Source organism: Xyrauchen texanus, chromosome 12 (assembly GCF_025860055.1).
Source record: "Xyrauchen texanus isolate HMW12.3.18 chromosome 12, RBS_HiC_50CHRs, whole genome shotgun sequence".
Taxonomy (NCBI): Eukaryota; Metazoa; Chordata; class Actinopteri; order Cypriniformes; family Catostomidae; genus Xyrauchen; species Xyrauchen texanus.
The window spans coordinates 34,835,942-35,124,299 of NC_068287.1; the positions used below are offsets into that span (position 1 = coordinate 34,835,942).

The 288,358-nt window shown below is 38.1% G+C and overlaps 15 protein-coding genes and 2 long non-coding RNA genes across 30 annotated transcripts in view; 11 read left to right on the forward strand and 6 right to left on the reverse strand.

The window, feature by feature from the left end:
• The first annotated feature begins 9,370 nt into the window (after positions 1–9,370).
• LOC127653112 (zinc finger protein 572-like) lies at positions 9,371–31,526 on the forward strand. 2 transcript variants are annotated; one of them, XM_052139641.1, is made up of 4 exons: positions 9,371–9,650; positions 14,605–15,116; positions 15,323–15,652; positions 30,916–31,526. In XM_052139641.1, exons 1-4 carry the CDS (start codon positions 9,461–9,463, stop codon positions 31,087–31,089), a joined length of 1,206 nt encoding a protein of 401 aa, XP_051995601.1. In that variant the 5' UTR covers positions 9,371–9,460; the 3' UTR covers positions 31,090–31,526. The 2 variants fall into 2 exon arrangements, with proteins under 2 accessions (XP_051995601.1, XP_051995600.1); XM_052139640.1 differs by lacking the exon at positions 30,916–31,526 and adding an exon at positions 23,844–24,281.
• Positions 31,527–37,331: 5,805 nt separating this feature from the next.
• Positions 37,332–43,259, forward strand: LOC127653296 (uncharacterized). Of its 2 annotated transcripts, none has more exons than XM_052139939.1 (3): positions 37,332–37,635; positions 41,785–42,501; positions 42,906–43,259. In XM_052139939.1, the coding sequence occupies exons 1-3, from the start codon at positions 37,446–37,448 to the stop codon at positions 42,929–42,931; spliced, it is 933 nt and encodes a 310-aa protein (XP_051995899.1). In that variant the 5' UTR covers positions 37,332–37,445; the 3' UTR covers positions 42,932–43,259. The 2 variants fall into 2 exon arrangements, with proteins under 2 accessions (XP_051995899.1, XP_051995901.1); XM_052139941.1 differs by having other exon boundaries at positions 41,785–42,252.
• A 5,341-nt stretch (positions 43,260–48,600) lies between these two features.
• On the reverse strand, positions 48,601–90,937 carry LOC127653181 (double C2-like domain-containing protein alpha). Of its 3 annotated transcripts, none has more exons than XM_052139759.1 (11): positions 90,801–90,937; positions 83,706–84,028; positions 79,474–79,553; positions 79,206–79,280; positions 76,854–76,963; positions 75,572–75,698; positions 69,420–69,479; positions 60,522–60,706; positions 57,539–57,620; positions 56,366–56,462; positions 48,601–49,655 (listed from the first exon to the last, which is right to left on the reverse strand). In XM_052139759.1, exons 2-11 carry the CDS (start codon positions 84,022–84,024, stop codon positions 49,519–49,521), a joined length of 1,272 nt encoding a protein of 423 aa, XP_051995719.1. In that variant the 5' UTR covers positions 84,025–84,028; positions 90,801–90,937; the 3' UTR covers positions 48,601–49,518. The 3 variants fall into 3 exon arrangements, with proteins under 3 accessions (XP_051995719.1, XP_051995721.1, XP_051995718.1); XM_052139761.1 differs by lacking the exon at positions 90,801–90,937 and adding an exon at positions 87,279–87,342; XM_052139758.1 differs by lacking the exon at positions 90,801–90,937 and having other exon boundaries at positions 83,706–84,084.
• Positions 90,938–107,624: 16,687 nt separating this feature from the next.
• Positions 107,625–112,257, reverse strand: LOC127653461 (uncharacterized). The gene is made up of 3 exons (XR_007971804.1): positions 112,194–112,257; positions 111,015–111,063; positions 107,625–107,823 (listed from the first exon to the last, which is right to left on the reverse strand). It is a non-coding gene; the product is annotated as an uncharacterized LOC127653461 (long non-coding RNA).
• Positions 112,258–112,757: 500 nt separating this feature from the next.
• LOC127653180 (SAGA-associated factor 29) lies at positions 112,758–120,166 on the forward strand. Its single transcript, XM_052139757.1, has 10 exons — positions 112,758–112,912; positions 113,206–113,285; positions 113,389–113,464; positions 113,693–113,765; positions 115,478–115,542; positions 115,623–115,752; positions 115,842–115,988; positions 116,074–116,109; positions 116,224–116,386; positions 119,796–120,166. Exons 2-10 carry the CDS (start codon positions 113,211–113,213, stop codon positions 119,910–119,912), a joined length of 882 nt encoding a protein of 293 aa, XP_051995717.1. The 5' UTR covers positions 112,758–112,912; positions 113,206–113,210; the 3' UTR covers positions 119,913–120,166.
• Positions 120,167–120,709: 543 nt separating this feature from the next.
• On the forward strand, positions 120,710–127,664 carry nfatc2ip (nuclear factor of activated T cells 2 interacting protein). The gene is made up of 9 exons (XM_052139877.1): positions 120,710–120,745; positions 121,315–121,434; positions 123,711–123,765; positions 123,933–124,044; positions 124,416–124,499; positions 124,720–124,963; positions 125,323–125,467; positions 125,681–125,793; positions 126,920–127,664. The coding sequence occupies exons 1-9, from the start codon at positions 120,734–120,736 to the stop codon at positions 127,079–127,081; spliced, it is 1,047 nt and encodes a 348-aa protein (XP_051995837.1). The 5' UTR covers positions 120,710–120,733; the 3' UTR covers positions 127,082–127,664.
• Positions 127,665–127,910: 246 nt separating this feature from the next.
• spns1 (SPNS lysolipid transporter 1, lysophospholipid) lies at positions 127,911–146,179 on the forward strand. 2 transcript variants are annotated; one of them, XM_052139828.1, is made up of 15 exons: positions 127,911–128,120; positions 129,603–129,815; positions 132,194–132,259; positions 132,906–133,042; positions 133,294–133,445; positions 134,215–134,281; positions 134,423–134,565; positions 135,888–136,040; positions 136,540–136,729; positions 136,944–137,009; positions 137,988–138,086; positions 138,196–138,364; positions 138,824–141,283; positions 144,800–146,048; positions 146,121–146,179. In XM_052139828.1, the coding sequence occupies exons 2-13, from the start codon at positions 129,608–129,610 to the stop codon at positions 138,892–138,894; spliced, it is 1,521 nt and encodes a 506-aa protein (XP_051995788.1). In that variant the 5' UTR covers positions 127,911–128,120; positions 129,603–129,607; the 3' UTR covers positions 138,895–141,283; positions 144,800–146,048; positions 146,121–146,179. The 2 variants fall into 2 exon arrangements, with proteins under 2 accessions (XP_051995788.1, XP_051995789.1); XM_052139829.1 differs by having other exon boundaries at positions 129,606–129,815.
• A 219-nt stretch (positions 146,180–146,398) lies between these two features.
• LOC127653223 (uncharacterized) lies at positions 146,399–149,654 on the forward strand. Its single transcript, XR_007971783.1, has 3 exons — positions 146,399–146,609; positions 146,854–146,900; positions 149,600–149,654. It is a non-coding gene; the product is annotated as an uncharacterized LOC127653223 (long non-coding RNA).
• A 5,918-nt stretch (positions 149,655–155,572) lies between these two features.
• LOC127652643 (ataxin-2-like protein) lies at positions 155,573–175,963 on the reverse strand. 2 transcript variants are annotated; one of them, XM_052138903.1, is made up of 24 exons: positions 175,663–175,963; positions 175,319–175,392; positions 174,169–174,208; positions 173,909–173,965; positions 173,733–173,804; positions 171,639–171,813; positions 171,414–171,535; positions 171,094–171,185; positions 168,813–169,046; positions 167,229–167,584; positions 167,056–167,145; positions 166,842–166,961; positions 166,683–166,751; positions 166,533–166,588; positions 165,255–165,613; positions 164,808–164,877; positions 164,573–164,719; positions 164,396–164,456; positions 164,122–164,276; positions 159,882–160,011; positions 159,589–159,698; positions 159,264–159,434; positions 158,890–159,061; positions 155,573–156,025 (listed from the first exon to the last, which is right to left on the reverse strand). In XM_052138903.1, the coding sequence occupies exons 1-24, from the start codon at positions 175,681–175,683 to the stop codon at positions 155,970–155,972; spliced, it is 3,009 nt and encodes a 1,002-aa protein (XP_051994863.1). In that variant the 5' UTR covers positions 175,684–175,963; the 3' UTR covers positions 155,573–155,969. The 2 variants fall into 2 exon arrangements, with proteins under 2 accessions (XP_051994863.1, XP_051994864.1); XM_052138904.1 differs by lacking the exons at positions 175,319–175,392; positions 175,663–175,963 and adding an exon at positions 174,771–174,893.
• A 137-nt stretch (positions 175,964–176,100) lies between these two features.
• LOC127652644 (SH2B adapter protein 1-like) lies at positions 176,101–196,749 on the reverse strand. Of its 2 annotated transcripts, XM_052138906.1 has the most exons (10): positions 196,417–196,749; positions 192,978–195,058; positions 192,044–192,145; positions 191,430–191,521; positions 191,194–191,279; positions 188,781–188,921; positions 186,887–187,098; positions 183,860–184,034; positions 181,077–181,167; positions 179,140–179,307 (listed from the first exon to the last, which is right to left on the reverse strand). In XM_052138906.1, the coding sequence occupies exons 2-10, from the start codon at positions 194,658–194,660 to the stop codon at positions 179,286–179,288; spliced, it is 2,604 nt and encodes an 867-aa protein (XP_051994866.1). In that variant the 5' UTR covers positions 194,661–195,058; positions 196,417–196,749; the 3' UTR covers positions 179,140–179,285. The 2 variants fall into 2 exon arrangements, with proteins under 2 accessions (XP_051994865.1, XP_051994866.1); XM_052138905.1 differs by lacking the exon at positions 181,077–181,167 and having other exon boundaries at positions 176,101–179,307.
• A 15,006-nt stretch (positions 196,750–211,755) lies between these two features.
• Positions 211,756–214,816, forward strand: LOC127652624 (heat shock 70 kDa protein). 2 transcript variants are annotated; one of them, XM_052138870.1, is made up of 2 exons: positions 211,756–211,883; positions 212,475–214,816. In XM_052138870.1, the coding sequence occupies exon 2, from the start codon at positions 212,503–212,505 to the stop codon at positions 214,432–214,434; it is 1,932 nt and encodes a 643-aa protein (XP_051994830.1). In that variant the 5' UTR covers positions 211,756–211,883; positions 212,475–212,502; the 3' UTR covers positions 214,435–214,816. The 2 variants fall into 2 exon arrangements, with proteins under 2 accessions (XP_051994830.1, XP_051994831.1); XM_052138871.1 differs by having other exon boundaries at positions 211,775–211,883; positions 212,479–214,816.
• Positions 214,817–217,434: 2,618 nt separating this feature from the next.
• Positions 217,435–228,502, forward strand: LOC127652856 (phosphatidylinositol transfer protein beta isoform-like). The gene is made up of 11 exons (XM_052139268.1): positions 217,435–217,534; positions 217,950–217,980; positions 218,216–218,361; positions 218,546–218,637; positions 219,555–219,562; positions 219,719–219,793; positions 220,687–220,770; positions 220,993–221,070; positions 221,194–221,301; positions 224,207–224,329; positions 227,627–228,502. The coding sequence occupies exons 1-11, from the start codon at positions 217,515–217,517 to the stop codon at positions 227,672–227,674; spliced, it is 813 nt and encodes a 270-aa protein (XP_051995228.1). The 5' UTR covers positions 217,435–217,514; the 3' UTR covers positions 227,675–228,502.
• Positions 228,503–233,057: 4,555 nt separating this feature from the next.
• LOC127653311 (calcium-binding protein 5-like) lies at positions 233,058–238,513 on the reverse strand. Its single transcript, XM_052139957.1, has 5 exons — positions 238,113–238,513; positions 237,590–237,733; positions 237,231–237,340; positions 235,799–235,946; positions 233,058–233,250 (listed from the first exon to the last, which is right to left on the reverse strand). Exons 1-5 carry the CDS (start codon positions 238,177–238,179, stop codon positions 233,222–233,224), a joined length of 498 nt encoding a protein of 165 aa, XP_051995917.1. The 5' UTR covers positions 238,180–238,513; the 3' UTR covers positions 233,058–233,221.
• Positions 238,514–242,220: 3,707 nt separating this feature from the next.
• On the reverse strand, positions 242,221–252,049 carry LOC127653317 (aspartate beta-hydroxylase domain-containing protein 2-like). 3 transcript variants are annotated; one of them, XM_052139968.1, is made up of 7 exons: positions 251,820–252,045; positions 251,430–251,512; positions 249,806–250,248; positions 246,810–247,016; positions 246,148–246,355; positions 245,197–245,310; positions 242,221–243,769 (listed from the first exon to the last, which is right to left on the reverse strand). In XM_052139968.1, the coding sequence occupies exons 3-7, from the start codon at positions 250,229–250,231 to the stop codon at positions 243,660–243,662; spliced, it is 1,065 nt and encodes a 354-aa protein (XP_051995928.1). In that variant the 5' UTR covers positions 250,232–250,248; positions 251,430–251,512; positions 251,820–252,045; the 3' UTR covers positions 242,221–243,659. The 3 variants fall into 3 exon arrangements, with proteins under 3 accessions (XP_051995928.1, XP_051995926.1, XP_051995927.1); XM_052139966.1 differs by lacking the exon at positions 251,430–251,512 and having other exon boundaries at positions 251,820–252,049; XM_052139967.1 differs by lacking the exon at positions 251,820–252,045 and having other exon boundaries at positions 251,430–251,552.
• A 6-nt stretch (positions 252,050–252,055) lies between these two features.
• Positions 252,056–271,322, forward strand: LOC127653316 (seizure protein 6 homolog). Of its 3 annotated transcripts, none has more exons than XM_052139962.1 (20): positions 252,056–252,466; positions 253,712–253,790; positions 253,924–254,052; positions 255,063–255,281; positions 255,571–255,707; positions 255,901–256,093; positions 256,470–256,655; positions 256,871–257,054; positions 259,297–259,460; positions 260,557–260,751; positions 265,872–266,010; positions 266,111–266,307; positions 266,836–267,030; positions 267,809–268,003; positions 268,379–268,570; positions 268,662–268,700; positions 268,805–268,922; positions 269,341–269,370; positions 269,472–269,583; positions 269,947–271,322. In XM_052139962.1, the coding sequence occupies exons 2-20, from the start codon at positions 253,733–253,735 to the stop codon at positions 269,974–269,976; spliced, it is 2,712 nt and encodes a 903-aa protein (XP_051995922.1). In that variant the 5' UTR covers positions 252,056–252,466; positions 253,712–253,732; the 3' UTR covers positions 269,977–271,322. The 3 variants fall into 3 exon arrangements, with proteins under 3 accessions (XP_051995922.1, XP_051995925.1, XP_051995924.1); XM_052139964.1 differs by having other exon boundaries at positions 252,069–252,150; XM_052139965.1 differs by lacking the exon at positions 269,341–269,370.
• Positions 271,323–279,009: 7,687 nt separating this feature from the next.
• kctd13 (potassium channel tetramerization domain containing 13) lies at positions 279,010–286,012 on the forward strand. The gene is made up of 7 exons (XM_052139595.1): positions 279,010–279,189; positions 279,928–280,204; positions 280,879–281,048; positions 281,300–281,386; positions 281,850–281,902; positions 282,300–282,495; positions 284,623–286,012. The coding sequence occupies exons 2-7, from the start codon at positions 279,964–279,966 to the stop codon at positions 284,872–284,874; spliced, it is 999 nt and encodes a 332-aa protein (XP_051995555.1). The 5' UTR covers positions 279,010–279,189; positions 279,928–279,963; the 3' UTR covers positions 284,875–286,012.
• Positions 286,013–286,573: 561 nt separating this feature from the next.
• The window catches only part of LOC127653269 (HIRA-interacting protein 3-like), a 13,328-nt gene continuing 11,543 nt past the window's right edge, over positions 286,574–288,358 (forward strand). For both annotated transcript variants that reach the window (XR_007971788.1, XM_052139902.1), the window contains exons 1-2: positions 286,574–286,723; positions 287,585–287,705. Coding sequence is in view for 1 of the 2 variants with exons in the window: in XM_052139902.1 (XP_051995862.1) it covers positions 286,656–286,723; positions 287,585–287,705 (189 nt within the window). In the remaining variant the exon portion in view is untranslated. The remainder of the gene's footprint in view (positions 286,724–287,584; positions 287,706–288,358) is intronic.

Here is a 288,358-nt window from a genome sequence, read left to right on the forward strand (position 1 = left end):
AGGTGCTTCAACAAAGTATTGAGCAAAGGCTGTTTTTTTTTTTTAATAAATTTGCAAATATTTCAAACAAACTTCTTTCACGTTTTTTTCACGTAGAATTTTGAACTAAAATAATGAATTTAATCCATTTTGAATAAGGCTGTAACATAACAAAATGTGGAAATGACATATGCATGAAATACCTTTCTGTGTTTACTGGGGTTACGAGCGATACACCCATCCCCACCGAATGACATGTGCATGAAATGCCAAATGAAAATGTATTGTCCAGAGCTTGGTATTCCTTTTGTGAATAATCAAGCATGAAGTACTTCGGCTACCAATGCAGATTCCACTGTTTCAAGATATTTAGAGCTTCAGCTATTGCTGTGGTTGTCTCATTTTCACATATGAACTCGGCAATGGGTTTGTAGCCAAAATTAGTCCGAACAACGAGAAACAGGGGCAGTGCATATTTGGTGGTTCTGTAAGTGGCATCAAGTAGGACCATATCTCCATAATGTGTAATTAACTGCTGCTGTTGTATGTTTTGATAAATAAACAAGAAAGTTTCTTGTGATGAGGTCATCTCTGGTTTGTGTTTATCCTCAAAATCAGAGTTGCAGTTGATCAAAGCCAAAGTAAGGCGTGATGCACATGGTTTTGAAAAACATGGCTTGATGGGTAGTATGATGTGTCCTGTGGATATTGTAGAACACTTCCCATGCCTGAAAGCTCTTTCTGGACAAAGGTTTTCAGAACCTTCTTCAGGAAAGGGACAGAGTGAAACATATTCATGTATTTTGTCACGCACCATGTGTTGGAACTTATTTGAGATAATTTTTTGTGAAATGTTGTCTTTTTTGTGTGCTTCTGCCGAAGTTATTTCCACATGATTCCAGAACCCCCTTTATAGCTGCTTGTTTTTTCCATTTCTAGAACTTTTGTCTCTCACTGCAAAGTAATCATATCTGTCAAGAACAACATACCATAATGAGTATCTGTCTGAAAAATATCCAGTTAAGTAGTCCCCATCTAATATGCTGCAACACCCTTAAATGAGAAAGAAATAAAGAGTGCACTTCTTCACAATTACATTTATAATGGTACTAGTTATACATTTTACAACAGTGGTTCTCAACTAGTGGGTTATATGCCTGTAATTCCTTTGGAATGAACCACCACTTCCTCACACGATTCTACACTAGCACTGTAAAGAGCATCCTGACTGGCTGCATCACCACCTGGTACGGCAATAGCACCGCGCTCAACCGCAAAGCCCTGCAAAGGGTGGTGCGAACTGCCAGACACATCATCGGAGGTGAGCTTCCCTCCCTCCATAACATATATACCAGGCAGTGTGTGAAAAAAGCTCGGAGGATCATCAGAGACTCCAGCCACCCGAGTCATGGGCTGCTCTTACTGCTACCATCAGGCAGGTGGTATCGCAGCATCAGGACCCGCACCAGCCGACTACATGACAGCTTCTTCCCCCAAGCAATCAGACTTTTGAACACTTGATCTCTCACAATCAATAAAATACAAATAAAATTAAACTAACTACATAATTGAACAGATTTAGAAAAGAGAAATAAGGCTTATAAACTTTTAAAAGGAAAGAGAATATGTTTCCAATAATTTTTATTTTATTTTAAAAATTTTATTTTATTCTGCCCATGGTTTGAGAAAATGACATGGTGTCAGCAGCTTTAGGCCTTGCTGTCATGTGTATTACAGTTGTGTTGAGCAACAGCCCAGCCCCAAGCTGAATCAACCATATGTGGAGCAGAGTCCACAGCGCTGAAAGAGGAACCTTTGCCAAGCACCATCAGACAGTCGACTACTCCAAGGCCTCAGGAGAAGCACAGCAGGAAGATGCTTGATTAGCACCATTGGAAAACCCTGGAAAAGTTGCATTTTCAAGTATTCAGTGGACCAGAACCATGCATTAGAAGCCTCTGACGGACAGGTAAGAGATGGAAGCAAGGATGAAGGATTTTCAGGAGGAAACAACCCGTGTTCAAGATCAAACAACAGTTATGGGATGTGTTGAGCAGGACAGAGACATGTCTAAATGATAAATTCCCACTCAAACACGCCGATACTCTTTGGCCCATTTGTGTTTGGTGATTTTGTATTTATTTTCCCTGAGACAGAAGTGCTCAGATATTTTGAAAGGCTTCCTGTTTCACTGGACTATTTTTCGCCAGCCTAACTAACAATTGAAACCATTCAACAATCTGACATAGCTTGTTGAATTCATATTCAATTAATTGTAGAATGAGTAGAGCACAGTATTTTCAAAAAGGTAGAGAGAACAAAGGATTGAAAAAAGAGTAGAGTGGCATCATCGAGAGAAATGGAGAGGCTCATGAACAGACTAAAGGAAGGATATTGCCCACTCAAACAGGTTTCAACCCTTTCATTTGACAGTTTAATTGAAAATAATGTTAAGACATGTAATTTATTAGGTTATGTTTTCATTTATGTAATTTACGAAATTGAAAATTAGTTACCCTTATTAATACAGTAAATGTGAAATACATGCTTGAGAAAAACATCTGCTGAGTTATATTCAAGCAGAATGGATAAGGGGCATGGAAATATGAATTTTATAATGTATAAGCATTTTACATTTGATTTAATGTTTGTTACAAAAAAAAGCATTCACAGTCACACAAATGTACTGTATTTAGACATATCCCTAAATGATGGTAATATGGTTAGGAGAAAAAAGCATATCACATAAAAAGACCTGAAGTGGACTGACAATATTTTATTAAGGTTAAGCATCCCTTTCCACAGAATTTTTGTTTTGTTGGGAATTTAACCTTACCATTTAAGATTTTTAAGGTAAATTTTTATGGAAAATGCCACATATTTAACAGATTTTTAGTCCAAAGTTCATCAAAACAATGGGGGACAATTTACTTTGAAAGTGCTCTCTCATATTTTCCATTTCACATCAGTATGTCAAACAGGTCAAATTTAATGGGATAAACTTCAAAAGGAGTAGTGTGTAGGTGTGCACTTTTTTATTAATAATTGTCATTGCAATTATTTTGATGCACTCCCTCGTTGGTTGAGAAATAGATTTTAAAGAGATAACATACTTATTAGTGGTTGACCAATATATCACCGCGGCCGATGTTTGGTATTTTAAAATTTTCTGCATCGGCCGATACATTTTCCCGTTTGGCTGATTAGTTTAGCAAGCTGCAACAGCACCGAGAATCCCTCGTTTGAATGTAAAGGAGCCGTCTGAGGCTTGTATACGACCAATCATAGTTCGTTTTGTTGCTTGCCATTGTCTTACAACAAAATAGACCGGCGTGCAACACAGTCTTGTTTAAACCGTACTGATGGCTCAGGAGATGCACACAAGCTTGTGATGTTAAAGGGGTAGTTCACCCAAAAATTAAAATACTCTCATCATTTACTCACCCTCATGCTCAGATGTGTATGACTTTCTTTCTTCAGCTGAACACAAATTAAGATTTTTAGAAGAATATTTCAGCTCTGTAGGTCCATACACGGCAAGTGAATTGTGACCAGGCCTTTTAAAGCAATATGATAGGTATGGGTGAGAAACAGATCAATATTCAAGTACTTTTTTACAATAAATTCTCCTCCCATCCCAGTAGGTGGGAATGTGCATGAAGAATGTGAATCGGGTCGTGACCCCGTATTGATTCCATCCAGAACGCAAGACATCATGAAGACGGTGGCACCCATTCATCATCTCTAGTGAGCAGCGCAACAAAACAACAGTGCTGTGTACACCAGATCTGACCTTTCTGCGCTGTATTCTTGAATATTTTTCTCTAGTACCGAACACGCATCATTTATGCACTGTCCTGCTCTACACTCATTGCATCTTTTCCCTGCATGTGAGTAGACATGAGGAGCTGCATAAATTAATGTGGTTCTAGAGCACATTTAGACCATTAGAAAAAAATGCCCTGCTAAATTTAGCTTTATTAATCAGCATTTTACGAGCCTTCAATAATAAACAGATAGATTTCTGTTCTAATTTTGTGAACTTGTCATCATCTCTGGCATGGATGACATGGAAAGACAATAAAATTACTAGTTTTTAGCCTATTTCCCACTTTAAAGAAAATATAATAAAAAACGGTCCATTCATACTTTTACATTTTCTTCTTTTCTCTCAGGGGATACCCTCAGATACTTGGGTTTCTGAATGTAACAAAATATAAAAATAATTTGAATGTAAAAATGATATGCTGTCATTATGCTTCAAAACAAGCAGAAGATCTTTTCATATCGAACTGCACTCTATTGATAAACTCTATAAAATATTGTAACATTTTGGTAGAAGATCCCTCAGACAGCTTTGGCTATTCTGGGCGCCAATGCAGTTTTGTATAGACTATTTTGACTGTTTAAGATTTTTTTCTTCTTCTGCCAACTTGGAAATTCAAAAGAATGTGTAATGTGCAAATGTGAATGTATATATTGATAAATATCAATATTGAACGATATAAAAAGAAGATTGGCTGGTTTGAGTATTTCTGTAACTGTTGATCTGCTGGGATTTTCATGGACAACAGTCTCTAGAATGTACTCTGGATGGTGCCAAAAACAAAAAAAATCCAGTGAGCAGCAGTTCTTCAGATGGAAAGGCCTTGTTGATGAGAGAGGTCAACAGAGAATGGTCAGACTGGTTTGAACTGACAAAGTCTACGGAAACTCAGATAACCACCCTGTACAATTGTGGTGAGAAGAATATCATCTCAGAATGCTATTCTGACATGTGGGTTGGCGCTGTTTTGGCAGCACGAGGGGACCTACACAATATTAGGTGGTTTTAATGCTGTGGCTGAATGGTGTACATCATGGGTGTCAAACTCAGTTCCTGGAGGGCCACAGTCCTGCAGAGTTTAGCTTCAACCCTAATTAAACACACCTGAAGCAGCTAATCAAGGTCTTCAGGAGTGCTTGAAGATCACAAGGAGGCATTTTGGAGCAGGGCTGGAACTAAACTCTGCAGGGCTGTGGCCCTCCAGGAACTGAGTTTGACACCCCTGGTGTACATGCTTGATAGACAAAGTTGAGCTACAATCTCATTGTACAATCGTACTGGAAATACTCCCGGTGTCTTTTATATCAGTCTCTATGTCGTTAAGCTGTTACGTTCATTTGGAGCGTGCACAAGTGCTATGACATTTTTTTCTCTTCCTTATTTAGACTTTGGCGGATTGACAATGTATTTAACTAGAGCGTTTACTAATATTTTTAAGCAAAACCTCTATTCCTCGATTAAAAACAAAAAAAAACAAAATCACACCAAAACATTCATTTGAATTAATCGAACAAAATTAATCCCTGCTTAAATATTGATCTGTTTCTCCCCCACACCTATCATATCCCTTCAGATTACATGGATTAAACAACTGGAGTCATATGGTAATTTTTATGCTGCCTTTGTGATTTTTGGAGCTGCAGAGTTCTGGCCACCATTCACTTGGATTGTATGGACCTACAGAGCTGAGATAATCTTCTACAAATCTTTGTTTGTGTTCAGCAGAATAAATCAAATCATACACATCTTTTATGTTTTAACAATTTACCCCTCCAGGGAAACGCATGATGCAAAATAATCTCAAATTTACAAATATAATTAAATCACAAAACACATAATTTTAACATAAATAAATATGCACAGCTCATCCTAGTGAGAAGACAAGGTCAGAGCTTGTCAATTCTGGGTGTTATTGGTGACAGGCAGATGTTACGATGACCAATAACACCCAAGTCATCCTCCACATTAGGGTGGTTAGGAAAGTCAACAGTATTCTTTTTATGAATATTTATAATTTTATTTTATTTCCTTCTTACCTGTTGAGTGACATCAACTTTTGATCTTAGCACCAGCAGAATAAAAACTCCCTAATTCATCTATCCTAATGCAAAATACGTTTAAAAGTACATCTAAACGGCTTGTTAGTTATTTTTTGGATTAAAAGCAAGGTTACACTCTGACACATGGATGAGCTCTCTCTATCTCTCAGACGCATGCAGACTGAGAGGAGAGAGTGACTCTGCATGGGCATATCACTTCTAAAGCGGAGTTCCCTTACGAGTCAGTACAATTGACATTGCATCACTAAGCTGACATAGTTGAAACCTCTCTACAATAACGCCAATTCTATGGTGATTGAGCCCCACCATTTTAGACGGGAAGCTGTCCGCTATAAAAGCGGGTGCTCAAAATTCCTCAGAATTTTCTTCTTTCACGACAGCAATTCATCTCTTGTCTAGAAGCCCTCTACTACTTCGCCGTCGAAGACTCAACGAGAAGACTCCGCTCCCCTGCAGTGTTCTGGCAAACATTTACTCCTCTCTGATGCTTCGCTGGTGAAAGGGATGCTTCAGCTTCCTGATTCCCCACAGTGCTTTGGCAGGAGTTTTTCATACTTATAAGCTACTGTATTGTGTTATTGTGTATATGTACTGTGTGTGTATGTTTGTAAACACTGGCCACAAGTTTGGAATAATGTACAGATTTTGCTCTTATGGAAAGAAATTGGTACTTTTATTCACTAAAGTGGCATTCAACTGATCACAATGTATAGTCTTATACATTAATAATGTGAAAAATTATTACAATTGTTACGTCCCGAGGGATGTATATTATATTATTGTGATAGTGATATGTTTAATGTGGTTTATTGTATGTTTGTGTCTCCCTGTGTATTTCCTTGTCCCTTTCGCTCTCCATTTAAGCAGGATAATGAGGCCCACCTGTTGCTCATCACCCATGATGCTTTGCCCAGGAATGGAGACTATAAGAGGCCCACAACTCTCCTCACCAGGAAGAGAGACACACAGAGAATATTTTCTCCTGCTCTAGCCAGTCTATCTCTTGGTCCCAGCGTTGCAATTGGTGTGTGCTAATGTGAGTAAGACAACAGTCTTGTCAGTTGTCTTTAAGTGGAATTGATTAACAGAATTGTCATTTGCAGTTGTTTACTGTTTATATTCCTTTGGGTAATGCCTTACAGTTGAAAGTGCAACTTCAAGTTTATTACCCCAGTTTTATCTAAATTTGAATCCATTTAAGTTGTTTGTGTTGTGGGACTATTTAGTAGGGAGGTGGACGCCATTTACTTTGAAGCATTCTGTTTTCTCTTGGTTATTTATAGAGAGGGAGTTAGGGAAGTGATTTGTTTTTTTTTTCCATAACACACTTTTCTTTCCTTCAAGAAAGATATTACAAAATAAATTTTAATTTTGGACATTTAGTTTGCAATTCAACCACTAGAGGTATAGATACAACAGATAATTGGAGAGGAGTGATATGGAGATTAACCCTGTTGAGCTTTTGTGGGATCAACTAGAGTCTAGACTGTAAGGTGAGTGAGAAGTGCGTGGCAAGACACCCACGTATATGGTAAGTGCTACAGGAAGCATGGGGAGACAGCCAAGGATCTGCAAAGCTGTCATTGCTGCACGTGGAGGTTTTTTTGATGAGAAATCTTTGTAGTTTAAGAAGTTCTGAATTTTTTTTTTCCCAAATTGTAATAGTAATTGTTCACATTATTAATGTCCTGACTATACATTGTGATCAGTTGATTGCCACTTTGGTGAATAAAAGTAGCAATTATTTTCACAAGAGCAAAATCTGTACATTATTCCAAACTTTTAGCTGCCAGTATTGGACATGCAGTTCACACACCAAGCTATAAATAAATGGCACTTTCTCCACAGTCCCTTACCACTTTGACAAGAGGAACTCTTCCCGGGGTAACTCAGATTGCAACAGCTTTTGCAGGCCAATGCTCATAATATTGAGTGAAAATAATAACACGTTTGTGGAATATTATTAGCTTTCTGAGTTTCACAGTAATACTATTTTGGAAAGTATTTGCTAAGCCATTAAGAGTTATCGCCGTTTATCGCTGAACGTGTCTGAAATATCTAAAAACTGTCTTAACCTCGCTTCATGAACTTCATAATCTAGTAATTAAAATGCTTGATAATTACTAATGAAAGTTTACAGCGATCAGCCACAACATTAAAACCACCTGCCTAAAATTGTGTAGGTCCCCCTCTTGCCACCAAAACGGTGCCAACCGGCATGTCAGACTAGCATTCTGAGATATTGTTCTTCTCACCACAATTGTACAGAGCAGTTATCTGAGTTACTGTAGACTTTGTCAGTTCGAACCAGTCTGGCAGTTCTCTGTTGACCTCTGTCATCAAGGAGTTTCTGTCTGCAGAACTGCCGCTTCATGTTTTTTGTTTTTGGCTCAATACAAAGTAAATTCTAGAGACATGTGGAAATCCCAGGAGATCAGCAGTTACAGAAATTCTCAAACCAGCTTATCTGGCACCATAAAATTATGCAGATCAGGAGCTTCAGTTAATGTTCACATCAACCATCAGAATGGGGATAAATTTGATCTCAGTAATTTGGACATTGGCATGATTGTTGTGCCAGATGGGCTGGTTTGAGTATTTCTGTAACTGCTGATTTCAGATCCTTATGCTTGCCCATATTTCCTGCTTCCAACACACAAAATTCAAGAACCGACTGTTCACTTGCTGCCTAATATACCCCACCACTTGACAGGTGCCATTGTAATGAGGTAATCGATGTAATTCACTTCACCTGTCAGTGGTTTTAACATTGTGGCTGATCAGTGTATATTGTAAACTGAACTCTGACTGAATTTTTCACTTTTCCCCTGAAAAAATTAACTAATAGCACAAGCCCTCCAAAACCGAATTGTTAACGTACATGTATCCTTTAATAAATCATTTTTAAAAAAATCACGTTATAAAAAATGTCTGTGGCCCCCAGTTTGAGAACCACTGATGCAGATTCAGGTTAAAGGAATAGTTCTCACAAAACGTACAATTCTCTCATTTACTAAACCTAATGCCATCCCAGATGTGTATGACTTTCTTTTGCTGAACACAAACGAAAATTGGTATATGAATATCTCAGCTCTGTAGGTGACCATAGATTTGAAGCTCCAAAAAAACAAATAAAGGCTGCATAAAAGTAATCCAGAAGACTCTTAAAAAATCTTCATATACCATGGTAATCATAGTTACACCAAACAACCATTGTAACTACAGTTATCCTTACACATAACTACTAATAAACCATCTCAAATAGTGTAAGAAGCTTTTGGAATATTTATGTAATTTCCGATGGTGGACGGTGGTGGAGGGCAAGACATTTTGGAAGAGACTTTTACCATGATACATTTTGTGAACTGAAACCCTGAAAACGTAACCCAATCAATTACATATGGCGACGAGTAAAACTTTTCAAGCTGATTACAGCTGCACGGTAGTATATCCCGTGCGGTAGGTGGCAGTCAGCTGTTTCCATCTGCATCTTACGCGAAGCAGACCTAGAAACACATTGCTAATGCAGCGGGGCAAGCTTGTTTACTTTCAGTGGTGACTGGTTGCTGCTGAACCATAAAAATAAAACGTAAAAATGACCAAGCTGCAGCTTCTGCACCGCGCGCTGAACGAGCGTCTGATGGCGGCGGTGGAGCAGATCATGGAGATGGTCGGCTGTACGGTGCTGGAGTACGAAGAGGAGACGACCCGGGTGCGGAAAGAAAACGAGGTCCTGAGACGGAGGCTCCGGTTGATGGAGAACGCAGCTCCAGCGGATTGGCCAGGTAGCACGAATACAGGCCGCGATTTACATCATTACGTGCAAAACATTGTGCAATACTGATAGCAAAGTATGATGATGGTTTACGGGAGAATCATGAACCGTTTTGAAATATGTATTTGTTTGCTTCAATGTTTTGTTGTGCTGTTAATGCACGGCCGTGCACTATGTTTTGGGAGAATCTGATGCGTGCACGGTAGCCTCACTGATCTATAATATATATATTAGATCAGTGGGTAGCCTCTGCGAGCACTGCATGCTAGTTATACAGGAAGTGAAAAATATTTTATTAGCAGTGACATAATAAAGTTATAATATAAATTTTCAGAGCAATGACATTGTATTATGTTGCATTACAAACTGAAGCAAACATTGTATGGGATCAAAATCCCGTCAAAATTATTGTGGTCACGGATCCAAAAATAAAGCAGTTATCGTGTTCAAGCACTGTAGGCCTTTTAAGCCCCTTTATTTGTATTTGGCATTTATCAAACATTATGCAACAAAGACAATGCACAAATTGCATACAAAATATCAACTCAATTGGAAAAGTGGTAATATCATACATCCACTTTAAATTTTGTTATTGTTATAGCGCCACCAAGCGGCCGAGCTCCATTTCTTTGTATGTTTGGCCTCAGAATGAGCCCTTACATGAGTGTGCCAAATTTCGTGACAATATCTCATTCCATTTAAGAGTTATAGCTATTTAAGTAGTAGTGGCTAAGTAAACGACTTATATTTTGCATGCCGTCGACACGTAAAATTGAATGTAATTTTTTTTTAAAATAATTATTCATAAATAGACTCCAGAGAATCATGTGACACTTGTCTCAATTATTTAATGGACTGTTTGTTTCTTGAGGTAAAATTGTTCAGAATGAGAAGAGCTAGCATATGATATGAATTACTTGTGCTTTTTTAAAGCACTGTGCAAAAATCGTGATGGCGCCACCCAGTGGCCGATTTAAAAAAAACTAAAAAAAAACTTTGCACAGACCTCTTAAACCAAGAGTTAAATAGGTCCACTGAGTTTCATTCTGATCGACCTTTGTTTACCTTGTCTAATAGCTGCTGAAAGCTGATTGGCTGATGGCGGCCATGTTTTTAAACATATGCAAATGTGATCATAGAAATTGATGGGACCTGAGACAAAGACACTGCATGCAAAGATTGAAGTCAATAGGACCATCAGTTCCGTAGTTACAGCTGATTAATATTTTAATATTATTAATCCTCAAGAATTTTTATATCTTCATGTGTCCTCAGAATGACTCCATTCATAACTTTACCAAATTGGGTGAGATATCTCATTTTGTTCAAGAGTTATAACCATTTAAGCAAAACTCGCCACTCATGCTACGTACGTTTTAGCGTACCGTTGTCACAATTAATCGAAATGTAATTTTTATTTATTTTTTTTATTTTTTATTTTTTTTATAACTTTACCAAAAAAAAAAAAACCGATGGGGCAAACGGCCTAGGACTAGTTCATTTAAAAAAACTTGGCTGAAACTTTGCAAAGTTGTAGACTAGGGGAGTACTACCTACCCTCAATGTTTCAGTTCTCTATGACTTATGGTTTGGTCTGCACAATCAGTTTTAGGGCAGAATAAAAATAAATATAGCTACAAGCAGCAATTGTCGAGGTTCAAGCCTTTTAAGAACTTTCAAAGTATGCTAAAAAGGTATGCTTATGTACTTTGTAAATTGCTGAATTTGCAAACTGGTGTTAAATATGACTCTGATGTCTTGTTCAACGATCCTGAAACAGGATAATGGTTATGTAGTCAATTTTTAAACCGTTATAAAACCGCAAAGCACCCAATCTCCAATATATTTTTTAAATACATTTTTATATATATTTTAAGGAATTATAAGCTTTTGGATACACTTGGCCACAACCCCTAAATAAATAAGTAAAGTTCAACTTTTCTTTGATAATTATTGACCTAGGGAGTCCTAGATGTAAGCAAAATTCGCCACTCATGCTACGTACGTACGTAGTTTACAATAGAAGGTAACTTTGGATAATATAAAATATTTTATACCATTTATACAGCCATTTTGCTAAAATTTGATTGGCTGCTGGCGGACATGTTTCTTTATTTTTCTGAGTCATATTGTAGAATATGTTAACATTTGGCCCCTACAAGCATACCCATTTTCATCTTCATGGATAAAATAGTTGCAGAGTTATGATTTTTTTTTTTTTTAGTTGTTGCTCCCTTATAGGTGATTTGTTTCGCAATTTTGCATGCAGACTCAAAATATGCTGTTGTATATGTGTATCAAGTTTCGTAACATTTGGCTTTTCCATTTGGTAGATATTGGTCAATACGTACAAAATGAATGATGCCTGACCAATTTGTTGTCTTATATCTTCGCAACGCTTCGACAAATCAAGATTCCTTTGATAATTGTTTGTCAGGAAGGTTCATAGTAGACACACCCCAATTTTCGTGTGAATCGGACATACGGCCTAGGAGGAGTTCGAAAAAGGATGTTTTTTCGAATTATGCAAATCAGCACAAACATTTTCATAAAATTGAAAGGAATCCAATGATGTAAGTCACTTGAGTGTGCGACACGGTTTAGGAGTTATGGGCCAAAACGTAAACATGATCACTGTAGCGCCACCTTGAGGCGAGTTTCAGCTCTCTACGACTCATGGCTTGGTCTGCACGATCAGTTTTAGGGCAGAACATTTTAAATTATTTTACAATAGGGTATCAGCCCTTCAGGCTTGAACCCCTAAAAATTCCTTAAAACAATAGGGTTTCAGCACTTTGTGCTTTAATCCCTAATACAAATTCCTACAAAAACAATAGGGTTTCAGCACATCGTGCTTGAAACCCTAATAACTGTGAATCAAAAAATAAGTGCAGTATACATGTATTTTTTTTTATCCACAATACTGCAGCAAAATCAGAACAAGTGACCAAGCATCCCCACGTCAATAAATAAAGTGGGCTTGACATTGGACGTTTTTTTTTTTCACAAATGGTGTCAAATTTAGGGGCCGTCTCTAAAGATACAGGCATCATTGGTGCACATATACCAAAAACATTTCCATAATATAGAGTATACAACTTCAGTAACATTTGAAGCAAGTGGCTTACAGGCATATAACCAACTCCAAAGTGTGCATGTAGTTGTCATCAATCATGCACACCTTTTTAGATTTTTTTATCTAATAATGAAGTCCTATTATATATAAGCATTTCTATATTCATCAGTATTATAATGTGTCATTTTAGGATCGCATGACCAGCTGAATACTCGCTTAATCTCAGTAACCGTCTTGTTATTGGACACTAACTCATGCCCTGCATCTGAAACCGCGCACAGTTTTACATTATGTACTTAATGTGATCTAGGTTGCAGTACTTTGGTAAAACAGTACATTATTTTAGGTATGCATTAGGGCTGCACGATTATAGCAAAAATCATAATTGTTGATTATTGCTCTTGAAAACATATTTTACTAGATTGTCCTGGTCTTAATGCAAGTAGAATGCTCTTTTATGAAGTTACCTCCTTAAAAGACTTATTTAATGAGATTATGCCTGAAAAGGTTTTGGATTTCTTGTCATATGCTAATCTTAAAAAAAATATTGTATAATATGACTTGCTATCTATATTTGTTTTGTTTTTATTGTATTTACATGATATCTGCATTTTTGTAATTGAATTCTTGCCATGAAAATAGCTTTGATTGCTGACATGGCATTAAACAAAACATACTACTACTACTACTATTGCTCTTGATATTTTTATCACGATTATTAATGTCGATTCAAATTAACTACCGTGACGTCACAAAGTTAGCAACCACGTGGTTCTTCAGAGTAGCAGATTTCAATGGTGGTTATGAGCTGCGCTTCAGTTTCTTTTAAGCATCTTTTAAGCATTGTATTGTATTTTATATTGTTATAATGTTTAAGGTAAGGCAAATTAAAATTATTGTAAATTGATATCAATGTTATAGAATAAATTGAATTATTGCTAAATTACTGGTTAGTATATTTTAAGGTAACTGCCCGTTAACCAATAATTGTATTTTAATTTTTTTACCCTAGCATTTTTACAGTCTTTTACCATTAAATTACAAAAAATGTTTACAGTGCAGGTGCACCCAAGATGCATTGTGATCGAGTCACTGAAACCACATTCAGAGATGGTCAGGGACGGATTCTGACCAAGGTGTAAACGCAAATGCATTTTGGTTGTTCGGATACAACTATGTAAGTAAGTATGTGATGATATTGTGCTACAGTCATCCGTCTGAGCATCAAGTGCTGTGTTGTGTGGTCTTTTATTTTTACTCTACCATTGCAATCTGAAGGACACATCTCATCACCCGAACAATATGCCGTGAATTATTCCATTGGAATACACTTGGAATATTTTGTATCTCTCCTCAAATAACCATTTGCTCATGTCTCTCTCCTGTTTTCTAATTACTGTGTGGCTTGTGAAGTTCAGAGAATGAAACCAAGCTTCACTAAAGAGTTTCAGATGAGAAGCATGTTTAGCACTTACAAAGCGCTGTACACGAGATTAATATCATTAAATTTGCTTCAGTGACCCGAAATTTAGCTTCGGTGGCAGCCAGGAAAAACCCTGACTGTGAAAGTGAGTGAGAGCATTTGGATTATCCATCACTGTTTTTAAAACTTGCTTAAAGAACGAGAATTTACAGTTACCACAACCTCTGATGTAATATGTAAGTGTCGTTTTCCATTTTGCGCAGGTTACTTTGATCAGATCTTTATCCAAAAAAAACGTGCACTGGTTCTGCCCTGCTTCAGCATGCGGAGTAAAACAGGTGTTACAGTTGATAGTTGTGATCTTGGTTTAGGGAGTAGGATAATGTCTGGTTTAGGGACTAGTACGAAATAAACACTTGATCTTGTCAAATGGTCACTTATTTCTTTGTTTGTTTAAATTCTTAGGCCCGTCAGAACCTGGTATGCTTTCCACCCCAGACGAGTCCAAAACATCCCTGCAAGAGGAGAGTGCTGTCAGCTTTAGATTTGAACTGGGATCAGAAGGTCTTGTGTTCAAAACAGAGTCCACTGATCACCCAGTGAATGTTAGACCTGAAAGCAGCCTCGCCACATTACCTCAAAGCACTGATCAGGGATCTGCCATTGCTGGGCCGAGTGCTGGTGTCGACTATGGCCTGACAGACGGCATGACCTGGGAATCTTACCAAAGTTACATGGCACCTCTTGACTTTGATCCAGCTTCAAACAGCAGCGTCAGGCGCTGGAGAGAGCAGTCCAGAAGGCAGAGGATGTCCTTTGCCTGTCCAGATTGTGGTAAAGTCTTTGGAAGTAAACGGAGGCTGGTATTTCATATGCGCATCCATTCCGCAGATAGGCCGTATTCATACCGCAGGCGCAAAGCATACTTCTACGGCAACAAAAATAAAAGAAACAGGAAACTGTATGGCCTCTCACAGGTAAGCTTCAGCATTAAAGTGTTACATTTACATGAAATCATTATGGTAGAATGGTATTTTCCACTGTTTATTCTTTGTGTTTTTCATCTTGCTTTTGTGAACACTGGATGCCTGTAAAGGATGATAAATGTAGCAGTGACAGCAAAGCGTCTAAATCAGCAGAGCACCTTAAATTGCTGCATTTAACAGTTGTCTTTCACACACAGCCATCACAAGAAATTGCAGAGGATTTGTCAGATGGGTCTGAGAAGACTGCACTAGAACAAGAGCAAGCCAGCCCAACTACCGAGAGTGACACTAGTAGTGATAAAGATCCACAGAACAGTACTGCCAACCCTTTGCATCTTGTACACAGGGAAAGAAGAAGAAAGATCTTGCCTCGTTGCCCTCATTGCAGTCGAGTGTTTACACGGCCCTGTCGGTTAGAAGCGCACATAAAGAGACACATGATGGAAGCAAGGAGACATCCTGTAAACCTCCCAAACACAACATCATCAAGGAATGATATGGTGGATGAGAAGAGGAAACCACCCAAGGTACTGCATTTCATGTTTTCTAGTCTAGTGTAATAGTGTGAGTAGATGTACATACAGTGGGGCCCTCATCTGAGAATACTAGAGAATGCTTCTATTTGGCTTTTTTTCTAGCCTATATAACAGAATATTTTCAGAATTACAATTGAGTGAATAGTTTAAATAAATTTAAATACCTTTCAGAATTCTTTTGGTATGACTTCACAAGGTGCTGCAAAACCTGATCATCCATGTTATTTTCATGTTATATATGACCTTTGGAAAAAGGAGTTTACATCATCATCACATTTGCTTACATTTTAAAAGTGATCAATAGTGTTTCTAAAAGTACCGGTACTTCGGTATCAAGTCGGTATTAAAATAAAAAAAGATGTCACAATACCAGTGTTTGTGCAGTATGAGCTGCATTAGCTTTAAATAAATGTGTGAAGCAGACCGCTCATACACTGGGAACTCCACTGACATTGAGAATCATACATGTTGAATGAGACAAAAAAAAAATTGAATCTAACATGAAGTACATGTCCACTATATATTTATATAATTAAATCACAGCATAACATCAGTTATTCGTCAGAAGAAAAAAAAGTGCAGCTTCCGTTAAAACGCACATCTAAATAAAAGCATGATTCAAAATAAAAGCATGATTCAAAATAAAAGCTAGATGCCTGAAATTGAAACGGAAATATATTACAATTGTATAGTAAAATTTAATATTCATTGTAATAATATTAAAAATAATAAATAACAATGATGATAATAATTAAAGTGGACCTATTATGCAAAATTCACTTTTACATGGTGTTTGAACATAAATGTGTGTACTAAACCACCCTATAATGATAAAAATCCACCAAGTCCTTTTTTTTTTTTTTAAATCCCCATTAATCATAAGCACTGTCTCAGAACAAGACATTCGTAGGATCAGTACAAAGTGATGTCACTTTGTACAGGCCCTGCCCACGACTGTTGACGGACACTGCTGCACATGTACACCAGTTAATAAGTGAACATTACGCAACATGTTTGTTTGTGTGTTTTTTTTGTTTTGTTATAGTGCATTGCGAACGTTGTAACCGTATGTGTGTGTGTGTGTGTGTGTGTGTGTTGCTCATCCATCTTTGCAAAACTCTGAAAAAACTGCAACAAATAAATGCATTTATCAAATAACCATTCAGAAACTTACTGGTTCATACTCAATGAGCTGTTCGATTGGGCTATTCAAATCTGCTGTCAGTCATATTGCTTATGATGTCTATTTATCCGAAGCAGATATATCCAACATCCACCCTATTCTGAATAAGGGTTGTGTAGCACCAGCTCATTTGTATTTAAAGACACGCACACAAAAACGGCTTGATTTTTATTCCCACCCAAAAATTTAATTCAACATGGTATAATAAATGATCTGTAGGTATTTTGAGCTGAAACTTCAGACACATTCTTGGGACACCAAAGATTTATATTACATCCTGTGAAAAGGGGCATAATAGGTGCCCTTAATCAATATATCACAAACAAGAGTACTATTGTACTGAATAATATATATATATGTTTTAAATGCATAAAGTATTTGTTCTAAGTTTTACATGTTAAAATTTTTTGATTAGACAACATTTGGATGTTTACACTTTAAAACATGAAATTCTAGAACATTTATTTTTAAAAGGAAAAAAAAATTAAAACAAATTAATTTGGGTAATAAATTAAATTAGGGTCCAACTTAACATTTAAAAGCAATTTTATTCTTTTTTTCAAGGAAGGGTCTCTTGTGACAACTGTAGATCCTGTAAATGGCAAACAAAAATGTGTCCGCAGATAATGATGCATCTCAGTCATTGATGACAGCTGACTACCACCCCTGGAGTTAGCGAGTTCGAATCTCAGGGCGTGCTGAGTGATGCCAGCCAGGTCTCCTAAGCGAACCAAATTGGCCTGGTTGCTAGGGATGGTAGAGTCACACGGGTTAACCTCCTCGTGGTCACTAATGTGGTTCGCTCTCTGCAGTGTGTGTTTGAGTTGTGCGTGGATGGCATGAAGCCTCCACACGTGCTATGCCTTTGCGGTAAGGTGCTCAACAAGCCACGTGATAAGATGCACAGATTGATGTTCTCAGATGCGGAGGCAACTGAGATTCGTCCTCTGCCACCCGGATTGAGATTGAGTGACTATGTCACCACGAGGATTGCATTGGGAATTGGGTATTGCACATTGGGGAGAAAAAGGGGACTCATTTTGGTGTCTTTGGAGTTCAGAGTTTTGAAAAGAGGGGGTGTGGTTAATCCAACGGCTCAGTAGCGTGGAAGTAGAATGGCTGAAATCGCTTACAGCACCATTAAGCAATGCATACTTAATTAAAAACTTTCATTTCTTGTAATGTGTTATTTACATTGAAATTTAACATTTAAATAGTTTATTTCCACAATAAATTGGAAATTTAAATGATGATTTTCAATTTTGTCTCAGACTTTTGGACCCCACTGTACATAAACATATTTTTTCTTTCCCACATAGGCCATATTTTCATAAGGCCCTTTCCCACCTACAGTCCTGTACTTTTCCTTTAGTAACTTTCTAGATGAGAACTCTTACAATGAACAAAATATCTGAGGAGACTTTTCCCCTGTTGCATTTGCATTCACATAGTTCCCACCGTAGTGACGTCATCTAGTTTCAACCATTTTTCTTCGGACGTGGCTAAAATGCGCGATTCAGTATAAACGACAATGAAATCAACACCTACGGAGGACACCTGGATCGGAGTTTTACATTTGTTAGGGCTGTTTTGCACGAGCTTTGGCTGCATCTGAAAATGTAGGCAGCTGCCTTATCAGTTAATGGTTTAAATGACAGCATTTTTGGATGAATGGAACTCTAAAGGAAAATGGTCTCAGAACAGTTTAAAAAGCACCTTATTTCATCCTACCTCAACCTCCAAAGGCAGCATTTTCCCATTTTTGGACGCAGTCTGTGTTTTCAGGTTACAGTTTAAACTGGGAGTAAGTGCTGTTTGTGCAGAGCTCATTGCTGCTGCAGCCACGGTGAGAGACGAGACGAGCGGTCCGACCACCACTCGGCACATGCTGAATTTAGTTGATAACGTGTTGAAAGCACTCACAGGCTGCAGCGCCTCCCACAGTCCCTATACACCCCTATAGTACCTACTCCAGAATAGGAGCTAAAACTCCCCTAAAAGCGGCTAAGAGGAACTATAGTTTAAGTGCGAAAGCACCGAAAAGTTCTAGACCTGCGGGAAAGTGTCTAAAATGGGCTTTAGTACTGCCTGTGGGAAAAGGCCTTATGTGCACTTCAACTTTGATCAGTTTATTTCTATTTTTATTGTGAAAGATCACTGAAATTTAAAACTACAGTAAACTTGAAATGTATGATTTTATTTGATACTAGCAAAATAGTTTTGTGAGGCAATCAAAGCCAAAGATTACACTGTTATAAAGTGCGGAGATCAATGTTATTTTCGAAAATTGTGGTTTAAAAAAAAATAATCCCCCGAAGTGTATGATAAAGGACCATTCCATAGTAGTTCAGTAAATACTAAGATAGTAAGTGCGTGTTTTAGGATGAACTGAACATACACCACCAATCCACGAAGAAAACAAGCAAGCGATTACTGAAGCTGATGCAGTTTAAACAGTGAGTCTGTGGGAAAAACCTCAGTTACAAAAACGAGCTGAAATATGGCTCAAAATGCGTGTATTTCCATCAAACTTTGTGTGAGATCTCAGTTGACTCTTCGTCTGAGACCATCAATCCACACATCTTATCACATGGCATGTTGAGCGCACTACTGCGGAAATGTAGTGCGTGTGGATGCCCACGCTATTCTCCGTGGCATCCACGTACAACTCGCCACGCACCCCACCGAGAGCGAGAACCGCACATAGCAACCACGAAAAGGTTACCCCACGTGACTCTACCCTCCCTAGCAACCGGGCCAATTTGTTTGCTTAGGAGACCAGGCTGGAGTCACTCAGCACGCCCTGGATTCGAACTCACTGCTGAGCTACCCAGGCCCCACAATTATGTAGATTGTTGACATACATTATCAGTGCTCATTTTGTAGGTCTATTTTTTTACCCTGCATTGCTACTCAAACATACCTCCAACTAACTGAATGCAATCCATATGTAGTTTCACCTGCCTGTTATTTTATGATGGTGTTAACGCAAGTAAGTAACATGACTAAAGGCCTTTGCACACCAAATGCGAATGTTCGGCTGATTTCTCGCCACGATCAACATTTTGAATTGAAACAATAGATTCCTAATGAGCCATTCTCACCTGGAACGAACATTCACGCCGAATCAAGCAGCGACAAAGCTAATCTTTTTTTTCTGTTAAATCATAATTTTCTGTAAAGCTGCTTTGAAATTATGTTTTGTGAAAAGTGCTATACAAATAAAAAAATTATTTATTGCTTGCACTCTTTGAGCATTTAAATTTTGTCATGTTTAATTGGTAACATACAGGGTTTTGAGCAAATGTAACACAGGTAGATGTAAATGCCGAAGTAGATACCATACCGATGACCAATCTGCAGGTTCTAGAGCGTTTTCAGTGGGTTTCCCCTTATTATGCAGTTTTTCCGTCACTGCCACATTTGTAACATTGGTTTTTCCACATTAATGTGAAAATGACAATGAATAAAATTTTATAATAACATTTCTCTAAGTGCAAACCCCTCTTCATTCTGTGGATATTATTATTTCTGGATTGTGCATTTAAATTTACAATTTTGACCAAGTGTGTGGTTGCACTACTTTTTCCAATTAATAATTTAATGCACACGTAGTCATGGATTATCCCTTACTTGTACCATGTTCTGTTCTAAGACTCTTCTGATTGGCTGGAATGCATGCAGTTCAAACCGTTGAATGCACAGGTAGTTCCAGTCAGTTTTAATCACCATTCTGTATTAATGTGCCTTCTCTGCTGTCCTCTGTAATGACACATTGTGAGCGTTTTATACCTCTGTTCAAACGAACTCCGGACGATAATATAGTGTCAGAGCTGGGATTAACCATCACATTACAAAACTACAAGTCATGCAGTGTCATCTTAACTGTGAAGCAAGGAAACACAGACAAGACAACAGTGTTCATCTGCCCTGTATTACTCACCCAAAGCGATTGTTAGGAAAGTCTTTTGCTGTCTGGCAAGACGATGCAAAACTATTTTTATTGTAATATGATGAATATTCATCTAAAATGGCTGCCCTACTCAACATGTCTGTATATAACTGCTAGAGTGTCCCCTGCAATTACATCACTGACTGAAGCTCTGAATGGAGATTGTTTCATAACACTCAGCCTTTTGCTGTTTTGAAATCGAGCATAGTCTCATCACGATTTTATTCTTAATTCAATCAATCATGCAGCCTTAATATAGATACCATATGGATGTCTCAGAGGTCAAAGTCTACTGGATTAGAGCGTTTGGATGATTTTTTTTTCCTCATCGTGAACAGTAAGTGCAACTTTTACAACAGTCACGTCAGCATTGCTGCTTTTTCCTCAATGTGAAGATGACAATGAAGAGGAATTGAACATTACATGTTCTCAGGAGTGTCAACCCTTCTACATTATGTGGCTATTATTATACCTGGATTGAGTATTTAAATTCACAGTTTTTAAAGCATGTTTGTGTAATAGTAGCCAGCTGGTACATGCTGTGCAGTGTTTAAACCTCACTCCCCTGGCCTCAAGAGGCACAATAGCGACTGATGCTAGAGGCTGCAGCCTTAAGCCTCCTTGTTAGCGCCCGCCTTCCATGTCGGAGACGCTGGTTCGAATCCCACTTGGGAGTGAGTTGAGCAGGACCGGTTACATTAGGTCTCAAAAAACTATATTATCGCACTACTGTACCGTGTCTGATTTAGAATGGACAGAACTCTACAGTGCTGTGGAAAAGTGTTTGGCCCCCATCCTGATTTCTTTGTATTTTTTTTTTGTATATCTCATACTAAATTGTTTCAAAAATTCAAATAAAATTTAACGTAAAACAAAGGCAATCTGAGTAAACACATTGTGAAGTATTAGCCCTTAGATACTTAATCCTCAAATCTTTGAATCTGCATTCATAATGAGGTTCAGCTAGACTAGACACACCCAGGCCTGATTACTGCCGGTTCTGTTCAATCAAATAAACGCCTATAAATAACTTTTTCAGCAACATGAAGTTGGCTGAAAGCTCTCATCCAGTAGCACACTATGCCAAGGTTGAAAGATATTCCAGAAATTAGGAAACTGGTGATTCAAATACATCAGTCTGGGAAGGGTTACAAAGCTATTTGAAAGGCTCTGGGACTCCAAATAAACACAGTGTGAGCCATTATCTCCAAATAGAGAAAACTTGGCACTGTTGTGAATCTTCTCAGAAGTGGTCGACCTTCCAAAATTCCTCCTAGAGCATAGCGACTATTCATCCAGGAAGTCACAAAAAAGCCAAGGACAACATCCAAGGAACTGCAAGGCTCTCTCGCATCAATAGAGGTCACTGTTCATGCCTCAACTATCAGAAAGACACTGGCCAAAAATGCCATCCATGGAAGAGTGGCGAGACGAAAACCACTTCTAACCCAGAAGAACATTTAAGGCTCATCTGAATTGTCTATAAACACCTTGATGATCCTCAAACCTTTTTTTGAGAGTGTTCTGTGGACCGAGATGAAAGTGGAATTGTTTGGAAGACAGGAGTCCAGTTATATCTGGTGTTAATCAAACACAGAATTCCACAAAAAGTACATCACACCTACGGTCAAGCATAGTAGTGGTGGTGGTGGTGGTGGTGGTGGTGTGGGGATGCTTTACTGCTTCAGGGCCAGGGTGACTTGCAATAATTGAGGGAAACTTGAATTCTGTGCCCTACCAGAAAATCCTAAAGGAGAACGTCCAATCATCAGTCAGTGAGTTGAAGCTCAAGTGAAACTGGATTAATCAGCAAGACAATGATCCAAAACATCAGAGTAATTCCACCTCTGAATGGCACAAAAGAAGCTAAATTAAAGTTTTGGAGTGGCCTAGTCAAAGTCTTAACCTGAATCCTATTGAAATGCTGTGGCAGGACCTTAAACGGGCAGTTCATGCTCAAACCCTCCAATGTGGTGGACCTACAGCAGTTCTGCATAGAAGAGTGGGCCAAAATTCCACCACAGCATTGTGAAAGACTGATCTCCAGTTATCAGAAGCGTTTGGTTGCAGTGGTTGCTGCTAAAGTTGGCTCAACAGCTATTACGTTTAAGGGGCAGTTAGTTTTTCACATGGTTGATATAGGTGTTAACTTTTTTTGCTTTAATAAAAAAAAATTGGAAAACTACTATTTTGTTTACTCCGGTTGTCTGTTTTATTTTATATCTCTTCTGATGATCTAAAACAATTTATTATAAAAAAATACATAAAGGAAATCAAGATGGGGTAAATACTTTGCCGCAATACCTGTAGATCTAACAAGATAAAGTTACCCATTATTTTTATTTTTTTATTCTTCCAGTCAACATTTGTGCTGCATTAATTAATGACAGCTTTAACTAATCAATGCTAGCAACTACCATGGTATAAGCGGGATAATCCACTGCTAGGTGCGCGTTAAACGCGCAGTGCGTTTAAAATCGTTTAACGCACACCTAGCCGTGGATTATCCCTTGTTCCAAATGATAACATGTTTTAAACATTAAAACTTTGTTTACGCTTGATTATTTCCAATCACCCCTCAGACTCTGTATTTATAATAATACTGCCAGTCAACTTGTCCGGCAGGTGAACTGAAATAGTTTCTGAATTGTATCAAAAGTTTTCTTCCTTGTTGTGCAAATCAACAACACTCTCGCCATCTCTGCTTCAACTGGTTGAAAGATGCGTTGTATTTTTTTGTGCTTGCTAGAGAATTGTTTTCTTGTTTGTTTTACAAACTTAGCAAGTGGTTATTTCTTCTAACCCGGTGATGGGTAGAGGGTGGACCAGCTCAAAGGTGCATTGAGCCACCTACTTTTCTGGGGTAAAATTGCTTGTGGTTTTGGTGCAACCTATTGTAAAGACGTGAATGTGCTAACGGTGAATATTTGTTTCACTTTCTATGGGAAAGGGCCATTCGCCTCTCATCGCATCGTGTTTGGTGTGAAAAGGCCTTAAGATGGAACACAGATCTCATGTTTTTTTTGTTTTTTTTCATTGCTTCACAGGTGGTGGCTTTACCACAGCGCTGTTTTAGCAAAGTTTGGGACTACTTCTCAAAAGATGAATTTGGTGAAGTGTTCTGCCATACATGTTTTACCAGAATTAGCCAGGGCTCCAGCAACGCTGCTATGAAGAACACCTCTAATTTGTGGTCTCATCTTCGATCAAAACATAAAAGTAAATATTTAGAGGCAAAAGGTTTCAGCAGCCAAGTCAATGTACTGATGAAGGCTTTGGACACAACTGTGGTCAAACTAGAACCTTCTGAGCCAGAAGAACATGTCGTAGAAGGAGAAAGTGAGATAAGGAATGTCTTAATACCAGAAGAACCACATGATGGAAATGTGTAAATGGAAATTGTTTTTCTTTTCATTTTAGATTTTTACCATTTGGATTAAACCTTTTGTGTGTATATATATATACAATGCAGATCTAATAAATACAGTGGCTTTAATAAAATCTTTTGTTTGAAAATAAGTATTTTTGATTCATCTTTGCGTGGGTTGGGACAATACATACAGGGACAGTTGTTTTTACCAATGTTCATTTTAGATGTGTTAAAGTGTATACTATTCAAATGAGGTTTTGTTTTGTTTTCTTGGTGTGTTTTTGTAAGTGTATCAATACATGCATCATATTGCTATGACATCATGCACAAAAATATACTCCAGAAATTAAATGGAATATCGGTGCCCTGAATTTGCCTCTTTTAAATTCACTGTACAGTTGAAGTCAGAAGTTTCTTAAAACTAATTTTTTTTTATCCACTCCACAGATTTAATATTAGCAAACTATAGTTTTGGCAAGTCGTTTAGGACATGTACTCTGTGCATAATTTGAGAAATTTTCCCAAAAATTGTTTACAGACAGATTGTTTCACTTTTTTAATTGACTATCACAATTCCAGTGGGTCAGAAGTTTACATACACTACTGTGCATTTCCAAGCAGCTTGGAAAATTCCAGAAAATGATGTCAAGCCTTTAGATAATTAGCCAATTAGCTTCTGATAGGAGCTAAACTGAGGTGTACCTGTGGATGTATTAAGGCCTGCCTTCAAACTCCGTGCCTCTTTGCTTGACATCATGGGAAATCAGCCAAGACCTCAGAAAAAAATGTGTGGACCTCCACAAGTTGGTAGGAGTCTGGTTGGGAGTAATTTCCAAATGCCTGAAGGTACGTTCATCTGTACAAACAAGAGTATGGAAGTATAAACCCCATGGGACCACGCAGCCATCATACCGCTCTGGAAGGAGACACATTCTGCCTCCTAGAGATGGATTTAGTTTGGTGTGAAAAGTGCAAATCAATCCCAGAACAACAAGAATGGATCTTGTAAAGATGCTGGAGGAAACGGGTTATTATCTATATCCACAGTAAAATAAGTCCTATATCGACATGACCTGAAAGGCTGCTCAAGGAAGAAGCCACTGCTCCAAAACTGCCATAAAAAAGCCAAACTACAGTTTTCAAGTGCACATGGGGACAAAGATCATACTTTTTGGAGAAATGTCCTCTGGTCTGATAAATAATGAAAATGTTTGGCCATAATGATCATTGTTTTGTTCTCAAGACATCAGACATCTCAAGACATCAGCCAGGAAGTTAAAGTTCTATTGCAAATGGGTTTTTCAAATGGACAATGACCCCAAGCATACCTTAAGTTGTGGCAAAATGGCTTCAGTACAACAAAGTCAAGGTATTGGAGTGGCCATCTCAAAGCCTTGACCTAAATCCGACTGAAAAAGCATGTGCAAGCAAGAAGGTCTACAAACCTGACACCAGTTACACCAGGTCTGTCTGGAGGAATAGGCCAAAATTCCAGCAACTTGTTGTGAGAAGTTTGTGGAAGGCTACCCAAAACATTTGACACAAGTTAAACAATTTAAAGGCAATGCTACCAAATACTAACAAAGTGTATATAAATTCTGACCCACTGGGAATGTGATGAAAGAAATAACAGCTGAAATAAATCATTATCTCTACCTTTATTCTGATATTTCACATTCTTAAAATAAAGTAGTGATTCTAACTGACCAACATTCTTAATGTTCTCTAATTGTGTTAAATGTCAGGAATTGTTACAAAATAGTTTAAATGTGTTTGGCAAAGGTGTATGTAACCTTCTGACTTTAACTGTATGTACGGAGCCCCTTAAAGGACAAGGCAGGAATTCTTTCCTCATAGATTTGTGCCCTCGCAATAAGTTTACCATAGTTTTACTGTAGAAACGAAAGTAATAAAGATCATGTAGAAGTGTAAAACTATGGTAATGAAGATCGTGATTTTGTGGTTATTATAGTTTTACTACAAATACCATTGTATCTGTAGTAAAACCAGTAACCACAATAATTACCATGTTTAATCTATAGTAAAACCTATTTATACTGTATTAAAACCATGATTTTTCACCAAATTACAAAACCAAAACATTAACCTACAACATTCATGGTTACTGCAATATTAGGCTACTATAGAAAAATTATTTCCACCAAAAACTATGGTCACAGTAGTTTACAATATTACTATAGTAAAACCTTAGTTAAACTATGGTATTTGTATAGTAAACCCATAATCACATAATTATTATATTTTACCCTAGTTTTTGTTTTCCTGTTTTATCACTGGTTTCACTATGAATATCATGGTTAAAATATGGTTACTGTAGTAAAACCATGGTGAACTTCGAGAGAGAGAGATAGAAAGTAGAAAAAATGTGCTCTTCTCCTAAAATCACTTCTGGATCTTTTTAGCCAGACTGGTTTTTAACTACGTTCTTCATTCTTGTAATATCCAAGCTACATTGCATACATGTATTCCTTGCTTCTCTCATTGTCAAATTGACTTAAATTTTTAACAGAAGCAAATCATCGAAAATAATGATGCAGTGAAGAAGGCCAGAGGTGCAGGCCGTGAAAAGGCTTTATTAAGCAAAAGGCTTAAGATAAACGTCCCAGTCCAAAATAAGGTACCTGATCTCAGCATGTCTAAGAATGTTTTACTTTATACAGAGATCTAGATGCGTTACATTTCTATTTGTCTATAACAACTTTTATGATTGATAGATACATGGAGTATCATCAAAATGAGTTTAGATATTTGTGTTCCCCATAGCTGTCTAAAGGAAAAACAAAGGAGGCGATGCCTGAACACATTGGAAGTACTAAAGTACAAAGTATGGAAATAGTGAAAGTGGAAAAGAAAATATATCCCTGCCCACATTGCAATAAAGTGTTTACTCGTAAGGGATGGCTGTGGCCGCACATTAAGGTGCTTCACTCTACGATGGCAATGGCAGATGCTGGCTTTTGAACATGACACTGATAACAGCTTGGATTATGTTTCCTGTATGTGATTTAAAGTTCTGCACACCATTCACTTGCATTTTATGGACATTAAGGGCAGAGATATTCTTCTAAAAATGTTTGTGTTCAGCAGAAAAAGTAATACACATCTTGGATGGCATAAACATGAGTAAATGTTTAGAGAATGTACATTTTTGAATAAACTATCACTAAGTTGCGTCTATGGATGCAGCGGCGAATGGTGTTGACTGACAACGGTTTACCGAGCCGATGTCATAACAACTGTCATTTGTTTGTAATGGACTTTAAGGCAGTGATGTCTGAGGGATCATATATCACGCACATTCAGAAGTGGTTTTCCAGCAGGATTACGTCAACTATATACTGCCTTGCAAGGGTTACAAGAGCATGGCTGTGTTAAGCAGAGAGTGCAGGTGCTAGATTGGCCTGCCTGCAGTCCTGAGATGTGTGGCGCATAATGAAGCACAAAATATGGCAACAAAGGCCCTGTACAATTGAGCTGCTTCAGACCTGCATGATGGATGAATGGGAGAAATTTCTGCTTGCTAAACTTAACAAACATGTCACTTAAGTGTTATTAGAAGAAATGGTGATGCTACACAATGGTAAAAACTCAACTGACCCAACTTTTCTGGACAGTGTTGCAATAATCTGATTTGAAATTAGTGTATATTTTCAAAACAAACAATTAAGTTCACAAGGTAAAAACATCAAAGAATGCGTTTAAAATAGGTTTAGGGCTAGGCTTAGTAAAAATGCATAAATGTTGTTTGAGTTTGATTTTAAATAATGCAGAACTATATATTTGGAGCCATGTTTGACTTTTCTACCGTATTAAATTCTCATCAGTGTTGGAGGAAAAACTCTTATGAAGCCACACAGTGGATATTTCCCAAAGAAACTGCAGCAATTTATCCCTGCAGGTATGTTTTGGGGCTTTTCAAAAATAATTCATAGTCATGTTTTTCTCATGAGATCAGGTTGTGTTTTTGTCATGTTAATACAGATACTACTTGTGTTTCTTATGTTTGAACATTTTATTTCTGTATAACTAACAACACTTCACATATGATCGATAAGGTATTTCAGAAAGTCACAACTGAGGCCGTGGGAGTCTCCCTGGTGTCAAAACAAAAAAAACTGATCATTATTCTGCCCAAATTAAATCTAAATGAGGCAGTTCTGAGTGCATATGGCCATAACACGGTCACTGATGAGTGACTGATAAAGATGTTTCCATGTGAAGTATGTGACAAAGAGTATATGTTGGAGTGGAGGATGAAGATGCACATGAAACAAATGTTAATTAAGCAAAGTAAAAGAAAATCTAATTGACATGAAGCTTAAGGAACAAAAACAAGCAAGCAGAGAAGCAAATAAACCGAGGGAGGAGGAGAAAATGCTTCATGGCAAGAGGTCAATGGAGCCAAATAATACGGTATGTTGTCTTTTAGTAAAACCTGTGGAATGATTGGAATGAACATTTAGTTGACATTAAATTATTTTGGAAAGTTGACATTACCTGTGGTGTGACGCTCTATACGCAATCTCACACTATTTTAAACAGCATTTAGCAAATTCTTAGAATTATTATGCATGCAGTTTTTATGACCTCATATTAATCGAGGTACTACGTGGAATATTTGTAATTTGAAAAAGCATTTGTCACACCACAGCACCATTTAAAATTAATTAGTGAAGTTTAAAGGTGCTGCAAGCGATTTCAGCTTCCACGAGAATTAGCCTTTGAATTAGTCATGCCTTCTCTTTCCAAAACCTGCACTCCAGAGATAACAATTGAGCTTTATTTAGACCAACACAATGCATAAACAGATGTTTAAAACAACAGCAGCAAAATAGTGCCCTCAGCAGTCAACTGTTATGAACAACAGGCTTAACAATGTCAGTTAGCCTCAGTAATTTGCTGCAACTACTGTACAATTCTATGAAAACGAGCAAAATTATTGACAGGTGAAAATGATCAATGTCCGTGGTTTTGTTTGCTGTTTACAAAGTCTACAGCTGTCACAGACATATCTCAAGACACTTATTTCATTAATATCTTTAAGGGAGTTGAAAAAATGTTTGCATAGCTTTCCATGGAAAAAATATAGCTTAAAGCACCTTTAATTATTATTTAGTATTAATGGTGAAAAACTTAACCAGTCTTGGTACTTAAATATACACTTTACCTACATATTCACATAAATTTGAACCTAAACTCTGTAATGCGATTATCTTATGCATCTACTACCCAAATGCATGAAAACAATTCTAAAAGATGAAGTTCACTTGCATATGTTTATGACATGTACTTTTAATGTATTTCTTAACACATTACATAGTTTCACACATCAAAGTTTATCAGATAAGCATGGTTTGTCTAACTCAAGAATGTTAAATTTTTTAGCAATCAATGGAAGACACTGAAATGATGGTAAAGGAGAAACGTGGCCATTGTGTCTGTAGATACAGTGGCAAAGTCTATGCTCGTGAGAACTGGTTGAAGATAAACATACGTAGACATCAAAATGAAAAGCTTGTTGCCAGAAATAAACAGTCTGAAACTGATAAGATTCAGAGCAATAAAGAAAACCCCAATAAACAGGTATGTTATTATAATTTAATAGCAAAAAATCATACAAACACTGAACTGTGGTTCATTCTACAAAATGGGTGCCTTTTGTGTCCATTAACGTGTAAATTATGAATAACGACGATGAATAAATAATGTCAACTTTTACTATGCTATTGAATAATTTTTTTCTAAACAAAAATCTGTAAAAAAAAAAAAAAAAAATACATTCAAATGTGTTTATTAAAATGTGTATAGCCTATTTGTATATATTCTCTTTCTAAGCATGTTGTATTAAGCTCATGGCTAGTAATGTTGGACTGTAAAACTGTCAACCCTGTTACCTTTGTGATGGTAGTATTATATTACAACATATATTTCAATGTGGCTTTAGATGGTAAAATGCAAGTGATTGCATTTAACACCTATATTCTGAGAGGATGACTTTAAACCACTATTTGTAAAATGACCCATGCATACATTATATATATATATATATGTGTGTGTGTGTGTGTGTGTGTGTACCTCCTCAGCAGACACCTCAAAGAACTCCAAACAGTTCATTTCAGAGTGGCAAAACCAGAGGTCAAGGGTCATATCCCTGCCCAATTTGTGAAAAAGTTTTCGCCAGGGAAATGCGGTTATTGATGCACATGCATTCATTCTGGTGATAAACCGTACTCCTATCGGCAGCTCAAGGCACAGTTTGATGGTGACATAAGTTCCATAATATCCATAATAAGGAGGTAGAAGACACTATAAAATAATTATTATGACTGCTATTTTTTTCAAATTTATTTGTTCAGTCTACTTTAAAAAATAAATAAATAAAAAAAGACAAATTATTTGGACAGTGAGGATAACATTTTTAGTAGCTAGTTTATCATTACACTGTAGGGGAGGATCAATACAGATATCCTTATTAATAAAACAAGTTTTAGAAATTCAGTTTAGAGTTTGCATTTTGGTCAAATAGAAATAGTCATTGATTAAATTGAATCTTCTCACTGACCTGTTTTTGTCAATCAATCTTATTGTAAAAATATAACATACATGTAGATTCTTGACATTAGAATATTGGTACAGTATTTTGAGGTAACATAGCAATGCTTTGATATATATTGTGGTGTTGGACAGAGTTCTTAATATGTGCACATACCTGTTTCTGTTTTTTACAGTTTCCGCCATCAAGTGAAAACAGGGATGAGTCTGACGAATCTGCTGGTGAAGAAATGTTGAATGAGGACAAATCTGCACATCTTAGCATCAGTGCAGAACAGTTAGCAACCCAAACAAGCACTATTGCAAGCAGCTTGGAATCAACCAGTTCAGGGCCAATAGCTGTTGCTTAAAATTCCCCATCAGGATGTGGAAAGACTAGTTGTGATTGTGAAGAGATTTCTGCTATGCAGTTAACTGTTATGGGACAGACTCCACTTTTAGATAGTGTGTTCAAAGAAACCACTTCTGGTGCAATGCAGATGTACATTGATCCAAAATTACTTTGTGTTGTCCACTCAGACAGTGAAGATGATGTTGATGATTTAGTCCTTCTAAAGGTTTAATAAAAAGAAAACAACCATAGTGGCTAGCATACCAAAATAAAAATGACATGTGAACAGCACTGTCATACCTGAATCAGTGATTAAGACTCCAAATAATGACTCACAAATTGCCGCTCCAGATCCCACAACTATTGACAGTGCCTTACAACAAATTGATCCTAATTATGATGTTGAGTTTGTACCGAATGAAAGAAATGATCAGAGTATCTCTAATGATCTACTCATCAGAGACCAGAGGGCCTCTCCTGGCATCAAACAAAGGACAGCTCATTATAAAAATATCTGGTTTGACATTTGCTGGTCAAGAATCTTTGTTGTAGCACTTGATGAGAGAGAAAATAAGAAACAAGGTATGACAAATTAGCAGATTCAAAAGTAAATCTGTTGTTAATAAATCTGTGAAAATGTGAAGAGTTGTAAATATATGAATAGAGGATATTAAGTAAGGTTCTTAATTTAAATGTAATTATATTGTTTCCTTTTAAATCTTTCCTCAATGAAGAGGCCAGAATATGGTGGAGATGATCCATCAAACAACACCGAAATCTCAGGGGATTGTGACACCTCAAAACACATGAACCCCTTTTTTCTTTATACAAGGCTGATTAGCCTGTAAAAAGTTCTAAGAACTTTGGAGTGCTCACAACTATTTCTAAGGGCAGCGGAGAACAAAATATATTGCTGGTTTGGTGGGGAGGCATGTAGAAAGATATAACTGCACCCAAAGCATGAACACCCAAGGGAAACTGAAGTGGTAAACCTTTAAGCCTTGACAAAAACTCTGAGGAAAGAAAGACATTGAGTAGTTTTGCCATTAAAACTTCAAGCACCATAGAGATTCTAGAATGGACTATGATGAAGATACTGTTCATTGCAATATTTGCCAGGGGAATTATTGAAAGAACCAATTTCAATAACATGCACGGACATGCGAGCAAAACAAGAACAAAGGTTTACCCAGCTCAACCCAGAAAATTGTTGATGAAGAATTTTGAAATCCATCTCTAGATACTATCAGCAGCTCCAGACAACAGCCAATTGCAGCGTCAGCTAATGCTCCCTTATCTAATCCAAATGTTAGCACACTACAGAATAATAGATTTAAGTGATTAACCTATTCCAAACCCTAGGGCATGTGAAGCACAGCAGAACCATTCTCTAGAATCAGACAGTCAAGGACATGCAAATTGTCATCTAGAACACATAAGCCCTACTATTGTTGACCCTTGCTACACTGCTGTACAGAAAACCTTTTACCAAGACGCTGAGAGGCAGAATCATCAAGTCCATCTAGTCTAGATCCTTTCCAATCTGTTGCAATTAATCTTCCCCATTTGGAGTCAGAGTTTATTCCCATAGTAGAAACTGACCATAGTACAACAAACAAAACCCAATGTTGACACACTAGAATAATCACACCTACAAGACTCCTGGACAGGGTCTACATTAGAGACTCTTGATCCTGAATCTACAGTTTCGGCCCCTCCCATTTCAAATATTTGTTGTAACATTCTTCAGCAGTCCTCTGTAGAACAGACCGATCATTCTCAACCTTGTGCTGGATTGGATGCTGTGAACCAACCTCTTTTTCCAGAACAAGATATGTCTTGTTTTTCCAACACTGGCTGCTCTGACACAACAAACCCATTTATCAAAAATGTGATGTTTGCTTTCCTCATGATACTGGGTGCAGTGAAGACCTTGGACTTTCTTCAAAATCAAGTCAAGTCAAGTCAAGTGGTTGTTGTCGTTTCAACCATATACAGTTAGTACAGTACACAGCGAAACGAGACAACGTTCCTCCAGGACCATGGTGCTACATAAAAACAACATAGGACAAACACAGAACCACATGAGACTACACAACTAAATAAAATACCTATATATACCCATATAAAGTGCACGTGCAGACATGTGCAAAAAGAACAAGTACATGTATGGTACAGAACAAGAAATTTCTAACAATGAACAGGACAATAGGCACAGTGAGAGACAGTGCAGCGCCGAACAGTACACAGTAGTGCAAAAAGATGACAGTTTCTAAAACGTAAACATAACATACTATGAGATGGTGTTCTATGCACATAGCAGTTATTGAGGTAGCAGACAGTTATAAAGTGATAGTAATTAAAGTGCAACTCAGGACACGTGTGTGTGTGTGTGTGTGTGTGTGTGTGTGTGTGTGTGTGTGTGTGTGTGTGTGTGTGTGTGTGTGTGTGTGTGTGTGTGTGTGTGTGTGTGTGTGTGTCAAACCAGTCTCTGAGTATTGAGGAGTCTGATGGCTTGGGGAAAGAAGCTGTTACACAGTTTGGCCATGAGGGCCCGAATGCTTCCAGACGGCAGGAAGGTAAAGAGTTTGTGTGAGGGGTGTGTGGGGTCGTCCACGATGCTGGTTGCTTTGCGGATACAGTGTTTTTTGTAAATGTCTTTGATGGAGGGAAGAGAGACCCCGATGATCATCTCAGCTGTCCTCACTATCCTCTGCAGGGCTTTGCGGTCCGAAACGGTGCAAGTCCCAAACCAGGCAGTGATGCAGCTGCTCAGGATGCTCTCAATAGTCCCTCTATAGAATGTAGTGAGGATGGGGAGTGGGAGATGTGCTTTCCTCAGCCTTCGAAGAAAGTAGAGACACTGCTGGGCTTTCTTGGTGATAGAGCTGGTCTGGGAAGGTCAAAGAAGCCTTTAACTTCATGTCTGGCCTTCTCATACTTCTCTGACTGTTCCTCAACTCCCAATCTGAAATCAAACAGCACTCTCAATTTAGCTGTGATGATTTTGAGCAAATCCAAGATTTGAATGTCAGAATCAGCTTTATTGCAAAGTATGCTTACACATACAAGGAATTTGTCATGGTGACAGGAGCTTCCAGTGTACAACTATACAAAAACAATACAAAAACAGCAGCAAGACATAGATAATAATAAAAAAATAATTATACATATACGTACAGACACACCTTCATACATATACATACGTAGTGCAAATCTAATACAAATCCGTTATATAAAGTACAAAAATACAGTATGTTATGTACAGTGCAATGTATGTAATGGCAGAAGAGGATCAGAATCAGAGAAGCAGGGAGCAACCAATAATCCTCTCAGGAGTCCGAACTGTCCTCTGTAGTCTTCTGATGTCTGATTTCGTAGCTGCACCAAACCAGATAGTTATTGAAGTGCAGAGGACACACTGTCTGGATGTACACTTCCATATTGGATTTATCCAGAAGTATCACCTTTAACAGTACAAAATAACATGCCATGGTGTGTTTAATCAACAAACACTTCAGTTGTTGTTTTTGAATTTAAAATAGTTCCTGTATTTGTATCTTTTGTATGTAATAACAAGCTAAATTAGAAGTTGACAGTATGATGCTAGTGTTGTTTGTTGTATTTAGGGGCACAGTGAAGGATGAATCTAGCACAGAGGGAGAGCATAATTTTTGCTAGATCGAAGGATAAAAGAGCTGAAAAGAATTAACATTCTTTTTTTATCAGTTAATAGCCATACACTGAGATTCCTGAAGAGTTGTCAAACACTGTTAGTGAGAGCATTTGGAAAGAAGTTGCATCCACAAATCAAGGTAAAGGTACTGATTGTCATGCAACCCCAAAAAGCATCACAACAGCCAACCATAAGTCCATTTTCATTTCCATTTAGGCATTTGGCAGACGCTTTTATCCAAAGCTACTTACAGTGCACGTATTACAGGGACAATCCCCCTGGAGCAACCTGGAGTTAAGTGCCTTACTCAAGGACACAGTGGTGGTGGCTGTGGGGATCAAACCGACAACCTTCTGCTTACCAGTTATGTGCTTTAGCCCACTATGCCACCACCAATCCCAATGAAGAAAGGCCCTGCAATAAGAAAAAAAACTTTCTCACATCCAAAATGTTGAGTGCTAGGGTAATTTAGGACCAGAATTGAGAACCTCTGTGATAATAGACAAATTTTTTTATGAGAAGACGGGTGATGATAGACAGGTATTCCTACTGTGTGCTGCTGTTGCGCTCTTTTAACTGACAGAAGAATTATTTTGTTTCAGACACAGATGCAAGAGAGTTCCACTAGGAAGATTCATGACATGGCAGACAAGATACATGCCAACGTTTAAAGAAAAAATCCCAACACTGTCACAGATTGATAGAAAGTATTAATTCAATTTTTTAAGTGCTATGTTTTGTTTGTTTTGTAAATATCTTTTACAGTGGATTTTATATCTGTCTCAATTTAATTTACATACTTTTAAGGAATATTTATATTTAGCCTATATTGTAATTTGTAAATTTCACGCCACACCCACTCTGACCTTCACACAAACACCAACACCTCATGTAACCCCCCTCCTCCCCACTCCTGATACTCAACCCGCACTTAAGATCTGTGAAGAAGAGGTGTGCAATGTCTTTCGGAAACAAAAGACTAGGAAAGCTTCAGGCCCAGATGGGGTATCACCCGCGTGTCTTAGATGCTGTGCAAACCAGCTGGCCCCCATCATCACACAGATCTTCAATAGATCACTGGAGCAGTGTGAAGTCCCATGGTGCTTCAAATGCTCAATCATCATTCCTGTCCCAAAGAAACCAAAAATCACAGGATTTAATGACTTGTCAGACCTATCGCCCTGACATCTGTGGGAATGAAATCATTTGAAAGACTGGTGTTGGCCCACCTGAAGGACATCACTGGACCCTTCTAGATCCCCTTCAATATACTTATTGAGCAAACATGTCTGTGGAGGATGCATGGGATTGCATCATATCCTGCAACATCTGGAAAGACCAGGGACATATGCAAGGATCCTTTTTGTGGACTTAGTTCGGCGTTCAACACCATCACCCCAGCTATACTCCAGACTAAACTAATCCAGCTCTCTGTTCCCGCGTCTATCTGTCAATGGACAGCTTTCTGACGGACAGGCAGCAGCTTGTGAGACAGGGAAAATTCACTTACAGCACCTGTACAATCAGCACTGATGCCCTCCAGGGATGTGTGCTCTCCTCACTACTCTTCTCCCACCACTCCAATGACTGCATCACCATGGACCCCTCTGTCAACCTCCTGAGGTTTGCAGATAACACCACTCTGCCTCATCCGAGATGACGATCAGTCTGCATACAGAAGGGAGGTTAAACAGTTGGCTGTCTGGTGCAGTCAAAACAACCTTGAGCTGAAAACGCTCAAAACGGTGGAGATGATAGTGGACTTTAGGAGGAACACCCCAACACTGACCCCCCTCACCATTTTAAACAGCACTGTGGCAGCAGTGGAGTCAATCAGGTACCTGGGCACTACAATCTCACAGAACCTGAAGTTGGAGACCCACATTGACTCCATTGTGAAAAAGGCCCAGTAGAGGTTGTACTTCCTTCGCCAGTTGAGGAAGTTCAACCTGCCACAGGCGCTGCTTATACAGTTCTACTCAGCAGTCATTGAGTCTGTCCTAGTTAGGCTATCCATCTCATAAACAGTTAAAATTGCCCTATTGAGCAATAATTATGTGCAATATACAGTTTAGTCTTTTTATATGTATCCAACACATCCAACCTCTTCTGTTATTACATTCCCTTGCACTGTATATTACACATATGTATTTAGAGTTGCACTAAGTTTGTGTATGTGTGCATATACTGTGTATGAATATATTTATGTGTATGTGTGTGTGTATATACACATGTAGGTATGTGTATGTATATATATATATATATATATATATATATATATATATATATATATATATATATATATATATATATATATACATACATTGCCATATTTTGTATTCTATATATACTTTATTTTTCAAATGTATTTGATTACATTTGTATATATATATATATATATATATATATATATATATATGTGTGTGTGTGTGTGTGTGTGTGTGTGTGTGTGTGTGTGTGTATATATATATATAACAAATTAATATACAGCTTTTAGTAAAAGCTGTAATATCCCTCCTGCCCTGTGAATGGTGCTAGATACCATTTAGTGTCTTCATCACCCGTATTGTTTTGGTGTCTTGATCTGACGTTTGAAAGAGGGAACTTTCCCACACGTTCGTCTTTGTGTTATTATTATCGCCTCTGTTGATTCTGCTTACTTTATCGTTTAAATACAGTGATTTTTAGAAAGTAGCAACATGACTAAACTGGACCGTTTGAACACTTTCATGACTGAGCGCTTGATGGCAGCCGTGAAGGAGATCATTTTCACAGTCGGCAAGACAGTTCAGGAGTACGAGGAGGAAACAGCACGAATCAGAACTGAAAATGAACGGTTGAAAGGCATGTTACGGGACTCGGGATGCTTCCTTGACCAAACAAATCCTGGTATGACGGTTTATAGGTCGTGCTGAGACACAAAACTCTGTTACGTTATATGCGTAATCTCCCAAGAACAGGTGCATCATTTTGCATCCGATCAGAAAATGCAGTTTTTATTATAAGATCTCCTAACTGGCGTGAGGTGTCATTTTGCCTTTGTCTGTATACTGTGATTTGGTTGTGGTCAGGAAATTCATAAATTAATCTGGAATCTAAAATATTGAAGATGAATACCATACGCCCTAAAAACAATAGTGCAAAAAGACTGTAGGTTAAAGACCCCATGAAATTAAACTTGGAAGTTTTGTAGCCTATCTAATAATGCCTGTTAGTATTAAGGCTGTCTGTATTCTAGTTTACTCCTTAAAGTTGACCAAATTAACTTGTAGTAGAGATATACGCATTTAAAAATGACAATCTTATTCATTCTGGAAACCAAAAATATTGATGACTCATCGTGCACTTATTGGTGTTTCAACCAATAAAATGATGTCTTGAATGAGAACCCCCTCCCCCTAATACCACCTGCTTTTCGATATGTCCCACCCCAACTTGCTGTTACAATAGAGTGCAACAGTCTGGTTCCAGAATTAAAAATCCCACAGACTAATTGATTTTCAACAATAACTTCTAAACCTTTCAAAACAGAGAACACAAGGCTGTTCACCGATGGTATATGCTTACTTGCTGTGCTATCTGTCTGTGTTACCTCAACTTTATTGTTTAAAAATCATGTTTGATAGCAGAATTCATGGTAAACAGCTACATTACCTAAGGTACAGCAGAGAAAGATCCACCAATTAGAGAACTGTGGCCAAAGAAACAGCAAAACATGCAATAAATGTAAAATATATTGTTTCTATGCTTATAATCAACAACCTAAAATCAATAATTTAGTTTTTTATTCAATAATATCAGTCATAATTTGCTTTATAGGATTGTAGTCCATGCCTTCAGTAAAGACAGTAAGCACACAGCCTTGTACCTTTGTCTTTATGTCTGACTTTCACATACTTTTTGCCTCAAAACAAAGTTTGTGATGTTGTGATTCACCTTGGAGCTGGTTGGTTTTGTTCATGGCTCACAACTTCATGAAGGATTTTATTAAAAGTCTATGTAAGAAAATGAATGGTGAAAATACATCTGGAACCCAGACTGTTGATAAAGTGGGCGGTCACGATAGAGCGCAGCAGTGGCTACCTACCTTTTTTTGTTTTGTTGCCATCCTGGTTGATGGATTTCCATAGAATTTCACAAAAGAGTTCTAAGCCATGAATTAAACCAACCAGCTCTGAAGGTGAAAAAAAACAGAGGTAAAAGAATGTATACTTCAGGTCTTCATGAGTCAGTTAACTACAATCCCAAGAAGCAATCAATCAATCAATCTTTATTTATAAAGCACATTTAAAAACAACCATGGTTGACCAAAGTGCTGAACAAGGTAAAATGGTTATTACAAGAAAATAAAACCATACAAAGTAGATAAAAAAATTAAAAGAAGATAAAACCAGTCACAATATTTAAAGAATATTGAAAGCTAAAGAGAAAAAATATGTCTTTAGAGAAGACTTAAGTTTAAATTGAGGGAGATAATCTAATATATAGAGGTAGACTACTCCATAGTTTCGGTCCAGTGACTACAAATGCTTGATCACCACGTTTGTTTAGTCTAGATCTAGGCAAATAGAGTAAGCCAAAATCTGAAGATCTCAGAGTTCTAGAAGGAAATATGGCTGAAGCAAGTTTGACACATACTTAGGGGCCAAATTATGTAGTGCTTTGTAAACAAACAGTAAAAGCACTGCGAATGATGCAATCAAATTAAAAACTATGGAAAAAAAATATAAAACTGTTTATTTAAAGTTGTTGATTAGAAGTATAGAATAAATATATTTTAAGTTTACTGCAAAATATTTAGATATTTTCAAATATATATACATATATATACACTCACCTAAAGGATTATTAGGAACACCTGTTCAATTTCTCATTAATGCAATTATCTAATCAACCAATCACATGGCAGTTGCTTCAATGCATTTAGGGGTGTGGTCCTGGTCAAGACAATCTCCTGAACTCCAAACTGAATGTCAGAATGGGAAAGAAAGGTGATTTAAGCAATTTTGAGCGTGGCATGGTTGTTGGTGCCAGACGGGCCGGTCTGAGTATTTCACAATCTGCTCAGTTACTGGGATTTTCATGCACAACCATTTCTAGGGTTTACAAAGAATGGTGTGAAAAGGGAAAAACATCCAGTATGCGGCAGTCCTGTGGGCGAAAATGCATTGTTGATGCTAGAGGTCAGAGGAGAATGGGCCGACTGATTCAAGCTGGTAGAAGAGCAACTTTGACTGAAATAACCATTCGTTACAACCGAGGTATGCAGCAAAGCATTTGTGAAGCCACAACACGCACAACCTTGAGGCGGATGGGCTACAACAGCAGAAGACCCCACCGGGTACCACTCATCTCCACTACAAATAGGAAAAAGAGGCTACAATTTGCAAGAGCTCACCAAAATTGGACAGTTGAAGACTGGAAAAATGTTGCCTGGTCTGATGAGTCTCGATTTCTGTTGAGACATTCAGATGGTAGAGTCACAATTTGGCGTAAACAGAATGAGAACATGGATCCATCATGCCTTGTTACCACTGTGCAGGCTGGTGGTGGTGGTGTAATGGTGTGGGGGATGTTTTCTTGGCACACTTTAGGCCCCTTAGTGCTAATTGGGCATCGTTTAAATGCCACGGCCTACCTGAGCATTGTTTCTGACCATCCTCTGATGGCTACTTCCAGCAGGATAATGCACCATGTCACAAAGCTCGAATCATTTCAAATTGGTTTCTTGAACATGACAATGAGTTCACTGTACTAAAATGGCCCCCACAGTCACCAGATCTCAACCCAATAGAGCATCTTTGGGATGTGGTGGAACGGGAGCTTCGTGCCCTGGATGTGCATCCCACAAATCTCCATCAACTGCAAGATGCTATCCTATCAATATGGGCCAACATTTCTAAAGAATGCTTTCAGCACCTTGTTGAATCAATGCCACGTAGAATTAAGGCAGTTCTGAAGGCGAAAGGGGGTCAAACACAGTATTAGTATGGTGTTCCTAATAATCCTTTAGGTGAGTGTATATACACACTACCGGTCAAAAGTTTTGAAACACTCATTCTTCATTATAATAAATGTTTTTCTTCTTCACATTTTAGAATAATAGTAAAGTCATCAGAACTATGGGAATTATGTTGTGACTAAAAAAAAATCCAAAATAAATCAAAACTGTGTTATATCTTTGCATCTTCAAAGTCGTCACCCTTTGCCTAGAATTTGCAGACAAGAACTCGACATTTTCTCAACCTATTTCTTGAGGTATCACCCTGGGATGCTTTTTAAACAGTATTGAAGGTGTTCCCATCTACGTTGGGCACTTATTGGCTTCTTTTCTTTATTATTTGGTCCAAGTCATTAATTTCAAAAACTTTTTTTAATTAAATTTTAGTTTTATAATGAAATAAATTAATATGGTGGTACATTATATTTTTGTCTACAAAACTAATTTCAAACATTTAAGTATATGCCTTCAGATCAAAAGACATAAGATCATGAGACATTTCAGTCAAGTGTTTCAAAGGTCATGACTGGTAGTGTATATATAAGTAGTTTGAGTGTAGAGAGACCGAATCAATTTTGTCATTTGCAGTGCATCATGGAAGTGGTTGGGCTGCTGTTTTTTTTTTTACCTTGATTCTGATTGGTGGATTTTTCACTTTATGATTATGGATAGTGTAGTTCCTCACCAGGAATTCACAATTAAACTAGATTTTTATCAAATTAAGTAGAAATATTGTGGACTGATGGCTTCAGCAGAAGCAAATACCATTAACAACCTTGGTAGGCTTAGTTATCATTAATAAACAATTCCCCTGTGAAAAAAATGTATGGAACCAGACTGTTGCAATCTATAGGAAAATATCAACACAAGAAAAAGGAACTGTGTTCGTCATCAAGGTTTGCTTAATAAGAAAATATCCATTGGTTGTTGGAGTTGTAGTGTACATGAGAGATTTACAGGTAGCTTCAGTTCTACAATATATTTCTTGCTTTCTATCTGCAAGAAGTAAATGTTATGATTTTGCTCTCTTTTACCAGCCCATGTGCAGTCTTATCAGCCTGTCTCCCCTGGGCAGCCCAGATGGATACCCAGCCAGAACGAGGAACCAGAATCCCTTGAAGAGATCCAGCAGGACCAGAGCCAAAGTGAAACACATCCGCATATAAAACCAGAACTTGAGTACTCTGCCAACGATTACCAAGAATCTGCAGCTTTGCCATCAATAGCTGACAACAACAACGAGGGCTCACAGTGTGCCGATCACACTGATACTAATCCTTTTGATAATGAGGTTATAAACTGTAATTTTCCAACCAAAATCAAAGCTGAATTCATAAACTCTGACTTGAGTTCAATCAATCCTTCAGAAAGCACTGAAGATCCATATCAGAGTTGGTCACCACATAGTCCAGACCTGCCTTTAGTGGACCTCTACAGAGCACAACACTCGAATCAGCCAACATACATTACCAATGAAGCTCTGCCCACAGTATCCCAGCAAAGTGGTTTGTCTCAAGATTCTCATCACTTTTCATATCACAACATATTATGTACCAACAGTTCCTACTGTAACAGTAAATGCTGTGAAATGCAGAAAAGGACAATAGCCAAGTCAAGCCCTGTATGGAGGTATTTCTCTCTTAAAGAGGGAGACTGTAGCAAAGCAGTGTGCCTTATGTGTAAAGCCATCATATCCCGTGGTCGGAAAGAATACACAACATCTGCTCTTTTAAAGCACCTTCGCATAAAACACGGTAAATGTTGATTTTGGCATTTGCCCTCTGGTGTACTGTATGTACAGTATTAAAATCAGCAGGAATTGTCTCCTGCTCAATCTGGTACAACTACATTCATAAAGTTGCCTCAATAGGATGAACATGAGGAAGACTCAGTCTTTGTGTTACTCCTGCATGAAATGCACTCATCATTGACAGTGATAAGAATAATAAGTTGATGACTTAGAGACATTGCAAAAATGACTGGAAACCGTTAAACCACTCTTTCTGTACGGACACTGGCTGTTGTGCGTCACTGGTAATCCTTGATCTTTAGCAAGGTGCATTATGTGATATACATTATATTGAAATACTTAACAAATTTGATATAGTGGTTGATTAACCCTCAGTTTTATGATGGTTTTATACAACAATTGTTTCAGAAACAACCCCAAATGGAATGGGCTGAGATAAGCAGTTGGAGACCTTGCAGCTCCTGTGGACAGGTCACCCTTTGCCTATCAATTACAGTTACAAACATGGCCTAAATTACATCTTCTACTTTGCACACCTTTGTAAGATTTCTTTATACGTGAGCCCACTAGTAAGACTTGATGTATGGTTTTTGTATTCCCTCAAAATCAGACATGTGTCTTACAAGTTAAGACATGATTAATATTAAAGGAATATTCCATGTTCAATACAAGTTAAGCACAATCAACAGCATTTGTGGCAAAATGTTGATTATAAATTGCTTGTATGTGGAAGCATACTTGTATAAAATAAAGCTCTTTCTGATTCTGATTTAGATTGCTGCTCTGTGATGCGTATTTTTTCTGTAACTGCTGGTCTCTGATCAGTTTCTCTCACTCAAACAGCTGACTATAAATTAGCACCTGCGGCCAACTTAAACCACACATCACATGCTGTGTGGATTTATAAGTAAATCACATTTTAAATAAAAGTAGTGCAATCATGGAGTAAAACATATTGAATAAATTATGGTAGCATTATAACGAGTTCATCCCTAATTACACTGCAACCGTTATAATCAACTCAAGCTAACCTACATTGAGATGACTGGAAAAAAAATTATTCACAAGCTATATCACTTGAAAATGTGAGCACATACATCCCCCCCCCCCCCCACACACTTACACTATTTATAACATGATCAATGGTAACATGCAAATACTTCATGTTGCAACTGCAAGTTCACAGTCTTTATCACACACTCAATGTAGTTTTTGTTTTATGTGCTCCACGAGGACATAAAATAAAACGACACTAATATAACTGTTCAAATTAAAGGTGGAGTAAGTTATTCCTGAGAAAGACTTGATATTTGAACTCAACAGCCAAACAAACACACCCCTCCCTTCAGTTGTTTCAAACTGAGAAACAGGCGGTTTACGAAAGTTATGAATCAAAGAACAAATCATCAGTAATAGTGGAGAGCAAAAATGACACAAACACACTGATAAAACCAGCATCAACTTCCCAACCACTGCCCCGTGCATTGACGTAATGCTAGTAAATTAAAGTTTCATCTTTTGAAGTCTGTCGTGCACCTTGGTCTGCACTTATATAGAGACCATCTCTCTAGGATCCACATGCATTATCTCTCATTCAAAAGTACATGATGAATGAGGGTCCCACCTACGTGTGTGTGTAAGGTATGTGATTGGTTCTTAAGTATGCCAATTCACTGATTTGAGCCAATCACAACGTCCTGTTCGAAAAGATACGAGGTATTTCTCAATATGCATTCTTGTGGACTTGTGAAACGTCATCAGTCATAGCCCAAGGACTGTTGCAATTGAAAGTCCGCATTTAGCCAAGTACAGTCTAAATGCCCGGATGTGTTCTTGCTCCACCCGTTTTTATCAAGGATGCATTGAGAGGTGACTTGTGTGCACTTGGGACAGCCAAGTATCCCAGAATGCATTTCGCATCAACCAGCAGCAATGGTGGAGGAGAAAGCACACAGCTGTAAGTTGTAATTTTCGAAATACTACTGTTGTTGTCGTGTCGCGGAATGTAGTTTTAAGATTTTTTTAGCTGAGAATTTAGTTGTTTAAACTTCAAATCTGAGGTCGATTTATCAAAAAAATATCTTGAAAATTTGCTCTGACGTTTTCGGAGATGTGAAGTCCCGGTATCTATCAAGATGACCTGGCAGTCAGCGCTCATGGTACCCCGCCAAGAACAACCTTATCTCGCCAAGTCCTTTTGAAATTTGCCGCTGGCTCTTATGTCTCTGTAGTCATGAATAAACATGAGATATCATTTTTTTTGGGCACATCTAATGGGCAATATTTGCTCTCAGAGTCTAAATTGATTATTTGTTCACCGGGCTAATCGGTTTGGCTGAGGGCAAAGTTAAGGTACATAACTTTATATTCTTATTTAATTTTAATGTTGTACTGGAGCGCTGCCTTTGTACTTTTCACTATTTCCCTATTGTACAAACTTGTTTTAATGGCTATTGTTGTGCATTAAAACTAACATTTAAGCAATATTTTATTTAAGGGACAACTGAGGAAACACAGGCCCTCATTGACTGGAGGGCGAACAACAAAAGTGGATGGGAGTGAGTACTGATTTTGAGTGCTTGTATCATTCATTGCCTGTTTGTCTGGGAAAGGGTTGGACCCAGCTTTGGGCAGTCTCCATCCATAATAATTAATATCTTATTGAAGTGGCAGTGTGTCACTCTTTGTTTATGCTTTTGTTGGATAAGCGCATCATGTAAAGATCCTAGATTGCCTATGTACACATCCAAAGATGCGCCCTTTGCATCACAGATGCTCTGCAGTAGCACTGTGGGGAAATGTAGCATTTCTGTTTATGTAACATTTCTTCGGTGGCTCTGCAGGACAAAGAATCCTGATGTGGCACCCATCGCTGGCAGCACAGCGGAATGCCTCATGGCCAGCAAGCCGCACCCCACCTCCTCTATCTCCTCTGGTTTGGGGAAAAGTATAGCTCAGTGAAGGATGGTCATCATTTCCTCCATGACATTGTGGATGGTCCTGAAAACTGTGACTAGTGGCATGGCAAAGACGTCTGCAGTTACCCTGTAAGAGGCTCCACAGACAAACCAGTATACTGTGACCAGCACCTCAGTTTCATGGCTCCATCCATTGGCTTTTTGCCGGGGCAGCATCTGAACCAGCATGGTGATGCTGATAGCCTGAAGGCTGGTTTCAAGTAAGCTTCAGAAAAGAACATGGCGAGGATAGGCACATGGTCATTCATTTTTGTGCATAAATTTGTAAGGGACTTTGGTTCAGTTAAAAAAATATATATTTTTAGAGAATTCGTAACATTGTTTATTAATTGTTATATAAATGATGTGTGTATTGCTTATGTGTTTTTGATATTAAATATGTATTCAACTCTAAATATATATTCTGATATGAATGGTTGAAGTCTACCAGAATTAAATTTCCCTCTAACACCTGACCTGTTTGGACAGGAACTTCCTTATGATTGAGAAGGTTTCAATTTCTTTCATTGCTTGATAGGCCATTTAAGAAAGTGCATACCTGTCTTACCAGGTTGAGTCAAATAGTTACCATAGCCTACATGATTACTGTATCATAGACAAGAAATGTCCTGTTTGTGTTTAAGTCTGCCCTGGTTACGTGACACAGATTAGGTACAGGTACAAAAACTTGCGTACTTGATATTGTGAAACGCACACGGAGCATACCTGTACACACTCCCGTTTTTCCCGGGAGTGTATTGTATTTCACACCCATCTCCCGCTTTGTTATTTCTCCCGGGAAACTCCCGTAATTTGTATGACCCAAACCTCGTTAAATAAATAATCACATCAAAATATTATTCCAAGGTTGTCCAGTTGCCAGAACTAGTATGAAACGCATCCTAATAACACAACCGACACATCATACAAATTTCAACCCATTTGTGACCTCAACCTGGCAACCTACAACCCTGTTGCGCTGTTGATATCTGCGCAGGTAGACGCGGGAAGTTGAATCAAGCATCACTGGCAGATGGGAGGAGAACATGTATAAAAACAAAATATACATGTAAATTTAACAACAGCTGGACGGAAGGATTTAATTTCATATCTCGAAGCCATATATTGACAATGTCCACGCCTTTTTCCATGTGTGACGCAATGATTTTAGTATCGGACACGGTGGGGAAAATGCCGTTACTCAGCACATTCAATAAAAACGGCACAACTTGTATGTATTTAGCCTGACTCTAAAAATCTTTATATTCAGCTGTAGAAAGGAAGTTGTACACATCTGGGATGGCATGAGGGTGAGTAAATAAATTAAACTACCCCTTTAACTTTTTAAAAGTTGGTGTTTTCAGCATGAACCTGGCTTGAGTAAGTAACAAACTTGCATGTTTTCTAACTGTTTGCAAGTTTATGAACACCATTTATATTGTTTATTGTGCTGTTACTTTTGATAACTTCTTGTTTTGTGTGGACTCTGAAGTTCATGATACTGTTCTTGAAAATTAAAATAAAATAAAAATTCTGAATGTCATGTACATGACTGAGTGTGTTTATAAGGAAAATTAAAAATGTGAAATGTTCCAATTAAATGGTTATTTAAATTGTAATAAATGTACATCAGATTGTAAAATGTGACTGTATTAACTGAAATGTTTGTTAAATTTACTCACTTTAATATATATTATGTCATTACGTTAAGTAGATTTGACTTAAAATAAAAATTAAGTAAATTTTGAAATGTATTTTTTATTTTATCATTTTTTGCAATGTGAAAAAAGTTGAGCGGAGTTCAGTTTTATGCAAATGGAAATCAATGTGAGAAGGTGACTACAAATGAGAGTGTAGACAGTATAATGAAATGATACAGATGCATACTCGGGTAGGAACGCCTACTGGCAACCAAAAGCACAGACACTTGGTAACCTCTAGCGATTTAATTGCTGTCTGTGTGAACGCCCTTTTAGCCTCATTATGAACATTAAGGTAAAGTGTGTAATTTTTGCAGCACCAAATGGAATTGCATTGTTTGAACAGCCCAACTAGGCCCGGCATAACAATATTTGCTCGACCAAATGCGTGAGTTAGGAATGAGATTACGTGTTTGGCCAACCATGGAATACAACAGGGGCGTTTCAACTGTCATTGTTTTTGTCATTTTGTTTGGTGTTGCTAGTGTCTCAGAAATTACACACTTCAACAAGTGTAAAAAGATGCTCTTCTCTTTAAAATCTATTTGACTTAAGGAATAAACTTAATTCGTCAGATAAAGTAGCCGTAATAACAGTTTTTAAAGGGACAGTTAAACCAAGAAATTAAAATTCTCTCCACTTTCACATTCTTATTTTGGTTTTGGTGATTCATATTCTGCGTGCATATCGCCACCTACTGGCCAGGGAGGAGAATTTATTGTAAAAAAAATTAAAAAGACTTAAATATGTAATTAAATATTACATATCGCTTCTGAAGATACAGATTTTACCACTAAAGTTCTATGGATTACTTTTATGATGCCTTTATGTGCTATTTGGAGCTTTAAAATGTTGGTACCTATTCACTTGCATTGTATGGACCTACAGTGCTGAAATATTAGTCTAAAAATCTTTGTTTGTTTAGCAGAAGATAGAAAGTCATACAAATCTGGGATGGCATGAAAATGAGTAAACGATTAGAACATTTTCATTTTCTGGTGAACTATCACTTTAAAGCTTCTTAATTTATAAAACTTGCTCTGCCTTTCAGGTACATTATATGGTAATGGCACTTAACCAGGCCGGATACAGAAAGCCTGATACATTCAACTCTGTGTGGTCCATGTTAAGTGGCTCTCTAATTACCATTTACTCATTTAACGCACAAGCACTCAGATAGAGGCATGTTGAACTAGAGAGGCAGTGCTGCTGTGGTACTGGAAGAGAGAGTGATATTATTGTCAAGTTCTAGAATCTCTAGAAAATGTCTTATTGCTGCAAAGATGCACAAAATCACAGTTGCTAAAACAATGGCACAATCACACTTTGCATGTGAGATTGTTTAGTTTAAGATGATATTTATGTTGCTGGTGGATCATGACAGATTCTGCTTGGTGGAGCAATTACAGATTGTAGGTTTTTAAGCAGGCAAGTGACACACATTTTAAGAGCAATGCATTTCAAATGTATTTCCAAATTGTACAGAACCACTTCATATAAATGTGAACCACAAACCCTCAGTAATACAACACTTGTTTTTGTACAATACACGCATAAGCATGCAGAGACACTCCATAAAGTCCTATACAGAACATAGAAATATTAGATTCCAAAAATATATCAATTAATTAATGTATGTGATATCAAATTGTAGCACATCCATAAAACCCTCTTTTAAACAAAAGTAGCAACTGGAAATTGAAAACTGGCAAATTTGAGACCTTTGAAAACACAATTGCAAAGTAAAAAATGTAAACATTGACTCATGCTACAAAATGGATAATATATTTTCAATAGTACACATAAAACTGCTGCTCATGTAAGTGTATTTAATTCAAATATGACTGACACTACGATGAGTATTGTTCTTTAAGTACATTCCATTGTTGTCATGATGATACCATGTGTCTATATTATTTTGATGAGTTTACAGCAGGCAGTTTACATGCACCCCCATGTTTTTCTCAAGATGCATCTTAGTGCTGTCTGCAAGCATTATGAAAGCACTTAACATTGAATATACATTGTATTCTGTCAGTCAAAAAAGAGAGGTGTGCTACACAAGATTTCATAAGAGTAAAATTCACTTTGACATGTTACAAAATATGTAGAAACGTGCAGCAATGAGCGAGAAAGGGAAGCAGGTGAAAGGGGCAGTGAGTCCCTTTGAGTGACACCAAGTCAATCGATGACTGGTGGCCCATCCTCCATCCTCCCTTGAAACAGCGTAAAGAGTGTAATTTACTTCCAACAACATCTTGGCCTCTAGTTAGACCACTTAGCTTGTTTATTTATCCTCATGTCCACCTCTCAGCATTCACATCGATAACTGACTGATTTCTTCATTCCTGGTTGGCTACTTCCTCAATCATGGCAGGTGGTTTGAGGCAGCTCATTGGTCAGAATGTGCCATCGCTCCACCCTCTGACCTTTGTTCCTTAGGCAATCCATCCAATGCCGAAGAGCATCTCCTTGAACATGACAGTTCAGGCACACACCACCTGCCAATCAAAAATAATTTATGTTGTATGTGTGCATGTCTCCGCGACCCTGTACACAGGATAAGCGGTTGACGATGGATGGATGGATGGATGGTGTGCATGTCTTGATATCAAGAATGGATAGCTATGTATTGATACAGATTTCCATCGAATCCAATATATTTTTCAGTTAAAATTTAAACTTTCTAACATAAGAAGGAAATTCTCAACTAATGCTGTAGAACTTCTAATTTAGTACATTATGAAAATAATAATTTTCAGCAAACGTCTCGCAAAAAATAAAAAGCTGAGTGCAGGAGTGAGTGGAGTTGCACCTGTGATTAGAATCAAATGTTTCTATTTGTGTTATTTTTAATCAACAACTGACTGTAAAAAACAGAAAGTGTATTAAAAGAGACATTATTCAATGGATTACGTGAATCTTGTCTTTGGACACATATTACAAGGAACGAGTCAAACCAAACTTTTACTCTTAAGTCCCAGTAAAAGGATCTCTGTGCTAAACTTCTTAGGTACTACACTACCCAGAGGCTGATCAATTACATTTTTAGTCTCACTGCATGGAATTTGTTTGCATATGCGAGTGATTTACGCACTTTTTACACATAGAGTTACAGATCTGTCTTGGGATTTTAAGAATCATTTTCAGGGTAGTTCAAATGAAGATTGCAATTAATCAGAAAATGTATATTTTTACCCAGCCCTAATGTTTGGAATGGAATAATAGCCTGGTGCTCACTGAATACTGCACATTATATACGGTATAGCCTACGACCTATTATTTTTTTAAAAGGGGTCATGAAATGGGGAATCAAATTTTCCTTGATATTTAGATGTATAAGATGTAGGTTTGCACGGTATGAAAATTGACTGTTATCATACAATGCACATTTGCTTCTTTGGTATTGAGAAAAAAAAATGCGACCGGACGGAGAAACTCACCTGCATATGCGCATCTCCTTTCCTACTCGACTGTCTATCAGACTCGTCAACTTGCGCCACACACACATGCAGCGGAGAACCTGTTTGCACCTTGTGTAATTGTTTTGTACAAGTCCCTCAATAAACCTTTCACACTCCATTTGGAACGCGGAAGTAAATGATTGCAGGGCAAACTTCGACAGTGGTGACAGCAAATATTACTTTCACTTATTCATTTGTTCCAAGAGCAAAAGAAAAAATCCGCTATTACATTTGAATGACTTTCCAGAAGAAGAAAAAAAATAGAGAGCGGTGGATCAGATGGGAGAAAATGCCAAATTTACTGTCACTCTCTCAGCAGCTGTAATTGAAACCCCCTCGCAGCTGTAGTAATATATATATATTTATACTACAGGGCTGTTGAATGCTTGATTCTGATTGGTTGAGAACGTTCTAAGGTGTGCAATTCTTTTCAGGGAAACGCACGGCTAAAGTAGTTCCAGGCAGGTCTTGACCGCATTACAGTTCCATATCACTTCGCGTAGTCAACCGTAATAACGGAAAATAGGATACAATTCATAACAAGAAGTGACAGCGACAAATCCACTTCAACTTCAAGAGGAAAAAAAATGACAGACTATTTTGATTTTCTGGAAGTAAATTTTAATATTTATGGTGAACATAAACATTTTAACAACTGGGCGACCGCAGTATTGGATAGCTCATATGAAAAAACAAATAAACGGAAGAGGACATCAAAGGCAGCCGGCAACAACAAAAGACATAAAACAATCAGCGAAGAACAGCTAGACCGACTCGAGGGCGAAAAACATGAAGAAAACACCAAAAAAACAACAGCTTGGGCTGTCAATGTGTTTATCGTGCAGTTTAATTTTAATAAATAAATTCGTTCGAATTAATGAATGAATTATAACGTATGAATTAATAAATAAATTAAATAATATGACGCACATGATTTTCTGTCTCATTATTGCAACCTCTGTCTCTCTAATAACTACACTAATAACTGCATTAGTCTGCTGTCAGTGGCTCAAACCTCCGTTACTAACTCTAAAATGACGTTTTGGAATTAGCAACGGAGGCATGGGATTAGATGCGTAAGAAATTAGTCCTACATACAAGAGCGTTTTAATGACAAAAACTTGACAAGCGTCTAGAATCACATCATCTGAACAATGTTTCGAGGTGTGGTAACTGTAGTATAAGCGGAATAATTGACTCCGGGCCGTTGAATTATTAGAAAAATAATGCACACCCGAGGTGTAACGGCCACTCCGCTTCGCGTCGTGACCGCATTACCACCCCGGGTGTGCATTATTTTTCTAATAATTCAACGGCCCGTCGTCAATTATTCCTTATATATATTTATTTTATTTTTTTAACGAATTCCGGGGTAATATAAAACAAAGCATAATATTATAAACTTACACTCAATTTAAAAAAAAAATATAATATAAAATAGTTTGCTAGATTTACGCTGCTAAATAAGGTGGAAAGCTTTCCGCTGTCATCACAGTCTGTGAAAAGGTCTATTGTCCTAAGTGTCAAAACTTTGATTATATATATATATATATATATATATATATATATATATATATATATATATATATATATATATTTTTTATTATTATTATTATTATTATTATTATTATTATTATTTTTTAATTATTTTAAAGAATCCTGAAATACACATGGGACTCTTATATTGAAATGTCTGTGCTCCCAGATGTGGGCTCAGTGTGAATCTGATTCAAACTGCTAACCTGAGCTCATTTTTGTTCATGACTCTCTCACGCTGGTTTTGTTGTTGCATGTGGTGCAGCGAGCTCATCACAACTGAACGGGTGAAAAGCGGCGTGAGACACACTGGTGCGTGCTCTAAAGATGTATTCCGACTGTTGTCAAAGGTGACTAGATTTTAAATTATTGTCGCAATCAATAATTTTTGGTCGCATTTGTGGCCATTTCAGTTGCAGTCTGGAGCCCTATAGTTATCACCCTGCTGAAACATCTAATTTTGAAATCTGTTCAAAATTATGACTTCAAGAAACATTGCTCTTTTATATTTACGCATCCTACAATATGTGTCAATGCACCCCTGTCCCCGCCCACTGACACCGTTCAGATTAGGAGAGCAGGCCTTCCATGGCTAACTATTCCTTAAATAACACATACCATAACATAACACCCAGAGGACCCATCTGGACTATTTTGAATTATTTTCTATAATATAAACATGAACTACACAGACTCTTTGACCGCTGCCATATTTCTAGCTGATTTTAAAAGCAATTCTCTTTCATTCAGCTGCTGCCTCTTGCTGTTTTGAGTAGACATCTGCATTATTTTTAACTGGTGTATATAAACATGCACTGGATGGATGTCTTGGACAGATTCAATGTGTTTCCGGCAATGTGCACCTCAGTGCGCATACAGTATGTGTGTGTGCGTCATTTCACCATGCTTTGAACTACGAAGTGTGCATTTCTTTCCTGGCTCATCAGTGTGCATTGCTTGTGAACCAGTCATAATACAATTCAAGCTTTGCAAACGAACTGTTATTGAAGAATGGGGCAGTTAAAAAAAAAAAACTTGGACCTTATCAAAAAGTAAGTAAATCGTTAAATTCATGAATATTTCAAATGTCATGAATGTTTGATCGTTTATGGTGCTAAGTGTTAACAATTGTGCTTGAGATGAACAGTTTGATATATTCGGATGCAATGTGTTGGATGTGCGGTATGTATAAACCCTGAAATTAAAAAAACAGACTTTCAGAAACAAATGGGATTTTGTTGCTCAGCCAAACAGATGTTCAAGTTTGGGGCTATCGCTCCCACTCACCGAAGCCAGGCATGTGCCTAAATAACTTAGAGTGGAATGCAGTTAGAAAGCAATAATGTTCAAATGGAGGCTGCCTATGCATTTGAGGGGGTATCCAAATAAAATCATGCTGGGATCACTGGGATCACCCCTCACATGACCTTCTTCTCTAAACTCCCACCTGTACCACTCTCGTGAGCGAAAAGGCCCTTCTCAATTTAATATTCAGTGGAGTGCAGTTGCATATTATTTCTCCCTGGGATTTTTGACTCACTTGTGAACAGTTTTGATATGATATGATATCACCATTTTGCCAAATGTGGCTCCTAAATAGGCGGGGGCAGACCTGCTTTTAAGCAGATAGTGGTGTGTGAGACTGGAGTTGCGAGATTGAGCCTTCAGTCTGAGCCAAGAAGTAATTATACGGCCAATCTGGGTGTGAATTACTTCTGAGTGAATGGAAACAAAACACTTAGACTTTCTAGCGATCGTTTGCCGCCCACATGACAGAGAGAGAGTGAGACATACGGGAAGGAGGAGAGAGAGAGATGAAGTGTCCGATTAAAATAGGGATATCTCCGAAATTAGAAATGTACGAAATTGTGATTAAAGTCAAAGTGGACCGAGCGTTCAGGAAGATGTCTTGTGGGAATTTGAATTGAGCAAAGAAAATGGATCGATTGGATCAGACATCTTATTAACACTCACATTGACTCTCAAAACGTTTATGAGGTGCGTGTACATGCACATACACACAAAATCAAATGAGGGCAGTTAAAAAAAAACACTTGGACCTGATCAAAAAGTATGAAAACCGTTCCATTGATGAATATTTCAAATGTCATAAATGTTTGATCGTTTATGGTGCTGAGTGTTAACAATTGTGCTTATAATGAATAGTTTAATACATTTGGATGCAATGTGTTAGATGTGCGTTATGTGTAAATCCTAAAATGTTGTTTTATAAAGTTGTGGAGCTTGTACATTCTCTTCCAAATGAGTTTGCTGAACATAATTTTAGCCAGTCATAACAATGATTTACATTGAAGTTTTAAGGCGGCGCTTAGGCCAAAACCAAGCGTTTCAGACAGAGGGCCAAGTACAGGGCAGAAAATTATCATATATTACTAAATTGTGAATGTTGGGGAGCAAAAAATATTTTATAAAATTATCATTGGACCTCAGAGAAGATAATAAAATAAAATAAAATAAAAATAGTCAAAATAAAATAAAAACTTCATGACCCCTTTAAATGAAAACACATTATTCATGAATTCAAAGAATTTTGGTAACACTTTACAATAAGGTTCCATTCGTTAAAATTATTTAATGATTTAGGTATCATGAAAAAACATATTAGAACAAATGTATTGTTTACAGCATTTATTAATCTTCATTAATTTTAGTTAATTAAAATACAATTGTTCATTGTTAGTTCATATTGCAATAATTAATGTTAACAAATACAACATTTTATAAAAAAAACAAATTATTATTATAGGTTGAAATTAACATTAACCAACAATAATAAATGCTGTAAAAGTATTGTTCATGTTAACTAATTTGTTAACTAATGTTAACAAAAGGAACTTTGTTGTAAAGTCTTACCAGAATTTCAAACATTAGTATATATTATCATATGACATATTTGTTAATCGGCAAGAACTACCTAGTTGTCAGCAGACACATCACCCTGTAGCTCAAGTCTGGTTGTCTACTGAAGCTAAGCAGTGCTGAGCCTGGTCAATACCTGGATGGGAGACCTCCTGGGTAAACGAAGGTTGCTGCTGGAAGAGGAATTAGGGAGCCCAACAGAGTAGGATATATACCTCACTATACTGTAAAAAGGTGATGTCCTTTGGATGAGATGTTAAACTGAGATCCTGACTCTCTGTAGTCATTAAAATTCCCAGGACACTTTGTGAAAAGTGTAGGGATGTATCCTTGGTGTACTGCCCCCAAATTCCCCCCATTGGCCCTTATCAATCATGGCTTCCTAATAATCCCCATCCATTAATTGGCTCTGTCACTGTACTCTCTCCTCTCCAACAATAGATGGTGAGTGCACTATGGCTGCCATTGCATCATCCATCTGGATGATGCATACTGGTGGTGGTTGAGGAGAGTCCCCTGTTCACTGTGTAAAGTGCTTTGAGTATAGTGTCAGAGAACTGCTATATAAATGCAACATTCATTCATAGTTATGCTGTAAATTCATACATTTTTGCATTTTTAAATAAATTTTGTTTAAACATGTCTCTTGGCAGTCTGACAATTGTGTCTGATGACCATTTAGCAAATGGTCATCTGGTTGTTCTATGCATACAGAAAATTAGCATTCTGTAAATACAGAAGTAGAAGGAGCAGTATGGTAGTATGCTTTTCTAAACATAGAATATGTCTTATACTCTATACATTATACTTTTCAAGGTAATAGTCGACATTTTGCAAAACATTATTCTTTACATTTATGCATTTGGCAGATGCTTTTATCCAAAGCGACTTACAGTGCATTTATTACAGGGACAATCCCCCCGGAGCAACCCGGAGTTAAGTGCCTTGCTCAAGGACACAATGGTGTTGGCTGTGGGGATCGAACCAGCAACCTTCTGATTAATATTTATGTGCTTTAGCCCACTACGTCATCTTTAAAAGAAAAGCTCACCCAAAATTGATAATTGTGTCATATATATACCCACCCTCATTTTGTTCCAAACCCATATGACTTTCATTCCTCCATGGAGCGCAAAAGGAGGTGAAAGGCAGAATGAGGGAAGTAATCTTCCTAATATTTCCTTTTTTGTTCCATAAAGGAAAGAAAGTAATATGGGTTTGGAATAACATGAGAGTGAATAAATGAAAACATAATTTTCCTGTAAATTCCTGTTTCCTAACCTTTTAAAATAATGTGAGGTCTTTAATAGATCATGATTGTATGCTCTCACCTATGAAATCGTTAGACCGTCCCAGATCATAGTCCCATACTGTCACCTCCAGTGTCTTATGAACCAGTTCAGATAGAGAGATCTCATAGAAAAACTCCTGTTGAGGCACACAGATTAGGTCAAATATGGCATGCTGATTATACGACTGACAGTCAACAGTTTTATTCCAATCAAAAGAATAGATTGAAGGACAATGCCACCAGCTATATTAATCAACTGTGCGGCTCATCCTCAGAATTATTTTTGTTTATTCATTGTCACTTTTCATTTCCTCCATTTCAAACTTTGAAAATGCTCAGATGCAGCACGGATCATCTCAACAGCTCAGAAGCCACCTGGGGGATGACCAAAATCATAAACCCTGTTAAAAGTTCAAAAACAGATTTTCAGAAACAAATGGCATTTTGTTGCTCAGCCAAACAGATGTTCAAGTCCAGGGGTATCATTCCCACTGATTGAAGCCAGGCATGTACCTGAATAACTTATAGTGGAATGCAGTTAGAAGGCAATAAAGTTTGATTACCTGCATTTGAGGGGGTATCCAAATAAAATCATGCTGGGATCACTGGGATCCCACCTCACGTTATCTTCCTCTCCTAACTCCCACCTGTCCCACTCTTGTGAGCGAAAAGGCCCTTCTCAATTTAATATTCAGTGGATAGTTTTGATATGATGTGATATCACCATTTTGCCAAGTGTGGCTCTAAAAAGGCGGGGGCAGACCTGTGGTGTGTGAGACTGGAGTTGTGAGATTGAGCCTTCAGTCTGAGCCAAAATGTAATTATATGGCCAATCTGGGAGTGTATTACTTCTGAGTGAATGGAAACAAAACACTTAGCCTTTCTAGCGATTGTTTGCCAACCACATGACAGAGAGAGAGTGAGACATACGGGAAGGAGGAGAGAGAGAGATGAAGTGTCCGATTAAAATAGGGATATCTCAGAAATAAGAAATGTACGAAATAGTGATTAAAGTCAAAGTGGACCGAGCGTTCAGGAAGATGTCTTGTGGGAATTTGAAATGAGCAAAGAAAATGGATCGATTGGATCAGACATCTCATTAACACTCACATTGACTCTCAAATCATTTATGAGGTGCGTGTACATGCACATACACTCATGTAATGAAATGATTTTGTCATATTTCCTGCCAGTTCATCAAATAGATCCATACCTCATTGAATTCCGGGTTAAGGGTCTTTTTAATCACTGCGGTTTTGTGTTTGGATTTCTTCTTCACATCTGGCTTCAGATATCTAGCAGAGAAAGGTAGACGGAGGAACAAAGTGAGGGATATACAAAGTAGAAAAGGACATTAGAAGAGTAGGAGGAACCGAGATTAAAACAAGCTGAGAAAAAGAGGCATCGCTGCCACTACTGTCATACACACACACACACACAAAGCTATTTGCTTTTCAGCTTTTGCGGTGACATCCCACAGGCTTCCATAAAAATTTGATTTGCTTTATGTACTGCTGTTAACTCTAACCTACCCACCCTTAAAACACACACAACTGCACACATACTCACAAATACACTAAAGGCACAGTTAGAATATGGCTTTGATCCTGAGAAAAAGGTAGAATGTGTATGTGTGTGTATCTGTGAAAGGAATGGAGAGAGAAAGTGACTGGAATGGATGTGATCTGGGTGGGGGTCCTGTCTGTTCGTATGCCATTTTGCCTGGGGAGGAAGAACTGTTTGGGAGTGTTTATTTTAATACATGATGTGAGAAAAATAATGAGAGATTAGAGGGGTGCATAAATGAGAGAGTGAGAAGCAGAGACACATCAGAGGAAAGAGATCATTTTTAGACGAATTACAGAATCAATCCTTTCTGCGTTCTATTTCCTTTAACCTTTTTTTCTTTTTCCTGTTTTTAAATTTCACAGGAGGCTTCATGATCGAAACAAAGAATCTTTCTCAGCATGTCTCTTGACTCCGTGCTTCAAGGACTTAACTTAAAGTGTGTAATGTCTTTGACACTACAATGTATTCTCTTATCTCAGGTTAATATGCAGAGACAACTATAAGGAAGCCAGTTGCAGTGGTGGACGAAGTACACATACCATGTACTTGAGTTAAAGTAAAGATACTCAAGGTAAAATATTACTCAAGTAAAAGTAGAAGTGCTGCCTTTAAACATTCACTTGAGTAAAAGTACAAAAGTATTTGCCTTCAAGTGTACTTAAGTATCCAAGTACTATGATTTTTTATGGCCATAATGTCCTATTATAATTTGTCACAAGACTCTTGCTTAACTCAGTCTACATGAAGACTAATGTCACTCTTGGCACACCAATCTATTAATAATATGACATTAATTAGTCAGATGTGTGTATGTATATATATATATATATATATATATATATATATATATATATATATATATATATATTTGAATTGAATAAATTGTTTGTGTGTTTAATTTTGGAGGGAAGGCTGACTGTTCCCATAAGGTATAATACATTTACAGTATTTACTGTATATATTTTTCTCGAGTGTCTATGGTCATAATTATTAACATCCTAATGTTATGATACATTCACATAAACCCGCACAATGCCATTAAATACACACACACACACACACGCGCACACACACATACATAGAATATATATATATATATATATATTCTATGTTATGGGAGCAGCTTTTTTCCCTCCAAAATTAAACACAAAAACGTATTAATGCAGTGTTTCTGCTACTCCCCAGAAAAAAAAAATGCTATTATATGCAAGTCATTTTAGTGTCAACTTAATAAGCAATGTACATTATAAGTCAATATTTACCGATAATTGCTGCAATAATAGCTGCTGCTCTCTGCCCCGCTTAAAATCATTGGCAACTCAATTTGTTTGGAACTATTGAGAGCTACACGAATCACGTGACCGTGCGGCGGCGAGCTCACTGTTGCAACCGTCTATGTTCGCAACTCTCATATTTAACGGCTCTGGGGTGCGTTTCCCATACAACGACGTAACTTGCTGCTCCACTACCATAGTACGATGCACTGTTGAAGAAATCAGCTTGCTAGTCACGACTGTTTCCCGAAACCGTATTGTCGCAAATTGGTTGTTCAACCACGTTGGTTAATGATGTCACACATGTGGTGGAGTAAAAACTACTTTTAATGAATCTGTTTGTGATCGAATTAATGCTAGATGTTTTGCTATAAATTACGGACATGTCATCTGAGGACTATCTCATATTTTTCTCAGTTATTTGCTTTATTTCCAGATTCAATCATAGGCTCGTTCTTACGCACTAGAGCACGTTCACACATGCGCACTCTTCAAAAACGGTGCTTTAAATCTATTGACAAACTAAAAGACATAAAGGACATTTGTATGTCTTCTAAATAAAAGATACTGATTGTACTGAATGTCATCTTGCTTATTTGGCTCAAGATAATAATTTATTAAGCCCACATGTTATAATAACAAGAAACTCTGCTTCTAACCACAGGTCGAGAGCTGTCGGTCCAACCACACAACTCTGGGATGCTGTTTGCGAATGTTCGTTGGAACGATGGTTACAGGAAACACCGACTCGTTGAACTATGATGATAACGACGGAACTTAAGACCATAGTTGGCTAACGATGCTTTTGGGAAACGCACCCCTGGTTCGCGCTTAGTAGATGCCGCCAAGGCAAGTTCAAAACAAAGCGCACGCGCTGTACTGTGATTGGTGGCTTGTTTGACCAGTTACATTTCATCCACTCATAAATAAAAAGGAACAACTGATTTTGAAAATGTAGTAGAGTAAAAAGTAAGATATTTGACATTGAAATGTAGTGGAGTTAAAGTAAAAGTCTCCCCAAATTTAAATACTTCAGTAAAGTACAGATATGCAAAAAAGCTACTTAAGTACAGTAACGAATTACATTTACTTCGTTACTGTCCACCACTGGCCAGTTGTAGGTTGACTTCCCTGAAAAGTGTACATTTTGTGGCTCTGTGGTGGCATCAAAACATTGCTCTGTCTGTTTGTGCATCCTGCATGACATATCACTATTAGTCATATTTCCATCCAAGTTAATAATTTATGAAAACAATCTGAATATCACAAAAACTATTTGCGAAGAAAGCCGCGTTACCCTTAATATTCCTACAAACAACTCTCACTTTCTCAGAATTGTGGCTGAAATCTCACATTTTGACATAGGGATCTGAGAAACCGTTCACATCCATGGCGGCCAGATGGGCACAGCGCTGCACTCCGACACACAAGCCCCCTCGCCGGACCGCTCCTTCTCCCTCTACAGGCGGGGGCTGAAACTGCAGTGAAAGCAACAGGCGACCTCTTTCTTCCAAACTGGTCAGCTGTTCATTCTCCCACTGCAGAGAGAGAACAAATGAGAGACTGAACTGTAAGGGAGAAGATCTTATCCCTGATGAGGGAGAATAATATACTTAATTAATCATCTAAATTTAAAGTGTCAGAGCAGAAGACTTAGCACAGTGCAAACAGCTGAACCAGCGCTATAAAGTACATCTGCAGTGTAAGCATCGATGACTTATGTGGATTTGGCAAAGAAGAGAGGATATCAAATCTTCAACAAGCAGGCGACGATGTTAATTCGCAAGGAAAGACTCGTAGATTTTGTTCGCCACTGTGACAATTGTTTCCAGTGACTGGTGGGTTCTAAGGCAACAATTTACATCAATAACATATCTTTGACTTTACCTATGTGTTTAAAATCTTTGATGCTTGCCCAGTCTCAAATCTCCAGGCACGTGCCTGTTTATTTTACCTGTCAGGCTTGTCGATTGTGTGGCGCATTGGTTTGAGCTCTGGGCTTCAGTTCAAAGAACTGGGTGAACCCCGGTTTGATACCCACTTCAGCTGTTATAAATGTTGTGACTCTGTTGTGCCGGAACTCTTTGCATAGAGCTTAGGGAATGGCTTTGACTTGGCCCCAATCATTGCTGCTTGCAGCTTTATTTAAATGTTATAATTATACAAATTTTCATGGTCTCATAATAAAAGAATATTCTGGGTTCATTTTAAGTTAAGCTCAATTAACAGCATTTTTGGCATAATGTTGATTATCAAATGTTGTTTCATTAAAAAAGAAAAAAAGAATAAGCAAAAATCGTGGTTACAATAAGGCCCTTAATGGAAGTGAAACAACATGAGGTTTCTTAAAAATTTAATTTCTGTATTTAAATCGTCTAATGTGCATAATCCTCTCAAAGTCTTCTGCAGTTGCTCTCTTAAGACTTGTATAATTCAGACTCATCCACTACCACACACAGACAGTAATTTATCATTCTGTCTTCCTGGTCCATTTGAGCTCAGTTCAGCATCATCCATCTAATATTCACCTTAAAAATTTTGTCTGATTACGACACCATTTCACTCGCTTTTGGCTGGACATTATACTGAGAAACTGCAACCAAATGTGTAATGAAGCATGTACTTTTGGTTTGCAAAAATGATGCCATTGTCATGTAAATTTCATGAGATCAGGCTGTTATTTTCCCAATTCTGTTTGGTGTCGCTAGATGTGCAGAAATTACCAACCTGGTCTCATAGAATCACGTAGGTATTGTAAATTGTAAAAAATTATTTTTACGTGCATTATTGCACTTATTGAATTTAACACTAAATGCGCTACATCAACAATGACTTTATACACTCAGACAGTCATTTATCATTCTCTCTTCCTGGTCCGTTTGAGCTCAGCTCAGCTTCAGTAGCTTTCAATGAGGGAAACTGTGAGATCTAACTACAGATTCTAGGGTTGTGTGAAATATGGAGACCTACTGAGACATAATTGTCTGATTTGGTGAAATGCTTGCACTCGCATACACACATTATTAAGGCTTGAGAGGAGCTTATTTGGATGCGCATTAATAATGCATACTCAGAATGCTCAAGTGTGTCTCTGAATATGTAACACTTGCACCAAGAGAGCAACAATATTTACAAGAAATATTCAGTGATCCATCTGTACACATTAAAAACGTTAGTAACTATTTACAATAAGGTTCAATTTGTTAACATGAACTAACAAAAATCAATACTTTTACAACATGTATTGATCTTGTTAAGTGGTAATTTCAACATATAGTAATACATTTTAAAATAAAGTTTTACATGTAAACATTAGTTAATGCACTATGAACTAACAATGAACCATTTTTATTATTAGCTAGCATTAACAAAGATTAATAAATGCTCTAAAATATATTGTTCATTGTTGGTTAATAATACCTATTGCATAATACCTAATGTTAACAAAAGGAACCTTTTTGTAAAGTGTTACAAAACGTTTGTTTTAACCACACTTAGCTGGGTCAGTAGATAGATGGAATGTAATGAGGAAGACAAAGGGTTAGATGCAGAAACAGAGGAAACAAAAAATACAAACGCTACTATATACTGTGTGTGTGTGTATGTATATATATATATATATATATATATATATATATATATATATATATATGTATTCCCATTTAAAGGGCTAGTTCCTAATAATTTACCCACCCTTATGTCATTCCAAACCCCACTGACTTTCTTTTTTCTGTGGAACACAAAAGGATATTTCAGGCAGAGTGGCAGCCTCATTCACTTCGTTGTAAGGAAAATGAATGGTGACTGAGGCTTACATTCTGCCTATAACATATATATCTTATTTTGTGTTCCACAGAAGAAAGTCATGCAGGTTTGGAACATAAAGGTGACTGAGTGATCTAACATTTTCAATGGCTTAGATATAATAATGTTTGAAATGATTTCCTATATACTGTTTTGAAGAAACTGTTATAAATTGTCATATGAAAACACACCAAGCAAGCAATAAGCCTTAGAAATGGAGGTGTTTGATTTTATACATGTCTCTCTTTCCCTATTGCTTCCCTTCTTTGTGTTTATCAGTCTGTCTCTCTCCCTCTCTTTGTCGCACACTCAGAATATGAGCAAAAGACCGGATCAATAGGTTAATCATCACAGTGTCTCTCTCCCCCTGTTTGTTTTTCTAAAAAGGGTCTTGTTATTTCTAGATCTTTACCTTGATCGTGTGCGCGTTTTTGTGATATACCAGGACAATTTTGTAAGTTATAAACTGGTAATCACAAGGTTATTATGCTATAAATATGCTTTATGAGGACATAGACTAGTGTCCCCATATTTCAAATCACTTAAAAATCATACTAAACAATGTTTTATTGAAAATGTAAAAATGCAGAAAGTTTCCTGTGATGATTAGGGTTAGGGGTTATGTTAGGTTTAGGGGATAGAATCTATAGTTTGCACGGTATAAAAATCATTACGTCTATGGAAAGTCCTCATAAGGATAGGAAAACAAACGTGTGTGTGTGTGTGTGTGTGTGTGTGTGTGTGTGTGTGTGTGTGTGTTTGTGTAAAGGATATGGGTGTGTATGCCCATTAGAGAGAAGGATGCCAAGCCAAACCTGTTTGTTGGCAAGTGTGATGTTTCATTAATGTAATTGTATGGGGACAGATATAGTGTGTTAGGGGAGAGAGAGATGGAGAGCTATGTTAAGTGAAAGTAGCTTCACCAGACGTTCATTAATTTAACAGTGCGGAGACACATACAGATAGTGGGTAGACAGAGGTGCGACCTCTGTGTTATAAACAGACAAGTCATAACACAAACAGTGAGGAGTAGCCCTTCCATGTAATGCTTGAGAGACAGACAAAATAGCTGCACATGTAATACACTGTCATATCCCATATGAGGTCCCATTTGAAATACGCAAAAAAAAAAATCACCATTTAAACGTTGAGGTCAGTTGCAATTGTTCCAGTGTCTCACTTTAATGTTTTAGTGCCAATTGTCAGATATGTAGAGTTTGCAGGAGGGCAGACAATTGTGCAATATTAAGGTGAAAATGCATACTTAGCATAAGAAGAATAGATATCATGTTCACTATTTGCATAAATGTGAAATGTTAGCTGTGATAAAGCAATTTTATATAGAAAAATGGTTTCAACATGTCTTGTTTTATGTTTAAATACTTAAATCCTAGTCTAATATGCAGAGACAACTGCAACTGGCACCAAAGACTAAGTAATCCATTTGCAGGTTGATTTCTTCAAGAAGTGTAAACACTGGCCCTGTGACACTTTAAAAACATTGTTCTGCTTGTTTGAGGATCCAGACCAGCTTGACACAGCAACACTGGTTCAACCAAGGACACTCAGAGAGTAAAAGAGTAGCGAAAGTGCCATAGAAGTGCCAACAAATAACGTGGTTACTTCAGTAAATATGCTTTTTACGTAAAATTTGCTTTTGCAACTCTATCGGTTAGGTTTAGGTATTGGATTAAGGCCCAGGTATAATTTTGCGCTTTCCAGATTGGATCGTGCCTGGACGACCGCAATGTACTTCTGAGTATACTTTTCTTTCTACGCGAGCAAACACAAACAGCAAGTGATACTCTTTTAGTACAGTTATTGGCCAGCGTATGTGCAGATGACACGCACAGCTGAGGACCGCAATCTAGGCAGCAAGCAGTCAAAAAGTCGGCTGTGCTAATTTACGTCACACATACTGAGCGCGGAGCGATCCGCAGCGAGCACACCTTTAGGGTAAGGATATCTGTTATGTTCACCTCTCTTTTATCTTTTTGAACACTATTGGTTAGGTTTAGGCTAAAGCTTTAGATTAGGGAAGTGCATTTTACTCATTAAAACATCCATCTAATATTCACCTTAAAAACGTCTGATTACGACACCATTTCACTCGCTTTTGGTGCCCCCCACTGGATATTTCAATGGGAAACTGCTGCCAAACGTGTAATGAAGCGTGTATTTTTGTTGGTAAAACGTTGCCATTGTCACGTAAATTTCACAAAATCAGGCTGTTATTTTCGCAATTCTGTTTGGTGTCTAGATGTGCAAAAATTACTAATAAGCTTACAAGGTTGTTCAAGTGTGATCAAATAGTGTGGTAATGCATTGCATAAAGAATTATGGCACGAGTCCTGCAGAGGACAAGCGTCGACGCGTGAATGGAAAGTGTCATAATTAAATGGTTGCTATAGCAATCATGTTTTTCATTTGTTTTTTATGAGATCAGGCTGGAAAATACACATTTCAATTTAGATATCAAACAGTCAATACAAACACAAACTTCACATAAATAGATTAGATATTTTTGCAAGAAAATTCTGCAGTGTTTTAGTCATTTGAGGGCTTTCACAAATTAGCCACAAAGATGAATCCGTTTAACATGGGTTTAAATGTTTTAGCTTGAATTGCCTGGGCTTTTGGCTTTTGGGTTCTATTAAGGTTTTAAACTAATGACCCTCATCATGCAGACTCACTAATGATAATGAGGGGGAGTAACCAGAAGGTAAACAGGTGCGCAATGAGACCAGTGCCGCACACACACATACACACAGCTGCTAAGCTTTCATATTCAGATTTGCGTGATTAGAAGGCAGATGGCGTGGCACCAGTCATCAGCCTTCACCAGAAACTGTATGTGTGCCAGATATGACACCAAATCAAGAGCTTGAAATTAACATTGTGACTGTTGCACCATAAATCTTGTCTGTGGCTGTGCAATTTTTTTCATCTCTGGGGTATGAACTCTGTAGTGGTTCATCAATATGGGTTTCTTAATGATGCACACTTTCAAAAGAGCACTGTGGTCGACAGCTTATATTATATTATATTATATTATACAATTCAATGACAGCAAATAAGATGTAGCTTTTACAAAATTAAATAAACAAATATTATCACAATGTTTTAAAGTTAAAAACTTTTTAAAGTTAAGAAAATGTGCATTATCCATTGGCAAAGACGTGTATATGTCTTTGAACTGTTATGGGCCATATACTCAGGACTGGTTGTGTTTAACATGTTAAACTGACATCCTTGACCATTGTGACACATCTAGCTATTTTTCAGCATCTCACACCATGAGCGCTGTGTTTTAGCCATGACAAGTTAAAAATAAGTTTAACTTTTAAAAACTTGTCTCGAGACATCTGCATGCTATTTACTTTCCTCAGCACAACATCACTGTTTTTAATAATAATAATAAAAAACACACACACATCCCTTATTCACCTCATGCACCAGAGAAACTAGCGTGCAGTCATCTTGAAAATTTTGTCTTGGAGCTTCCGTTATAGCGTTTCCATATAGATATCGATGGTATTGATGTCAAAATGTAATAAGCTAGCAAAGTGGATTTACAGGTCAGTGATGTCAAAAGCTATCATGAGCATTTTAAAGTGTTCAGGGGATGTCATAACAACTGGAAGCAGATTTTAAAACAAGAGTACTTTATAATACACAAGATCCTACCTTCAAGTTGTGGACACACTGATGTGCCTTTGTGCTCATGAAACTTCAAGAGACAACCCAAAGTCATGAAAAATATCTCTGTATGACACCTCTGACCATCTTTTCATGTCAATCACACATCGTGCATTTTATTTTATATTCCATTTACAACCATTTTAATCACATTTAAGCAACTGAAAAATAGGGTGACAAATTAATATTAAAAAGTAAAATTTAAATTTTCTTTAATGTTATGAACTTGCATGTTATAATACGAGCTGTCAATGTTGGAATTTTCATGTTAACTACACATTTTAACACAAATTATTAACAGTAAATTAAGCAGAATTACACATATAACAATTAAACGCTTGTATTATGAAAAAGTGCAGTGTGTCATAGCTGTCTGAATGTGATCTGCCAGCTCCAATTGACCTCCGCAGGTGTTGGAAATTTTCTGTCACATTTACAGTGACATGGATTTTGTAGACTCACACCATCAGCTCTTGGTTAAAATACTTTCTATACACCCACATGTACTCCATTTTTTATATCTCAGTATCTTCAATACAAACAGGAAGTTAGATGACAAAATTTAGAAGAGCAGAGCACTGAAAATGGGCGGGGCTGAATAAGGTGAATAAACAAGCAAAATACCACTGCTGTTAATCAGCCAATTGGCCTATAATCTCACAATTGCCAAATATCGGCCATTATATCAGTCTATCACTAATTCTTTCTGTTCTTCCTCCACGTTTTACTTGTATTTCCATTTCTTTCCCTCTGGTATTCAGCTCTGCTTTCTTTTTGCAACCCAGCGCCAGAGCCAGAACCATCACTCTCACTCACTGTGATCGCTCAAAGCAGTTCAGCAGTTTTCCCCTGTCAATTCTTGTTCTCTTCCCCCAGAGGTCTGCAAGTGTGTTGACTGTCACTCATCTTGCACCCTCTGTCCATTCATAACCCTGTAACCTCTCCCTCCCTTTCTTCATCTTTTCTATCTACTGTATGCCGTCTGTGCCTTTCTTTTTTCCTCCCTAATCTCTCTACTTCCTTTGAAACTGTTATTATTTGGGTCCCCTGAAATTTCTGGCGCTTTCAGTTGGGTGGCAAATCTGCTTCCTCTGTCCTCTCAAATGTACCTTCTATCACTTCATTTATGAAAGAGTCGAGAAACAGAGTGCAAGAGGGAGGGATAAAGGAGAATATAAAGATAAAGAATATATTAAAGGAATAGTTCACATAACATTTTTAATTCTTCCATCATTTACTTGTGTTTTTTCAAACATTTGAATTTCTTTCTTCCACTGGAAACAAAAGGAGAAGTTTTGCAGAATGTTGCTGCTTGTTTCCTTAAATTGTAAGTAAATGGTGACATGGGGCTGTCGAGCTTAAAAAAAAAAAATCTAAAGCACCATTAAAGTAATTTAAATGTGGTCCATACAACTCATGTCCTATATGTGACATTAAGCTGTTATAGCCACAACATAAACGTAATATTACAACTTATATCTGCACAGACAGTGAAGCAGTTGAACAGACGCACTAGTCAGAATGCATAACCGCTGTTTCCTTAAAATGCGCTATGCATAACGCAATTGCGTTTTTGTCATTTAGCACATTATCGTCAACTAAAATGTGATTTTTTTCCCGAATAAAATGGCATATCGTTTTAGATGACAACAATAACACATTTTAGGTGATGATAATGTTGCAAAATGACAAAAACATGAGTAAAATGGGCTAAAAGTAATGAATCTGACATAATGAAATATTGAATACATTTTCATCAAAAGACAACAATTATGACTAAAATAAAAAACTGTGTAAAAAGTAACACTGACAATGGCTTTGTGTAAGGAAATTTAAGCTGTTACTGACGGATGATCTTCCACTCCACCATAGCTCTCAAATCTCATTTACATTCAGAAGACTTTATATTGCACATTTGTCATATAGACTACTGTAATGGTACTTTTATGGTGCTAGTTTACCATTTTTGGAGCTTGACCGCTCCTGGTCACAATTCACCTCCATTGTATGAAAATGAGCAGCGTAAACATATGTTCTTGTCAAAGGAAGAAATGAAATCATTGAGCTTTGGAACCTGATGATGATAGAATTAAACATTTTGTGTTTACTATCTCTTTAAATTAAAAGAAAAGGCTCTGAATTGTCTCAAAATTCACCATTAATGTTTCAGCAGTGTGAAGTTGTCAACACTGGCCATTGATAACATAGTTTCTGGACAACACTAAATTGAATATAACAAATAGTTTCTTATCTCTCTGGGGCCCACAATGCAGTTTGGCTAATCTTATCCTTTATTTATGGATGTCACATTCGTTCTTGGTGTCAGACAGAACAGGGATTTGCTGCAACATGAAATGCGTACATCCAATACATGCCCTTTCCTTATCCGACCCCGTTCTCCTCTCGTGATCCACCATGTGTCTTCTTTACTTTCCAGTATTTCTCATTGTGGGGCGCCTAACATGTTGAGAACCGTTTTGTATGATAATGAAAATGCTAATAGATTTCTTCCATCCCTCTTATAATGTGCTCAATGTTCTTATTGAAATGCAAATGAGTTTAGATCCCAATGTGTAAACATTTGAGAGTGTGAGAGCATTAATCAGCAGGCAATTATCAGTTTGAAATATTTAAAACCTCATTGCAAACTCACATGCAGAAATGTCAGTGCATTATTATTATTATTATTTTCATTAAGAGAAAGAGAGGGAGATAGAACAGATGGTTTTGAGGTTGTAAGGAGAGTACCTCTCTTAAGTAACAGGAAATCCCTCGCAGGGCTGCCCCCATGGCTGTAGGAGAGGGAAGCTGGCAGAAAGACAGAGACAGAGATAGTTATGATAGTTTAGTGAACACAAATGGAAAGCAAATGTTAAAGCTCTGTAAAGGTTTTGGCTGTACATCATTAATGGCAGAACCATTGGAGATTCTCTTAGTAGATTCACGTATTGCTCCAGATCAGGAGCCAGTGTGGTCGATTATTCAATAACAGATATTGATCCAAACTTTCTTAGTGCTTTTACAGTCAGACATCAAATCCCCATTTCTGATCACTGCCAAACAGCGCTTTACTTGAAACAACCATGTGAAAAGACCAACAATCCTCCCCTTGTATCTGAAAAACTGTTTCCTCTGTAACCCAAATTCAAATGGATCCAATCCAACCTTTACATTTCAAAGAAAACATGAATAATTCTATTATGTTAAAAATTATGGATGATTTTGTCCACTGATTTCACCCCAGATTCCACTGGAATAAATTTAGCAACAAACAACCGTAATCATTTATTTGAAACATTGGCTCATTTATCTAACATTAAAAAGCAAATATACAGTGCATCCGGAAAGTATTCACATCGCTTCACTTTTTCCACATTTTGTTATGTTACAGCCTTATTCCAAAATGGATTACATGCATTATTTTCCTAAAAAATCTACAAACGATACCCCATAATGACAACGTGAAAGAAGTTTGTTTGAAATCTTTGCAAATTTATAAAAAAAATTTTAAAAACAAATCACATGTACATAAGTATTCACAGCCTTTACCATGACACTCAAAATTGAGCTCAGGTGCTTCCTGTTTCCACTAATCATCCTTGAGATGTTTCTACAACTTGAGAGTCCACCTGTGGTAAATTCAGTTGATTGGACATGATTTGGAAAGGCACACACCTGTCTATATAAGGTCCCACAGTTAACAGTGCATGTCAGAGCACAAACCAAGCCATGAAGTCCAAGGAATTCTGTAGACCTCCGAGACAGGATTGTATGGAGGCACAGATCTGGGGAAGGGTACAGAAAAATGTCTGCAGCATTGAAGGTCCCAATGAGCACAGTGGCCTCCATCATCCGTAAATGGAAGAAGTTTGGAACCACCAGGACTCTTCCTAGAGCTGGCCGCCCAGCCAAACTGAGCGAAGGGCAAAGGGCCTTAGTCAGGGAGGTGACCAAGAATCCGATGGTCACTCTGATAGAGCTGAAGCATTTCTTTGTGGAGAGAGGAGAACCTTCCAGAAGAACAACCATCTCTGCAGCACTCCACCAATCAGGCCTGTATGGTAGAGTGTCCAGACGGAAGCCAGTCCTCAGTAAAAGGCACATAACAGACTGCCTGGAGTTTGCCAAAAGGCACCTGAAGGACTCTCAGACCATGAGAAACAAAATTCTCTGGTCTGATGAAACAAAGATTGAACTCTTTGGCCTGAATGGCAAGTGTCATGTCTGGAGGAAACCAGGCACCGCTCATTACCTGGCCAATACCATCCCTACAGTGAAGCATGGTGGTGGTAACATCATGCTGTGGGGATGTTTTTCAGCGGCAGGAACTGGGAGACTAGTCAGTAATACAGCGATGTACAGAGACATCCTTGATGAAAACCTGCTCCAGAGCACTCTGGACCTCAGACTGGGGCAAAGGTTCATCTTCCAACAGGACAACGACCCTAAGCACACAGCCAAGATAACAAAGGAGTGGCTACGGGACAACTCTGTGAATGTCCTTGAGTGGCCCAGCCAGAGACCAGACTTGAACCCGATTGAACATCTCTGGAGTGATCTGAAAATGGCTGCGCACCAACACTCCCCATCCAACCTGATGGAGCTTGAGAGGTCCTGCAAAGAATAATGGGAGAAACTGCCCAAAAATAGGTGTGCCAAGCTTCATACATAAAAAGACTTGAGGCTGTGATTTTTTTAAATTTATTTTTTAATTAAATTTGCAGAAATGTTAAGATTTCAAACAAACTTCTTTCACGTTGTCATTGTGTGGTATTGTTTGTAGAATTTTGAGGAAAATAATGAATTTAATCCATTTTGGAATAAGGCTGTAACATAACACAATGTGGAAAAAGTGAAGCGCTGTGAATACTTTCCGGATGCACTGTATTTATAAAACATTTATAGGTTTTATAATGAATGTAAATGTTTCAGAAAAGAACGAAGAAAGCTTTCTAACAAAAAACATAATGAACAAGACAATAAGGGTTGTAGAATTACAAAAGACTGATATGCAACAAAATAGAAACATATTTCAAATCCAAAATTGACTAAATTAATGAATCAATACACCAAAACACTTTTTGGAATCTCTACAGAAATTTGAAACCCCAAATCAGAAATGTCACTTCAGAGTGGGTCAATTTGGAAATCTTAAAAAAGATTTTTTCAAGACATTTAACCCACAGACCTCAACATTTACATATACATTTACATTTATGCATTTGGCAGACGCTTTTATCCAAAGCGACTTACCCATATTACAGGGACAATCCCCCTGGAGCAACCTGGAGTTAAGTGCCTTGCTCAAGGACACAATGGTGGTGGCTGTGGGGCTCGAACCAGCAACCTTCTGTTTACCAGATTACCAGTTATGTGCTTTAGACCACTACACCACCACCACTTCAGGGTTGAGGATTACCTCAACCAGCCTCAAAGAAAAATAAAGCAAAAACTAGAAGAGTTAAACAAAACAATTAAAAATTATCAAAATCCATTGGAAAACTTTATAACAATGTCAGAAATAACAGAGCATATAAAAATGTTAATTAAAGAAAGCATGTGGACAAGACATCATTAGCAACGAAATGCATAATCAAAGCGTTAGTCAAAATATTTGATCTATTTTATTTTTGGCCTTATAAATATGACCCCAATAATTACCGCTGCATTTGCGTGGGCAGTGCCCTACGAAAGTTATTCTGCAGTATAAATATAGAATAAATAGCTGCATAGTCGCATTCATTTCAAAACACAACATTCTAAATACATCACAAATTGGCTTTTTACCAAAACAGCACACATCCGACCACATTTATTCTCTTCATGCTCTAATTTACAAAAACATCAATGACAAACAAAGAAACATATTTGCATGTTTTATAGATAAAAAAAAAAAAAAGCATTCAATTCAATTTGGCATGATGGTTTATTTTGCAAACCTCTTCAAATTGGCATTGGCAGAAAAAACATTTGATATTATGCAATCCCTGTACGCAAACAGTAAAAGTGCAATTAAAATGAGGAATCACAGAACAGTATTCTTCCAGCAGGGATGTGGATTGAGACAGGGATGCAGTCTGAGTCCAACTCTATTTAACATATATCTATATAAATGATTTTGCTGCAGCTCTGGAGCCGTCCAGTATCCCTGGCCTTGCGCTACATGACACTGAGTTCAACTGTCTGCTGTCTGCAGATGATTTAGTCCTGCTCTCTCCCACCGCAGAGAGTCTTCAGTAGAGCTTGTCCCTGCTGGAGAAGTACTGTCAGGAGCCCTTACAGTCAACCTGGATAAAACCAGAGTCATGGTTTTCCAGAAGAAGAAGGCCAGATCTCAGGGAACAAATACCAGTTCACCTAAAGAGGAGAGGTACTACACCACAGCACCAGCTACAGTTATCTGGGCATTGAGATCAGTGCATCTGGGGGTTCGGTCTGGCTGTAAAAGCATTGAGTGAAAAGGCTCGGAGGGCATTTTATGCAATTAAATCACGATTCGGCCATATGAAATAACCAATTAAAACATGTATTCAATTATACAACTCAATCATTAAAGCAATTCTATTATATAGATGTGAAATTTAGGGACCAGCCTTAAAGTTTCAAAATTGTGATAAAACTGCAGTTGAAACATTACATTTATGCATTTGGCAGACGCTTTTATCCAAAGTGACTTACAGTGCAATTATTACAGGGACAATCCCCCCAGAACAACCTGGAGTTAAGTGCCTTGCTCAAGGACACAATGGTGGTGGCCGTGGGGTTAGAACCAGCAACAATCTGATTAACAGCCCTGTGCTTTTAGCCACTACGCCACCACCACTCCAGTCCACCCATCTCTGGGCATAAATTAGAAACAATTCAGTTCAGTTCAGTGGTGGCTCAGTGGTTGAGGCTAAGGGTTACTGACCAGAAGGTCAGGGTTCAAGCCCCAGCACCACCAAGATGCCACTGTTGGGCCCTTGAGCAAGGCCCTTAACTCCAGGTTGCTCCGGGGGGATTGTCCCTGAAATAATTGCACTGTAAGTTGCTTTGGATAAAAGTGTCTGCCAAATCCATAAATGTAAATGTAGTTAATAAAACTCAAAATGTGACTGACTCCAGGTACAACTCTAAAAACATCTTTAAAGACATTGATAAAAAAAATCGAAAAGATGCTCATGATAAAACATTAAAAACTACAATATTATTTGTCCCTAAATATAACCACACAATTGGCAAACTACCTATAAATTAAACAACTTGAAGAAAGAAAAATGGTCTCAAAATGCAGATTAAGTGATCATGATCTAGAAATAGAGAGAGAAAGCCTGCACACAGACACTGTGACCTAAACCAAATAGAGGATGAGAAACACTTTCTTCTCAACTGTCCCAAGAACCACTCTGAGAGAAATATTTTCCCCCAAATTTGAAACACTGAATCTATCATTCCTTATACTCTGTGATACAGAGAAAATCCCCTATACTTGGAGAGGAGGACAGCACAGCCGCACTAGCTGCTAAATATGTGTCTGCTATTCACACGGTTAGACATGACTAATTCACTGTATACATTTAATATATACATATTGTATATATTCTCCTATTTTACACACACACACATATATACTGTATATATATGACTTTTTGTTCTATTTAATCATTCTTAGTATTTAAATATTAACATTTTCTTCTTTTTTTATTACCACTAATTGTATTTATTATTGTATTATAATCTTATTTTAAACTGTTTGAATAACAATACTATTCTCCAATTGTCATCTGAATTGATAAAAAGGAGAGATAAAGTTAGCATTTGAATGTGAGACTCTCTAAGTATTTTTAATTTAACATAAGTATTTGTTTCTCAAAGGACTGGACTCAAATGAGTCTCTGCCTCAGAAGGCATGCCTGTGGGCCGCTCACAGTCCGTTCACTGACCATCTGATACATATAAAACTGGGAGGAGCTTTCTCAATCTTTCAAGCTCTAATCTGATTTGCTAACTTTCAGGGGCACATTAAAGGAACAATCCGGGTTTAATACAAGTTCAACGCAGTCGACAGCATTTGTTGGCATAATGTTGATTACAACAAAAAAATATTTTGACTCAACCCTCCTTTTCTTTAAAGAAGCAAATAACAAAGTTACAGTGAGGCACTTGTTCCCTGTAATGGGGCCAATTTTTGGAGGGTTTAAAGGCATAAATATGAAGCTTATAACTTACACTTAATTAATTAATTCTCCTGTTAAAACAATTTTTTACAGTCGTTTTAGGGTTTGTTGACATTACATCGTCATTGAACCAATTTTATCACAATGAAATCATGTTAACATGCATATTGTTTATGTCTTGTGGCTTTACTTTTGGTACAGTGAGTATTTTAACATTTACAGATTGGCCCCATTCACTTCCATTGCAAGTGCCTCACCGGAACCCGGATTTTGGCTTTTTTTAAAGTCAAGACAAACAAAATTTTTGTGGTAATCAACATTATGCCACAAATGCTGTTGATTGAGCTTAACTTGTATAGAGCCTGGAATATTTCTTTAATGCATGGCTTACATGGTCTGAATCCCCTTCTCCAAGGGAGGCCCCACCCTTTTAACGTTCACAGGAAGAGCGCATGTAAACGCTTTCAGCAAAACGCAGAGATGATTTGCAACAGTGAAGGCCGTCCGTACAGTGTAGCGTATGTTCATAGAATATGAACTTTGAATTTAGAATTTTGAATATTAATTTTGTTTTCCGTTTCCAAACATCAGCGTTTTCCAAGCACGATTTACTGGAGAGCATTTTCTATAGTCATTCAGGTGTGGATGAAAGGCATAAACATTGCAAAATCTATATGTTTTTAAACTAAAATGTATTAGTGTAAATGTGGCCTCAAACTGACCGTGTGTGTATGTGTGTCTTACAGGCGGTGGATGTTCTAAACACGTGTAGAAATGTTTCGTCTGGTCTGGTTTCACACGTCTTAGGGCCACACGAGACTCCCCAATGAACTCATTATGAGTCAGTTTATCCTCATCGCATACTGATAACCTGAGAAAAACAACAACACAGAGAAAACAAAGAAATGGAGTGTGTTATTCAATTAAATTGGAAGAACAACAAAGATAAACATAAAAGTTTAAAGGTAGTATGGGTGAACGTGATAACCACACCATCCCCAGATCAGCTAGAGCTGAAAACGGCTCAGACAGATATGTATATTTATGAATGGGATTAGGGTGATATTTCTGGCTCTAACAGTTTGGTCTGAAGTAAGCACCTTTTTCTTTTTTCAAAGATTTGCTTGCGTGTTTGTAGAACTGACACCCTCCTCTGCTCCTGTACTCTCCTTAGAAATAAACGAATAAATGACTTTTCTCTAACTCCTGTCACGCTGTCATTTAAAAAATAAACAGCAGTCCCAGTGCCAGGTTTCCAGGGGATATTGTTCATTTATAACGTGAGTACACAGGTAATTTTCTGAGGATAATCGCAGAAAAACTGGAGTGCTACAGCAGTCACTCCTCCTCTTGCTAGTGTAACCGGCCTTGCTCGCCCCGCTCTGAACGGTACTCAAAGCAGCATCTCCGGCGTGGGAGGTGGGCAGGTGCACTAACAAGGAGGCTAAAGGCTACAGCCTCTAGCGTCAGTCACTAGTGTACCTCTTGAGGTCAGGAGAGTGAGGTTTATACGCATTCCACAGCTATCTACCAGTTGGCTCCCATTACACTCACCCCCCAAACCTCACTCCCATCCGGGTCACGGCACCATTGTAACCGGCCCTTGTCGCACCGCTCCGATTGTGACTCGAACCGGCGTGGGAGGCAGGTGCGCTAACGAGGAGGCTAAAGGCTACAGCCTCTAGCATCAATCGCTAATGCACCTCTTGAGGTTAGGAGAGTGAGGTTTATACACAGCACAGCTATCTACCAGCTGGCTCCCATTACACAAGGAATCTTGGAGTGGACTGTTCAGTTCTACAAAAGTTTCAGGCTAAATATATGCTGACTTGCCAAGATGCTGACAATGGTAGGAACTCCCAGAAACTAAATTATTCCTAAAGGTCTATAAGGAGGAAGGTCTGCTTCCTCTGCTGACACACACCTACTGTCAGAGACATATCCAGCATACTGTAGATTTACTGTCCGTATAAAGAGTCTCCCATAAAATTAGATGGACTCACCGAAGTACAAATTGTTTACTAACCTCAGGGTTTTTCTGTGCATATCCTCTTCTGTGATACCAATATAAGTCAGAGTCTCATTCCAAACTGGATTTAGTGAATTGCGTACTGTTTTGGTTTTGAGTTTATTAGCCTGACAGATACAAAGAGAGAAGAAAAAAGATAGAAAGCCAGGTGGTATAAAACAAACATTTTCAACTTATGCAATGTTATTAATGCAACAAATATATAAATAAGACATTGAACAGTAACAAAAATATTGGGAATTGTTTGATATCCTAATACTTTGATGAATGAATTATTAATTCACTAAGAAAAAAAGTGTTTTATCTTTCTTTAATGTATAATACCAAACATTACATAACAAGCTTATTTAGATGCAATCAAGTTGTAACTTGTAAGGTGATACATTTTAATGTTACCATTACAATACAATCTACATTTAGAAGCTTGTTCTGATACGATGAAAATACGAACACAGTAGCTCAAGTGGTACAGTGCAGCACTTGCGATGCAAAGGACTGGGATATGAGTCCTGAAGATCACTTGAGTTGACACGTGAGCCAAAAGTGTCAAAGAATAAACACAAAATGACGTGGTTCTTTCAGCAATTGCATTTTTCATCTGACATTTGCTTTTATGACACTATCACCTATAGGTTTTGGGTAGGGAGGCATTTGATTAACCTTCTTTAATGTTCTCATGAACATTATGTGACAATATGGAATTAATTATGTGCCATTGGGATTTGAACTTGAATTTTAGGACATGAATTTGAACATGTTTACTTGAACTTGAAATTTGCAGTTTTGAACTTATGCCATTGGGACTTGAATCTGAACATGTTTACTTGGACTTGAATTACATCAAACCCGAAATTCAAATGTTCTTGGCACAAATTCAGATTGTTAAATTCAGATTACATTTTTAATATACCGATTCAGGTTTTATTTTCAGATTCGGGGAAATTTGACAAAGACAACTGGTAGATAGCTAAGGAAGAGTAATCAAGCCTGTATGTAATCAAACTCCTTCTTAACCAATCACAATGAAGCTCACAGTTCACATATAGAAAAGTAAGAGTCTGCTGTGAAAAAGTGCCCACGTGGGATTATGGCTGAATGAGAGCCACCACCACCTCCCTATAGCATATATTACTTGTTCTGCCATGATGCAAACTCTAGAAGTAATTAGTGTGATTTGTAAACAGGCTGTTTGATGCATGAAATAAATGTTTATCAGTCATCTGATTTCTGAAATGCTTACCTTTCTTTATCAGATCAACAGTTTTGTAACTACAAGGCAGGAAGGTAATCTTTGCTGCTGTTTTTTTTTTTTAAATGCTCTGCATAACACCCAGGGGATACATTAATCTTTGCTATTTTTTCATGAGCCAACCAGCTACCATTTAAGTTAATACTAGATTGCTCATTAAGTAGTAAGTAAGGTCTAGATATGTGGAAATAGTAGATATGTGCCAACAAACATTCTAGCTACCAAACTCACTTTTACTAGTATAGTACACAGATTTAGTATACTTAATGCCACAAGAGATATGGATGTCATCAAAATTGTGTCTCAAGCCGCGGTCTTCCGAGTACAGAATCCAACACTCTATGAGGTGATCTACTACAGAAGCTAATCACATTGGATTTAAATGTAGGTCTTTAATACAAGCGATAAAATCCTAACATAGCAGTGTGAGTAATAGTGCAAAAAATAAGTCACTGTACTCATGATTTATGTGAAAGTGAATAAAAGGCAGAGTTGTTGAAGCACCTTTAGTGTTAATTTCACCAGGAAACTGCGATGAAATGTAGAATTCGACACGTAAACTTCAGTTGGCCAAAATGTAATTATAGTAATGTTCATTCTATTATACTATGTTGGATTTCCCCTTAGAACTGCTGCAATATGTGTAAAGAAGAATTGCTAAAGTAGTAGATATTCCAGGGAAACTTCACCACTTTTGTACGCCATGTTGCAATTATGAAATTATAAATTATTATGTGAAAACAAACACTTAAGTATACCAGGGTTACTCATTCCTGCTTCTGTAGAGCCACTTTCCTACAGAGTTTAGTTCCAGCTCACACCTAAAGTTGAATTAGTTCCAATGAAACACCCAAATCAGCTAATTATGGTCTTTGGGTTTATTTGAAAATTACAGACAGGTGTGGCTGGAGTATAGTTAGAACTAAGCCACAAGAAGTTGGCTCCCCAGGAGTAGGAATGAGTAACCCTGACTTAAAGGGGACAGACCTATAGAAATATGAGTGTGGTAACCTATGGTGGTTAACCATTCACACCCTGAATAAAAACTGACATCATGCACCAAAGTGTTAATTGTCCCACAGAATCTAAAATTTGCCCACCTTGCATGCTCCTGGGAGAAGGTGAAGTTTAACATAAGGATCTGACAGGCCATTGAAATCCATAGGTTTCAGACCCTATACAAAAAAAAAAAACGAGACATTTTATTAGACAGAACTGCTGAATTAAATATTTATAGATACACTGGAATGGAGCCCTGTTGAAGTAGAACAAACTGCTAAAGGGTAAATCACCAGCCGGTTTTTGGAGTGTGAGTCACGAATAGGTGTGAGTGTGTAGTGAACTGCACAGATGTGAGACGGACGTTACCTTGGCTCTGATAATGGTACAGTGGAGTGAACTTGTCGCTCTCTCATACCTCAGTTCAAACTCTAACGTCCCCAGTGCCGCTACAAAAAAAAAAAAAAAGTATAAGATAGCACAGATGTTAACAACACTGCCATATACCACAAAGCTTCACAGAAAGCAGTTAAAATTACCCATTATGGAATGCAATTAGGCGGCAGATGGATAACAATGTTGCGAATGGGGAAAAACATCATAATACTTCTGTAAGAATTCTTGGATGAAAAATAAACATAGAATGCATAATACAGGTTTAATATTGCACCACTATAAATATTCTAATTCACACCTCATTCATGCCTGAAATTCAAAAATAACAACAGAAATACTGGCAAATATTACCTTATATGGACTAATAACTTATTGATAAAATGTTATAAATATGTAACCACTCTAGATTTTGTACACACATTGGGGAGGACAGAGTTGTCATATGGGGATGTTCTCACAAGGGCTATATCAGCAACTGTAAGGTTTTGAGTCAAAAGTCCACTTACACAAATGCTTGTTTTCTCTAGCAGTGATTGTATGTTGGTTTCAAACACTAAGTTCAAAACTGTATATTAGATTAATTTTGTGAAATTTGTAAAATTCCAATATTATCATATTTTTGTAATTGCTGTTGTGTAAACAAGTGAACACAGTAAAACCACTTTGGATAAGTCTGATTTTAACCAAAAACCTTTTTCTGTGTAAGGGTATTTTTTATGAATGTTTGGTTGGGCCACCATACATTGTGCCGATCACTGTAGGTAGCAAATTGTACCCATGTACAACACTTTAAAGGATTATGCACATTCTATCTTGTAGTCCTTCTACTTTGGAATTGAACAAATGTGTGTGTATGGCCAAGGAGGTGATTGTCAACTGCTCATCCCAGATGTGTATGAATTTCTTTCTTCTGCAGAACACAAATTAAGATTCTTTGAAAAATATGTAGGTCCTCAAAATGCAAGTGAATCGGTCCCAAAACTTTGAAGATCCAAAAGCACATGAAGGCAGCATAAAAGTAATCTGTAAGACTCCAGCTGTTTAATCCTTGCCTTCAGTAGCTAAATGATAGGAGTGGGTGAGAAACAGATGAATATTGAATTCCTTTTTTCTATTAGTCTACACTGTCAGTATCAAATTCTTCTTTTGTTTTTGGTGATTCACAATCTTCGTGCATATTGCATCTACTGGGTAGGGAGGAGAATGTACATGTTGTCACAAAAGGTCAAGGTCCATAAATTAATTGATGAATAAGATGTTTCCCTTGGGTGGACAATGTCCCTTTATAAACGATTTATTGATCATTTTCTCACCCACATTATCATCTTGCTATAAGATATGGATTAAACCAATGGAGTCTTATGAATGAATTTCTTGCTACCTTAGAAGATTTTGGAACATTTTGTGTCCCATTCACTTGCAGTGAAGCACTTGAAGACCTACAGAGCTGAAATATTCTTCTAAAAATCTTCACAGAAGAAAAAGTCATACACATTTGTGATGGCATGAGGGTGAATTTACGATGACAGATTGTTATCCCTTTAAACATTAGATATCTGAGTTACCGTAGTAAGTTGTAAGTTTGAACCAGTCTGGCCATTCTCCATTCTCCACCTCTCTTATCAAAAAGGCATTTCCGTCCACAGAGCTGCCACTCACTGGATGTTTATTGTTTTTGGTACCATTCTGAATAAACTCTAGGGACTGTTGTGCATGAAAATCCCAGGAGATCAGCAGTTACAGATCACTGAGATCAAATTTTTTTTCCCCATCCTGATGGTTGATGTAAACATTAACTGAAGCTCCTGACCCTTATCTGAATGATTTTATGCACTGCACTGCTGCCACACGATTGGCTGATTAGATAACCACATGTATAGGTAGGTGAACACGTGTTCCTAATAAAGTGCTCAGTGAGTGTATATTTAAACTATTTGAATTTAATTCAACATGATCACACGGGAAGTCGGCATGCTGTATCTGAAAGTTTCGGTTCCCTAGGATCGACAACATTATGTCGACTCACTGACATGCCCCATCTCCCATCGGACATATTTGGAACAGCTCAACAACAATTAATTTCCCTTGTGGCATGAATGATAGCGTGTTGTGTCAGTTGCATGGGAGACCACAGTTAAATCCCCATTCAAACAAGGAAGTAATCTCATTTGTATAAAAAATCATGACCGTGATAAGGAGGTTGCATATTTATCCCTAACATAGCAATTTTGTCTCTTCTAATGGTTAAGGTTAGATTTGGGTTTTGGTTGGGGGGTAGATTAAATAAAATAAGCATTTCTCTTCACCGTTTCACACCCTGTTCAGCTGAAAACAATTATTTTTACAACTGGCTTCTGATGACCTCTCCTAGATATAAATGGATGTCACACTTGTTTATATACTCTGAAACACTTACAGCTTTAGCCTTTTGGAGGCAGTGTTTACAAATTCAGTCAACGTATACCGATTTCGGCTAAAGAAAAATTGCCACACACTTGCCGAATTTAATGTGAGATCAGGCTGATTTAATTACATCTGTAGGTACATTATTAACCTTTACCCCTAATCATTAACCTTAACCTAAACCTACCCCATCCCTTACCCTAAACCCTAACCCTAAATTAAACCCTACCCCTACTCCTATATCTACCAGTACCTCAATCTCAGAAATGGCAAATGCAAATCTTGTGAACATTTTGTAGAAAAACATGTAGTTACACAATAAGTACATTGTATTGTGTGCATTTTAATGTTAGTACGTAGAAGTTAAAGGCACCTTATATAAAGTGTGACCAAATCATCTGTTGTGTATTTTATTCTTGATGTCTGATGAAGGCTCTGCTAGAGGTAGAAATGTCATGTTTTTAACCTAATAAAAATGAATGAACAGATAATAAAAAGTATTTATCTACATGGAGCAAGTGCTACACCTCCCATTTCAAAGGCTGGGCCAATGTGGGCATTCAGTGTATTTATATGTTGATTTGTATTATTAAGGCATGGTAAACAAATTATTGTTAATATCGTGCAATGGGCTTCCAATGGCGAAAAATATACCCTTGTGAATTTTGCATGGAGTTCAAGTTTGGTGACAGCCGAATTTGCCTTGTTGACCAATACCAAGTTGCTTGGTTTGGCAGTGAACTCTGTATGGGTGGTGCTTCGTACACAGCTACACTGAATATTTACGATGAACATGGTAACCATTTTAGAGGCAAATTTATTTTTAACTCTACAAGAGAATAAAGTGCAGCATTAAAAGTGTCTGCTTGGCAATTTCAAATTGTGACAAATTGAGTCTGATATAAAAAAGGTGATTGGGGCAAAATCTTTGCCAAATTATTTTTTGTGGCCTGAGTGGCACTAAAAGCAAGTTCAATTTTCACCCAAACAGATGAGGTTTTTAAAGTTAATGTTCTATTGAGTTTTAAACCAACAAAACATACCTTACTACCTTAAACCTAAACCTAACTGTATGTTATAACAGCAAATATAGGATCAAAAACAGATGAGGTCCTTAAAGTTAATGCTCTATCGAGTAAATAAACACAACCTACAATACCTCCTTACCCTAAATCTTAAACATAAACCTAACAGATAGTGTCATAAAAAGCAAATGTGAGATGAAAAACACAATTGCTGAAGCAACCGCATCATTTTGTGGAGCTGCTATGACCCTTTCAGAGCTGCCCTCTTAGGACTCGTACCATGGTGCTTTGAATTGAAAGTTCAACGGTCTATCAGTTGAGTTACTGTGCAATTTAATCGTACCCAAACAAGCTTCTATATGTAGTTTGTAGTGTAATGCAGATGTTAAACTGTATCGCCTTACAAGTCATTAATGCACTATAGTAAAAGTGTTAAAATGTCAAAAGAAAGCATTGTGTGAGGAACAGGGTGAAAAATCTGGAATTAAACATTTAAAGGATTAAAAGTCATTGTTGTACTGTCTCTAGTGCGCATTTCATCAGGAAACTGCAGCAATATGTACAACGAGGCACAGAAAAATCATTTTGCCAAAATATAGTTATAGTTATGTGATTCTATGAGACCAGGATGGTGACAACATGCAGCACCATTTGAAACATGTTGTCAAAAAAGATCAAGGTGCGTAAATTCACTGATGTGTGACTATGATGAATAAGATGTCTCCATTGGATTGAGTGTGTGAAGTTATTCATCAACAGGTAGTAGTCATGACTTACTGCAATCATCGCTGTCTGAACTGCAGATGTCCACTGATGTCTCAATGCTGCTGGTTGCTGACAGAGTCCCACCCCCTCCTCTTGCCCCTGCCTGCAGAGGGGACAAGAGACCTCCACTCGTTACCCCAGAGGCTCCACCTCCTGGACTGAGAGACAATGGAGAGGCAGCAGGGTTAGAAGACACAGGCTCAGCGGTTGGGGAGAGTCGGGGGAAATAGGCAGAGATCTGTCTAATTGGTCGGATGGGGCCAGGACAGACGTCTATGGCCATGTGTTCCTGGATGGAGATGGTGAGCTTTTTTCCCTTACGCACCGTCATAGAGCTAAAACACAGAGAGAGAAAGTTATTTTGCTGCATATTAGCCAGCAGATACTTTTCATGCAGAGAGACTTAAAGTATTTAAGCATTTGATATACAAGCACAATCCCCCCTGGAGCCACCTGTTCTTAAGTGCCATGCTTTATCACAATGGGGATAGATTTGGGGAGCAACCAGCCAAAGTCCATAACCATCAGGCTACCACTACTTAAAGGAAGAGTTCACTGGACTATGAAAATTATTTTATCACTTACTCACCCAAATGTTGATCTAAACCCATATGTCTTCCTTTCATCCGTGGAAGTAAAAAGATGATGTTAGGCAAATTTTTAGGGACTGTCTTCCCCAGTCACCACTTTCAATGCTTCTTCATTTTCCAACCAATGTAGGCTTTCATTCTGCCTAACATCTCTTTTCATGTTCCGTAGAAGAAAGAAAGACATATGGCTTCCTAAACAACAAAAGGGTGAGTAAATGATGACAGACTTTTGAATTTAGATTGAACTATCCCTTTAGAATAGAATTAGACAGCAAAGATAGGACTGAAGTCAAGATGTTAGTAAGTGCAGTTTCATTTGGAGAGATTCCCATGCAATGAACTGCCCCAGCAGAAATTCACTATAAATACTGTAGCTTGAAGTCACTTGCTTTTCCATTAAATGCTTTAAGGCTTAGATCATGTGTTAAAGATTGACAAATACAAGAGGGCTTCTGTATTTTACCCAGAGACCTTTTGATCTGCAATCAGGAAGGAAATATAAGATTAATGGAGTTGCATAAAAGTGTGGACAGTTAGGCCACTTCCAGACTAATACGTTTTCGTTTGAAAATGCTTCTTTTTCTCTATGTTTTGACCTACCGTCCACACTGAGATGACATTTTTGACAGCAAAAACTGAGCTTTTCGCTATCCTTGTGTTGTGGTGTAGACAGGGAAAATGGAGATATCTGAAAACGATGACGTATTTGTTGCCAGGTGACGCAGTCATGTGATTGTAACGCCACTATTCACTTTGATATCGGTTTTAAAGATAAATGTTACTTTGTACAACCATCACATTGCATTCCTTCAAAGGTGACGGGAAGTTTATGGAAATAGATTGCTGTCCAGTGACGGATCATGAAGACAATTGCATTTCAGACTGTACATGGAATGGAGATTTTTGCATGTAAGGGGATTTAAGCATTTTCAAACGTTTCAGTGTGGATGAGAAACTTTTGGAAAATGCTTGTAAATGGCAGTGTGGGCAGAGACCTTTTCAAAAATGAAAACGCATGATAGATGTGGACCTAGCCTTAGAAGCAATGATCTAGAGACCAGGAGCAACACTATTTCTATTTAAACCGATCAACTCTTTATTGAGGTTTATGTGTTATACAGAAATAAACATACGAGTTAGAACTTTGCTGAGTGGAGCAGAAAACAACAGTACTGGTGCAATAGGCTAGAGGCTGTGAACATGAGTGGGTGAGTCAGGAAAGCGGGAAGATAGAGGTTCAAAGTCGGGTGGTAAGAGAGTGGGTGTTTAGATGCTGTGACTTAAAAAGTTTGCACTGAGCTCAAGCTTTAAGCACAGGCCAACTAAGCTCTGTTCTGATTTATTTAGAAGTTGTGAGCAAAAATCTATGCTTTTTGCCAGAAGCAGTGCTTGGAAAGCTGTGCTGATTTCCTCTCCCCCACAGAGCCGTAATCTAAACCACCCTCAGGCTCTGAGATAGTCTGTCATATTCAATGCAAATTGAATCCATAGTTAAGCCTTTGTGTCTTCTTTTTTTAATTAAAGACATTGTTCCAGAGACTTGTACTCTTAACCAAAACCTTGTTTGTTTTTGTTTTTGACAGACCTGCCACATAATTATTTTATCTGTAACACCTCCGCAGACTGGCATATCGCCTGAGATGAATTGACCTGCTTTGTCAAAACTGTTTTAAATAGATGGACCTGTGTGCTACAGCAATGTTTAATTCAACCTTCAACCTGCTCTTCTTGCCTCCAATGTGAGCTGGAAACTGAGCTGAGGAATCTAAATAGATACTAATTAAGGTTTACCATCTCCAGCTAGCACTTTGCTTAAATCACTTTTGGAACCTGGCAAATGGAGCCACTCTACCAGAGTATAGACCACAAAATATTAGTTTTAAGAGTAAGTGAGCTGGAACGGCAAAAGAATGGGAAATATTTTGAAGGCTGAAAGAGAGAGAATGAGTGTGCAATTCGTCTTATTTGCATGGGCACACTTGAGATGCAAATAAAGTTCCCTTGAGGATGTTGCAGGGCATTTGAAAATTAATCCCAGCAAAAATAATTAAGAATAATTTAAATCAGTGAGCACAATTACAAAGACCACAATTTCCTAACAGTTCCTGTGTTTGTAGAGGTTTCAGAAAAGAGAGTTGGAGATAAAAACTCTGAAAATGGCAGATGGAGGGGATCCTTACAAAAAATATGCTTTGTCGGTACTATGGTACAGTGATTGTATTGATGATAATACCATGGTAGGCCTACTTTGATATTTACCATAGTTCTCATTGGTTACTATAACCATATACCATGGCATTCAAATAATACTCTCTCACTTACAAGAAGACTATGGTACGTATCCAAACAAAAATGGCATTACCATGGTACATTTTGTGAGTGGTCAGAGGGGGGGGAGAGAGGACTAGAGACACATTTCCCTACTTAAAGAGTAGAAACTTCATGAACTAGGCCTAAGCTGGTTTGCTGTTTTTAGCTGGTTCAAGTGCTCAAAACCTCTTTAAAACCAGACCTGACCAGGTTGAAAGACCAGCTAATAGTAGTTAAGACCAGCTGCTTTAAAATAGTATAGACCAGTTTAGACCTGCTGGTCTAGCTGTTCTACAAATGGTTTAGATGGTTTTCAAGTTTGACCAGCTAACAAGAGCTCTAAACTAAAGCCAGCCAACCTGACCAGGGCCGTATCAAGACATTGTGGTGCCCCTGGGCACTATACCTCAAAAGGCCCCCTCCCCCCCCAAAAAAAAAGTTTGATCACGCGCGCGCACACACAAACACACACACACTCCAGCATTGCAATCTTGATCAGACTGTTCATTATGCGAAATAGAGCGATATGTATCGCTATTTAGTTTTATTTATTTTTATACCGTGTATTCTCCGTGTAAATTCGTGCACCGAGACGTGACGCCCGTACCGTTTCGGTTCAATACGAATAACTTACATGTACCGTCCCACCCCTAATATTTATCTTCATTAATGTCCTCTTCCTCACCCGAGTCTTCCTCGCTCCTGTCTCCCCCAAGGACAAGGAGAATATCCTCATTCGCCTGGCGGTCATCGCCGACGCCCTGACTAACATTAACAGCTGCTGCATCTCCCCCGCTAGCAGCGCCAGAGGTGTCAGACTTAGTGCTGCTGGTGTCTGCAATTCCCGTGTTCTCCCAAAAAACTAGTGATTTAACAAAAAATTTGTCGATCCCTGGAACATTTTTTATTGTAGCTAAACGTCTAGCATCCTTCTCTTTCTTTAATCTTCTTTTTGCGTAACCACTCAATTGCCATCTGTCCATTTTGGATTTTGATTCATTTTCTGTAGTAGCCGTTAAAAAAATGACACATTTGCGCGTAATTGTTGTGGACCAACTCAACTGTGACAGATTGGGGAGGGTGGGAGTGATAGTGGTCATGTAATCTTCATTTATTTATAATTTATTATTATTATTATTATTATTGTTAAATTAGTGTTCATAAACAAGTTATGTATGGTCTTTCAAGAATTTCAAGTTAATAATATAACAATTTACGAAAAATATTTTTAAAGCTTGTGTCATGTGGTGCCCCCTAGTGGTTGTGAATGGTTGGTGCCCCTGGGCACTGGCCCAAGTGCCCTTATGGATAATCCGGCTCTGACCTGACCATGCTGGGAGACCAGATAAGACAAGTTTAGACCAGCTGGTCTTCTGATGGTCTAGCTGGTCTCCCAGCCTGACCAGCTGAAAAGTGCTCTTAACACCTCTAAGCTGGTTTGCCGGTTTTAGCTGGTTCAAGTGCTCAAAACCTCTTTAAAACCAGACCTGACCAGGTTGAAAGACCAGCTAAGAGTAGTTTAGACCAGCTGCTTTAAAATAGTATAGACCAGTTTAGATCAGCTTGTCTAGCTGTTCTACAAATGGTTTAGATGGTTTTCAAGTTTGACCAGCTAACAAGAGCTCTAAACAAAAGCCAGCCAATCTGACCATGCTGGGAGACCAGATAAGACAAAGAAGTTTAGACCAGTTGGTCTTCTGATGGTCTAGCTGGTCTCCCAGCCTGACCAGCTGAAAAATGCACTTAACACCTCTAAAAACAGCTAACCAGACCCGCCTGACCAGACTGGTAGACCAGCTAAGACCAGTTTAGACCAGGGGACTTAAGCTGTCAAGATGGTCTCCAAGCTCTAAAACCAGCCAAGACCAGCTGAGGTTAGTAGCCATAGTGTCAAGAGAAGAAGAGAGGAAAGCATGCAGGACACAAACTCTTACTCATTGCTGACCTTTTATGTAATTCTACCCCATTTGTCCAAAAGCACACCAGTGCACATAAAGTACATGCCAAGGCAGTTATTTCTCCTTGCCTATATTTGCTTGTCAATCTAGCAAACTTTCCAGTGTTTGACAGGCATCATTCTGTCTTCACGGTGGTGGCAGGTAAGTTGTCATAATGGCATTGGAGCAGCACAGCTAATGAGATCATGACACATGGACGCTAACAAGATTAGCGATTAGCACACTGCCTTTTTTTTTCTTTTTTTCAGTCTTCAAATTAAATCTCCTCCCACCACCTGCTGTACATAATATGTGTCCATGGTGGTTTATTGAACCAGTTTGTTTCATTATTTATTAAAAAATATATATGTATAATTTGCAAGCAATTCACAGACCTTGACTGAAATCTAAGGATTGTATATACCCTCAGTCTGAGAGGAATGGCATTTTGCATTAAAAACTGTTATTTCACGAAATGAGATTTGTTAAAGAAATGATCCTCGCACATAGAGTAGTAATATCATTTTATCAACTGAAATGTAATTGTATCCTACATTTTAGTTGTCACCTGAATGAGCTTGCTTTGAATGGAAACTGTATGGATTCACTTTAAAACTGATTATATTTTTTAGCAGTGAATTAGAAAGTAGCACAATTTGCTTAGACTTTATCTTGTGCTTCTAATTGTGGGCAACCATAGACCTCATTACAAACACAATCCTTTAGGAACATGTCCCTTTTGAGTTATTTCAGCAGTTGTTTACAAACAATATGGCTAATTCAGCGCTAGTGAAGTCAATCCCACATTAGTCCCCAAAACATAGCAATCATGTTGGTAGTGAACCATCCACTGTTGCAATAAACTTGCAATACCTCGCAAGTTCTGCAATGTGTTGTGGCAGCGTGTACAAGTTCTCTTTTGCCTGCTGTGTGGAATCGGAACTGTGCACATTGCGCACTAGCCCGCTAAACTAGTATAGTCACGAAAAGAATGAAAGTCAGTGCTTGAGATTGGATCACAGCAAGACACGAAGAGGCTGTTGAGAAGACGAGTCAGAGTGTTTGTGTTTGTGTTTGTGTGTGTGTGTGTGTGTGTGTGTGTGTGTGTGGGGGGTGAAGATGTGGGAGTGAGAGGAAGTAATGAGGAGAAATATTCCAGCACTGTAAATTACAGACATGTTTGGCAGTGGGTTGTCACAGTACATTATGACACTGCTGGCTCTTGAAGCTTAACTCACATTATAAAAAAACACTTGATGAGATTTGGACTGTTGTCAACATATTCACTAGCTGATGAAATAAACTTAGAGTTAAACTAAGCTGCAAATACTTTAACACATGTATCTGGGTATACCAATCTGTTTCACTCACCATGTCTTCTTTTGTATAATTCAAATGTTCCTTAAAATTCTTATTGAGTTCTGAAATGCTTATGCCTGGAGGGGCTAAATCTGTTTAAGCTTACCCTTTTTTTGTTTCTATCCATCTATCTATCTATCTATCTATCTATCTATCTATCTATCTATCTATCTATCTATCTATCTATCTATCTATCTATCTATCTATCTATCTATCTATCTATCTATCTATCTATCTATCTATCTATCTATCTAACTCTCACTTGTGTCTTACAGTGGTATCTTGTTATCTTTTATTCACACAAGATCAAAGATCCTGATGAGAAGCACATCACCGTTTCACATTCAGTCATTGTGTCACTCAGACACTGATAAATTACCAGAGAGAGAGAGAGAGCAGTCCACATCACACATTTTTGTGCAAGATCTTCAAAAGCAGAAAACACATGCACAGTATCTCATATCATAGTATCACTAAGTGTCAGATTGCTGCACATTTCTTCTTTTAGAATGCAGAATATTCTCTCCATCAAAAGTTACGATTATTCACACACAAAAAAAACTAAAAAAAACAAAAACTGTGGGGGTGGGGGTGGGGGGGGGGGTGCAGGAAGATAGCAAAAATGTTGATGGCATACGTACATGAGTACTTTAATAGTTAACACAGAATGAGTAACAAGCGGTAAACTTAATGTGAATTTTAATTTCCAAACATATTCAAGCAAAAAAGCAACAAAGGGTTAACATTGGAAAGTCTAATTAACAGACAGAGAGAAAGGGAGGGAGGGGTTAAGAAAGAGAGGTACAAACAAATAAAGACAAATAGGAGAACACACCAGGAGATTAAATCACAGCACAGATTATAAAAGGAAGTTTGAGGAAAGGATGAATAAGCAAGATACTTTTTCTTACCTCTGATTGTGTGAGTGTGAAAGACTCCCTCATAAACAAGTGAATTCCAAAGCACAGGGTTCTGCACTAACAGGTGGTGCAAGAGAAAGAGATAGAGAAAGGGAGAGAGGAAGAGAAGGGGAGGAGGGGGAGGCAGAGACACAGAGAGAGAGAGAGAGGAGAGGCAGAGATGGAAAGGAATGAGTATTTAGCATAACATCAAAGAATCTATAGGATTACACATGCTGAAATATGAAGAAAAGGAGGATTAGAAGAGAGGGAGGGAAAAAAATGAGAAATTTGTTAGAATGCGTGAGCAGGAGAAACGGTGGGATAGATAGACTGCGAGAGAGACAGTGTGTGTTTGGAGTGATCTTTTATTATAATGTGCTATAATTTCACTTTTTACATGATCACTAATTCTGTTTCTTTTGGGTACTTTTTCTGGTTGTTATTCCAGCATAAGCTATCCTTCTCTCTCTCTCTCTCTCTCTCTCTCTCTCTCTCTCTACTCTCTCTCTCTCTCTCTCTCTGTCTTTCTACGCAATTGTTTTGCAATATAATTTTTGTCTACATGCATTAATCTTTACTATCTACATTAATTAGTGGGGCTTCTTTATCAGTGACTGTGTGTGTGCGGGTCAGGTTTTGCCTACATTGTTAACAGCAGCCAGCAGTCACGTGATGAAAACCGCATAATAAGTATGCTATGTCTCTTTTTTTTTTTTTAGGTATAATACAAAGATTTGTATGGCCTTTTTTTGGCTTTTTAATGGGATAGGGAAAGTAGAGAGGTAACAAGAAATGAGAGGGAGAAGTGTGGGAATGGGATCAGAAATGGACCTCATGAGACTCGAACTGAGGTCACCCGTGATGCATCAGCACCACATGTCATGAGCACAGCCTGCTAGGCTGTATCTCTGGCAAGTGTCCAATGTCTTAATGAAAATGTAAAAATGTACAGGTTTCAGTCAGGGTTAGGTTTAGGTGTAAGATTAGGGAATACAAATAAATCTTTAGCTTAGTATGACAACAACTGAGTGCAACAGTCTGGCTCTGGAAGTAAAAATCCCATTCATTTTCTTTAAATGATAACTTAAAAAACTATAAAGACAGTCCTACTGTGAGCTCAGAGGTTGTTAATCAATGATACGTTCTCCTGTTGAAGCCATCAGTCTCCGTTATTTCATTTTCATTTGAAAATAGTTGTTTAGGGGGGCCTGGTAGCTCAGCGAGTAAATGCGTTGACTACCACCCCTGTAGTCACAAGTGACTCCAGCCAGGTCTCCTAAGCAACCAAATTGGCCTACTTGCTAGGGAGGGTAGAGTCACAAAGGGTAACCTCCTCATGGTCACTATTATGTGGTTCTCGCTCTCGGTGGGGTGTGTGGTGAGTTTGCGTGGATGCTGCGGAGAATAGCGTGAAGCCTCCACACACACACACTATGTCTCCACAGTAACACACTCAACAAGCCATGTGATAAGATGCACAGATTGACAGTCTCAGACACTGAGATTCAACTGAGATTCATCCTCCGCCACCCAGATTGCGGCAAGTCACTACACCACCACAAGGACTTAGAGTGCATTGGGAATTGGGCATTCCAAATTGGGGAGGAAAGGGGAGATTTGTTTTTTTTATATGAACTACACTACCCATGATTGTAAAGGTAAACAATCTACCAGTCAGAGAATCGTGGCGAACAAAGTGCGCCAAAAGAGCTCTGCAGCAACCACTCACTCTCATGATGCAAGTGTGATGTTTTCTCTACAATCTCAAAGTATTTATTTATTACAGTATATATTTGCATATATCTAAATATGTTGTTATAAAATTTGAATATATTGTTTATTTAGTTATAATCAACAACTTTAAATGAATAGTTGTATATTTTCCATAGTTTTTAATTTGATAACATCATTCATAATGCATCATAGGATTCTAGTTCATTCCCTCATGAAAGATGTTAAGTACACTTAGTCTTTTTGTCAGATTTCACATATTATTTTGCTTCAAATTAGGGCTGGATCTAGGGGGTTGCTGAGGTGGGGTTTGCCCCCCAAATTATCCCTATGCCCACCCAAGTGTTGCAAAGGGTCGAATTGGATCGTCATGCCGCTAACCCTAACTCTAATGCAATGTGCTGGTACTGAAAAGACGCACATCCACCATTGACAGAATACAAGCACACAACCTCACCACACCCTCTGGGTCGACACCCCTCTGTTATATGGTATTGCCCAACTAATGGAACCGTTCTAGATCTGGGCATGCTTCAAATCAAAGTTTGTAATATTTTAATTCACCTCGTAGCTTGTTGGTTTGGTTCATGGCTTAGAACTGTTTTCTAAGCTATTTTATGAAATCCTCATGGGAAAAATACTTCCGGAACCAAGACGACTGTAAAAGTGGACAATCATTGTTGTACTCAATAGAAGTTTATGTAAAATCCCTACCAGAGAAACGAAAACTATAAATGCAATGTATGCAATACATTGGGGCAGCACACAATGCTTAGGGGTTGGCACGAACAGGTGCTATTGGAGGGAGCTAAACGAAGGCCCACCACATCACTCGCGAAAGGTGAAAACTTTTAGGGCCCAATCTCACTATCACCCCCATATTCTTTTCTGTTAGGCCGAAGAAAGTCTTGCAGATTTGGAACAACATTAGGGTGACTAAATTGATTTTAAATTTTTGGGTGAACTATCCCTTTAAATTTCTGTCTTCTTAGCTGCTATCAGCTCAGTATGTCGCAGTGGTGTAAGGGCTTTCTTTCATAGCACTACAGACACATGTGCCAAGGGCAGCATCTGTCTCACTCTCCCTCCATATAATTTGCTCTAATGATGCCTAATGATACATGCGTGAGAACACATACTCCTACACACACACACACACACACACACTTGCACAATACAATATCAGAAAGCATTGAACACACACACAATCACAGTCACACACTAGAATATTATAATACTCAAACACACTAACACACTCATAAACCCACATGACAATATCAGAATACATTTGAATACACACACACTAAAACACTTCCAAACTGAATTTCATACCCACAGTATACATTTGAACGCAGATGCACTCAATAATACACACATAGACAAAACCATTTTTTAAAAGAGAATTAACTGATCTTCTTCTCTCTTTTAGAAGAACTCTTTCTCCCATCTCTCTCTGTACTCTGTGGGGATTACAGAAGGTCTGTGGTTGAGCACGTTGCCTCAATTCTTTGTTTTACCTCCCTTTATCCTTCCTTTCTCTATGCATTCTACATCTGTCTTCCTACATTTCCTCTCTCTCTCTCTCTCTCTCTCTCTCCCAATTCGTTCCGTCTCTGCCCAAAGTATTTATCTCTTTCTCTGGCACGTGTAGATGCATAAATATGTCTGAGTGAGAGAGAGACAGAGAGAAAGAGAATATTTTGTGTTATATTCCATCACTTTTTTGGTATCATTCTTCATGTTTTATCTCATCACATTGACTGCTCCAACTCTTGAGCAGGTCTGAAGCATAATATATTGGTTCCCCTTTTGAGGCCCAGATGTAATGAAAGCGAAGTGACGCGCCAGGCAGATAGCAGCAGCGATAGCACATAGTAAAGAAAGACTCCTCCTGTCACACGTAGCTGCCCTCTGTATCAATTAACCAGTATCAACCAGTAACACATCCTCTGTACGTGAGCCTTTGTCTAATTAGGTACACAGCGTTCCCGTGGCACTCCATCAGAAAAGGCCTGAGGCAGTTTGGGATTATCGAAGATTGGGATTTCTAGGGGACTTTGGCTGGCTGGGTCTGTGGGACTGGTGTTGTTGTGGTTATGATTAATATTTCATAATGTGATGTGGATATTACTTGATCATTATCACAGGATAGCTTCACATGATTTTCTGAATGACCCTGTCAATGTTAACATTAATAACAGAACAAAACACTCAACAATATGATACTGCTTTTTTTTTTTAGAGCTGTTGTAAAGTGGGTGAAATCTGCCTATGTCTCTAGGTTAGAATTGAAAATAGGGATTTTACCTGTATTTCAACTTTATTGTATAATGAGCAACAAAGGCTTTGGAGCAACCAAATCCTCCTGGGAACATGAAATACATTTTTGTCCTTTAAAGAGGATTTATAGATCATTTTTATTGGAGTCATTATTGTGTGGTTAATTAAAAATGCAATTGTAAAGTGTGCCTTAAATAATTAAATAATATTTGTATTTAGACCCCCAGTGAGCAATCTAAAGGTGACTCTGGCAAGAAAAGCAAAACTCCATTAGATGTTGGTTAATGGAGAAAAATAACCAGGCTCACTGTGGGGGCCAGTAACCTCTCTGGCCTAACAGCATGAATATAATGCCTAAATGAGTTATTCATGTGTAGTACAAGTTATGGTTTATAGTTAGTAAACTAAGTGTTAGGGGCCAATGTTTAAACAACAAGATTATGTATAAACTGTATGATTAATGACTAAAGTCTTAATTAACTGCAGAAGTGCACACAGAGCCAGTCCTTTATTATTTGGCTGATAAAGGCTTTAATTTGCAATTCATTTATTGTCTATTTATTCAATTTTAAGAGTGTAGTCCATGTTTTGACCAAGGTGATGCAGGCAGAGGTCAGTGAGGTGCATCGCAGTTGGACTGGAAGCTTGTTCCAGTTCATATCTGTGAAGTCCATCCTAAGTTCAAGGTTCAGGCAGAGGCCAGAGAAGTATCCCAGGTTTTATAGTAGAAGTTGGCATCATTTCATCCACCGTGAAGTCCATTGTAGTAGACTGAAGTGATATCTGGCTTGCACAGGCTGCAGTTAGTAGTCAAATTGTCAAGTAGTCAAAAACATGATGTCAAATTGTTTCTTGTAAATAAACTTATGCAAAAATCTTTAGAGATTTTTCAAAGCAGAGTATTAGTTTTATTTTATTTGTACTAGAAAGACATGGATTTCTTTTATGTTCTCTGTAAGGGACATCGTTGCATATGCTTTCACCTGTAGGGGAGACACTACAGTTTAATAGAGTAAACATTTTAATTATTATATATTTCAATCAAACTTTGCCAAATAATTACTCAATTTAAAGTGCTTTATTGACATGACGAAATAGTTTTGTATTGCCAAAACAGTCAAATAAAAACTTTTTTTTTTGTCAACTTATGCTAAAACAAAATTGTGTAATAATTCAGAAAGTACAGATTGTGTGCAAAGTTTGGTTAATTTATTGAAGTTTACAGTTCTCTTACGAGAGGTTCTCTCGTATTGCGTAAGTTAGCCAAGCCGCATCTGCTCTGCATTCCATGGCCGTTTTACAGATCCTCCAGGCAATGAATCTCTTCATGCCTCGTCACGCTAGCTCCTCTGCAGGCCGCCCACGTGACCAGCCTCCTGCATGAGCCTCTTCACAGCGCCCAGCTCAGCAAAGCCAGACTTCTCAGCGTCGACAGGGCGGCCGCCCTAGAATGCGCTCAGACAGCCGCCGCAGACCACCGCCCCCCTGCGGGCCTCGGCCTAAGATTGCGCTGAAACCTGAGCAACCGAAGTCCTCCTAGCTTTGTTAAGGAAACGACGGCTCAGTCCCGCCGCGGCCGGACCACCGTCAAAGCTTCGCCCCCTGTCAGTCCCCTTCTCTCAGGCTACTGCAGTGGTGGATTCAGCAGCCAACAAGCCGGTGATATTGCCCGCTTGCCTGCACTCAAATGCCGTTTTCACGGCAAACAAAAGAAATTTTGTGAAAAGCAAACAGGCCTTATGTGTAGAAAATATGCCCACAATCCAGTGCTCACCCCTACACACAAGCATTACACTTCCCGTGTCCCTATCAGAGCCCACTCACATAAAGCAGGCACAGCCAGCTCGAGTGTTAGAGCCCACGAATCCGTGCGCGCGCCCCTTCTCTGCCCGCTCTGTCACACGGCCAGCAAACACCTCTCTGTATGCAAGTCCCATGCCCGTGACTATGCTCGCGCATCACTTCACAGATGTGACTCTTTCCCCATTCACCTCAATCGGGAAGTCACTCACAGAACAGCCTGTCCCTGCTGTCTGCGAGCAGTCATGCATAAGCACAGTAAGCGCGCTCACACATTCTGTTCAGCTCGCTGTGTGCGGCAATCAGGGCGACTTGGCCATTCACCCTCTAGTGTTACGCTTCAAAGCGTGGAAAGCTATCCCAGGGATATCCAAATGAGTGTTAAGCACAATAAAACAGGGCTATTTGCTACAGTTCGATCGCCACCCTCCCCGCTTCAGAGCGCGGCTCGAAACTACTGTGAACACGGAAGCAGCCTGCATGCTTCGTTCAGAAATAGCAAACCTTCTGTGCAAAAGGGCCATAGAGAGAGTGCCACCTTCTCTGAGCGAGTCGGGGTTTTACAGCCGTTATTTTCTTGTCCCCAAGAAAGACGGCGGCCTCAGACCAATATTAGATCTCAGGGTTTTGAACAAGGTGCTCGCAAAAAGACAGTTCAAAATGCTTACAATCAGGAAACTCCTCGCGCATGTGCGCCAGGGGGACTGGTTTATTTCTCTCGATCTGAAAGATGCCTACTTTCAGATTCAGATAAATCCCCGTCACAGGCCATTCTTGAGATTCGCCTTCGACGGCCAGGTTTATCAATACACTGTCCTTCCGTTCGGCCTGTCTTTAGCACCCCGTACTTTCACGAAGTGCATGGATGCGGCGCTCGCACCCCTGCGGAGTCAGGGCTTGCGAATTCTGAACTATTTGGACGATTGGCTGATTTTGGCACAGTCACATACGGAACTTCTGTCTCACAGGACAGTTCTCCTCAGTCATCTGAACAGTTTGGGTCTTGCAGTCTATTGGACCAAGAGCTCACTACAGCCCAGTCAGGCAATTTCCTTCCTTGGAATAGAACTAGACTCCATGGCGATGACGGCTCGCTTATCTACACAGCGCGCGCGCCGTGTTCAGCGACTAGCCGCGTCCTTTCAGATTAACAGCCTCACGCCTCTGAAAAAATTTCAGAGAATGCTAGGTTACATGGCCTCAGCCGCAGCAGTACTTCAGCTGGGCTTACTGTGCATGCGCCCGTGCGTCTCGCCGGGCTTGGGCCACGGGCCGCCAGCCGATCAGAGTGACTCAGACCTGTATCTCAGCTCTGCAGCCCTGGGCAGTGGCCGAATGGTATCAGCGGGGAGTGACGATGGGAGCTGTATCTCGCCGAAAAGTCATCTCGACAGACGCGTCCAACACGGGTTGGGGTGCGGTCTGTGAGGGCTCTCCGGTTTTTCGCCTATGGTCAGTTCAGGAAAAGCTCCTTCACATAAATTGTCTGGAAATGATAGCGGTCGAGTACGCGCTCGTGCGCTTCCTCCCGGTCATTCAGGGTCACCACGTCCTGGTCCGTTCGGACAACAGATCTGTGGTATCCTATCTAAACCGTCAGGGCGGTGTCAGATCCAGGAACCTCTTCCATCTGACAAAACGCATACTGAGTTGGTCCCAGTGCCACCTGCGCTCGCTGAGGGCGACGCACGTGCCAGGCCACCTGAACGACGGCCCAGACAGACTGTCCAGAGACAATATTTCCCCAGGGGAATGGTCCCTGCACGCTCAAACAGTCCAGAAGTTATGGAGTATATTCGGCAGAGCAGAGATAGACCTCTTTGCGTCAGAAGAGAACTCTCACTGCCCAGTATTTTTCTCGAAAAGCGAGGACGCGCTGGCCCAGGACTGGCCCAACCGCCCGCTTTACGCCTTCCCTCCCGTCTCGCTATTGCCACAGGTAATGCAGAGGATCAGGGAAACGCGTCACTCGGTGCTCCTCATAGCCCCGAGAATCAGACATGGTTCCCGGAGCTTACGCGGCTGTCAGCCCCGTGGCCCATTCCAGTGAGAGCAGACACGATCTGGCATCCCCACCCAGAGCGCTGGGCGCTGCACGCGTGGGTGATCAACGACTACCCGTCGCTTTGCCAGAAGGAGTAATAAACACTATCATACACGCTAGAGCCCCTTCCACGAGAAGACTCTATGCGTCCAAATGGTCTGTGTTTTCAAAATGGTGCACCGACAGAGACCTGGACCCACGGACATGTGGGGTGTCGTTGCTGCTCGTGTTTTTACAAGAGCTGCTGGATAAGGGCAGATCCCCATCCACGCTCAAAGTGTATGTGGCGGCCATCGCGGCGTTCGCTGAACCCCTGCACGGCCAGTCACTGGGAAAAAATGAGCTGGTCATCCGCTTCCTCAGGGGAGCTAGAAGGATGAACCCCCGCGCCCCCCATCGGTTCCTATCTGGGATCTTTCCGTAGTTCTCGAAGCTATGAAAGCCCCCCCTTTCGAACCGCTTCAATCCGTGGATTTGAAATACCTTTCACTCAAAACCGTTTTTCTGACTGCCCTGTCATCAGTTAAACGTGTGGGAGACCTTCACGCGCTGTCTGTCAGCGCTTCGTGTCTTGAGTTTGGACCAAGTGACTCCAAGGTCATTTTAAAGCCTAGACAAGGCTATGTCCCCAAGGTGATTGGTACTCCTTTCAGAGCACAAATCATTTCCCTATCGGCGCTGCCAGCATCCGATAGCGAACGCAACGCCAATCTCCTTTGCCCAGTCAGAGCACTGAGATTGTATACTGCGCGCTCCGCCTCTTTCAGACGCTCTAAGCAGCTTTTCGTTTCGTTCGGAGGGCGCACCAAGGGTTTCGCCGCCTCGAAACAGACACTGTCTAGATGGATAGTGGACGCTATTGCTGCTGCGTACGCGTCAAAAGACCTACCATGCCCATTAGGCATTAGGGCTCACTCCACTAGAGGCATGGCCTCCTCGTGGGCATGGTCCAGCAGGATTTCCATTCACAACATATGTGTGGCAGCGGGCTGGGCTTCCCTCTCCACCTTTGTCAGATTTTACAATCTGGAAGTGCCCGCCCTGCAGGCGAAACTACTAGTGGTTTAATACGCTACAGCTCCCCTGGTGAGCTGCACTGATGGGACACATTCCACACAGACTGGCACCGCCGCTCTGTCTTTTCCTTCCCACTATGTGCTTATGTATTACACACACACTGGCCCACACTCTTGCCGGCCAAATGTTATTCCCCCACTCACAAGGGCTCCCCCGGGTCCCCCCCACCCCCGGGGCTCATGCAGTGGATGCTTGGCGCGCACGGCGTTGACAATGGGTTCCCGTAGTGTAAGCTAGCTTACGCAATACGAGAGAACCTCTCGTAAGAGAACGAATCGGTTACCTTACGTAACCTCGGTTCTCTCTAGAAGAGGGAACGAGTATTGCGTAGCCGGCCGTGCTCGCGCCACGAGCGATTTTCGCTTCATTCAATGAAAACCAGGGTTCCAGCCTACAAACTTATGCTTATATGCACTCTAACCACGCCCATTTTGGCGGGCTTTGATACAGTGACGGCGCGGGCGCCTGTCATTGGACGCAAGTTCACTCAAGTTCGTCTATAGGCTGCAGCAGTTGCCACAGAGCAACCTATGAGCTCGCTAGCTAGCCCGCTCAAGGTATGCAGTTGCTGCACTGCGTTGACAATGGATACAAAATTAAGGATAATTTTTTGGCTTCAATATCTCAGAAAAGATTAATCTTTCCCGTAGCGTAAGCTAGCTTACGCAATACTCGTTCCCTCTTCTAGAGAGAACCGAGGTTACGTTAGGTAACCGATTCGATTTCCTGCCAAAGTAATGAAAATTTAATTTTTATAAAATGATCTGAGGTGCACCCAAGGCAGCCTGATTGTAGGCCATCAGTTGAAGGTACTGGGGTTTTGACACAAGGTGAACCGTTTGATTTGTCACAGCTTTTAATGCTTCAAACATTAAATGTCCACCCATGTGGTTAAAATCTGTAAGACTAACTTCCCTGACAGATATATTGACCATGTTACCCTCAAACTTATGCTAATGTAGAACTGTGATCCCGTACTCTTGTAAAGCAATGTTTTTATTTAGGGAAACAAATGAACTGGAAATAAATGTGCTGCATAAAGAACTTCTGTGATGATTAATTAGAATTTTCCAATTTAAATGAGTTTGCTGAATGAGCTTTTCAAATGGAACTGATTCCAAAAACTGAGACAAAGGTATCTCTGCACAAAACAAAGCAGGAGATTCTCATAGGCTCAGCATATTAGGTTGTTTTATCTTAACAGTTTTCTTTTAAATGGTATCGTGACTGAATGAAATAAAGAGATGTTTCAAGGTAAATTTTCAATGTTGTTTAAAAAAAATATATATATCAGAAGCAAGCATTGCGATGGCGGAGGGTTCTTTTGAGTGACAGTGACATTGACACTAACAGACATCAAAGCGATGATGTCACATCCCTTAAACTCAACCTGGCTGTCACCATGGTAATGAGTAGTGCCACAATATAACCAATTGTTTTTGAAGTGCATTAGAATGCATGTCCTTCTCCTCATTTTCTCACTTATCTCTTTTAGTCAATAGGAACTAACATTGAGATTTTACTGAACTCTGTGCATCTGAATTATTGTCTTGTCAGACAGAAGAGGAAGAAAGAAAATGAAAAAAGCATCTTCAAATGTTCAGATGTTTAGATCGGGAAAGGGTGGGGGTGTGTGGGTGTTGATGTAGGGAAAAGGGGGGAGGAGAAGCCAGAAGGGTCTAAGAGCAGTGCACATTCATTTGTATGAAATTAAAACTGGATTGTTATTGTCTCAATTAATTAAGGGCCATTAGAGACTAATAGGGCTGAGTCTCATTATTCCAGCCTAACAGTGTTAACCAGCAGACCGCTGTGGGAGCAGAAAGAAAACAAGCTACATGTGGTGATGGAGAAAGAGAAATTATATTAATTGGTTTATAAATAACATTTAAGAAAGAGCACAGAAGTAAGAAATGGGAAGACCAGACCCAGAAGGTTAACAAAAGACAGGAAGCAGAGTATAATGACGAAGTGGCATTAAAGTAAAAGAATAAACGTGTGTGTTTGCCCATATAATCTTTAAGTTATTAAGGTTAAACTTATTTGGCTTGCTGTACATTGAGAAGGAGCTTGATGAAGCAGCTTCAACTCAAGCTCTGAAGTATCACTTAATCTGGAGATGATTAAGTGGGGCAAGATGCCTAGGGTAAAGGCGGAGTTGGGGAGGTGGAGGGGACACTGGAATCAGCTGAGACAGAAGAGAGGTAGATGGACGCTTATATACTCTGGCTGTTAATGGAAAGATTAGATGGACTCGCTCCTCCCGAAATTACATTTAGGAACTTCAAATATTTATTTGTGTATTAGTGTATTTTACATAATGACTTTATATATCTTGGTATTATTTTAAAATTCACTAATTAGTTCCTCTGTCCACATATATGGACATTAATGTTTATGAAAACTATTTGCTCTAGAAATTCTTTTTTTGTTTGTTTTTGCATGTTTATTAGGTCCTACTAGTTACAAATCAAAAAGGCTAATGGAAAATACACACAGCAGTCAAGCTCTGGTCTCAAGAGGATGAGCCCTTCAATAAATTCAGCTAATACTTACCCCATACATTTCTTGGGTTTTGAAATTCCTTCTTTGTAATACCTTTAGTCTATGTGTATAGCTCACATCAAAGTGTGTTGTTGGAAGGGTGTGGCTTAACGGGTCAGTTCAATGTGTCCTATGAATGTCCAAACAACCCCCCCCACACACACACACACACCAGTTGACACTCACACCAACTCCACAACACATTCATTCTTACTGCAAAAGCAGGGGCCTGCCAGATGTTCTGACTGATGAGACATACTCATTAAAATGTACACAGCAAACACACACACACACACAGTTGCACACCTGTCAGAAGAAGCAGAGTTTCTGACTCCATACATACTCTTTGCATCATCCATCCTCGCCTACACACACATACACAAATATGCACCATGAGAAGAGGTGGTCTACGGGCTCTGTGGTCCCATTTGGAATTTCTAAAGGCTAGTTGCTAGGCAACAAGAGGAGCTTCACCAGTAGTGATTCAATTGTTGGGGGGAGGGGGTTCTGGGGCATGGCCCTTAAAATGGAATCTTTAAAAGTGCTATATAAAGTTCTTGATGTACAGCCCCATTACCCCAAAATGAACATTCTGTCATCATTTACTCACCCTTGTGTTGTTCCAAACCCAAATGCAACATAAAAGGAGACGTTAGGCTAAATGTTAGCCTCAGTCACCTTTCACTTAATTAAATCTTGTTTCCCTATGAAAGTGAATTGAAACCGAGGCTAACATTTTGCCTAACATCTCCTTTTGTGTGTCATGGATGACAGAAAGTCATGTATGCTCAAATCAACATGAAGGATAGTGGTGACAGAATTTTCATTTTTGGATAAAATGTCCTTATAAGAATCTGACTCATTTTAATTTATGCATTCAGAGATTAAGACTATATTTTTATATGCATATTTTGGCATGAACATTTTTAAACATGTGTTAGTGTTTTTTCCAGTAAAAATGGGAAATGAAGAAAAGGAGGACTGCGGATCAGCAGTGTGGGAGAAAGACATAAATGGATTATCTTGTGTTACGGTAAGTGCAAAAAAACAATGTAGGAGGTGTGAATAAAACATACAATTTCTGTCTTTCCAGAATGTATATAAATATAGGCTATATATGTGTTTTGAGCTGGATGAAAATGAAGTTGTATAACTTCTCCTTTCCCTAATTAGTATAATTTCCATCCCTCTCAAACTTAACTTGAGCTCAATTCAGACAGTTTTTCTTTATCTAAGTGGTTATTATTTAATTAGTGCTGCTACAAGGACTCTTTTCGCTGTGTGAGACAGGATATTCTAACATTTAAAGTATGTTGCATAAAAATGTTGCTGGTTTTTTTTCATTAACTGTTTATCTAATAGGCTACTTGTAAACTAAAAGCTTTTTGCTGTCTTCCCAGGCACATTACAGTAAAGCGTGTGTGCTGTTAACAGACATAGTGACTTGGTTCTGTAGTAAGCCATTAGACTCCTGATGACAGTACACTTTACTCTTGACCTTCTCATGTTGATCACATTCAGCGCACGTTGGAAAAAGGACAGAGTTTAAAACTGGTCTACCTACAGTTAATCCCTTGGCCTACATACTGATTACATTTTAATCTAATGCTTTGGTTCTGCGTGCATATCTCTACGTGATGAATTAGCCTAATATAGATCATTAAACATTTATGGAGTCCATTTAAAAGAGCATTCATTGCGCACCATAGGCAAGCAATAAATAAATAAATAAATAAAAGAAAATCTCTTACAGATATGCTTCAGAAACGGCCTGGCGTTTTGATGTTACACTGCCATAATTTTGCATTCCATAATTGTTATTTTTGGTTCTTCTCACATAATTTCTGGTTTTTATATGATATTATACTGTATGACAGCTCATAGTTTTTGCATGAGGAATTATATATGTATTGCATTTCACCCTCTTGTTGAAAAGGCTACAAATGAGAAAATCAGATTTGCTTTGAACTGCTCACTATACTGTGCATGTTTTTCCAGAATGTCCTTAAATGAGATATAGGTGCTTCCGGATAATCCTCTGTGCAAAATTCATTTCTACATCTCATATTCAGACCCATGTCTTTTTACTGCTTCACATTTTCCCTCTTTCTGTCTTGAGATGAGATATACTGTAGCTCTGCAACGATTTCATGTTGCTGTGACAGATGTTTTCACCTAGATTTTGTTTTATGTGTCAGACACATGAAAGACTAGCAGCTATATACTAGGTCAACTGGACGGGACTTGTTATCACTTTGGCACATTGTCATTATTTCACTCAATTCCTATAATAAAGTGGTATGTGTGCAGAAATTGAATTCGCACATTTCTCAAATTTCCACCCAAATTTCTAATTACTTACTAATCGCGACTAAGGAGGTTACCCCATGTAACTCTACCCTCCCTAACAACTGGGACAATTTGGTTGCTTAGGAGACCTGGCTGGAGTCACTCGGCACATCTTGGATTTGAGCTCGCAACTTCAGGTGGTGGTAGTCAGTGTCAATACTCGCTAAGCTACCCAGGCCCCCCGTGAAAATATGAGTTTAAATGTATTTCAAGGTGCATGTAAACTTACTACTTACTTTAACTATACATTATGTCATTGTATCACTCATGCAAACAGGCTTTATCATACAGATTAAAATGTACATTAAATCCCACAGCTTTATTTTTGTGTCAAATCTTAAAGGGCAATGTGGATGCAGGGCAAAGAAAAATCTTAGTTTAAAATTATGGAAAGGTTTACTTTATTAAAAAGCATTTTTTAAAATATAGTACCCTTAAAAACACCAAAAATGGTCACAAAGTACACAATCATCGTAAACATATCGGTTCCCCTGAACAGGTGTTCATCCAGCAGGGCCCACCCCACCAAAACCCTCCACTTCACAAGTCAGAGGACACCGAGCCTCCTGCCACTCATTTTGTTTCAACCCTGAGGCTTAGGTTCCAGAGTAATTCCTACTGTAGTCCCATGCCCGTTTCTCACAGAGACACCTGTGGTCGGTTGCCAGTTATAGCCGTCCGATTGAATCTATAAAGTCAGACATGAGATTCAATTAACATTTAAGTGCATTTTGTTAATAGAGAAGACATAGATTTGCCAATTTATGGGCCATTCACAACAAACGTGTTTTACTACTGCTTTTCTATGTAAACGTGCTCTAGACAGATATTTTTAGATGCTGTGTCAGGTTTAAAAGATAAAAAATGTCAGTCGTTTTAATGGTTTAAAAAAAAAAAAACAAGCTTCAGTAAAAAAACGTTAATTGGTTAAAGGGTAGTTACCTTAACATATATAGTAAAAAAAATTATATATTTTAACAAGACAGTATTTGTAATTTTACAGTAAAATATACCATTTTACTAAAACAAAAAATGTATATGAAAAAAAATGTTCAGAATACATGTTCTTTTTATGGTAAGCTACTGTTGTAAAATATTATGGTCGAAAACAAAAATCAGGCATTCCTGAGTCTCTGCGTGACCAATCACGTTTCATTTTATTTTATGTGAATGGTTGTTTCTTCATTTTTCATGTCAGTTATATACATTGGGATGTTCAGTTTCTTCATTTTTCATGTCAGTTATATACATTGGGATGTTCAGTTTCTTCATTTTTCATGTCAGTTATATACATTGGGATGTTCAGTGTTATGTTTTATGTACTTAAGCTAATGTTTATTGCATTTTATTTAGTGTCACATGGGCAGTGTTGGTGTAATCGTAGTGTAATGCATAACATTTACAAATTTTGTAATCAGATTACGGTTACTGACTTTCAATTAATTTCATTACTTTCTAAGTACATTATTTATGTACAATACATTCATTATAGCCCTGTAACGAGTCATTGTGAAGGAGAAATGTGAGGTGCTCAGTGTATGACTTGTGTTTAACAATGAACAAGGATGAAATATAGACATTATTTTGAATTTGTTGAGCAGAAAAGTGCTTTAGAAAGTAACAAATAAAGTAATTAGTAATGTAATTAAATGTTTAATGAAGTAATTAGTAAAGTAATCCGATTACACTTTAACTGTCATAATTAGAAATTCGTAGTGGATTTCTATTGCTATACTGCATGTGTAAGGAACACTGTGCAATGTCTATACTCACTGGTCATTGCTCCTGGAAGGGCCACTTGATGAACTTTGTCATCATGTATAGTTCCAGAAGGTTAGTATATCAAGTTTATAATATTAGATTATTATTTTTTTTATCTCCTTTTCTCCCAATTTGGAATGCCGAATTCCCACTACTTCGTAGGTCCTCATGGTGGTGGAGTTACTCACCTCAATCCGTTGTAGCAGCGGACAAGTCTCAGCTGCCTCCGCTTTGGAGACATTCAATCCGCTCATCTAATCACGTGGCTCGCTGTGCATGACACCGCGGAGACTCACAGCATATGGAGGCTTTCCGCGATTCATGCACAATTACCACATGCCCCATTGAGAGCGAGAACCCCTAATCACTACCACGAGGTGGTTACCCCATGCGACTCTACCCTCCCTAGCAACCAGGCCAATTTGGTTGCTTAGGAGACCTGGCTGGAGTCACTCAGCACGCCCTGGATTTCACCTCGCAACTTCAGGGGTGGAAGTCACCGTCAATACTCGCCGAGATACCCAGGCCCCCATCAGTTTATAATATAAATAGTAGTAAACCATAAAATATACAGGCATAAATAAAGACAAGCCTGAAACATGGTCACCGTATTTATTACTGTAGACTTAAGTTTCTGGCAACCACAGAAGCCAGAATTTTACCGTAAATTTAACGGAATTCTTTATTTTACAATGAACATCAACTTTTAAAAGTGAAGGCACCTGACTGTAGGCTATATGTTAAAAAACAGTTGTACATTTGCTGTGGGCCCCTGGAATCCTTACAGCTGCATCAGCTTATTTGTGTTTTTCTCTTTAGTATAAGAACGCGTTTGGTCTGAATGGACCCAAAACATTAGTTGACGGGTTACGCACCTTTTCAGTGTAACACCTTTAACTTCTTTTCAGCGTTCTGGAGTTTTAAGGTTATTTTGCGCTCGTGTCCCGCGGGGTTTTGTCTGTTCGTGTTGCAGCTCGCCTCCTTCTTCGTCCTGCCTTTACGGCTAGTGCACTCTGCAGTTCACACAACGTAAAACATGCTATAACAAATAAGGCACAACTCTGAAAAAGACTATTGGGAGGGGGAGTATTTTTTCCATTAATGTTTGGATTCTTTCTTTATTAGAAAATTAAGCTCTTCGAAAACTTACCGGTATAACGGTCTGATAAATTGTAATATTCGTATTCATCGTAGTAGCGGTCCTCAAAGGTGGTAGGTTCAATGTTTTTCACTTCAACGTGGTTGCTCATGTTTGATAGTGAACGATTACTCGAATCTCGAACTGCAGCGGGCGAAAACAAACTTAAACGTTTCCCGAAGGCAGACTTGCTCCTAAAATTCTCCTCGGTTCAGCTTTGTTTACATGCATGCCAGTCGCTGCTTTATAAAGCACTCGCTCCGCCTTCGGTTTCTTCACCTCCCCGCCTGTGCTCCGGTTAACATGACCTGAAGGAAAAGTTGCATCAGTAAAGTTCATGTTTGATCAGCAGATCTCACCCAGTGCCAGACAGGATGTACTTTATATCAGATGTCCTTGTTATTGTTATGACTTACACTTATACTTTATACTTAAGAAAATTTTTGGTTTATCTGATGGAGATTAGATTAATTCAGTTAATGTTTGTCTCTCGCGCTCTCTGTATTATTTACACCTGACTTTGTGGCCAGACTTCTCACATCCTTCTGGACTGTGACCCACTTACCTGCTTTGTAATAAACAACACATTTACACATTTGTCTCTGTTTGTATGGCTAATTTAAAAACCCTAGTTTGCTGATTCATTGGTGAAGGTCTACCCCAGACCATTAGGCTTGTGTAAACAGATTACTGTACTGTTCATTTGACTGAATTGTTTTTATGAGGATTATTAAAGGAATATTTTGGTTTCAATGTAAGGTAAGCTTAATTGACAGCATTTGTGGCATAATGTTGATTACCACAAAAAATAATTTTGTCTCGCCCATTAATTTCTTTAGAAAAAGCAATCGAGGATACAGTGAGACACTTACAATGGAAGTGAATGGGGCTTATTATTGAAGGGTATAAAAGGCAGAAATGTCAAGCATATACTTTTATAAAAGCACATATAATAATTCTTCTGTTAAAACTAATGTATTAGTTGAGCAGTAAAGTTGTTTACATCATAATTTTTATTGTCATTTTAGGGTTTTGTTGATATTACATCGTCCTGGCAACAAAGTTGAAAAATTGGCTATATTTTGTTGCAGTACTTTTGAAACAGCAAGTATTTTATCATTTAAGGATTGGCCCCATTCACTTCCATTGTAAGTGCCTCACTGTAATCCAGAGTTTGTATTATTATTATTATTATTATTATAAAAAAAAAAGAGAGACATCAAAATAGTTTTGTGATAATCAATAGTATGCTACAAATTATTTTGATTAAGCTTAACTTCTATTGAACCTGAAATATCCCTTTAAGGCGGCGGTTCTACACTGATGGTTTGTGACCCTAAAATGGGTTGCCCATCTGTGGCATGGACATCAGGGAAAAAACAATGCTGTATCCAAATAATAAAATGCAACTATACCTAATATATACTATACATTAATTTAGAATATAATTGAGCTTATAGGCAGTTCAGTTTTAACTTGTGATTTTAAGTACATTTTTGTTTACTTTTGTATGAGAGACAATTCATTTAATACTGTATGTTGGGTCATCACTTCAAATCTGGGTTTTACATTGGGTTGCAATGACTGTATTAAATGATACAAAGGAGTCAATTATTTCTGTTGCAACAAAGTTGAACAAAAATGCACTTCAGCATTTGTTTTATCAGCACAGAGGATTATTGGATGGAATCTGCAATCTGGTGAAATCAACATTTTCCACTGGAAAAGAAAAGCCCAATCCATAATTCAAGATTCTGTATAATGTACCCCAACCACAAGCTGTTTTGTCCTTTGCCTGCGGGCACTATCGCAAGATGAAAGTGAAGTCTTAACAGTCTGAAGAATATCTTCTGCCTAGTGTAGTTTACAGACTCAATAGCATTAGTAATAGCTGGTTGCCATGCCTTCTCTTTATCTTATAGCATACATTTTATAGTAGTTATTTCTACAAATATAGTTACTTTTTCTATATGATCTACTGTCTGAGTCATGTTCTGCACATCATTTCTTGTCTGTCATGTGGCCTATTGGTGTGAACTGTAAATGTATTGTCTGTGCTGTTTACTATGAGTGTATGAATGGTCATAACAATAGATAATTGCATTGTCCATGTATATATACAATCTGTGCTCTACTTATTTTTGAGTAAAGTGGAAATTGCAGAGGTTTGTATGATGTCTGACTTCAGTGGATATTTTTGAACATTGCAGTTTACAGTAAGACTTCAGTGGTTTTGTGTTAAACACCAGATGTTGCAATACTGTGTAAGAGTGCAGGAGATTCTTTTTTTTCTTTTTCTTCTTCTAGGAGCTCAAAAATTCCACACAGTGTTCTTTGCTTACACAATCTCTGTGCATGTGCTACATGATAAACGAGGAAGGCTTCTCCTTGGCAAGACACGACAGACTACACAGTCTATTTCTTCCTCCCAATCCATAAAAAACAGTGAATCATCACATGAGTAGTACACACTGTACTGACTACAGAAGTGTTTTTCTCCCGTCTTCTCTCTAAGTGCAAACTGTAGTTCTCTAACTATAGCTCTCTCACACAGTCCCAGTTCAGTTAATCCATATTTATTCTTTCTTTCAGAAAGCAAAAGATTTTCTCTCCCTAATCTGCCTTTTTTTGTTTTGAGTCCACGTTCTTCTGTCCCATCCCCCCACCCCCTATTTTTCCCCTTACACTGTTTTTCTTGGCTCTCAAATTAACATCATGTGAGAGTGCCGTTTTCTGTACAGTAAATATTTGCAAAGTTAGCTGAGCCACATGTATGCTTTCAGCTATGGCAATATAACTAATCTCTCTCTTTCTCTTTTATACCCACCTAGACCAGGATTTCTGTGTGCTAGATAAACCACCACTTATCTTTGTTTTTTGTTTATCACCCTGTTCTTGAAGTGTCTCCGTTTAAAATTAACTACACATTATCTCTTTATTCACAGCCTTTGGACAGTAAAGTTCAGGTCAGAAAAATTAGGTCTTATAACTGACTGAATCTACTGCTTCGTTCGGTTCAATATCTGTAACAGTTAATCATGGGTCTAAAAAATGGAAATTCAATGTGGAAATTAAACCCAGGTCTGCAAGCATGATTAGCAAACAAACTTTCCCTAGCCTAACAGACATTATATGTGAACAGAGACAATTATTTTATCAACTATTGTTTTTTGTTTTGTTTTTTAAATAAATAAAAGAAATGTGAGAGTATAGGCCTATTGTTTACATGTATATGCCTGATGCTTTAGTGTTGCAAATAAAAGACTTCCACATGCGGTTTACTAACCAATGTCCCACGTTAACATGGGTAAACCATGTTACCCTGTGAAACCCTGTTAAAATAGCTCTTAAACTGTGTCAGACCCAATGGAACAGACATCGATCATACAAGGTTAATATCGATACCAGCATTTTTTATGATGTATAAAATTACTTTTCTTATCTCTTTACAAATTCACATAGAAACGAATCTGCTGAAAATGCAAGTAAACTTACTCACGTGCACGCGCACATCCCCAGTTAACATGAACCACAGTTGATCCAAACACCTTTAAAATAAGTTTTGAGAGTTTGGTGAAATTACCATGCATTTAATTGTTATTCATCAAAGTATTGTTTGCTGAGCACAGTCTGAAATGGTAAAGGCTTGCACAAAAAGTTGGGGCTTTAGTTAAAAATCTGAATTTAATAAAGTTTTTAACAAAACATAATGAGACCACTGACACACAGTTTGACTTTTTGTAGCTTCATCACATAAAAATAAGAAAACTGTCATAAATGTTATATCTGTAGTCATTAAATTGGTAGGAGCAGTAAGTATAGATGTTTATTGTATAGCAAGTATTGTGTAGGCTAATCATTTTCAAACCACTTCCATTATGTCCGTTAGTGGCGCCTGTAGCTTTACGGCCGTACACCACGACAGCTCTGACTGACCTGACAAATATTTACTAAGAATATTTCACCAACATGAAATGTTGCGAATGAATAATTCGTTTGAGTCGGTTCTTTTCAGTGAATTGCCAAACGGACAAAACGGTCTGAATCGATTCGTGGTTCAGTAGGCTACAATTCGTTCGGAGCGCTCGTTCACTGAATCATTTGTAGCGGATTCTCACACAGTAATACAGCATCGGGATATTTACGAATACAGAGAACAAACAGCGCTAAATACAGTGGAAATGTAAACCAACAATTAACTGAAACAAAAGTCTGTCTTTTTGAGAGGTAACTTTGGAAAACTTCAGCAAGTGCTGTGTCATGTGATCAATCTGAACGCGTCCGCTCGCGCTGTTTTTCAATCGTCTTCCATTTAAACATGAGACTCGTAGTGACGGATTACTTGACAGCTGCTGTCAGACTCTATGTTATTATTATTCCTCACACGGTCGCAAGACGACATGTACATGAATCTGGCGTGGTGAGCTGGAACCTGCTTACGTCAGCTGTCACCGCTTACGTCACGAAGTACCGCAACAGCCAATAGGAAAATTCAACTGCAGTAGCCACCGTTCAACCTGAAGAGGGCAGCACTCAGACGTTTTTACACCATATATTGTAGAATTAAAACACTTTATACACAAATGTCAAAAAAATTACTTGAATCAATGACCAGTACTAATAAAGCCCCATGCTTACAGATCATTACCTAAAAAAAGTTGGTTTAGGGTTTAGTTACCTTTTAACAACAGCTGGACGGAAGAATTTAATTTCATACCTCGAGCCATATTGACAATGCCCACGCCTTTTGCCATGTGTGACGCAATGATTTTAGTATCAGACACGGTGGGGAAAATTATGTTACTCAGCACATTAAATAAAAAAAGGCACCATTTAAATGTATTTAGCCTGACTTTGAGATAAGCATTTGGGCAGGATGGCAAAGTCACCAGAATTGACTGCTTAGGTGTTGTTTTTTTACACACGCAAAAAAACAAAAACAAAAACCTAGATTTAAGGTTTGTAAGGCTGATTTCTGTGCATACCCTCAGATTAAATCCTGCAGACTCCCCTGATGTCCGTATAAGGGTTGAGGAAAAAAATAGTGTCTAAATCAGGAAGAAAAAAGTAAATAATAAAAATGGAACATATGATTTGATGTAGGTACGTAATATTGTGAAGCATCCAGAAAATTTATGAAATGTTAATATTTTTCAACAAGTTGAATTATAACAACTCCGATCTGCCTCACAGCGTTTTTAAAAAACGCTTTTATGTTTGTCCCTTCAATGTGTCCGTACGATGCCTAGCTTGAAAGCTAACAAATCAACACAAAGCGAAAACACAAAAAATCGTTCTGGCAATTAAATCTGCAATAAATAAATTATTTTTAAAATCATATTTTGAATATTAATACACGAGGTGCATCTGAGGGGTATTGCAGAACTGTGGATAAAGGTGAGGCGCACTCTTTTCTTGCTTAGCTGTGTGCGCGAACGGAGTTTCATACGGTGCTATATGAATGTATGTGGATTTGAACTAATTGTAACACGTAAAGCTAAATGCATCATTATTAGAATCACTACACTATTTATTATGGGAATATATTTTTTGTACTATATTAGTGCTGTATTTATTTTTAAATATTATACAATTGAACATCCACTTCTAGCGCTAGGAGCCTTGTTGGCTCAAAGTCAAACCCTTAGATACCAATTTGTCATGTTTTAAATCTTAAGTTTTTCTTACAGGTACAATGGCTTTAGTATCAGCAGACACCAAAATCGCAGAGTTGCTCAATGAGCTGCATCAGCTCATAAAACAAACTCAGGTGAGCTCTACTCTCTTTGGGTTATTATAGGAAACACCCCCTTTCTACACATTTTGCTTCGATTGCTGTGCAGTTTATACCCTCATCTCTCTAAAACACACAGGAGGAACGATCACGGAGTGAACACAACCTTCTGAACATCCAGAAAACACATGAAAGGATGCAGACGGAAAATAAGAGTAAGACATGATTTCCGTTAATGTGTCCTGCAATTAGAACTTTGTCTAATTATAAAGTATAACTGTGTTAAGTTATAATGTATGTTATTAGCTGATGTACTGTTTATTAAAATGATTAATTGTGCCACTAAACTGGATCTCTCGCTCATATTTATATCTCTGAATTTAATTTCCTATCTAAAATTAATTCCCATTCCACATCAAGTTTACTTTCATCAACCTCCCCAGCATCTCCATATTATCGGACAAAACTGAGGGGTCTTTACACTACAGCTAAAGCAGATGCGGAGGCTGAATGTGGGTGAGTAATGTGAATGTTGCAGCATTTGGTCTCTATTGATGCACCATTGCATGCACTTCCACAGTCAATTTCGGGTTCAACGACACTTAATCATTAACTTTACAGTTCAATCAATATCCTTTAGTTTTAAACATTGCCCACAAACATCTAATCAGTTTAATATATGACTGTGTTACATATAGTTAACTGGCATTATATGTATGCTGCATAGCCTGAGGGGAACTGGTTCCCCAGCTGAGCCTGGTTTCTCCCATTAACTAACATCTTATGGAGTTTTGGATACCTTGCCACTGCCTATAGCTTGCTCACTGGGGACTTAAAGACCATTTATAAAGCATGATTTTCATGAACACTTTTAGACATTACAGCTAGAGGTCGACCATTTGTGGATTTTGCAGATATCTAAGGTGGTGGAAAAGGGAGATAACCGATTAATCGGCAGGTCGTTTTTAAAATATTATACATTTTTATCCCAATGCTTTTATCCAAGGCAACTTAAAAAAATGAGGAAGGATACAACATAAGTGATTCATTTTAAGAAGTAGTTTGAAAAGTACTGCACTACAAAGGTTCAGTTGCATTAGTACATTTTTGCCAAGACAGTGATTAGACTGCGGGTAGCTGTGGCTCAGGTGGTCAAGCGGGTTGTCCACTAATCGCAGGATTGGTAGTTCGATTCCCGGCCACACAACTCCACATGCCGAAGTGTCCTTGGGCAAGACACTGAACCCCAAGTTGCTCCAAATGCTAGCGCCTTGCATATCAGCTCTGCCGTTATTGGTGTGTGAATGGGTGAATGAGACGCAGTGTAAAGCACTTTGAGGCCCCTAAGCCCCTAAGGTTAAAGAGGTGCTATATATGTGCAGACCATTTACCATTTGGAACAGTTTTTTTAAATTATTATTATTAAATTGATTAATGGAATCTTTCAACATTTACTTGGTTGGCACAGACATAGAGGCCAGATTTTTAAACCAATATCCCAAGATTGGGAGCGCACATATATATATATATATATATATATATATATATATATATATATATTATTATAATATTTACAAAATTAAGCTTTTTATAGCCTATTTATTATTATTCATAATATATGAAGTTGGAAACACAATGTGTTTGCTGACAAGGGATGTTTTCATATAGTCATATTTATCTTTGCATGCCTTTACTTCAATTTAAAAAAACATAATTATCAGAGGAACACAGCAGAATAAAAAAAACTCTCTGCAACTATTGGCATAGATTTTTGCTGATAACCGATAATTCTAAATAGCAACTACAGACACAGATTAATCAATAAAACCAATATATCGGTCTAACTCTAATTACATTATCATTTTCTGTAAAGCTGCTTTGAAACAGTGTGCATTGTGAAAAGCACTATATAAATAAAAATGAACTGACTTGACCGATCATTGATTGTAAAGGATATATTTTTACTTGAAGAAATACTCTGTTTACACAGAACTGTTCTGTATACATTTCTTGACTTTATTGTTTCAAGTGTTGACAATATTTCTTCGCTTCCTTTAATTGTAACATCTTAAGAATATTGTGGTAATGTAGCCCCATCTTGTGGTAATTTTGCTTCAGGCTCTCACATGTCAAAAGTCCCTTGGGTATTGAACAGACAGACTGTAGTTATTTTTTTGTAGAATGATGAACATAATGAATCATGGAATTTATATTTTTTCCTCCCACAGTATACTAAGACGGGCCCTTGACAAGATTGCTGAAATTAAATCCCTTTTGGAAGAGAGACGAATTGGTAAGTCCTGGGTGTAAGTGTAAAATTGTGTGTTTATTCAAGCCATTTTGAATGCTTCTTGAACCCTTTCCTTTCTGCAGCTGCCAGGATGGCAGGAGTGTACAGTGACACTGACCCACCAAGAAAGACCATGCGCAGAGGTGTTCTCATGACCCTGTTGCAACAGTCAGCTATGACCCTCCCACTCTGGATTGGAAAACCTGGGGAGAGGTACATCCTGTCCAGATTCTCCTACATATCACTTACTATTTTCACAAATTGATACAATTCACCAATTTATATTTGTCTTTCTTCTTTAGTCCACCACCACTATGTGGCGCTATTCCAGCCAGCAGTGATTATGTGGCTAAGCAGGGGGACAAGGTGGCGGCACGTGTGAAGGCAGTGGATGGTGATGAGCAGTGGATTCTCGCGGAAGTGGTCAGCTACAATCACTCCACCAACAAGTAACAGGATATCCTAATCATTGTTAACTGCTTTTAAATCTGATTGCGTAATCTCAGTTTAATTTCATGCTATTCTCAATCATAGGTATGAAGTGGATGACATTGATGAAGAGGGTAAAGAGTAAGTTATGTATATATATATGTTTTTGTGATGTTCACCTACTTCAATATTTATCTAAAAATACTATGACTTGTTTATTGCTCTTCAGTATCTCTCCCTTTCTCTTGTATCCAGGAGACACACATTGAGTCGGAGGAGAATCATCCCTCTCCCACAATGGAAAGCAAACCCAGAGACGGACCCAGAGGCTCTCTTCAGTAAAGACCAGCTGGTGCTGGCCCTCTATCCACAGACCACTTGTTTTTATAGAGCCTTGATCCACACACCACCACACCGGGTGAGAGAAACAAGGCAGAAAAGAAAGGAGAGATTGATTGAAGGGATATAAGAAATACTCATATTCAGGCCCAGCTCCACAGGGTGGGCCTGGTCCCCCATCATGAGTCAGGCCCACCCTGGCGGACCAGACCCCAAATAGGTTTCATTCAGAGCATAAGACAAACCGAAGGAGAACGCTGGAAGCGAAGTGCGTTTCTGTTATAAAAAATAAATAAAAATATACTCCGAAAGTGCTCAGGGTCATAGATAGCTATGGGATTTTGGCGCTATATATCCTCAAATATTTTTTTTCTTACTAATAGGCCTACAGAGATATTATAGAATTCTCAGCTGTTTATATTGAGAACAACAAATGCTTTCACAGTCAGCACATGTAACTATAGCAAACATTATGCTGCTCTTTTGTGGTATAAATTGTGCTTTTTTTTTGTTGTTGGTACATCCTTACAATAAGGAAAATATAAAAAAAGTTGTTAATTTAGACTCACAATTTCTAATTTTTCAGTCCCAGGTTGCCCCATACAGTATCTTTCCTCAGCCACAAGGCCTCCTGTATGACCCATATGCTATCTAAATGTAAAAAAAGAAAATTGTGTTTTAATTGCATGTATCATTTCTTAGCTGTACAAGCCATATCTGCTAATAAAATCATAAGTTAGTTATTATTAAGGGGGGCCTGGGTAGCTCAGCAAGTAAAGACACTGACTACCACCCCCTGGAGTCACAAGTTCGAATCAAGGCCATGATGAGAGGCTACAGTCAGGCTTCCTAAGCAACCATTTAGCCCCGTTGCTAGGGTGGGTAGAGTCTCACTCTCGTTAGGGCGCGTGATGTGTTGTGCTTGGATGCCGCAGAGAATAGTGTGAAGCCTCCACACGTGCTATGTCTCTGCGGTAACCAGCCACGTGATAAAATGTCACTACGCCACCACAAGGACCTTGAGCGTATTGGGAATTGGGCATGCCAAATTGGGGAGAAAATACCCTTTATAAATAACTCTGGTGTATATATAAAGCTACTGAAAGATTAGTCTATGATATATATATATATTATACACTGATCAGCCACAACATTAAAAATCACTGATAGTTGATGTGAATAACATCATTATGATGTAATTATTTTGTTACATTTACATTTATTCATTTGGCAGACACTTTTATCCAAAGCGACTTACAAAAGAGGAAGAACATCAGCGAATCATCTTAGGGAGACAGTGGTACAAAAAGTGCCATATTACAAAGTTTCACTATCATCAGAATAGTATACAAAACAGATTTAAGTGCAACAAGAATGTTGGTTTCTAGTGACCGGTTAAGTGCTTTGGAAAAGATGTGTTTTTAGCCGTTTTTTGAAGATAGAGAGTGAGTTAGCTTCCCGGATTGAGTTGGGAAGGTCATTCCACCACCGTGGTATGATGAAACTGAAAGTCCAGGAAAGTGTTTTGGTGCCTCTTTGTTTTGGTACGACAAGGCGACGTTCCTTAGCCGACCGCAGGCTTCTGGTTGGAACGTAGCTCTGCATAAATGTTTTTAGGTATGCTGGAGCAGACCCAGTGACTGTTTTATATGCCAGCATCAGGGCCTTGAATTTAATACGTGCATGAACTGGCAGCCAGTGGAGAGAGACAAAGAGTGGAGTTACATTGGCACCTGTCAAGGTGTGGGATATATTAGGCAGCAAGTGAACAGTCAGTTCTTTAATTTTATGTGTTGGAAGCAGGAAAAATGGGCAAGCATAAGGATCTGATTGACTTTGACATGGGCCAAATTGTGATGGCTAGACAACTAGGTCAGAGCATCTCTAAAATGGCAGGTCTTGTGGGGTGTTCCTGGTATGTGGTGGTTAGTACCTACCAAAAGTGATCCAAGGAAGGTAATCCGGTGAACTGGCAACAGGGTCATGGGCACTTATGAAGGCTCATTGATGTGCGTGGGGAGCGAAGGCTAGCCCGTCTGGTTCGATCCCACAGAAGAGCTACTGTAGCACAAATTGCTGAATAACTTAATGCTGGCCATGATAGAATGTATGGGGCTGTGAAGCTGCAAACCAGTCAGAGTCCCCATGCTGACCACCACCGAAAGTGCCTAAAATGGGCACATGAGCATAAGAACTGGACCATGGAGCAGTGGAAGAAGTTGGACTGGTCTGATGAATCACATTTTCTTTTAGATCATGTGGACGGCTGGGTACGTGTGGGTACGTGTCATTTACCTGGAGAAAAGATGGTAGCAGGATGCACTATGGGAGGAACGCAGGCCGGTGGAGGCAGTGTGATGCTCTGGCAATGTTCTTCTGGGAAACCTTGGGTCCTGGCATTCATGTGGATGTTACTTTGACACGTATCAACTACCTAAAGATTGTTGCAGACCACGTACACCCCTTTAAGGCAATGGTATTCCCTGATGGGAGTGGCCTCTTTCAGCAGGATAATGCACCCTGCCCAGAGTATGTGAGTGGAGTGGAGCGGCAACAATTTCCCCTATGCGCTCAAAGCATTCTTTATTTGCTCCACTCCAGTTCCACTCCGGGTTGTCCTTTTCCCCACCCTGTGTTTGCTTCATGGCAAAATGAGTGCCTAACTATCTCTCCACTGTAAAGTTATTTCAGTATGCTTTTAAATATCACAACTTTCCATGCAGAAGATGGACTAAATAAAAAATAAATACACAACACTAGAAGAAAAGCTACAATGTGCTTTATTGGAACACTAACATATGCTCAAGACTAAATTAAATTATAGCTTACTTTTGAAACATGTCGGCAGCATTCTCTGGGTTTGTTCAATTAAATAAATTACTAGACGAAAAAATAAAACATGAAATTAATCATAAATTATCAAATGAAAAAAGATAAGACCAGTAAGAAAACAAAACATTAAATGAATAAATAACCATAAAACAAAACATTATTAGGCCTATGTATTATTGCTTATTATTTTATATTATTGCATTTCTTTTAATTAACCTTGCCCTGTAATTCTGTGAAAGAAAAAATTACATTCTCAGAATGTTCTACACTTATTTTTTTTTAATCAAAACTAGATAGGACTTTCAAAACTATATGTCGAATGCAGAGTTCAATTTTAGAAATACTAGCTTTAGAAGTTTTTAATGATTTTAAATCTACTTCTGTTCGAGTTTGCTGAGCTTCTTCATCTGCAAATGTAAAATGCATAAATTAGCCTACAGCACTAACATAAATTTAGATGGCAATCGATTAAAGTCAAACTATGCAATATTAACATATTAATTAGTTCAGTTGGTGTTTTAAGTCTTTAAAATGTAAATTCTATTTAGCAGCACGAGGGGGACCTACACGATATTAGACAGATGGTTTTAATGTTGTGGCTGATCTCTCGTGTGTGTGTGTTTCCCACAATTTGACAAATTTCACTTCTTTCTCAGCCTCAGGATGACTACTCTGTGCTGTTTGAAGATACATCTTATGCTGATGGCTATTCTCCACCCCTTAACGTCGCCCAGCGATATGTTGTGGCCTGCAAAGAGAACAAAAAGAAGTAATGGAAAAGATTCAAAAGGAAGTGATGGAAAAGATTTAAAACCTGACAAAGATTATATAATATGGGAGAACATTTGTGAAGAGTGCCTGGGCTGAGGTTTATGCATGATTATGGCAATTATCATAAGGAGTGAAATCAGCATATTGTGCATCTACTCTGTTTATATGTGCTTTTTTTCTGTTACCATGTAAATAGTGTTGGTATACTGCAACTTTTTTTATTATGTTCTTGTGGGTGTGGTCACCCACTGCAGGTTTATTGTGCTTAAATAAAACCTTTGCATTTGAATGAAAGGTGTGTGAATTAATCAGTTGGCTGTACTTTATAGAGGACTGATAAAACAAAATTTTGAATGTAAAAAATTGGATCTTGTGCAGGGCCGTAATCACAAAAGACATTCAGGGACAGACATCTCCCTTGATACTGAGATTAGTGGTACATTGAAATACCATCCCATGAATCATGAATATTTGGTTACATACTTAATCTTTAAAATTCATAAAGATCTTGATGGTGAGCATGAGACCATTCATTTGACAGTATTATTAAGCATTGGAAGTAATTCCAAGCGGTCACTGAAAATGTAAAGTTATGCAGAACATGGTTAGATATTTAAATGATTTCTCTACGTAGAACGTTCTTGCAGAAACAGTTTACCATGGCAAATCTCTGAATATGCCCTTCATCAATGTAAGACTCAATCGCTCAAATTTGCAATATCATTGGAATAGACCAGACTAGGATCCAGAACATCCCATGTGGTGTGACGTCACACTGAGGACGCGCACGAGAATGAACCACGGGGGCGCGCGGAAACGGATCATGGCTGAAATGGTGAGATGTACATTATTGTCTGCACCCCTACTTTAAGTTTCAAGAGTTGTTTTTACGTTTTATATTCCGTTAATTTTACATGGACACATTGACTGTATTAACGGTTCTAGTCAGAAAACAACTCTGAATATTAGATTTCTATGCAGTTATATTGTACAATAGCAAGTAGGCTAATCAGTTATCATTGATCAACAAGCATCATAATTACAAAAGTCAAACATTTTCAGTGGTTTAGTTGAGGTAGTCAAACAATTAATATCGTCATGTTATATTATCAGTATCGTGAACGTCTAGTTTTAGTTTGTTTAAGTCTCAGTTGATAATGTTTCGTTTTATTAGCTGGTTCAAACCTCCAACACTTTTCTGCATCTCCTCGGCAGTTATCAATAATCTGATTGTCCTGTGTACATTTTATTATCCCGTTTACTTAAAAGTGTTGGTATTTGTTGACATGATACCAACGAGTTAATTGTTCTATGTATGTGATTCGACTGATACCTTTAATGTAGTTTAACGCCATAGCTCTTAGTTTCATTAGTGAAGTATTTCCGCTGTTCTCTTTATTTCAGGTATCGGAAAGTGGCAGTAATGTGAGCGGTCCTGTATCAGACCCTCCGAAACATCCTCCCAAACGCCGACGCATCATTGACCCCTCATCCATCACAACTGTCCCTGTTTACTCCAACAAGGTGGGTTATTACTGCATTCATTTGAACCTGGAAGGCTCCTACTTTAGTCGGGCGTTCGCTATTACGACATCCAACCTGCATCATTTCTACACGACCTATATCCCTCTGAGACCCCCAGCGTGACGACTTCTAATCCATATATATTTTTATATTTGTACAGTTGAAGTCAGAAGTTTACATACACCTTAGCCAAATACATTTAAACTCAGATTTTCACAATTCCTTACATTTAATTGTAGAAAACTTACCCTGTCTTGGGTAAGTTAGGATCACTACTTTATTTTAAGAATGAGAAATGTAGATAGTAGAGAGAATTATATATTTCAGCTTTTATTTCTTTCATCACATTCCCATTGGGTCAGAAGTTTACATACACTTTGTTAGTATTTGGTGTCATTGCCTTTAAATGGTTTAACTTGGGTAAAACATTTTGGGTACCCTTCCACAAGCTTCTCACAATAAGTTTTTGGAATTTTGGCTCTGCTCTATGAATTGCTAGTAGGCGTTCCCACTGGTATCGCTCGAACGTTATTGGTGGATTGCACGTCTGGCCGTATTTTTAGAAAATGTGATCACAGATGATCAATATTGCCGGTAAAACTAATATATCATTCTAATTTGACAAAGAATCAGTTCTATTGTCCCTAAAAGAGTGTTTTGTATAAACTACAGCAGTGCTCAATCCATCATATTAACAAGTTGAACAATCTATCAATTTATGAATCAAACTCACTCAGTCTGCTGACAGTTTCTTTTCTACTCATCATTTTCTTATATCCAGGGCTCGAATTGAGGGGGGATGCAAGGGATGCCAAAAAGCCTCCCCCTTGTAAAACCACCATCCCCCTTACCATCACCTTTAGATCAGTTGTGTCATGTATTACTTAGAACTAATCATGCAAGTAAAATATTTCATATACAATTTTTATGTTTGATAAATAACAGACTTTAAGTAAGGGCGATTAGCTGGTCAGAATTAGATTTTGACATGTGAGATTGCAAGATTTCCCTCAATCAGATCTGACACGTGTACAGTTTGGATATATGCTGCCAGGGTGGTGCTTTAGTCACACAATCTGGCAACTTTGAGCGCATGAGCTCTCTCCCCACTGCGAAAAAAGATGGCGGATTCTTAAAACACGGGCAGGTATTTCGGAGTTTGCGATGGGTTGACTTTCCCATGAAACTTACATGAGTCATATTTTTAAACACTTTTTGTCCACCAAATCAAAATCTTTGGGTGTAACCAACATGTAGGTAGCCATTTTGTTGATTATGTTGACCATAAAAACTATAAAACACAGTAAAATAGTGTTTTGTCAGTATTTCATTGGCTGAGATAAACATTGGTACTGAGATTATTTAGTGAAGACTGGCCACTTCTATTAACGTCCAATGGATGACGAAAGGAAGATGTTTAAAAAACGTCTGATATTTATTTTGACACGTTTACAAAAAGGCACATTTTGTTCATGTGGTGTAACCCTGAGAAAAGTTCTTTATATTTTTGACTAAAAAAATGATAGTTATTAAAAAAAAATGTGTTTGATTACCTTTTGGAAATGAATAAGTTGTTTTTACTCATGTATTCAAGGTGCAAAGAAAGTAATATGAAACTTTTTACTTAATGATTTCACCACATGACCATTTGAAAGTTTTTTTTTTTTTTTTTTTTTAATTGTTTTAAGAAAATGCTTTAAAGATTTTTCAAAAATCTATGAAATTAAATTGGACAAATAGTGTGAAGACAATAGAACAGTTTTCAAATCTGCAAAAAGATTTTGGGTGTTTTGTTGATAATTTTTGAAGTGAGAATAGCACTCAGCAGAAATGACCATCTAAACCTGCACTGCTTTGAGTCAATCATTTATAATAATTCATAGATTTATTCTTACAAGGATTGTTTCATGTTTAATTCAAGTTAACCTCTATTTGACAGTATTTGTGGCAAAGTGTTGATTGCCACAGAAAATTATTTAGACTTATCCTTTTTCTAAAAGAAAAAAAAGCATCCAGTAAGACACATAAAATGAATGTAAACCAGTCCAATACACAAAACATTAAATATACTTGTTTTTCAAAAGTATAGACACAATACTTAAACATAATATGAACCATGTTCAGGATTTGCTGCACTTGGTGGGTATTTTAGTTGTTTACTGCTTAATGGCCTTTGAAAACATACCTGTAATTTAGATGCACTGTCATGATCAATGTCTTGCAAAGTGCATACACTGCTAAATGGTGATTCATATATATTGTCATTTTTGTTTTAGGTGAACCGCTCTTTAAATCTGAAGCCAGTAACCTTCAAACAAACCAGTCTTACAGGTATTAATGCTTATAGATGTCTGGCCATGATGGCGATATATTTGAGTACATCAAATTTCTTCGAACTAAAATCTATATATAATTGCTTCATGTGAATGGAGGTTTTTCATCACTTTGCATGCAAGTTTTATCCAGTGCCATTCTCACCGTTTCATTTTCTGTACCAGATGAGGAAAAGCGTTGTCCACTCTGGTGTCCTTCCCCACCCCGGACAGTGAAACAGCCAATCTGCATTGATCTGAGTGGCTCCGAAGAGGAGTCAGAACACCGTGAACAACAGTGAGTAAACAGACTGACTTTGGTATGGAAGTATTTATGCAGATAATATGCTTAATCCCAAAGATAGATTGTTATTTGTTTTTGTGCAAACTGTTTGAAAAGTGTAATTTGATTTTGTGTTAACCTCTACAAAATCACTCCTTGATTTCATATTGACATCATAATTGGTGTTAGACCAATATATTGCCAATTCATTTTTGATATTGACAGAGCATTGAAATATCAGTTATACCATATAAATTGACCACTAATCAAAATGTGCTAAAAACTATGGATATCTAAAGGAGGTATAGAATGTGCTGTGTTGGTTATGTTGCTTTTGTACTTGCCATCAACCACATTGGCCCACCCTAAGTCTTTCTCACTTTCAGGGAAATTCTTCGTTCACCCTCTCCACCCCCTCCACCATGTAGTCCACCCGTCAAACAGAGCAGACGGGCAAACCAAAAAATTCGGTGAGTATCATCATTATATGACATCTTATGCCCTTCCTCTCTCTTGCACTCTTTTGTGATTGAATGCTTTCCTGGCAATGAATAATATTAGCTTTCATGGAGGAGATAAAAATGAATAACAATGTTAGAAGTAATAAAATGAGCAGATACTAGGCCCAGTGATAAATAGAATTGTTTGACATTCTCTCTTTCTTTTTCTCTCTCTCCATCTCTGTCACAGAGAAATCAATAGGAAATTGGATGCTATTGGCTCTCTCATGTGTCTGTCACCTGAGCGTCAAGAAGAACCTGTTATTGAATACAGAAACTCTCCATCTCCTGTAAATGACTATGATGATGATGATGACATAATCATAATTCCCTCTGGCAGCAAACAGAAAAGACGTCCCCTAAATACTGAGAGCAGAGAAATTTCGTTAAAATTCCGGTGCCGAACAGAGTTGTACAAAATCCCAATACTGTCTGTAAGTGGAAAAGACACACGTCTGTTTACATGTCACACTTTGCAACCTAGACCATGGGTTACCCTACCCACCTTATATGACCTAAATAATTTACATTAATTACCCTCTGAGATTTAAGTCATGTTAATATTTCTATAAATATTTTGTTGTTATTTGCAAATAATTTAAAAGATAGTGTTAGTTTTCTATTTTAATGGTTTTAATTTTAAATATTTAAGTCTTTAAAATTATACATTTGTAATCAATTTATTTCATTTACATTTACATCAAACCCCTGACCTAGACTGTAGAAAGAAATATTATAATTCAAATTGCCTTTTTTAAGCTGACCAATGGCTGTTCCTAACTTTCAATTGCAGACAGCTCCTTTGAGTAAAGCTGTGGAACAGCTGGCCATCAAATTGAATGTCCCACCTAGCCAAATTCTGTTATTAAAGAAAGATGTTGAGCTCCCTTTTTACTCATCAGTCAACGAGCTGGGTCTTGGCATTGCTGACATCATAGGTAATAGAAACCAAACTGTACGATTGAATGTTTTGAGCTAAATGCATATGCATGTATCACAGATCATTTTTTCCTTTGTACTGATCATGGAACCTTCTTGATACAGCAGAGTTGTGTCTTTTGTAAAACAAATGTAAAAACTTTCTTACAGAATGACACTAATAAAATAGTTGGAGTAATCTCTCCTCATTTTGTTTCTGATGCCCTACCCAGATTGTGTAGTAGTAACAGAGAATAAACAAAAAGATGACGACAGAGGGGATATCATCACTGTGCGACTGCAAGGCAAAGAGAAAGGATCTGTGCAGGAGTACTCTTTGCAGAAGGTGTCTTTTTGGATAATTTTTTTTTTTAATTTAGGCAAAATTATAGTTCGTTGGGTAGTTCTCCCCAAAATTATTTTTTTTTATAATTTACTCATACTCATGTTGTTTCAAATCCATATGACTTCATTTCTTCAGTGAAACACAAAAGGAGATTTTCGGCAGAATGTTAAGGATTTGAAGGTCTATTCACAACAAATTCATGACAAATTTGCAAGGCAAACTGTCGATGAAAGGTCTATTCACTTCGAGACCGAAACTAATTTAATGAAAAACAATTTCACCCCTGTACAGTAGGTGGCACTGTTCTACAAACATTCATTTTGGTTAATGGATCTTTAAGCGTTCAGCTGTCAATGCATGAGGTTAATATATTTTACGCAATTAAAGCATTTATTTACCTAATTCGGCATAACTGTTTCATTATATTCCTTCCATGTTTTGATAGTTTGAGGAATACTAATCAGTTTTTTTGTGAGATGAGTAAAGAGCAGTTGCATACGGTGCATACGGAAAGTATTCACAACGCTGCACTTTTTCCACATTTTGTTATGTTACAGCCTTATTCCAAAATTTATTAAATTCATTATTTTCCTCAAAATTCTACAAACAATACCCCATAATGACAACGTGAAAGAAGTTTGTCTGAAATCTTTGCAAATTTATTAAAAATAAAAAATCACACGTACGTAAGTATTCACAGCCTCTCAGCGAGCCAAAAAGCTCTTATTTCATTAGTCAGTCAGTTTTCATCACAGTCCACGGAAGAAGAAAAAAATGGGATTGCTCTCCATAAAAATACCTTTTGGATTAAAGGCGGATGATTTGTCGGACCGGGTGTGAATAGCGCCATTGTTCCTATTCAAAAGCTCTTTCGGAATGAAAATTTGGTCTTGGTGTGAATAGGCCTTTACAGCCTTAGTCACCATTTACTTTCATTGTATAGAATAAAGATGCAATAGAAGTGAATGATGACTGAGACTCTAATTATTCTTCCTAACATAAGTAATATGGGTTTGGGGCAACTTGAGTGAGAAAATGCCAATCTTCTATCCCTAATCTGAACTATCCCTTTAAAGAAATACAGTGTCTTAATGCCATTGTTAATCTTGTTTTTATTTTTTTGAAGAATGCTCCTCTAGGGTCCATCCTGTCCCAATACGTCTCTGGTCTGGCTGCCAGTGTTAGGCGGAAGGTTAAATTCCTCTTTGATGGGTCAAAGGTGACACATAATCAGACTCCAGCTGACCTGGACATGGAGGATGGTGATGTCATTGAAGTGTGGGCCTAAATGTTGATGTTTGGGGTTTTGCACATCTTCAACTGCATTTTTTTTTAATGTAATATATGTGTGAAAGAAGGATACTGTGGTATGTTATTGTTTTTGCAGGAAGTACTTTTTTTGATTGTAGACCTTCTTAACAGCTGATAAACACCACACAAAAAATTACTTTTTTAGGTTTCATGCAATTGACATCTGTTAGAAAAAATAAACAATTTAAGACATTTTTACATTGTGTACATATGCCAGATCTATTTAAGAATTGATTAAATGTTCCTGTTTTTAATATTAAATTGATTAAAAGGTATATAATAAATTGTCAAATTTATAAGATGTTATTTTTTAATGGATATTTACCTAAATGTAGATGCAACAATGCAGCCATGTTTTCTTCACGCCAACCCATGTGAACACGTTATCTCAGATCATTGATCAACTCGAACAATTAATCACTGCCCTATACAATCAGATTGTGTTGACAAAGCACGAATGATTCATCAGTACAAACGGCATAGACTAATGAAAGGTTCAGATTCACTATTGATTTTGTTAGCATCCTTTTTCATTGTTTGTCGAAGTATTTATTTGTGTAATGCGGTTAAAACTTTCGAAATAAATTATTTACAGGAAAACAAGAAACCATTAGAATCCATTCACAGACACAAATTTACAAATAGATTATTATAATAAATAAATGCATATTCCACAACACATATGTGAAAAAAAAACACTTAAAATAAATGTGTAAATTGAAATATATTCTTTCACGTATGGTTTTAAATTATATTATTTCGAAATAGTGTCACGTGTCTGGGGAGCGGAAGTACTGCGTCATACCAATATGGCGTCGTGCTGAGATTGCAGAGAGGCAGCAAAACAGTGAAGTCGGTTAGCTACACGGTACGGTTTGAGGTCCGCCACTGTTCTTTGAAAAATGTTCACACTGGAGGTAAGGTAAAACTAACACTCTGAAGCGTCTCAGGGAGACCCAGACACCGCCAGAGAAAGAAATTTGAGGACGCGCCTGTCAACGCGTTGTATTTTCCAGGTAAACAACAGCACAAAGATATGAAGAGTGTTTAGACTGTAACTTAGAAGTCACCGTACTAACTCTTGGATATATCAGAATGGAGACGGTTCATACTAAAAAATTTTATACGTTTGATGCCCTTGCATATCTTTGTAAACAATGTTAACTGAAAGGTTGTTTCTAAATGTTCTTTTTTTGCCATGGTTGTGTTTTGCTCCCCAAATGTTGTTTTAAAGAAATATCCCAATGGCTTCCCATAATAGCAACATGTTGAAGATTTGAGCCAGATGGACACACTTTTTTTTTTTTTGCTTGCTGAAAGTTTTTTTGTGAACCCTAGTTTCATGTCTGTACACAGACTAGTATTGGTCAACACCAGTCATCAAATGTCAGCAGAAACCGGTTCAGTGTTTGTATGGATTCAGCTGACATGTTTATCTGAGTCAAAGATGCAGATAACTGAGAATGGATAAGGATTCTTCTGTCATGTTGCTCCCTTATAAGTAAAAAAAAAAAGCTTCCTAAAGTTTGGCTTAGGTACTGTGTTCAGACACTAATTTATTTATTCCTTTGTTAACGGGAATAGATATTATCTGCTTTTAAATCAAACCTAAACATCTGTCCACATGTTCATATGTTGTTTTTTTTAAATAATACCACACACATACACTGCTTTCCAAGCATGTCACATAATTCCTCCTGATGTCAGTGTTTTTCTTTCAGTGTCTTCCTCTTCACTGTATTCACATGACTTTGTGACGAGATAATTTTGCATCACGAGCCTGACACCATGGCTACTTCCCTCTCAGTGGTGTGTCTGTTTTATGCATCTATGAGAAAACTCCCCTGATGAATTGGATTATAAATATGCTTATCCATTCTGTCCCATTGGAGTCTGTTTTAGAAAACTGCTTTCAATGCATCAGACAAAAGCACACATTGGCAGCATTCTTGCCATTATTTATAACGGTTTGACTCCCACACAAAAAGATAAATCCTCGTTTTTGATTGTGATCAGTAGTTTTTCCATGCTACACTAGCTGCTTGCTTGTATTTATACAATGAAGAGAGACTGACAGTGGTGAACTTTGCTCTTTTTTTTTTGTTTTGGCCTTAAGCATTGAACACAGTACTGTCCAATAACTGCGTCTGTCTTCCTTTGGTTTTGATTCTTTGTGGCAGAGATGTTTCACATTTAAGGCATTTAGCAGATGTTTTGATTTAGATTGACAAGTACTTCTGTATTGCATATGATGTCGCTGTGATCAACAGTTGGCAAGAATGCAATTTGAAATGCTGTCTGATAGCAAAGAAATGCTTCCTGTACAAGTAAAGCCTAATGCAAATAATCAAACATATGATTATTTAAAAAAATCTAAGTGTTGAGTGTATTATATGCATCTGTATATTTGCAATCTATATCAATAACCCATTACTGAAAACTTTTGCTATCATTGGTTAATAGATTTGTACATTAGCATCATCTTCCTTCTGCTACAGCAGTGATGTCACAAACAGATGCTTCTGCAGACACCACACCCTTCTTCTCGGATGAAAATGAGGGGGAGGGGCCTGTTGACAACGGGGTGGGGCAATCTCATTCTAAGGAGGAGGAGTCTGCTAGTGGAGTGTCAAATAGAAGGGCTATATTGACAGTTATTGTCCTCTGCTACATCAACCTACTAAACTACATGGACAGATTCACTGTGGCAGGTAACTAATGCATTTTCAGTGCATCAGTGCAGGTAGACAGTTCAGGGTTCCTTACACTCTGGATCACTGCTGTGAGTTGCAAGATGTACAGTGATATTTTAAAGGCATAATAGAAAAGACACATCTGTAACGCCCATTTATGTCCTAATAAGAATGCTCTATACATGTTATCAGATTATAGTAGTCTGACTTGCTTCTTTTTGTTGTTCTTGTTTACAGAGTTAAGTCACATGGCAAATTCTTAGAATAACTGAATCAGGGCTGCAACTAACAATTATTTTGCTAATCGATTAATATAATGATTATTAGAACGATTATTGCAATGATTAATCATTAGCTCTTCACAGATTATTCTACTTTAAAAGGTTGTATTAAACGTGCTTACTAACAATAAAATTAAGTTTTATTCAGTAAAGAAATTCACAGCAAAAAAATACTATTGTTATCAAATGTTTTTGTCTTGTTTTCCATTTTAAAATAGTCCAAAAATCCTTAAAACATGATACATTTTTCTTAAGAAGCAACATATACAATTTTTAGGGTGTGTTCACACTTGGCAGGTTTGGTTCGATTAAAACGAACTCTGGTGCGATTGCTCTGTTGGTGCGGTTAATATGAACAAGTGTGAACACTGTCACCCAAACCTTGGAGCGCACCAAACAAGCGGACCAAGACCGCCTGAAAAGTGGGTCTTGGTTCTCTTCCAAATTAACTCTGATGCAGTTTGATTGATATATGAATGCAACTTAGACCAAAGACGTCTAAACTGACCTAATTTGCCTAATACTGACCTCAAGCATTCCTTCTCATCATAGGAGCTATGTTGCCCATTATAGTTCGGTACAGGTGCCGGAACCGCCGTCAGCCGTCCTTGCAGCATATCTTTGTTTGTGTGTGCAACGGAGGAATTCCTGGCGCTGTTTTGATTCCTTTACACATTTATTAGCTCTCCATTTGTTCTCAGCTGGTAAAAATACCACCATATATAAATATAACGAGCGCATTTCGCCCAGCAGCCAGCATTGTTTTGGATGATCGGCAAGTTCCGTCAGAAAATATACATCATAAAAGCTGTCCAAGCAGGTTGTGACTTATTCCTGATGCCTTTGGTTTTGTATCATTAGGTTCGGTGTTAAAAATGCCAGTGTAAACGCTAAGTGAACCAGGACTAAATGTATAATTTTCTTTTTTGGTCAGGACCAAGATAACCGAACTACAAGTGTGAACACACCCTTAGTCTTGCTGTAAGAGAATGTATCTTAAATATAAGTGTATTTTGTATACAAGTGTATTTTTTCACTTGGTTATATTTCAGTAAAGACAAAATATGCTAATATTCAAGATCTTTTCTCTAAAAGCAAGTCTAAATATCTTATATGTTGCTTCTCATGTGAATGCATATATTTTTTTAAGTATTATTTATATTTATATTGGAAAACAAGCCAAATCAAAAATGTATTTTGTTGCAGTGTATAATGGGGTGAAGACTTCCTCTCTCACCATTCTGTTCACTTCAATCCATCTTTAACTCACAAAAAACAAACTGTCTCTTATTAATAAAGATGCGTATTGTCTTCAACATAAGACATGCACAGTGACACATTTATTATTATTCAATAAGTCGAGAGCCATCACGTTATAATGTAGCTGCATTAAGCATGCGCGCTTGAGGGATGAGCATCCCTGTGACCGAGTGTGCCTCATGGGTGCAGTTTCAATCTCTCCCCCTCAGATCAAGACATTCACGCAACTCAGAAGAGGCACTGACTGCACAGAGAAACGCCATTTTCTGTGTTTATAGTTATTTACATGATCTGCTTCTGTATTATTTGAACTTTAATAAAGCTGTAACGCATTAAATATAAATGGATTTAAGATGTAATGCCGGGGTTTTTCCTTTAAAAAGCTCCGTCTCTGCTTATTCCACAACATGCTTCTGTATTTAGTTCATTTGTATTTTTGCATTGTAATTCCCTCATACTTACGATCTACATCACCTGAAGCTGTTTGATAAGGTTAGAGTGCATCTGGGCTGTGAGCGGTGTAGTTCTTCCTCTCCTCAGTCAGGCACGAGCTGCAGTGCTGCTCGCACGTGTCATCATTAGTTTAATGTGACCATGTTACTTTAAATTAGATCAAAGACTATTCGACAATTAAAAATTTTGTCGACAACATCGACTAATTGTTTCAGCCCTAAACTGAATTGTAACTAAATAACAGGTTATACATTATGTGGATTCAGCTTTTGATGTTTGATGAAGGTTTGTAAACAAACTTCTTGTATAACAATAGAGTCCTTCATTGGAAAGGGAGAACCCATCCTTTTTCCTTATGCGTGCTTGACTTCATTGTAATAATAAACATATCCTCTCTCACAGGTGTACTCCCAGACATTGAGCATTTCTTCAACATTAGTGATGGCAAATCAGGACTTCTTCAGACAGGTGAGTGGATGATTTATGCAATATGTGTTTCATACCCATGTGATATACAGTCACTGAGCACTTTATTAGGAACACCTGTATACCTACTTATTCATGTGGTATCTAATCAGACAGTCGTGTGGCAGCAAGGCAACGTATAAAATCACACAGATAAGGGTCAGGAGCTTCAGTTAATGTTTACATCAACCTTAGCATGATTGTTGGTCATACCAGATGGGCTGGTTTGAATGTTTCTGTAACTGCTGATCTCCTGGGATTTTCACGCACAACAGTACCTAGAGTTTACTCAGAATGGTGCCAAAAACATCCTGTGAGCAGCAATTCTGCGGCCGGAAACGCCTTGTTGATGAGAGGTCAACAGAGAATGGCCAGACTGGTTAGAACTGACAGAAAGGCACGGGAACTCAGATAACCACCCTGTAAAAATTGTAGTGAGCAGACTAGCATCTCAGAATGCACTTTGAGATGGATGGGCTACAACAGCAGAAGACCATGTTGGGCAATTTATTAGGACCATAGTGTTTCTAATAAAGTGCTCAGTGAGTGTATATTTAGACATTTGAAGTTTTACACCATTACTTTCACATGCTCTTTCAATCAAGAGAATTGAGAATTCACTCTCTCTTACTCTTTTCTTTCCATTCAGTCTTCATCTGCAGTTACATGTTTCTAGCTCCAATATTTGGTTACCTGGGTGACAGGTATAACAGGAAGGTTATCATGTGCGTGGGTATTTTCTTTTGGTGTATAGTGACACTGGCCAGCTCCTTCATTGGCAAAGATGTAAGTCCAACACCACCCTCTTCATTCAAATTTCTGTTTCAATGTTAAAATACTTCTCAAAATACTACTATGCTAGCTTAAAAAATAGCCTGCTTCAAGTTAGCCCTTTGTACCATTTTCACTTTAAGACATAGAGTTTATTTTTATAAGCAACCGCTTTCAATCTCTGACTTGGTATTGTGTCCTCTTCGGAGTGTGTGTATAAAGTGTGATTTAGTAAACTAATAGAATCAATTCTGTCATCTTCTCAGTATTTTTGGGCATTGTTGGTGACGCGGGGGCTGGTGGGTGTTGGGGAGGCCAGTTACTCCACAATTGCTCCCACCATAATTGCTGATCTGTTCATCAAGGAGAAGAGGACCAACATGCTGTCTGTGTTTTACTTCGCCATCCCAGTGGGCAGGTGGGACCACACACACACACACACACAAAACTCTTTGTTAATTACATTAAGCCTTAATAATTAGCTGCAACTATAATATTCTAAGAACACGCAAAATTATTGATGGGCAGAAAGCATCTGAGACTGTGGCCTGCGGATACATTTTTGTTTGCTGTTTTCAGTTTCTAGTGCTGTCACAGAGACTGGTGAGGGATCTCAGTACTCTTATTTTGTTAATTTTATTAAAGGTGTAGGACATGTTTTTGTATACCTTTCCATGAAGAAACCTCTTATATCACCTTTAAGCTATAATTAAAGTGACGTCACATGGGACATTTCTATAGAAGTTTGATTTACACTAATGGGTGTTAAAAATCAGCACAGAGGATTGTACTTTTTTTTTATTTTATTTGATTATTTTTGTTAATAAACTAAGTAAAATATTAGTGAATAAATATAAGGAGCAGGGGTGCATTTTATTTCGTAATTTGACTCACCTGGCCTCTAGCAGGTAAAAGATCTTCTCATAGACCGCTTATCCTATTTATATTTGACAGATAGTAACCATAGTGAGATAGAAGCATTCATATTTTTTGGTAATATCAGTTTGGTAAATGACTTATTCCTGAAAATGTATTGAAAAAAAATTGGTTAATGGACCATTAGTTTTATAATATTGGCAATTCAGGTTAATCACACTATGTGTATATATATATGTATATATATTTGACATTCTCACATACTTTAACACAATGTATTCTCATTGAAATCTGCTGGTTTCCGTCTTTAGTGGTCTGGGTTATATAGTGGGCTCAAAGGTGGATGATGTGGCTGGGGACTGGCACTGGGCTCTGCGGGTACGTCTGTACCACTTGATCTCTCTCTGATTATATTTCATAACATATGCTTGCTTTCACCACAAACTCTACTTAAATATGATAACAGTTCTCTGTATTGCTCTCTCACTCTGCCTTTTGATTTATGCTTCACTTTCTCAGGTGACCCCTGGTCTGGGGCTTCTGGCAGTGGTCCTCTTGGTGTTTGTGGTTCAGGAGCCAGAGCGTGGTGCAATCGAAGCTCACCCAGAGCACACGGTGCACAGAACCAGCTGGCTGGAGGACATGAAAGCGCTCTGCAAGAAGTGAGTCACTGCAAGCTCATGTTTCCTTTTAAAGCATTGTTTATAAGTCACACACTTTACCAACATGCAGGGAATTTTAAAATATAAGTTAAATATGCAGTGCCTTGGAAAACAGCACCCTCAATGCAGATTTCACAATTTTTGTCTGATTCCAAATTGAGAATATATTGAAGTAAAACCTTTTTCCACAGTACCACCTTTTGCAGCTATTACAGCCACTAGTCTTTTTGGTTAGGTCTCTATCAACTATGCACAACGCAATGGAGCAATATTAGCCCATTCCTCCATGCAAAATTGCTCAAGCTGTACTAAGTTAGTTGAGGATCGGCGATGGACAGCAATTTCTTGGTCTTTCCACAGATGTTAAATAGGGTTGATCAATTGTGTTAATTTTAAGCCACTCCAGTGTTTCTTTGGCTTTGTGCTTTGGTTCATTGTCCTGCTGAAAACACAAACTTCCTCTGAATTTTACATTTTCTTGCAGAGGAGTATGGTTTTCATCCGAAATCTCCAAAGTGTATTTTGCAGCATTCATTATTCTAACAATCTTCACAAGATTCCCAGTCCTTGCTGCTGAAAAGCACCCCCATGACATGATGCTACCACCAGCGTGTTTCACTGTGGGAATGGTGTTAGGTGGCTGATGTGCAGTGTTGGCTGTGCGCCACACATACCGTTTAGTGTTTAAGCCAAAAAGTTCCACTTTAGTCTCATCAGACCACAAGACCTTCTGCCACATCTTTTATGTGCAAGCATATGCTTTTTTTCCTCCGCAAAGGCTTCTTCCTTGCCACTCTTCCATACAGCCACTTTTTGTGCAATCATTTTGAGATGGTTGAGCCATGGACTTTTGTAGCTCAGTCAGAGTGATTTTTGGCTTTGCTGTTGCCTCCCTGACAAGTGCCATTCTTGTTGGCAGACTAAGTTTAGAGGGGTGACCTGCCCTAGGCAGAGTGGCTGTAGTTCCATATTTCATCCACTTCTGTATGAAGGACTACACTGAGCTCCTTTGAAATGGCCTTGTATCCTTCCCCAGATTTGTCATAAGTCATGCTTGAATATATTCTGAATCTGACGAATAAAATTAAAAACAATTGAAAACTGCACTGGGGCTGTGTACATATATATATGAGTGAAAAAACATTTGAGCAGATTTATGTGGGTTCTGCTAATGTACCATAATACTGTGTAGAATGTAAGTAGGACATTGGTTTTTTTATGAGAAATTTGTCTTGTGGTAAATTGCAGTGACTGAATGTTGTTTCCTTTTTCTGCCTGAACTAAATGTTCTTTCTCTATCTCCCGCTGCATTCCTTTTTCAGTCCAAGTTTTGTTCTTTCCACTTTTGGCTTCACGGCTGTGGCCTTTGTGACAGGATCTCTGGCCCTGTGGGCCCCTGCATTCTTATTCAGAGCGGGGGTCTTCAACGGAGAAAAACAGCCCTGCTTAAAGAACCCATGTGACACCTCTGACAGGTAACACACACAAGCACCCTCTTTAAAGATACACACCTGTACACCAAGACATTACGCACAGACTTTTGAAATCTTTGCTTTAAATGATTGTTTTGATGCTGCAGTACTGTACTGATTTTACTGTATCATGTTACCATACAGAGTATTGGTTTCTTATCTCAGAACTTATTTTATTCTAGCTTTGATCATTATATTGTAATTGTTTTTCTGTAAAGTACATCTAAGGGGCCATTCAGAAAGAAGGTTTCTGGCAGGGTTGCGACTATAACAAAATGCAGGGGTCTTGAAATGCGTTTCTTTAAACTTGACATGCCGTCTTAAAACGTGGCGCTCATGTGTGAGACTGAAAAATGTGAGATGTGACGCAACAGTCAAAGACATCCGTCTAGTGCCTGTTTACATAGAAAAACTGTTAAAAAAAACGATTTGTCACAAAAACATGTGAACCGAACCCCTAAAATGCAGTAAGATTGTTCCTCTAATCTCTTCTATCTTGCAGTCTGATTTTTGGTATCATCACAGTTGTAAGTGGTATTCTGGGTGTAGCGGGTGGAGTACAGGCCAGCAAGTTGCTGAGGATAAAAACCCCACGAGCTGATCCTCTGGTTTGTGCTGCAGGACTCCTCCTTGCTGCTCCATTTCTCTATCTGTCCATCATGTTCGCTCAGGCTAGTACTGCGGCCACTTATGTAAGTTACTCCCTATATTTAACCTATTCTGTATCCTGACTGTATGTCTCTTTTGAAGTCTAATCTGAAAGTCTTAATAAGCTGTTTTTTCCTGGAAGTGCTTGCACTTGTATACTGACCAAAGTCTTGTTGCAATGATTGAATGTTGGGCAGTTTTATTCTGACCAAAAATTTTGTTTTTTTTCTCTGATGATTGTGTTTGTGTTCTTCTCAGGTCTTTATCTTCTTGGGTGAAACATTCTTGTCTATGAATTGGGCGATTGTAGCAGACATCCTCCTAGTGAGTGTCGATCTTATTGATTCCACTTCCACATACAGACAAAGCACACTTATTTTCACTTAGCAAATGAATTATATAATCTGCTGATTAAATTAATCTCAGTTAATTGCATGTATCAATATTTAGTGAGAGCGGCCCCCAGTAAATATTATAATTTAGATAATTAAAATACATTACAATTCAACCACACAAAATGTGGCTTAAAATTCAAAACATGTTGCCTGTACAGCTGGAGCTGACTGCCCCCTACTGCCACATCAAGCTTGAATTGCACAAAATTAAAGGGATGGTTCACTCAAAAATGAAAGTTGTCATCATTTACTCATCCTCATGCCATCCCAGATGTGATTTACTTTCTTCTGCTTAACACAAACAAAGATTTTTAGAAGAATATCTAAGTTCTGTAGGCCCATACAATGCAAGTGAATGATGGCCAGAACTTTTGAATGTTCAAAAATCACATAAATGCAGTATAAAAATGTAATCCATACGACTCGAGTGGTTAAATCCATATCTTCAGTAGTGATATGATAGGTTTGGGTGAGAAGCAGATCTTTTTTGCTATAAATTCACATTCCTGCACAGGAGGCGGCAATATGCACAAAGAATGTGAATAGCCAAAAACAAAAGAAGTGAAAATGAAAAATGTAGCTGCTTCTCACTCACACCCATCATATCACTTCTAAAGATATGGATTTAACCACTGAATTGTATGGTTATATGGATTACTTTTATGCTGCATTTATGTGCTTTTTGGACCTCAGCAGATGAAAGAAAGTCATCCACATCTTGGATGGCATGAGGGTGACTAAATGATGAAAGAATTTTCATTGTTGGTTGAACTATCCCTTCAAATCGACAACCCAAAATTGTATATAACTTTTGTCTATTTAATTTGGATGTTTCTATGTGATGTAAATTGCTAGAAAATATGACCCCCCCTTTCTTGATTCCCTAATTTTCCCTGTCTTCCCTCAGTATGTTGTGATCCCCACACGGCGCTCCACAGCAGAGGCCTTTCAGATTGTGCTCTCGCACCTGATGGGTGATGCTTTTAGCCCCTACCTCATTGGAGTGGTATGACTCTCTCTCACACATACACAGAATTTTTATTTTTTATTATTGATTTAATTAAAGATACTTAAGGTTGCTTGTCCTCTTTTTCTTCCCCCTCCCCCGTGTTCAGGTGTCCGACTCGCTAAAGAAGTCTGACTCGTATATGTGGGAATTTCGCTCTCTTCAAATGTCACTCCTGCTGTGCTCCTTCGTTGCCGTGGGGGGTGGAGCTTTCTTCCTGGCTACAGCCCTCTTCATTGAGCAAGATAGAAATCTGGCTGAAAACTACGTGCCCTGTGGTGAGTGATCTCATTGTGACATCACAATATTCTCTTAGATTGGCTTTTCCTGTTTCAGTCTGAATTTGGTCAGTTGAGGAAATGTGAAATTCGCTATTAGATTTCAACTGAAATTTTCAGTCAATTAAATTGACATACTTTTTCATCATAAATGGTCTTGCTGTTTTAAAGGAATGTTAAAATACAACTTGATGTCTGTAGACAGCACTTTATGGCATGCTGACAATAATTTTAGAAAATATTTTCAACTCCTCACTTAATTTGTTATGAAAAAATAACAGTGGAAGCCTAGTAGGATGGAGGGTGTAAAAGCAGAAATATGAGGCTATTTTGAAAGCACTTAAAGTTGTCTAAATCTTATATAAAGCTTAGGCTGCATTCAGAATTATTGTAATTATGGCCTCATGGAAATATAATATACTGATGTGCCTTCTCTCTTTTTTTTTTTTTGTTCTCCAGATGATGCACCAATTGTTGTTCCAAAGAGGGGCAGGTCCACTAAAGTAACATTATCAAGCGTTTTAATTTGAGACGCCAAAAGGATTTGGCTGGTTCTCGGTACAGGGAACAACTGTCTGATTTGCTTAGACAGACGGCACTTGAGTCGCCGACAGCCAGTCCTGGAGCAGTTTCAGACAAATAACTGATTGGACTCTCTTCATAATAAGAAGTTTTATAGTAAATTATTATATATTATTATTATTATTATTATTATTATTATTATTAATTTGTTTTATTCTTTTTTTTTTTTTTCCTTTTTCATCTTAACACAATATTGATTTTGGGAACATGTCAAACTAACAAAAATTCAATTAATGTCTTTCCTGGAAGTTCTGTGGCTATCAATTACACAATATCAATTTGCTGTCTGTAGGGAGTCAAAGGTCAGTGATACAGGTCAAACTCAGTTGCTGTTAGTCAGATGTCTTTATAGAAACTGATAAAGATGGTTTTTAATCAAGTTGAAACCCAATGCACTGTCAGAGTGTTGTTGCATTTTGTTTTGTTTTTTTTAGCCCCAAAACCAGACTGCAACTACAAACAGATTCAGACTAAACTTGAGGAATACACTGATCAGCACTGTCTATAATCTTCCTTAACTGCAACTTTAGTTTTTCATTCTCTTTAATATAATTTCTTCCATAATACAGTTGAGCTTCTTTAAACTCTTTTAGGAAGGACACAATAAAACAAACACTAATGCTGCCATGATTCAAATATAAGCTTAATTTGATAATGATAATTGTTTTATTAATTTTATATATATATATATATATATATATATATATATATATATTTCTTGCAATGGCATGTCTCCTGTCATCCTGTCAAGAAGGGGAACTGTCTGAAAAAGTTTTTTTTTTTTCTTTTATTAATGCAGGCAGTTTCTTTTATTAATGCATTCCCTATGCTGTTAGTAAAATTTGCAAAACATTGCTTGTTAATCTTGTTTTGTAACTTTTTTAAATATTAAATGACAGCTTTTATCTTATTTGTGTCTGCTCATTTTTCACTGTCAAAACAAGCTTTTATTATCTATGTCTCCTAGCATGACTTTCATATACAGCTTATACTAATAATAGCACATTTTTTTTACTTAAACTGCTTCATATCTTTCTCTCTGTCTCTCGCGTGTTTTGTTTCTCTCTCTCCAGTGGCAGGAACGATGATCATAAGGTTTTCAGTTGCAGTGGTTTCCTGTTTGTAGGTGGGATCTAGAGATGCAAGCTTGCTTGGTAAAATTGCTGAGAATTTAAGTCTCATGAATGAACTATGAAAACTGAAGTGCCTGAATCGAATTGAGTATTCGCCGTACTGTGGAACATTTGGTGATTTGTTATGATCATGTGAGAAAATACTTGTACATACACCATTCCTGTAATTTGTGCTTATGTGTCTTTGTGTAGGTTACAAGAACACCACAAAATGCTACAAGAGTGGGTGACAAGTTTGAGAAGTTATGACTCACTCATCATGAAGCTCAGCACTTGCTTTTTAAAACATGCAATATTTAAAATGTTAATTAAAAATATTTAACCTCATTCCTTTCTCCAGAAACTGCTATTATGTGATATTTCATCTAGTATTGGTAATTTATTGAGGTAAATCATAATGAAAGTATATCAATTATGCCTCTTTTGGTCATTATTGTTTTTAAAAATAGCCAATTATTGTTTGAAATAGAACCCTGGACATAATTGGGTGCAATTAAATTATAATCTTGTTCTAATGTGGTCACATTCTCAGACTAATGTAGGTCAAAAAAAGGACTGTGTGCTTTTTGACCTCTTTGTGGGTGGTCGCTGCTACCTTTGGATGTCAAACCAAATAAAAAAAAACAAGAAACTGAATAAAATCTGCATAGTGACAGAAAAGAGCAAGAAACCAATCCTCTAGATGAAAGCAAACAAGGGGGGATGTGAAATGTAGAAAGCATCCACTTAGAGAGAGATTGGGGGAGAAAGAAAAGATGCTGAGTGGTGCATGCAACTGAATAGCATTTTCAATGAGCCAATGAGGAGAGAGAGCAAGTGCAGCAAAAAAAAGAGACTTAAAAGTAAAGTTATTTGCGCCAAAGGCCTAGTAGATTAGTACCCACCTAAATTGCTCATATCAAATAACAAGACTTAAGAAATTAAGTTCAGATTAAGTGCAGATATGAGCATATGTTGCTGATATTTGGGTTAGGATACCGAGCAAACGGGAGAAAGAGAGCAAAGGGACTGCACCTGAGGAATAAGATAAGGGCTTGCTGTGTGGGTGGCAGAATAAAAAATGGTGGCACCTTTAGTGTGAGCTGCGAGTTAAGTGTGAATTTTGCAATCTGCATTAAGCGTGTCAACTGGTCTCCAGTTTGGTTGCAGATTTCTGCTGAGCAGAACGTGTGGTGTCTTGACTGAATTTGCTACTAGTAATCAGGTAAGACTTGTCCCATATTTTTAAATAAATCTATTTTCACCCATTAAAAGAGGAATAACTGATCATACTATGTTGAATACTATGTATATAGAGTTATCCGTTTCACAATAAAGACAATGTGAGAGTAAAAGTTTGAGCTTAAGAGAGCTGTTCTCTGATATTTCCTTGATCTTTAGTGACAAACTGCCCTTTTCATTTTTATTAATTTTCAAGCGGTCTTGTGCATCTTAACCCTCTCACACATCATCAAGCAACCAGTGCCGATGAGTCCACAATCTTCTTTCCACACCTTTTTTGAGTCATGTCAGTTATTTGGATAGCGCTTTTCACAATACATTTAGTTTCAAAGCAAAGTTACAGAAAATAGTGCATTAAAACCACTAGTGAGCAAGCTAAATGTGACTGGTAAGGAAAACAACTCCAAAACCTGTAGTTTCCTCTTTTTCCTCAGTTTATTAGTGAGAATTAACCCTAATCTGAGGGTTATGTTAAATACAAAAGGGCTTCAAAACATTTAGAAGCCAATTTGATATTTTAAATTGCCTTTGAAAATTGTCAAGCTATCTTGTTAATTGTTAGCACATATTAAATGTATTAATCATTTTCATTGCTGATCTCATATTAATGTTTCAAAACACAAGAAAAACTGTCTCTCAGTTGGTAAGCACAGTTTAGCCAAAATTATTTATTTTAATGATTTATGTACTGGCTAATTCACTTTAAAATTAATGGTACAGTAGTGCTGGTTCATATTCAACTAGTTTGAGATCAAAGGGTCAAGAGGTCTGAAAACGCAATAGAAACCACATTATGACACTTTACATAAGCCAGTTACATTTACATTTGTGCTCTGAACAGTTCATTATATTTCTCACCAAAGCCATGTACAGTTATGCACACTTCTCACATAATTAAATATTATTAATAATATGAAAATCATTGCATACATTTAAACAAGTTAGTCATATGTTGTAATACTGAGTGCATGATAAACACAATTGAATTGTTTCTGATGAGTTGATTTATTTATTTATTTTGGAGAAAGTCTCCATAATGTACTGTGTTGAGTATGTAGTGTAACAGAAAGAAAATCTAGGCATGGTTCCTTGCTTTTGAGACTCTGGGCATGATTCACTACAGCTCTGGAGCTGAAGTGAGGCCCATATCTATCATAATGTGTCATTTTTTTCTCATCTAACTGCAAAATACAGGAAATCCGTTTTCTTGCACTAAATGCAACCACAGACAGTCACACATACTTAGAGGTGTGTAAAAACTTGCAAGGCATGTGATGCTGATTGAAATTTCACAGATTGAGAATCTTCTAAATTAAAACTGGCAAAAAAAAAATAATAATTCTGAAAAGAGTAGAAAGCTCATTTGAATAAAATGTTATAGTGAACAGGTGGATTTGCACATTGACACTAATTGGAGCAACAATTTACATATACATTTATTCAGAATGCTTTTAGCCAAAAGGAATTTACAAGTGAGGACTAGTACACTGCAAAAATGGTTATTAGAAAATAAGAAAATAGTACATTTTGTGAGGTTTATGTTTAAAACAAGTAAAAAAAATAAATAGAAATTCGCCAATTGAACAAGGCAAATGGTCGTATATTCAAACTAGATCATCTGAAAACAAATCATAATACCTTATGGCAACTTGTATTAAAGAAACAAGACAAACATATTGATTAAAAATATAATTTTTTTGGTAGTATGTGACACAACTGATTAGTCATATAGAGTTGGCACCGTTAGAAGCTCTGCAAGGCAAAGGTACAAGCTATTTAGGGATGAAAGTGTTCAATGATGATGATTGTCCTAAAAGTTTAAGAATCAGTCAGGGAAATCTATTTATTGAGCTCTCTTCTTAATGTCCAAGATGGTTATGGCCCTGCAATTGCATATAGTGAGAGTAGAGCAATTCTTTTGTGTTAGGACAAGTAAAGAAAGTGCTTTAGATGACTTGAGTTGAGAACTCATTTATCCAAGTTTTGTTGGCTAAACTTGTGATAAGTTAATGAAATTAGAAAAACTATTTAGCTGAAATAGAAAATATAAGTCAAGAGAACTACGCACATCACAAATTCGAATTCCCGGCATGCACTGTATTAAATTGCAGTGCTACTATATTAATTTTCCTTTTTTTACGGTTTGCTACTTTAATTTGTGCTCTTGGATGTTGTGTTTGTTGTCACTTTCAGTTATTTGTCATATAGCACATCCTTTTACTCAGTGATGTGTTTGGTGATTTTCACCATTGTGATTTGCGTTTAAAGTGTTGTGACCCATGTGTGTCTCCTTGACAAGCTAAGTCTGAATATGATAGAGGGATCAAACATTGATCTCTGATCATCAACTGGCCATTCACCATTAAGTTTATTTTATCTCTAACAATGGTATATCTCTAACTACTTCTTTTGTTATATTATGATTTCATATTACTTATGATAAGTAATTGAACTACACTCACTGAGCACTATATTAGGAACACTACGGTCCTAAAAATGTGCCAGATGTGGTCTTCTGCTGTTGTAGCCCATCCATCCTTAAGGTTTGACGTGTTATGCATACTGTGATGCTATTCTGCTCACTACAATTGTACAGAGTGGTTATCTGAGTTATTGTAGCCTTTCTGTCAGCTCGAACCAGTCTGGCCATTCTCCGTTGACCTCTCTCAACAAAGTGTTTATGCCTACAGAATTGCTGCTCACTGGATGGTTTTTGGCATAAATTCTAGAGACTGTTGTGCATGAAAATCTCAGGAGATCAGCAGTTACAGAAATACTCAAAGCAGCCCTTCTGGCAACAACAATCGTGCCACGGTCAAAATCACTGAGATCACGTTTTTTTCCCCATTCTGATGGTTGATGTGAACAATAACAGAAGCTCCTGACCCGTATCTGCATGGTATATATTACACTGCTGACACATGGTTGGCTGGTTAGATAATTGCATAAACAAGTAAGTGTACAGGTGTTCCTAATAAAGTGCTCAGTGAGTGAATATTTGATTTGAATTGAATTAGAATTAAGTTGATTGAGATAGATGAGATCAAGTTTTCTTAAGACATTAAGCTCATTTATCAAATTACATTTATTTAAGTCAACATTATGTTCTGTTTAAATAACTTTAAACAAACCAATTTTAAGGCAGCACAAACACTTACGTTTTGAAGTTGTAACAACAAGATTTATTTGACAGTGCAGGCATTTCTTAAAGATGGTGATGACCTGAATAATAGGCTACCTGTTGCTAGCATTAAGAAATGAGAGTTTGTGCATCCAATGACCCCAGCACCTCAGCCAACCGCCTCCCTATTGTTTCATTTGCATAACTCACAAATATTAGAGGTCAATTTCACACACACAAAAAAACAAATAGAGTTGATTTCTTTGTTGTTGTTTTTTAATGCATTTAGTCACACTAACCTACTACAGATTCAGGTTGGTGCTCTCCATTATAGCCGAATATATCCATAAATTAAATGTTCTCGCATTCTCTTGTCAGTTATGGACACTGCACTGCTGTCTGTTGTGGGCGGTGCTCTCCTCCTGTCAATCATCTTTGTAACCAGTCTTTGTGTAGGCTGCTGGGGCCGCAAACAACCAAGTAAGGCAAACGGTCACTTCCAAAATGCATCCGTCTAAAACAAAAATCAATCTTTCTTTTTCCAGAACTGCATGCTAAAATAAAATGTGGTGGTATATGGTAATCCAAATAACAAATTTACTGTACACTAACTGCCTATTGGTATACAGGTATGCAAAACTCTAACATCTTAAGAAAGAGTTGTACCATAACGTTTGCTGTGTCTGTCTCAATACTTTGTAAGTGCATCATGACAACATTTAGTTAGTACATTAGTATTTCCAAACTATTTCCTCTGTAGCATCCATCCATCAGAGGTCCAGTGATTCTAGTCCAGAATACAACTCAACGTAAGGAATAATATCTCTCACCCACCGAACAGAGGATGTGTCTCTTTTCAGATTGCAATTTTCATAAATATTGTGGGGTCCAAAAGTCTAGGATCATTTCTGAAAATGCTTCTTATATTTATTTTAAATTACATTATTATGCATAACAATTTGAGTGAAAAAATAAATAAAAAAATTGAGTTTTTAATATCTGATTTGGCCCCTTTTGCTTTAATGACAACATACACTCGAGCTAGCATGGACTCCGCATGTTTGAACAAGCATGATTTGAAACGTTCTAAAGAGCATCTTGTGTGCTTCAGTGAAAGCAAGCAAATCTATCTGACCTTTTGTACAAAGGAGTCCATGGTCCTGTTCATGAATATCTTACATTTGATAAGTGAATTAGAAATAGTGCACTGCCATTTTACATCACAACATTTCTTTCTTTCAAATTATACAACATCCTTCTACTACAACTGTTTATTTCCAGTTTTAAATTTGATTTTGAATTACACATTTTTAATGTGGTCTCAGACTCTTGGACCCCAAAGTTTTAACTCACCTGTTTGAGGTTGCATGTGTGTGTTGGGTTAATATTTTCTCTTTCTTTCTTCATGCAGATCAGGTTTCATGGGTAGGCATCCTGAGTCTACATGTAAAAAAAATTGTCTCATCATAAGCTATTACATAATGAGCACCGTTTGTGCTCAGATAAATGCATCTTAAAATTTGTTTTTAATTCAGACAAGGATGACAATGGTTGTCTCCCTCTCTTATTCAGATGCACCCCATTTAGACCATCATAGATTTCAAACCATGCCTTACCCACTACCCAAGTGAGTATTCACACAAATATACACACAGTGTTTTGTGTCTCTGCGTGTTGTTAATATCCAGTTTTCAATCAGTTCCCTGAGTTCTCCATCCATTACTGTAGAGAAGAGACCCTCCTGTCCTCCCTCAGAAAGTGAGTTCCATACTGTCATTTTGGCCTTTGAGACAATATAATAAATCTTAAAAACAGATTTTTATTATTGAATGATTATTAAAAATTTAGTTACAATTATTATGTTATTTTATAACTTTTTTTTTTATCTCTGAAGCTGGAAGTCAAGCCAGTTATGTGAACCAAAATGGTGAGGAGGGAATCAACATTCATGTGGATGACTATGGTCAGAAGTCCAATTACACATTTTTATGTTATTTAGGTGTTCACAGTTTTATTTTTAAGTATTTGCCTGAATATGAGATATGAGCTTTATGTGTGTGCGTGTGTGTGCATGTGTGTGATAGAGAAAGAGAGAGAGAATAATTAGTAAATAACCATCAATATGTGACTCTTTTCTGCATATTGAAGATGAGCCATATCAGCCCACAGATGAACCAGGCATTTACATGTAAGAGCATATCTGCCTGATTACATTTTTTCAGAAGTTGTTTTAAACAGTTACAATCAGACTAATAAACATTAAGTCATTATCCATATTAATTTTTCACAGACAGTGAAATAATTTAGATTTTATACTTTTTGTTTGCACAACACAATGGTACTTAATCACACAAATATACATTTTCTCATTTACTCCAGGCTCCTCAAAATGTATAATAAATATCAGAAATGGTCTTTCTTTTGTTCTGTAGAACTGTGATTCCGGATTGTCCCAGCAGAACATCGTCTCAGAGCTCAGGTTAGACATGATTCTCAGATGAAAGTGGTTCAGTTATTACTTGGTCTAATCTAAAACTAATCTAATATAATTTATATTTGGAGAAAAAACTTGCCAAATAAACTATTTCAAAACGAATAGAAAGTGAATAGAAGCAAGTAAAGTGAATTAAGAATGTTTGTGACTTATACAAGAAATCTGAACCCTTTATGAAATGAAAACCAAAAATGATTATTTAGTATAACATCAAACTAATAACCCTTTCAAAGATGTACTATGGAAACCACAGATTACACAAAATACCAAGCACTTAAAAAACGTGAAATCTCCAAAGGTTGTCCGATTTACTAAACCATATTATTTGTGTTACAAACCAAAATTGAGTTCCTCTTCTAAACTTGTTTTCTTTGCTTTCTTTTAATGTAGTTCAATAAAATTAGAGAATGCACTCTACTTGATTACATTATGTAGGGTGAATGTCAATTAATTAAGTAAGTAGTTAATGTGTTATTTTATGATTTAGAATAACCAGTTATGTTATGCTGGTTTACCATTGTAATGTGAAGTGTGGAGCTTTTGCTTAGGTTGAGGACGAGTACACAAACAACAACCTTGTAAAGGGATTAATGGGAATGGAAGCGAGAACCGGCTTGATGATATAAATAATGTTTTAATATGAAACTCAACCAAAAAGACAAACACACACACACACACACACACACACACACACACACACACACACACACACACACACAGGTGTGTCGGACAGCTGCCCATAAATCTCTCTCTCTCTCTCGCACTGCAGCTTCCAGTCGGCCTTTATCCCTCTCAGAGGTTTGATTTGCCTGATTAGGGGCCGGGTGTGCAGCATCACGACCTAGCCCCGCCCTCCGCCCTGTCACAAACCTATATGTTGCTTTACTCAAGGCGCAATTACTACTAAGAATTTAGCATGTTAAAGTATGCTATTGCTAGCATAACCTCACAACATAAATCAATAATATGATGCATATATATTATGTAAAATGAGGAAAAATATAATGTTAGGAACACACAAAAGAAAATCACTTTAAGGCTACTTAATTATGTCATTTACATTTACATTTATGCATTTGGCATGATGCTTTTATCCAAAGCAACTTACAGTGCACTTATTACAGGGACAATCCCCCTGGAGTAACCTGGAGTTAAGTGCCTTGCTCAAGGACACAATTGTGGTGGCTGTGGGGCTCGAACCAGTGTGCTTAGACCACTACACCACCACCACTCCACTTTTATCATTTAAAATAACTTTATTCCTTTATGTTGAAATTACATGAAAACATTGTTTCCTCACATTGAGCTGAACCCAAGATGAACAAAATATATGACTGAAGGTGATATTCATTCTTTAAAATGCATCTCGAGACACCCCCGTGCATTTTCAAGGCTGGCATTCCCCAGCGGCTCAGCATCTTACTGCCCTGTGGAGAATGAGGGTCATGACAGTGATGTGGTTTCCTGGACCTGTGATGACACCATTGTGTATGTACTGTGAAGAAACCAAATGTGAGGAGAAACATGAGGCTTGTGCTAGCAAAATGTATTTGTCAAACTCTCCATGCATCTCCCCGTCCTCACACATCTCCCTCATGTGGTTCTTCAGGAGTTCCCTCAGAAAAAGAGCAACCCGAGAGCGAAGTGACTTGAGTCTCATGCGTTTGTAGTAAAAGCAATCTGACTCACCGAGCAGACAGGGATAAACTGCTCACATGGAGGGAAACATTTGCAAAAGGCCATCTTGAAAAAGATGTTAAGCAAACTACTTTTATGCCTGTGAACAGTATACAAATACACACAAACACATCAAAGCAGTAATGTTTATGTAAAATAATTTATGTATTATTTAAATAAAATAAATGAGTCAAAGGATATGCTGCCAACAAGCTGTAGAAATCCAGACCTTGGACACCAAACCCCTGGTGTGTATGAAACAAATCAATTGTATGTACTGTATGTAGCACAGGGTACAACAGGGAATACGCTGAATATGTTATTTGATGTATTATTTTTAAATACACTATAATACACTGCTGTGCAAGTTGTTTCTGCCACCATGATGCAAATAGCATCTAACTTACTTTAATTTAAAAAAAAAAATAATAATTATTTGCATAGTCTAGAAATTTCATTAAAGATATTTATTAATTTGTGAATTGTGATTGGTGTGTTTGATTAGTTTAAAAAATAATTATATTTCATTTTTGTAATTCTAAAGCAGTTATGCCTGTGCTAATAAACTAGTTTATATTTTAGCATTTTTAAGCTTTACGCATTTTAAAAAATGTATTTATTTATTTCTTTGCACAATTCTAAGCTTGCTTATACTTTATGTTAATGTTGGGTGTGTTAAAGTTATGCGTACCTGTGGGAGGCCCCATTTTGAAAATCTGCTTGGGACCCCAAAAAAGCTACGGTCGGCCTTGTGCGTTCTGTTCTATTCATTGCGCTGCGTTCTGTTTTCTGTATTTCTGTATTCAGGGGTGATGTTTTTACTGCAAGGATGTCCAGTTTGAACAGCCCTTTACATTGCTTGAGGGATCTATTTGAATTCATTATGGTTTTACTGTTGTGACAAATACTGTAGTAACTACCATGTTTATTTTTTTGTGAGGGAATGACATAATAAAATCATTGCATCATCTGATAATATGTTAATGTAAATTTTCTTAACTTTGTAGGTGGAAATTATATAAATATAGGGGGAAATATAGAGCAAAAGGACGGGAATGCATCTGCATGTGACGAATGTGGCAACAGAGATGATGACTCGGGTATAACATGCTGTTATTAATGAATAAATAAATAAATGACCAAAATGCACCACTTCAATGTGTATCAGGCTAACTTCTGGGGTGTGTTTACAGACACTGGTGATTATGAAAACCTCAAAGACAGTTTAAACAATCCAGACCTTGGACGCCAAACCCCTGGTAAGTATGAATATGCTAAAATAAATTGTATGTTTGTAGGTACAACAGGGCTAAAGTCATCCTTATGGAATTTTTTTTTATAACAAATCTATTCCCTCCACTTAAATAAATAAATAAAACAATGTGTTTTATGGGGTCTTTTTTTACCCCCAAATACTATCATTTCGCTCATTGAACGGTTACTAAAAAAACATTGATTTAATCACCTTGAACAAAACTGAAAATGACAAATATGTATTGTGTCTCAAAATAAATGTGATAATTTCAGGGACTCTCATTAGCTACAAACATTTGAAAAATATATTTATTATAAGATCAAGGAATGGACAAGGAATATTTTGTAGTGTATAGTGACAAACAAGTGTTAAAGAAAGTACTGTGGTAGTTTTTGTTGCAGTGTTTTGGGAGAAAATCAAATCAAAAGCCTTTTATCCCAGCGGGCCTTTAGCCCATAGGAGAGACAAGGGCTGTGTTTACCAAAAGCATCTATATCATAGAAACCACTGGCACCAATAGTCTCTATGATCAACTTAAGCTTGTGATGCTTTAGGGAAACGCAGCCAACGCTGTTGTCCACCTTTATCCTTCAATTAATATTTGTAACAAATTCTTTGAGACAGCTAGCCTGGGTCCCCCCATTATATATTCATATTTTTACTTTAAGTACTATGTGCTTGTCTGTGATTGGTGGTGCATGGTCAATCAACAGACGATTGTATTTCTATTTTGCCCAGCACAAAGAAACATAATAAATTAATTAGGTCTATCAGAAATCTTTTGACAAATATTCCAGTGGAATGACAGAGCCCTAACTAATTAACATCAGGGATGATAACTCATAACTCAAAATATTTTCAGATGATTAGTTTGTTGTATGTAAAGCTGTTTTTAAGTGTTTAATCAATTTGGGCAAATTAGCTTCAGAAAAGGTGACTTCATCTGCAAGGTGAGTAGATTGCATCCCTGTAATAAACTCTGATGGTCAGAACAACTAAGCTCACATTGTTCTACAGACATGGTTTAGGTTTTTTATTAGCAAGACCTAAACCAATATTTTTGACTAACCCGTCCTAAAATTTTCAAGCTACATCCACCAAACTAGGCACAGACCTTCAGCCTGTTCAGAGTCTGGTTGCTATGATGACTATTGCAACTGATCAGAATTATGTTTTTTGCACAGCAGGAGAAAAAGTCCCCCAAATTCCAGTCTTACTCTCTTTCTTAACTTTCTAACAGTGTGGGTTAGGGGTAACATTCAAATCTATTTTTGTATTAGTGTTAAACTTTCAGACAAGGCTTTGTCAAGTCAATGTCAAAGTTTATTTTGAGAATCAAGAATTGATTCAGGTGATGAAATTAACATGTTGCTCTTGTTTCTCAACAGCTGTGTCCTTTGGAAGTATTGACAGTAGCTCTGATTATGTCAACACTGACCCAAATCCACAATAATCAAGGTACTAGTTCTTCTCGCTCTTTAGTAGTCAAGGTTATCTGACACGTTGCGTGTACCTTGGAAGATTTCTTAATGAATGCAGTGAAACGTTAAAACATTTTTCCTTCTCTCCAAGACTGATTTCTTGATTGGATTTATTCAATTTTTACCCAAGGACGACTAGAGTTAATGAAAGAAAGCAAGCGCATGAATCATTCTGCCTGCCCGAAGAGTTTCCACATATCTCCAATGCTCTGGATATTGTGGAAGTGCAACGAGTCGTCATCAACAATGCACTGAAGCCTTTTGTCACCTTCAGTCCTTACGAATCACCAGCTGACGAAACCTGAGAATGTTTTATTTGATAACTTTTTATGTATACATATATATACTTTTGCAGTTTACAGCCTTCTACATCCTGGCTTTTATTTCTAAGAATATGATCACACCACTGTTTCTTTGACTGACTACGCATGTAATATTCAGCTTTCAATGCCAATAATGTTTATTAAACTGATTTTATTTTCTTTTTTCTTTTTGTAAATGGAGAAATAAATCAAGCATCACTAAACTCATCTGGTGTGTCGAGTATCAAATAGCAACATACTGGAGGAAAATTTACATGGGATTCAACAAATACAGATGAAATATCACCAGCTATGAATTAAGGCAGTTTACTAGGGACTCTTCAATGATGGGCCATTCCACAGAATTGGTGCAAACTGCTGTCCCACAACCAAAAAACACATTTAAGTATTCAAATATTAGATGTTGACTATTATCTATTGAAACCCACAATAATATTTAAAATATCAGTAAGCTTAATATATATAAAATCATCATTTATAGGGTACTTTCAGTTGGGAGGTGGCTGTCCTGAAGCCTAACCCCTAAATTTCAACTTATGAAAAGGATATTGAAATAATTTTAGCATTTTTTTTTTCCTCCTTTGTTGTCTTTTAAAATATCTTTTTTATTTTTAAGAGTCCAAAATTTTGGACTACTATTAAAGTAAAGTACTATTTAAAAAGATATTTTTATATAATGAAACTTTATGTAAAAAAGTGTGTCCTGCATTTTCATGTCACTACTGAAACAGTGTATGTTTTATTCCGTTATAATCACAGCCCAACATTTTTGATCATGACATATTCCTGTGTCCCTCTCTCTCATAGCTACATGGTGAGTATAGTTCCCATCATTTTGAGGTAAATGTGTTCAAAAGTCTGAAAATCTGTTTGTAACTTTAAGGAACGTCATTTTTCTGCAATTAACCAAACCTTTATGGGTGTTATTCCATATAATTTAGTCTTTATGTGTGTCCAACTGTTCAGATCTGTGCTAGCTAACCATGTGCTGATTAGCATCGTTGAGCTAGGCTCAAAAGTATCTAAAATTGTCACTATTAAAACAGTCACGACCGAAACGTGAAGTTTCGGTTGTTACATCATTGTTTTGGTAGTGACAAAAGGGAACACTTAATCCTTTATTTGGGGGAAATAAGCAACATTTTAGTACAGTTGTGCAAATCATTAGTATTTTAGTATGCATGTTACAATTCTGTAATATGATGTGGTTTTAATTCCAGCTGAAATATAACACTTAAGGGTGCAGTCTGTCATACTAGCTAAAGGTTATGTTGTTGTCAGTAATGCTAATTTCTATGGTTTACTTAACAGGGAGAATGACATAAAACACAAACATGCCTAAACAAAATAGAAAAACAAGAGAGAGAATACAGACAATGGTTGAGGGATGACCCCGTGACGTAACAGGAATACTTTAGAAATGAAGGGAAGAAGGACATTTGAAGAGTATCAGTGCATTATCTGACAGGGAGCAAAGACATGTCAGAAAAACATGGAGGAAAACACAGGATGATGATGATGAAAAGACAAAAAGAGGTGGACATTTTGCAGGGCTTCCACACCACCTAGCACTTCCAGTGAGGGCGATCAGACACCAGTGCTCATACACACTGGGGGAAAAAAGGTACAAAAAAAGAAGCAAAAACCAGTAACTATAGAAAATGTCAGAAGTTAGAACAGAAGATCAAATAAATGCAGAAGAGGGAAGAAAAATATAGAAAGCGTGTCAAAGGTAAAGGTAAAAGTTGACATTAGACCAGTCAAAATGTTCTCCAAGATCGAAGACTCAGATGGATGTACAGAACTGACTTCCTAACCAAGTCAGAAAACCCCTTCTTTCTCACAACACGCTTATGCACCAAATACAGGAAAAGAATCAAGAGGAACATTTATTCAGAAGAGCTTTCACAAACGGGTTGCTTAGAAATGAACTTTTCTCTATGTTAAGAAAATGTGTTGTTATCTTCCACAAAGTGTCCAACAAGGCTGAAAACCACCCATGTCTTAGGTTCACCTAACAGAGTTGTGGTGGTGTAGTGGGCTAAAGCACATAACTGTTAAGCAGAAGGTTGTAGGTTCGATCCCCACAGCCACCACCATTGTGCCCTTGAGCAAGGCACTTAACTCCAGGTTGCTCCGGGGGGATTGTCCCTGTAGTAAGTGTACTGTAAGTCACTTTGGATAAAAGTGTCTGCCAAATGCATAAATGTAACAGAAATAACCAATTATTCTGAAATTAATGTTTTATGCACATACACACGTCCAAAACAACCCAGCAGTGTTCAAAGCAGTATGTGAAAAGTTAAACTGTTGAATAGACTCCTGAGAAGCAAAGAAAAAAAAAGTATCCTGAAATTAATGTTTTATGCACACACATATTAAACACTCACTCATTCACTCACTCACTCTCTCCCTCACACACACACTTACAGACATACACACACACACACACACGTTCAGCGGTTCTGAAGATTTATCTGAATAACTCAAAAGCAATAGGTTAGTGACATTGAGACATAGAGTGGTGGTGGCGTAGTGGGCTAAAGCACATAACTGTTAATCAGAAGGTCGCTGGTTTGATCCCCACAGCCACCACCATTGTGTCCTTGAGCAAGGCACTTAACTCCAGGTTGCTCCGGGGGGATTGTCCCTGTAATAAGTGCTCTGTACGTCGCTTTGGATAAAAGTGTCTGCCAAATGCATAAATGTCAATGACATGGTTCATATGTTATATATCAGAGATGTAGAACTGGACAATCAGTTAGGAATAATCTGAATATGAACAAATAAAATTCTAAAGAGTGGAATGGAGGTTAAATGTGTTCCTTGATTTACTGTCATTTTAGGCTATAGATGGAATCCATTTTATTTGATATTGTGACCATTTTTCTAAACTAAAATAATCCTGCTGTCTATTATAATGGACATTCTGTGCAAATAAAACGTTGATTAGGTAGAAAAATCTATTTAAATCTATCTTCCTCAAGACCCAAAGTAAAGAAAAGCTCTTCAGCTAGGTGTTCCTATCAGATATTTACTGTCAGATGTGCAACAGTTATTTTTATTAACATAAAATGTTGACAGTCTGATTCAGCCATGGCAAACTAAATATTGTGGTCACTTATCAAAACATTAGTCACGACCGAAACATGGGATGTTTTGTCAAAAATAAAGTATATTGAATAATCAAATGTTATGATTGGTTCAATGTATATTCAAGCTAATGAATCCATAACTTTGAAATCAGTATGATCAACTTTATGCCTTTTACAAAGATTGAATTCAAAATACAACAAATCTAATAAATTACACTTGAAATATTGTTAAAATTGTAATTGATTTACCTGTGAAAACTTAATAAAATAGCAAAAAATATATTTACAAGGTATATGTAAACAAAATCTTAATAGGTCAATATAACCCTTCTTATTAAATTATATATTATTGTGTTTCGGTAGTGACAAATTTGGGGGGAGGAAAAATATTCCAAAACTTTTTGAAAATACAATATGAGAATTAACTGCACAATTAATAGAAATGTGTATCTTGGATATTGTACAATTTGCATATATACATATATATTTATTTTTTGGAAAGACACATTTGTTTCAAGATGTTTCCAACTCTGACTTTGAACCAATTCTGTAGAATGGCCCTGATAGGAAAATTAAGATCCAATTCTGCATTCATCTAAAAACTACTACAACTTTAATTCACATGATTTCTGAAGAGGATAAGGATTTAAAACTTTTTTATAGAGAATGATGAACACAAGTGGGGGAAACAAAATCTATGACTTTTCCAGGACTGGAAACGGTTTAAAATTCCCTGATATTTCCAGGTTTCTAATGACAAGAAAACCCAGTAGACAATAAATAAATCATATGAAGACCAAACAATGGAAGAGTTAAAATTTTTATTTTTTTGTAATTTTTTTTTGTTCTTTAACAGTTTATTTATTTACTTATTTAAAAAGGGGGTTGAGGACAAAGGGAGAGGTCATAGTATTTTTATAAAAATGTCCCTCTATCTTTCCATTCTGTCACACGCTCACTCATTCCCGCTTTCTGCTTTAGACACTGTGTCACCATCCACTCAAATTAAAAGTAAATGAAAAATAAAACAAGCACATTCAATCTTGCCAGAGGTATGAATAAAAACAAAATCAATTTTTTCCATTCTTGAAGCAGGTGACGAGGCGAGTATGTACAAATGAGAGTGTGATCACACACACACACACACACACACACACACACACGATTGAGTGTCCAGATTGGTGTGCTCTCTGTCTAGCTCCGTTTCAGTCTCCAAGTCACTCTCAGTTTCCAGGAGGGTGGAAAGGAATCTGCTGGGGAGGGTGACCCTGCACAGAGACTGGGGGAAAATAAATATTTTTTACTTGTATCTCAGACACTTTAATCTAAAAAGAACTTAAAACAATAACCAAGTTAAATATACCTGCAAGGACTGGACAATTAAGTCTCTAGATTGCCGGTAGTTATAAACAGCGTTGCCTTAACATCACATATAACCAGGCCCACACATATTCAACATGCAAAGCACTCCGATTTGGAATGCCCATATTTCAGTACTCTGCTCAACATATTTTACCATGAATAAATCCATTCCAGTAGTTGACCAATATGGGATTTTTATTAGCCGAAACCTATGTCCAGAGAGCAGGGTGGCCAACAGGCTGATATAATGAGAATATAAATCACTACATTTAATATGGCGAATAACATTTGATTGGTAGATAGTCCTGGTTTGTTTAGTCATTCCATTTTAAAAATTTGCTTGCACAAAGTTAATATATTAGAAAAGGAGGAAATAACATTGTGCACAGTTGTGCACTTTATACACTGTAAATATGACAGCACACGTGGGGCACTTTTACTTTGCAGTTGCTCTCGTGTGGATCCCGCAAGCAGCAATCTACTGACGGCCTTCAGTTTACACTGCCAATCAACTGCTTGAAGTCACAGACTTGCAACAATTGTGAGTCAGGAGGAACAGAGTTCTGATTCAGGATGATAGAATACGTGCTTCAGGAGGAAGATATAAGAGCGCTCCACAGGAAGAAAATGCTGGATTTGCACAAGAGTTGAGGTTTGTGAATTACAACCATTTAAACGGTCTCCGCATATTTACAGATGGCATATGATAGAAGTTAGGGAGGTGCCAGAGTGGTCAAATAATCGACAAGTCATCCAATAACTGACTAGTCGATTTGTGAGTTCGACTACTAATACAATTTTTCCCCACTTTTCTCCCCAATTTGGAATGCCCAATTCCAATGTGTTCCAAGCCCTCATGGTGGCGTAGTGACTCGGCTTAATCTGGGTGGCGGAGGATGAATCGTAGCTGCCTCTGAGACAATCAATCTTCGCATCTTATCACGTGGCTTGTTGAGAGAGACAGCACGTGTGGAGGCTTCACGCTGTTCTCCGCAGCATCCATGCCCAACTCACCACGTACCCCACTGCAAACCACACATTATAGCGACCATGAGGTTACCCCATGTGACTCTACCCTCCCTAGCAACTGGGACAATTTGGTTGCTAAGGAGACCTGGCTGAAGTCACTCAGCACACCCTGGATTCTAACTTGCGACTCCAGGGGTGGTAGTCAGAGTCTTTGCTCGTTGTGCGGTTGACTACTAACTAGGGCTGGGCAATATGTGAAGATCATGTCGATCCGTACTCCTGTTCCTCCGAAATCCACACTGCGATTCAGGCAGCATTGACTCTGTGATGTTACTGATGAGTCTCTGATGCAACACTCTAGCCAGGACCTTACCAGCAACAGAAAGAAGTGATATGCCCCTACTATTGCCACAAATGGCCTTGTCACCCTTGTTTTTATAAATGACAATGATGTTTGCATCTCTCCATTGTTGTGGGATGATCTCATCAGTCCAGGCCTTCGTAATGTACTAGTAGAGGGCGCGCGTACCCTCCTTCCTTTAGTAGCTCAGCAGGGATATTATCTGCGCCAGGGGACTTGTTGTTCTTATGGGAACGGACAGCTGATAGAACCTCCTGGAAGTTTGGTGATCGACTTCCAACCTTCCAATTGTTAGCAAGGCAGCTAGCATTCGCAAGTTCATCCAGTCTGACACTATGTTACCACTGGTGAGGGAAGCTGAGAGCGTTTTCAATTCATTCTTATGAAAGCAGAGTGTCATAATCGCAAGGTGGATTGTAGGATTGGCAGCAGTGCGGAGCAAGCTCTCTCTCCTAGCGCTGAGCGCTTTTGAGTGGATTTCATCCACCCCAGTCCGCTGAGAAAGCTGAACTGTTTTAGCAACACGCAGCAAATATTGAAAATTCCTCAAAAGCCTATCATGGATTTTGTTTATCATGATATATCGATATCGTTTTATTGCCCAGCCCTACGACTAACATTAATATTTTTAGTGGAAGACGCAATTCACAAATTAATTGAGACAACTTCTTAGTGTTTTTGCAAGATGACAATTTGCTGTGCTTAACAGTGAATAATAGTCAGCACAGTAAAACCCTCTGCAAGAAGATTCATCAATTTCACGCTTTAGGTTTAGAATTTTTTTTGCACTTTTGTTACAGCAAAGCACAGCATCAACAATAAATTTCAAGACAATCAATGTTGGACATTTAATCCTCTGCTGAGAGTAATGCTCCTGTATTTGTGAGGTGATTTGGAGAAGTCTTTTGCAAATTCTGGCCGAGATAATAGTTGCAGTAAAAAAAAGGTTTAAACTGCTTGGTGTTGTGAACTAGGTGTACATGCAATATTATCTTGCAGTTCTTTTAAATGTGCAGCGAGGATCAACCTGAAGCACTCAGGTTACATTGAAGAATGCAATTCTGCATTCAGGATGTGCATGTGCTTTTGTGCCACTCTGTATTGGACCCATCCTTATTTCTTACTTTGATGGTTTTGTTTAATAAGATGTTATAGTTATTTAGCCTACTGTATTTATTTGTTAAATATCAGTTAGTCACATGTTGAACTGCTACACTTAGCTTCCGTGTATTCCTCTGAAACACATCTGATCAGGGTCACGTGAGCATAATGAAGCCTAACTATTATCCATCGTTATCCCTAACACTGACTAGTCACACAAACAACAGACAGACTAGTTGGATTATGAAAATTGGCAGTTTCGCATTTTTTATTGATATTGTCCTTTATAACATGGTTTCTACCATGGCTTATTAAGTTGAGCTTAATGTTTTCTATTGCCGGAAACTCACCCTGAGGTGGTCCAATATAGGTGTAGTGCTGGTGGGGTCCCTGTTGGGATGGGGGAGGTCCGTGCTGGGGGCCAGAGCCCTGCTGGTGAGGCGGGGCATGGAGCAACATCACTTGAGGTGGGCCGTGACCTCCAGAGTGGTGAGGACCCGAGAGAGCACCTGAAACATGAGCCTGAGAGAAAGAGAGAAGTTAGTCAGCAAAATCTGATTATCATTTACCACTATAATAGACAGAAAACTTCTCAAAAACAAATTAAAACCCAATTCTCAATAACAGAGGAGTCAAAACTACTATTATTAAATCACTTTTAATTCAAGGCCTCTTCATTTACATGTAAATTGTATATTGATCTTTGTGTGCAATACTGGACTACCTGTGTGAGCTGTCCTAAAGAGGAGTAAGGGTGAGGCAGGTGTTGGTGTCCAGGCAAGCTGTAGCCCTGAAGGGAGTAGGTGGCTTGTGGGGAGCTGTGTCCAGGGGGCGTGGGGGCTGACAGCGGCCCAGAGTGGTAGAGAGACAGAGACTGAGGCCCAGACTGACCGGACTATAAAAGAAAGACACAGTCAACATATAGCTTTCCTGGAGCTTTTGAGGATCTCTCTTATAAGACCATTTCAACATTTTAAAACATACTCTGTGTGACTTGGAATACTTAGTCATATCCTAACAACACAACAGCAAACTACAAGTGGATTTACCGGTCCTGAACTGGGGGCAGGGTGCTGAGGGGGCGGCTGGCTGCCTGTGGGGGTGCTGGAGGGCTGAGGGTGATGCATGGGACCAGAGTGATGAGAGAATGGCTGTGGAGCTGAAGCAGAGAGTAAAAAAGAAATGCAAACATTCATATGTTGATGATATCTTCGCAAAAACACCATAAATACAAATGAACCGAATACATCCACCCATGAAAATTCTTCCAAATGCTTTGGCACTGAATTTGACACCTACAGATCCTATGACCTTCATAGCCTTTGTGTTTCTTTTAACTTACCATACATTCCCTGCTGAGGTCCTGGTGGTCCCTCAGTCTGGCCAGGATACTGGGGGCCAGCGGGACCCAGTGCCTGTGGGTGCCCTCCTGATCCCATCATCCGTGGTCCACCCTGGAGCATGGAGTACATCTGGAAAACGCAAGACCAAAGAGACATGAAATAGCAACACAATCCTGAAGTTAAATATGCGCGTTTATTAAAAAAACACAACACACTTAATCATGCCTCCACAACTCCAGCTGTATAGATAAACAGCGATTAATATGTTTAGCTGGCAACAATTATTTTAACCCTAACTGATGCAGTGTAGCTATTTATTTCTTAAACAACCATGTCGGAAAAAGTATCCCGTGATCGTGGAAAATTTGTTACAGTGTTTCAAAAGAGACAAATTATTGGCCTGCATCAAGCAACAAAAACCACCAAGGAGATTGTTGAAATTACTTGATTTGGGTTAAGAACTGTCCAACACATTATTAAAACCTGGAAGGATAGTGGTGAACCATCAGCTTCACGGAAGAAATGTGGTCGGAGAAAACTTCTTGAATGATCCTGATTGGAGATCACTAAAACATTTGGTCACATAGTTTAAAAAAAAAAAAGACGGTAGAATTCACAGCTATGTTTAATAGTGAATGTAAGAGCATTTCCACATGAACAATGTGATGCGAATTTTCAGGATTGGGACCAAACAGCTGTGTGGCCAAAAGAAAGCCATTTGTTACGGAGGCTAATCGGAAAAGCTACAATTTGCTAGGGAGCATAAAGATTGGACTGTGGAGCAATGGAAAAAGGTAATGTGGTCTGACGAGTCCAGATTTATCCTATTCCAAAGCGATGGGCGCGTCAGGGTAAAAAAGGTGATTTTTTGATCTAATTGTGAAAGAGTTGTTCAGGGAGCATGAAGAATAATTCACACACATGAATTGGCCACCACAGAGTCCTGACATTAACCTCATTGAAAGTCATTGGGATGTGCTGGAGAAGAATTTATGGAGTGGTTCATCTCTCCCGTTGTCAATATAAGATCTCATCCAAACATTAATATAAGTCTTGACAGAAATAAATGTGACGTTGCATAAGGTTGTCGAAACAATGCCACAACGAATGTGCACCGTAATCAAAGCTAAATGCAGTCCAACTAAATGTTTGAGTATGCAACTTTTCTTTGGCCAGGCAGTGTATGTACATACAGTATCTCGCAAAAGTGAGTACACCCCTCACATTGTTGTAAATATTTGATTATATCTTTTCCTGAGACAACACTGAAGAAATGACACTTTGCTACAATGTATAGTGAGTGTACAGCTTGTATAACAGTGTAAATTTGCTGCCCCCTCAAAATAACAACACACAGCCATTAATGTCTAAACCACTGGCAACAAAAGAGTACACCCCTAAGTGAAAATGTCCAAATTGGGCCCAATTAGCCATTTTCCCCTCCCCGGTGTCATGTGACTCGTTAGTGTTACAAGGTCTCAGGTGTAAATGGGGAGCAGGTGTGTTAAATTTGGTGTCATCGCTCTCACACTCCCTCAAACTGGTCACTGGAAGTTCAACATGGCACCTCGTGGCAAAGAAATCTCTGAGGATCTGAAAAAAGAAATGTTGCTCTACATAAAGATGGCCTAGGCTATAAGAAGATTGCTAAGACCCTGACACTGAGCTGCAGCACTGTGGCAGGACCATACAGCGGTTTAACAGGACAGGTTCCACTCAGAACAGGCCTCGCCATGGTCCACCAAAGAAGTTGAGTGCACGTGCTCCGTGTCATATCCAGAGGTTGTCTTTGGGAAATAGACGTATGAGTGCTGCCAGCATTGCTGCAGAGGTTGAAGGTGTGGGGGGGTCAGCCTGTCAGTGCTCAGACCATACGCCGCACACTGCATCAAATTGGTCTGCATGGCTGTTGTCCCAGAAGGACGTCTCTTCTAAAGATGATGCAATAGAAAGCCTGCAAACAGTTTGCTGAAGACAATTACTGGAACCATGTCCTGTGGTCTGATCAGACCAAGATAAACTTATTTGGTTTGGATGGTGTCAAGCGTGTGTGGCGGAAACCAGGTGAGGAGTACAAAGACAAGTGTGTCATGCCTACAGTCAAGCACGGTGGTGGAAGTGTCATGGTCTGGGGCTGCATGAGTGCTGCCGGCACTGGGGAGATACAGTTCATCGAGGATGAATGCCAACATGTACTGTGACATACTGAAGCAGAGCATGATGCCCTCCCTTCGGAGACTGGGCCGCAGGGCAGTATTCCAACATGATTACGACCCCAAACACACCTCCAAGACGACCACTGCCTTGCTAAAGAAGCAGAGGGTGAAGGTGACGGACTGGCCAATCATGTCTCCAGACCTAAACCCTATTGAGCATCTGTGGGGCATCCTCAAATGGAAGGTGGAGGAGCACAAGCTCTCCAACATCCACCAGCTCAGTGATGTCGTCATGGAGGAGTGGAAGAGGACTCCAGTGGCAACCTGTGAAGCTCTGGTGAACTCCATGCCCAAGAGGGTTAAAGCAGTGCTGGAAAATAATGGTGGCCACACAAAATATTGACACTTTGGGCCAAATTTGGACATTTTCACTTAGGGATGTACTCACTTTTGTTGCCAGAGGTTTAGACATTAATGGCTGTGTGTTGTTATATTGAGGGGACAGCAAATTTACACTGTTATACAAGCTGTACACTCACTACTTTACATTGTAGCAAAGTGTCATTTCTTCAGTGTTGTCACGTGAAAAGATTTACAAAAATGTGAGGGGTTTACTCACTTTTATGAGATACTGTATATGTCAGACAAATATCTATGTCTGCTGCTTTGCATCTCATTGTTCAAGTATCTCACAAATGTATTATTATAGGCTGTTAAAACGTAGTCTGTTACAAAAAGTACAAGAAAATGGGGATGCACCGTTATGAAAATATTTGGCCGATACCAAGTTTAACAAAAAACTATTGGTTGATGCCGATGCATATATTTTGCCACATACCTTATTTTGCCATCAGATTGCTGTTTTGCTAAGGAATTATGTTTTAAAAATGACCAAAGGAGGTCCTTTTTCCAATATTTCCATTGAACACGGATTACATCTGTTCAATATATTATTACACAGGATAGGCCATAATTTTAAAGAGAGCAATAATATATAAAACATTGAAAAATAACCAAATATCATAGCATGATGATTGATGTGGAAAGGTCATTTTGTACTTCTAAAAATATTTGCACTTCTGTTTTTGCAGTTATATGAAATGTATAATAAAACGTAAATTCATATTATGGATATGTTCCATAGAAATGTCAACCACATCATGGAAAAATAAAAGAACCTGTCCTGTTATAAATATTTATGGATGGTGCCTTTAAATTCAAAGTGTTTTGATAATTAGTTATAAATGAACCATTGTTTTTTCATATCTGCACTTTCATGCTTAAAACCGATTTGGATATGGTTTTAATTTGTTCAATAAATATCATTAGCCATAAATAGGTGCATCCCTACACTACACAAAACAAAAAGGCATAATGCTCAGAAAGCTCTTCCTTCTGGTCACCATAATTATATTAAGCGTGCACCACTGTTTTCATCATGGCTGGCTGAACAATGCATTTCAAACCGCAGTTATGACCGAAGATGCCATAACCATCGTGTTTTAATATGCCGTGTTAAGCCGAAAAAACTTTTAAAGACCATGCATTCTGTTCTATTCAGCTGATCTCCATCTACCAGTTTAAAAGGAAGAACTCTTCTGGTGTGTGCACTTCTCTAGATTGTTAAGCGCACTCTCTCTGCCCCAGACAGAATGTTTTGGTGCAATGAGTTGGAGTTTGTTGCTGTAATAATTCAGGAGGTACTGCCGAAAATCATGACAATCAAAACATAAAAAAAAATAAGACCCCCTCTTCGACACATTTGTGTCTAGTTATTACTGCAGTTTGAATTTAGCGAAAATTCACATCACGCATGATCATTGCTAACACTTGTGTACTCGTGCCCACCCATAACTGAAACGCGGTGCAAGTACAATAACATGCTCAAAAAGCACAAGAACGTGCTGTGGACAGTAAGCCTGTTAAGCATGATATAAAAATAAAGCAAACACTGACTTCTAAAAACTATTATTGATTTGCGTTTAATTTAATACATTAAAAATCTGCATCTGATGTTACTGACAGCCCTAGTTTTTAACAGAACTAATTTCTTATTCTGATAATGTGTGAGGTAGGCAGGTACCTGTCCATGGTAGTGGGGCATGGCTTGTATGACCTGGTTATACTGCAGATATGAGGGAGGGTACGGAGAGGCCACCAGAGGTGGTCCTGCTGCTGACGCAGCAGCCTGCATCATAGGGGGTGCTGAAGAACTGTGGTCTGGACGAGGGGTCACCACTGAACCGGAAACAAGTGGTGAATGAGATACATGAGCATGCATGTTTGTGTATGCATACAGGCGCTCAATCAAAATTATTTAAGAAGCTTAAATGTGTGTGTGTGTGAGCGAGCATTACCTTTAGCTCTTGGGTACTTCCCTTGACTAACAGTCATGGGATACGGGTACATCTGAGGTGCCTACAAGAAAACAATGATGAAGCTATGTGCTCTATACATTTCTTTGCAACTGTCTGATTCTATCAATCATGCAAAACATTTTAGGAGTATAGACTGAGAGCCGAACAATAAAGCACCTGTATAGAGTGACCCTGTATCTGGATAGGTGAGAAGCAGCTAAGGTACTGAGTGTAAATGGCTCCCTGGCCTGGTTGAGGCTGTAGCACCACCGTGGAGCTGGGCGGGGTCGGCCGTGGTGGGGTGGGAGTGGCTGAGGGCTTCACCTGCACAAGTAAACATGACACATGAGAGGCGAGGGATGAAACTATAGCTCTTTAGAGGATACTAAATAGAAAGAATAAGTGCTCTCACCATGCTGAGAGGGGCCTTGACGGGGTTGAACTCTTTGGCATTGGGGTTTAGTGTAGATTTCTTCACTTGACTGCAAAGGAAAATCATATAAAATGCATGTTAGTAGCCAACAACCAACTCACTGTAAATAAATCATTAAATCGATAAGTATTAATAGTTCGAAAATGAAAATTGTCATTTACTCATCTTACATGTTGTTCCAAAGCTGCACAACTTACAATTTGGAAAAGAATATGTTAGCAAAAAGTAAGCCTCAGTCACCATTGACTTTCATTGTATGGATAAAAGATGCAATGAAATTGAATGGTGACTGAGGATCTTTGTGTGTTCTCCAGAAGAAAGTCACGTGGGTTTGGAACAACATGAGGGTGAGTGAATGAGTGAAACAATTATAATTTTTGGGTGAACCATCACTTTAACCCAAAAAGCACATGAAATTCAGCTCACTCAGTATCGCCCTCTGATCTCTCAGCAGTCTCTGGCTTGCCCTCCTCACTGCCTGGGGTCCTCGCAGGCTGGGGTGTCCCTTCCGATTGCCCTTCTGCAGTTGGATTTTGCATGGCAGGGCCACAGAGTGCAGATGGTGCAGAGATGGATGTGGCTGGTGGAGGGGTGGTGGTTGCCACCCCCTCTGCGTTTATCTCTCTACTTCTCTCCACTGCTGGAAGCTCTGCTGAGGCCGGGGTCGAGGCAGGTTTAGATTCTGTAGTAACGGTGGGGTCTGTTTGTGTGTTGAGGGTGGGGTTTGGCTGGGCTGAGTCTGTGGTTGAAGTGTTGGGGCTGGAGGGATTGGAGCTAGATGGAAGCTGGAACCAGAGAATAACTCATCAAGTAATTTTTCACAATTGTACATTTTCTTATGAGTGGTAATTGCCTGTGCAAAACCCGCCACCACAATACTAGGACGTTATTGTGGTTGCTTAAGTTGTCCTGAGTAATTGTAAGGGCATTACCAAGCAGTAATTTACTATCCAAAGTCAAAAGTGGCCCAACCTCTAAGTCGCTCACATTCTGGGTTCCAGTGGAGACATAAAAATGGGGTAAATCCATAAACATAAAATACTCACCATTTCAAAAGTATACACATAATTAACATAACATAGTTAACATAATTTTAGTGTGATAAAATGCAGACTTGCCTTTTCGGTGTAGTTATATTCAATTTTACAACTTCGTTACCATGACAATATAATGTCAACAAATCCAAAAAACACTAACATTTACAAGATATAAACAATGTTTCAGCTCAAATAATCCACAAGTTTTAACAGAAGAATTAATAAAAGCGATTTTTGTAAAATTATAAGCTTCACATTTCTGCCTTAAATCTTCAAAAATTGGCACCATTCAATTCCATTGTAAGTGTCTAACTGTAACCTTAATTATTTATTATTATTATTTAGAAATAATTTCTGTGGAAATCACCATTACGCCATAAATGATGACAACTGTCATACACAAGCTTTACTTGTATTGAACCCGGAATATTCCTTAAATCTGAATGCTTGGAAAGTAATGGCACACCACTCCTGAATAAGATGCACAATTTGAGGTAACACTCATATCTGTAGTACAAACAGTGTGGGAAGAGTTACATGCTACAGTTTTGGCTGGAAAGAGGAGCAACACTAACCGTGATACTTGCAAGCACCACCAATTATGGAACAATTTAAAACCTAACAATTAAGCTTAAATAAAGTTTTAAATCAGACAACAAACACTCACCCTAAAATCTTTATAAAACTTACGAAGGTCCTCAAGATTTTGCGATCTTTGCTGGACTGAAGAGAATATGAAAAAAGAAAGAGCTTAAGAACATTCATTAGTCAAACATTAAGAAATTACTGAGATTAAACAACTTGAATTCGGATTTACCTTTGCTGTTTTTGCCCTCCTGTGGACTAACTGGACTCTCCATCCTTTCCTTAGACAGGATTTCATTCACTAAAAAGTGACAGGGAGAGAGCGAAATGGTTGAGCACATGCACAATCTCACACCATGTGAAAGCACTCAGATTTACAATAACTTCTCACCATCTACAGGGAACAAAGGGGTGGGGCCAGTGAGTTTGGGAGTCACTATGGTAACTGAAGAGGTATCCAGGTAGGCAGAATGGTCCTGGGAAGGAGCATCTGGTTTAGTGGAATGAGAGACTGGAGAATGAGAGAAAGGTTTACATGTTAATTAGAAAGAGATGTTAATTGGACAGGACAAGATTGTTTGAGCATGTGCATGTTTAATTGTAACCTGTAGAGGAGGAGGAGTGCGAGTTTGAGGCACGCATGTTTCTGTTGCTCGGTCCAGGTCTCTGAGACTTGGGTGACATTCGGGATGACACTACATTAGACAAATTAAAATGTACATTAGTGACACACAAACACAAAAACCACTTCATAAGCACACGTGCACACACCGCTTACCTCCATTGACAGGCCGTGCCGAATCAGAGAGAGACTGTGGATGTGAGAGCGAATGTGAGAGTGTGTGTGGGGAAGGGGGGCTGGAGTGGCCAGGCTCTGAGGGGCGAGTCTGTGTAGGTGGGCTGCTCTGGGACTGGTGTGTCGAATATCCTCTGACAGATAGAGGGCTGCTCCTATCTGTGGGAGAAATGGGCTGACTGCTGCCTGAGGGTAAGGGTCTGGGGGAGGAGCTTGAAGGGCCAGGTCTATTTGTTCGATTGGGCAGGGTGGATACAGCACCACCTCTTTCACCTCTTCCAGAACCTCCCATTTCTCTTTCCCTTGCCCGTTGAGGCAGAGGAATGTATTTGCCTTCCCTAAAATGTAGAAACATACAACAATAATTGGTGAAATACTAAAACAATAAAATGTAAGAAAGCTAACTGATGATCATTTATAAGTTGAACCCTTTAAGCTCTGAGGGTGTTTATAATTTTGTGTACGCCACTGAAACCGGAAATCTTTAAAGGCTTAAAACTTTTTATATTTTACTATATGGATTATGATGCATACTGAGATTCTTAGCCTAAGAAGTTACATTACTGTATTTCTTCTGACTAAACATTATAGATCTCTGGGTGTAAATAAAGTGACTCTGACTGCTTTAGTTTTGTACCCAATCATGTTAAATATAGCTGAGAAAAATATGGTGATACCAAGAAATACAAAATTACAGCATTACAAAATTATTTATCATAGTGTCCAAAAATGTTTTAACTTTTTCAATATTTTGTTTGCTTTTGCTTCTTTTGTAACCCAGCCAACCTGTATAGCATATTATATTATAATAGTAAAATATTTCTGTCATAAATTCTTCAATTTCTCACATTATCTTAAGGCTCTCTGAGCTCTTACTCCTCGTGAAGGAAGAATTTGAGACACTGCATGAATAAACCCACAATGACCACAGACATTGTCCGTTAAGTGAAACTGGAGCGCTTTGCGTTTACAAAATTAATACGTTTATACCTTGTTTATATTTTTGTGGGAGTTTGAATCAAGCATCTGTAGATGGTGTGCAAATCAGAGAGATTGAGATGTGGTTCATCTTCACACGCTCTCAAGAGAGCTGCTCGTGACATCCGCGGTGTGGTTCCCTGAGATGCTCGGAATTCAACTGAATGAGACACAAGTGCTTTTTCCTGCGTGCTCATGAGACAGCATGCAGGGAAAGAGGCGGCTGAATCCAGCTTTTAATCAACTGCTTTTTATTCAGTAAAAGGGCCTGGGTGCTTCGACACTACACAACTATCACTGGTAAGTGAAATGTTAATATTTACATGCCAGTGGCTAATAACAGACGTTTGTGTTCACATAGTGTGAAATTTACTCGCAATGTAGAGGGCTGGAGTTACATGCTCTTCCTCAGACATCAGTATATAACTGAAATATCCCAAAATGAATTGGAATTGATTCATAATGAAATTAAATTATGATATTGTGATATAATGCAATATATCTGAGCTTAAAGGGTTGAACTCTCTCTTTAGCCCTTAAAAAAAAAAAAAAAAAACAGAATGGAAAGATGTTCAAGAATTGTCCAACCTGCTCACAGCGCTGGAGAATCCAGGGCTGTCTCTTCCCCGCTCTCTTTCTCCTGCATCCCGTTCCTTTTCCCGCACCACAGCGCTGTATCTTTCCTCCTCTGTTCTTCCCTCATCATTCTCCAGTGACACCCTGTGCCGGTACTGTGAACTGGCCTCAATCTCATTGGCCAACCGAGAAGCTCGAGCCTCTCTCTGCCTGAAGCCGTCTGTGCTGACCCGCTCTAGAGGAACACTGAAAGAAAAAGCATAATTTCATATTTCCTTGTTTCATTATGAATGTTAAAAGGACATGGATAATTTTGCTACAACAAAAAACAACATGAAAGTTGTATGTTACAGCAGGTTTTTTTTTTTTTTTGCAAAAAACATTCAACTTGTATCTGGACTTTAAAAGATTCAGAGCTCTTATTTTGTTCAATTTAGTTTTAAGACATCAGTGCATTTTTCATTCAGTTATTTTTTGGAACCCATTAAACTTAAATACACAATCATGCACCTTTAACTTTAAAAATCATCTGGCTTTTATTTTGACATTCTGAACTCACCAGGAAGTCCTGTATGTGTCTGTTTGTAGGCAAGTTCACAGTAGTTTAAATACGCTTAATCAAATTCTAGTAAAATGCACCTCCGGCACTGTTCTAAATGCACATTATAAGTGAACCGAACTATTGAGCAGCTACATCTGAGATGTTATTCGTGAGTAGGGATGAGATTTTCACGGTATGATAACAGTCTCAGAAAATATCACGGTATACGGTATTACACAATTACTATTATTAGTGAAAACTGAAGGGTTATTTTATTTATTTACTTATCTTTGAGCAAACATTTTATTATAATTGAAAATTGAAACCATTTATTTTATTGAAGTATGTGTTACACTTTTAAGAATGATGCGGCGTCCACTCTTGGTACATGGGTGTAAATAATTCTCCTTTTGAAAATAAATAAATAGAAAAAATAAGAAAGCTAACAGAATTATAATAATAAATTGAATTATAAACACGATAAAAAAATATGTAAATAACATGTTATATAACTAAAAGCATGTTAGTTTACATGTTAACATAGCATGTTAAATGAACTACTAAATTAAAAATAACATCAGCTGTGTGAGCTTTAAAGTAATGTCCTATGATTATTAACAGTTAACATATACTGCAGACACGCCTTTAACTCAGTATTTCTCAACTGGTTTTGCTTCAGGACAGATTTTACATTGGACATCAAGTGTCGACCTGCCATAGATTAAACGTAACCTGTATTTAATGTATCCTGGGTTGCATTTCCTTTTATGTTGCATAGATTTGTTCATGGTTTTCCAGTACAAGGACATGCATCAAGTGACATTTTTGTTGTTGATGTCAAGTTGCCTCTCCCCCTTTTAAAAATTGAAGAGCATATTTACTTATATGAGCCCATTATTATCCTGTTTGTTACCTAATATTACATATTTATACACAAATTACACAGAAGGAAAGACTCATTACCATAGTCAGTGTGCTAGTCTTAAATAATAAATTAATGTCTTTATGAAAAATAAATACTAGCTGAAACACATCTTGAAACTTTAACTACAACTGCCAATGTTGATATAAAATGAGGTCTAATAGATTTTACCTTTAGATTATTTAATATGAAACTATAACATTGTCAAAATATTACTTTTACTCATGTAAAATCCTGAAACAAATTGGTAAAGGTGATGTGTGTAATTATTAATATTTGTAACTATTTTGGTAAAGGGGCCCACATCGGGCTGTAAGTAGTGCATGGGGGGGGGGCACATAGTATTACTTTTGAGATGCAATGTTCTGCATTGATTTGGTTTTTGTATCTTTTAAGCCCAGAAAACACCCTATTCGTGAGTAGCGCTCAAATGTTGCGCAACGCTTGAAGGCTAAAAATAGGCGTGACTGTGTGTGTCAACAGAGCAGCGCCATTCAATAACACACTGGTGCTGCACGTGCATATTCTATATTTATTTATTTGTGATTCACAGAGCTATCGCACATCTTCAAGTGGCTTTGAATAAAATGCACGAGTCATATGAACTGCTTTAATGGGTTTTAACTGCTTTTTATGGTTCTTTTATGTCATTTTTGGAGCTTGACAGTAACTAACATGACTAATACACCGTATCGGATTTGGATTGGGCTCGTCAGACAATACCCGATCCATCTAAAAACATCAGTATCGTAGTCGATACTGATCCAGGTATCAGAGCATCCCTAATTTAAAGGCCAGCTATGTCTAAAATTGACTGAACATAAACTTACGTGTACATGGAGAGACTGGAGTCATAGGTGGACTTCACACCATAGGTCTCCTCATTAAAGCGAAACATCTCGCTGGCATCCCAACCATTGGACTGATGGAGAAAAGAGCCCACATTAAGATTCAATTACATACAAACCGTACCCCACGACATTCACTTCAAAAGTGCACTAATTCAAGGTTTCTGCAGGTTTTATGAAGATACATTTTAGACTTTTTAAAGACCTTTTTAAGACCAACTAAAGAAAAAAATGTAATTAGTCAATTGAATGGAATCCATCTTTAATTCACAAAAAAACAAGTGAACAAGTGTAGAACTTACAGCATCTGCCTCCAGGTCAAAATTTTCTCCGTTACCATCACCTCCATCCCACCTTTTAAGGACCTTATCTCTGTGGTCACCGTTTACACGAGATGAGCCGATCGCAGAGTCTGTGAAAGTGTCTAAAAACACAAAGCATTCAAAATATTTCTACTTTCTTACAATGCCAGACTTAAACTCATGCTAGATTCAATCGTACATAGACTTTACTGCACAAACACAGACCTCGTGTGGCGTAGTTGAGGTCCACATCTCTACACGTCATGGTGACCAAGTCAATAGGCCCAAAGATCATGGTGTCTGTGATCTCTTCTCTCCTGGGATGGACAGGTGTGCCACCACCACCCCAATCCCCCACCTCATTATTCAACTTGTGCACTGCATCCACTGCTAGTTCACACTAAACACACAAGTAATGCAAGTGATGAGTTTAAGGGATAGTTCATCCAAAAAATGTTATTCTCTCAATTTATTCACCATTGTGCATCCCAGGTTTGTATGACTTTCTTCTGCAGAAAACAAAGATTTTTAGAAGAATATTTCAGCTTTGCAAATCCATGCAAAGCAACTGAATGGTGACCAAATCTTTGAAGCTCCCATAAAGTAATTGATAAGACTCCAGTGGTTTAATTGATGTCTTCTGAAGCAATCAAATAGGTTATGGGTGAGAACAGACCTAAATGTAACCTTTTTTTCACTGTACATCTTGCCATTGATGTCTCTAGGCACAATCATAATTTCAAGCTCAGTTATACTTCCTAGTGACTGACGCATGTCCAGAGTGCTAGGTGGCACTAAGAAGTATAATAAAGCTTGAAATCATGACCACCAAGGAGACTGCTGATGTTGAAAAAGCAGTTACATTTTGGCCTGTTCCTAACCAAAACCAATGGATCGCTTCAGACGACATGGATTAAACCACTGGAGTTTTATGGATTACTTTTATGTTGTCTTTGTGCTTTCTTGAGCTTCAGAATGTTGGTCACGATTCATCTGCATTGTGTAGACCAGGACTATTCAACTGGCGGCCCGTTTGAGATTTTCAGTGGCCCGCATGAGGTTGTCAGTTGCATAAGGCACTGTTTACATCTAACACGTTTTGCGTTTTGTCTTGTTTCCAATTTAAAATGGTCTAAAAATCCTTAAATCAAGATACATTTAATTGAGAAGCAACATATAAGATATTTAGACTTGCTGTAAGAGAATGTATCTTAAGTCTATAATTGCATTTTGAATACAAGTGTATTTGTTCACTTGGTTATACTTCTGCAAGTGCAGTAAAGACAAAATATATTTGTATTCAAGATCTATTCTCTAAAAACAAGTCTAAATATCTTATATGCTACTTCTCAGGTGAATGTATCATTTTTTAAAGGATTTTCAGATATTTAAAAATATTTGTATTTTTAATATTATATTCAACATTCTCAGATAACTATTTTTTCTTCTGCAATATAGCTGCTAAAGAAAATAATTTTCGTTATTTATATTGGAAAACAAGCCAAAACAAAAACAAATTTGTTTTTTGCTGCGTATTGCAAATTCTTCATGATAAGAAATGCATAGTGACATATATTATGATTCGATATATCACGAGCCATAACGTTAAAATCTTAGAAGAGGTGCCGACAGCACAGAGAAAAGTCATTTTCTGAGTTTGTAGTTATTTACATGATCTGCTCTGTATTATTTGAACTTTATTAAAGTTATAACGCATTAAATATAACTGCATTTAAGATGTAACACAGGCTTTCCTTTAAAGAGCTCCAACTTCACTTCTTCCACAAAGCAAAAGCTTCTGCATTTATTTGGTATTTTTGCATTATAATTCCCTCCGAATTTGAGATCTACACCACCTGAAGCTGTTTGGAACGTATAGAGTGCATCTGGACTGTGAGCCATACAATTCTGCCTCTACGCAGTCAGGCGCAAACTGCAATGCTTCTCTTGTGTGCCACCATTAGTTTCATATGAGCTCATATTACGTTATAACTTTTCTTTTTTTGTCGATTAAGTTGACTAATCGTTTCAGCCCTACAGGTTAGGGGTTAAAAAATAAAAGCTATAAAATACAGAAGTTTTATTTATATAGTAAACTAATATTACAAGCCTGCACAAGCACAATATCTGTAGATAGTGAGTAAATTAGAGAATTTACATTTTTGGGTAAACTACTCCATTAATGAAGAGATCATGAATGAACATCATATAGGATAGATTCTATGTTGTCAAATATGGTTATTGAAATCAAGAGCTACATCTTTGGTGTAAAAAGTCTCAGACTCATTGTTTGTCAATAGTCTATACTAACAGACTTACGCGTGAGCTTAAAGTCTTGAAGATTCCTTCATATACACTGCCATTCTTCACCATAACGTCACATCTGGAGCCCTGAAAGAAAGTAACATGTAAAAGACACGAAAAATCTTTCTGATTGGAAGGCATTTGCCGATCAGTCCTACACAACAATCTATAATCTACATCTAAAATCTTACCACCACAGCTGTGAGAAAATGAAGCATCCGGGAGTTGTTGTACACACCCTCAAATCCCTAAACATGGCAAAGAATGAACACTGTTAGATGCACAAAAAGATCTAAAGCACAGCACTGGCAACTGCCTTTCTGAATATTACTGATTGAGCAAGTTGGTCAAAAGACAGAGTTTTTCAGAGGATGGTGACAAAAATGTTTTGTAACCATATGCCGCAATGCTACAAGAAACATTTTATAGAATAAATAATTTATTTACGTACAGATGGAGACGGTGAGGGAGTCTTCACAGAATTTCTGTTCCTTCAGAAAAACAAGAGAAAATAATAGTTAACATTCATTGAAAACAGATTTTTTTTGCGCCATTTTTAAAAGTGTATTTACATCATGCAATCAAAATTCTAGCTAAAACAAAAACAATATTATTCTAGATGTCAAGCATTTATTTATCCTCGTGGATATCCGCAAACCCTTCGAATTAAACGTTCGGGATACACCCATGGTGCCCACACAAGGTTTTGAGACACCGACACGGTGTTCAATACGCGTGTCCCGAGCAGAGACCAACAATAACGCTTGGTATAACAAAAGGACAATAGTACACGTGTAACAAAATAATGTTCGGACTGAATTAGAGTTCTCGTCATAAACTATCAGTTAGTTATCTAAAAGTGTAAACTATGGCAAAAAGAGCTTGTTTTAATTACGACAGAATGCAAAGATGATTAGCAGTGCTGGCTAACACCACAACCGAATGCCGTATCAAAGAGAAGACAAACAACTTAACATTAACGTGCGCAATTTTACAAATTTCGTGCTCATCGTTACGAGCGATTAAATCGGTTATTAAAGGCGTAGTTTGTACTTTTTTGCCATATGCATCCCGGCTCTTGGTGGAAGGCGTCGTTGTAAAATGTATTAAATTAAAGTCGAACACGGCACACAATACTGAATCATATGGGCTCGAAAATCAACAACAAAACACCGCTGATCCCGTTCCATGTCCCGCCTCCAAGAGCAGCCATAGGTTGCGAAAGATAGCAATCAGTTAAGAACTGAATTCCATTGGTTAACCATATTCTTTCTGGGCGGGTGTGAAACGTTGACGGAAAATATTATTAATCATTGGCCCGGAATCGTGTCAATCAAAAATAGTCTACAACGATTGGCTACTAGCCTACTTATTTCATAACGCTCGGTCTTCTTCAAAGGTATAGGCCGAGTTCGAAATGGCACACTACTCCTATTTCTGCCATTGACAAACATGGCAGGAGTAGTAGGAGTAGTGTGATATTTCGAACTCAGCCATAAATTATATATACGTTTTAAACACGACCACATTAACCGGTAGGCCCCATGTTAACATGACAAACCACGAACTCTCTCTGAAGAGTAGCCCGACGTGCACTTTACCTTCCCGGGGCGGGTCTGTTAGTGTTACTCCCTGAAGTTCCATTGGATGTTTTGCGGCCACCGGGTCCAGGTTGCTGTTACAAAGCATAGTGATTCTTAAGTGCCGACACAAATCATATGAAGTATGAAACACATGTTTACGTATAATAACAGAACTAGCCGAACATTAGGAGCATGCCAGCTAACCAGCACACTACAGCAAATATGAAAGTCGAAGTAGCTAGCTTAAGTGAGAGTGACAAACTTTTGTCCAGAATATATTTTATGAATTATAATACTCTCATTTGAAGAGTGTGGGTAACTTATACAAAAACCTGATATAAATATTTAGAGCCGATACTCACGTTCTGGCGGCGAAAGGACATAACTAGCCGCTAAAATTCTCCTTGTTGCCTATGACAAGCTAGTAACTTGACAAGCCTGTCTGCGGTCCTGTTTTATTTGCTTTTCCGCAGTATTCTCAGATCCGGTCGATCGTGTTCTCTGTTACAGCAAAAAGTCCAGTTCTATGCGATATTTCGTCATGAACGGAACAAGAAGATTGAACGAGCCTTATTTTCTATTAAATATTACCGGCACCACGTCTCGCAAATTAGCCAGCGATAAACGCGAAGTCTGTTTTTTTCACCAGAAATCCTTGATTGTCATTGGACAATGTCATGAAACGTAGCATGATGACATAATGGCGTACACGATCACATCACGTCGGCCACACACGCGAGCATACTCCTAAAAATAAGCGCCTGTGCATGCGTCAATATGGTGTAACAAATTCAAGAACGTTCAATTTCGCCAATTATTCCTTTATAACAGACAGTAATATCATCATCCCACGTATTATTAGACAAGAACAATGAAGCCTTTATATGAGACTGCTCTTTATATGTGGGTGGGCATATAAATCAAATCACAAGATATGCTCCTATAACACAAACACGACTCAGACATGTTGTTTCAGTACAATTATATTATATCATATTATTATTATCATCATCATTAAACTCAATGTAGTACCTGAAACTCTAATTACACAGAGTGGGCAACAGTGTCCACCATAACACACGGTCCCAGCACAGACAGACAGAGAAGAGAAAACAGAGAGAAGGCACAATAAGAGGTTTAAATAAAGGGTAAAAGAGGATCACATGGAGAGAGAACAAATCATAGTGAATGATCTGTAGAATTAAAATGAATATTCCAGGTTCAATACAAGTTGAGATCAATCAACAGCATTTGTGGCATAATGTAGCTTACCACAAAAAGGTCCATCCTTGTCTTAAAAACCAAAAAGCAAGAATCTGGGTTAAAGTGAGGCACTTGCAATGGAAGTGGCCAACCTGTAAATGTCCAAATGTTTCAAAAGTATAGCCACAAGACAAACAATATGCGTTTTAACTTGATTTAAGTGTGATAAAATCTGTGTAATATCTGTGTTATATCTAATTTTACAACTTTGTTGGCATGGCAATTAACGCAACCCAGTATTTTATCAAATTATAAGCTTCACATTTCTGCCTTTAAACCATCCAAAAATTGTCCCCATTCACTTTCATTGTAAGTGATATTTCTTTTAAAGGAGGAACGAGTCGAAACAATTTTGTGGTAATCAACATTATGCCACAAATGCTGTTGATTGAGCTTAACTTGTATTGAACCAGCAATATTCCTTTAAGAGAACAACTGAAAACGAGCCAGGAAAAGAGGAATACAATGAAAGGGAAGGGGGGGAAGGACAGATGCGGGCACTGAACTGGATGGCATACACGGCAAAAGACTGAGGCACAAAATCAAGAATGACTGGCACAAAACAAGAGGGAATGACAATAAACAACACGAAAAGGCACGAGAAGAAAAGGACTCTTTTTTTTTTTTTTTTCCTTTCTGAAATTTGTGAAAACCGAAGCAAAGTTGAAAGGGACAGCAGTGAGGGACAGAGTGAGATTAGAAGAGATATAAAAAGGCACAAAAAAATTAGAAACAGAAAACAGATTTTGGAGAATAAATATTATGTGTCCACATAGTAAACAACATAAAATAAAGGCATTTTTGAAAAACAAAAATAAAATACTATTATTCGGACAATTACTAAATTCATTATTATCATCATCAGTTATTATTGTCATTAACATACTCAATAACAATTTCTTTTAAAAGAAGGACATTCTCTCCTCTGAACTATACCTTTGAAATAAACGCGCCAATGAAACAAAAGATTGTAAAGCTAAAAGGAAGGATAGGATATAAAGAGAGAAGGAGAGCAGAGGTTGATGTTGTCCTGGCTCTGAATGCTGTACTCTTGTCAGAGAGGAGCTGGGTGACAGATCAGGACTCTGAGGTAATAATGTCTATGGAGATGTTTAATATCAAAACGAACCGTAATAAGCGATACTACTAGATTTTAGAGGACTGGGCTTTTTTTTTTTTTGGCATTGTAAAGCCCTAGGCAATGCCAGAAATTGAATTAACAATCAGTACAATTGAAATAAACAGGAAGAAACAAATAAAAGTTTTAAGTTATTACTTTTTGACATTCGTAGTTTGTCAGTGGCATAACAAATAAAACAAAACAATTAAAATACTCCAGTATAATAAGAGTGCTGGTGGGTAACAATCAATCTCTGAACAAGTAAATATATCCGCTAACCTGAGGTAAAAAACAAAACAAAAAAAACAACTCTTATATAAGTGCGAAGGGCCCGGCAATACTAGATAACTGAATGAATAAGGGAGTCCGACACACTATGATGACATAAATGGTGTTGCTGTGAAGGACACACTCGTTCCTTCATTCATGAAATAAGTGTCTGTCTAATAACACGACACCATCTCAGTGGTGTGGTACCATTTAGTGGGACTGCACAGTCTGTAGTTGTCGTACCTTCCCATGCAGAAGCACCAGAAAAGGAACCATAGCATTGAAAAACACTGGAGATCAAATTAGTAAAAGCTGATAAATATTTTCACAAACCACCTCCAATTTAGTGTAGTACCGTTGCTTAGTGTTTTAATGGTGTACCGTCAGTGTCATATATATCTATACAGAACTGTGCAGATGTTTTAGGCACTTAAGATGTTTCACAAAAACATTTGTCATGATTATTTATATCTTCATCTTTAGTGTCAATAGGAAAAATACATTTTATACTCTTAACATTACTTTTGCAAATAGAAAAGATTAGAATAACAGGGTGATCTGCAACAGATGTCATGGCCCCCATTGAGCATCGTGTCAGTCTGAGATTACATGAAGAGACAGAAGCAATTGAGACAGCATGAATAGATAGAAGAACTGTGGAGAATTCTCCAAGAAGCTTGGAAAATCCTATCTGCCAACAACCAAGAAAAACTGAGTCCAGGTGTACCTAGGAGAATTGGTAATGTTTTAAAGGCAAAGGTGATCACACCTAATATTGATTTAGCTTTTTATGTTTACTGGACTCTGTATGACGTTAATTGATCAATTAAAACTATTTATCGCATTATTTTAAGACATCCTCACTCTGCAACATTTTTCACAAGTGCCTAAAACTTTTGCACAGTACTATATATACTTATGTATGGGTGTATCTCTCTCTCTCTCTCTCTACATCCTTCTCTTGCTCGCTTGCTCTGTGAAAGTTCATGTTTAATAGTGTTAATAAATCGGTTCTGTGACCCCTCAGTCAGTTCTTCCAATGAAGAAAAAAAAAACACTGATTGCGAAGGGCTCTCCTCTTCCTCCTCGATCCCACCTCAGAAGAAGGAGTACTGGTTGTCGATGGCTCTCGCCCTCCCTCCTTCCCGCTCCTCGCCCTCCACCCCTTCCAGCTGGAGAAGAGGTGGATCCCTCTCTCGTTCCTCACACTCCTCCGCCCCGCTGCTCGCTCCCCCACCTCCCGCAGCCTCAGTTTCGCTCCCTCTGTCCTGCGGTGGGGTCGGGGGTGGAGGGCGTCCGGGAGGTAGAGGCGGAGGAGGTGGTTGAGGAGGACTACGGGGTCTGCTGGTCAAGTCTGGGAGGCGAAGACAGTGGGTGAGTACAGGAGGAGGTAAGAGATAAAAAATTGGTAGTAATGTATGAATAAGATGTTTGAAGAGAAGAGAAAGAAGAAAGGAGAAAAAGGGATAAAGACTTTAGGACTTTAAACTCAGTGGCTTAGTTATGAAACAAGCTAGTAATGGAATCGGTCAACACATTGCACACAGACTGTTTACACCCTGCATCCACTAAACAGCCATAGTGAATAGTCAATTGAGAAATCTTTGCTCATTCATTATATATGGAGTGAATAGGAAACATCTCTTAACCTGAATCATGTTTATTTGGAGACAGAGCTCACGTCTATAAAATGTGTGACATTTAAAAGACATTTTTCAGGATGGATGTGTGCAACGTTAACCCAGCTGTGAATGAGGAAGTTAAGCAGACAGATGTGCGCTGAAGTGAACGGATGACCTGTCTCCGCTCCCTAACACAGGATCCTGTCTTTCTTTCTCTTGTTTTCTTTTTATTTCTTATTCTAACAAGCTTCCTCGGTCTAATCCTTAATCTGTTTAATGATAATTTAGTCTTTAATCTAATTCCCAGATCCCCGTGTTAGTACTTAAAAAGGAGCTTTATCAAATATTTATCACCAATTTGTTTTCATTGTTTGAAATCCAATTCGTAAATCCACTCATTGTCAGTCTGTAGATTGAGCCAGTTTGAGTTGACAGATTTCAAAGAAAATTGCCACGTATATGGTGGGCACTAACTCTGATTCCATCTGGTCAGAGAATATCAATAAGGTTTGCTTTTTTCAAGCCCAATATCCATGACTATGGAAATCTCTTAGCGTATGATGCTCCATGACTCAAATCTGAAATCATATAGTGACTAGCCAATGGAAATGGAGCGTGCGGGAAAACGGAGCTCAATGGCGAATAAGCACTCAAAGTTAAACTTAACCTTTAACGCAACACGCCTCCAGCTGCCATACTGGTCACGAATTCATGAACATGCATGCATCAGGACACAGATATGAGAAGCACGCACATTAGAAGCTCAGTTACAGGTACTGCATTAAAATAAATCAGAATTCTGCTATAAACCTCATGTTTGTGAATAATTAAGATAAACTGTGCACCGGTTTCTAGTGCTTTCTTAAATGTTTTCACTTAATTATCACGCATTCGCTTCGCATTGATTGAAGTATGTCCTCATGAATTCAGGGACTATCTCCTCAAAATTCGAACACAAGAGGTCAAAAGAGAAGACCAGATGTAACGTTGATGTCTCGCATGTGCATCTGTGATCGGATCACCCAAAAATGCATCTTAATACCAGTGTACACATGGCCTAGATGAATGTTCATGTAGTTGAAACACTACAGTCCTGAAGTGAACGCATCAGCACGACAGAAAACAAGACTGAGTTGCAGGGCGCTGACTGCAAGTCATGTACTGTACACAAGGCTTTACTGAGAGTATTTTTATAAACTGTTCAGATTTTAAATTGTGTAGGGTAATCCAGCCTTTAGTTTGTATAAATTATCTAGGTGGACAAGGGAGGAAGTTTTGCTTTGTCAACATTAATATTTCTATACTTAAAGGGCACATATTTTAAGTAAACCTATCTCATGTGTCTCAGCACCTGTTAATTCTAATTTCTTCCTCTTAAAAATAAATACAGTGTTGTCTTTTACCCTCCTCACAATATGCATGTTTTATTCACTACATGGTTTCAGTCTTTCTCAGACCCTGCCTCTTTCTATCTCTCTCTGTTGAATCTGGTCTCACTTACACACAGTCAGAGATGGGGGTTGATGGAGAGTCAGGGTGGCGCGTGGTGATGACATCACAGACTGTGGGGCGGCTGCCTGCCCTTTCCCGGCCTGCGAAGATGACCCAACGACAAACAACAACAGAAACAGCCAATCAGAGCTCTGGTATGCATTATGGAGAACGCCAGAGACTGAAGCGGGACGGAAGGAGAGCAGAGGTGCGGTATGAATTAGTGTGTGATTAGACATAGAAGTTTAGGAAGGCAATGGTGATGGAGGAAAAGAATGATAAAAGATTTATGTCAGAATATAGTAGATGAGGTAGGGCTAGACAATATATATATTAAATATTCACAATATATTTGTGATTATTTTGCTGGCGATATAAATTAGGTCAATATGGGAATTAATTTAAATATATGCAGGTAATATAGCTGTTTATTACTATGTATTGTTATATTGGTGCATGCATATTAACTTATTAAATATCATTCTTCATTGTATTCATTTTGTTAAAAAAGGTGGAAAACATACCTTAAAAGGTGTATTCTGGTTTCAATACAAGTTAAAGGGTAACTAAACCCTAAACCAACTTTTTATAGTTAATGATCTGTAAGCATGGGGCTTTATTAGTACTGGTCATTGATTCAAGTAATTTTTTTGACATTTGTGTATAAAGTGTTTTAATTCTACAATATATGGTGTAAAAACGTCTGAGTGCTGCCCTCTTCAGGTTGAACGGTGGCTACTGCAGTTGAATTTTCCTATTGGCTGTTGCGGTACTTCGTGACGTAAGCGGTGACAGCTGACGTAAGCAGGTTCCAGCTCACCACGCCAGATTCATGTACATGTCGTCTTGCGACCGTGTGAGGAATAATAATAACATAGAGTCTGACAGCAGCTGTCAATTAATCCGTCACTACGAGTCTCAGGTGCCCCCTCCCCGCTCAGCCCCGCACTCGGTTCGTTCCCTCTATCCCCGCCGGGGTCTGCCCACTTTTCCAGCATTTTCAAATATTTCTAGTGGGTGGAGTCAGACTCTGAGCAGGTGTTTAGTTACCCTTTAAGCTCAATCAACAGCACTTGTGGCATAATGTTGATTACCACAAAAATACATTTTGAGTCATCCCTCCTTTTCTTAGAAAAAAGGAAAAAATCAAGTTTATAGTGAGGCACTTACAATGGAAGTGAACGAGGCTAATTTATGAAGGGTTTAATGCAGAAATGTGAAGTTTATAATTTTATAAAAGTACTTACATTAATTCTTCTGTTAAGACATTATTTTATCTGTAAAGTTGTTTAAATCTTAATTTTTTTTACAGTCGTTTTAGGTTGATGACATTATATCGTCATGGCAACAAAGTCGTAAAATTGGCTATAATTTTAGGCAGAAAAGGTTAGCAAGTGATTTTATCACACTAAAATCATTTTAACCCACACATAGTTCATGTTTTGTAAATATAATTTCAAAACAGTTATTATTTTAACATTTATGGATTGGCCCCATTGACTTCCATTGTAAGTGCCTCACTGGAACACAGATTTATGCTTTTTTAAAGAAAGTAGAGGCAAGTCAAAATTTATTTTTGTGGTAATCAATATTATGCCACAAATGCTGTTGACTGAGCTCAACTTGTATTAAACCTGGATTTTTTTTACTGTGTTTACATTTAAGTTCTTACATTAAAAACTTTGAAACTTTTGAGGTTTACCATGAACCTCTGATTGGAAAAAATAAAATAAATCACCCCTTTAAAGCCATTTCAGAGCATATATACTGAATCATATTTTGAATATCATCAAAAGGCTGAAATATATTGACACATTTATTTAGAAATCACGCCCAGCCCTTAGGTGAAGAAGGTAAGAACGGAGTTAAGACTAAAAAGGAAAGTTGATGAGGGATCGATGAACAATGGAGGGTCAAAATGGGATGCAGTGTGCTCGGAAAAGACAAAAGATGAAGGGATGACAGGAAACGAAGAGTGAGGTCAGCTGAGGAATGTTATGAATGTTAGGGAGGAGTTGGGCAGGGTCATATATCCAAAAGCACTCAGATCATGCACACAGAGAAATTAAATTAACAGTAACAATCATTGTCAGAAAGAAAGCCATGCACCGGCAGCCAAAAGCAGGTAGCAGCAATGTATCTGTGCGAGTGTAGTCAGAGTAGTCAGAGCAGATGCTTGCAGAGAGTGTCCTCTCAAAAGCATGCCATGATATGAAGTGACCTCACACATTTGGTGATCCCACATTTAGTCATATCTCTGTGATAGGTGCAAACAACTCATGCAGAACTCATGTGTATGTATGAAAACGCATACATACAATACATTTATGATCTCTCTCCAGATGTATCCCAATCACATAACACACACACACACACACACACACACACACACACACCCCTCAGTGCTGTGTGTCCCTGAAATCTATGCAGGATTCTCCGTAAACCAAGACAATCAAACTGACAAACTGAACGCCTTCTAAGAAAGTTTGTTTTGGTATTGTAAGTTCTCCTTGGTTGGACCCTAACTTAACTGTAAACATTTACATCCAGGAGACGGATATAAAATACAGTGTTAATAAGTGTCAAATAAAGATGTGTGACTTTGTTTGAAATAAGTCAGAATATTTATGTCTGACATATGTTTTTCAAATAAGCTGTTCTGAGGGAGATCACAGGATCTCAGGAGTAAACCATCTGAATGAACTGTCATCTAAAACTGTGGAATTTCCCTGTTATCTCTGCTCTTCTCTGCCATAAACTCTAACCCCTTAGGGCTGACCTAGCACTCCATACCTGGCTGCCGGACATTTGTGGCCCCCACAAAGCTGATGAGAGTGACATCAGAGGCGCCCCCAGACTCCAGGGGAATAGGGTGCACACGGAAATGCTCCAGCATGTCAAAAATGGACTGGAACCAAAGATGCTGCACTCGACACTGTCCGTCTTCGTTTAGGGATAGACGCAAGTGCTAGGAGAAGGACGACCAGAATAAGAGGATGAGGTTCAGACATGAACAAATTAACTCAATATATAATTAGCAATATAGTGCATACTTTACTGACATCCTGAAAGTGGTTATCACATGATGCATGTCAAATCCATGTTAAAGGAATATTCCAGGTTCAATATAATTAAGCTTAATCGACAGCATTTTTGGCATAATGTTGATTACCACAAAAAAATATATAAAAAAATAAGTTATAGTGAGACACTTATAATGGAAGTTAATGGGGACAATGTTTGGAGGGTTTAAAGGCAGGAATATGAAGCTTATTTTATAAAGCACTTACATTAATTCTTCTGTTAAACTCGTGTTTTTTTCTTTGAATCATCTTTTTTAATGTCATTTTAGGATTTAAGTCGTTACATCCTCATGGCAACAAAGTATTATGATTGGATAAAACTTTCCACAGAAAAGGATAGTAGGCGAATTTATCACACAAAAATCATATTAACGCCTTATACCCGCAGGGGGGCGTGGGCGGGCCGTGGGGGCGTGTTTATAATTTTATTACCTTTGTTTTATAACAAATATTCAATCAACTATCATAAACTATGCATCATTTGATAGCTAAAACACTCAAAAATCACGTTCTGAACTTGTTTTTGCAATCAATACACCAGAGAGGAAAGGGTTAAATTAAATGCTGACAGACCGACCCTGTAAATATGAACAAAATGAACGGCAATACTCATCTTTCATCTCCTATGGTTCAGATCAGTTCGGACGAATCCAAGAAACACCAGCATACATTTCAATGTAAGGGTCTACTCTTCAAAATGCATCCCACTTTTTAATCCAAAACAACAAAAAAATAGGGAAAAAAACGAAATATCCTCCTCAGTTTTCATGAGCGCTTCCAGTTAGAGTAATCCATCATGTTCACTTTCAATGAAATATCGATTCTAATTTGTATTCCAATGTTCAAAACCATCTCTCCCCGTAGTTTGGACTGTTTCCGATAAAATGAGCCATTCCCTGTTTCTCTCCTTCAATCACAGGCTCTGTAATGACCAAAATATGAAGGGAGCGCAACAACAGGCTGCGGGACCTGTCACTCGCACCTCGGTTTTTGATTGGATAAAAGCCACCCAATGTCTGGTCAGCAAAATTTTGATGGATGGGAGTATTAACCAACTAAAACACGATTGCAGTGATTGACAGTTTGCTTAGTTTACCTCAGAAGATCTGTCTAATACATAGGTCTAATACAAGTGCGTCCACTCGTGCGCTCTTCGTCATTTTACGCACAGCGCGCACAGTTTTTACCATTGTTTTGCTACATGGAGCTCGTTTCAACGCGCGGATTTATTCTAACATTATATCTAACAATCTACATCATGGATCGTCGACTGAAGAGGAGTTTTTGTGGTGTTGAGAGTGTTTTGGAGGAGTTAATGAGGAGTAGCGACGAAGAACAGCAGAAAGACGCAGAAACAGACATCTTAGACAGAGAGAGCACGGTGTCGAAGTGTCGATTCGGCTGAAGAGGAGATGTTTCTCCATGGACTCGATCCCGTATTAGATCGGTAAGTTGAAACACATCGTCGAAGTTTTTATGTTTATGAAGTATTGGCAGTTTTTCTGTTCATATCATGTTTTTGATTATAAAATGACTAGCAAAGACACGAGGCTACACGAGTAGCTAGGTGATAGCTGTATATTATACATAAAGACATAATATTTATATCACACACACACATTATATTTATGATGCATATAATATAACAAAAATATCTTTATCTTTATCTTTCCTGTCTTTCAGTGGCTTTGGTTTCCAGTTGGTAACAAACCTTGTTAGTGACTGCCTTGGATCAACATAAAAACTGTAAATACTGTAATTGCTTTTTTTTTCTTTAGTAATTGGATATTTATTATAATTATCAGTTTATTGTAATTTATTTGAGTAAAAAACACTGTTGCAATTACAAATGTTGTTTTCTTTTTATATAATTTATTAATTAGTTGTAAAACGATCACTTTTGAAATGCATACATGAAGTGAGTTTTTTTTGTTTCACTGTTTTTGCTATCAGAATTGTTCAAAATAAAGAGTATTTTGTTAAAATGTTGTGCTGAAATCCTTTTTTCTTGTGTGGTTTGATGAGCAGAACAGTTCTGAATTGATATACATGTATGTAGTATGTAGTGTTTACTCCTTATGTCATTTGGTTACCAGATGTCCATTTGGAGTCTCCAAATGGCCTTTTGGAAAGGACGCCTAGACTTTCCCTGAATAAAAGCTTACAGAAACTACATTTTTGGGAGTATCATCTTCAAATTTGAATCAGAACATGGTCAGACATTCAGTTTTATCTTTATGGTGTTTTTAGGCCTTTAACATAAAAGTCTGATACATTTTTCCCTAAATGAAGTTCATTCATAGAAATCGTGAGTCACTTTCATGTAAATTTGACCTTGTTTTACTCTGTTCCTATGCTACTTTTGAATTAATATGACTCTTGGGTAACAAAGTTTCAAGTGTCTAGTTTAAAAAAATATCAGAGTTATGAATGTGGACCATATGGTTTAGGAGCTACAGACATTTGTATTTGGGTATGTCATTTTCAGAAAATTCTCAAAAATAGGGGTGCTGGTTAAGAGGTTAATGCGCATATTGCTTACATCTTGTAGCTTAAGTTTTGAAACATTTAGTATTTTAACGTTGACGGGTTGGACCCTTTCACTTTCATTGTAAGTGCCTCACTGTAACCCATATTTTTGGCCAAAAAATGCTGTCGACTGAACTTAACTTGAATTGAATCCAGAATATTCCTTTAAATATCAAATGTCAATAAGCATCCCCACATGCACACTTACCTTTGCTTTGCCCTGGAAATTAAAGGTGAGGACGTATTCCCCACGGCGGGTCTCACTCTGCCGAACAAGGAAGACTCCATGGCTGGCCATGCCACCTGCCAGCACCAGCTGGGCCGCCTTAAGACGGGAGAGCGTGCCGTGGAACCACTGACACTCACTCAAAGGATGCTCCACTGTCTCCGACACAGAACCTTCTGAGAATAGGAATGACCCTGTGGAAAAAAAACAAACTGAATACCTATGATCTTTATTTAGAAGTATTTGTGATTTATGTGCACTTAAAAGTCAGTCAACATGACATGGCATTTCTTATCCATTTTACATCCATAATGTGATCCATTTCCCAGTGAAACAGGATTTTCAACAAGAAACAATATAGGGTGGGACATTATTTTATCAATCGAGAACTGACAGGATCATGAAAAGCAGACATTCCATAACAGAATGGACCAATGCAGCTAGCTGGCCTATGACAGGTGGTTGGAGGAGAGAGGTTGAAAAAGAAGAGGGCTTCGATATTTCAGCCATAAAGGAAACTCATTGCAGAGATGGAGCATGCCATTACATTTTGATCAAAGATGAGTTTATTATTCATCTAAATTATTATTATTTGGTATAACTGTGCACATTTAATTGCATACAAGAAGACCAAAAATGTGTATTAAAGTAAATGGGTCCATTTTGCTTTCATGCTCACTTCATATATATACAGTGGGTACGGAAAGTATTCAGACCCCCTTACATTTTTCACTCTTTGTTATATTGCAGCCATTTGCTAAAATCATTTAAGTTCATTTTTTTCCCTCATTATTGTACACACAGCACCCCATATTGACAGAAAAACACAGAATTGTTGACATTTTTGCACATTTATTAAAAAAGAAAAACTGAAATATCACATGGTCCTAAGTATTCAGACCCTTTGTTCAGTATTTAGTAGAAGCACCCTTTTGATCTAATACAGCCATGAGTCTTTTTGGGAAAGATGCAACAAGTTTTTCACATCTGGATTTGGGTATCCTCTGCCATTCCTCCTTGCAGATCCTCTCCAGTTCTGTCAGGTTGGATGGTAAACGTTGGTGGACAGCCATTTTCAGGTCTCTCCATAGATGCTCAATTGGGTTTAAGTCAGGGCTCTGGCTGCGCCATTCAAGAACAGTCATGGAGTTGTTGTGAAGCCACTCCTTCGTTATTTTAGCGGTGTGCTTAGGGTCATTGTCTTGTTGGAAGGTGAACCTACGGCCCAGTCTGAGGTCCAGAGCACTCTGGAGAAGGTTTTCGTCCAGTATATCCCTGTACTTGGCCGCATTCATCTTTCCCTCGATTGCAACCAGTCGTCCTGTCCCTGCAGCTGAAAAACACCCCCACAGCATGATGCTGCCACCACCATGCTTCACTGTTGAGACTGTATTGGACAGGTGATGAGCAGTGCCTGGTTTTCTCCACACATACCGCTTAGATTTAAGGCCAAAAAGTTCTATCTTGGACTCATCAGACCAGAGAATCTTATTTATCACCATCTTGGAGTCCTTCAGGTGTTTTTTAGCAAACTCCATGTGGGCTTTCATGTGTCTTGCACTGAGGAGAGGCGTCCGTCGGGCCACTCTGCCATAAAGCCCCGACTGGTGGATGGCTGCAGTGATGGTTGACTTACTACAATTTCAGTTTTTCTTTTTTAATAAATGTGCAAAAATGTCAACAATTCTGTGTTTTTCTGTCAATATGGGGTGCTGTGTGTACAATAATGAGGGAAAAAAATGAATTTAAATGATTTTAGCAAATGGCTGCAATATAACAAAGAGTGAAAAACTTAAGGGGGTCTGAATACTTTCCGTACCCACTGTATATATATATAAATAAAACAGGATCAAAATGTGTTTAATGAGTATGCTACCTGTTGCATCAGGGGTTTCAGCAAAAGGTGTTCCGCCCCCACTAAGCAATCGGCTGTCCGATTCGTCAAGAGGGGCCCGAGGTGGTAACTCAGGAGGCAGAGACTCCAATCGGGGAGAACCACCAACTCTACCGTAGCACACTGCATTGAAAATAAACATAAAATACCTGATAACATCACCATCTGTATATACTGCTAAATACACTATCTGGCACAAAAAAATTTGCCATTTGGATTTAAAGAAGCAAATATTTAAAGAGCCTTTGATTGGATCAGTATTGCAGTTATCTTGAAGTGATCTTTTAACCCTAACTGATGCAGTGTGTAGCTTCTCATTTCTTAAACAACCATGTCTGAAGACGTATCCCGTGGCTGTGGAAATTATGCTACTGTGTTTCAGAAGGGGCAAGTTATTGACCTGCATCAAGCTAAAAAAAACAACTAAGGAGATTGTTGAAATCACTGGAATTGGGTTAAGAACTGTCCAATGCATTATTAATACCTGGAAGGATAGTGGTGGACCATCAGCTTCATGGAAGAAATGTGGCCGGAAAAAAATCTTGAATGATCAAGATCAGAGATCATTAAAACTCTTGGTGAAGCCACATCGTAAAAATCGACAGTAAAACTCAGGGCTATGTATAATAGCGAAAGTAAGAGCATTTCCTCATGAACAATGCAAACAGAACAACTCAGGATTAGGACTAAACAGCTGTGTGGCCACAAGAAAGACACTTAGTGAGGCTAATTGAAAAAACTACTTGCTAGAGAGCATAAAGATTGGACTGTGGAGCAATGGAAAAAGGTAATGTGGTCTGATGAGTCCAGATTTACCCTATTCCAAAGCGATGGGTGTCTCAAGGATAGGCTCAGCAATGTTATGTGGCAATAAAACAAAGTCAGCTGAATACCTGATTGTACTGAATGACCAGGTTATCCCATTGTGGTGAAGTGGGCATTGCTGAGCGACATTTGTGGAGAGCGAGGCCGGGAGAGGAAGAGCGGTAAGGATTGACACCAGTGGGAAATCATGTCTAACAGCGGTTTTGTGTTGCAGTGAGAGCTCATACGCAGCAGTGTATGTGTGTTCATGTTGTGCTGAAAAGCAAACAGTGGTGAAAATACTGAAAAGTGTTAAAAATAAAAGACACGTGGACTGTTAATCTGGCTCCCGCTTCCTCCTTCACCAAAGAACTAGAGACTCATCACATCCATCAATGGATCTTTTTCTTCCCTGATGGCACGGCATATTCCAGGATGATAATGCCAAGATTCATGGGGCTCAAATTGTGAAAGAGTGGTTCAAGGAGCATGTGGAATCCAGATTCCGGACCTTAACCCCATTTAAATTCTTTAGGATGTGCTGGAGAAGACCATCATCAATTCAAGATCTCGGCCAAATATTAATCCAACTCTGGACAGAACTAAATGTTGTGACGTTGCATAAGGTTGTCGAAACAATGCAAAGATGAATGTGCGGCGTAATCAAAGCTAAAGGCAGTCCAACAAAATATTCGAGTATGCAACTTTTTTTGGCCAGGCAGTGTATAATTTCTATTCAAAATAAGATGCTTTAAATTTTATACTTCTGTTTTTTATTCCCTTTTCTCCCTAATTTGCCATGCCCAATTCCCAATGCGCTCTGATTCCTTGTGATGGCGCACTGACTCAATCGGGGTCTCAGTTACCTCCGCTTCTGAGACAGTCATCCCACACATCTTATCACGTGGATTGCTGAGCACGTTATCGCGGAAAACTGGTGGAGTAGTGGTCTAAAACTGGTGGTGGTGTAGTGGTCTAAGCACGTAACTGGTAATCTGGTTATCAGAAGGACGTTGGTTCGAGCCCCACAGCCACCACCATTGTGTCCTTGAGCAAGGCACTTAACTCCAGGTTGCTCCGGGGGGATTGTCCCTGTAATAAGTGCACTGTAAGTCGCTTTGGATAAAAGCGTCTGCCAAATGCATAAATGTAAACTAGAGCATGTGGAGGCTCACGCTACTCACCACGACATCAACGCACAACTCACCAGCACCCCACGAGAGCTAGAACCACCTTATAGTGACCATGAGGAAAGTTACCAACGTGACCTTACCCACCCTAGCAACAGGGCCAATTGGTTGCTTAGGAAGTTTGGCTGGAGTCACTAAGCATGACCTGGATATAAACTTGTGACTCCAGGGATGATAGTCAGCATCTTTCCTTGCTGAGCAACCCAGGACCCTGTTAATCACATTGTAATTATAGTTTTATATTCTTGCTCCCCTCACATCTATTTTTTAAACCAATTAGTCATGTGGGTTCATTTATATACTGGCAAACACATAGAGATGAGTGTATGCACATGCCCCATTACACACTGTCCTGAATGCGGTTGACCACAGCATGATGACATCATCTTCATACAATTTACCTTGAGACAGGCGGTCACTGAATTCCGGCGTGCCACTGAGATCAGCGAGAGCACTGCCACAAACTCCCTCAACATCCTCTTGCTCACTAGTGTGAAGAGTCAAAGAGTACATTTCAGATCATGTGTAGTAAGAACTGTGGACCATGTCCATGAAAACTTCAAAGAATTATCTAATTATAAACTAGACTTGTATTAAGTGGTTGGACATTTTTAAAATTTGAAACAAAAAGTCCTACCTCAGGCAGATGGCGTTTCTGATGTCACTAAGCCAAGCCCTCATCTGAACCGCATCTCTTGTCTCGATCACGTACTGCACCTGACCTTCCAACTGAGAGAAACATGGAGATCACATGTGTAGGTGAACAGCAGAAGTGCAACATAATCAGTTTTCAATGATTAGAATCTCAGAACAGGGTGCCAAGACAGGATTTCACCAAATGATAGGTGACCTGCAATCAAAATATTGAAAAAGAAAAATCTTAAAATTTTTTTACTTTTATTTACATAAAAGGATTATTGTTGTGACCAATTTTCTCACTTTGAACGTCAAAACCTTTTTACATTTCAGAATTCAGAAACCAAATAGCTTCTTTTTCCATAAAAATTAATGTAAAAGTTGAATGAGGCGGTCAGTCCCTAAAATTCTGCCTTTTGTGCATTCTGCCCCTAAAATATCTCCTTTATGTTCCACGGAAAGAAATAAATCACACAGGTTTGGAACAAGGCAATGATAATGAGAGCAAGTAAAATATGAAAATTTTTATATTTGGGTGAACTATACATTTAAGATACAGAAGAAAATAACTGACCTCATGAAGGGGGTGACAAAAATAGAGGTGTGCTGATGTACCTGTAGAAGGAAGGTATTCTCTTTGTCTGGCACCTCTATAGCTGTAGTGCTCCTCACATCAACAATAGAGCAGCATGGGATAGTCAGTCTAGGCTTGGAGGACTACAAAGAATTCAAAAAGATGAAAATGTACCATTTACTATGTATTTATATTTATAGGCCTATATCTTGGATAATCTGAGCACAAAAAAAAAACTAAAAGTAATGTAATTTTACAATTAAAAAGGAATGTTTTTATAAACATTTTGTGTTTTGTATGAGTGTATCTGTTATAAACTGCAAAATGTATTTAAGGAAAAACAAGCACAGAACAGACTGCTGGGACATTTACTAGTAAGCATGTTAGGTAATAATACCAGGCAGCATGTAACCTGTACATATACAGTACTGTACAAAAGTTTTAGGCACATGTGAAAAATTTTGCATAGTGAGGATTTCTAAAAACATAATGCCATAAATAGTTTTCATTTAATAAATTAATTTCATACAAAATTCAGTAAAACAAAAAGCTAAAATCAGTATTCGGTGTGGCCACCTTTGCCTTTAAAACAGCACCAATTCTTCTAGGTACACCTGGACACAGTTCTTCTTGGTTGTTGGCAGATAGGATGTTCCAAGCTTCTTGGAGAATTCGCCACAGTTCTTCTATCTATTTGTTTCAATTGCTTCTGTCTCTTCATGTAATCCCAGACTGACTCGATGTTCAGTGGGGGACTCTTTGGGGGCCATGCCATCTGTTGCAGGGCTCCCTGCTCTTCTATTCCATTTGTAAAAGTAATGTTTGGGAGTCTAAAATTTATATTTCCTATTGACACACTAAAGCTGAAGATATAAATATCCATCTTAAGACAAATGTTTTTGTGACTGAAGACTTTTGTAAAGTACTGAGCATGTGAAATCACAATGATTATTTAGGTAGGACACTCTTACTCACCTTTGGTGGAAGGTAAAACTCCAGGAAATATTCAAGCCCTCCATCCTCTGCATCCTTATCGCGTTCTTTCAGTACTAGACGGCACTTGTGCCAGCGCATACCCCGTCTACCCACAGCTCCCCCAGTGGCTGGAGGATGCACTGATGCGGTGTTGCTGCTGTCTGTACTGTGGTGCAGGAGTCCAAATGAAAAGCCTTGGAAACCATGAGTGCTGGCAAATTCATCCAAAGACGAGCACACGGTCACCCCTCCCTCCCGAACCAGCCTGCCCATCTTTCTGGGTGCACCAGCACTGCTGGGAGGCAGCGAAGAGGGTGACATGGCTGAGGAAGCTGGAGTTGCAGTGGATAGAGTTGCTGGTGGTGAACGGGACAGTCGCAACTTCTCCAGCCGGTGACTCCACTTCTCCTTTTCCCCATCTCCATTGCTCCTTCGCCAATCACGGGCCTCAGAGAAAGAGAGGGAGGTAGCACTGCTGGAGGAGGAGGGGGGCAAAGAAGAAGAGGAAGAGTGAGGCAGGGAGAGGGGGAGGGAGAGAGAGACAGGGAGAGAAGAGGGAACTGCCTGGGTGCCAGAGTTCCTCTTGCCATCTTGCAGGCCTGTAGTGTAGCTGTAACTGGAAGGTAGAGGTGCAGAGTTACCCGAGCTGCAGTTCTGAGGGGAGTCACTGGAGGAACTACGCCAGTGTAAGATGCCTCGCACACTCCCCCTGACACTGCGGCCCACACTGCGCAGAGAAAATCTCTTTTTGAGTTTGTTTTTGGATTGTCCCCCCATGGGTGTTCCATTGCCTTTTGACCCAGTGTTTGCTGGTGTGTCAGATGGATAGGAGCATGTTAGAGTTTCTGAGGTAACCTCGCCCTCTTCCTCGTTTTCCTTTTCTACCAAGTCCGTCTCTACCTCCTCTTCGGTTACAGGCCCCGCCCAGCTGTCTTCCTCTTCCTCCAGATCATTGTAGCCAGACGGATTGTGAGGATACTGTTTAACTATCAGTCCCCTCTCATCCCTCCGCCCATTATTCCCACCCATTGAGGAGGAGCAAGACGAAGAGGAGGAAGGCAGGAGAATCTGCGTATGAGCATATGAGTCCTGAAATGCTGCAGTGTTCTGGAATCTTTCCCCGCCATGGCTCTCCTGTCCAGTCAGGGTCAACAAAGGTTTGGGCGCAGCCCGCATCTGAGAGGACGGTATGGGGGTGGTGGCCTCTGATGGCAGCAGCGGTGGAGACGTGGCATCCTCCTCCAGTGATGTAACATCTGATTGGGCTACCCAGCTCCCTGTTCCCTCCCTACCAACACCAGTCCCCTCAAGTTCACTCTCGAAATGTTGAACAAATCTGTCAGTGAACCGCCGACAAAAAGCAGCTGCAGAATCAGGGGAGTAATGCGGGTTCTCCTGCAAGAACGCCCGAAAATGACGGGCAAAGTCCCCAGCGGCTACCCGTGCATGGAGCTCACAGAACTCAGTCCAGCTAAGGCAAGGAGATGGAGATGGTGTGGGCGTGTCAGATAACGATGACAAGGGCTGACCAACAGGAGTTGGAGGAGGTAAAGGTGGGGGTCTTGTAGAGAGAGGTAACAGTGATGGGGATGGAGGAGAAGGGGAAGGAGATGGGGAGGGCAGAAGAGAAGATGAATCCGCAACACCACGTGGGCTGGGCGGAGTTAAGAGGGAGCCATTCATGACTGACAAAAAGAGTGATCAATTTAAACCCAACTGATCATCAAAGGTGTCGGATCAAGTGATCCCTGCGATCTACGTGGGTATGGGGGGTGTACGCTCCGTTCATCGAGCTACAATTTTAAAACAGACCTTAATTCAAAAACCTTGACCTAAAAATGAGGCCTAAAATGGACTGATAATTGTCTTCCACCATTTAAAAAAAAAATCTGACTCTTCAATGTCATTTACAAGTTTGATGTTCTAAAAATTAGTCCACATTGTACATATAACAATGTATGTAAATGTATATACTGTCATATACGGATAAACCAGGTGCAGCAGGCTGAGCTGGTGTTAGTTTTCACGTGATCTCTGGTTTTTCAAGGCTCTGCAAGTATCCTGAAGTAAAGATCTGTGACCTAAGATTAAATTTAGAGAGAGAAAAAGAGGTTATAAGAAGACAAACAAGATTATAATACTTATTGTAAAAAAATTAATCATTCAATTTCTGTTTGTTTAAAGGTGCTCTCAGTAACCTTTGTCTTTGTGTCATTTTTGACTTACACTGACACCTACCGACTTGGATGCAGCATCATTTAAACTCAATCGTTTTCAGTTTGAGATGCCACTGTAGAAATGTTGTATTTATAGTCAGGCATGATTACTTTAATCAATGAGTGAAAGTGTCAAATAGCAGGACGGTTGGTCATGTGATTCGAACATGGCAGCCCCCATGTGCAGACCCTCTCCATGTACAATAAAACAGCTTTTATAAGATTATTGATCTGACTGGAGTCTTCATTTTAATGTGAGTGGTCATAATTACAAATCATGTCTTTAGGAGTTAAACTTCTTTAATGAGGAAAAATTACTGAGTGCACTTTTAACACACACACACACACACACACAAATACTATTCAAACTACTCAAATCAAGTTATATGCCCCAATGTACATGCAGTACTGTTATGTCTTGTAAAACCCAGCTCTTTTAAGTATTTCTATTTTAATTTCAGGTATTTCTTATGCTAGATTCTGGATACAGTTTGTCAATCCTAGCATTTTAATAAAACAGGCAATTTCAAATAAGCCATTTCTATACAGGCCTACAATAAACTAAAACAGGCATGAACACATTATTTAACAACACATCAATCGTAGTACAAGATTTGCAACGATGCAAATATGGCATTTATACGTTTAAAGTGTCTTGCACGTAGTCGTGGTGATGAAAGCGTTGTTTTGCTTCGCCTGAAATGCGTAGTGAGACTCAATCCTCCACCTGATTTGTGAAGAACGTGCAGAGCGTAAATTTCTCTCTTTTTTCTTTAGAAAGCTATCCAATCCCAACAAGTAAGATTTTTAAGCATTTGGACGTGAACTATCCGAAACCAAGCCGTTGCTATAAAACCAGTTAAGAAAATTTACCTCAGCAGAAGAGGCCGATGTAAGCTGTTAAGCCCCGGTATTAACACACCATCATCAGGCCTGTGCTTAAATCGAGGCCGGTGCAGCTAGCAGCAAAGAAAAACACACCAACCTTGAAGGCCTATCATTTTTTCCCAACAATAAATGCGAAATGGGTTATTTTAAAAAGCTTAACAAATAGATTTCGCATCATCCTAGCAGTGTAGTTTCATTGTCATAATACGCTCTCACGCTGATAATGTCAACACACCGTGCTAACTGAAGATAACTAGACAACTTTAGCTCATGAAATCGTTGTGCAGTTCACTGGCGCTTGTATGCAAAATTAAGAAGATATCCCCTTAACTCACCTTTTTTTGCACAAAAAGCACGAAATTTACTAGCTGGCGTGAGCAAAATCCGGAGTTGAGTTGCAAACGTAAATTGTACTAGCCAGTGTGGCTAACTAGCTAACCCAGCAATGCTTATCAATTACCAAGTTTGAGCTGCTGGTCAGCTTGCTGGCTGTATTGCTAAGCAAGCAGTGTGTCTCCCACTGTTAACACTAATATTCATTTCTGTCCGTCTAGCCGTCGCCTGTTGATGCTAAACGTATTGATTACTCATATGTTATCTATTTATGAATGAGGACTTTGCAACTGCTCTTGTTGCAGGTATATGAATATTTCTCTGCCTGCTGTCCCAATCAGTCTCTCGCGATATAGTGGAGGGAGAGGGTGTAGGTTGGGAGGACAGGGAGTGTGGGAGAAGAGATGGGAGGAAAAAAAAATCTCAGTGACAGGGATGTGCACTTTTTAGACAAACCACATTGGACAGTTGTGTGAAAAAGTAAAACGAGGATGGATGTTGCAGCGGGCTGATAATGGAATTCGTTGAATTTGGGGAAGTAAAGAATCTCTAGAGAAGCCTATTCAGTAAATGCTATTTAGAGTCTAAAATGACTATTTGCGTGGGCCTATGAGAACTAACATATCCTAAGTAGCTAAATGTAAAACGTATATATGTAAGTCGTGTTGTATAATAACATTCTAGCTAGTCTGTAATGTTTTTCACAGTAACACTTTACAATAAGATTCCATTTGTTAACATTAGTTAAAGGGATAGTTCACACAAAAATGAAAATTCTCTCATCATTTACTCACCGACGTGTGTATGACTTTCTTTCTTCTACTGAACACAAATTAAGATTTTTAGAAGAACTTCTCAACTCTGTTGGTCTTTACAATGCAAATGAATGGTGACCAGACCTTTCAAGCTCCAAAAATCAGATAAAAGCAGCATAAAAGTAATCCATACAACTCCAATGGTTAAATCCATGTCTTCAGAAGCGATATGATAGGTGCAGGTGAGAAACAGTTCAATATTTAAGTCTTTTTTTTTTTACAGTAAATCTCCACATCCTTTTTTTTTTTTTACAATAAATCTCCACTTTCCCTTTCACATTCTGAAAGTGAAAATGGAGATTTATAGCAGGGACTAAAAACAGTCCAAGGAACGAAAACAAACGTTTTTGCAGAACGTATCCGAAAACGGGAACAAAGTGATTTTTGATTGTTCCGGAGTGAAAAATTATTTTAAATGCTGGTAACCAGTTATAAGTCGTTCATTTCGTTTTGATAATTGTCTTATAAAACCAAAAGGCAATGGGTTTATCACAGTAAATATTTGGAACTACACATCTTCATGTTGCCTGAAAAAATTAAACATGTGCTTTGACGCTGATGGAAACCAATGCATTACACGTTTCTTTGACTAATTTCCCATTGTGGATTTTGCATTCTTTGAATGAAGACCTTTTTAACAAATATATTATTACTACATATACATGCACAGCTAATCCACATTTTTCAATTGTTTCCATGACTTCACTGAATTATTGTATATGATGCATTAATACAGATTTGATGCTGCAAGGTTTTGACTGAGAAACAGATCTGTAATTAAAATTATAATTAACCTGTAGTTAACTGTATGCTTATTAGGATTTCTATGCTGATATGTCCACCACACTGGAAAAACAATTAATTGCTTATTTTGGGCTTGTTTTTCCAGACCAGGTTGCTTGTTTCTCTTGCGAGATTATGCAACACTGTTGGAATTAGTATTAGCACAGAGTTCTGTCATTTTAAAAAGAACATTATTAACCGTTCCTTTATTTTGTTCTAAAAGGTTACCATTTGGAAAGTAGGCTGTGGAACTTCTGAACTGAAATGAAAAAAATACAGTTTTTGCTTAGAACAAACCAAAATGAAAAACATTTAGTTTTTAGTCCCTGATTTAGTTAAAAAGGATTTAAATATTGATCTGTTTCTCACCCAATGCACTTGTATCACTTCAGATGACATATACCAAACCACTGGAGTCGTATGGATGACTTTTGTGCTACCTTTGTGATTTTTGGAGCTTGAAAGTTCTTATCATCTTTCACTTGCTTTTAAAGGACTTACAGAGCTGAAATATTGTTTTAACAATCATCGTTGAAAACAGAAAGTCATACACCTCTTGAATAGCATGGGGGGTAAATGATGAGAGCATTTTCGTTTTTGGGAGAACTATCCCTTTAACTAATGTTGACAAATGGAACCTTATTGTAAAGTGTTACCATTTTGATAATGATCCTATTTCTGAGTAGCTAATAGGCATCTGTTTGTATGATTTGTGCAGTTTAAACACATTTAGTTTTATATTTCTCCGAAATCAAACAGTAAGCTTTATTGAGCATTATATTATATTTTACGTAGTATCTATAAAAGGATATGCGGTAGCTGTCAGCAATATAATTTTTGGGACTTTATCTCCTATGGTGTTCCCATTCCCCTTTTACTTCATGTAAATTCAGAGCGTGTGTTCTTGTGTACCAATGGAAAATTCACAGGGCAATGTCAATAGAATACTGTTTATTTTTGTTTACATCAAAGAGGTAAGGAATTTGAGCTCCAAAGTGCAATAAAGTTCAAATAAACATTCATTAGACTTAAGTACGCTTACCAGGCTTATAGAACACTTTCTTCTCCTGACACAGTAAACATTGCAGTCTCCAAACAGCACAGTTGCACAAAACGAGAATGCAGTACTTTCTCACAAAGTAACCTATGTATACATTCTCTGGATATAGATTACAATGATGACTTTGTATTAACAAATATCCGCAAAGATCTGAACTGTTAAAAAAAGAAACTTAGATTGGTTTTGAGGTCTTAACCATAGCATGACTCTCTACCTCATAACTTAAAAACCATCTATGACAACTTCTTTAAATGTTTTAAAGTATAAATATCTCTCTCTCTCTCTCTCTCTCTCTCTCTCTCTCTCTCTCTCTCTCATATATATATATATATATATATATATATATGTGTGTGTATATATATATATATAATGCATATTTTTGATAACTTTGCAAAAATCAACAAAAAAAAATAAATAAAATAATGGAAATATCACATTGACATAAGTATTCAGACCTTTTGCTATGACACTTGAAATTTAGCTCAGGTATATCCCATTTCTCTGGATCATCTTTAAGATTTTTCTACACATTGATTGGAGTCCATCTGTGGCCAATTCAATTGATTGGACATGATTTGGAACACACCTATCTATATAAGGTCTCACTGCTGAAAAGGCATATCAGGGCAAAAACCAAGCCATGTGTCACGATTCACTGTTGGCTGCTCTGTGTTTCTCCCTTGTCATCTGTCCTGGACTTCACTTCCCATAATTCCCTGCCCTCATCACTGCCAGCTGTACTTCATTGTTCTCACCTGTGTGTCATTTAATCATTATCCTTTGTGTATTGTTTATCATTCGTTGTCAGTTGTTGAATGTATGTTCTTGAATGTGTTTCTGCTCGTGCCCTTCGTGGATGTTTTCTCTTGTTTATATTTTGGTTTCCCCATCATGGATGTTTTATTTGCTCCCTGTGTTTTTGATATACACCGAGCTACCTGGTTTATCTTATGTTTTTTCATTAAAAGCTGCATTTAGATCCCACTCCTCGCCTGTCTCCTTACACAATGAGGTTAAAGGAACTGCCTGCAGAGATCAGATTCAGGATTGTGTCGAGGCACAGATGTGAGAAAGGCATACCAAACCAAGTGCACAGTGGCCTTCATAATTCTTAAATGGAAGAAGTTTGGAACAACCAAGACAGACTGAACAACCAGGACAGAACAGAAATCTCTAGAGCTGGCCGCCCGGCCAAACTGAGCAATTAATGGTCACACTGGTTGAGCTTCAGACTGGTGTGGAGATGTGAGAAACATGCAGAAGGATATCCATCACTGAGTGGCCAGACGGAAGCCTCTCCTCAGTGCAAGACACATGAAACCTTCTTTGAAGGACTCTCAGACTGTGAGAAGCAAGTTTCTCTGGTCTGATGAAATGAAGATTGAACTGTTTGGCCTCAGTTCCAACCGTTATGTCTGAAGGAAACCAGGCACCGCTCATTGCCTGCGCAATACCATCCCAACGGTGAAGCGTGGTGGTAGCATCAGCTGTGGGGGTGTTTTTCAGCAGCAGGGACCGGGGAACTGGTCAGGGTTAAAGGAAAACTAAACATAGCAAAATACAGAGATTTCCTTAATGAAAACCTTGGTCCTGAGTGCTCAGAACCTCAGACTGGGCCGAAGGTAAACCATCCAACAGGACAATAACCCTAAGCACACAGCCAATACAATGCAATAGTGGCTTAGGGACAACTCTGTGAATGTCCTTGAGTGGCCCAGCCAGAGCCTGAACTTAAACTCAGTCGAACATCTCTGGAGAGACTTGAAAATGTCTGTCCACTGACGGTGCCCATTCAACCTGACAGAGCTTGAGATGATCTGCAGAGAAGAATCGCAGAAAGTCCCCAAATGTAGGAGTGCAAAGCTTGTCACATCATTGCCAAAAAGTTTGGAGGCTGTAATCACTGCCAAAGGTGCTTCAACTAATAACTGAGTTAAGGGTCTGAATAATTATGTGTGATAAATCTCTGGCTACTTACTTGGATAAACAATCCACAACCAAAACCACAGGCTGGCCCAGTTACTGTGGGATTCTTCTATTACCCCCATATCCAGCATGGTCTTTAATTCTTCCGGACCCACTTTTTTTTGTGCTCGTGTAAGGGACGACTATGTACCACTTCCCCTGGGGTCATTTCGATATGGTGCTCTATGAGATTTGTATGACCGGGAAGAGGTGAGAACACGTCAGAGAATTCTCCTTGCTACCTGGCAACCTCTGTGATTTGGGATGGTGAGAGGTGGTCTACACAAGTGACCGGGCAATAATTCAAATGGTGAAAACCCAGTGGAGGCTTGTGGGACATCTTGAACTGCAAATAATAGGGGGTTGAGCCACTTGTCCCAATTTGAAGCATCTTCATGCACAAAGTTACGAATCATATTCTTTAGGGTCTGATTAAATAGTTCGACCAAGCCATCTGTTTGGGGATGGTAAATGCTGGTCCAAATTGATTTAATCCCCAATAATTTGTACAGTTTGCATAGTGTATATGACATAAACCTATTGCACTGATCAGTGAGTATTTCTTTCAGAATTCCCTCTCGGGAAGTTATTCTGAAGAGTGCCTCCACAATACTTCATGCTGAAATGTTGCACAGAGGCACTGCTTCCAGATATCGCATTACATAGTCCACCAGAACCAATGCAAAGTGATGCCTGCATGCCATCTGTTCTAATGTCCCGACGAGGTCCATACCAATTCTTTTGATAGGGCCCACAATCAATGGAAGGGGCGCAATGGGGTGGTGGATTCACCAACTGACATTCTCAGCATGCCGCACACCACCTGCGAACATCCCCGCAAATGCCCGGCCAATAGAAACTGGCCATTAGATGGTTTAGTGTTTATTCCTGCCCTAAATTACCTACCATCAGATTATAATGAGCTGTCTTGAATAACATTTCCTGATGGCTCAGCGGTATTAACAGTTGGGTTGTATCCTCCTTTGTCTGAGTGTCCTGCATCACTCTATACCACCAATCCTTTATAATTGAAAATATGGATATCCAAGTGCAATGTCTGGCTGGAGACGTTGACCATCAATCTAAGGGCTCTAAGGGCTGGGAAAGCTGAGTGTGGGGATGGGGGGGCGTGGTCATGTATCTGTCTGCAGAAGAGGTAGAGCGGTAAAGCTTGTCACCTGGGTTGTAATTATCTCTAACATATCTCTTGTTATAGTGATGGCAGAGGGAGACTTGAAAAGGTGCACCAACACATCATTTGGGGAGAGAGAGAGCGACCCGAGAGCATGGTGTCAACGTGTACTGAGTTTGTTAAAAGTTTGTTATCTTATTGAGTGTTGTGAAGAATCTACATGAATTGAGTGTTGTTAAATACAAGTTTCTGAAGGCAGAAAATAAAAGACTTGCCTGCAGTGCTTCATTGTCTCCTGACTCCTCCATTGCACGAAGAACCGAACTTTCCAGACCAAGACTTCCCCCTCCCTCACGTCCTCCTGATGTGGAGCTGATGTAGACCATATTGGCACTGCCTCCCTGAAGTAGGGACTAACCGCAGCCTCAGCATTATAAAGTTTTCCCTGAAATTGAACTATGACCGACAATAAAGGGTAATTTTCAATATCTCTGTGCACACACCTTACCTTCACCCACAGGCCTGTATCCAAAGCCTCAGATTGAACCAAGCTTTGGTGAATGGAGGTTTGATTACATCCTGAATCCACCAAGGCTTGGTATGTACCCCCCTTAATACTCACAAGTATCCAGTATGCTCCTGCTTGACCAGCCCAGACTTCATGTCCACACCCATGGCAGCGGATTCACCAGCCTGTGGGAGAGAGTGGAGAGGGTTAGGGAAAACTGGCGGGTTCAAAGTTCAATGGGACTGAAGAACCGGGTTTGGGGTCATAATTCCCCGTTTCCGGGGAAGAGGAAGAGGATGGGGGGAAGGAGAGTGGGAAGAAGGAAAGAGGCAACGAAGCTGTCCTCGACCTTGTGGTGCTGGAGCAGTTTGTCGGCCACTTACCGAAAGGAATGGCGAAGTGGGTCGGAGAGGGGGAGGGAGGAAAGAGAGAGAGAGAAGAAGAGGTATAAGCTGCCATTGGCCATTCCTTTTAGTAAGAAGCCGACAATCTGCTCTAGCAGCATGAGGTTGAGGACAGCTTCTGCGTCGCAATTCTCTGCGAGCAGCCACCACCAACAGGCATTGCGGAGCTGTTGTGCAAAGGTAAACGGGCGACCACACTTACTGTACCTCAGTGTGATGCCAGCGTTGTTCAGGGGTATGGCTGACTCATTGCAAGATGGCCGCTTTAGGTCCGTGTACTCCAGGACATTAGCGACCAGAAGTTGTTGGGCCTAGAGCTGGGCTTCCCCAGAGAGCAAGGGCAGCAATCGGACTGCCCACTGCGTGTTAGGCCAGCCCCATGCTTCAGCCGTCCACTCGAAGAGCTCGATGAAGGCCTCTGTATCGTACTGTGGCACCATCTTCGTGAGCATGATATTTTTTGGTGGAGTCATGGCTGCGGCCGGGATTGCAGCTGGAGTAGTCTCCTAGGTCATAAAGCTCTGCAATACCTGTCAGTCATCCGCCTGGGCTTGGAGCAGGACCTGGAAATGCTGCTCCTGCTAAACACATAAGTCCAGTAGGGCTTAATGTTGGGTCTAGTGGATGCCGGCAAGAGTATTGATGACTTCGGCTAATGGTGAGGACTCCAAGACAGCATTTTTTGACAGCACTGTGATAAATCTCTTGCTACTTTCTTGGGAAGGAGGAAGTGGGAGCCGGATAAACCATCCATATGAGTCTTTATTTTCATCACACACAACTGGCTTTTCAGCACACTGATCACACACACACACAGGTTCATGTGTCACTCTCTCTCTCCCATCCGGCAGTCTGGACTGCCCTCTTATCCCTCTCCAGCTCTCACTGTAACACAGAACAACTGTTAGAGATCAATTCCCACAGATGTCAATTCTTACCATTCTTACCAGGCCTCGCTCTCCACAGAAGTCGCTTGGCCCGCCCACATCATGTCAATGTGATATTTCAGTTTTTTCTTTTTAAATAATTTGTAAATGTATCAAAAATCTGTTTTTTGTTTTTTCATTATGGAGTTTTCAAATTAACAAATAATTTAAAGCATTTTAGCATAAAGCTGCAACATAATAAAATATGGAAAAACAAATTAAGGGGTCTGAATACATTCTGATTGCACAGTATATGTATATAAATATATTAGGGCTGTCGATTTAACATGTTAATTCATCCATCCATCCATCCATCCATCGTCAACCGCTTATCCTGTGTACAGGGTCGCGGGGGGCTGGAGCCTATCTCAGCTAACATTGGGCGTAAGGCAGGGGACACCCTGGACAGGTCGCCAGTCCATCACAGGGCCATGTTAATTCAGTGCGATTAATTTTACAAAAAAAATAACACGTTAAAAAAATGTACGCAATTAATCGCATGCCCACGGACCATAATAAGGAAGATTCCTGAGAAATGCAAGCTTGTAGTACCACCTGTTTACTCCAGAGGGCAGTAATTGAAATTTCAGCTGTGTGAGCAATGCGCAGTTTAATAGTGAAGAACACACTTCATTAGGCAGAACAACACAAACATGCATTACGTTCTTGCATTCAAAACACTCGAAGGAGCACAAATGCGATCTAAGGGATCTCAAGATGTTTAAAGATTGAGTATTAAACTATATTTAAGTTGACATAGCCCTCATAATAAATATCCAACTGATTGACAAAATCACTTGTTAAATGTATTGCTGTGAACTGTATGCCAATGATTGTATTATGATCAATAATATTGTAGTAAACAATACATTGTACTCTAAAGCCGCTTTTTGTATGGCCTTATCAATGATTAACTCTTCTGCTACAGGAATGCAATGCATTTTAATGATCTTATTATGAGGGCTTGTTTAAGGGCCTGTCAATTTACACCTACGTCAGACGTCGGGTGTGTTGCGTCATAAACATAAAATGTTTAGGTCATTGTGTCAAGTTAAATATAGTTTAATACTCAATCTTTAAACACATCTTGAAATCCCTTAGATCGCATTTTCGCTCCTTCGAGTGTTTTGAACGCAAGAACGTAACGCATGTTTGTGTTGCTCTGCCTAATGAAGTGTGTTCTTCACTGTATAAACTGCGCATTGCTCATACAGCTGAAATTTCACTTACTAGTAAATTTCTCAGGAACCTTCTTATTATGGTCCATGGGCATGCGATTAATTGTGTTAGTTTTTTTTAAATCGACAGCCTTATATATATATATATATATATATATATATATATATATATATATATATACAGTTTTTAATATTTAAAGATAACTATGTATAATTATATATTGATATAAATATGAGTAATCATTATATATTGAGATATTGTTATATCGCTGATGTTTTCCTCTTTTGTAAGTCGCTTTGGATAAAAGCATCTGCCAAATGAATAAATGTAAATATAAATGTAAATATGAGGGGCTTTCTCTGCAAATATTTGTATATGTGATTAATCGCGATCATTTAATCGGGACACCATGTAATTAATTTGATTAAAAAATGTAATCGATTGACAGCCCTAATTAATATATATATATATATACAGTACTATGCAAACGTTTTAGGCACTTAAGATGTTTCACAAAAACATTTGTCTTAAGATGGTTAAGTGTCAATAGGAAAAATATATTTTAGACTCCCAACCATTACTTTTACAAATAGAAATGATTTGAATAGAAGAAAAGGGCACTCTGCAAGGGATGGCATTGCCTCCAAAGAGCCCCTCACTGAACATTGAGTCAGTGTGAGATTACATGAAGAGACAGAAGCAATTGAGACAGCATAAATATATAGAAGAACCGTGGAGAAAACATCCTATCTGCCAACAACCTGATTTAGCTTTTGTATGTTTACTGGACTTATATGTATGATGTTAATTGATAAATTAAAACTATTTATGGCATTATTTTTGAAGACATCCTCACCATGCAACACTTTTCACAAGTGCCGAAATATATATATATATATATATATATATATATATATATATATATATATATATATATATATATATATATATGGAACAAATAACATATGAGCAATATATATATATATATATATATATATTTAAAAAACAAAGAATTTAGTAGAAATTGCAGAAATTGAATGAACACATTTTACACAACACTTACACACAATTACAAAATAAATCAGGATATTTTTATATACTGAAAGAATTGCTTGTTTATTTGAAAAATTACATAAGGGAACTGAAATAAGTAAAACTACCAAATCCAATAACCTTACCCAAGTAGGCAGGCTGATTAATTAGCCAATACTTTTAGATAATTTTGGAAACCTACAAATGTGCAGCTCACACCTTGTAAGCACTTCATCTGTATAAACTAAATAATTGACATTAATATTGTCACTGTACTAAGGCCAAAAGAAATATTATCTTGAAAATATTTACTTTGTATGGTAAGTTGACTGTGTATATATTTCTTCTACACGACACTACACTACATGTACATGCTACATGTAGATAAACTTAAACTCTATTTATATAGCTTTTCTCAAAAATGTTGTTTCAAAACAGCTTTACAGGAAATATTACCCCAAACCCAAGCTAGCAAATGTTAGGCAACAGTGATAGAAAATATGTGAAATTCAATAGGCCTACATGTTTTTCTTAAATTATCCTCAGACCCCCTAATACCTTGTTGCCCAGATTTGATTGTTTTAATTATTTATATTCTGTTGAGATTTAAATTCTGTTTCTTTGTTGTCTCCAAGTCTGGCTATTGATATACAATTAGACATACAGTATTTTGTGTCTTTCTTAAATTTTTTTGTCTTTCTTACATATTTTGTGTAAGCCACAGATTATATGAAAAAAGAAAGATATTAAGTCCTGTTTTTTTTAAATTATTTTTTATCGAGAATCTATCCTGCATTAGACCTTCAAATCGAATCATTATTTCCCTCATGAACAGACAGGTGTGTGACAAGAGCGTCATTATTTACTCTTTCACTTGTATATAGCGTCCTCTACTGTCAATATTTGAACAAAACAGGATTATTTACTTTTTTCTCCCGTTTTCTCCCCAATTTGGCATTCCTATTTCCTAAATCCTCATGGTGGCCTAGTGACTCGCCTTAATCCGGGAGGCGGAGGATGAATCTCAGTTGCCTCTGTATCTGAGACCGTCAATCTTATCCTGTGACATGTTGAGCGCATTACCGTGGAGACCTAGTGTGTGTGGAAGCTTACTCTATTCTCTGCGGGATCCACACACAACTTACCATGTGCCCCACTGAGAGCAAGAACAACATTATAGTGAGCAAGAGGAGGTTAACCCAATGTGACTCTACTCACTCTAGCAGCCAGGCCAATTGATGGCTTAGGAAGCCTGACTGGAGGAATTATTTACTTCTTAAACTAGAATAAAATTGCAAATTATACATTAAACAACAGTTACCATGAAAACATTACATAACCAAAATAACAAAATAATGTCCATTGCTATGCCATCCCCACATTTGACATTCGCATATGTTTAGATTCTTTAATGTTATACGCAGCAATTTAGGATAGACTTTTGCCAGGCAGTGTATTTACATGGCATACTTCACTTGCAGGCGATGACTGAAATTTAACCCTTGTTCGACCTTCGGGACATTTTCATTTTGGCTGCGTTAATGCCAACAGCATATATTTTGCCAAAGGTTTGTATTTTTGGGGAAATTTTGATATTTCAGCCACAGTTCCTAAAATACATCTCACTATGTATATACACTGACATACACTGTGTACACAAAATAGTTACACTTAGGACCTTCAGGACAAAATGTCCCCATTGAAACCCATATATTTGATCCCACTGCCATTAAAGCATAAACCCGTGGATTCTATGATGTTATGCTTTCATTCCAGAGTGCTGGCTTCAAAAATATATATTTTTATATTTTCCACCAGATGGCGCCATTTGTCTCATGTTTAGCCTATGGCTTTTACATAGCCTAAATGTTTTTTTCCTATTTTCTGTTTGCTGTATTGTAGAGCACTGCTGGCCAATTGAATAAATGATGCAGCAGAAAATTGTGTGGGTGTGTTGGTATGGATGTCAGAGTGTGTTTTTTATGTGTGTATTGAGAAATGTGTTTGTGCGTGCGTGTGTGTGTGTGTGTGTGTGTTTGTGCGTGCGTGTGTGTGCGTGCGTGCGTGTGTGTGTGTGTGCGTGCGTGCGTGTGTGTGTGTGTGTGTGTGCGTGTGTGTGTGTGTGTGTGTGTGTGTGTGTGTGTGTGTTTGTGTGCGTGTGTGTGTGTGTGTGTGTGTGCGTGCGTGTGTGTGTGTGTAAAAAACAAAAATAGTGGCATTATGTAAACAAACAGGCATTTATAGGGTTAAAACCCTGACCATTAATGAATATTTGGTAGATGATCAGGACTGATGTTGGTTAAAGTCAGTGAAAGTGAAAAATAACATTAATATATAATATTTTTATGGCAGTTTCTTTGACGTGGACATTTTTGTCCTGAGGTGTGCGAGTTTTTTTTTATTGAATTTTTTTTATCTGACTGCACAAAAAAACAATAATGCATCAAAATCAGCGTTGTTGCTAATCATTTACATATTCCAGACTGTGATAATCACACACACACACACACACACACACACACACACACACACACACACACACACACACACAAAATTATTCCCCATAGCATTTAGTATATGGGAAATAATTCCCATATTTCCCCCATAACAATCAACTGAATCTAAAAACTAAAATCCTGAAAATGAATATTTGGTAGTTATGATCAGGAATGATGTTGGTTAAAAAAAAATAACACTGAAAGTGGAAAATAATATTGATATATAATATTATTATGGCAGTTGAAAGACCTCCGAGTAACTTTTTTTATTGACGCACAAGGGTTAAACATGCTAAAAATCCAGGCATGAATGAGTTGCTGTTTACAAAAGTTTTATAAGAACCTTCCAGTAATCGCTCCGTTTCTGAGCGAACAACCCAGAAAGCGAGCGAAGCTTCTTATGGGCTTCGACAGCAACCATGGGCGGAGCTTTCCGTGCTTTCTGCCTTTTCATTGGTCAACTCTGCACGAGTGTTCGAGAACCGTTCAGAAAATGCAAGCAAAGCTGTTGCGTTGGTTCAACACTTCACAAGTGCTGAAATATATATATATATATATATATATATATATATATATATATATATATATATATATATATATATATATATATATATATATATATATATATATTTAAAAAACAAAGAATTTAGTAGACAAATTTGCAGAAATTAAATGAACACATTTTACACAACACTTACACACAATTACAAAATAAATCAGGATATTTTTATATACTGAAAGAATTGCTTGTTTATTTGAAAAATTACATAAGGGAACTGAAATAAGTAAAACTACCAAATCCAATAACCTTACCCAAGTAGGCAGGCTGATTAATTAGCCAATACTTTTAGATAATTTTGGAAACCTACAAATGTGCAGCTCACACCTTGTAAGCACTTCATCTGTATAAACTAAATAATTGACATTAATATTGTCACTGTACTAAGGCCAAAAGAAATATTATCTTGAAAATATTTACTTTGTATGGTAAGTTGACTGTGTATATATTTCTTCTACACGACACTACACTACATGTACATGCTACATGTAGATAAACTTAAACTCTATTTATATAGCGCTTTTCTCAAAAATGTTGTTTCAAAACAGCTTTACAGGAAATATTACCCCAAACCCAAGCTAGCAAATGTTAGGCAACAGTGATAGAAAATATGTGAAATTCAATAGGCCTACATGTTTTTCTTAAATTATCCTCAGACCCCCTAATACCTTGTTGCCCAGATTTGATTGTTTTAATTATTTATATTCTGTTGAGATTTAAATTCTGTTTCTTTGTTGTCTCCAAGTCTGGCTATTGATATACAATTAGACATACAGTATTTTGTGTCTTTCTTAAATTTTTTTGTCTTTCTTACATATTTTGTGTAAGCCACAGATTATATGAAAAAAAGAAAGATATTAAGTCCTGTTTTTTTTAAATTATTTTTTATCGAGAATCTATCCTGCATTAGACCTTCAAATCGAATCATTATTTCCCCTCATGAACAGACAGGTGTGTGACAAGAGCGTCATTATTTACTCTTTCACTTGTATATAGCGTCCTCTACTGTCAATATTTGAACAAAACAGGATTATTTACTTTTTTCTCCCGTTTTCTCCCCAATTTGGCATTCCTATTTCCTAAATCCTCATGGTGGCCTAGTGACTCGCCTTAATCCGGGAGGCGGAGGATGAATCTCAGTTGCCTCTGTATCTGAGACCGTCAATCTTATCCTGTGACATGTTGAGCGCATTACCGTGGAGACCTAGTGTGTGTGGAAGCTTACTCTATTCTCTGCGGGATCCACACACAACTTACCATGTGCCCCACTGAGAGCAAGAACAACATTATAGTGAGCAAGAGGAGGTTAACCCAACGTGACTCTACTCACTCTAGCAGCCAGGCCAATTGATGGCTTCAAAAATATATATTTTTATGTTTTCCACCAGATGGCGCCATTTGTCTCATGTTTAGCCTATGGCTTTTACATAGCCTAAATGTTTTTTTCCTATTTTCTGTTTGCTGTATTGTAGAGCACTGCTGGCCAATTGAATAAATGATGCAGCAGAAAATTGTGTGGGTGTGTTGGTATGGATGTCAGAGTGTGTTTTTTATGTGTGTATTGAGAAATTTGTTCGTGCGTGCGTGTGTGTGTGTGTGTGTGTGTGTGCGTGCGTGTGTGTGTGTAAAAAACAAAAATAGTGGCATTATGTAAACAAACAGGCATTTATAGGGTTAAAACCCTGACCATTAATGAATATTTGGTAGATATGATCAGGACTGATGTTGGTCAGTGAAAGTGAAAAATAACATTAATATATAATATTTTTATGGCAGTTTCTTTGACGTGGACATTTTTGTCCTGAGGTGTGCAAGTTGTTTTTTATTGAATTTTTTTTATCTGACTGCACAAAAAAACAATAATGCATCAAAATCAGCGTTGTTGCTAATCATTTACATATTCCAGACTGTGATAATCACACACACACACACACACACACACACACACACACACACACACACACACACACACACACACACACACACAAAATTATTCCCCATAGCATTTAGTATATGGGAAATAATTTCCCATAATTTTTGTGCCCCCCATAACAAACAACTGAATCTAAAAACTAAAATCCTGAAAATGAATATTTGGTAGTTATGATCAGGAATGATGTTGGTTAAAAAAAAATAACACTGAAAGTGGAAAATAATATTAATATATAATATTATTATGGCAGTTGAAAGACCTCCGAGTAACTTTTTTTATTGACGCACAAGGGTTAAACATGCTAAAAATCCAGGCATGAATGACTTGCTGTTTACAAAAGTTTTATAAGAACCTTCCAGTAATCGCTCCGTTTCTGAGCGAACAATCCAGAAAGCGAGCGAAGCTTCTTATGGGCTTCGACAGCAACCATGGGCGGAGCTTTCCGTGCTTTCTGCCTTTTCATTGGTCAACTCTGCACGAGTGTTCGAGAACCGTTCAGAAAATGCAAGCAAAGCTGTTGCGTTGGTTCTGTATTTAAACAGAAGAGCAGGCTGAGAACATCAAGAGTTCTCCCACAGAGCTGACTTTAGTTACAGGGAAGAGAATACAAGTCACGACGCTTTTTCGGAAGAAATAAAACTAAATCTGAGGAAGAAACCACGGAACTGCACAACGGTATGACATTTATAAATGTTTTCAGTCTTATATCATCTCCGTTTACTTTTACATTTACTATTTAATAAACTAAATAGGTATAATATTAATCATTTCAAATCGTTTTGTAAAGGCAATAAGATGAAGTTAAATGGCAAACTGTATTAATACGTAAAGTTAGCCAATTATAGCCCATTTCACACATCCAGCCTTTTCCAGAAAATGTACAGCATTTTTCAGTTATGAGATCATGTGTGAACAGGACCTTTTTGAAAATACTGGTAAATGTTGCTATGGCAATTTCCCTTACTGAGAAGTTGTATTATACATTTTCATATTGATGGTATGTGTGAACAGCACATGTGGTACATGTACCAATAAAAGCAACCCAACAATTTTCCTGTAATTTACCTGGTTTTATGTGTGAAAGGGGCTAATGTTTTTAAGATGTGCAGCTAAGTTAGTTGTTCTAGCCAGTCTCTGTCATTACTGGGACTGCTTCATGTCTATTAATATAGAATACTATTATTGTTTGTTGTTCTCCTTTTCTATGTTTTTGCCTAGAAATTTGATTTTGAAACAAAAATGTAGTTTGTTTCTCTTTTGGTTTAGACAGCTGTTAACAACCTGTAAAACAAAGATGTCATCTGCAAAAGGAGTTGCTATTGGAATTGATCTGGGCACCACCTACTCTTGTGTGGGGGTGTTTCAGCATGGAAAAGTGGAGATCATCGCCAATGACCAGGGAAACAGAACAACACCCAGCTATGTTGCCTTCACAGACACAGAGAGGCTCATTGGAGATGCAGCTAAAAATCAGGTGGCCATGAACCCTAACAACACTGTATTTGATGCAAAGCGGCTGATCGGCAGGAAGTTTGATGATCCAGTTGTCCAGTCTGACATGAAACACTGGTCCTTTCAAGTCATCAGTGATGGTGGAAAACCAAAGGTCAAAGTTGACTACAAAGGAGAGACCAAGTCATTCTATCCTGAGGAAATCTCCTCTATGGTCCTGGTGAAGATGAAGGAGATTGCAGAGGCTTACCTGGGACAAAAGGTTACGAATGCAGTAATCACAGTTCCTGCATATTTCAATGACTCCCAGAGGCAAGCAACTAAAGATGCTGGAGTGATTGCTGGTCTGAATGTCCTCAGAATTATCAATGAGCCCACAGCTGCAGCCATTGCCTATGGACTTGATAAAGGCAAAGCTTCAGAGCGCAACGTCCTGATTTTTGACTTGGGTGGAGGAACCTTTGATGTGTCCATCTTGACCATTGAAGATGGCATCTTTGAGGTGAAGGCCACAGCTGGAGACACCCATCTGGGTGGGGAGGACTTTGACAACCGCATGGTGAATCACTTTGTTGATGAGTTCAAGAGGAAACACAAGAAGGACATCAGTCAGAACAAGAGGGCCCTGAGGAGGCTGCGTACCGCTTGTGAGAGAGCCAAGAGAACACTCTCCTCCAGCTCTCAGGCAAGCATTGAGATCGACTCCCTGTATGACGGCATTGACTTCTACACATCCATCACCAGAGCACGGTTTGAAGAAATGTGCTCAGACCTCTTCAGGGGAACTCTTGAGCCTGTGGAGAAAGCCTTGAGAGATGCCAAGATGGACAAGTCTCAGATTCATGACATCGTTTTGGTTGGTGGTTCCACAAGAATCCCTAAGATCCAGAAACTTCTGCAGGATTTCTTCAATGGCAGGGAACTGAACAAGAGCATCAACCCAGATGAGGCAGTGGCTTATGGTGCTGCAGTGCAAGCCGCCATCCTCATGGGTGACACATCTGGAAACGTCCAGGATCTGTTGCTGTTGGATGTGGCTCCACTATCCCTGGGCATTGAGACAGCTGGTGGAGTCATGACTGCCCTCATCAAACGTAACACAACCATTCCTACCAAACAGACCCAGACATTCACCACCTACTCCGACAACCAGCCCGGTGTCCTGATCCAGGTGTATGAGGGAGAGAGAGCCATGACAAAAGACAACAACCTGTTAGGGAAGTTTGAGCTCTCTGGAATTCCACCAGCACCACGTGGAGTCCCTCAGATTGAAGTGACCTTTGACATTGATGCCAATGGTATCCTAAATGTGTCAGCAGTGGACAAAAGCACTGGCAAAGAGAACAAGATTACTATCACCAATGACAAAGGCAGACTGAGCAAGGAGGAGATTGAGAGAATGGTGCAGGAAGCAGACAAATACAAAGCAGAAGATGACCTCCAGAGAGAGAAGATTGCTGCAAAGAACTCCTTGGAGTCTTATGCTTTCAACATGAAGAACAGTGTAGAAGATGAGAACGTGAAAGGCAAGATCAGCGAAGATGACAAGAAGCAAGTTATTGAAAAGTGCAACCAGGCCATTAACTGGCTGGAGAAAAACCAGCTGGCTGATAAGGAGGAGTATGAGCATCAGCTGAAGGAACTTGAAAAAGTGTGCAACCCAATCATCACTAAGCTGTACCAGGGGGGAATGCCAACTGGAAGCTGTGGTGCTCAGACACGTGCCAGCTCAGGGCCCAGTTCCCAGGGGCCCACTATTGAGGAAGTGGATTAGTTATGAAATAAGAAATGTGATTGTTTTTTTGGTTTGGTTTCTTTGTGGTTAAGGTTGCCAAATTTTTTGTTGATTGACATTTTTGTGAAGCATACAATTTTTTTTACATTTTTTTTTAATTTGCACTGAATATATTGTAAATTTGCCAGTACTGCAGTTTAAATATTGCATATGGAATATGCTTTTCTGTTAGAAATGCATTGTGTTAAAGTAGATGTTGAAATGTTATGATGTCAGAATCTTAATGTTAGTTTGTACGTCATCTGCATGTTAAGAGTTTTTTCCCCACATATATTTTGTTTTGCATTTATGTGCAGCCATATAATTCATTGTGCCTTATTCCATACCTGAAAGGGTTCATAATATGTTTCATGAGTTGACTCTGAACATTTAAAATAAACTATTGAAAATTAAACTTGTTAATTGTTACCAGTGTTGTTTTTCTTAATGAATACATTTTTGTTAACTGAAATAAACATAAAAAAATGTCATAACACTAAACTAACTAAAATAAAAAATGCCCTTGAATTAATTTAGTTTTTTTATACAGCATATTATAAAATTAGAAACATTTCAAATCCACCTGATTAGACATAAAATGCTTTTAGATAGCGGTAACGCAAGACTGCCCTGAGAATTTAGTGACATTAAGCAAGTAATGATATAAGTAAATGTTTTAGCTTTGGCAGCCATAAAACACTAAAACAAAATAAAAAAATTAACTAAACTGTAACTACAAACTAATAAAAACTAAACTGGAAATGACCAATAGAGAATCAAAAATTTAAACGAAATTAAAAATTAAGCACAACAATATTCTTAATTGTTACAATAGACTGCTGTGTGTATTTCTTTTTTTTTTTTAACTTGTTAAATCTATAGTAGAAAGTACTTGATCAACATGTTTTTCAAACATTTCATATACACTGCCTGGCCAAAAAAAGGCACCATTTGGATTTAAATAAGTAGATACTTAAGAGCCTATAATTGGATAATTATTGCAGTAATTCATATGTTTCAGCTGGCGATAATTCTTTTAACCCCAACTGATGTAGTGTATAGCTTCTCATTTAAACAAACATGCCTGAAGACGTATTCTGTGGTGGTGAAAATTATGTTACTGGCTGAGTTTGTAATGGCATATTACCCATACTACTCTATGGTAGCATGTAATTTCGAACCCAGCCAATGTGTTTCATAAGGGGAAAATTATTAGCCTGCATCAAGCAAAGAAATCAACCAAGGAGATTGCTGAAATTACTGAAATTGGGTTAAGAACTGCCTAACACATTATTAATACCTGGAAGGATAGTGGTGAACCACATCAGCTTCACAGAAGAAATGTGGTCGGAAAAAAATCTTGAATGATCGTGATTGGAGATCACTAAAACACTTGAAGTCACATAATAAAAAAATCAACAGTAGAACTCATGGCTATGTTTAATAGTGAAAGTAAGAGCATTTCCACATGCACAATGCGACGAGAATTTACAGGATTGGAATAAACAGCTGTGTGGCCACTAGAAATAATCAGAAAACCCAATTCAATTTGCTAGGGAGAATAAAGATTGAAATGTGGAGCAATGTAAAAAGGTCACGTGGTCTGATGAGTCCAGGTTTACGCTATTCCAAAGTGATGGGCACCTCAGTGTAAGAAAGGAAGCGCATGAAACAATGCATCTGTCACACATAGTGCCCACAGTACAAGCTTCTGGAGGTAGTGTTATGATCTGGGGTTGCTTCAATTGGTCAGGTCTAGGATCAGCAACGTTATGCGGCAATAAAACAAAGTCAGTTGACTACCTGAATGTACTGAATGACCAGGTTATACCATCAATGTAGTTTTTTCTTCCCTGACAGCATGGGCATATTCCAGGACAAAAATGCCACGATTCATCGAGCTCAAATTGTGAAAGAGTGGTTCAGAGTGCATGAGGAATCATTTTCAGAGTCCCACTGAAAGTTTTCGGGATGTGCTGGAGAAGACTTTAAGGAGTGGTTCGACACTCCATCATCAATACAAGATCTCTGCCAAAAATTATTGTAACTCTGGACGGAAATAAATGTTGTGACGTTGCATAAGGTTGTCGAAACAATGCCACGATGAATTTACACCATAATCAAAGCTAAAGGCGGTCCAACGAAACTTAAGAGTTACTTTTATTTGTTGGCCAGGCAGTGCATAATACATCAATCTAGTTCTGAATCTTCTGATCGTTTAAAAAAATAAGGACCATTTTATGCATGCTTAAGAGTGAAACATAAAAGGAGTAAACATACAGTAGGCTATAAAGACTTGATTGCTTCCATAACATAAAAATAAATGAAAAATCTATTGATCCCAAAGTGCATTTGAGACGTTTTTAACAGTTGGGGTGCTAACTAAATAAACGTATTGTTCACCCAAAATGAAAAGTCTGTCATAATTTATCATCATGTTGTTCCAAACTCAAAATACTTTCTTTCCTTTGTGGAATGAGATGTAAGGCAGAAGTTTAGAGACTGACAACTTCAATCACAATTCATTTTCATTGCATCCCCCCCATACAATGAAAGCCAATGACGACCAAGGCTGTCATTCTGCGAACATCACATTTCATATTCCATAGAAGAAAGAAAGTAAAATGGACTTGGAACAACAGAGGGTAAGTGATGGCAGAATTAAATATTTTGGGCGATCTCTCTTTTTAAGGTTTCGGTTGAACAGAAATGCATCAAATATGTCATAATTGAATGGAACATTTTGGAAATTACAAAGCAGTCTCAGTTTTGTGCACTATACATAGATAAATGAAATCAATTTGTCTCGTGCAGCTGAGGTCCATCTCTTTGTGAGAGATGCGGTGTACTATAACTAATTATAAATATTTTCTTATCATAGTTTATTTGGAGATGTATTTAAACATGTGATTAAAGGAGAAAAGTCTTATAAAGTCTCATGGAAATTCCCTTTCCATCATGGTCTCTCTCCCCAGACCCCTGTGTGTCCTCCTCGCACCCCTCTCCACTGATGACGCGTCAGGACTCATTTCCGGCGACCGCAATCTGTTGTTGAATGTACCGTTCTGTCCAGATTCGGGATGGTACTCGTCAAGCAATAGTGAGTGGCTTTTACAGATTTTAATTACGCTTTATATTCGACAGCATGCCGCTGCCGTCTTTTACGTATATTCACATATGGCATATTAAACGGGGGATTTTAAGCCCGTGATTTGGGATTTGCTGCTCGGCGCTAGCCGCTTAGCCTTCCCGATCCAGTATTGGTGTGTTTTATATGTCGCTCCCCCAGCAGCACCGCTATTCAGACATGCATGATACGATGCATATTTAATAAGAGCTCCGTTCAGGCTCGGTTGGATGGTAAAGAGCTGGTTTATCGCGGGAAAAAAACGGGACCAGCTAACGACACGCCCGTTATAATGCGGTGTCACAAACAATATCAGAGAATAAATGCTACACGTCTTTTATTAATTGTCATATTGCTTTGTAACCCCTCTGTTTACTTCTTTTTTCAGCCAGGTGCTGTTGCCATGTTCAGTAGAAGAGGTAAGACCAAAATTCACCACTACTACATTAACCGGCTGCTATGTCTTCTGTGATTTTCTATGTATTTCTGTTATTGCTTGAACAAATATTGAGACAGACAGTTCCATTCACGCCGTTTGTCAGTTTAATGTCAACATTCTACTTTTCTGCGTTGCATTGTTTGTCTTTATTGTGCGTTGAACTAGCGGACAGTTGCCATTTGTTACTTATGTAACACCCCTCAACCCCCTCCCAGTACCAGGTTGGCCAACTGTACTCGGTTGCAGAGGCCAGTAAGAATAACACAGGGGGAGGAGAAGGAATCGAGGTCCTCCGAAATGAACCTTACGAGAAAGATGGGGAGAAGGGCCAGTACACCCACAAGATTTACCACATACACAGGTGAGTGCATTTGTTTTTGTATTGGTCAGCAAAAAGTATGTAAACCAGAAACTTCTAGCAAGGACTTCTACTATTAATTGGTGATTTGTAGTTAAATATACCTACATATAGTGATACCTACCTACTATTCTAGTGATATTTTGTGATATATGGAACCCTTTTTATATTTATACGTCTTTTACAGCAAGGTTCCTGGTTTTATTCAGATGTTCGCACCTGAAGGAGCCCTGGTTTTTCACGAGAAAGCCTGGAACGCCTATCCCTACTGTCGCACTAGTTAGTACACATTAGTTACCTGTGCGAGTGTGGTATTTACCGTGTTCCTGGTTTATCTTGTTCCATATCACACTGTTCATACTTTATTACCCTGGGTTATTAATTAAAGGAATATTCCAGGGTCAATACAAGGTAAGCTCAATCGTCAGCATTTGTGGCATAATGTTGATAACCACAACATTTGTTTTGACTCGTTCCTCCTTTTCTGTAAAAATAAAAATGCAAAAATTGGGGTTGCAGTGAGACACTTACATTGGAATGAATGGGCCAATTTCTGGAGGGTTAGAAGGCGGAAAGTTTATAATTTTATAAAAGCACTTGCATTAATTCTTCTGTTAAAACTCATGTATTATTGAGCTGTACATTTGTTTATATCATTGTTTTTACAGTCGTTTTAGGGTTTGTTGACGTTACATCATCATGCAACAAAGTTGTAAAATTGGCTATAACTGTACACAGAAAAGGTTAGTAAGTGATTTTATCACACTAAAATCATATCAATGTGCATATTATATATGTCTTGTTACTATACTTTTGAAACAGAGAGTATTTTGATGTTTACGGATTGGCCTTGTTCACTTCCATTGTCAGTGCCTCACTGTTACCCAGATTTTTGCTTCTTTTTGTTTTTTAAAAAAAGGAGAGGCAAGTCGAAATAAATGTTTATGGTAATCAATGTTATGCCACAAATGCTGTCAATTAAGCTTAACTTGTATTGAACCCAGAATATTCCTTTAAAACAGGGTTAAAAACATTAAGGGCCGTGTGAAACGTCTTTAAGTTTGTTTTGAAATGTTACCTTATTTTTTACTTGTGTATTATATGAATTGTGTCTTCTGTGATACAAGCAATATACCTTACCTATTATCCATCTTTTCTTTTCTCTCCTACACTGAATTGAATTTGGAACATCCTAGTTGTTACAGTAAGTGTATCTTTGAAATCATCATACTATTGACATGATACTCCCAGGTCATACTTGCTGAATCACAGGGTTTTGTCAGCATTGCTCACTGTTGAGTAAAATTACCTAAACATTCCCCTGGAATATGCTAAAACTTTTGTGCCATTTGCTTTTCAGAATGAGTACATGAAAGATGACTTCTTCATTAAGATTGAAACCTGGCATAAACCAGACATGGGAACAACTGAGAATGTGAGTGTAATATATACATGGTTCATCTGCTCTTAGATATGTGATACCAAATAACTCAAAGTGAAAATTAAAGGGATTATGTCATAACCCCCCACCCCACACACACACACAGACGTGCTTGTTGTTTCAAACATATCCACCTTATTTTTCAGTGAAACTGCGGTGCCACCATTATCCGCCTAGAATGTGGACCTCTTCTGGTATAAGCCACCTCAAGCCATTTCAGCTATTAAAAAATACTCATTTATACTGCTTAATATTGTAGGCTGGCAATACATGTGATCGCATTATTATAATTTATTATTATTTTCATAAACACTATTTTGGAGTGCATATCATTTGACCTTTTTTCGCATTTTGCCATCATTTTATCACATGCGCTGATGCGGACAGTCCCCAGCAGCTCTGTCTATCATGGCTTCCACATACCTTTCACAACCAAGAGAGAGCAGAAATCTGCTGCCGATACTAATCCTTGTTATTTACATTGCGGCCAGTAACAGTGGAACGTTGTCACACTTGCCGGAAATGCAGCCGCAGCTTACTTCCACGTTGAAAAATATGGTGGATATAACCTTATTTCTTCCATGGAACACAAAAGGAGACAGAAAGTTAGCCTAATTCACTTTCATTGTATGGGAAAGAGTAGCTTCAGCATTTTTCCTTTTATGTTCTGTGTGAGAAAATAAAGCCATACAGGTTTGTAACGACATGAGGGTGAGTAAATGATGATGTAAATGTCATACTTGTGGACAACTTAAGTATACTTTGACTTTTATTTGAATTGAGACATTATTATTATTGCAGACTTATTGCATAATTTTGCATCATTAATTGCCAGAAGGACAACTGTATTGTCTGTAATCTAATGTTGCCATCTTCCTCTCATGCAGCCTCATGGTCTCCCTCCTGAGGAGTGGGAAGAGACAGAGATAGTGCCAATCGATATAGCAGATCGTTCTCAGGTGGATGATGTGGTGAGTGGAAAAAATAACATTAGTGTCTTTGTGTGAAATGTTTGTGGATCCACTTTCAAGTTTAGCAGAAATGTGATTATATATACATTTTCTATGTTGACCTGCTATTTTGCTTCAATATCACTCCTCTTCCTTTCTATCCCACCCATATATTCTATTCTATTCTATTCCTTTATCCCTCCATATCCACTCTATTCATCTCTCTATCAATCTGGGTTACAGGACTATAAACCAGAAGAGGACCCTGCTGTCTTCCACTCAGAGAAAACTGGGAGAGGACCTCTGGGGCCTGAATGGGAGGTAAACATGATCACCACACACACACACACATATATATGTCCATGCATTCTGAAATGCAGTGTTTACTGTGATAATCGATATAAAAACTTCTATGCACAGTTTTTAACTCTCTGTTTCTTGTAGAAAGAGCTTCATAACGGTAATTGTCCCTACATGACGGCGTATAAGCTGGTGACGGTTCATTTTCGCTGGTGGGGTCTGCAGGGGCGTGTGGAGAACTTTATTCATAAGGTAATCCAGTAGTGCCCTGGCTTATAATACTTTATGGCTCTTTAAGCTTTGCAACTAGTCTGCAACAAGAAGTGCCGATTGTAGCATGTGCCTGTCTCCAACGATCTTCTAGTGTGGGACATGTTCTGATTCGCAGACACTATGGCAGATTTCAAACCAGTTTGAAATGTGGCCGATCGGTCATCAGATGTGCGCTAGAGGTCGACCGATAGTAGATTTTGCCGATAACTTGGCTGGTGGAAAAGGTCAACATCGGCCAATGTTTGTGGATCCACTTTTAAGTTTAGCAGAAATGTGATTTATATATACATTTTCTATGTTGACCTGCTCTTGACCTGGTTAGTTTTTTAAATCAATTTCTAGAATGTAAAAAGGTATATCAAAAGTCCAAAATCAATAAAATCCCAGATGCAGTTGATTGTGCAACAAAAATCCTAATACTTACCAGAAAAAAGTGAACATTTGGTGCATAAGGCAGGACTTTTAACTATAAACAAGCCCAGATATTTCACCGTATGAGGAATACGTTTTTTTTTATTATTAGCAAGATTAGGTCTGCCAATCGATATTTTTCTAATTGAATTAATTACATGACATGCCAATTCATTAATTTTAATTAATCGCATACATCATTATTTGCTGAGAATGGCCTGCAATTTTTATTTATTTATTAATGCATAATAATTAAAATATTTATAAATGTAATATGTGTAATTTCTATAATAAATATATAATACGGGTTAAAATTCAGAAATAAATTGCATTATTGTGGCAGATGAATAAAGCATTGATTAGACAATACAAAGAACTCAATATATTTTGTTTTATTCTCATATCATTGAACAAACCTACAGTTGAACGCAATCTGTTTGTGTGTAGTTCTCATTGGTATTCATCATAAATGCCACATTTTTAGGATACTCTGTCAAGATAAAAGTAGTAGAAACTCAAGATGTCTCAAGATTCGTGTATTCTGTTGTGTTTCGCCCACCTGTTATGCTTCCTCAGTAAACGGTTCTAATTCTGTGGCTGCACTGCTTGTGAGATTTGTTGAGCCAGCTGCAAACTAAACACACAGGTTGCAAAAATGGATGTATTTCAAGCTTAAAGTCTGTGTCGCTTGATGTCATCGCCTCCACAAATGATTCAAGCACGTAATGAACATTGGAAGATCGTGCCCACTGGTCTGGTTATGGTTGGAAAACCCATATTTTATCACAGAATTTATGTACATGATTAAATTGTGTTAATTTCTTTAACACTTTATTTTTTTATATAATTAATCACACAAAATTAACACATGTATTGACACAATGTATGTGCTGACGGGGTGTGTTTGCTTGTACTTGGTTTTAATTTAGAACACTCGATTATCCAGTCAAAATACAAATAAATGCATTGAAGTGAGGATAAATATATGAAAATATGGATGAATATTGACAATGATGAAAGTTTTAGTTTCAGCATATCTCCACGAGGTGTCAGTGACCACGTTTACATGCACTTAAGAAAACGGTGTCTTGCATAAAGCATGTTCTGAAAAAACGTGTAAACAAGAACGCTGCTTTCTTTACACGGCTTAAGGGATTAAGAGAAAGTGGTTAAACACAAACAGGTTTCTTGAGAACGTGGCTTGATGTGGCCATGTAAACACATAAGCAGCCTTCTTATGTGTGTTTGAAGAGTGCGCATGTGCGTGAACAGACTGAAGAACAAACGTCATATGATGGAGCCCAACAACAATTCCTCACAGCGGAAAGAATTCAAAATTTCTGGGAGTACAGTGAGAAAAGCACATGTACTATAAACTATACCCATTTATACACGCCAATGGAAAATATCGACGGTCCCTTACGTCCGCATATATGCGCTAGAACATTGGTGGAATCCCAGAGTTTTACATAAGAGGGAAACCCCACTACTGCAGTGCAATTCCGCTGCATGTCGCTAAAGAAAGTTAAGAAAACAAACACAGCAACAACTTTGGAATATCTGGAAATAAACTGAAGTAATGCAGAATAAAATAGCAAAGTCTTTCTCAGATGCCATGTTTGTTATTTACACAAGCGTTGCTGTGAAGAAAGCTGCTTACTGACTAAGCCACATGTATACGGGAGTAAAGAGTACACTGCTTATACAGTGCATGTAAACCAGAACACTGCTTTCTCGCAATAACATGCTTTCTCACAATAAGCTGCTTTATGGTGTCTATGTAAACATAGTTGTTGTTAATTGTTTTTATCAGCATAGATTATTTCTAAAAGTAACTGTCTGAACTGATTAAATTACCTCTAATGTGCGCAATATCCTGATGCACGACAGAGCAGCAATGACCAATAGCCAACAACTTTGTGAAAAAGGACAAGAGGAGAGAGCAATGCACTTGGAAGCAAGAGCCAAAAGAAATTCATACATATAAAATAAAACATCCAACTGCTACCATATCTCCCCAGTCATTGCATTTATTGACCACAAGCTATTACTCCATGTTATTTGATTGAATGTTGTCAAAAATAAACTCTTCTGTTGCTATATATGTTTTTAAGAACACATTTTGGGATCAGAGCTTCAGTCTGTGAGGAGAATGATCTAGTAATTAATGTACTTGCTCTGCGATCAGTTGTGTAGTGTGTGCACAGACAGGAAACGAGACTGTTTTTAAATGTGCCCAGGGCGACAAGTTTCAGTCTTCTATTGTGCTCTTGATTTTAGTGAAAACTCTTTTATTCTGGTTTGAGATATTTTTGTACATAAGGATTTGACAACTGAAGTAATTTCTTAACTGGTCCTTGTTCATGCTGTTGTTGTGAAACAGGTTTACTTATAGGAACACAAATCCCATCTCTCTCTCTCTCTCTCTCTCTCTCTCTCTCTCTCTCTCTCGTCTCTCTGTCTCTCTGAGTAGCAAGAGAAAAGGCTCTTCACTAATTTCCACCGGCAGCTCTTTTGTTGGCTTGACCGCTGGGTGGACCTCACTATGGATGACATCCGCAGGATGGAGGAGGAGACACAGAGAGAGCTGGACCAGGTAACCATTACTATAGATACCATGTGTCTCAGACCGGCACTTAGCAACTGAATTCTGGGCAAGAAAAGAGTTCCAAAATTTGATTTTGTTGATTGTTCTACAGTTGCAGATATTTTATTAACAGCAGTTTAGGGAACTTTCATATTTGAAATAATACCCCAACTTCAGAGAGTAGGAAGGTGCACCTGTGGGCTACAGTAGTGCCACCTGTGGGCTGACCAACTTAATTGTACTATTATTGACATTGCAGTTTAAAGTGATGCTATTTATGCATTGTAGATTATAACTTAACCCTTTAAGCTCTGAAGGTGATTTTCTGTTTCAGTGGCATACCCAAAATTAAAAGCTAGACTTTATCATTAAACTAGATTAAAAAAAAAAACACCTAAAAAAAACAACAACATGGAGCTTTACAGATTATGATACATTTTGATACTCTCAGCCTAAGAAACTGCTGAGAAATAGAAAAAAAAAAAACTTAAGCCAAAAATGTAAAAAAAAAAATATATATTTTTCTGATTTGACATTATATACCTCAGGGTGTAAATAAGGTGGCTCTGAAAGGTTTGTTTGTTTGGTTCCCAGTCATATCACCTGTAACTGAGTAAAATATTTGTTGAAACGACAAAGCAATCAAAAGTTATAGCATTACAAAACTAATTTATATTAGTGTCCGAAAACATCTCCAAGTAAAGCCTCTCCAAACAAATAAAACATAAAATGGTACATAATAACTAATTACACATGCAAACACTACCATGACTTAAGGTTTGCATAGCATGCAGACATGATTTTAGTCATGACATTTCACAGAATGAGTTTCATTCTGTACCATTTGAGTCATCATTTAGTCTGTGTCATGTACTTGGCACCATCTCCTGGTGGCCACAAGTAATTAGAATGATTGATCACATGACTCTGCCCAAATATGGAGGACTATCACCATTAGTTGGAGCAATCTGAACCCAATCTGATTGGTTTAGCATATGACGTTGCAGCATTTCCAGTAATGTCATCTGATCAAGGAAAGCTGACGTGTTTTTAGCCAGATAGCACATTATGTGAGTGTGCACATTATGCTTTGTGTAGATTTTCTAATGATCTATGTATCTGATTAATTTGTGTGTGGGCCCATTTTAAATATATAACCTCCTTTAAGTAATGGTACTGTTGTGGCCAAAAATATTGGTACCCTGTGAAAAAAAAACTGCATTGTTTTCCTTTTTGATCTTTCATTGAAAAAAAAAAACACAATTAAACTTTTATTGAAGTAAAACAATTGAAACAGGGAAATATCCAATTATGATTTTTTTTTTTTTTTCTCAGACGCATTGGCCATAATTATTGCCAACCTTTTATTAAATACTTATTGCAATCTCCCTTTGCCAAGATAACAGCTCTGAGTCTTCTCTTTTAATGCCTAATGAGATTGGAGAACACCTGGCAAGGGATCTGAGACCATTCCTCCACACAGAATTTCACCAGATCCTTCGAATTCAGAGTACCATGTTGGTGGACTCTCTTCTTTAGTTCACCCCACAGGTTTTCTATGGGGTTCAGGTCAAGGAACTGGGATGGCCATGGAAGAACCTTGATTTTGTGGTCAGTGAACCATTGTTGTGTTTATTTTGATGTTTTTTTTGGATCATTGTCCTGCTGGAAGATCCAACTAGGGCCCATTGTAGGCAGCCAGATTTCGATTCCATGTATGCCATGTATCTGAACAAAATGTCCATAAACTCTGACATAAAAACAGCCCCACAACATTAAAGATCCAGCTCCACATTTAACCGTGGGCATTGGGTACTTCTTCATCTCTGTGTGCGCCAAACCCATCTCTGGTGTTTGCTGCCAAAAAGCTTTTTTCTTTTTCATCTGACCATAGAACCCCGTCACATTTGAAGTTTCAGTAGTGTCTGGCAAACTGAAGATGCTTGAGTTTGTTGTTGGATGAGAGCAGAGGCTTTTTTTCTTGAAACCCTCCCAAACAACTTGTGGTGATGTCTGAAATGTTTTTTTTAGACTTTCTGACCACAAGACCCAATATTTTTCTGCAATTCTCTAGCTGTGATCCTTGGAGATTCTTTGGTCACTTGAACCATCCTCCTCACTGTGCTTGGAGACAATGTAGACACATGTCCTTTTCCAGGCCGATTCTTAATATCTCCAGTTGATTGGAACTTGTTAATTATTGCCCTGATGGTGGAAATGGACATTTTCAATTCTTGGGTTATTTTTTTATAGTCACATCAGATTTTGTAATGCTCAACAACCTTTTGCTGCCCATCAGAACTATATTCTTTAGTCTAACCTACTATATAATTTGGCCTGTGTTACTTTATATTTATACCCCTGTGAAACAGGACGTCATGGCTGAACAATTTCATGTTCCTAGTCACCCAGGTGCACTAAAAAAAGTAAAATATGAATGGGAATATACTTCAGATATATTTTACTCCCAAGAATTTGTAGTGGTGCCAATAATTGTGGCCAATGTGTTTTGGAGTATGTCGGAATAATGAGATATTTCCCCTCTTTCAATTGTTTTACTTCAATTAAAAGTTAGATTTTTGTGAAATTTTTAAATGAAAGATCAAAAGGATAAACAATGCAGATTTGTTTTAATAGCCTTCTTTTGCTCATATTTACCAAGGATGCCAATATTTTTGGCCACAACTGTATGAGATTTTATTATGTTTATCTTATGTTTATGCTTTATTCTTGGCTATTAATCTATATATTTTTTAGGATGCATTCTACTCTTTGAGAGCTTTCCAACAACATATGACACATGGCTATTTGATCAGTTTGATGTTTTTACAGATAACAATAATATTTACAATGCGCCATTTTTAATAAATTATCAAAACAAAACAATTAAGTTTTTTTCTGTGAATTTCAAAGCACTTGTTCTGTTTTGTCATAATGTCTATATGCATTGTAAAGTAGAGATTATATGCTATAAAACTATATAAAAAAAATTGTTTGTCAAGACTGTAGTTATTAATATTTTTATTTTATATTCTCCGGGGCCCATCCAAGCTTAAACAGTTAAATACAAAATGGCTATTAGTGAAGTTACACTTTACAGATGATGACCCATCTCAAAATTAGGATTTTGTTTATTGAAGTAAAATAACCAATGTGACCAATAGTAAAGTGCACTCCAATAACATGGTTGTGTTGAACAACTTGAGCATGCACAGGTGAATAATAGTTCTGTGGATAAGGAGCATAATGCTGGATTTATTGTACTTTTCCATGTCATTATTATTATAGAAAATCTTTCATTTTCAGATGCGCAGCCAAGGTTCTGTGAGGGGGATGAAAGCAGGAGAGGACTAGGAAGAGAACGAAGAATGCAAGATACAAAAAGGGGCTACTTTTTATTTTACCTCCTTCAGTCCTCATGGCCAATCACAACGTGCCACATCACTAAGCCCTTCCAAACAGGAAATGGTCATTTCTTACTGAGGACATGTCCATTACCATAAGTGTGAATGTTCGTGTGAATGTAAACGGTATGCATGTGTATTATTGGTTGTGCAGTTTGACTTTAAACCTCATTATTTGCTGCCAAATGTTTTGGGACTCACTTAAGATACATTAAGTGATACCAGCATTTCTTTTTAAAATTAAGTGTTATAACTGTTTAATGTTTTTATTTTTCATTTTGCAACCATCAGCTTTTTACTGAGTGCGCCATTGGAGTAATGAGTCCGAAGCCCTGAGGAATAATTTTAATACATGTATTTTGATCATAAATAAATGAAAAGGTAATTTACTTAATTCTGTTAAATTTATCTTGTTGTTTGGAAAATCTTGGTGGGAACATGCCTCAAGAGGTAGGATCATGTCAGAAAATGTATGACAGGAAAACAGAAAGCTTGTTATACTTGTAAGAAGCTTGAAAGCATAACGGTATTTAGGTTTAGATTTGTGGGGTTTTGGTTTGGTTCTGCACTGATTGAAGTGTGGATGTCATTGTTGAGAGCTGTGAGTGGAGAATGTTTCATTTTTAAACTTGAGTGTAAGAGCCTTCAAACCCCTCCCACCTTTGACTGACATGCCACAGGCCACACCTCTCCATTTGGATGGGGACGGTCAAAATTTTTGGAGAATGAAGTTCAATTTACAATACTGTAACAACAAATAAAAGAAAACATCATTGACTACTAAGAGTTGTGTGTGAGTCCATTTATATAAAAAAAGATTTGGCAAACCAATTAACCAGAAATTGGCTTTGATTGACTTCTGCAAAGAGAGAGCAAAAATAAACCCAACCTTAATTTATGTGTGTTTATAAAATACTCCTTTTGGATCCATAATTGGTAGGTATTCTGTGTACATCATCTGTATGCAATTTATAGCACTTACTGTATCTGGTTGGTCATATGAACACTGCTCATGTGGTTGGGTTTGCATTGACATCTCATTCAGTCTGTATAATTCTCGTCCATTTTCAGTTCACATTTAACAGTGATTTGGGTGGACTTTTTACTGCTGCATTTTATTTATATAAATTAGGTCATGGACTAACAGGAAGATGTTTTTAAATCTTGAAATCTGTAACAATTATAGGTTTAGTGGGCTCAGTAAATCATAGACAAATATTTGATATCATGTTTGACATGGCCTAATGTGTCAGAGGACTGCTCTGAGATGAACATACTTCTAAATTTCAGTCTACTAGCATGCTCACAAGGCATTTCAAGAAAGTCAAAACATTTGAAATTCCATAGCCTAGATTAGTATAATCATGGTGAAACTGTGCAACTTAAAAACCCAAGGCTGCAATTTTGCAATGTTTTTCCAAAAATCACTGGTCCATTAAAATAGCAATGAACCTCTGATATCACAAATTGTAAAATATAGCTGCTTATTAGAATATATGTTTTAATAGCTTTATCTGTATCATTTAGGGCAATTCATGTCAGGTAAGATTCTGGTAAGATTAAGAATGGAAAAAATATCAAATTAAAAAGAGAAAGAAAAAACAAAAATCTTTCCACTGTCATTCTCAAGGCCTTTCACACGCACTGCATATGCCATGGGTGCAAAAGGTCAAAAGACTGACTTATATCATCTGAAAAGAGTTTATATAATGCTTTAAATACATACTGGACAGAATGCACAAAAACGTGTGAGACAGAGAGAAAAATAGAGAGTGATGAGTAAATGAGGAATTAACATATGGAAAGGGATGTCTACATAGAGGGATTAAATGTGAAAAATAAAGAAATAAACAGGTCGGCATTACGTAATTTATCCTTATGGATTCTCCCAATGATGCTCTCTGACTCATATGTCATTCCCTCTAGTCGAAACAAGGCAACCCATAATGTTCATCAATCCTCCTGAGACCCAGAAATTCACAATTGTCAATTGTAATAACTTACTGTAATATTTTCTTAATAACTGAGTCCCCGGCTCCTCCTTTATTTCTCTCCCACTGATTGGGCAACTCAGTGCCAGGTGTGCATCCTCACGACCTGGCCACACCTTCCTCCTCATCACAATCTATTTAAAGTCTGACTAGAAAGTTTGATTATTTTGTTGGGTGTAATCTGACAAAGTAATTAGTTACTGTAATTTAATCAGTTTTTAAGTAAAAAGTGGTGTAATGTATATATAACATGTTTTATTATTTGAATCAGAATACTGACTTTCAATTAAGGTAATAACTTTTAAGTACCTACATTGCTTGGGCTACACATTTTTCTAAAATAATATTATTTCTGGAATAGTACATTTAAAATATGAATTCATATGTGGATATGTAGATACAAAGGGGCTTAAAAAGCACTTTTGATTTTATTTTCTCCCAAAACACAGCAACAAATACTTCCACAGTAATTTCCTAAACACATTTTTGTCACTATACACTGCAAAATACTCCTGATCCACGAAATCATCACGTGCAGTGTCTAAAGTCTGATTTTGAGGTCATTTAATGTAATATTTAATTTGTTTTTAAATGTTGAGAATGTATGTCTCAGATGAAAATCACATTAATTTTGAGACAAAATACTTATGTATCATTTTCAGTTTTGTTCAAGGTGATTCAATCAAAAGTTTTTTAATAACCTTTCAGTAAGTGAAAGGATAATTTTTGGGGTAAAAAGCCCCCATAAAACATTTTGTTTTTCTTAAGTGGGGCGAAAAGATTTATGAAAAATGTTCAAAGTTGTCTCACATTTACTGATTCACTATAGAGATTCATTTGTTGATAGATGTTATGAAATGCCAAAAGTTATAGAAATTTATATAAAATCTTCCTGCTAGTCCATGACCTAATTTATACAAATAAAACCCATTTCTGAAGTGGTTATTTTGAGTAAGGATTATCTTAATTTGCTCTAAAAAACTCTAAAAAGTTTTTGCATAAGTTGAAATATTTATAAGTTGAAATATGTATCAATATAACCTCCCTGGCCACCTTTTAATTTGTTTTTTAATCAAAACAACATTCTATTATTTCTTCTCACACAAATTATGTTGCTCCATATATCTTCAATAAAAATAAATTAATTTTTTTCAATTTTTACACCTTGTGACTTGAACAAAAAGAGCTAATTTTCCTTAAAGGGATAGTTCACCCAAAAATGAAAAATCTCTCATCATTTACTCACCCTCATGCCATCCCAGATTCATCGTCATCATCAGTGGCTTGAAGGGGTCACGCGGCACATCTGGCACAGAGGAAGATCATCTGAACTAACTGTCTAGACGCAAAACACATGATATGCTGATACGTGATAATTACAAATGTCAGGAGATCGATAATTATATGGTGCCATTTTTAGAGTGTGAGCTTATGGCAACGTTCATCAGGCAGCAGATGTTTAGCAGTGGTAGAGGCTCACCAGAGAAGTGTGAGTTGAGCAAATGTGCTGTGGAGTTCTTTGAAATCAGCTGGTGAGTTTAAAAGGATTAGCAGGCAGCAGGATTTGATTGTATTTCTTTTATTATTTTTCCCAAAGGTCGCAACATTAATGCCATTTTTAGGCCTTAGTGCTCCATACGAGCGCCAATAATCTTTGTGTGGGAGATTATTAGTCTAATGCGGAATGGTACTTAGTGTTGTTCACTTGAACAGATGTTTCAGATTTATTTTAGAACATTCTATTTCATCAAACTGAAAATTCTAGAATGCTGTGTTTCAGAGGTGAACAAGTCACAAGCAAGTCTCAAGTCTTAACCATCAAGTCTTGAGTCAAGTCTCAAGTGCAGTGCAGACAAAACAAGCAAGTCAAGTCAATGACTCACCTCAAGCAAGTCATGTAACTCGAGTCCCCCACCTCTGATGTGTTTACAGCGCACTTAACTCTTGTTTCTACTTGAAAAGTCTCACACTGGTCATTCTCCTCACAACAACATCTAGACTCTTTTTGTGAAACCTCCTGCCTGCATGCCTATAATGGGATTCATTTAAGGGATAATTCAGCCCAAAATAAAAATTTTGTCATCATATACATACTCTCATGTTGTTCAAATCTGTATCTGTATTCAAGGACATGTCTGCTAGCTTGAGCTAAAGTCAAATAGTCAATATTAATTTTCTTAACTTGCGTAGTAAATGGCAAGTAGATTATGCAAGGGAACAATATTTCATTCATTATATATACACTGTAAACACTATCTCAAATAATAGTAAAAAATAATAAGAATTGTTGACTCAATTTAAGCTTAAATTTTAACTACTCATAATTTTTTTAATTAAGTTTCCGTTACTCTCTAAATCCTCTAAATTTGTCAGTAATAAAAACATTAAAGTGGTCCTAATTAAACATTACATGAAATGGCACATTTTGGATTCATAACTCAAATATATACGTTCTTTAAACTCTGGCTTCAAGTTCTACTAACTCAAAATGATCAAGTACAAAATTGTGGCTGTGTGGGATACCCATAAGCCCTTGCACTTGAATAAATTATGTATGTTTGTTCAAACATAATGTAGTAAAAAATATAGATTTATTTTAAATGTAGATAGTTATAATGTTGTAACTGGTAGATAGCTGTGATTTGTGTGACGTCACCTTTAGGGTGATTAATGTTACCTCTGGTGAACTTGGAGCCTGTTAAATTTAAACAGTGTTTCTCTATTTAATTGTACTTTACATAAGTGCAGATTTTATGTGCACTAAGAAGTAATGAGGAGAACCCAATGTGCCAAATGGCTGACTGAGATTCCAGTCATGATTTCCTTCATACTGTATAACTCAATTTAAATAATTTAGTATAAACAATGCTACTTTAATCACAGATAAGAAAAGTTTACTTGTAACTACTGTAGTAAACTTCACTTAAAAAAAAATTAAGTTCAGTTTACCTGAGCCAAATTATATGTTTACTTAGATTTTTAGAGTAGAGAAAATAAACTGTGATCCAGTCCACTGATTACGTTTTTCATTTTCAATGATGAGCTTAACTAAAGCCTATATGATCAAATTACAGCAAGATCATAAGCATGACATGCATTTAAAAACAAACAAAACAAAAAAAAAAAACACATCAGGCCACGTGTGCACACACCAACAAACCCTAATGTGGAATTAAATAACTTTCAGAAACAGTCAGAGAGTGTTCTTCATTCAGTTTTATTGCAAAAGTTCAAGTATGCATGTCCAATGAAAGACAGTCCAATTCTGAAAATATTCACCAGACATGCACTTGTTACATATATATTGTTACATAATACTGATATGACGTCATAATAGTTTACAGGATGAGTCAGTAGTTGTGGCATTCAACAATAATACAAAAAGTGGTATAAAATACTGTTTCCAAATACATCTGTAGTTTGAGAATGTTTTAAGAGTCCGACGGTTGATGCTGGTTTTGGTGTTTTACTCTTTGCTGCATACCTTCAACATCTCAGGTGTATTCTCAATTTTTAGACATCATTTTGACAAACTCTGCAGGAGAGAGAGAGATGAAAAAACGACCTTAGAGTGTGAGTAACATAAATGCAAATGACGAGTGAAATAATGCTTAAAAATGTTTGGATTATTAAATATGCAATTTTATTATTAAATAAAATGTATTTTATTTATTTTAAGTAAAAATAGCACAAACACACATTTCAAGAAAAACAATGGACAAAAAAAACTGTTTGTTAGGTTTCAAATTTAACCATTTTAAACATAATTTAGACTAAATTAAGAAAGTGATTAAGGGAAAATTACTTGGGTCTACTTGCTTAAAAGTAATTGCAAAAATAGAAAAAAGTAAAGTTAGATCTGAGAAAAGTTTAAATATTATTTGTTTGCTGAATACACTTGGTGTGATATTTTGTCATCTAATAAATCTGATAAATTCACAGAAGTGAGATGTAATTGTCCAAAAACTTATCGAGGCCACTGTATAGTTGGACGTTTTCCTCAGTATCATCATAATAATCAATTGTTACTTAGCAACAGTGACAACAGACACCTTAAAATCATTTTTGATATCTTTTGTTCTCATTCCAAAATTACTAATGTTTAATGCCCCATAAGTTCCCTATGACCCATGAAACATAATTGAATAATTCAAGCACAAGTCATTGTGGGAATTCCCCATAGCCTCAAAAGTCAAAAGTTATGACTAATAAGTCTATGGATTAAAAAAAAAAAAAAACATAAGTTAAAGGAACATAGATATTTGAGTTATGAGTCTAAAACTTGAAATTTAAAGTAACATTTCATTAAGAAAACTAGATTTTTCCAGTAATGACAACTTTAGGGTTTACAGTGATGTAGTCTGTGCATTTTAGAAACACACTGAATGTGACAATCACATCATCATCTGTGTGGTCAAAATTAAGAACAAAGAACTAGTTCTTATCAGGGTCAGGGTCCACAAAAGTACGGAGAGCAAGTGTGCAGAGGTTTCTGTGAGACACATGAGAGCATGTACACCTGGCGTAGGTGTATGCAGTGCAGAGGATGTTGTTTCCCTCACGGTCTGATCTATGTTTCTATAACTCCTGAAACACATTCCCTGCTCTGACTTCAATAAATTAAAGAACGTTCTCAAAGTTTCAGCAATTACAGAAGAAGGTCAGTTCGGTAGGTTGGTGTCTAAAGATCCCTTTGCTTGCAGGGCTGCATGTGGAAGGTGGAAACGTGCCATTATAGATCAGGTGATATGTGGCAGTGATAAACTAGAACAGAGTGTAAAGGAGAGCCTGCGTGAATATTGCAAATGCCCCTACTTTCTACTACTCTATTCTACTACTCATTTGCTAATTTTACATGCATTTTGCAGTGGTGTCATGTACCTTATATCACTATAGGCAAGATAAGACATTTATAAAAAATAGACATAAGGAGATTTAAATTCAAGCTACATTAAAAACTGAACTTGACATGAAGTGATCACCATGCATTTTCATTGAATGGAAAAGAGCAGCTGTGACATTTTCATAATTGCTTCTTTTTTTGTTTGAGGGGGACAAGTCAAATGGATTTTGAGTGCCATGAGTGTGTGTTTTCACATTAATATTGCATCAAGAGCGAGACGTTTACCAAGAGCGTTTGAAAGCAGCCAGCTGTAGTCAAACAGCGCGTGGTATTGCTGGTACTTTTAACATTTGTGACTATCAAAATATTGAACTAAGCAGAGATTCCCAGAGGCACCCAGTTTGGGAACCACTGGTGTAGATGATGACACTACTTTTCAGTTTAGAGTAAATTAGAAGGTGCGATTCGATTGGTCTGACAAATTTTAACAAGATAAAATTCAAGTTCTGTTTTCTGGAAGTTCATGTACCCTGAAATCAACCCCATTTATCCTCATTATTGACAAGCAACATCTCCCATCAGACATTTCTACATCAATTTTACTGCAAATATTTTCCCCTCTAGCTCTACTGATAGCGCATTGTGCGAGGAACCTCTGAGGCACAGGTTCTGGTGCCATGGGAACCAGGAAATAATCTAATTCACAAAAACAATAGTGAGTGTGATTCAGTGGTTACATTTTTACTCTTAAATTAAATCTTAACTCCACTGACTGGTTAGGTTTAAGGTTGGGGTTTGGGTTATGGCATATGGATAATAAAATAAGCATTCCTGTTGACTGTATAATATAATTTACAGCTAAAAATACTATTTGCTTTTTGCACCGCTCTGTGGACATTTCATCTCAATCACACTTCTGGCTTTGGCCTCTGTGGGCCAGTGATTTCGCTAAGAACAAACCAGCAAACGTTTCAACCTACGGTCGCCGAATTCAGTGTGAACATTAATTTACTTTTTCAATGCTTGATTTCTGAAACAGCAAAAAAAAAAATTTTTTTACCTACAATATTTATTTAACTTCATTAACAAAGTTAATTTTGCAACCAAATTTTCAAACTAAAAGTTGCATTGAAAATCCACTTAGCACAAATATGAGGGGGCACATGCCTCAGTTTGAATGTGCAGGACTCCTCCTCTTGTGTGTGTATAAATAAGAAAGCCTGAATGTTGCCTTTTTTACCTTCAAAATCAACGGTTCCATCTCCATTGTTGTCAACTTCTCGTATAACAGCTTCTATTTCCTTCCTGTTTGTGTTTTCACCCAGCAACTTTTGCATTGCATGCTTCAGTTCTTCTATAGTGATAGAGCCATCACCATCCACATCAAACTACAGATATACATACAAATATTAATATTACACTCAGTTAAAGGGTTAGTTCACCCCAAAAATGAAAATTCTCTCATCATTTACTCACCCTCATGCCATCCCAGATGTGTATGACTTTCTTTCTTCTGCTGAACACAAATGGTAAAGATTTTTAGAAGAATATTTCAGCTCTGTAGGTCCATACAATGCAAGTAAATGGGTTCCAAAAGTTTGAAGCTGCAAAATCACATAAAGGCAGCATAAATAAATCCATAAGACTCCAGTGATTAACTCCATGTCTTCAGAAGCAATGTGATAAGTGTGGGTGAGAAACAGAGAAATATTTAAGTTATTTTTTACTATAAATCTCCACTTTCACTTCCACATTCTTCTTCTTTTGTTTTTGGAAGTTCACATTATTTGTGCATATCGCCACCTGCTGGAGTGGGGGAGAATTTATAGTAAAAAAGGACTGAAATATTGATCTGTTTCTCACTCACACTTACAGTATATTGCTTCTGAAGATATAGATTTAAACACTGGAGTCTAATGGATTACTTTTACTCTGCTTTTATGTGCTTTTTGAAGCTTAAAAAATGCACTTGTATATACATATGGTCCTACAGAGCTGAAATATTCTTTTGGGTTCTGCAGAAGAAAGAAAGTCATACACATCTGGGATGGCATGAGGCAGAGTAAATTATGAGAGAATTTTCATTTTTGGGTGAACTATCCCTTTCAATAGCCAAACAGACATCAGACTGGAGGCCTACTTTAAGTAATGGTGGATATTAATACAAAGAAAGACTTTTTACTAGAAATACATTGGGGTCCAAAAATCTTAGACTGCTAGTGAAAATGCTTCTCTACTTTGCTCTTTGTATTTGGTATAAACCTATTTTTTGTCAATAAAAGCATACACTCGAGCTGGCATTAACTCAAGTCATGCTCTCCCAGCATGACTTGAGAACGTTTCAAACAGCAGCTTGTGATTTAATGGAAAGGAAAAAATCTGACCTTGTGAACAAAGGGGTTAATATGGTCAATGTTAAAAATGTGTTACGTTTGATTAGTGACCCAGAAAGGGTGTGGAGACCTAAATATATAGTTTTATGTCTTTTTTTATGAACTTTTTCAAAATTCTAATATTTTTGTTTTATTTCCATGTTTAAATGAGATTTTCCATCTAAAATGTTCAGTGTGGTCTCATACATTTGGACCCCAGGGAAATTGAAACAAACCGAAATAGAGGGGAAGAAAATTAATTTAAGAAAAATTCTGCATTTTGAAAGAACAATTCTTTACCTCTCTAAACGCTTCCTTCAGCTCCTTCAGCCCAATCATTCCAGCAGTTTCTGCCAACAGCTTTGGAGCCATGAGGTCAACAAAATCCTGAAAATCTACTCGTCCTTCAACTGAACAAGAGACAATGAGAGATAAAGAGAGAGGAAAACAATTGAAAAAGTAATCAACACATGCTAAATAAACAGATGAGACCTCCATGAATTTAGAGAATAATCTACAAGGCTTCAGCCAGAGTGGTATGCAGAAATGACAACAAAGGACATCAAGTAGATAAATCACAAGGGGAATAACAGCTGCTAGCACATATGTGAGACAGGGAAAGGGAGGGAGAGACACAGCAGGAGATGACATTGCCTTACGGTTCATGTTGATGTTTTGGCGAAGTTCAAGCAGTTCCATCTCAGTGGGCATGTAACCCATTGTACACATCAGGTTGCCAAGATCTTTACAGCTGATCAGACTATCCTTATCCTTATCAAACTCAGCAAATGCCTCCCGCAACTCTGCAACATACACAGTACACACACAGACACATAAACACTTGATAAACATTGAATTATTGAGACTGAGTAGATGGATTGTTCTGGATGAATGACATTGTTAAAACAAATGGCTGACATTTATTTTTTAATTGTTACATTTATATTACAGATGAATTTGGCAGATGCTTTCATCGAAATGACTTGCTCTAAATTCCACAGAGCATCTGAGATTTCACATTTCATTTGCACCTTTCATCTTATTTTGTTAGTTCAATCTTATTATGTCAATGAGCCAGAACAGCTCAGATAAGCGTCAGTGAATTTAACAATGAAGCTAGGCTTAATTGTTTCTTTTTCTTTTTGTAATTCTTGAATCTATCTAAATAAGTGATGGTCTTACCCTCTATCTCCTCATCAGCCAGCGGCCGCTCCTGTAAGACAACTACAGTTACATATTCACCCAACATTTTTGGATTCGTCAAAACTGAGTTGACCTTTTATGTAAGGTTTATGTAAGCAACAAGCTGCTGTTGGTGATGTCAACGACTTAGGACTAATTTTTTTAATAATTCTTCTGGACAGTTATCATTCCGTTTCTGATGGATATGATTAATGAGTTTAATCCCACCAGCAGATCCAATACCATAATCAGAGAGCATTCACATGGGTTTTAACAGACAGATTTGGGGCGACACCAGCTAAATTATGGCACGTAAAAGGCATCTAGATGCTCATTTGTGCAGCAAACTTGCAATTGTGGGATACTGTAATGTCTAACAATAACCATGACACTTGTGTGAACTGGAGTCCATGTGCGTACCAGAATACATGGATTGATAAAAATGAATGATACTTACAATATTTTTTGCTCCTCTTAGGAAAATGCATGCCGGCCCCTGACACATATCTTACAACCTCTTCTCTGAGAATTCTGTCAGTCTTTAAACATTTTCAGATATTTATATACATGACATTGTAATTACATAATAGTTAAATATATCAATATTATTTCAAGCAACTGTTTAATAACACAAATTTGTCATCACATTGTTTGTTTTCTAAACAGATTAATAATATTGAATGAATAAATACTTCATAAGTGTAACTATGGATACAAAATTACTATGTATAAAATGTGTAATAATTGTGAAATAGTCCTCTAGTCTAAAGTTGCTTGGAAACGCATTTGAAAATACAGATTTTAGATACATTTATTTAATTATTTACATTATTTATGAATAGAGTTTTTACCACTGGAAATATTTAAAAAGATAGAACCCCACCAAATAAATGGCAATGACGAGTGCCATTCCTAATGTTCCAAACACAAACAAACCTATTACTCACCTGCTCTCTCTACTCCTCTGGTCACACAAGTAGTGATAGGAAGGGCAGTTGTTCTGTTTGTGTTGCTTCTGTCATCCAACTCTATCTTCCCTTTGTTCTTTACTTTGAGAAACCTTCTTTACAGTCACTCAACAGTCTTTGAATTATTAAACAATACTGAGAGGGAGGGAGCGAGTAAGAGAGTGAGTGAAAAAGCAAATGAGTGATTGAGTGAGGGGGGTGTAGAGAGAGAGAGAGAGAGAGAGAGAGAGAGAGAGAGAGAGAGAGAGAGATCAAATCCAGCTTCTTGAGCAGAACCAGACAAAACATGTTTTTGTAACTGCATATTACTTACATGTGAACTATAATTATGATATATCATGATATTTGTTAACACTTAATACGGTTGTATATTTTAACAGTATATGTTAACACTAGTAAATGCATTAGGCATCATGAACTAACAATGAATAATAATTTTGCAGATGTAATCTTGGTCAATACAATGTAAGTGAATGGTGACCAGACTTTTGAAACTCCAAATATCATATAAAAGCAGCATTATAGTAATGCAGATGACTCCAGTCGTTAAATCAATATCATCAGAAGTGATATGATAAGTGTGGATTAGAAACAAATCAATATGTTTACAATAAATCTCCACTTTCTCTTTCAGAACGTGAAAAAACATGAAAGTGAAAGAGGACATTTATGGTAAAAAATTTAATATGGAACTGTTTCTCAGTCACACCTTTCAAATCACTTCTGAAGATATGGATTTAACCACTGGAGTCTTATGGATAACATTTATGCTGCCCTTATGTGATTTATGGACCTTCAAATTTCAGGTCACCATTCACTTGCATTGTATGGACCTATAGAGCTAAAATATTATTCTAAAAATCGTTGTTTGTTTTCTGCTGAAGAAAGAAAGCAATAGATATCTGGGATGGCATGAGAGTGAGTAAATGACGAGATAATTTTCATTTTCACTTGTGTGTTGCATGGGGGGGGGATGGGGGGTCTGACCAGAAAAGAAGATTAGTAACAGTAGATTGAACGATATATATTGGCATGGAGCACAAGGAAATATGTTTGGTGGTGATTTGGATATGTTTTTCTCTGTGGAAGAAAAACATATGAAAACATAAGACAGATGTCATTGTTGCTGGATATGAAAATATTTGAAACTGCTTTAAAACATGGACAATAGAGTTGTGAAATGAGAAAAAAGAAAAAAAATGTTACTATGGAGATTGATGACATTGCTTTGTTTTGTTGTTATTTATGATCACAATGTTCTGATGTCCCCTAAAAGAAAAATCTATAAAACACTGGGCAATATATGGCCAATACAAGGTGGACTTAAACAGAGAGATAGATAGATAGAGAGGGAGAGAGAGAGAGAGAGACAGAGAGAGAATTTTTGTCATCTTTGGTATGATTGCAACATCTGTTGAAAAGGATCATCCACTTGTAAAATTTTTGGTAAAAAAAAAAAGGTGGTGGTGGTTTATCAGACTCAATATAATAGACAAAGCCTAATAATAGACTGCTCCACATGACCAGATACCACTGTATTTCCAACAGTACTAAACCAATCGTCTAACACAGCATTACATCACAAGCATTATTTCTAAACACATTATTCCATCTGTCTTCCTTTCTGTGTCTCTTTCTATATGCCTCTCATCTACATCTTACCTTTCTCTCATGCATTTTTCATTCTGGCCCCCTGATCCCTCTTTGTGATATTCAATCATCTGCTTTATTTTCAGGTCCTCTACTATCACAGGTTTCAATGCAGTAAAATAAAAGTGCTGACAGAGGAGACCTCCAACCCTGGGTCTGTGTCTGGGTGCTGAGTGAGTGTAACCATCCCGCTGTGTGTGTGTGAAGGTGAACGCAAAGCCATATTTGCTCCCAGGGCCATTTCATAGTCATGATCACTGACCAGGGCTGTGTTTCCCAATAACGACTGATCTTAGCAGTTAAGAGCATTTTCTAAGAGCAATTTTAGGAATGTTCATTATATTTTATGTGCGTTTACCAAAACTGCACTTAACATGAACGTGCGAGGATGCGCTTTAAGTGATACTTAAGAGAGTCGCTGTCCATGTGACAGTGCTGAAATGTGACCATATAGTGCTACTCGTCATTGTAACTTTATTATATTTGTGCATAACTTTACCATTTGTTATTTATCTGTTTTAAATGTTTTTATTTTTATTTTTAAATATTCAACTTAATTAACTGCAAATTTACATATTGTTTTTACAACAATTTTGTGCAGAACAATCTTTTTCTTTTACACAATCTGCTTCCATAGTCAGGTGTGCATTTATAATATTTCATTTTCACAAATTCCTCTCGATATAAAAGCTTCCAGGATTAGTGAAGCCAGTGGAGGACCTGTGTGTTGATCCTGCTTATTAAAAACATTAATTGAACATTATTTAGTGTTAACGCGGAACACAAAATAAGAATACATTTGGAAGTTGCGCTTAACAGACATTCACCAATAAAGTGGAGGTCTGCTCTTTACTCCCAAAAGTGATAATGGTGACAGTAATGCTGCATGTGTGGTGCTACACAACTTGAATTGCTTGAGAGAGAGCCTGTGGGTGTCAGAGAGGGAGAGGAGATGAGATACGGACGATTTTCATGCACGGTAGCAAGTTAATGACTTTGTTCTTCTCTTTCTAATATTAATTTATACAGTTGTCTGCATCAATGATGCCACAACTTTGTCTATTCATCCATTTAGACTATCTATTTTATGCATTTCATAACAATAATAATAATTATAATAATTATTATTATTATTAGACCTATCCTGATATTAAAGTCACAGCATAAAGTGTAGCTATTGGTATTTAAATTGTATTGGGTTTAGTTTTGGGATTGCCCTGCAGGTGTCTGCATAAGTCTGTGTCCTTACGATGTTCTTAGCGGTGTATGATTACCACGGAGCACTCGTTAATCTACGAGTATTTTCAAGTACTACTCAAGTTACGATGCTTTTGGGAAACAGGCCGCAAAACTGAGATTAATCGTAAATTGATTCTACGATCTACTTGGGTTTAAGATGCTTTTGGAAAACTTGGCCCAGGTCCATAATCCAGCCCTGTTTCCGACCCCCTTCACTGTTACCAGTGATTACAAAAGCGTTTCACGTTTAACAAAACATTTTATTTAGAACTGAACACAGTTGAGTCAATTACATACTTGATTTGCAGGACAGTCATCAAATGCATCGTTGGCTATACAATTGAAATTTTCATGTTGCATGCAAGTAGTCCGGTCATATACAGTGTATTGTGTTCACTGTGTGCTTCACAGGTCTGAAAATAAATCACCATGTGATGTAATAAAAACATGATTTATAGCATAGTTGTGAATTACACTTGGTCTCATAGAATCACGTCACTTCAATGCCTACATTTTTGCAAACATTTTAACATGGTTCATTGTATGTATCATGGCAGTTTCCTGGTGAAATGACAATTGGAGGCACCACAACAACAATTACTTTTATATCCTTTCACTCAAATCACGAGTAAAATGGCAAATTTTCAATTCATAAACACATACTTTTCGCCCTGTTCCTCACATAACTCTATCTTATAATATCAAAACACTTTTACTATAGTGACTTATAAGGCGATACATTTTAACATGTTCTTTATAAAACCAGTTTTATTTGCAAGCTTGTTCGAGTCATGTCATCTTTTCTTTTATGACACTATTATTTAGGTTAAAGGTTTAGGGTAGGGAGGTACTTGATAAGCTATTAAACTTAAATCCATTTTTGCTTTCAGCACCACACAGTGGACATTTCACCTTTGAATCTGCCATGATAAGTGTAAGGAAGCACATCACATAATTTTTCAAAAATATCCTCTTCCCACAATCATGTTATTTTTATGAGATCAGGCTGTGCAAAAGTACAGTATTTACGGAGAACGATATATCACAGTATACATTAGCGAGGTCAGAAGAGGAATAGAAGAAATCAGGCACAGAAACGATAGAACAGGAGCGCGGGATTATCAAGACAGGCACAGATCAAAGATAGATGTGAAATTAAACAATTTTGTTCGAGTGTCATCACAGTATCTGTATATGTGCTCAGGACAGTGTTCATAGCCCATATGCTGTCTCGTCTGTATTTTGGGTGGAATTGAAGTGGACTGAACCACTTTGTCCAAATTGCTTAAAGGGATAGTTCAGCCAGAAATGAAAGTTCTGTCCTTGTTTGCTCACCCTCATGTTGTGTCGCAGTCACCATTCACTTTCATTGTATGGGAAATAAATGCAATCCAAGTGAATGTTCACTAAGGCTAACATTCTGCCTAACATCTTTTTGTGTTCCATGGAAGAAAAGTCATGTAGGTTTGGAACAATACGAGAATGAGTAAATGATTACAGAATTTTCATTTTTGGGTGAACTACACCTTTAAGGTTTCTGTTGAACAGAAATGATATGGTAAATGAATGGAAAATCCCAGTCTAACCTTTCAACACATCTAAAACAAGGTTTGCAAACTTTTAACATCATTTTAGCATTTGGTTGTGGGAGGAAGGTTTGACCAGTGCATCCTGGGAAATGTAGTTTGAATCACTGCTCAGGGGCAAAGATGTAGTCTAGAGCCTGTCTCTCTGCAGCAGCCACATTAGGGTGCCAGAGATCCACGCTGAAGATAACTCTAGAACCATCTTCAGCACCTCCTAGAGGACACACATAAAACTTGTTAGTTTGTTAGGCATACCTCGTCTTGTTTCACTGTTCCCTCTTGTTTGCCATTTTTGTCACTTTTTGCATTCCATAGTTTTCACTTTTGTCCTGTATGTAACTCCATAGTCTCTTTGTTAGCGTTCGTGTTTTCCGTCATTGCTTTCACCTGTCCCTCGTTAACTTGCCACTTGCCTCTGTTTCTTCCCTCGTTATCTTGTTTGGTGTTCTGTTTGTTCATTGGCCCCTTAGTTCTATGTTCATGTATATATACCCTGGTTTTTGGTTCAGTCCTGGTCTATCGTTGAATGTTGCTAGCCGTGTGTGTGTGTGTGTGTGTGTGTGTGTGTGTGTGTGTGTGTGTGTGTGTGTGTGTGTGTGTGTGTGTGTGTGTGTGTGTGTGTGTGTGTGTGTGCGTGCGTGCGTGCGTGCGTGCGTGCGTGCGTGCGTGCGTGCGTGCGTGCGTGCGTGCGTGCGTGCGTGCGTGCGTGCGTGCGTGCGTGCGTGCGTGCGTGCGTGTGCGTGCGCGTGTGTCACTTTGTGGGGACCAAATGTCCCCATAAGGATAGTAAAACCCGAAATTTTTCACCTTGTGGGGACATTTTGTCGGTCCCCATGAGGAAAACAGCTTATAAATCATACTAAATTATGTATTTTGAAAATGTAAAAATGCAGAAAGTTTTCTGTGAGGTTTAGGGGATAGAATATAAAGTTTGTACAGTATAAAAACCATTATGTCTATGGAAAGTCCTCATAAAACATGGAAACCAAACTGTGTGTGTGTGTGTGTGCGCGCGCGCGCGCGTGCGTTCGTTCCCTGCCCGTTTTGTTTTCATCGTATGTTCATTTCCCCATTGAGGGTTTTCCTTTGTGTTTCTTGATTGTCTCAGTTAATAAAAGTAAGTTTGCATTTAGATCCGCTCTCATCGTCTGCCTCCATTCGTAACATAGAGTAAGTTATAATAATTATCCATTGAGCTATAAGGTATTTTCCAGAATGTACAGTAGGGTTCTAGGTTCAAAATGAAAAAACCTAATTAAAACCTTGAAATGAACAAAGTTTTAGAATTTTTAAACATTAAAAAATAAAAATGAGAGATCAAAACAACTTTCCAAATAGAGTTCAGATTGGCCAAAAATTTCAATATGGATTTATCAAATTCCAAACTCAAAAAATAAATTATCTGAGCTAATCTATACACATTCATTTTAAAGTTCTATATGCTTATTGTATATCAACAAAATTCTTGTGTGTCTATTTTTATTTCTACTCTCAGACCAAGTTGATACATACATGAGACATAATTCAGAGCTCCATTAAGTCTCTATAAAGACAAGTCATAGCTCTCCTCAATTAGTTTTATGTCATTTAGCAATCAGCATTATTATGAATTATGAGGTTTGGACATTGTCGCTTTCTGACCATTATGTGAGAAGGTGTGCAGGAAAGAGTCATCCACAAGGAGGCAATGTCCTTCTGACCAACATTGAGGCTCTCCACCCACCACCAGCTCACACTTAGAAGGAGTCTGAAGACCTGAGACAGACAGAGAGAGAGAGAGATTACAATGAGGAGTAATTTTCACACAAACTCACAAAAATTACTCTAATGTAAAATTCTAGAAAGGGCGATTTAAAGAACCTATTTGAACATGCAACAAGAAAAACAAACAAACTACCCAGAGCATTAAACCAATTTGGTAGTCTGGCCATAAAATGTAAAAGCATCATATAAAGATTAATCCATGTCTTCAGAAGCGATATGACAGGCATGGGTGAGAAACAGATCAACGTGTAAGTCCTTTTTTTACTATTAAGTGCTATAAGGTTTCAACAACTTTTGTTTTAGGTGATTCACATTCTTCATGCATATGGCCACCTACTGGCAGGGAGGAGAATTTACAGCAAAAAAGGACTTACATTTTGATCTGTTTCTCACCTGCACCTTTCATAGCACTTCTGAAGACATGGATTTAACAACTAGTGTTGTATAGATTACTATTATGCTGCCTGTATGTGCTTTTTTGAGCTTCCTGTTGATTTAAATTGAACGAACCTACAGAGCAGAAGAAAGAAAGTCATACATATCTGGGATGACATGAGTCAATGATGAGAGAATTTACATTTTTGAGTGAACGATACCTTTAACTGTTGCTAACATATGGGCCTTGAAATGCCACAGGTGTAAATTTGATGTCTGAGGTGATGGCCTCATCAGCAAATTAGTGTTTTCTGTTCCATACAGGTTTTACAACAGCTACATATCAGCCAGTTGCTTGCAGGCATTCACACTTTTTGCACAGATAGGCATTCACTATTTTATGACATAAAGATGAATAATTTCAGTGTTTCTGTGTCCTGACTCGTGACTCACCAAGATGGCAGCGCAGTCGTGTATTTGTAGGACCATAGGCCCCTCCCATTGTGGCCCCAGGGCCCAGGAGCCAGAACCCAGCAGACCCCAGAGAGTTACTACTGATGAAGGTTCTGAGAGACAGAAGGGTTCGGTATGTATACGGACATGCACGGCAGTTACTGGCCACACACACTCCAGCGTTATAGATCGGGAATACTGCCTGGCCCTGAGAGTGATAAATACAAAAGCTATCACACACAACACATTTTTCTCTTTAAATTTGTACAAATGTATATCTGCTAAAAATGTTTTTTTTGATTGGTCCATTGTTTTGACAAGGAGTCAATGCAGCGCTCGTGGTGGAATACACAGAAGAAAACAATAAGACATGCCATAGCAGTCTTATTATCTTATATGTATACGCCTGTCAAGCCCATAGTTACATAGATCAAATAGATGCTTACTTTCTTCCATTAAACCGTAATGAGGCAGAATGTTAGAGAATGACTTAACATTCTGCCTAACATTTTTTGTGTTCCACGGAAGAAAGTTAGTCACACAGGTTTGGAACGACATAAGGGTGAGTAAATGACAACAGAATAGTAACTTTTCTGTGAAAAATCCCTTCATTCCATGGAATGATTGCTTGAGGCCAAGATGAGGCTGGTAGGTATAGTTACCTTTGATCCTTGGTAGGTCCACCCTAGTTTTGTATCAATTCCCCTCTGGTAAACTGCCTGGAACTCAGCAAGGATAATTGGATAAGTGGCCTCCAGAACCTCAATATCATGGCGATGAGCATCCCTGGGAAAGAAAGGTATGCTGGGAACATCTGGGAGGTAGAAGAGATGAGGTTTCTGTATGGAGGGCCGATCATTTATTCTGGCCTAGACAACAGAGAGGAGATGTTGATGTAACAAAGAGTGAACAAAATTTTGAAGATATTGTTCAAACAAAAGTTAAATTTCTGAGATTTACTCACCCACATGCCATCCAAAACGTGTATGACTTTCTTTCTTCTGCTGAACACAAAAAATATTTTTAGAAGAACATCTCAGCTCTGTAGGTCCATGCAATGGAAGTGAATGGTGACCAGCACTATGATGGTCCGAAGAGCACATAAAGGCAGCATAAAAGTAATCCATTCAACCCGAGTGTTTAAATCCATACAGTGCATTCAGAAAGTATTCAGGCCCTTTTATTTTTTCCACATTTTATTATGTTGCAGCCTAATGCTAAAATACTTAAAAAAAACAAAATCTAATCAATCTACACTCCATACCCCATAATGACAAAGCATGGACATGATTTGGAAAGGCACACATCTATCTACATATGGTCTCAGCTGAAAATGCATAAAGGAACTGCTTGTAGTGTAGAGCTCAGAGACAGGATTGTGTTGAGGCACAGATCTGTGGAAGGCTACAAACTGTTTTGGCTGCATAGAAGGTTCCCAAGAGCACATTGGCCTCCGTAATTCTTAAATGGAAGACGTTTGGAACAACTAGGACTCTTCCTAGAGGTGGCTGGCCAAACTGAGCAATCAGGAGAGAAGGGCCTTTGTAAGAGAGGTGACCAAGAATCTGATGGTCACTCTGGTTGAGCTCCAGAGATCATGTGTGGAGATGGGAGAACCATCACTGCAACACTCCACCGATCTGGGCTTTATGGCAGAGTGGCCAGACGGAAGCCTCTCCTCAGTGCGAGACACATAAAAAAGCTCCTAAAGGACTCTCAGACTGTGAGAAACAAGATTCTCTGGTCTGATGAAACAAAGATTGAACTGTTTGGCCTCCATTCCAAATGTCATATCTGGAGGAAACCAGGCACCGCTCATCACCTGTGCAATACCATCCCAATGGTGAAGCGTGGTGGTGGAAGCATCATGTTGTGGGGGTGTTTTTCAGTGGCAGGGACTGGGGGACGAGTCAGGGTTGAAGGAAAGCCGAACGCAGATTTCCTTAATGAAAACCTGGTCCAGAGTGCTCCGGACCTCAGACAGGGCCAAAAATTCACCTTCCAACAGGCCAATGACCCTAAGCACACAGCTAAGACAACGCAAAAGTAGCTTAGGGAAAAGAGTGGCTTAGGAAAAACTGTCCTTGAGTGGCCCAGCCAGAGGCCGGATTTTAAACCAATCTAACATCTCTGGAGAGACCTGAAAATGGCTGTCCACTGAAGGTCCTCATCCAACCTGACAGAGCTTGAGAGGATCTGCAGAGAAGAAGGGCAAAAAAAAAACAAATCCAGGTGTGCAAACTTGTCGCATCATGACCAAAAAGTCTTGAGGCTGTAATCGCTGCCAAAGGTGCTACAACGAAGTATTGAGTTAAGGATCTGAATACTTATGTCAATGTCATATTTAATTTTTTTATTTTTAATACATTTGGAAAGTTATCAAAAATCTGATTTTGCGTTGACATTATGGGGTTTGAAGTGTAGATTGATGAGGAAAAAATAAATAATTAAAGCATTTTAGCATAAGGCTGCAACATTAAGTGTGAAAACAATGAAGTGGTCTGAATACTTTCTGAATGCACTGTATCTTCAGAAGAGATATAATAGGTGTAGGAGCCATGTAATTGGGGTGATGTCTGTTTAAATTCTAAATGTCATGTGACTGGAAAGAGGGTGTGTGTCATTGATTAGCCAGGTTTAAAAACACCTGTTGTTGTATGTGTAGCAAGGAGGAAGGGGGTGAGCTGGGAGCACGTATTTTTTGTTGACCGTACAAATGGTTCAAGGTATCACAAATGTCTTTTAATAACGCCAATCATCTGAATTCATGCTTTTAATTGCTACAAATCTTTGCATTTTGGATGACCATTAATTAAAGAATGAAGACGCAGACATTTTGGTCTACCTTGTTGACGAGTCACAGAAGAACTCCTTGTTTAGCCCCTCAGCGGCAAATCGTTTGTTTTTATTGAAGTCGCTATATCAATAGGTGTGGGTGAGAAACGGATCAATATTTAAGTCCTTTTTTACTATAAATGTCCACTTTCAGTTTCAGATTCTTATGTTTTTAGCGATTCACATTATTTGTGCATTTCACCACCTACTGGGCAGGGAGGAGAATTTGTTGTAAAAGAACCTAAATATTGATTTATTTCTTACCCACACTTATCATATCACTTCTGGAGATATGTATTTATCCACTGGAATTTATATGGATTACTTTTATGCTGCCTTTATGTGCTTTTTGGAGCTCAAAGGTCTGGCCACGATTCACTTGCATCGTATGGACCAACACAGCTGAAATATTCTAAAAAACTTAATTTGTGTTCAGCAGAAGACAGAAAGTCATACACATCTGGGATGGCATGAGGGTGAGTAAATGTTGAGAGAATTTTCATTTTTGGGTGAACTATCCCTTTAAGATTACAATATTTGAGAAAGTGCAGGAAAAGCCTAATCTCCTAGGTTATGAACTGCTTTTCTGGCCTCCGCTGGTTTAAGCTGATCTCCCAGCCAAGGATGCCCCAAACCAAAATTCAGGAGACAATCTAAGACCAGCCAACCAGTATAGGATGGTTTAAGTTTTTTTTCCCCCTTTATTTTTTTATTTGTATATATTTCTTTTAGGAGTGTTCTGACCTGACATCTGCCATTTTCAGCTCACCATCTCTCTCTTTTTTTTTTCTCTTCACTACACTCCACTTTTCCCATATCTGACCTGATTTCGGAGACCCTTGTGAATACGACCCATGCCGGCCCAACTGTAGCGCTTGGCATACTCCTGTAGTGCTCTATACAACTTCCTGCTTCCTGCTGCAGCCTCTATGGGGAAAGGAGCATGGCTCCACACCGGCGTCAGGTAGCTCTCTGTACCCTCCTCTTCCTCCACCATCTCCAAGGTGATTGCTGCTGATGCTTTGGGGGCAGAGTGTCCGGGGTCGACAGGGGACCGACTGGATGACCGAGAGAATGTGGACCGGGAGGAGCTGTTTTTGAGCATTCCAGGGTGGGAGGGCGGGTCAGAACCCACACGGTAGCAGTACCAGAGGAAGAGAAGGAGGACGGTCCAGAGCAGCCCACTAAAGGGGGGACCACCCAGCAGCACACATGGGGGAAGCGGCACCAAGTCCAGCGACCAGGACATAGTGCTGAGAGAGTGAGCTTTAAAACAATGCATAAAAAGGACATTCATGTAATTGTATTTTCTTATAGGCATGCTACACACTCAAAACAAATATTTTTGCTGCTTGTTCAAATTACATAATTAAAATGAACTAAAGCAACACAGTTCTATATAATTTTGTCACATCTTGATTTATTGGGTTCTGTTTAGAAGTTTACTTAATCCATTTGAGTTGGGATCATGAACCCTTTTTGTGGTGTTAATGTATCACTGATTAAACTGGGCAAGTAACTTCCATTTCCCAGCATGCTTTGTTTGAGAATGGATAAGGAGAGTAAATGTTAAGTGTTATTATAGTTTTTGTTTAAGATGAATATGAAGGGAGATGTTTGTTTGTGTTTAACGAGTTTGTTATGTTATGTTGAGATTCAAAAGAGTTTGCTATGTGGGAGTTTTAGGGGTCACCATAATGGTGAAAAGGGGAACTTGAGCTAACGATGAGGACAGATAAATATGGCACATTGCTCACTGTTGCACAGCATAGATATTAAACTACACCCTTGAGTGCTTCCAACTAGCATGCATGTAACATACTAACATTTTCTTTCACTAGTTAGTACATAAGAAATAAAAGATTTATATGAGTTACATGTCTAATTTTATTAGGTTTCCCTAATTCAACTAGGTTCTTTCTACACAAAGTGTTTGTGTTGAGATTACATATACATTTTAAGTTAAGAAAACTCATTGGAACACATGGAACCACTGTCCACGAATGAATCAAGTTCAGCCAAAGATATATTTTTTTGTGCAGTAGCTGTCTCGTTGCCTCAGTTATAAAATCATAACCCAATAGCCAGATAGGTACTCGTTACACGAGGCTTCTTCAGTCTGTTAAATCAATATACACTATAGCTCCCCATTCCTACATGTTTATGAGGAAGAATTACAATTCAGCAGACGATGAATATGTCTGCATCAATCCAAAATACCAAATGCTTCCCCACAGTGAGATATTGCTCTACTGCATAATGATTCCTGCTGCAGTCAGTTTGTGTTGTCGCTTTCATTCCTCGTACTCACGTTGCTGAAACATGGAACAAGGATGTCCGGGAGAGAGCGACGACGGAAAGAACCGATTTGCACCGAACATTACAAGTTACCATTCGGACACTTGCAACGCAATTGAGTAAGCTGTAGTATATGTGTGTTAGCTTACCACTTCTCCACGCCTTACTCAGTCTCTCGTTCCCCCCTTCGTTCGCACCACGTACTTGTTTATCTCTTTCCCGGTCTGCAGCCCTGAAAATACAGGAGATTCCGCATTCACTGCTTCCGGAAGGGGCTGTTCACGCCGAACGTGGTTTTGCGTCGTCCGCGCTGGAAACATTTGCTAGACTGACGTATTTGACCATTTCACCCCCAGCGTCTTGTCGCGTCAATATAAAGAGCTTCAAGTGTTAAAAACGCGTCTCGAGGCAGCTATGTCTGGCTTTTTTATTTATTTATTTATTTATTTTATTGACGCCTTCGGTGTGAACGGCCCCTAAGAATTGAAGAATGACTCCTTTACGAAACGGACCAAACAGGTTTTTTTTTTTTTTTTTACCTTTGTCCTTGCACTGACGCATTTGAATCCACAAGGCTCTGGTTGACGTTAGCACTGAGTCGCGTCCCGCGGTACAAAGCAGGGCAAGTTTCAGCACCGGGCTGCTGGACAGCTCCTATGCAGAGCGCCGTCTACGTCTTGCACTACTGCAGTTCAACCACACTGAGGCGCCAACGAGGTGACCAAACGCCACTAAAAAAAATACCCTCAAACCAACCAAACACATTGACAGTCAACGCGTCAAGCATACGTATGGGAGCTGGTATCTGTGTCTGTTTCACTCATCTGCAAGCCTGCCTTTAGGCCTAAGCGGACTTGAAAACGAATAAAAGTAGGCTACTTAACTAAGAACGGGTTCAACTGATTGTTTTCAGTGGATTGGGTGTGAATAGATCATGCATATTTTACATCAAGTAGGCCCAGAGCGCGTGCAAACGATTATTTGAAAGCCGTTTGACGCGCAGCGCCAGTTGTGGTATTTTGGAAGGGGGTGGAGTGAGAAACGGAGCGTCGCGCCTGAAACGCAGCATCAAGAACGAGGCTTAAAGAAAAAGAAAAACACTAAATATTCAAAGAATTTCCCGGAGAAGGGAAGAACCCTTCAGGATTTGTTTAGACGAATATAAAACAGAGACTGCGTATTGCCGGTGCGTATACTTTCTGTTTCCCTCTGGCTGGAATATATTACAGACACTGGTATTTTCTTGATGCGTTTCTATTCACGCACTCTTGCTTTTAGTCAGAAAGATGCAGGTTTATCCAGTCTAGACGGTTTGTTAATGATTTGGTTTGGGGGGGTTTGGGGGGGGATGGGCTTCTTGCATTATATGGATGGATAAGAGGAAATGTTTTGGAGAGCATCTGAATATATTACCAGACGGATCTGAACGCTCTGCCCGCAGTGTCAGCAACATTATATCAACATCTGCATGCATTCTCTCGTTTGTTTGGGTTTTTTAAACTAACGGCCACCCGTTTTTATGGAGACTTTTTCCTTTATGTTGTCATTTGCATTATGAAGCAGCTATTTTTATCAGCATTGGTGTGTGCGGTAAATACCAAATGAGGTTCCGAATAGTGACCGGGCCACTTGTGATAGCGGTGACATCACTAATCAGTGAACGCGGGAAAGGCAGGGGCCATATGTCTCGTGCACTGACATGCTTCCAGGGCCACGGAGGGACTATAATATTTGATATACCGCAGTAGATCGAAAAACTCGATGACGCATTTCTCCAGCTTGATTTAAAGAGCAATTATGGTATAATAGTGGACTTGTACTACTTCTAAAAAATATATATATATTTTAGGAGCATCTCATAATGAATTAATAATTGCAGTCATTGTTTTAAAACTGATTCACTTCTTATTTTCTCTAAATTAGCTAATTTAAAGGGATAAACCAGGGGCGTAGTTTCCAGGGGGTATGTGGGGGGAGCGGGGTGGATTGTACCTCCCATCTGCAAGTAGGCCTACAATAACCCCATTATTTATAATACCATGATCAATGTAAACATGGGTAAAAGCTTCACGCTGCAACCAAAGTGATGCAGTTCAGTCCCGGTAGGGTGGGTCGAATACGGTGGTCTGCGGCATCCTCGGCTATGTTGCGTTCAGAATCTGACCGCAAGATCAAAATTGCGTGCACAAATTGGGTTCAGCAGGATTTCCTGATCTGCAAAATTCCTTTTGTGAATTGGGCGCTAAACGAGCACAGTTAGCACGTGCCAAAAATGGCGCTTTAAGTGGCCCGGTCACTATTCGGGCACAATTCCTTTTTAGTGGATCTGCCCCACAATCTATTAAGTACAATATCTTTTATCTTAAATCTGTCCCTTTTTACCATTCTTTCTTACTGTCATCTTTTATTTCTCCTTTTTGCTTGTACCCAGACTGTCCTCTCATTTTAAATAATGGAATCCACAGTTCTTGCTGTGACACTGTGTGCCACACTGCTGCGCTTGGCTTCAGGTAACGTGCTCATATGTGTGAGTCTGTATGTGCTATTGTATGTTTAACTATATACGCATGGTGAATGAACATAGTATGTAGGATGAAACTATTCAGCATATTCAGATTTCTTGGTTAATCCTGGCTTTTTCAGGTGCATCTTTAGTGACGTCAGAAACTGAGGCTCCACCCACCATGACCGCTAGTCCCCGCCCCTTGGGAGAACTCATCCATGCTGCACTTCTGAGTAAGGAGTACCTTGGACACACCCCTGGGAGCAGAGGTCAGTCCCTCCTTAAATGGAGAGTTCACCTAAAAATAAAAATTCTCTCACCAGTTTCTCACCCTTTTGCCATACCAGATGTGTATGAATTTCTTTCTTCTGCGTAACACAAACGAAGATTTTTAGAAGAATATCTCAGCTTTGTAAGACCTTACAATGCAAGTGAATGGTGATCAGCAATTTGAAGCTCCAAAAAGCACATAAAGGCAGCATAAAAGTAATCCATAAGACTCCAGAGTTTAAATCCATATCTTCTGAAGTGATATGATAGCTGTGGGTGAGAAACAGATCAATATTTAAGCACTTTTTTACTATAAATCTCCACATTCACATCTTTTGTTTTTGGTGATGTGCATATCGCCACCTACTGGGCAGGGAGAATAAAATATTGATCCGTTTCTCACCCATACCTATCAAATCGCTTTTGAAGATATAGATTTAGGCACTGGAGTTACCTTTATGCTGCATTTACATGCTTTTTGGACCTTCAAAGTTCTGGCAACCATTCACTTACACCTACAGAGATATTCTTTTAAAAATCTGTGTTTGTGTTCAGCAGAAGAAAGAAAGTCATACACATCTGGGATGGCATAAATAATGAGATAATTAAACATTTTGGGTGAACTATCCCTTTAAGGATTGATATTAGGAGATTCATTTTTTTTGGGTGAGCTATCCCTTGACATGTTGTTGACATCAAAGGCTGTACATTCAGTCAAGCTCTATGGAATCTTGATGAAAATTAATCTTTCCCTTTGTAGAAGTGAAAGGCATGGTAAATATTCATGGTAATATTTATACATTTTGGTGTTTGATTTTAAGAACAGTTCTGTTTAATTTTGTACGATAAACAGTTTTGATTCTGTGATGGCTAGTCACTTGATGCCTGATGTAAAATCTGTGTCCTGAAGCAAAGAAGTTTAGCACATAATTTCAATTAAAAACCATTTCTACATCATCACTGTAGAGCTATGTTTAGTTTTTCATTAATCTAGGATCTAAACTCATAGGTACAACCACCAACCCGACCCAGGCTGTCCCGTATGCCAGAGAATCAGAACCCTCGACAGTGATGTCACCAGGCATCCTCACTACCGCAGTGACCTCATCTGCTGCACCTCAATCTGGCCAATCAGGTTTTGGGAGTGGTGTGACATCACCACCAGCTGAAGAAGAGACCACAACCACTCTAATTACTACAACAACAATTACAACAGTCCACACACCAGGTATCATAGCAAATAAATAATCCTTTCTAGTCCTTTTCTGAGATTCTGTTCTGGTACAGTACACTGAGTGTAAAAACCAGGGTGAGGAAAAGGTGTGCATAACAGTTGGAGACATCAAGTAATTTGAAGATGAAGCTCCAGTTGTTTTCAACTGGTGGGTCGTAACCCAAAAATGGATTAGTCAGAGGCAAATTGTATTTACAACATGTGTTTTTAAAAGTCTTGTTGGATTTTGTCTCTCTCTCTCTCTCTCTCTCTCTCTCTCTCTCTCTCTCTCTTTTTTCTCCAGTGCAATGTAATGCCAGCCTGTCAGGATTGGAGGGAATAGTTGAGTCTCCTGATCCTCTCTCCTCCTCATCTTCCTTTTCCCCACTGGAGTGCACCTATAGCATCACTGTTTATCCTGGATACGGTGTTGAGATACAGGTATGACAGCCTCACCGTTTCCATATTTTTATTGCAACCTCAGATAGCCTCTCTGTAGGTCACCATGGTTACCTGCTGTTGACGTAACTGATGCAGCTTGTTGGCATTTGCATGGGCAATCTTTGCCCTTGATATAATCTTTGTGGATATCATCGTTAGCTGTTGTTATGGTAACACTACCTTTCTGGCTTAGGTGAAGAAGGTAAACTTGTCCAAAGAGGAGTCACTTACCATTCAGGAGATGGGTGGGGCAGTTCCAGAGCTTTTGGCCAATGAGACTCTGATGAGAGAAGGTCAGGTGATTCGTAGTTCAACCAATCAAGTGCATATTCACTATAAGAGCCTGAAGCGAGCAAATCATGGGGTGTTCAGCTTTCGCTATCAAGGTATCTTTTTTGAAATGGCTGTTTTTAAAGGGATAGTTCACTCCAAAATGAAAATGAATTTACTCCCCCTCATGACTTTCCAATGATAGGCAGAATGACAGCCTTGGTAACTGTTCATTTTCATTGTATGGAACAAGGATGCAATGACAATGAATGGTTACTGAGACTAACATACTCCCTAACATCTCCTTTTTTGTTCCGTGAAAGAAAGAAAGTCATATAAGTTAGGAATGACACGAGGAAGAGTAAATGATGACGGCATGTACATTTTTGGGTGAACTATCCCTTTAATAAAAATTATATTTATCTGTTGGAATTATATTAACCTGACTGGATTAATAGTATTTTCAAATTTTTTTAACAACACTTATTCCAGCGTTCCTTCTGTCCTGCTCATTTCCCCTCTCCCCTGAGGGTGGTGGAGTGACTGTAACTGATATTCACCCTGGCGGTCAGGCTCACTTCCATTGTGATCCAGGATTTGAAGTCAGAGGTCACGAAGATGCAACCTGTTTGAACTCCACTCGACCCAGATGGAGCACCCCAGAACCCCAGTGTGTGGGTAGGTAGTTCTTTGTTTCGCATTTAGTAGAATTATTGTGGCATATATACATTATATATTTAATGCTGTAAACCTTTGATTTCATAAATCCTTATTTCTTTTGCTCTAACTTTGAAAACAAAAATATGGCTGTTGGATCTCATTCTTTATTTGCACTATTGATTCAGTGTAATAGCAGTAGTCATATTAAGCCATCTTTAATGTGTGTTTTGAAGTTGTGTCTTGTGGTGGATGGATCAGAAATGCCACTGTGGGCCGCATCCTCTCTCCAACCCTCCCATCTGCAAGTAACCATAGCACTGGCAGTAACCTGAGCTGCCATTGGCTGCTGGAGGCCAAGGAAGGCCACAGGCTCCACCTCCACTTTGAGAGGGTGGCTCTTGATGAAGACAATGATAAGTAAGTGTTCCTGTCACTGATGACTTGCTCATATACTGTGTATTAAAAGATAATTTCACAGAAAATGAAAATACTGTTATTATTCACTCACCTAAATATCATTCCAAACCTCTATTACTTCCTCTTGCAGAACACACACACACACACACACACACACACACACACACACACACACACACACACACACACACACACACACACACACACACTCACACATGTTGTGTTTCCATGTCTTATGAGGACTTTCCATAGACATAATGGCTTTTATACTGTATAAACTATAGATTCTATACCCTAAACCTAACCCTACCCCTAAACCTAATCACTCACAGAAAACTTTCTGCATTTTTACATTTTCAATAAAACATAGTTTAGTATGATTTATAAGCTGTTTTGCATTATGGGGACACTAGAAATGTCCTCATAAGTCACATTATACATAATAACCTTGTGATTACTAATCCTGTAACTGGCAGACATTTGTCCTCGTAAATCACAAAAACGTGCACACACACACACACACACACACACACACACACACACACACACACACACACACACACAGTTGTGTTTCCATGTTTTATGGGGACTTTCCATAGACATAATGGTTTTATACTGTACAAACTTTATATTCTATCCCCTAAACCTAACCCTACCCCTAAACCTAACCCTCACAGAAAACTTTCTGCATTTTTACATTTTCAAAAAACATAATTTAGTATGATTTATAAGCTGTTTTCCTCATGGGGACCAACAAAATGTCCCCACAAGTCAAAAATTTCGGGTTTTACTATCCTTATGGGGACATTTGGTCCCCACAAAGTGATAAATACATGCTCACACACACACACACACACACACACACACACACACACACACACACACACACACACACACACACACACATTTTCCAGTTAATCAAGATATTCATTTGACAAGCCTAATATCAATCCTTAAAGGGATAGTTCACCCAAAATTTTTAATTCTCTCATCATTTACTCACCCACATGCCATACCGGATGTTTGACTTTCTTTCTTCAGCTGAATACAAACAAATATTTTTAGAATAACTCCACTCTGTTGGTCCTAACAATGCAAGTGACCAGACCTTTGAAGCTATAAAAATACATAAAGGCCACATAAAAATGAATCCATAAGACTCCAGTGGTTTAATACATGTCTTCTGAAGTGATATGATATGTGTGGGTGAGAAACAGATCAATATTTATGTAAATATATATATATTTTTTTATTGTAAATCTCTACTTTCACTTTCAAAATGTGAAATTTTGTGAAAAAGAAAGTGAAAGTGGTGATTTATAGTAAAAAAGCACTTAAATATTGATCTATTTCTCACCCACACCTATCATATAATTTCACAAGAAATTTATATAACCAATCGAGTCTTATAGATACCTTGTTTTTGGAGCTTCAAAGTTCTGGATTTCCATTTCTGGGTAAATTAATGCTTTAAAACCCAAAGACTGATCTTTCACTTTTACAGTTTAGGTTATGTTGATTATTACTGTATAATTGTTTAATAAATAGCAATTTAACTTAATAGTTTGGGCCCTGTTGTTAATTTTTAAGAATTATATTTTTTGGAATAAACAAACTCAGAAGGTTCCCTCGATAATTGACAGCATTAGCTGAGAGAGAATGTCTTTCATATGTCAGCAAAATGGACATTATAACTGAAATATACCCAAATGAATATATTAAACCCAGCATAAAATATTGATGATGAGCAGAGTATGCTGTGAATCAAGGGCATAGATTTGGCTTTAACATTTGGGGGGTTGCAGCATAAAGCATTTACCCATGTTTCCATTGATCATGGTATAAATAATGTGTGTGGGGGGGTTTATCTATGCCCCTGCTGTGAATATGCATATATGGCATCTTTGGCGCAGATGTGATGTCATGATGTTTGGTCTCAAGAAAAGCAAGAACCAATGATGTGTGATGTTACTGACATCTAACATGTGCTGTAGTTGCCATATTTGCATATTCGCTGCATACTCAACTCACCAATGATTTGAGATGAGAGTGAATAATGACTTAAATTGATTATAAAAGTGATTATATGGCTTCTGAAGAATTGACATATAGTGGATGTAGTAATCTGTAATCTGATAATCTGTAATCATATCTGTTTAGAGAAGTAATTAGTAATCTGTTGCTGTAGTGGATTGCTTTTTTGCGTAACTTATCCAACATTGCCTCTAATTCTCTTTCCTAGGTTGATAGTGCGCAGTGGGAATAGCTCTACTGCTCCTCTTCTTTTCGACTCAGATCTGGATGATGTTCCAGAGCGAGGCTTCGTAAGTGAGGGAATGTCTCTTTATGTAGAGCTCACCGCAGACTCCTCCTCCATTCCTCTGCTGCTGGCATTCCGCTACGAGGGTAAGACACTTAGAGAGAGAGAGAGATCCACTTTGCTTGGTTGAAAGTGTCATGATTAGCAGTGAATAATGAGGCTCAGGACCCAAACGCAGAGTGATAAATAAAGGATTTTTTTGATGCGATGCACGCAGCAGGCGACAAAAAAAAGACAGGTCACCTATGTTAGAGTTCGGCCACTAACACACCTGACACCTTAGACCGAAGTGAACGAACCTCAGCACAACATAAAGACAAAACTAGTGATGCGAATGCATGCTGCCAAGATGACATAAGCGCGATGCACCCACATCAATAATAGACAGACATGGAGCACGAGTGTCTGGATCCCGACACGGACCGAAACGAACCAGACAGGAAGTCAGGATCCAGACACCGTGCTCACGACATGAAACAAAACAGACAGAGCACATAGCAGGGAATACAACCATAACCTTGTGCTCACAAAGACAGACAACGAAACACAAGACAAACACGGGACGATGATGCCACGGTCCTGTCAGACAAAATCCCAGACTGACAGAGTGACAGGACTATGACAAAAAGTCATAAAAGTGGTTGATTTTGGACCCTGGTTAGCTTGAATTAAAAGCAAGATCATTCAACTGGACCAATGCATATACCATGTATATGTATCTGTTTATGTGTATGTATAATTTTGGATTGATCATTTATTTATTTGTTTACGTTGTATTGCCTATGGTAACATAATCACCTCCAGATTTAATCTTAAACTGGAAGCTAAATGTCATAGAATGGAAATATGCAGGCATTTGTTTGTGTGTGTGTATATGAGAGAGGGAGGGAAAATGCCTACATCATGGTAAAGGACACTGTATGCAGGGGACAGAGACACATGGATGAAGAAAAAGAGATGATAAGAAAAAAACATACATAATAAACAAGATAAACCTATTCTTCTGTGTCTTAGCATATTTTCAGCACCAGTAACCCTTTCTTAGTATTGATGCAAGGTAAATGTTTCAAAAGTTTCAGTAAAAGAATACCAAAATGACATGTGCTTTGTTCCTTTATATCTGGGTTGTTTTACTCTCACTTACAACATTAAATAATTTTCTATTCTTCCCTTCGCTTTCAGCCTTTGATGGAGAACATTGTTATGAACCTTACCTGCCTCATGGGAATTTCACCAGCAGTGACATCACCTTCCCACTGGGTACCATAGTAACCTTGTCGTGCTCTCCTGGATTTGTTATGGAGCAGGGGTCTGGAGTTATGGAGTGTGTGGACCCCAGTGAACCTCACTGGAATGAGAGTGAGCCAGTCTGCAGAGGTATGAAATAATTGCTTCTTTTTTTTTTTTTTTTTCAGTATTTCAGGGTTTCCACACTATTTTCCAATAAATTCCCATGACATTTCCAGTTGTCATTTGTGATTACTGGATGAGGATTTTGAAAATAATTGTAAAGATTTTCACTTCCAGGCCATGTCTATAAAATAATTTATTTATTTATTATTTTATGTCTAAAAGTGATATAGGAGATTCCCTGTAGTTCAGCTCTGTGTGGTTTTTACAATTCTGTGAGCTAACCATTATCCTAATTCTCAATTATGGTGATTCAAAGGCGATTTAAAAACCCTTCTCAGCACATTTAGGCAATTTCAGGACAATTCTGTGAGTCTCAAATTTTACCTGCTGGGGCTTAAATAAACTTCAATTTATCAAATAGCCCAGGGCTTCCCTGCTGAAAAGACCAGCATGCTACTTAACACACGTTGTGTTGCATCAAAAGTAAATAGCTCCCATTATAATCAATGATGCTGTCTACACTAGATGCGTCCATTGCGTTGCACCAACATTAGACGAATACTCTGTTCTGTTCCTGACACGCTCCAGAGTTACTTCTACCACTTTATTAAATAAAATTATTTTTCTTACCAAAAACATACATGTGAATTTCTTTTGTTATATATTTCACAGAGTGTGAGTGTATGTCTGTCTATGTGTGGCCCTGCGATGGACTGGCGACCTGTCCAGGGTGTCCCCCGCCTTTCGCCCACTGTTAGCTGGGATAGGCTCCAGCCCCCCGCGACCCTGTACACAGGATAAGCGGTTGACGATGGATGGATGGATGGATGGATGGATATATTTCACAGAGCTTTCAGAAGTAACACGTTAACGCATGCGATTAATTAAAAAAGTTTAACATGTTCATTTTTCTTAATCGCGATTGACGCATTTACTTTTAATACAGCATAAACAAGCATAACCTCTTGTATAGGAAGGGTGGAACCTTTGTCTGCCTGGAGTCATTAATCTGATGCACACTTCACAACGCACACACAACAGCGCTTCCGTGTAAATGGTCTGCACACATCAAGTCTAAACTATCACCAAAAGCAGAATGAATGTTTTTATCTGCAAGCGCTTTTCATGTGGAGTTCAAAGACGAGCTTGACGCTGACGTTGACACCCAAACGCAAATCATGAACGATGATGTAGGAAAGTGGATTGGTGCTATTTTAGTGCATTTCTATCTTAATAATGTGAAAGGCTTTGTTCGAAAAAAATTTAAGAATGCATTATATTGTTACATATTTTTGACAGGTCTCTTTTATGTTGTAAAGGAGGAAGCGGGGGCAGGTAAACAGTCAACGTAAATTTTTTATTCACAAGCTCTTCAGCCTCTACACAAATGTTGGCTTTTCAGAACAATAAATAGAAACACTGGAATATTGCTGCATGCATCTCTCTCTTCGCCCTCCAGCAGGAGCAATATTGCTTTGTTTTCTTTCCTAATATGGAAATAAATGCATTTTTACAGGAAATGAAGTATATATAATGTCAAATTTCAGCACTTTCAAAATCTGTGATTAATCGCAATTAAGTAAAAAAAGGATACGAATAATAGCGGTTAAAAAAGTGAATCGACTGACAGCACTATTATTGAAATAACTTCTGACCATGACATCAAAGCCAGCTCATGATGTTTCTGGTCTATGATGCACCAATTTAAATCATCTTACATTTCTAACCACACGAATATGCAGTTTTAGCAACAGTAAAACAATAATAATAAGTAAATGTTTATACCAGTGGATTTACTATGAAAATAAAGTAAAAAACAGGTTATTCACCCTTTTAACCATTGCTGAAATCTATTCAAGCTCACTGCTGATTGGTCTACCCAGATAGCAACTTTTGTCTGGCCAAGCTCTGGTCCACATAATCTGTTTTCCCTTGGCCCACATAAAGCAATGAATTACGACCTTCTAGTGTGGTCCAGATCTGGATTTTCAGACAAGGGCCACGCATGGGCCATAACTGGCCTAAATCTTAGCTGATCAGTAGCCCATAGCCCTGCACTGGGCCAGAATATATATATATATATTATCAGTACCGAATCTCAGCCTTATGTATAACATATCAACACCAGCCTTTAACCAGAAACCCCATAACTGAGCCACACCCAAGCCTCATCTACCCCAATTTCTGCACAGAATCTCTTCTGAGCCATATTATCCCCAAATCATATATATGTAGACTAAACCACAAAACAACAGTTGAATGAAATGTTTTTATTTTTGTATATTAAAAAAATCAGGTCCTTTAGACCAATTACTATATTGATCTTGCTTTTTGTGTGTTTTTTGTTCAGTGCACATACACAAAACATTTACAATGGTCTTAACTAAAAGTAAAATAAATCAACTAAATTGAACTAAAATAAATAAAATTAAAACCTGCAACAGGTAAAATGCAATTAATTCATTGTTTTCCAATTATCACAGTGGATGCAAAAAGGAAAGCCTTGCATTAATACAATATACATGGACATTCTAGACAAATGAAAGGGATCAAACAACAGATAAAAATAGAATACATTTGTATGATTACAGTAGTTATTTTAGTGCCAACCCTAATAGCTGCATTTGTTTCTCTCTCGTTCTCGCTCGCTCTCTCTCGCTCGCTCTCGCTCGCTCTCTCTCGCTCGCTCTCTCTCTCGCTCTCTCTTGCTCTCGCTCGCTCTCTCTCGCTCGCTCTGTGTGTGTGTGAGGGAGAGTCTAGTCAGAATTGTACTAAACAAGTAAGTTAAAAGAGTCCTACCCTTCTTTTCTCCTCAACTGCTTCCTCCTCTTTCAGGGGCGAATCCCAGATGTGATTTACTTTCTTCTGTAGAATGCAAATGAAGATTTTTGAAAGAATATTTAATCTCTGTAGGTCCATACAATGCAAATGAATGGTGGCCACAACTCAGAAGGTCCAAAAGGCACATAAAGGCAGCATAAAAGCAATCCATATGACTCCAGTGGTTAAATCCATGTCTTCAGAAGTGATATGATATGTTTGGTAAGAAAGGTCAAGATTTAAGTCCTTTTATTACAATAATTCTCCACCTTTGACCAGCACTGACCAGTATGTGGCTGAATGCGTGGAATTCACTTCCACACCAGAATATAAAAGTGTAGATTTACATTAAAAATGGACTAAAAAATGTATCTGTTTCTCACCCACACATATCATATCACTTGTGAAGACATGGATTTAACAACTGGAGTCATGTGGATTACTTTTGTGCTGCCTCTATGTCCTTTTTGGACCTTCAAGTTTCTCATCCCCATTCACTTGCATCGTATGGACCTACAGAAAGACATACACTGAGGCTGAGTAAATAATCAGAGATTTTTCATTTTTGTGTAACCATCCGTTTAAAGACTCTTTTTACAAAAACACTTAATGAATCAGTCTTTTTGGTGAACAAATTCAAAAGAATAGAGTCGCAAGTTAATGACAGACAAATCAACATTATCTAAAGTTATTTCATTGAATAAATAATAAAATCACAAATTAACAAATTCTTACATTTTCTTTGGTCTTGCAAAGACGTTCTTCTCAGTGGTGACCTTGAGAGTTAGGAAGAGATGAGTGAAAAATCTGTTGTCGACTAGGCAGTTCTTCTAGTTTGCACACTAAACAGAGAGAGAGAGAGAGAGAGAGAGAGAGAGAGAGAGAGAGAGAGAGAGAGAGAGAAATCTAATTGACAGTTTATAAACTGATTATAGAAATCAAACTTGAAACTTAGAAGTCTGAACTAAGAAATCACTTTGGAAGTCAGGAACCAATGTGTACAAGATCTTCGGTGCACTAGACGGGTTTTCTGGTCTGTACAGAAAGAGACTGAGAGGCAAATATAATAGACATTTAATAAATTGATTATAGTAAAAAAAAAAAAATAACCGAAAACGTAAATTTTCTTTGGCTTAATTTTTGCCAAGACAGACTTCAAGGGTGAACAAATATCCTTGGGAGTGAGGAATAAATGAGTAAAAGATGTTTAGTGCACTAGGCAGTTCTTGTGATCTTTATACAGAGAGAGAGAGATATAAGCAAATATAATACTGATGTTTTTATATTGTTTACAGAAAATTTAACCCAGAAAAGCTAAATAAACCTACATTTTACTTTGATTAGCTTTTAAGAAGTAATTTTCGACTTCATCTTCCAAGGAAAAAGGAAGTTCTTCAGTCTAATGAAGCACTTTATTAAATTTTGGTTGGATTTCACACATTTTCTCACACAGAAAAAATGAAGATAACTTACATTCTTCTTCATTTGACTTCTGTTGGAGAATCCTCTGTACCAGGGTCTGTGTGTTCAACATCTTCTGGTAGCTTTAACCTTGCTTCATTGTTATTATCTAAAAAAAAAAAAAAGGACTGTTCCCATACAAATGATACAGTATGGCTTTATGATATGTCAAGGTAAGATATTATTCTGCATGTGTGGGACATGACATGTTATATCATGACACAGATATATCGCTTGGTTCACTCAACATAAACAGAGTCTACAAGATTACACTAACCTGATGTGAATATTCTAGCATTGTGTGGGAGCCATCCTTCTCCAGTTTCTTCCTCATTTTTTATTGCCTTGACGACATCTATTTTGTTTGTTGGACACATACAGTACATTCATTTGCACATTACATTACACTTTATTTAATGCTTGTCACCTCATGTTGCTTCTGTTATTAGAAGTCCAATTACTCTCCATACCTTAGTCAGTTTGTCTCAATTCTAATTTTCATTGACACCAAAAACAGCCTCTGCAAAGAAGGAAAATGAAAGATATACATTAAAAATCACTAAAATGTTTTGTTTTAAGACACTGATCCTTATGAATCATCTTGATAATCACAATGTCTGGTGTACATAGATGCATACTAAAACATATATACATTTCTGCACTTAAGATAAAGTAATTTATGGTCAGTGTTGGGTACAACAGACTACATCTGAATAATACAATTTACTGGGGGCACCATCACACTAGAGTCCCATGAAGGGAACCAGCAACCAAAACAGAACATACAGTTTTCTGGTCTTTTCAGCAGGGTTGTGATTTGAAAGTGGTAGATTTACTGTTTTGTTTTATTCTTCTTCACTTAGCGCTGTGCGGCGGGGAGCTGACAGACCCAGTGGGAACAGTGTTGTCTCCTGATTGGCCACAGAGCTACTCTAAGGGGCAGGACTGCGTATGGCAAATACATGTCAGCGAGGACAAGCGAGTTGAGCTGGATGTACAAATGTAAGTATGCTTCAGTGTTTGAGTTTGTCTAGTTCAACTGTAGATTCTATTTGAACTAAAATCTGGTCAGCCTTTGACAACTAAAGTCTTATGCTTGCAGCTTGAACATCCGCCATAATGATGTTCTCACCATATTTGATGGCCATGATCTGATGTCACATGTGATTGGACAGTACCTGGGCTCAAGAGAGAGGTTCAGGGTCATATCTGGGGGTTCTGAGGTCACCATTCAGTTTCAAAGCGATCCTGATGACTCTACATTTATCCTTAGCCAAGGATTCCTTATCCATTACCGAGGTAAAGTATATCAGCTAATACATTCTTTGCCTGCATCTGAAAGCTTAAAAGTGCTGTCTTCAGAGGCTGTATACAGAGGTTGGTAGGCATCAAACCACATTCAAATTCAGTATCCTGGCTACTGTGATACCTTAATCTGGTGAGTTTTTGAAGGCAGCATAGATATTTGATATCCAATAAACCCGCATGTTGGTTGGTTGAAAGAATAAACTTTATTTTATAAATGTCTTGTTTTCCTTTTTCTTTCAACTTATGACTCCCTCTTTTAGCAAGAACTATGCATTATAGTTTATAAATATATTCTTGTTTGTGTCTGAAGCTCACTTAAATAGTTTGAGACAATTAAACATGATATTTTGGTGCCTTGGAAGGCCTTCAAAAAACAAGCATCCTTATGAGGTTCCTTCATACATAAATAACTGCATGTGAAGTCATTGACTGACTGGGCAGTGAGAATTTCGGATGCAGCCTTTAACTTTTGTAGTGTAAATTGTTTATTATGATGTCACTTCCTCCCATTTCTTGCAGAGTTGGAACGCAATGACACATGTCCTGCCCTCCCTCCTATTGAGTTTGGCTGGAGCAGCTCCTCCCACACATCTCTGGTCAGAGGCAGTGTGCTAACCTATCAGTGTCAACCTGGTTATGACATTGTTGGCTCTGACATCATCACCTGCCAATGGGATCTCTCCTGGAGCAACAACCCACCCACCTGTGTGAAAAGTGAGCCAAGTTATATCTGTTTTTGTATTGTTATATATAGCACTCTATTAGGAACACTATGGACCTTATAAAGTGCCCTACATGGTCTTTTTCTGTTGTAGCCCATTTGCCTCAAAGTTCAACATGTTGTGAATTCTGAGATGCTATTCTGCTCACTACAATTGAGTGGTTATATGGGTTACCGTAGCCTTTCTGTCAGCTCAAACCAGTCTGGTCATTTTCCGGTGACCTCTCTCATCAACAAGGTGTTTCCATCAGCAGAGCTGCCACTCACAGGATGTTTTTATTTTTATTTTTGGCACCATTCTGAGTTAACTCTAGATACTGTTGTGCATGAAAATCCCAGGAGATCAGCGGTTACAGAAACATTCAAACCAGCCCATCTGGTATGACCATCAATCATACCACAGTTGAAATCACTGTGATCACATTTGTTGATGTGAACACTAACTGAGGTTCCTGACCCATATCTGCCTGATTTTATGCATTTCACTGCTGCCACATGATTGGCCAATTAGATAATTGCATGAATAAGTAGGTGTACAGGTGTTCTTGATAAAGTGCTCTGTGAGTGAATATATCTACAGTATATGTGTGTGTGTGTATATATATATATATATATATATATATATATATACACACACAAACAGAGAAGTAGGGTAATTGATTGTTTATTGATTACTAGCCAATAGTTATTTGATCAGTTCAGAGTATTGATTGATTTATTCATTCATATTGTCTGTAATATCTTTTTTGTCCTGCTATGATGAACCTCCAGTCCAGCAGTGCCCTGATCCAGGAGAGGTGGTCAATGGAGCTCGCTCAGTACATCCCGAGTCTGGTTTCGCTGTAGGAACGGTTGTACGCTTCACCTGTAACCAAGGATATCAGCTAGAAGGCCCGAGCCAGATTTCCTGCCATGGCAGAGACACTGGCATGCCCAAATGGAGTGACCGTAGCCCCAAATGTGTCTGTGAGTAGAGGGACCATAATGGCCCTGGAACAACATTCCTATCAACCAGTCACATTTTTGGGATAGGGTAAAGGGTGGGGTTAAGGTTAAGGGCTCAAAAATAGATTTTCTTTTTTCTTTTATTTACTTTGTCTTTAGATTTTGTAGTTACTGTAATTTTCAAACCCAGTTTCCTCTGAATCTGAATCATAGTTTAGCCAAACTAATCAGTCATGGGACAGATTATATTCTAAGCAATCAAAAATTTTTTATGAAATGTGTAGTTAAGGTGTTTTACCTTTGCCCAGCAGTTTATGCCATCAATCATACAGTGTCTACCTGTCTCTCTCTTCATGTAAATATTTGTGTGTGTGCATTACTTCCCTTGATAAACAGTGAAGTATGATCCATGCCCAAACCCGGGTGTGCCAGACAATGGCTACCAGACTCTTTATAAGCACAGTTACCAGGCAGGTGAGACTCTGCGCTTCTTCTGCTACGAGGGCTATGAACTCATTGGGGAAGTCATCATCAACTGTGTCCCAGGACACCCCTCTCAGTGGAACAGCCCACCACCATTCTGTAAAGGTAAGAAGAGGTGGACCAATCCAATACCTACAGTATAGAGTGGATGTTTTGTCTTAAAGAGGATAATACTTAATATTTTCTTTGTTTGCAGTGGTCTATGAAGGGCTACTGGATGATCATAAACTGGAGGGTAAAGTTGACTATCATTGTATCAATGTTATGTATGTTGATTAAGTAATCTGGCCCATTGATGTCAGTTATGATGCTTATGTTATTCTTTTACCTTCTATTCAGTGTCTCAGTCATTAGAGGCCTCTCATCAAATGCTGAGTGAGAACGTTGCATTGGCTATTATCCTGCCAATCATTTTGGTCATCCTTCTGATTGGTGGGATCTACATGTACTACACCAAGTAAGTTTAAGATGATTGTTTTAAATTGCTTTTAGTTTCATCTTCTACCACATTCAATAAGACCCCATAAAATCGCTTGATGAGTACATGTTTCTTTCTTGTGTTGACATATTTCTTATTAAAACAGGAAATTGGGGAGAAACACATCGAAGGGCAAGTCTTTTTTACAATAGCAATAGACTTTAGTTGACATCACAGCTGTGAACTATGATTTGCTGCTTGTTATTGCTAGTCAGAAGTATATGTTATTAGGGAGAGGGGACTTTTTTTATTCTAGAGAGAATTTTATTGGTAAACAATTTGGAGTGCAAGATGTGTCATAAATATTTTTAGTCCGTTTTTTTGGAAGAGAAAGACTATACATTACACTGTACGTAAATGCTTATATTTGCTAAAAGCTCATTTGATCAACTTTTAGGAGTACACTAGCATGCAGATGGCCACAAAGGTAACAGACATGGACTTAAAAAACAAAAATGCATTTACAGCTGCTCCTTGTTTTGCTTCTCTGAGCTAATACCTCCATCACCTTCTCTTTCTCTCTCGCAGTGTGTGTAGGTGGCAGTGGAAACCGATGTTCTGGAAGTCTCTATCTCACACCCACTCTTACAGTCCCATTACAGTGGAGTCTGACTTTAACAACCCTCTCTATGAGGCAGGGGTAAGATTTTCACAAAATAACAGATTTTATGGATTTACAGTACATTGAAATGATTTGTAACTGAATACCAACTTGAAATTTTAATGAAGAAATAAAAGGGACCAAACAGACACTCCTTTTAAGGAGTAAATTACTAAGCAATAAATGACTCACTGATTATGGTACAGAAGGACGTGAACTGCAGGCATAGTCTTAAGTCTGCCAAGACATCATAACAGAGAGAATTCGTTCATCTCAATTTGTCACATTTTTCCTGATGGGAAGTTTAAGTGACTTAGGCCCTAGAAGATGTCAGTGGAATTTTCTGTCCCGATTGCCAGTAAAGTGTGAGTGTGTGCGTTTTCTTCTTCTGTTCAAATGCAGGACACACGAGAATATGAGGTGTCCATCTGAGGCTGGAGTCTTCTAATGTATTCAAATTATGGATGAATGGAAAAGAGAAGAAAAGAAGGGATACTGTTATTTTTCTCTACGCAAGACATTCATTGGTTTTATTAAATTAATTCCAACACTCACATCCCACTCTACATAGTCTCGCTCTCTCCTCCCTATCTATTGATTTACTAATAATTTGTTTGAAATGGGTGTTTGTTGCTTTTTTTATGTGTGCCTGTGTAGCATGTTTGTGGGTTGATGAATGAGTGTATATTATTGGCTGTATATGTGAATCAGAAAAATGAATTGGTGAAAGTAATAACAACATTGTTTTGAGTTCATACATCTGCATATGTTTGCATGGATGTGTGTGTGCCTATGAATGTATAACAACAGTATTATATTCACAGTCAAACATGTTTTCTAACCAGGCATGTTTGGTGCCTTAAGGACTGTAAAATGGTCAAGGAGAGAAAGACAAGAAAGAGAAGACTGGGAGGGAAAAGTCTGGTTTTGCTGTAAGAATTTTGAGAGGGAAAAGTGTGTGTGTGTGTGTGTGTGTGTGTGTGTGTGTGTGTGTGTGTGTGTGTGTGTGTGTGTGTGTAGAGAGAGAGAGAGACTTTCACATAGGGAGTAAAGGGAGACAGTACACAAAAGTATATTATCTGATATACATAAACTATATGCTCATGTTCACATATTTGTATACAGACACATGCATACACACACATGATCACACAAACATATTGAATGTAAATATTTTGATTAAATATTGAAGCTTCTGTATACAAAACTGATTGAGTGCCAAAATACATCCCATAATGTGACATCACTTCATGTTTCACTGATTGCCATAGTATTATTATGTAATAATGAGGACAATGCCAGCATTTCATATTGTTCTTTGCTGTTTCTTAAGAATATATTTCTGCTTGATGTTGAATGACCATGTTTCAGAGGAGCGGAATGTCCTCTCGCTTACGGCACGCAACGATTGTATATTTTACTGCTTCAGCTTAGAATTCATGATCAATTATACTTACTGTCATTGTTATCAGAGTTGATGTTGTTGCATATGCACTGTCGAAAAAAATATATACAGAAAAAAAAAACTGCTTGCTGTGATGCAGTAATCGGATTGAAATGCTTTTTATAAATTGCCTTTTTTCATTTATCTCATAGTTTCTTGTTAATGCAGTGAGTTTCGTCTTTTCCACTGTGCCATTACCAAAGCCCATGTTGTGGAGGGCTTTGTCGCATTCTAGTATTACTTGATTGTTATTTATTTATCAACATTATATACTTGTTATGAAGACATTATTTATTTGCTGAGATTTACTATTAAATAAAAGTCTCTGTTGGATGGTGAACGTGTCTAAACATGTCTTAATAATAAATGTTGGCATATACTGTAAAAAAAAAAAAAAAAAAGCTTTATCATTGAAAATGGCACTTTTAATAAAATGTTTAACTATAACTCTTTAACTTAATTGAATTTTGTTTTCAGCAGAGTGAATTAGCTCATCATACAAGGTGTCTATTATTAGGTGTAATTTTAATGAGGTCCAAGTTTAAGGATAAATAACGGTCCAAATACATATTTTCTTAAAGAGATACCGCACCCAAAACTAAAGAAATTCAGACATCTTTCACTCACCCAAATGTTGCTTCAAACTCCTAATCCAGACAGGGTGATAAACGTTGTGTAAGTCCAACTTCGTAAAGAAGGAGGCTCCCTGCAAGAGTTCGAAGGCTGAGGACATCAATGGTAAAGTATAGCGATTCTTCACTGTGATGTCATTCATCCCCCAATAATCTAGAGGGTTCAGGGTTACCTTTCAAGGTCTGGACAGTTCATAAGAACCTAGAGTATATTTGTAGCGCCAAATTACTCAACTCTAGACAGGCTTGCTAAGCACTATTTTTCAAGTGTTTCAACTTCGTGCTGTCTTAACGTCTAGGCTCTATAAACGTCAAGCCCGACTCCCTATCTCGATGTTTCGAGGTTGAGACCTCCACCATCCCGCCGGATACCATTCAACCTGCCACTTGTGTGATGGGCATGACATCCTGGGAAAGTCTGTGCAACACTACGAAACACCACGCCCACCAACATGTGCCCAGCGGACCGGTTATTTGTTCTGTGATCTGCCCGGATGCATGTCCTACAGTCACTCATCCAGTGTCACTTGTCATCCAGAGTGACTCACACTCAGACACTCATTAGACAGCGATTCTGGTGGCCATCATTAGCACAGGACGTACGTCGATTCGTAGCCGCTTGCCCCATTTGTGCGACTAATAAGACATCCTGTGAACCCCCAGTCGGGCTCCTCCAACCGCTGCCAGTCCCTTCGAGACCCTGGTCGTACATGGGCAAGCTGAGCAGATGAATCAGGAGCTGAAAAAGGCCCTGCTCCGTGTGGCCTCCCGTAATCCGTCTTCTTGGAGTGATCATTTAGTCTGGGTCAGTACACCCACAACTCCTTGCAGTCATCGTCTACGGGGTTATCACCCTTCTAGTGCAGCCTCGGTTATCAGCCCCCTCTGTTTCCCTCACAAGAACCCGACATACAAGAACATTGATCGTTCCCAGGGGAACGCTGATCACGCCACTGATTAGCGTGCCGAGCAACACCTGTTCTCCTCTAATTCATTCCCTCCTTAAGCCTGTTGTGTTCTCAGTATCTTAGATTGTTGTTTGATGTTGAGTACTAACCTCACTCTCTCTGCCTAGTTGGTCCTGTCTCGTGTATCTTTTGGTTGCCGATGTGTCATGTGTTTGGTTGCCTTCCAGTATTGCTGCGTGTCTTCTGGTCTTCCATGGAGGGTACTTCTTCTCTGCCCATGTGTTGGGAGTTAAGTTCGCTCATCTCTGCTGGCCATTGTTCTGCATCTCATTAGCTTCATGGAAGATTCTATGAATCTGTTCTTGACTTCCACAATGCACACACTCATCGACGCGCATGCCATTGGAGATTGCTTCCTGCTGCTGCAGCCAGTGTCGGGATTATCAACATTCCTCAACCCAGTGACTGCTCATTATTATTGTTAATAAATCCTTTGAACTATTCCTCTGCTCTTGAGTCTGGTTGTCTCAAAATATCAATCCCTCTGTGTGATGAAGAGAACAAAATTTTAATGGTTATTCACTCTCAAATAAAATAAAATCATAAACTCTGTAAATAAAATATTTTGGCCACTTCAATAAAATCTCACTGAATTTTATTTTATTGCATAAAATTGGAATTATGCAATCGTATGTCATAGTACCTCAGAAAACAGTGTCTCATAATTTTCCTCATGAGCAACTTCAATCACTTATTGAAACATCAAAAGCCACAGCATGTATGTTAGATCCAATACTAACTAAGCTCTTAAAAGAGATATTCTCTGTAATCTCAGAACCTCTTCTTAATGTTATTAACTCATCGCTATCCTCAGGACATGTCCCAAGAAACTTGCATAAAATAGCAGTTATCAAACCGCTTATTAAGAAGCCACAGCTTGATCCTCGATAATTGGCTAATTATAGACCATCTCCCGTTTATGTCGAAAATATTCGAAAAGGTAGTGTCCTCACAACTGTTAATTTCTACAGAGAAATAGTATATATGAACAATTTCAGTCAGGATTTAAGCCCCATTACAGCACAGAGACTGCACTTATCAGAGTTACAAAATACTTGCTCTTATCATCTGATCGCGACTGTATTTCTCTTCTAATGCTTTTTGATCTTAGTGCTGCCTTCGACACATAGATCATGACATTCTCTTGAATAGGCTTGAGAATTATGTTTGCATTTGTGGACTTAGTCTGTGTAAACGAGGAATTGTCAAATCAAACATAAGTTAAGTATGGGGTGCCACAGGGATTAGTTTAAGGGCCTCTGTTTTTTCCTTATATATGCGTCCCCTGGGGGATATTATCAGGATTCGTGGAATAAGTTTCCACTGTTATGCTGACGACACCCATGGGCCATGCATTTTAAATCTAGGCCTTCAGTGCGATTCATACCATTAAGAAAACACAGTTTCACAATGAATAAGACATCTTATGCATTATCATACAATCATATATTATGTGGCAGTCAACTAATAATACCAACTGACATTTTAAAAGCACATCCACACACGAAAGCCAGAACCAAGGAGGTCTAATACGAAGAAAAACTCTCTAATAATATTTGTGATTTAAATTTAGCTAGCAATACATTTTGTTTCATCAGGGTACATGGTTACTTTTCAAAAAAGTCTGACACTGAATGCTCAAGCAGCCTAATTTACAATTACAAAACTCCTGAGGTTGCTATAACAATGTAAAAAATAACTTACCAATTTGCTTGAAGTGAAAATCTGTCCTCCTCTCCTGTTTAATTAATCAATCGCATGATCATGCGGAACATCTCAGGTTTTTAAATCCATAAGGATCTCTTACTCAGTGGAAATACCAGCACTAATGACAGCCGACTCGTCAGCAAGATCTCTCACTCTTCGCTTTCAAATTATGTACATCACTTAAAGTCTTATTGCTTCACTCAAAGCCAGCTAAAAGGCCTGGACTGGGACATATCCTAAAGAACACACATACCAAGAACAAATTAATCAATCTGACTGCCTGATGAATCTGACAATCTGACATTAGATGCACATTCATTTGCACTATTGAGGGATTCTGTGGAGATTCTAAAGGCCTGACGGGGTGGAGCTCAAACTCACGTGCTGCTTTGGCTAACAAGCTTGGTTTCGGGCATGTGAATTGTGAAACAGTTGTCACAATTTGCTTGTAAGCATCGAGGAATAAATTCTGATTGGATAAACTTTTTGTTTTTGCTATTTGTTTGTAGATGAATTAGGAGTGGAAAGTGGTATAGGCAAAAAGGTCAATATTTCTTTATTAGGCATTACGACTCAAAATTCTGGCCAGTCAATTTCCTAGATCATCAAAATCCACAAAAAGAGGTAGATCCTTTTCTTATTTGGCTCCTAATCTATGGAATAGTCTCCCTTAAAGTGTTTGGGATGCAGACACACTCACTCAGTTTAAGTCTACTTGATCCTCTATTTAGCCAGGCATACACCTAATTTATTCATCAACTCACAATTAGGCTGCTTTAGTTAGTTCTTCTGGAACCAGAAACATGGGCTTTAAGGTTGGTCGATCCAGTTTGGTGATCACGCTCGAAAACCCATCAACAATGAAAACGAGTCATAATCCATCCCTGACTCCACATAGCAGCAGCAAGGCCTAAAGCCTCTCACACCCTGTCATTTTGCACTCTAGACCAGGGCTGGCCTGGTAATCTGGCATACCTGGCATTTTCCCGGTGGGCCGCTGCACTTTGGGGCCGATCATGGGCGGACTGGCCATCGGGAGAATCGAGTGGGCAGATGGGTCGACCGCGAAACAGGCCGAAAGTGCCGCGATAAGCTAAAATTATTTTTAGGTCAGATGCAGCTAGCATCATCTTTGTCAGTGGCTGTCAGTCACCATGAGAAGGCCCAAACCATGGGGAGAATTTTAACTGAGGTCCAGAAGCATAAATAGAGAAGGTTTAGTTTAGCTTAGATTTTAGAGCTATGTATTTGTACTGTTTTAAAATTTTTACCAAGAAAATGTGTTTCAGAGATGCTGCATCCTGGTGAATTTTCCCTACAGTGAGTCCTTAAAATTAATGTAGCACAGATATTGTTCTGTCATCATCACTGAGAATGTTGCATTGGTAATGCTTTGAAATGAACTGATCCAATGGAATAAAGACTGCTTGAGAGCAAACAATGTATTCTAATTGGTTATTGCGTACCAAAAATGTATCTAAACAAACATCCATTCTTTCTTCTCACCAGGGAAATACCGCTGAGGAGGGATCTCCTCTATAAGGCACAAGACACAATCTGGCAGCCCCAGCCCCAGATGTGGAACCTGCATGTGTGGCCCCTGAACTGAGCGCGCTAGACGCGCCAGACCTGACGTGTTCAGTCATGAACACCATTTTACAAGCCAGAGCACTGTCCACGCGATGCCTCTACGCATTAAAATGGAAGGTGTTCACTTAGTAGTAGTAGTAAATCTTTATGTGTCACTTTACAAGGCAATTTAAGTAGCTTCGACCTCACAAACGTACACATTTTTATAAAACAGAAAACAGAAAACAGCAAAACATCACAAAACCTTACGAAAAAACTTCACAAACCCCAGGCATTTATAATAATTTTTCATATAGCTACTATTTAATATTTATGGTTTCTCTCACATGGCAAAGACCCAGTAAACTGCTCCATACATGAAATTATCATATTTCTTCAAAAGAGAATAGACGCACTACTCACCCCGTCAACGCTCAAAGTTTATGTGGCAACTATATCTGCATATCAGGCACATGAATCCTGCGACTCTAAAGAACTTTATGATTAAATCATGCTTGCCTATAAAGGAGCAAGACGATTAAACCTATCTCGGCCGGCTACCGTCCCATCTTGGGACTTAACCTTAGTCCTAAAAGTTCTCACAGGGCCCCCCTTCGAACCTTTGGTTGATTTGCGCATGCTCTCCGTTAAGACCGCACCACTGCTGACTCTGGACTCAGTAAAACGGGTCGGTGACTTACATGCACTATCAGTCGACAATTCATGTCTGGAGTTTGGCACCAGTCTTTCAAGAGCCTCTGTCAAACCCAGAAAAGGCTATGTGCCTAATTCCCTTCACGCTCTTCACAGCGCAGGTGGTTCACCTTCAGGCCTTCTTCCCTCCTCCATTAATTAGAATGAGGAACAATAATTGCATTTGTTATGCCCTGTGGGGTACTTCACGCATACATTCAGCATACACGCCAGTTCAGACTGTCTGATCAGCTCTTTGTATGCTATGGAGGATGCACAAAAGGAATGTCCATCTCCAAGCAAAGACTTTCTCACTGGATTGTTGATGCAATTGCCCTGGCTTATGAGTCGCAGGGTAAGACTTGCCTAATTGGTGTTAAAGCACACTTAACTAGAGGCATGACCTCCTCATGGGCAAGGACGAATGGTGTGTCTGTACAGGACAGGACATACAAAACAGTAGGTTTTGCAGCAGGATGGTCCTCTCAAAACACATTTGCAAGGTTTTACAACCTAGACGTAACGTCTCTCTCTTCACAAGTCCTCTCTGTTTAGAGCACAGAGTTTAGAGTTTATCCATTAACCAAATATATTTATGCTCCTCCCTTTTAGGATGAGCTCCCTATCTTTTGCACAACCGCCAGCATTAGGCGTTGTAATTTACACAAGCACAAGCACTTACATTATCAATAAACTCCCTTCCTGTCTGGGTTTGTGAAGGAGTTCATTCATACTATATAAATATAGTTTATGTATTCGTCCTGAGTGTTCTCTAGGGTTGCCACCTATGTCTGATAAAAAACCTGGACAAATCAATGACCCGGCCACCGCTTTGCTCACAAGTGAAAATGTCCATTAGACATTAGACTCAGAAGACACAATTGGTCGTTGTGCAGTAAGATTGTGCATAGTCGTGAATATTTTAAACATCTCAAGTATTCTCACTTATCTTAACTTATAAGCTTACCTGGTTGCTTAGATACTGGTGCTTGTGCTTGCTTTTGCTTTGCTAAAGAAATAAGTAGAGGGATGACATTAGATTTGCATTTACCATACCTTAGCCACATCTATAGCCACTTTTATTTAGTATGTCTCAATCAGACATTGGAATAACAAAATCATACATAAATGGGCCTTAGCTTACCTAGTCTTCCATCTATACTTGGCGTTTCCCTTTCCTGCAGCTATCAGTGGTTTCTGTTCTTCAATGAATGTCTTGAATTCAGTGCATGATAATTTGAAATTCAATCTGACCTGAAGCTCAGACTTCACCATTGCAACTAACAGTCTGTTTCTTTTATCGGACCAAACATCCTCCATATGACTGAACACTCTGCATAGGCATTACTGACTGGTATGGAAAAAACAAAAGCAACTACTTTCAACAGCTCAGTGGATTCAGTTGCCTTGCTAAAAAAATTATTTGTTTTAGCATGGTCATCCAAAGCAGTTTTGCCTTCATGTTTAACCAGAATTTTAACTGAGCATACGGAGCAGGTAGCATAAAGTGGGTCGCCTGGTGTTGGCTTTAGCCACGTGGAGTAATTGTAATTTTTCAACCAGTCATTATTAAAATATGTCGAACGTTTCATTTTCTTTTTTACTGGCCTGTCCGTCTTTGTGAACACACTGTCATCTTCGTCTTCCGTCTCGCCACCCATGTTAACGCTAACGAACGACGTTGACGTACAATCTTCTTCACACTGCTTCTCAAATTGCCGCCTGTAGTAACTGGATAGCTGCCAAGAAGACAGACGCGCTAGATGACGTAGCCTACGTCACGTCACGTCACACGTCCCAGAGGCAATGATAGCGGATTCTACACACAAGAGACACGGACCACTCTGTGCACAACGCATAGGCTATTTCAAGTGGAGAGAAAATAGATAGTTGAATATACATATTCACGTAGCCTTTCGAAAACCGGGACATTTAGTGTCCCGGAGAGTGGATAAATTTCCCGGGACTGGTTATTAAAAAGAAGGACAATCCCGGTAAAACCGGGACAGGTGGCAACACTAGTGTTCTCCTCCTGGCCATCAGGAGGGTCACCATCCCACAAGACTGAGGCATGCTTCCTTTTTGGAAGGTTATGTCGTGTAGTGCGGCGTGATGGGATTCTGTTCCCCATATGCATTAATAAACGCAATGTCAAGTGGACTGAGTCGTAAGGGAACGTCTCGGTTATGTACGTAACCTCAGTTCCCTGAGACGAAGGGAACGCGACATTGCTAATGCTAGCTGCACTACAAAACTCTGAGTTCTTGAGGTACGAGCAATGCACTCCTTGCTCTCAGTCAGAAATTCTGAGGAAATGGTGTTTCCACAGCCACGCTACTCATCAAATCATATCACGTATGCCGTGACAGAGGGCGGGACTTATTTGCATGACAGGCGTTCATTTGGACCAATCGGTCAACGAAAGACACTCCTCTCGAGGGGAGGCGGCCATTGTCAATCACCACAACAAGAAGCTAGAAAGAGGAAGAAGATAGTCGTGTTAAGAGAAAACAGAGGAAACTATGATTTGGTGAAAAATCATGTCAGCTTTACTGGTATATATGTAATCGTCCGTCGCGATTACTTTGTGTTTTATGCGCCTTATCGTGTGCGCTTTTCGTTAACCAGCTCGGTGAGTGTTTGACAGCCACTTAAATGTCATCATGAGCTAGCATAGGGGCTAATACGCTTTTTTGTATTTAGACACAGACATATTACATATTAGACTGAAAGATTACTGTTCTCCTACAGTTTCTGTACCCGTGTTTATTGTCTAACTACTAATTGTCGAATGTACCAACCTGTAACAATTGCGGGAAAACACATTTGCTGCGGTTTGTGCGAGGATTAGCTGCTAGATTTCTCATCTGGAGTTAAGATCTCTCTATATGTGTTGACCTAATTCTGCACATTTCCTCTGTTAGTACAGAAACACATCTTTGTCCTCTCTAGTATAGTGGACACATTCACAACGCTATCCAGAACACTACAGCTGAAATGCTCGGTTAATTCCATGTTTTAGGGATAACCCTGTAATGTTCCTGTGATTTAAAATGAACGTAATAATGGCTAATTGTATTGCTTCATGTATCTACTGTTATGTGTTCTGAAAGTCTTTGCCACAATAGGTGTGCACAGTTTATGACTTGTTTAATGGTTTGATATCACCTTGTTCAAACCAATCTGTGATGTGTCACAACCTTTATTGGTTTATTTTGCGCTCGTAACAGTTTTAACGTGTTTGTCCATATATGCTTAAACCTGTGAGCAATCACTAGAGATTGCTTTGAAGTCCCACTCTCCATGTTCCTGTTAACTCTTTGTTTCACCATACTGAAATGTACTCTATCTGTGTCTTCTATGTCTTTAGGCAGCAAATTAGCAGTGTTTGTTTTCCATTCCTCTTATGTCTGCTGAGGCGTCTGGTTCATCCGGTGGTAATGTGGTCACTGCATCCAGCTCGACCCCACCATCCTCCAGCCATGTTGGGGAAGAAAAGGCCGGTAGGGGCCTAACAGGAAGTAAATATGTCAAGCTCAATGTGGGGGGTACTCTCCACTACACCACGGTCCAGACACTGAGCAAAGAGGATAATTTGCTCAGGAGTATGTGCAATGGGAGCACGGAGGTTACCATTGACTCAGAGGGTAAGAAAAAGCATAATAATGGGTTACTTGTGAGCGAAATGCAGTTGATGAAACTCTGGTCAGAATGAATCTAGTGTAGCCAGACTTTTGACATAAGTCATAATAAAGTCCGGTTCAGATTGCTGCTTATTCTGGCGACTTTAAGACAGTAAGACAACATGTAAAGTGACCAAAAATTTTCAATTTTGAAATAATTCAACTAAGGGTGTTGAAGTCTCATTGAATGGTTGTTCAGAATACATCAACAAAACAGTTTGGAAAAGATGTAAAGACTTTGATTTGAATTTCTGTCCATCGCAATTTAAATAAAACGTACAGATATAACTTGTAAAAAAAAAAAAAAACTAAGCAAAATGTGCTGTTCTGCTCATTCAAACTATATATATATATATATATATATACATACATACTGATCAGCCACAACATTAAAACCACTGACAGGTGAAGTGAATAACATGTATTATCTCATTACTCTGCATGACTTCTATGTTGTCCTGGGTTTAGGAGCTACTTGAATTACTCTTAGAGGAAAATTTTATGAGTCCTAAAATTAAAAGTTACACACCCTTAATTTTTTATGAGAATTTACGCATTAGGAGCTACTTTTAGCCTTTAAGATTTTTTGTAAGTTCAAGCTCAGGGATGCATATTTAAAAGTTTACTCCTCTTCCAAGGCTGGATGGTGCTGGACAGATGTGGGCGACACTTTTCCCTGGTACTGAACTTCTTGCGAGACGGGTCAGTTCCTTTGCCAGAGAGCACACGGGAGCTGGAGGAGGTGTTGAAGGAGGCACAGTACTACAGGCTCCAGGGCCTAGTGCAGCACTGCCTCACCACCATACAGGTTAGTCAAATGTTTCACTGGACTTGTATGCTTGAGTGTCCCCTCATTTACCCAAATGCATGTTACAGGACAGTAGAATGTCATTGGACCATTAGGTGGAGCTCGCACCACATTCCAGAAACAGTATTGGCCCACAGAGAAAATGATCTATGCTTATTTGAGCCAAGGAAGGTGTGATCATCATACTGTAGATCTAACTGTTGGTTCTGTTGTTACTATCAATTTCTAATGGCTTACTGATGTTGATACAGAAACACAAGGATGTCTGCAGAGGATGCCACATTCCTATGATCACTTCAGCCAAAGAGGAGCAGAAGATGATAGCGACCTGTAGAAAGGTGAGATAACAGAGACTTCTATGACGTACTTTCCTCTGGGGAACACAAACGGAGATGTTAGGCAGAATGTCAACCTCAGTCACCATTCACTTTTATTGTTTGTAAAAGGGTGCAATGAAAGTGAACATTGACTGTTACTGCCTAAAATTGTCTTTTTGTGTTCAACAGAAGAAATAAACTCATACAGGCTTGGAACAATATGAGGATGACATATTTAACTTTTACTTCCCTTAGACAAAGACAACAAATTAAATATGAGATATTTTAATGAAATAAATAAAGCTTTAGCCAGCAGGTGTTATGGATGAATTGTGGGACATGTGTATATACAAAAATATTATTAATAAATTTAATTTATTATTATTTAATTTAATAATAATAACAACAATTGGGATGAGATAAGGATTTTTTTTTAAAGATTTTATTTGTGTTTGTTTTATTAATCCTCCTTTCCTCCTAACAGCCAGTGGTGAAACTGCAGAATAACAGAGGGAACAATAAATACTCCTATACCAGGTACATTCAGAATTTTGGAATAGAAAAGAATAAAAAGTAGATTTATGAGTTAACTCCACCGTTGTAAGCATATGAACTACAATTCAGTTTTGTTAAATGCTACCCTGGATCTAAATGAATACTTCTATACTCCTTGCAGTATAGAAATAGTGCAAGGAAATTGGCACCAAATTTGTCACACACAAGTAATCCAGCATTGATGTGATCCACACTACTTTTTTGGTTCGTGTTCCGTTGGCAAATGTCATTAGACCTCAACAACCCCTTTTAATGCCCAGTGGGCCTGAGGCTTGTCAGTAAAAACACAATAGAAAAACTGTAAATGAATGTGGAGCAGTTAAATGTGTGCTCGAGTTGCCTTTTGTCCTTTTTAAACTTCACTCTATGTTCCATTTAGCAACTCCGATGATAACCTTCTTAAGAACATCGAGCTGTTCGATAAGTTGGGGCTGCGCTTCAATGGCAGAGTGCTGTTCATTAAAGACGTGTTGGGAGATGAGATATGCTGTTGGTCTTTCTACGGCGAGGGACGCAAGATTGCTGAAGTCTGCTGCACCTCCATTGTTTATGCCACTGAGAAGAAACAGACCAAAGTGAGTCAACGGAATTAACACTTTATTTGTCTTTGTGTGTATTGCTAGCTCTCTTTAGATTTTTGCAATGTAACAAGTACACTGCATTGCCAAATGTATGTGGATACCCCTTGTAATTAATGCTTTGGCTGTTTTTAGCTACACGCATTACTAGCAGGTACTTAAAATCAAGCATATAGCCATGCAGTCTCCTTAGGGTGTTTTCACACTTCGGTCCTCTTTAAAAGAACTATACTTAGAGGTCCACTAACAATGTTAGTATTTTAATTTTTGCACCAAACAGTCATAATTTAGTAATATATGATAATTTTCCACCCTGCCTCTGGTACTCTGTCTGAAACACTCTGTTTTGGTCTAAGCACCTCCTTAAAACTCCAACATAAATGGCCACTGTTATGATTGGCTAACATCGTGCAGCCCCTCTAATACAGCCATTTTTGAAACTCAATCAGAAGAGAGTAAACAAGCTTCACAACATTATGAAATATCAGGATTTACAAAATACACATCCAACACATTGCATCCAAATATATTAAACTGTTCACTTACTGTAAGCACAGCAGCGCCATAAACATTCAAAATGTCATTACATTTTTTTTTTAATTAAATAAATTAAACTGTTTACGTGCAGTTTTACGATCGGGTCCAATAGTGTTAACTGCCCCATCCTTCAATAACAGTTCCTTTGCAAAGCTTGAATCGTATTATGATTGGTTCAGAAGCAATCCACATACATAATACATGAAGCACATTGATCAAGACACACACACTTACAGTATCGTCCTGCGCAATGCCCGAAACGCATAAAAACGATCAAAGACATATCTATCTAGTGCATGTTTACATTCACCAACATTTAAATATAGTGCAGATGGGTGCAATAATGCGTCCAGGATGCGTTTGTGCTTAAAACAATAAGATGCACCAGCTGAGTGAAACCGAATGGGGTCTTCTTTTCAGAGTTGTGACTTGACACTGCGGCTTTTAAAAGCTGAGCGAGATATGACAACGTTCAAAGACATCTGTCTAGTGCATGTGTATATACAAAAATAATTCAAAATAGTCCAGATGGGTCTGCTTTGGTGTTCAGGATTAGTAATGCCACACCAGGCCTCTCCATCCTGTTCTCTCTCTGTTTCAAAGCTGAGCACCAGTGGGTGGGGCCAAGGGTGCGTTGTTGTAACGTAGCATTGATGTTGTTGCTGTAGAGGCGGTCATGAATTAATGTGCCCCCTTAGTGACATGGGGAAGTCACGGTAGTAGAGAACGAGACATCTTTGCAGCTTGGTTTCAATAAATGCTTTTATTGCAATGGGGATTTAGTTTTGAGTACTGAAATTCAGTATGTTTTATAGTAGAATGACCTCTTAAATGCCAAAAATCAAGGAAAACGTTATTCCTCGTGACATGACCCCTTTAAAAGAGAAAAGGAATGCAGTAGAACTGAATGCATTTGTATTTTTTTTTTTTAAATAAAACAATACTGTATTTATAGGCAAAATTAAACATATAATCATGGTATATTAGTAATCTTAACAACAAACAATTTCAGGTTACATCCATTCATAGAATACTATAGTGATATATTATAGTCGTAATTTCTTAATTTGGTGCTTTTCAAGACTTCCGGTTAAACTCTCAAATCTTCATTTGCACACAACACTGAAGAGATACCTTTTAAGTTTGTTTCGTGTGGAGTGTACAATAGTTTTAATAGTCTTCTCACTCTGTTATGACATCTCCATCGAAACAGAATAAGTGGAATGATGTGTTTGTCCTTTTGTGCGTTGTCATTTCCTGAGTCCGGGAACCTGTCAGGGCCAAATATTTTTGCCATTACATTACAGGAGATGGGCTCTGTTCCGTTCCTTTTAAAGAGGTCTGATTTTGTTTGAAGTGTTCCTATATGGGTCAAAATTCCCCAAAGCTTAAAACAAACCTTAGACTTTAAGTAGTCCTCCTTATGAATACCCATGATTTGGAAATTAAATGTTTAACAAGCACTTATGTGTGTGGTGTTTGAGTGTTCACATACATTTGGCCATATAATAGTGAATGGTGCTTTTTGCTGATGGGATGTAATTTATCTGTGATCTCAATCCAACTCTTGTTCATCTGTTCAAATAGGTTGAGTTCCCAGAAGCTCGTATCTTTGAGGAGACACTCAACATCCTGATCTATGAAAATGGGCGAGGCTCTGGATCCGGAGGCATGGCCCTGTTGGAGTCAGGGGGTGTCTCATCCCCAGGTGTTGGCCAATCAGAGGAGGAGGGGGCAGGTGTAGGGGGTGGGGATAGACGGGTGAGGCGTATCCATGTGCGGAGGCATATTATGCATGATGAGAGGGGTCACGGACAGCAGACTGTCTACAAAGACTGAATGTTAAAGAAATAAAGGAATGGTCTTTTAGGAGAGTGGAGGCTCTACGTAACTGGGGTCCTGTGAACCGATATGCATGTAAAAAATGATTGGTTGAGGAAAGAAGACTAAGATTAACATTGGTCCACTTAATACTGCACTGAAAGGGAGGGGTGGGAGGTAATTAGGGCCTAGTTTAGAAATTATTGTAAAGTTGCCACCATGTGGTGCAATTTTGTTTATATTTTTCTGTGAGATAATTCACTTTTTTTTTTTTTTTTTTTTCCTTTTTTTAAATTTTTTTTTTTAAATTTAATTTATTGTTCTGTTAATTTATTGTCCAGACTTTTCACTTTCTTATGCGTAAATGTGAAATGTTTTGTTTTTTGTTTATATGGGCCATGTGAAAGCTTATCCTTCAGTGTGTAATGGTAAACTGTGACATATGCTGATTTGTGTGTTTCAATGACAGGTTGAGAGGTACTTAGTGGGACTTTCATGTTGTAGAGATAAGTCAGATCTTATGGGAAACTGACAAAAATGTGTGAAGCCTGTTGTTACAGCCATAGCTCATAGAAGATCAGTTTTGGATAAACAGAGGATCATCATTTGAATGGTCAAGATACAACCGTTACAGGCATATTTATAACACTTGTATTGTTTTTTCTCAACAAAATACTCACAACAATCTGACATCATATTGCTCATGTTCATGAACTTTTTTTATCCACATCAGTAGGATTAAAATTACTTGCACTAGCACTAAACACTGCTTTAGTTTAATTGCAGGAGCATTTATAGATGATTTGATGCTTACAGCTAAAAATGAACCACAATAGGAGTTTGGATTACAACCCCCCCTCCCCTCACCAAAATGTCTTTATTGTCAATGGAAAGCCATAATTGCACACACTCCTTGTACTAAACCAAAAACATTCCCTAATTTTGCCAACTAGTATGCATGCAATGCCGTCCTGATGTTGTTTTGGTATTTTATCCAGATGGATGAAAATTCCATTAACATTTTCAATAAAATGTTGTTTTGATTAAGTGCTTGTGTTAAAATTCACTGTTCTTGAAAGATGACATTGTTGTACAGACGACTTTGTATATTCAATCAAAATGATTCCACATAAATCGCAATTCCTTGATAACATTAGATGTTTTCAGTGTTCTTTTGTTTCTATGAGGTTGATGATACTTAATTTGGAATATGTGAGAAGTTTTGTTTTCAGTTTTATTTGCCCAATATAATGAATAACTCGGAAATATTTTCTTAACAAATTTTTTTTTATATCAAATATACCACCGTTAAATCTTTAATTTTGTATTATTCAGTATATATATATATATATATATATATATATAGAGAGGCTTTCTCAGCAAATATTTGTATATGCGATTAATCAATTTTAATCGATTGACAGCCCTAATATATATTATTTTAGGGCTGTCAATCGATTAAAATTGATTAATCGCATATACAAATATTTGCTGAGAAAGCCCCTCATATAACAATAACTCAATATATAATGATTACACATGTATATCAATATATAATTATGCATAGTTATCTTTAAATATTAAAAAGTATATATATATACTGTACATACATGTATACAATCTGTGTGACAAGTATATTGTTACGAACGTGACGAAACCGCGTCTTTCAGAAACAGTGCGTGATGACGTATAGCAACGTGCCTGTGCGTGTGCACGGCAAAGCGCGCCAAGGTAGGGTGGCGCGCATACTACGCAGTGGTGTTTGCAAATGTTAAAAAATTGGCGCTAACGTGCAAAACATGGTCAAAGAAGAGGACGCGATCCGAGAGTTCGTCGTAAAACAACTGCATCAGTGTTCGGACATCAGGTAAACTGCAGAATTAAAGAATTTAAAAAGTACAGTTTTAAACGATATAAACTTAGTGTATGATTGTCAGGTATCAAACAACGTTAAGGCTGAATCATAAAATCCGGCCTTAAGAAATATTGTCATCTCGAAGGAAAATATTCAAGCAATGGAAACAGGAAGTCTACAGATCAGAACAGCGTTTATTTACAGTTGTCTTATAGCACGATATATTGGCAAAGGATGCTTCATTGAAGTGTGTCACAAGGTGTCAAATTAATCCAACGCAGTATTACAGGCGCCACGTAAAAGAGCCTGTTAATACAACAGTGTAGCATGCCGAAACAGTTGGGCAAATATACATCAATAAGACAAAAGCACTATTCGTGCTCTTACCCTATTTATCATGACGTTACACAGTAATGGGCGTGTATGTATGTATGTGTGTTTGTGTTGTGTAATGAACTGAATAAGCTTCAATTAGAGGAATATTTCACCCAAATATGAAAAAAGTCATTATTTACTCAAGTTGTTCCAAACCTAAGTTACTTGCTTTCTTCTGTGGAATATAAAATGTTAACCTCAGTAAACATTCATTTTCATTATATGTTTTAACCATACAATGAAACTGAATGACTGAGGCTCTAAGTCCCTAACATACTGCCTAACATCGGTTGTGTTCCACAGAGGAAAGTTATACAGGTTTAGAACAACACGAGGGTGAGTATATTATTATTATTATTTCATTTTTGGGCAAACTATCGCTTAAAGGGTTTGCATGTGTTAGATACATGTTCGATGCCACATGTCACTGCATAGATTTCTTGTGGCCCAACAGAATTACTTAAATGTCTCATTTTCTGTTTCTCTGCCGCCTTTCAGTACATTGACTTTGAGAATTCTACAAAAGATATATCTGGAGCAAGTGGGGAGAGAGTCCCTCAGCACAAAGGATAGACAGTCAATGAAAAAAATTGTTGAGGAGGAACTTTTGAAAATGCAGGTGAGGAAGAACCGGTTTTAACACTTACTAATCTAAGATTATGTGTTACAGAAAGCCACATTGAAATTAATTGGAGATTTCCATGAACTGTGTGTAAATGTGGGTATCCTTGCTAGGGATGCACCAATACCACTTTTTCTCTTGCGATTCCGATACCAATGTTGTTGTTTTTTGCATAATCTGTTTAGAATATCTTTACATTATTGTGTGGAACTAATTGGGTGTGCTTTTTAATATGTAAAGAAATGCAAACCTCTAACTACACATTATTTCAGTATAAATGTATAGCTTATTAAGAAACACTTTATTATTAACTAGTATACTGGATAATGTTGCAGCAAAATTAACAGTAATTCAAGTCTTCAGTAGAAAAGAAACCAGTGTTTTATTTTTGCCTTTTTTTTTCTTCTATTTGTTTCCCCAAAAATGTGGACTTCTAGGATTCAGATCTCTTTTTTGTTCAATTTAGTTGTAAGACATCCGTCCACTTCATTCACACAGTTATTGTTTGGAACACATTCAACTTATATAAAAAATATCGTTATAAATTGTAAACAAATACTAATGATGACAATAATAATAAATGGCTATTAATATTATTATTATTATTGACTTTGAATTTTAAATACAACAGTAATATATTTAAATAGCAT

Excerpts from the sequence above, each read along its gene's own strand:
- LOC127653112 (XM_052139640.1), top strand. The coding sequence starts at position 9,461 with ATGACCAAGCTGCAGCTTCTGCACCGCGCGCTGAACGAGCGTCTGATG. Across the intron at positions 9,651-14,604 it reads AGCTCCAGCGGATTGGCCAG|GCCCGTCAGAACCTGGTATG; the intron begins GTAGCACGAATA and ends TTAAATTCTTAG. Across the intron at positions 15,117-15,322 it reads AACTGTATGGCCTCTCACAG|CCATCACAAGAAATTGCAGA; the intron begins GTAAGCTTCAGC and ends TTTCACACACAG.
- LOC127653296 (XM_052139939.1), top strand. The coding sequence starts at position 37,446 with ATGACTAAACTGGACCGTTTGAACACTTTCATGACTGAGCGCTTGATG. Across the intron at positions 37,636-41,784 it reads CCTTGACCAAACAAATCCTG|CCCATGTGCAGTCTTATCAG; the intron begins GTATGACGGTTT and ends CTCTTTTACCAG. Across the intron at positions 42,502-42,905 it reads GCACCTTCGCATAAAACACG|AAACAACCCCAAATGGAATG; the intron begins GTAAATGTTGAT and ends CAATTGTTTCAG.
- LOC127653181 (XM_052139758.1), bottom strand. The coding sequence starts at position 84,063 with ATGCAGCAAAATAACTTTCTCTCTCTGTGTTTTAGCTCTATGACGGTG. Across the intron at positions 75,699-76,853 it reads ATGCACAGAAAAACCCTGAG|GTTATCAGTATGCGATGAGG; the intron begins GTTAGTAAACAA and ends TGTTTTTCTCAG. Across the intron at positions 69,480-75,571 it reads GTTTAGAACATCCACCGCCT|CTTCCCTCTCCTACAGCCAT; the intron begins GTAAGACACACA and ends TCTTTCTGCCAG.
- LOC127653180 (XM_052139757.1), top strand. The coding sequence starts at position 113,211 with ATGGCTTTAGTATCAGCAGACACCAAAATCGCAGAGTTGCTCAATGAG. Across the intron at positions 113,465-113,692 it reads GATGCAGACGGAAAATAAGA|CATCTCCATATTATCGGACA; the intron begins GTAAGACATGAT and ends CAACCTCCCCAG. Across the intron at positions 115,543-115,622 it reads TTTGGAAGAGAGACGAATTG|CTGCCAGGATGGCAGGAGTG; the intron begins GTAAGTCCTGGG and ends TCCTTTCTGCAG.
- nfatc2ip (XM_052139877.1), top strand. Across the intron at positions 123,766-123,932 it reads CAAACAAACCAGTCTTACAG|ATGAGGAAAAGCGTTGTCCA; the intron begins GTATTAATGCTT and ends TTTCTGTACCAG. Across the intron at positions 125,794-126,919 it reads AGGAGTACTCTTTGCAGAAG|AATGCTCCTCTAGGGTCCAT; the intron begins GTGTCTTTTTGG and ends ATTTTTTTGAAG.
- spns1 (XM_052139828.1), top strand. The coding sequence starts at position 129,608 with ATGTCACAAACAGATGCTTCTGCAGACACCACACCCTTCTTCTCGGAT. Across the intron at positions 136,730-136,943 it reads CTAGTACTGCGGCCACTTAT|GTCTTTATCTTCTTGGGTGA; the intron begins GTAAGTTACTCC and ends TGTTCTTCTCAG. Across the intron at positions 138,087-138,195 it reads GCCCCTACCTCATTGGAGTG|GTGTCCGACTCGCTAAAGAA; the intron begins GTATGACTCTCT and ends CCCCGTGTTCAG.
- LOC127652643 (XM_052138903.1), bottom strand. The coding sequence starts at position 175,683 with ATGTCCTTTCGCCGCCAGAAC. Across the intron at positions 165,614-166,532 it reads AGTTTTATAAAGATTTTAGG|CTTCCATCTAGCTCCAATCC; the intron begins GTGAGTGTTTGT and ends CTCTGGTTCCAG. Across the intron at positions 164,277-164,395 it reads GAAGTACCCAAGAGCTAAAG|TGGTGACCCCTCGTCCAGAC; the intron begins GTAATGCTCGCT and ends TTTCCGGTTCAG.
- LOC127652644 (XM_052138905.1), bottom strand. The coding sequence starts at position 194,660 with ATGAATGGCTCCCTCTTAACTCCGCCCAGCCCACGTGGTGTTGCGGAT. Across the intron at positions 192,146-192,977 it reads AGTTTTACCTTCCACCAAAG|TCCTCCAAGCCTAGACTGAC; the intron begins GTGAGTAAGAGT and ends AATTCTTTGTAG. Across the intron at positions 179,308-183,859 it reads CACAAATGTCCGGCAGCCAG|ACTTGACCAGCAGACCCCGT; the intron begins GTATGGAGTGCT and ends TTCGCCTCCCAG.
- LOC127652624 (XM_052138870.1), top strand. The coding sequence starts at position 212,503 with ATGTCATCTGCAAAAGGAGTTGCTATTGGAATTGATCTGGGCACCACC.
- LOC127652856 (XM_052139268.1), top strand. The coding sequence starts at position 217,515 with ATGGTACTCGTCAAGCAATA. Across the intron at positions 219,794-220,686 it reads ACATGGGAACAACTGAGAAT|CCTCATGGTCTCCCTCCTGA; the intron begins GTGAGTGTAATA and ends CCTCTCATGCAG. Across the intron at positions 220,771-220,992 it reads GTTCTCAGGTGGATGATGTG|GACTATAAACCAGAAGAGGA; the intron begins GTGAGTGGAAAA and ends TCTGGGTTACAG.
- LOC127653311 (XM_052139957.1), bottom strand. The coding sequence starts at position 238,179 with ATGTTGGGTGAATATGTAACTGTAGTTGTCTTACAGGAGCGGCCGCTG. Across the intron at positions 237,734-238,112 it reads GGCTGATGAGGAGATAGAGG|AGTTGCGGGAGGCATTTGCT; the intron begins GTAAGACCATCA and ends TGTATGTTGCAG. Across the intron at positions 235,947-237,230 it reads TGAAGGAAGCGTTTAGAGAG|TTTGATGTGGATGGTGATGG; the intron begins GTAAAGAATTGT and ends GTATATCTGTAG.
- LOC127653317 (XM_052139966.1), bottom strand. The coding sequence starts at position 251,841 with ATGCGTCAGTGCAAGGACAAAG. Across the intron at positions 247,017-249,805 it reads ACAAGGGTCTCCGAAATCAG|GCCAGAATAAATGATCGGCC; the intron begins GTCAGATATGGG and ends TCTGTTGTCTAG. Across the intron at positions 246,356-246,809 it reads GGACCTACCAAGGATCAAAG|GGCCAGGCAGTATTCCCGAT; the intron begins GTAACTATACCT and ends TATCACTCTCAG.
- LOC127653316 (XM_052139962.1), top strand. The coding sequence starts at position 253,733 with ATGGAATCCACAGTTCTTGCTGTGACACTGTGTGCCACACTGCTGCGC. Across the intron at positions 256,094-256,469 it reads GTTCAGCTTTCGCTATCAAG|CGTTCCTTCTGTCCTGCTCA; the intron begins GTATCTTTTTTG and ends CACTTATTCCAG. Across the intron at positions 260,752-265,871 it reads GAGTGAGCCAGTCTGCAGAG|CGCTGTGCGGCGGGGAGCTG; the intron begins GTATGAAATAAT and ends TTCTTCACTTAG.
- kctd13 (XM_052139595.1), top strand. The coding sequence starts at position 279,964 with ATGTCTGCTGAGGCGTCTGGTTCATCCGGTGGTAATGTGGTCACTGCA. Across the intron at positions 281,049-281,299 it reads ACTGCCTCACCACCATACAG|AAACACAAGGATGTCTGCAG; the intron begins GTTAGTCAAATG and ends ATGTTGATACAG. Across the intron at positions 282,496-284,622 it reads CTGAGAAGAAACAGACCAAA|GTTGAGTTCCCAGAAGCTCG; the intron begins GTGAGTCAACGG and ends CTGTTCAAATAG.